Here is a 220,000-nt window from a genome sequence, read left to right as displayed (position 1 = left end):
ACGTCAAGGACTCACGTCCAAACATGTGTACAATCTTATATTACAGTTTTAACTCTGATGTAGATTTGACTCAATTTAATTTCTCAGTAAAATAACTTTTCATTTAGTTTACTTCAGAAACAAAAGTAAAAATATAAAAATGTTGTTTAAATACAAACAGTTAATTTCCCGACAGCAGATCGAAAGCATGACACACGTTTACTGTAACTTAAAATACAGGATAAATAGAGTCACGTCCACTATTAACTAAATACAGAACAAAGTGTGTAAGAATGAAGCACTAGTGTTTCTTACCCGAGAGCTCTAATGCAGTGTGACCAGTTACATCCTGACATCTCTCTCTCTCTCACACACACACACACACACACACGCACGCACGCACACACACACACACGCATACACTCACACACACAGGCTCTCTCTCTCTCTCTTCCTCTCTCTCTCTCACACACACAACGAACACACACAACAAACACACACACACACACACACACACACACACACACACACACACACACACACATACCCGTTTGTCGGGCTAGAGGGACAATTTGTGATATTTTTCAGAAATCAGACTGGGCATAGGGTTGTGGGGACACTGGGTTCCAGTGGTGCTAGAGCTACAAAAAAACATATCAAAAATCATGAAAAAAATCAGAGAACCTATACACAACTTAAAATTAAAAGATATTCTTTGCACAACCGAGATATAAAAAAAGGCTTTTTTTCAGACTTTCTGGTGGTTTGTAAAGACTTTTCTGTAACACGGCCTATAAGGACAGTGTGGTGTACAAGGTCAGTGATGTCACTATACACACACACAAAGTATAACCTGCTTTAAAAGGACATAAGTTCTATAAGGCCAGTTCACCATAAACACACACACGCTTGCATCCACTAGGACGAACTCAACCCCAACAGCACATGTATTATGGAGTTCTGTTTTACTTACCAAGTCCTGACTGTAGAAGAGGAGGAGCTGGAGGAGGGGACATGAGTTCTGGAGAAAAATACAGTAGCAGCTGATAATACTGAGGAACTCATCATCAACGGCGCTGCTGTGGAGAGAGTGAGCAGCTTCCGCTTCCTGGGTGTCCAAATAGCAGAGGATCTCACATGGTCAGTTCATACTGACAAAACAGTGAAGAAGGCGCAGCAGCGACTCTTCTTTCTCAGGAGACTAAAAAGATTTGGCATGAGCCCCCGCATACTTAGGTCCTTCTACCGCTGTGCCATCGAGAGCATCCTCGCTGGATCCATCACGACCTGGTACGGCAACAGCACCGCCTACAACCGCAAAGCTCTGCAGAGAGTGGTGCGGTGTTCCGAAAGGATAATTGGAGGTGAGCTTCCCTCCCTCCAGGACATCTACAGGAAGCGGTGCTGAGGAAAGCGAGGAGGATCATCAAAGACTCCAGTCACCCCAGTAACCACCTATTTAAACTGCTCCCGTCAGGCAGGAGGTATGGAAGCATCCGGTCCCGAACCAGCAGGCTGAGGGACAGCTTCTATCATCAGGCCATCAGACTACTGAACACTGACCAATAGGTCTCCACTTGTCACTTCCACAATGTCACTAAGCCACTAAGCCACTTTATGCACTCCACACTGCACATAATTGCCTTTTTGCACAACTTTCATTGCGGACATTCCTTATACATTATACACAAGTAAACACTCCCACAATCGTGTGTGTATGTGTTTATACATGTATGCATATGTGTGTTTGTGTATATGTAGATATATGTATATATATATATATGTATGTGTATATATACATAGACGTGTATATGTGTGTATATTCTGTATGTGTATATGTGTATACTTATGCTTACTTTTTCTTTTTTTTTTATTATAAATTATATATATATATATATATATATATATATATATATATTTTTTTTTTTTTTTAATAACACTTGCACAATATTTTACTTCTCTATTATCCATGTATATTTATTCTTATAATTGTACACCACTATTGCTTGTGTAGCTTGCACGTAAGAATTTCACTCACATGTATGGTACCAGTGTACCAGATACGTGATGTGACAATAAAAGCGACTTGACTTGACTTGACTTGAGGAGCTAAATACGAGTACGCTGTGATAGATGTGGTATTCCTGTAGGTAGCCGTGATCAGCTAACAGTCAGCTGACTAACATTACCTGCCAGATCTGATGCTATACGCTTGATCGATGCTCTTTTTTTGTTTTGTGGAGATTGCGAATAGGATCTAGTATATTTAGCTCATTAGTTGATTTCATTATGTTTGACTACTACACTTAACTCATCTGCATTTAAGCTAGACATGTTGAAAATAATTCAGGTGTCATTATTAACACACAACACAACATTTGTTGGATCACTGAAATATATTTGATTCACCTCGAGAATTAATTCCTTATAGGACAGCATTGTAAACATTAATAAAAGAGAAATAAACATGGATCCTAAGGCTAACCACATAGCAAAACAAACAACAACAAAACACTGCCTGTGAACAAGATAAATGAAGTTATCTATAATATTTCTGAACACATGACAGGAACCTTTAAAACATGCCTAGAAAGGTAAAGGCTCAGGCTGTCCAAAATGTGTTTAGTATTTAGTATTTAAATGCTTTTTAAAGGCCAAGCCTCTGTTGCGTACAGAAACTCAAATGTTTTGAATGGATCTCGTCTCTAAGACAGGTTGTTCCTTTTCTTGGCACTTCAGACACTGCTCATTGGTGACAGTGACACAGGTTTCAATAAAAGACCTCATGTGTTTCATCACAGCTCCTATCTCCTCCTCAGACCATGGTCTCTTCACACACCGCCTTGATGAAACACGGGAACCTGAACAAAAAATAAAAAGACAAAAAGTGTGTGATAATTGAATTTAGATCTTCTAACAATCAAGTTTGATTATTTTTATTACATGACATTTTATTACATTGCTTGTTAAAAACAAAATTCATCCAGCTTCTTTATTCGCTTTGTATCATTAATGTGTTGACTTCACATTAGCAAGTGTAAAATTTTAATAATACCTTGAGTAACTGAGTTGAGGTGAACCAGAAGTTGCACAGGCAGCGTTCCTCTGGTCATCTAAAAGAATATTGCACAGTGTAAATGTATGGGCTTAAAGAGCCTGTGTGCCTACCAATCAAACACCATAGGCATAGAGGGGATTCATGTAAAACTGCAGACAGCCAAGTCTATTATAACTATATTTATGGCAAAATTGTTCAACCGGATAAAATCAGAAGTGCGTGAATATTTGCAACAATACCTTGCGTGATACTTTTACTAGGTAATGATGTAGATTTTACACAGGCCAAGTCTTCACTGGGGTTTTACAATCATGCAAACTAATGAACTCATCAAAATACTATCCACAAAGCATATGAATCACAATTAGGGATGGGACGATTACTGGTTTCATGATAAACCAGTGTAAAATGTACTGAAGGTTAGTAATATGCTTTCAAATTTAATTATCATTAAAACAGTGTTTGATTATCACAATTTTGAAAATTTACAGTAAATCCTATCCAGCTAGCATCAGTCTGATGCAAACGCAGCACGCAACATGTTTATTTTAATTTTTTTTTTGAATGATAAGAAATGGCAGAAGGCAGTGACGGTGCAGGGAGATTTCAGTCTTCTAAAATGACCAGATCTAAGGTGTGATATTTTAGCTCTTACAAAAGTCCTGAGGGAAACTTAAGAGTATGATCACCCTGTCTGCAGAACATAGTAGACAGGGTGGTCGCTACTATAAAGGCAGACACTTCAAATTTGCAAACGCAAGGCAAGTGGACTTTGACCTCAATACTAAAACGACTTTGGGTTTCAGGTCATGGGCTTGGTCACCAAGCTCTGCAATGGAGTGTTGGCCAGAAGGGAAGCTTCCACCACTGAGCTGTGTCTAAAGAAGTTGAACAGATACAGTAAACATCTTGCAGCTGTGGTGGCCATGTCCTCTATTCAGCATAGATGGTCTTTTCTAACCACAGTGTCCCCCCAACATGTGTGTTTTTCTGAGTGTGCCACACACTGGGACTTCAACAGTGGAAGACTCAGGGTTTGAGCCTGGATGTCATTACATGTCCAGAGGAGCGGGTCCTTGCATAATTGAGTTTGTCTGTGTCACACACACACGGACAGATCAATTTTTACTTTTTCTCCCTTTACTTTATACAAAATTACTTTCTTTTCTTACAGTTGTTTTTACATTTCTTGCTTTACTTGAAGAGTCCAGGGTTAATAAACCCTTCCCTTGCTGTTAGGGGTGGCAGTGCTGTGGGTAGGAAGAAGGAGAATAATCCGTACAGCACTGACCAAAGTTGTAGGCTAAAGCTAACTGAACCGGGCAGAGAAATGACACTGAAGTGAAGTTACCCTCCCCTATCAGATTGCAGATGAGAGCTTGGAGATCACCTATATCTATTGTAAAGCTGTACTAAGACAGTTTAAAGCTACATGTTCTAACTTTTTCAGAACTATGTAGGATGACAAGAAAAAAAAAGTACCAACACAAATAATTTCTACTATGCTAACTACTTGGTAAATAATGACCAGAAAACATTTCATTACAATAATAAAAAAGTAAACAGTAAAAGACTGTATAGATAGATATGGATTATTGTCCAAGTAAAGGAGCTTATATCATAAACCACTGCAAATTATTAGGTTTCTAATGACACTTCAGTGTCATTTCTCTGTGCCGTTCAGTTAGCTTTAGCCTGGAACGTAATAAGAAATAAAATCTTAAACAACAAATTTGTCTTTTTTCCTTTTTTATTTACACACATACACCGGAAGCTCTAGGCTTCAGGGGTCCGTTCTTTGTACGTCGCTTGACACATCTAAATAAACTGACACATCTAAGATGAGATCATCGTGATAATTACGATCTGGCTAAGTCGGTTCAACAAATGCTAGAAGCGCATCGAAGAACGAAACAATCCAAGATCAGGACAAATCCACAACAATCAAATCCGGCTAACTGGGTTAGCGACGTACGAAAAACGGAACCCTGGGTTGGGCCAAGGCCAAAACAATAAACAAAAACCCTGCCCTATCTCCTCCCACAAACTAACTAAACTACAAAGGAAAATTGCAAACCAAAAACACAGGGCTAAACTAACTCCTTAACTAACACAAAACAGGAGAAAACGTGATTTAAACAAAAATGGCACCCAACCCTACTGCTTCCATAAACAACGTATATACAAACCAAAATGAGCTATCTACAATATTTACAAATACTAACAGAAACAAAAAGGGAAACAAAACTCACACCACACAAGCGATCAGTAACACTGGCGCGACCCAACAGTTCTAGTTTTATACACACACACAAGCCAACACTTCGCACATGAAAACAACACAACCGCGCGCGCGCCTTTCCGGTTCTTGTCCTCCCCCTAAAGGCGACGCGCAGATCCAAGGACGCCCAATCCTGGCGAACGTTACAGCATGTTCAATCAGGGCCACCTGCGAGAGAGGGAAAGGTAGAGAGAGAGAGCGCGTGCAGAGAGAGGGAGAGGTAGAGAGAGAAGAGGGTAGATAACAGTCACACAATGTATAATGTGAATGTATATTTACTGTAGAGTGCAAGCAGAGACTAACTATGACATCATAACTAAAAGGGAGGAGCCAGAGGGAAACACAGACATGAGGGGGGATGAGAGTGGGGAAGACAGCCAGGGGCGTCGCACCCGTGGGGAATGTGTGTGTTTTAACACCCAGACTTTTTCCCGGTGAGAGGGTTCAACACCCAGACTTTTTCTACAGTTTTCCCACAGTTTTGAACAAACACCTTGGCATTCGCTCCTCCGTTTCTCTGTCCGCTCTGTGTCTCCGCTCACTTCAGCTCTCCTCTCCCCTCCCTCTAAACATGACACTGGCTGATGATTGGCTGTTCTGCCTTAAGTCCCGCCTCTCTTGGTGTGTTAGATCTATCGGTCAGCTCGTGCAGAGGAGGCGGGGACTTATGATTGTTATGATTATTTACATCTCCGTTTTCCAGCTACTTTGAATGTTTATGCTTTTGAGGTTTTTAAATAAGCTTGATATATGTTTGGGAAGATGTTCTGTTTATGTTTTGTTGACACGTCGAATGTTTTCTGTATTATATTTTGTTTTTTAGACTAATGGTAATTGCTAATTGGGATAGTGTTCAGTAGCTAACTGAGCTAAATTCGGTTATGTGTGTGGCATCAATGCATAAATTAACTGTGATGAAGAAGGCGGGAAATTGATGAGGAGGGACAAATTGACAATGTAAAGTAATGTATTTATGGGTTTATTGCCAGTGCAATTGATTTTGATATTTTGAGCATTGTTTGTTCATTAGCTGACCTGCCTGTTGTGTTTGATTGGATCTGTTGAGGAGAAAAAAGTGAAAAATAATGTATTTTAAAGTAAAGTAAAAATAAAGTTTGCATACCTGTTGACTATGGAAGAATATTATTTTAATGTTTAAAAACAGTAAATTATTAAATTATTTATACTATTATTTATACTATTATTTATATTATTATACTTTTGTTTATATTATTATTATTTAGAAAAAGCTTTTTGTGAGGATTTTTTTTTTGTTTTATATCTTCATTACTTATTGCTTATCAGCAAGTAAGCAAAATGTATCAGTCCCAGTCCTGTCAGACCCATGCCACTATCAAGCTTACCACTGTCCTTTTGTCACGCAGTATCATTAAGATTGACACCTTTTTCAGAGAAATCCTGTAAGTGAAGTTGAGAGATGAAAGTTGAATAATGTTGACATTAAACAACAGTAGCCTATTGCCATTAGATGCTGTTTGCATTTATTTCATTGTATTACTTTTCAATATTCACTGACCCAAACTCGCCTCAACAGTGTCGCTGTGTGCCATGTACATAAAGACAAGCTGGACAGGGGAAACAGAAAAAAGGTTGCTGAGAAGTTTGTCTCTTGTAAGGAGAGCAGAAAGAGCACTTCTGGTTCTTTTAAATGAGAGATATAGTTGGTCATATATTATTTGGTCAGTTGTTGTTGTTGGTTGCATTTATATATGTACATAGTTGTTTATATTTTTGTTCTGAATATACAGTATGTTGTTTGTATGAAATGTTGTCTGTATATTTGGAGTAACAAAATAATTTCTCCCTGACATTATTAAAGCATTTCTGATTCTAAATCTTCTAAGTCTAGCAAGTGTGTTCTGAGGTTGTTTTAGTATCACTCTAGTATCACTATCACTCATTTACATTGAAAGTTTTTTATATCTTGTATGTTAATACCTTTTGTACCCTTCGTCATTGTATTCATCATTTTTATTGTTAACAAACAAACCACATTCATCCCCCACACTTTTGAAAAGCTTGCTACGCCCCTGAAGACAGCATCCAAACATACCAGTTCACCATAATACTCTACGTCCATGAGTCCCCCAGATCTGCTCCTTTACCTAAGGCTAATCTATTTATAAAAATGCTTGGCTAAATAAATAGGTTTTTAGCCTGGACTTAAACACTAAGACTGTGTCTGAGTCCCGAACACTATTTGGAAGACTATTCCATAACTTTGGGGCTTTGTAAGAAAAAGCTCCGCCCCCAGCTGTATTTTTCATAATACGCGGTACTGACAAGCAGCCTGCATCCTTTGATCGAAGTAGGCGTGGCGGATCGTAAGACACTAGCAGTTAGCTCAGATACTGCGGCGCGAGACCATTTAATGCTTTATACGTTAATAGCTGTATTTTAAAATCTATGTGAAATTTCACAGGGAGCCAATGAAGTGAAAATAAGATAATCACCTTCCCGAGTGGGATGGACACCATCTCGCCCTAACAGACCAGCTTTCTCCTCAAAGCTCTTCCAATTGTCTATGAAGCCCACATTATTTTTGGAGCACCAACTGGACATCCAGCAGTTCAGCGACCGTAACCTGCTGTAAGCTATGTCGCCACATCTCATTGGGATGGGACCAGAGCATATTACGTACTTAATTAAAGTTAGGAACCATGGAAGATTTAACTACTTTATTTAAAAGGAGACCTTTGAATCATTCTATAGATATATTTCTCATGTCTGTGTGTGTCATATTCTGCAGAGTTTCAGTTAATTTTAGTGACTTGTGTATGATTTAAAAATTATGGAGCATTTTAAGTTATTTTTATGGTTACCAGAAAAAAATGCAAGTGGACACGCAGTCGACCCCTAAGGGTTTAAGTTAGGAGAAAGACCTCCTGTGGTGTTCTGTGTTGCGTCTCGGTGGTCTCAGTCTATGACTGAATGTGCTCGTGTAAGACACCAGTGGCATGAAGTGCTGAGTCTCATGAGAAAATACAGAGGGCTCTAAGCTTTCTTATACAGCGCATTAGTGTTTCTAGACCAGTCTAGCTTATTGCCTATGCATACACCTAGATACCTATATTTAGATACTTTAGCTTTCTAGACCAGTCTAGCTTATTGCCTATGCATACACCTAGATACCTATATTTAGATACTTTAGATCAATGTTCCCTCTAATTTTTCATGTGTCTGAGCAAACACACAAACTCCCTGAGCGGAGCCCTTGGACCACTGTGAGCAACAACAGTTGTGTGAAACATGGTTACATTGTTTATTAAAAGAATAAAATTTCAGCATTTACATGATCATTACATTAAAAATGACAAAAATCCTGTTCATGACCTGTGTAGTATGTTAATGCGATTGGAAGAATAAATATTTCATTTTAAATATGGCAAAACATGAACTGCCAACCAAATCAAGCCAACTATAAACTCCAATTTTTAAAACACTGAATATTTTTATTATAAAGCTCTGACTTCCAGTGTGTGAAGCTCCTGCTGTGCACTGGGTGAGAGGGTTATACTGTGGTCTGGGAGAGAGTCCTGTAACTATTTTGCCTGCAAAATACACTATGTAATGGCACAATTATTTGCATTTCTACTACTCATAAACTAGTAACAGTATTAAATGATCAGTATCCATAAATAAAAATTGTAAATAAATGACACTAGATGAGTACAAATCTGATTCAGCACTTAAATTTCACCTTCATTTTTTTGTCCGTCCTTCTCACGTCTCCAATGGTTGTACACGTTGTCCAGGTTGATGGCCTCATCTGCTTGCACTTTTGACTTTATGAGCATCAGCTGGTCCAAATGGTCCACCGTAAGATGATTTCTGGATGCTGTTTTGATATGATTCATCAAACTAAATCCTTTTTCACAATCTGCACTGGATGCGTAAAATGTAGCACAAATATCCACAAGCTGTGAGATGTGTTTTAGCTCCTCACATTTTAATGCCGCTGCCACTATATCTAAGAATGTGCTGATTGATCCCTGTTTAAGTTTTTTACCTCATTATGTACTTGAATCCAGCATATTTACTGTTAATGACCTTCACAGAATGTGGGTGGTGGAAAATGTGCTGCTCCACACTCAAAAGTGTTGTCCGAACTCAATGGCTTAATGTCAAATGCAGACCACTCCTTTAATTCATTTTAGCATTTAAGTGATCACAGAGCTTACGAATAAAACAAGTAATCTCACCGGTATTTTTGCTATTGACCGATGAGACACGGTCTCTATGATACGGTCACTCGAGTAAACATTCTTTTTCTCTGTCAGGTATTGGGAACGCAACTTCTTTCACAATCAGGTGGCGTCGTTGAAAAGAAAGACACGTGTGTGAAAGCTCGCCAAAAACAGTGTCTCTCAATCTCCGATAGCAGTGTGAGTAAACTTGAACTTTGAATCGGTCAGCTTTTTGTAACATCAATTTGCCACTAGATCTCTGTTATCACTGAATTCTCTCTTGCAGTATTCTTCCAGCACAGCGTATTTCCTCAGAACAGCATTCACAGCTTGGTACCGCGTCAGCCACCGCACTTCGTTCAGAGACCTGAATGACAGTGTATCCTCATCAAGAATCTTTGCTAGGTCTTCCTCACATCACACATCATCAATGCCCAAGTCCTCTCTACGGGCCACAGAGTGTTGTTCTGTTAGGTGTGTTATTTGCCGCTTTAAATTCAAATTCCCGGGTACAGCACAGGACCCATCTTTGTGATGGCAGCCTGTGAAAGAAACAGTGGCACGCTCTTTCCCTCCGTAGTGCTAGGGTCTTTCCCTTGGGCAAGGGAGATTAACCCTTAAGCCCCCCTTACAAGGGTAACATTTAAACTCTTCTACTATTCTATCCTTACATGCTTGGTAGAACCTTCATCACTCCGTAGGGACCCAGAGAATAATTGATCCCCACTATCCCAATTCTATTATAAGGGACAACTTGTTTGCCGTGAGTTGCGACCCGTGTCGTTGGAGGAAGAGATCCTGGTTTCTGAGAAGTGTGGTTTGCTGCGGCTTCCATTATTTTAACACAACACTCAACACGGCTCCTACTTCATCTAGACGGGAGGTTGGAATGGCTCGATCCATTTAATCGGCTGGTCAAAGCATACTCCTAGAATATTCTGAAATAAATGAACATCAGTAACTTTCAGACTCATTGGAGACTTTGGCTAATGGTCAATAAAGTTATGTGAGCAACTTGTTTAGTATATATATATATATGTATATATATATATATATATATATATATATATATATATATATATATATATACTTACCAATTTGTCAGCCTGAACTTTTTTAGATTTATCATGGAAAGTACATCAAGATCTATGCGAAAGTGATCATTTCCCAATTATAGTTACTATCAACGGGAGAGAAGAAGTAAAAGTAAAAAGATGGCAAATAAAAAAGTCAAACTGGTAACATTTTTAATCTCTCTGCTATGAACAATTTGCTGAACTCTCAGATCCTAGCCCAGACACTATGCAGAAATTTACAGAAACTCTCATAGCTGTAGCGAAAACTACAGTCCCAAGAACATCTCTAAATAAAACATCTAAACGAATCCCATGGTTTAATGAGAGATGTAAGAAGGCTATAAAAGAAAGGAAAAAAGCTGAAAGACTTTTCTTCAGGTACCCAACAACAACAAATCTTATCAAACTTAAAATGAAGAGAGCACAAGCAAGAAGAACCATAAATGAAGTCAAAAAGGAAAGCTGGAGAAGATTTGTTTCCAACATGTCAACAAATACTCCATCAAGTAAAATATGGAAACTGATACAAAAAATGAAAGGATAAAACAATGGTCCACAAATACAACACATCAAACAGAATGATTCAATCTTGACATCAAAAGAAGAAATTGCAAACATATTAGCAAAAACCTTCGAAAAAAAACTCATCAATTGAAAACTGCATTCCTGCTTTTAGAGCCCTCCATGATAAACAAAAGAAACAAATTAACTTTAACTCTAGTAATATAGAGCCCTACAACCAACTTTTTTCAATGGATGAACTACAACGAGCCATCCAAAAATCCCACGATACAGCCATTGGACCAGATAATATCCACTATCAATTTTTAAAGAATTTACCCCAACTCTTTCTTAAAAACTTCTCAACATTTTTAACTCTATCTGGATATCAGGAAATATTCCATCCGCTTGGCATGAAGCAGAAATTATTCCTATCCCAAAGCCAGGGAAAGACCATAAAGATCCTTTTAACTATTGCTCTAACCAGTTGTTTATGCAAAACAATGGAACGGATGGTGAATGAACGCCTGGTCTGGGTACTGGAATCCGAACATCACATAAATACTGCCCAATGTGGATTCAGGAAGGGACAAAGCGCTATAGACCACCTGGTGTGTCTTGAAAGCTATATTCGTGATGCCCTTATTAAAAAAGAACATGCTGTGGCAGTATTTTTAGATTTAGAGAAGGCCTACGACGCAACATGGAAACAAGGAATTTTAAACGATTTGTATCAAATGAATTTTAGAGGACGTTTACCTATTTTTTTTAAGTTTCTTATCTGATTTTCTGTTTTTAGAGTCAAAGTAGCAAACACATTATCAAAACTGCACAAAAAAGAACTTTGAGTACCTCAAGGAAGCATTTTATCAGTAACACTTTTTAATATTAAGATTAATAGTATTGTTAAAAACTTTGGTTCTGACGTACTTTGTAGTCTATATGTAGATGATATCTGCATTTGCTAAAGAAGTAAGAACATGATAACTATTGAGTGGAAAAGCCAACAGAAGATAAATAAAATACAAACTTGGTCAATGCAGAATGGCTTCAAGTTCTCACAAACAAAAACCGTCTGCATGCATTTTTGCCAGCTTCGATCACTACAAAACATACCAGAGTTGTTATGGATGGAACCCCCATTAAAGTCGTTAAAGTCGTTAATTTCTTGGCATCACCCTTGAAAGCAAACTATTTTTTATTCCACACATTAAACTTCTTAAAAAGAAGTGTTTCAAAGCCATGAATATTTTAAAGATTTTATCCAAAACCAAATGGGGAGCAGACAGTTCATCCTTAATAAATATATATAGAACTCTAATTCGATCAAAACTGGATTATGGAAGTATAATTTATGGTTCAGCCAGGAAATCATATATACGCCTTCTGGACACTGTACTTCACCAAGGCATACGACTGGCATTAGGAGCCTACCGAACATCACCAATCCAAAGTCTGTATGTCGAAGCTATGGAACCCTCCTTGGAAAACAGACAATTAAAATTGGCACTACAATATACAATCAAGCTGAGAACAAATAAGGAAAATCCAGCATATCCAGCAGTCTTTACAAATCAACATTCAATAATCTATCAAAAGAACCCAAACTATATCCGCCCACTTGGTTTACGTATTAAAACACATTTAGAGGACCTGAAAGTTGACTTGACCATCCTAGAACAGACACATTTTCCCAGAGTTACCCCATGGAACCTTAAAAAGCCTAACATCTACCTGGATCTAGGAAAAAAACAGAAGTCTAAAACTCATCCGAACGAATATCATCAACAATTTCTGGACATAAGAGGAAAATTACCACAGCATACCCCAGTATACACTGATGGATCGAAATCAGGAAATAAAGTGGCAGCAGCCTTTGCAACAAATCTACTACAGCAGGGTGTACGCATCCCCGATCAAAGTTCAGTTTTTACTGCAGAAGCAAATGCTCTGCTTATGGCTTTGAAATCCATTGAAACCACATCACAAAAGGATTACCTAATAATAACAGACTCAAAATCATGTCTCCAAGCATTAGAAAAAATAAAAACAGACCATCCAACAATAGTCGAAATACTAACAAAGGTGTTATTCTTAGAATCCAATAATTTTAACATAGTTTTCTGTTGGATACCCGGACACTCCGGAGTCCCTGGTAATGAGAAGGCGGACAGAGCTGCCAAGGAAGCATTGTCTAAAAGACCAGTCAAATGTTTTATTCCCTTCTCAGATTTGAAGCCAGTTTTAAATGAATACATCAACAATAAATGGCAATCAGAATGGGACCAATGCCCAAATAACAAACTATATCAAATTAACTCTGACGTCGGATCCAGACACATTTTCTCTTTTAAAAATCGCTGGGATTAAGTGACCTATACAAGATGCAGGATAGTCTGTCAAGAGAAAATCCGCCACAATGTTCATCATGCAGAACCCATTTGTCCATCAAACATATTTTATTCGAGTGCAACTCTTTTAATTCAAATTCAAATTCAAATTTTATTTGTCACATACACAGTCATACACAGTACGAAATGTAGTGAAATGCTTACTCCTTTAAGGAACTTGTTTTATTCTGTTGATACTTTTAAAAAGGTTTTTGAACAAGTAAATCCAAATATAGTTTTAAAATTCATAGAAAAAATAAATCTTAAACATCTTATCTAGTTTTTTAAATAACAAAAATGCTTCTCGCCATGAATATAGCTATAGAAGCTGGCATAGAAAGAAAGAAAGAAAAAGAAAGAAAGAAAAAAAGAAATTCAAATTCAAATTTCATTTGTCACATACACAGTCATACACAGTACGATATGCAGTGAAATGCTTAGATGACCGCCAGTGACCTTAAAATAAAAGACAATTATTAGGAACTACATATGAAAAAGAAAATAGAAGTAAATTTAACTAAAAAAGAATGAAATATTTGTACAATACTAAATATACAATATAGGAAAAATATAAGAAAAATAAAAGAAACCTAGCTGTACAATAGAGAAAATATAGAATTATGGACTTTTTGTATGAATTGAATTTGTATATACTGTAAATAGAAGTTGTATATAAATAGAAATGTCCAGGGGGTGTGCAAATATGCCTGAAAGAATTTAAAGTGACTTTGTGCATCAGGGATGTCCATGAATGTGATGGTGTGCAGTGACCACTAGTGTCAAAGAATGTCCACAATGTCCAGAGTGAGTGCAAGAAAAGAAACATATGTGTGGATGTGCTGTGTGGTGAACTGATTAAGAGACCGTATCGCCGTGATCTTCCTGGCCTTTGTCCAGCACTGCTTGCTGTAAATCGAGTGAAGGTCAGGGAGCTCGGTGCGAATGATGCGCTCTGCTGATCGCACACCCTCTGTAGAGCTCGTCTGTCCTGGTGCTGTTCCTGAACGAGGTCAGGATGCTCTCTATAGTGCAGGAGTAGAAGTTCCTGAGCACCTTGTAGGGCAGTCTGAAGTCTCTCAAGCACCTGAGGTGGTAGAGACGCTGCCGGTCCTTTTTCACCACAGGCATTTTTAACAAAGCTGCAACTCTGTTGTGCTTTCCTAGCATTACTGAGGCACCATCGGAGGTCAGCATCACCATTCTCTGCATGTCCAGTTTATGCTTGGTGTAAAACTGAGTTATTGCCTGCCCAATATCCTGAGCAGTGCATGCTGTCAGCTGGATGATGTCGCCAAACATCGTTTTATGGGTGACGTTATTTTCCTCCGTGTATTTAACATACAGTACAGGACTTGCATTTTGTGCATTATGTCTGTGCGATCAGGGTGTGCCAAGGTGCATTTTCAACTTTACACATCATCTCATTCTGCACTATTTGATTAATTAAATTCACAAAATCAAAGGCACAATTTTTGCTTCTCCAGCTTCCTGGTATACTCACTTACTTTGCCATGCAATCGTGAATTTGTTAAACTGACAGCATAGAAGCGTTTATAGCTGAAAAATCTCTCCCAGTTTCACAGATTTTTCTTCTGTTTGCACATGCTCTGACAGCCATTTCATCTTAAAAGAACTGCATTTCTTTTGTACTTTGGCTTGGTGAGGGGATGTGGCACTGCCTGTTCGGTTTGCCATTATTATGGGTCATAATAAGGGTCAACATACATAGCACCTAGCATCGTCCACACTGCTTTGCTACCTAAAACACCGGTGGTGGCACATAAGGATGCTGTAATACCCTGTCAACGTTGATTAGCCACGTAAATACGTATGTGAATTACATCATTGGCTGGAGCAGCCAGTCACCGGTCACTCACGACCTCACATTGCAAAACAGCACAGAATGAATTGTTATGTGTCTATTTTATTTTCAATTCAGGTTGGATTTTTTTGTGCGTGGAGACCATGTCAGCAGTGAACAATTGCGCACAAGTGTAACTTAGAGGGAACAGTGCTTTAGATTTAGATGGGAAATTTAACTTATAGCCACTTTGCTCCTGTTATTTTGGAAGGTCTTTAGATTATCAGTTAGTTATCAACCTCTTTTTGAAAGGAATTAGGAAGTTGAAGAAATGCTAATGAGCAGGAATCCTTATCTCAACAGCTGCAAGTGAGTAATCACAATCTGTTTTTCTGAAAAGTGAGTTATCTATATTTAAGTCAAATAACATGAATCACTAAAGAATATAAATATGTAATGTATACATTTTTTGAGGTTAAATAAGTGTTGGGGAGAAAACTCTTACATCCACTAACTGCACATGTAGATGATTTAAAGAGCTGGTATAGAGCAATAGACTGAATTTTTCCAGGTAAACATAATTATGAACAGATTTAAAAAATAATAATTTTTGACCAGATTATAACAGTATTGTCAAGTGCATTTGCAAAATCCATTAAATCCATCTACATTTTCTTTCTCTCCCTCTCTCTCTCTTCCCTACACTTAATATACATTCACATTATACATTATGTGACTACAACCATACCTAACTGTTATCTCTCCTCTTCTGCTTTCCCCTCTCCTGTTCTCTCTCCCGCTCTTTCTCTTCCCTCTCTCTCCCTCTCTCTCCCTCTCTCTCTCTGTCAAGCTACACATGTCGTTCCTGAGCTGCCAGTGATCCAGACTCCCTCTGCCCTCCGGACCTGTCTGACCCATCCTGGTGCCCCGCTTCTGGCTGAAGATCTCGTCACATGGATGCCCCGTGTGTCTCTCTGGGATGCGTCTGGTGTCTGGGAATGATTCTCTCTACCTAGAAAATGGTTCTGGCCTCGACTGGTGTTGACAGCTGTTTCTCTGAGGACTTGACTTGGCTGCAGTTGCTCGATAGTTCAGGACTGGAATTCCTTTGAGGCTACCTAAGTCTTCAATAACTAACTGAACCACAACTAACTGAACTCCATATTAACATCAATCAACATTAGCTATTATAGCTGAACTGCCTCCCACCCTACACACTGTATAAATGCAGATCATTTACTGCTTTCTGTTATCACCCAGATGAGGATGGGTTCCCTGTTGAGTCTGGTTCCTCTCAAGGTTTCTTCCTATTACCATCTCAGGGAGTTTTTCCTTGCCACTGTTCACATTCCATATAAACTTTATTAATTCTTTTGATTGTGTAAAGCTGCTTTAAGATAATGACAATTGTTAAAAGCGCTATAAAATAATATTGAATTGAAAAACATTTAAATTTTTCAATCATTTCTCATGTGATTTATTAAATGAATAGAGAAAATGTATTACATCAAGTTACTGAAAATGTCAAACATTCTTAAAATCGACTCTATATTGTGCATTAAATTAGGCCTAAAATGATGGAGGCAAAATCTTTTGCCTCAAAGCTTCTTTTAATTAATTTTAAAAGCTTGCGTCACATTTTGGCACAATATTTTTTTTCCATGACATGAGGGCGCTTCCAGGTGTAAGCCGCCAGTAAACACTGATGAAGAAGAAGCGCTTACAGTACGTCACACAAAAAGCGGAAGGAGGTGCAAAGAGTTAGCTGTGTATTGATTTGAGAGAGCGTTGTGTTGCGGCTGAAAAATGGAAGAAAAAGATAAAATTATCAGCGAGTCAAGAGAAGAAGAAACCAGTGAGAGAAAACGACAGAAATTGTCAGTAAAGGCTTATGTTATGCCTGAGCTGTAGATTTAGAAACTTTTTGTTCTGAAAGTTAAGTTGCACAACTTAATGTTTTTGTTTAACTATTTATTTTAATGTGTGCCTTAGTTTTTTGATACTTTAAAGTTATTTGAAATACCTTTTTTTTTTTTAGGTTTTGCATCTGAGAAAAGGCTTTAAAGTAAGAATGTATGGCTCTGTAATGCACTTAATCCATCTCAGTCAACTTTAATACCCCAATCTCACCTACGCAGTTCGACTCATGATGAAATGCGGTGTTTGGCCCGCTGATGTACAGTGAAGTTCTGCAAGGTACGCAAGCTATCAGGAGGACCGCCAAAAAAATTTAAACGTAATCACAACTTGCGGTGAGTCATCATAAACCGTACATACGGCCACCGCGCGAAACCGCTTAGGTGAGACAAGGGTATAAAATGCACTTAATTTTTCTCAGTCAACTTTAAGCTATTCCTTGTATTGTGAATATTGACAATGTTTATTTTTGATAAAATGATGTATGCATTAATTTTTTATTAAATTAAACATTGCTGTTTAATTAAGCAAAAGTACATTTTATTCGAATACTCGATTAGATTTTTGGTAGAATACTCGATTACTAAAATATTCGATAACTACAGCCCTACATTAAATAGAAACGTGACTTAACTGAATGACTGTTCTTAACCACAAGACCATATACAGTGCCTTGCAAAAATATTCATAACCCTGGAACTTTTCCACAAATGTAAATGTATTTCTTTTTTTTTTTTTAAGTATTATCTTTCTCTGCTCCTAAGTACTGAAATGAACTTTTTAGATGCGTGAACAGTGGAAATAAGGCGTGGGGGAGACGCTGGGGGTGTTTAATTGGTTTAATGCCTTTGTTCACAAGAAACTTGAGTACAAGCCTCAGTTTGATTTAACAACCCTTTATATATTATTTTCTCATTCTAGAGTATCTGAACATGATATGTTTGAAATAGTAAAATATTGAAAAGTTAGCTACAGAATGTATTATACTGTAAATGAAATAATAAATAATATTTGCTGCTCAGTTTGTTTACATTATATTTTGTCAGAAAAAAAATCACAGTTATTGCATTAATGTATAAAGTATACTCCACAATGTAAAGCAGTGGTTCTCAAACATTTTCTGTCATTCCCCACTTAAGGTGGTGGGCGAATTTTCAAGCCCCCTTGTCAACAAAATGATAATGAAAACGGCCAAGTGTACTATTTATTGAAAAATAAATTTCTAAACCAATAAGATCAAATAACACCAAGTTCAAAACAGATAAAATACACTTGCAGATGGTATAACAGGCTTACTTCGTCACTTATCTAGAGCTTTCTTTCACAGAAGTCGAGTGGCTTGTCTCTGAGTGTGTTGTCTCTAAGTGTCTTCCTAATTTGTTGGGTCTCATGCTGTCTGCTGCCAGCGGTTTAAGATACAAAACACACATGTGTCTCTCCTCTGCCCCCACCATCCCCACCATAAATCCAAACGCAACATACAGTAGACTTCATCATGTTTCCCTTTCGGATTTTTGGTTGATTAGGCTGATGATGCTGAATCACCTGCTTTTTTGTGGTCCATGTAACAAATGTATCCATTGACGTTATTATGCTCACTACATACAGTACGCTACTGACCTGGTGTTACGCTCTAAAATGCCCCCCCTGCCACGGATTGCCCCCCCCCCCCCACACACACACACACATAAACTTTTTCAAATAATATATTAGAACATTAATTCATAGGTTTATGGTTTACAAATTACAAATTATAACAAACGAATTAAATTATAAAATAAGCAATATAAAAAATGTTGTATAGGGGAAAATATATAAATATTATATTTTTTTCATATGCAACATGAATATCTTTATATTGCTTATATTATAATAAAAATCGTTTCCTGTAATTTTTCACCACAAACAATATTTATTTAGTGTAATTTGTGATAAATAATTTGTTATTTGTACATTGACAAACCCCTGCAAAATAAATGTGCCATAAAATAATCATTATATGAGAATTTGTATTAATCGTCTCGACGGCTGTCACGTGCCTAGGGTTAATTATAATAGAAATAATATATTCGATAATAATAAACATTTGAATGCATGTCCTAATATAATATTTGATAGAGATTATGTAGGGGGGCAATCCGTGGCAATCCGTATACATGTTTAAAAGCATAAACACCATTATTCTCTACGGCGCAACGAATGATTTAGGGATCATTGCAAAAAGCCGCACACCAACAAAAAGCGTAGAACGATATTGATCTTCCCTTCTGTTCAGCGCCTGAAGGATCAAAAAGCAACTTTGTTACCACACTGGAAACTAGAAACGCCAGACTAGTACTGCCTGATAAAATATACATTTTTAACAAAAATACAGAAACATTAGCATACACATTGGAATAAATGAAATTACATACATAATACCAAATGTTTCCTTATATATTGTTCCTCTGCAATTAACATGCCGACGTTAAACCGTTATTGTTGCACTACGTTATGGTTTCACTTTTTCTCTGATGTTATTTTAATTTACTTGTATTAATGATCCATTTCTTTGCGTGTGATTGTTTAGTTTCGAGTGTCCGATCTTTATTGTCAATAAAGAAAAGCATGAATTATAATAGGTACTGTCCTATTATTTTCCACTAATTCCCTCCCGTTCATTGCGCCCCACCTGTCATGCCTGTATTCCCCACTAGTGGGGCGCCACACACTTTGAGAACCATGGATGTAAAGCTACAGGTTTAGTGTATACTGTACAAGCCTGTACCCTTACACAGATTTGAGGAAGATTTAATTCTATTCATTATTTTCAGCAATGCTTTACATGCACTTGAACTGTTTTGTTGAAGTATAAGCAAACTGGAAATAAAGACTCAACTATAAAAAACATTAAACATTAAACAACTTTATTTACAAATTCATAAAACACATGTATAAATGTGGTAAAGTATAAATATGTATAAGTTTGTAGGTTGTGCAAGAAGGCAGAAGATCAAGGGTCCGTCCTCTTAATCTACAATCTACAACATGAGGATTTAAATAAAGACATGATGTTAATATGAGTGTCTGGTAAAAAGACTTCATGATGTTACTATACAGTTTAACACGCGCGCATGCATTTTATTGAATGCAAGGTTTATGTAATGTTGTGTACAATTATTGGCTTTTGCCATTAAGTACTGCACACTGTTAATGCACACATCATGTCCATGAAGGGACAGACGTGTGTGTCCCTGTCCTCTGATTAAGATGTGCTCAGTGGTGTTCCTGAAAATAAAGGTGAATCCTGATGTTATCACTCACCTTCTGCTCAGGATGTAAAGCTGGTGTAGAAATCAGCTGATACACAGGCAGTTGATGATTTACATACAGTTCACTGTGAGAAGGAAAACGCACAAGCACACGTTATAAGGAGTATAAACACATATTTAATGACTTCATAATAGAACCCGAATAAAACCCCCTTTTCTTGACTGTTACATACATTGTGTAAGCACATGGCTAACTACTTAGAAGATCTCTGATAATGCCACTACATATTATATGGCACTACAATAGCACTGATGAGCTTCAATAAGTTACGTACAACAATATATTAATCATCTGTAACATCATTCATAACAGGAGCAGCTAAGAATTAGCTCAATGCTAATTGGTACTAGGCAACAGTCAATAGTCTGCTTTTAGTCTGCTCTTAGCTCTTTCAGTAAGCTAGCGGTTAGCATAGTGATATGAGCATCTTATGAATCCATATTTGGACAAAAATTTCACAGCATTAATTAGTGAAAATGATAACGTTATCACGCTATAATTCACTGTATATTCCACCATGATAAGTCCTGAAGCTGCACATGGTTCTGTGTTCACTGTGTCCTCGCCAGCCTCGAAATCCCATAGTGCCTTGCGTATTAGCTTTAGCATTTAGCTTGCAACTTAAACGAAAAAGAGTTCTCACATGGGAAAAAGTAAAAAAAAAAAAAAAACATACATGATTATTTTTTTTGAGTGTAGAGTAGTTTGTACCAGAATGTTCACATCTCCAGTTTAAGTTTAAAATGGTAATCACACCCTCTCACACCCCTCACACCCTCTCACACCCCTTACACCCTCTCACACCCCTCACACCCTCTCACACATGCCTCCACACACACACTTCCTCTCACATGTCAGTGGGGTGTTAAACGGTATTAAAACAGGAAGTTGTTATAGTTTGTGTTTACTAAAATCCAGAAACAATATGTAATAAACTATGATGAATAAAGTGATGAACAAGTGCACCTTCAAAGGTAATGTGTTAAATTATAACGTCTCGACTTCTCGTCTCAAATTAGTTTCCAGATTGTTGTGTGTCTGTTTAGGATTTAAAGGACGGAGGGTGAGTGAGGAGAATAGAGAGATCACAACTCACTCCCGCAACAGATTTCCTGTAAATAACAGGAATATTATCAGTTATATGTAATAAACAGTACAAACAAACAATCAAACAAACAGGCCATCGCTCCTTTACTAAAATATCGGCTTTATTATTTAGCTGCAGAAGAAATGAAACATTTTCTTTCCATCAATGTTGCACAGCATTACATGTAACTATACAAATGATGACCTAAAATATTTTAAAACTAAAACTATTCCTTTATATATGATTATTTTACTCCATGACAAAAAAGTCAAACTTTTCAGTCTTTGTTCTTCGTTTCTCTTCTCTCTGAAACACAAAAGCACACATCCATCAGCACTTTATGAAGGTTCTTTATTGAAATCTGGAGTAATAAATGAGGTAAAGAGAATAAAGTTAATAATGAGTGTTAATGAGTGATGTGACGTCACCTCTGTTAGTCTGCAGAGTTTCATATTCAGAGTTCTGTACAGCAGAGAGCTGGAGAGAAGCGTACGTGTCTCCTCCCTCTAGAACCTTCACATAATAATATTAATAATAATAATAATTATTATTATTATTATTATTATTATTATTATTATAATACTACTACTACTAATAATAATAATAATAATAATGTGTTCACTTACTTTTATTCTCCTGGACAATCTAAGAACAAATTTCAGAAAGAAAAAAAAAAAGAAAGAAATTTCATTTCTGAACATTTTATTTTATTTTTGCTGAAACAGTACTCAGTACTTTGTTAAAACATCACTACTGACTTACTGCTTTAATCTGTAGATGAGAAATCCGATAACACTAAGAGACAGAAGGAGAACCACAGAGAGAACCAGGTAAAGTACTGCAGTGTGTATGTCTTGGTGATAAAACATAATTAACATAAAAATTAATCACACTGAAACTGAACATGTTTTATTAATCCACTGCACTGTCTACCTGTAATGATGGGATTAAACTGTAGTGATGTGTCTATAACTGACTGATGGAGGACAGCAGGTCAGTGTTTTGGTCTTGATGATCTGGACAAAGTGAGACACCCGTGACATGCTGTGTGTAACAGCGCCTGCTATACAGCTAGGACCAGTGCTGGGTGTAGCACGTTACAAAGTAAAGCGTTAGAGTACTTGAATTACTTTTTTGATGTAACGAGTAATGTAATGGCGTTGGTCCGCCATTTAAGTACTCAGTTATTTAGTTTTTTTTTTTTTCAAAAATGTAATCCGTTATTCAGACAATTCATGTAATCCGTAAAACAGACAGCAGTCATAACTTGCCCACCACTGTTATTCCTGCTGTTACTCGCCTATGAAGTTTGACTATGCGGTTGAGTAGTAGAAACCTAATCACTGTGTAGGTGAGATAGGGGTATTAGTAGGTGAGATAGGGGTATTAGTAGTTAACAGATTATGGGCCTAACTTGAGTGATGATGGTAGAATAATTATAAAGGTCTTGACTAAAACAACATGCATGAGGAATCAATTCAAATCAATTCAATTTTATTTATGTGGCGCTTTTAACAATGTTCATTGTCTCAAAGCAGCTTCACAAAAATGAAAGAAATTTTTGGAAGTGTGTATGTGTAAGAAAAATGTGTCTAGATAATAATTAGATGAATGAATAAATAATAAATTGAATGTCTCTGATGAGCAAGCCAAGGATGACGACAGTGGCAAGGAAAAACTCCCTGGGATAGGAATAGGAACAAACCTTGAGAGGAGTCACAAAGGAGTTGCAATGGAAAAGTACTCGTACTAGTTACTTTTATCAGAAAGTAACGCTGTAATGTAACTGATTACTTTTTAAAGTCAGTCATTTTGTAATGTAATTAGTTACTTTAAAAAGTAACATCACCCAACACTGGCTAGGACAAGCTGCTTGTAAGCATAACCACCAAGAGCTCGGGTTCTACACAGCACATTGCTCTCCATCTAGTGATTTACTGCATTGTGAAGCCGAGCTGTAAATCAGGGGATTAGAATCTCTCCATCCACTACTGATAGCATTGATTTATGGACAACACGCCTGGAAATGTGGCATCATAACATAAGATATGAGATAAGATATACCTTTATTCCCACAGTGGGGACATTTCTAATATCACTGCATGATAGCTATAAGTGACTGATCCTCCAACCAGCTGTGGGGAACGTCCAGGAACATTTTGGCTTAGGGACACCAAGGGTAACCTTGCTAGTGATTTTAAAGGGTAATAGAGGACTGCCCACTCCAACCTGTCATAAGAACTATTGAAAATCACAAACTCTTCTTATGACTGTTGAGTTATGAGGACAAACAGCACATGACCCAGAGATACGGTTTAATTTGTTATACTGTACTGTCTGTCTGGAGTGCTTCCTCTGGGTTCTTTGATTTCTCCACAGACAATAACGATAAGTGAACTGTCTACACACAAATAGCTCTATGTCTGTGTGCAAATATACATCTGCAAATATAAACCTCAGTATAAATTCTGGATCCAGTGTTACTATAACCAGGCTCAAGAACTTAATGAAGACTGCAGATTAAAACTGTTTCACAACAATTTAACAATAACAATAACAAACAACAACAATTGCAAACAATAACAGCACTGTAAGGCTGTGAGGTAAATAACCATCTACTGCTAAGCTCTAGAGTGACCCCTCGGCAGAGGCAACCAGGGTTTCACCTGATTAAAGTTAACAGAAAGTTAAGTCTTTGTTCTGAATCCAATAATAACTTAATTACAATCCAGAAATGTTTTGAAGAAAACTTTATTTCTGACCTCCAGCAGAGCACGGCACTGGGGTGATAAAGGAGAAGACTTGTGAGGTGACACCCAGATTGTTGGTGCTAACACACTGCAGAGTGGGTGTGTCGTTAACTGATGGACGGATGGACATGAAGCTTCTTAACGTTGTGTTGCTCGCCTCCTCCAGGGTGGATATGATGTCGGATTTAGAGACAATTTGACCCGAGAGAAGCCACACCAGTTTAGGAGACGGATTTCCATGAACCTCACAGGAGCAGTTGAAGAAATCCATAGAGCTGTTACAGCTGGAGGAGGGAGAGACCTGAGGAGCATCTGAGAGACAGAGAGAACCAGGAACCAGAAAACTTTAACAGATGAAATTCACAGTTCTTGCCCTGTGCATGTGTATTTGAACTAAATAATGTTAGAGAAAAGTGGATGTTTCCAAAATGCTTCTGTCTTTATGCAACACTGTTAATATGCTGCAGGTAGAAGGTTTTCGATCTTGTGTTTATTTACTCAGTAGGGTTTTTGTAACAGACAACACAATGATGCAGTAATACTGTGTTTAAGGTGAGCTTTACTCTTTATGGTGGACTATACTTGGTCTATTAACAGAGGATCTCACCAGTGCCACTTTAAAAGGGGAGTCCAGAAATAAATATACAACAAGAAAGTACAGAGCTTAGGTAAAGAGAAACCATTACAAACATACAGTAGATCAAAGCAAAATTGGTGTTTAAAATTGCATTCGTTCTTTTAAATAAATAAATATAATAAAAAAGAAAATCAGATGGGAGGTTCTTCCAGAGTTAATAGGAAAAGCTGCTACACTTTTGTCTCTGCAGGAAAACCCCAGACACTCTTTATAATGTTTTTACAATAAACATTGTCTTTGTTCATCAGTTAATATGTTTAAGTTTATCCTTTTCCTGAACAAAATACAATAATGTAGCCTTTTTTAATCCAAAGTGAAGTTTTGGGTCTGTAATAACGCAGCAGGCTGAAAGTAGGCATGTAAAGCAGAATTCATATAAAAACATGTAATGACTAATACATTCATCTCTCACCAGAATTACTGCTGCCTGCCCCAGTGTTGATAATTATCCTAAAACAGCTCATCACCAAATGTCTTTTATTCCTTTTATACCACAGCCGTATCCCATTCATTACAGTTAGTAAAGGAGAAAGGACTTTAGTCCTTCCCTCACCAGCCTCATTTTTTTCTTTTTTAAAGTTACAGTAATAAAACACCAACAAAAATCACAGCTTGTCATGTTACAGAGAAAATATCAACACTAAAGATGGGAAAAATAGATTCAGTTATGAATCACATTTCTTTTGTGTGATGATTCCATTTATAATAGAGATGAACCGGTCGATCGGTCAGTGACCAGAATTGTTTGGTTTTCAGTTTGATTCGCCTGAGCGGTGATCAGCCAATCAGCTTTAGATATAAACGATTTTGTGTTAAGATTCTGTTCTGATTATGGTGTTACATTATTAAAAATAATGTGTTAAAAGCCTCCAATCTGCCTTTTTCTCCAAACTCTATGAATGAGTCTTAAACCCATTTATCACACACGTAGACAGTCTCAAAACAGTGCTAATTAGTTGAAAGTCTAACATGCTTGTAGCCACTCAACCTGTGCACTCACTGTCATGTGGAGTTTAGGGACTTTGGAGGTGTTTAAGGTGGTAGAACATCACCATTATTGTATAATCCTACAGGTGCCGCACTCGCGAAGGGTGTTTTGAAATAGTGATTATGTCAAATAAATAATTATTAATAACATTTAATTTAATTTAATATTAATTAATTTAATTTAATTATGTCATGGTCCTGTCATAACCACACCGCGGTAAAAAAGGCCCAGCAGTGTTTCTATCACCTCAGACGCTTGGGAGTCTTCGGACTGCCCTCTAAGGAGCTTAGGAACCTTTACTCCTGCACCATGAAGCATCACAAACATCTCAACCTGGTTCAGGATCAGCTGAGTGCATCATCTGCACCGAGCTTCCTGACCTGCACTTAGTCGATAGTAAGCGGTGCTGGACCAAGGCCAGGAAGATGGTGAAGGAGGTCAGGAAAGCGATTCCGCTCCCTGAAGTCCAACACAGTGAGACTGAGGAGGAGCTTCTTCCTGCAGGCTATACGGCCTCTCAATCACAACTAGGACTAAACACTCTGATCTGCATTCTCACACAATAACAATCTCATCACTCATCACATTGCATATTAATGCACATTTGCACACCATGGAACTTTGAACTTTGCACACTACAGTATTCTGCTCATGACTGAACATGTTTTTCAATGTCCAATTTCATTTTCAATTCCATTCTATTTATTAAATTTATTATAAAAAATTTACAGCTAAACATTTTTGTATATTTTTATATATATATTTATATATTTGTGTATTTTTTTGCTGATACTGAAGTGTTTCTAGGACCATCTGAAGGAGGAAAAACAGGATTTAGGAGACTCCATGAATCATTAAAGTGTATTGAATGTGAACTGATTAATCAGCACTTACACAGAACATGGAGTGTAAGAGAGTTCTGTACTGATATAGTTTTGTTCTGGAGCCAGTAGGTGGCAGTGCAGGTGAAATCCTGTCCATGATGCAGGTGAGTAGCATTGAAGTTCAGGTGAGATGAGCTGAAGATGGTGTTGTGGTTCTTTTCCTGTCTTCTCTCCTCAGGCAGGAAGTTCCATGTAAAAGTGGGAGGGTTTAAGGAACATGGAGGAGATGGAGCAGAGCAGATGATCCTGACTGAAGTTCCCTTCACCACCTCATTTTGGTCCTCCACCTCCTCCTGATCCTCCTTACACAGTCTTATTGAGTCTGAGATAAACACACAGTATCACATTAAAGATGAGTTTTAAATGTGTTCCAGTGCATCATTAGTGTAATTACTAATTACACTAATGATGCACTGGAACACACAGTGTACACACACACACACACACACACACACACACACACACACACTGCTGCAACTCTCACCTCGCACTCTTACAGATACTGATGAAGATTTATAAGTGTGTTTCAGGATTCCTGAACGTATTCTAAAGTAATAAACTCCTCTGTCACTCTCACTGATGTTGTAGAAGATGGTGGTGCAGTTCTTCATGCGGAGGTCTCCTATAATTTCACCTTTAATCTTGTTCTGTTCAGTTTTTTTAGAGTGAAAGACTCTGTTATTGTCACCATGAGTGCCATCTTTAAACCAGATTCCTGTAGGATCTCCCTGGAGCTGTTCATCATATTCTTTATTAATCTGAAAGCTGCAGGGTATGAGAACACAGAGTCCTCTCAGAGCTTCTACACTCTCTGGTAGACTGATGGAGAATTCTCTACACAAAACAGCTGCAAACACACACACACACACACACACACACACACACACACACACACACACACACACACACACACACACACAGGGTTAAAACCACTAACAAGGTACACTGTAATATTACTTCCTACAGTAAAACACACACTTATTCTCACAGTGAAACACAAATTCAACACAACACACACCTACACTACAGTAACACAACACACACCTACACTACAGTAACACAACACACACCTACACTACAGTAACACAACACACATTAGAAGAATCTGTGTTACACTAGAGAATCACACACTAATAAACAAATCATTTAGTTCCTGTCATATTCACATTAACAATTCTACACAAACCTTGAACCAGAGAAAATACAATAAGGAGTTTCTCCACAGATTTCATGTCTCTGGTCACCTGGAGAAGAGAAGATTAATGAGAAACCATTTCAGTGAGACAGTAAAGTACAGATCATACAAACAATACACAACAATCAGTACAAATGTTCCAACACACTGAGGCTTGATTTGTGTAGAATATCATTTATTAATGTTGATTAAACAGGAGATTTAAAATCCACTCAAACTAAAACTCACAATAAAATCTGTTCAAAGCACGAGTTTGATATATTATATTATATTTTTAATTCAAATTCAACCAATATATTATTAATACTAACTCTATATTACACTGCCACAAAAACTCAACTATAAACTCAACTGATTATCAGCTGGACAAAAACTGTGTAAGGTGGAGTTTTAGCGCTTTACTAAATTCAAGGGGAAAAAATCACACTGATATCACTGCTGTGTGGGACAATTTTCATGCACACACACACACACACACACACACCAGTTTACCGATACACTCTCACTTAACCAAGCATGCACACAGACACACACACACTAGCTTGCAGACAAGAGGCGGGTGAGGCGGCTGCTGTGTAGAACGACTTTATTATTTTTTTTGTGAAAGTCATCCTACACAAGTACAAAGTAAAAGATGCTTCACCCACACACAGCGTTATAGTACACACACACACACACACACACACACACACAGTGTTATAGTACACACACACACACACACACACACACACACACACACACACACACACAGTGTTATAGTACACACACACACACACACACACACACACACAGTGTTATATTACACACACACACACACACACACACACACAGTGTTATAGTACACACACACACACACACACACACACACACACACAGTGTTATAGTACACACACACACACACACACACAGTGTTATAGTACACACACACACACACACACAGTGTTATAGTACACACACACACACACACACACACACAGTGTTATAGTACACACACACACACACACACACAGTGTTATAGTACACACACACACACACACACACACAGTGTTATAGTACACACACACACACACACACACACACACAGTGTTATAGTACACACACACACACACACACACACAGTGTTATAGTACACACACACACACACACACAGTGTTATAGTACACACACACACACACACACACACAGTGTTATAGTACACACACACACACACACACACACACAGTGTTATAGTACACACACACACACACACACAGTGTTATAGTACACACACACACACACACAGCGTTATAGTACACACACACACACACACACAGTGTTATAGTACACACACACACACACACAGTGTTATAGTACACACACACACACACACACACACACACACACACACAGTGTTATAGTACACACACACACACACACACAGTGTTATAGTACACACACACACACACACAGTGTTATAGTACACACACACACACACAGTGTTATAGTACACACACACACACACACACACAGTGTTATAGTACACACACACACACACAGTGTTATAGTACACACACACACACACACACAGTGTTATAGTACACACACACACACACACACACACAGTGTTATAGTACACACACACACACACACACACACAGTGTTATAGTACACACACACACACACACACACACACAGTGTTATAGTACACACACACACACACAGTGTTATATTACACACACACACAGTTTTATAGTACACACACACACACACACAGTGTTATAGTACACACACACACACACACACACACACACACACACACACAGTGTTATAGTACACACACACACACACACACAGTGTTATAGTACACACACACACACACACACACACACACAGTGTTATAGTACACACACACACACACACACAGTGTTATAGTACACACACACACACACACACACAGTGTTATAGTACACACACACACACACACACACACACACACAGTGTTATAGTACACACACACACACACACACACAGTGTTATAGTACACACACACACACACACACACACACACACACAGTGTTATAGTACACACACACACACACACAGTGTTATAGTACACACACACACACACACACAGTGTTATAGTACACACACACACACACACACACACAGTGTTATAGTACACACACACACACACAGTGTTATAGTACACACACACACACACACACACACAGTGTTATAGTACACACACACACACACAGTGTTATAGTACACACACACACACACACACACACACACACAGTGTTATAGTACACACACACACACACACAGTGTTATAGTACACACACACACACACAGTGTTATAGTACACACACACACACACACACAGTGTTATAGTACACACACACACAGTGTTATAGTACACACACACACACACACACAGTGTTATAGTACACACACACACACACACACAGTGTTATAGTACACACACACACACACACACACACACACAGTGTTATAGTACACACACACACACACAGTGTTATAGTACACACACACACACACACAGTGTTATAGTACACACACACACACACAGTGTTATAGTACACACACACACACACACAGTGTTATAGTACACACACACACACACACACAGTGTTATAGTACACACACACACACACACACACACAGTGTTATAGTACACACACACACACACACACACACAGTGTTATAGTACACACACACACACGGATGTATACGAGTGACACACGTGCACTGAGACTGAGGATGGAGAGGATTACCCAGAATTCAGCAACACGAGAGAGTAGAACCATTGGCTCAGTTGTGATCACGTGATGTTTCTTTAGACTTTGTTACATTTTATTTTAAATTAGATGTTTAAAGAAAGTTTGTCATTAAAAAGCGATTAATTTAATTACTGCATGTTCTGAAATTCTCTTGTTTGTTTCCTGTGTTAGAGTTTTTTAACCCGTTAGATTTTCACATCTAAAACAGGATCAGTGGGGCATCAAACCTTCACATATAGATCAGTCTGTAGGAGGAGGTGTTAAACCACACGTGAGTTATGTTTCTGCTTATAGACATTTATAAACCATGAATTCGTTACAAACACAAAGATTATATAGTGTAAATAAATGAGTAGAGTTTAATTTCTCCTGCTTTTACATTTGTACACTTTAGCTGCCCTGAATTTCCCAGACAGAAATGACCCACACACGTACGCTTCTGTATCTCAAGTAACGTCAAGGACTCACGTCCAAACATGTGTACAATCTTATATTACAGTTTTAACACTAATGTAGATTTGACTCAATTTAATTTCTCAGTAAAATAACTTTTCATTTAGTTTAGTTCAGAAACAAAAGTAAAAATATAAAAATGTTGTTTAAATACAAACAGTTAATTTCCCGACAGCAGATCGAAAGCATGACACACGTTTACTGTAACTTAAAATACAGGATAAATAGAGTCACGTCCACTATTAACTAAATACAGAACAAAGTGTGTAAGAATGAAGCGCTAGTGTTTCTTACCCGAGAGCTCTAATGCAGTGTGACCAGTTACATCCTGACATCTCTCTCTCTCTCACACACACACACACGCACACACGCACACACACAAACACACACACCCACACACACACACACACAGGCTCTCTCTTTCTCTCTCTCTCTCTCTCTCACACACACAACGAACACACACAACAAACACACACACACACACACACATACAGGCTCTCTCTCTCTTCCTCTCTCTCTCTCACACACACAACAAACACACACACACACACACACACACACACACCTACACACACAACAAACACACACACACACACACACACACATACCCGTTCGTCGGGCTAGAGGGACAATTTTTTGATATTTTTCAGAAATCAGACTGGGCATAGGGTTGTGGGGACACTGGGTTCCAGTGGTGCTAGAGCTACAAAAAACATATCAAAAATCATGAAAAAAATCAGAGAACCTATACACAACTTAAAATTAAAAGATTTTCTTTGCACAACCGAGATATAAAAAAAGGCTTTTTTTCAGACTTTCTGGTGGTTTGTAAAGACTTTTCTGTAACACGGCCTATAAGGACAGTGTGGTGTACAAGGTCAGTGATGTCACCATACACACACACAAAGTATTACCTGCTTTGAAAGGACATAAGTTCTATAAGGCCAGTTCACCATAAACACACACACGCTTGCATCCACTAGGACGAACTCAACCCCAACAGCACATGTATTATGGAGTTCTGTTTTACTTACCAAGTCCTGACTGTAGAAGAGGAGGAGCTGGAGGAGGGGACATGAGCGCAGGAGAACGATAGCAGCTGATAATACTGAGGAGCTAAATACGAGTACGCTGTGATAGATGTGCTATTCCTGTAGGTAGCCGCGATCAGCTAACAGTCAGCTGACTAACATTACCTGCCAGATCTGATGCTATACGCTTGATTGTTGCTCTTGTGTTGTTTTGTGGAGATTGTGAATAGGATTTAGTATATTTAGCTCATTAGTTGATTTCATTATGTTTGACTACTACACTTAACTCATCTGCATTTAAGCTAGAAATGTTGAAAATAATCCAGGTGTCATTATTAACACACAACACAACATTTGTTGGATCACTGAAATATATTTGATTCACCTCGAGAATCAATTCTTTAAAAGGACAGCATTGTAAACATTAATAAAAGAGAAATAAAAGTGGATCCTGGCCCAGGTTAACCACATAGCAAAACAAACAACAACAAAACACTGCCTGTGAGCAAGATAAATGAAGTTATCTATAATATTTCTGAACACATGACAGGAACCTTTAAAACATGCCTAGGAAGGTAAAGGCTCAGGCTGTCCAAAATGTGTTTAGTATTTAAATGCTTTTTAAAGGCCAAGCCTCTGTTGCGTACAGAAACTCAAATGTTTTGAATGGATCTCGTCTCTAAGACAGGTTGTTCCTTTTCTTGGCACTTCAGACACTGCTCATTGGTGACTGTGACACAGGTTTCAATAAAAGACCTCATGTGTTTCATCACAGCTCGTATCTCCTCCCCAGACCATGGTCTCTTTACACACCGCCTTGATGAAACACGGGAACCTGAACAAAAAAAATTAAAGGCAAAAAGTGTGTGATAATTGACTTTAGATCTTTTAAAAATCAAGTTTGATTATTTTTATAACCATGACATTTTATTACACTGCTTGTTAAAAACAAAATTCATCCAGCTTCTTTATTTGCTTTATATTATTAATGTGTTGACTGCACATTAGCAAGTCTGCCTAGTGATGGACATGGCACTGCATTTTAATAACACCTTGAGTAACCAAGTCAGGGAGATGAGTTGAACCAGAAGTTGCACAGGCAGCGTTCCTCTGGTCATCTAAAAGAATATTGCACAGTGTAAATGTATGGGCTTAAAGAGCCTGTGTGCCTACCGATCAAACACCATGGGCATGGAGGGGATTCATGTAAAATTGCAGACAGACAGTTCCATTATTACTATACTAACTATACTCATGGCAAAGTTGTTGAAGCGGATGAAGTCAAAAGTGCGTGAATATTTGCAAAAATACCTTGAGTGATAATTTTACTAGGTAATGATGTAGATTTTACACAGGCCAAGTCTTCACTGGGGTTTTACAATCATGCAAACTAATGAACTCAACAAAATACTATCCACAAAGCATATGAATCACAATTAGGGATGGAACGATTACTGGTTTCATGATAAACCAGTGTAAAATGTACTGGAGGTTAGTAATATGCTTTCAAATTTAATTATCATTAAAACAGTGTTTGATTATCACAATTTTGAAAATTTACAGTAAATCCTATCCAGCTAGCATCAGTCTGATGCAAACGCAGCACGCAACATGTTTATTTTAATTTTTTTTTGAATGAGAAGAGATGGCAGAAGGCAGTGACGGTGCAGGGAGATTTCAGTCTTCTAAAATGACCAGATCTAAGGTGTGATATTTTAGCTTTTACAAAAGTCCCGAGGGAAACTTAAGAGTATGATCACCCTGTCTGCAGAACATAGTAGACAGGGTGGGCGCTACTATAAAGGCAGACACTTCAAATTTGCAAACGCAAGGCAAGTGGACTTTGACCTCAATACTAAAACGACTTTGGGTTTCAGGTCATGGGCTTGGTCACCAAGCTCTGCAATGGAGTGTTGGCCAGAAGGGAAGCTTCCACCACTGAGCTGTGTCTAAACAAGTTGAACAGATACAGTAAACATCTTGCAGCTGTGGTGGCCATGTCCTCTATTCAGCATAGATGGTCTTTTCTAACCACAGTGTCCCCCCAACACGTGTGTGTTTCTGTGTGTTCCACACACTGGGACTTCAACAGTGGAAGACTCAGGGTTTGAGCCTGGATGTCATTACATGTCCAGAGGAGCGGGTCCTTGCATACCTTGAGTTTGTCTGTGTCACACACACACGGACAGATCAATTTTTACTTTTTCTCCTTTTACTTTATACAAAATTACTTTCTTTTCTTACAGTTGTTTTTACATTTCTTGCTTTACTTGGAGAGTCCAGGGTTAATAAACCCTTCCCTTGCTGTTAGGGGTGGCAGTGCTGTGATAAACCACTGGAAGAAGGAGAATAATCCGTACAGCACTGACCAAAGTTGTAGGCTAAAGCTAACTGAACGGGCAGAGAAACGACACTGAAGTGAAGTTTCCTTCCCCCATCAGATTGCAGATAAGAACTTGGAGATCACCTATATCTATTGTAAAGCTGTACTAAGACAGTTTAAAGCTACATGTTCTAACTTTTTCAGAACTATGTAGGATGACAAGAAAAAAAAAGTACCAACACAAATAATTTCTACTATGCTAACTACTTGGTAAATAATGACCAGAAAACATTTCATTACAATAATAAAAAAGTAAACAGTAAGAGACTGTATAGATATGCTATTGCTATACACAGGGCTAAACTAACTCCCTAACTAACACAAAACAGGAGAAAATGGGATTTAAACAAAAATGGCACCCAACCCTACTGCTTCCATAAACAACGTATATACAAACCAAAATGAGCTATCTACAATATTTACAAATACTAAGAGAAACAAAAAGGGAAACAAAACTCACACCACACAAGCGATCAGTAACACTGGCCTGACCCAACAGTTCTAGTTTTATACACACACACAAGCCAACACTTCGCACATGAAAACAACACAACCGCGCGCGCGCCTTTCCGGTTCTCGTCCTCCCCCTAAAGGCGACGCGCAGATCCAAGGACGCCCAATCCTGGCGAATGTTACAGCACGTTCAATCAGGGCCACCTGCGAGAGAGGGAAAGGTAGAGAGAGAGAGAGCGCGTGCACGCCGCCACAAGCAACCACACCTCCACACACCTACATGCCATACACACATGACATCGTAACAATTATCCAGAGACAGGAGGAAGAGAAAGAGAGAGAGGTAGAGAGAGAAGAGGGTAGATAACAGTTAGGTCTGGTCACAGTCACACAATGTATAATGTGAATGTATATTTACTGTAGAGTGCAAGCAGAGACTAACTATGACATCATAACTAAAAGGGAGGAGCCAGAGGGAAACACAGACATGAGGGGGGATGAGAGTGGGGAAGACAGCCAGGGGCGTCGCACCCGTGGGGAATGTGTGTGTTTTAACACCCAGACTTTTTCCCGGTAAGAGGGTTCAACACCCAGACTTTTTCTACAGTTTTCCCGCAGTTTTAAACAAACACCTCGGCCTTCGCTTCTCCGTTTCTCTGTCCGCTCTGTGTCTACGCTCACTTCAGCTCTTCTCTTCCCTCCCTCTCAAACATGACACCGGCTGATGATTGGCTGTTCTGCCTTAAGTCCCGCCTCTCTTGGTGTGTTAGATTTATCGGTCAGCTCGTGCAGAGGAGGCGGGAACTTATGGTTGTTATGATTATTTACAACTCCGTTTTCCAGCTACTTTGAATGTTTATGCTCTTGAGGTTTTTAAATAAGCTTGATATATGTTTGGGAAGATGTTCTGTTTATGTTTTGTTGACACGTCGAATGTTTTCTGTATTATATTTAGTTTTTTAGACTAATGGTAATTGCTAATTGGGATAGTGTTCAGTAGCTAAATTCGGTTATGTGTGTGGCATCAATGCATAAAGTAACTGTGATGAAGAAGGCGGGAAATTGATGAGGAGGGACAAATTGACAATGTTAAGCAATGTATTTATGGGTTTATTGCCAGTGCAATTGATTTTGATATTTTGAGCATTGTTTGTTCATTAGCTGACCGGCCTGTTGTGTTTGATTGGATCTGTTGAGGAGAAAAAAGTGAGAAATAATGTATTTTAAAGTAAAGTAAAAATAAAGTTTGCATACCTGTTGACTATGGAAGAATATTATTTTAATGTTTAAAAACAGTAAATTATTAAATTATTTATACTATTATTTATACTATTATTTATATTATTATACTTTTGTTTATATTATTATTATTTAGAAAAAGCTATTTGTGAAAATATCTTCATTACTTATTGCTTATCAGCAAGTAAGCAAAATGTATCAGTCCCAGTCCTGTCAGACCCATATCACCATCAAGCTTCCCACTGTCCTTTTGTCACACAGTATCATTAAGATTGACACCTTTTTCAAGCGAAATCCTGTAAGTGAAGTTAAGAGATGAAAGTTGAAAAATGTTGACATTAAACAACAGTAGCCTATTACTGTACCATTAGATGCTGTTTGCATTTATTTCATTGTCTTACTTTTCAATATTCACTGACCCAAACTCGCCTCAGCAGTGTTGCTGTGTGCCATGTACATAAAGACAAGCTGGACAGGGGAAAGAGAAAAAAGGTTGCTGAGCAGTTTGTCTCTTGTAAGGAGAGCAGAAAGAGCACTTCTGGTTCTTTTAAATGAGAGATACAGTTGGTCATATATTATTTGGTCAGTTGTTGTTGTTGGTTGCATTTATATATGTACATAGTTGTTTATATTTTTGTTCTGAATATACAGTATGTTGTTTGTATGAAATGTTGTCTGTATATTTGGAGTAACAAAATAATTTCTCCCTGAGATTATTCAAGCATTTCTGATTCTAAATCTTTAGCAAGTCTAGCAAGTGTGTTCTGAGTGTGTTTTAGTATCACTCTAGTATCACTATCACTCATTTAAATTGAAAGTTTTTTATATCTTGTATGTTAATACCTTTTGTACCCTTCTGTCATTTTATTTATCCTTTTTATTGTTAACAAACAAACCACATTCATCCCCCACACTTTTGAAAAGCTTGCTACGCCCCTGAAGACAGCATCTAAACATACCAGTTCACCATAATACTCTACGTCCATGAGTCCCCCAGATCTGCTCCTTTACCTAAGGCAAATCTATTTATAGAAATGCTTGGCTAAATAAATAGGTTTTTAGCCTGGACTTAAACACTGAGACTGTGTCTGAGTCCCGAACACTATTTGGAAGACTATTCCATAACTTTGTGGCTTTGTAAGAAAAAGCTCTGCCCCCAGCTGTAGTTTTAATAATACGCGGTACTGACAAGCAGCCTGCATCCTTTGATCGAAGTAGGCGTGGCGGATCGTAAGACACTAGCAGTTCACTCAGATACTGCGGCGCGAGACCATTTAATGCTTTATACGTTAATAGCTGTATTTTAAAATCTATGTGAAATTTCACAGGGAGCCAATGAAGTAAAAATAAGATAATCACCTTCCCGAGTGGGATGGACACCATCTCGCCCTAACAGACCAGCTTTCTCCTCAAAGCTCTTCCAATTGTCTATGAAGCCCACATTATTTTTGGAGCACCAACTGGACATCCAGCAGTTTTAAGTTATTTTTATGGTTACCAGAAAAAAATGCAAGTGGACACGCAGTCGACCCCTAAGGGTTTAAGTTAGGAGAAAGACCTCCTGTGGTGTTCTGTGTTGCGTCTCGGTGGTCTCAGTCTATGACTGAATGTGCTCGTGTAAGACACCAGTGGCATGAAGGGCTGAGACTCATGAGAAAATACAGAGGGCTCTAAGCTTTCTTATACAGCGCATTAGTGTTTCTAGACCAGTCTAGCTTATTGCCTATGCATACACCTAGATACCTATATTTAGATACTTTAGATCAATGTTCCCTCTAATTTTTCATGTGTCTGAGCAAACACACAAACTCCCTGAGCGGAGCCCTTGGACCACTGTGAGCAACAACAGTTGTATGCAACGTGGTTACATTGTTTATTAAAAGAATGAAATTTCAGCATTTACATGATCATTACAATAAAAATGACAAAAATCCTGTTCATGACCTGTGTAGTATGTTAATGCGATTGGAAGAATAAATATTTCATTTTAAATATGGCAAAACATGAACTGCCAACCAAATCAAGCCAACTATAAACTACAATTTTTAAAACACTGAATATTTTTATTATAAAGCTCTGACTTTCAGTGTGTGAAGCTCCGGCTGTGCACTGGGTGAGAGGGTTATACTGTGGTCTGGGAGAGAGTCCTGTAACTATTTTGCCTGCAAAATACACTATGTAATGGCACAATTATTTGCATTTCTACTACTCATAAACTAGTAACAGTATTAAATGATCAGTATCCATAAATAAAAATTGTAAATAAATGACACTAGATGAGTACAAATCTGATTCAGCACTTAAATTTCACCTTAATTTTTTTGTCCGTCCTTCTCACGTCTCCAATGGTTGTACACGTTGTCCAGGTTGATGGCCTCATCTGCTTGCACCTTTGACTTTATGAGCATCAGCTGGTCCAAATGGTCCACCGTAAGATGATTTCTGGATGCTGTTTTGATATGATTCATCAAACTAAATCCTTTTTCACAATCTGCACTGGATGCGTAAAATGTAGCACAAATATCCACAAGCTGTGAGATGTGTTTTAGCTCCTCAGATTTTAATGCTGCTGCCACTATATCTAAGAATGTGCTGATTGACCCCTGTTTAAGTTTTTACCTCATTATGTACTTGAATCCAGCATATTCACTGTTAATGACCTTCACAGAATGTGGGTGGTGGAAAATGTGCTGCTCCACACTCAAAAGTGTTGTCCGAACTCAATGGCTTAATGTCAAATGCAGACCACTCCTTTAATTCATCCTCTGGAAAATGAGCATTTAAGTGATCACAGAGCTTACGAATAAAACAAGTAATCTCACCGGTATTTTTGCTATTGACCGATGAGACACGGTCTCTTTGTCATGGTCACTCCAGTTAACATCCTTTTTCTCTGTCAGGTATTGGGAACGCAACTTCCTTCACAATCAGGTGGTGTCGTTGAAAAGAAAGACACGGGTGTGAAAGCTCGCCAAAAACAGTGTCTCTCAATCTCCGATAGCAGTGTGAGTAAACTTGAACTTTGAATCGGTCAGCTTTTTGTAACATCAATTTGCCACTGGATCTCTGTTATCACTGGATTCTCTCTTGCAGTATTCTTCCAGCATAGCGTATTTCCTCAGAACAGCATTCACAGCTTGGTACCGCGTCAGCCACCGCACTTCGTTCAGAGACCTGAATGACAGTGTATCCTCATCAAGAATCTTTGCTAGGTCTTCCTCTCATCACACATCATCAATGCCCAAGTCCTCTCTATGGGCCACAGAGTGTTGTTCTGTTAGGTGTGTTATTTGCCGCTTTAAATTCAAATTCCCGGGTACAGCACAGGACCCATCTTTGTGATGGCAGCCTGTGAAAGAAACAGTGGCACGCTCCTTTCCTCTGTAGTGCTAGGGTCTTTCCCTTGGGCAAGGGAGATTAACCCTTAAGCCCCCCTTACAAGGGTCACATTTAAACTCTTCTACTATTTTATCCTTACATGCTTGGTAGAACTTTCATCACTCCATAGGGACCCAGAGAATGATCGATCCCCACTATCCCAATTCTATTATAAGGGACAACTTGTTTGCCGTGAGTTGCGACCCGTGTCGTTGGAGGAAGAGATCCTGGTTTCTGAGAAGTGTGGTTTGCTGCGGCTTCCATTATTTTAACACGACACTTCGGCTCCTACTTCATCTAGACGGGAGGTTGGAATGGCTCGATCCAATCAATCGGCTGGTCAAAGCATACTCCTAGAATATTCTGAAATAAATGAACATCAGTAACTTTCAGACTCATTGGAGACTTTGGCTAATGGTCAATAAAGTTATGTGAGCAACTTGTTTAGTATATATATATATATATATATATATATATATATATATATATATATACTTACCAATTTGTCAGCCTAAACTTTTTTAGAATTATCATGGAAAGTACATCAAGATCTATGGAAAAGTGATCATTTCCCAATTATAGTTACTATCAAAGGGAGAGAAGAAGAAGTAAAAGTACAAAGATGGCAAATGAAAAAGTCAAACTGGTAACATTTTTAATCTCTCTGCTATGAAAAATTTGCTGAACTCTCAGATCCTAGCCCAGACGCTATGCAGAAATTTACAGAAACTCTCATAGCTGTAGCGAAAACTACAGTCCCAAGAACATCTCTAAATACAACATCTAAACGAATCCCATGGTTTAATGAGAGATGTAAGAAGGCTATAAAAGAAAGGAAAAAAGCTGAAAGACTTTTCTTCAGGTACCCAACAACAACAAATCTTATCAAACTTAAAATGAAGAGAGCACAAGCAAGAAGAACCATAAATAAGGTCAAAAAGGAAAGCTGGAGAAGATTTGTTTCCAACATGTCAACAAATACTCCATCGAGTAAAATATGGAAACTGATACAAAAAATGAAAGGATAAAACAATGGTCCACAAATATAACACATCAAACAGAATGATTCAATTTTGACATCAAAAGAAGAAATTGCAAACATATTAGCAAAAACCTTCGAAAAAAAACTCATCAATTGAAAACTGCATTCCTGCTTTTAGAGCCCTCCATGATAAACAAAAGAAACAAATTAACTTTAACTCTAGTAATATAGAGCCCTACAACCAACTTTTTTCAATGGATGAACTACAACGAGCCATCCAAAAATCCCACGATACAGCCATTGGACCAGATAATATCCACTATCAATTTTTAAAGAATTTACCCCAACTCTTTCTTAAAAAACTTCTCAACATTTTTAACTCTATCTGGATATCAGGAAATATTCCATCCGCTTGGCATGAAGCAGAAATTATTCCTATCCCAAAGCCAGGGAAAGACCATAAAGATCCTTTTAACTATTGCTCTAACCAGTTGTTTATGCAAAACAATGGAATGGATGGTGAATGAACGCCTGGTCTGGGTACTGGAATCCGAACATCACATAAATACTGCCCAATGTGGATTCAGGAAAGGACAAAGCGCTATAGACCACCTGGTGTGTCTTGAAAGCTATATTCGTGATGCCCTTATTAAAAAAGAACATGCTGTGGCAGTATTTTTTGATTTAGAGAAGGCCTACGACGCAACATGGAAACAAGGAATTTTAAACGATTTGTATCAAATGAATTTTAGAGGACGTTTACCTATTTTTTAAAAGTTTTTCTTATCTGATTTTCTGTTTTTAGAGTCAAAGTAGCAAACACATTATCAAAACTGCACAAAAAAGAACTTTGAGTACCTCAAGGAAGCATTTTATCAGTAACACTTTTTAATATTAAGATTAATAGTATTGTTAAAAACTTTGGTTCTGACGTACTTTGTAGTCTATATGTAGATGATATCTGCATTTGCTACAGAAGTAAGAACATGATAACTATTGAGTGGAAAAGCCAACAGAAGATAAATAAAATACAAACTTGGTCAATGCAGAATGGCTTCAAGTTCTCACAAACAAAAACCGTCTGCATGCATTTTTGCCAGCTTCGATCACTACAAAACAAACCAGAGTTGTTATGGATGGAACCCCCATTAAAGTCGTTAAAGTCGTTAATTTCTTGGCATCACCCTTGACAGCAAACTATTTTTTATTCCACACATTAAACTTTTTAAAAAGAAGTGTTTCAAAGCCATGAATATTTTAAAGATTTTATCCAAAACCAAATGGGGAGCAGACAGTTCATCCTTAATAAATATATATAGAACTCTAATTCGATCAAAACTGGATTATGGAAGTATAATTTATGGTTCAGCCAGGAAATCATATATACGCCTTCTGGACACTGTACTTCACCAAGGCATACGACTGGCATTAGGAGCCTACCGAACATCACCAATCCAAAGTCTGTATGTCGAAGCTATGGAACCCTCCTTGGAAAACAGACGATTAAAATTGGCACTACAATATACAATTAAACTGAGAACAAATAAGGAAAATCCAGCATATCCAGCAGTCTTCACAAATCAACATTCAATAATCTATCAAAAGAACCCAAACTATATCCGCCCACTTGGTTTACGTATTAAAACACATTTAGAGGACCTGAAAGTTGACTTGACCATCCTAGAACAGACACATTTTTGCAGAGTTACCCCATGGAACCTTAAAAAGCCTAACATCTACCTGGATCTAGGAAAAAAACAGAAGTCTAAAACCCATCCGAATGAATATCATCAACAATTTCTGGACATAAGAGGAAAATTAACACAGCATACCCAAGGACTTGCATTTTGTGTATTGTTATGTCTGTGCGATCAGGGTGTGCCAAGGTGCATTTTCATTCTGCACTATTTGATTAATTAAATTCACAAACTCAAAGGCACAATTTTTGCTTCTTCTGAGGCTACCTAAGTCTTCAATAACTAACTGAACCACAACTAACTGAACTCCATATTAACATCAATTAACATCAGCTATTATAGCTAAACTGCCTGCCAACTAACACACTGTATAAATGCAGATCATTTACTGCTTTCTGTTTCACCCAAATGAAGATGGGTTCCCTGTTGAGTCTGGTTCCTCTCAAGGTTTCTTCCTACTACCATCTCAGGGAGTTTTTTCTTGCCACTGTCGCCCTCGGCTTGCTCACCAGGGACAAACTGACCATTTTGATTTACACACATTCACATTCCATATAAACTTTATTAATTCTTTTGATTGTGTAAAGCTGCTTTAAGATAATGACAATTGTTAAAAGCGCTATAAAATAATATTGAATTGAAAAACATTTAAATTTTTCCATATTTTTCTCATGTGATTTATTAAATGAATAGAGAAAATGTATTACATCAAGTAACTGAAAATGTCAAACATTCTTAAAATCGACTCTATATTGTGCATTAAATTAGGCCTGAAATGATGGAGGCAAAATATTTTGCCTCAAAGCTTCTTTTAATTAATTTTAAAAGCTTGCGTCACATTTTGGCACAATTATTTTTTTCCATGACATGAGGGCGCTTCCAGGTGTAAGCCGCCAGTAAACACCGATGAAGAAGAAGCGCTTACGTCACCCAAAAAGCCGAAGGAGGTGCAAACAGTTAGCTGTGTATTGATTTGAGAGAGCGTTGTGTTGCGGCTGAAAAATGGAAGAAAAAGATAAAATTATCAGCAAGTCAAGAGAAGAAGAAACCAGTGAGAGAAAACGACAGAAATTGTCAGTAAAGGCTTATGTTATGCCTGAGCTGTAGATTTAGAAACTTTTTGTTCTGAAAGTTAAGTTGCACAACTTAATGTTTTTGTTTAATTATTTATTTTAATGTGTGCCTTAGTTTTTTTGATACTTTAAAGTCATTTGAAATACCTTTTTTTTTTAGGTTTTGCATCTGAGAAAAGGCTTTAAAATAAGAATGTATGGCTCTGTAATGCACTTAATCTATCTCAGTCAACTTTAATACCCCAATCTAATCCTACACAGTTCGACTCATGATGAAATGCGGTGTTTGGCCAAAAAAATTTAAACGTAATCACAGCACCAAAACTCGCGGTGAATCATCATAAACCGTACATACGGCCACCGCGCGAAACCGCGTAGGTGAGACAAGGGTATAAAATGCACTTAATTTATCTCAGTCAACTTTAAGCTATTCCTTGTATTGTGAATAATGACAATGTTTATTTTTGATAAAATGATGTATGCATTAATTTTTTATTAAATTAAACATTGCTGTTTAATTAAGCAAAAGTACATTTTATTCGATTACTCGATTAATCGATTAGATTTTTGGTAGAATACTCGATTACTAAAATATTCGATAACTAAAGCCCTACATTAAATAGAAACGTGACTTAACTGAATGACTGTTCTTAACCACAAAAATTAAAAAATTTTCATAACCCTGGAACTTTTCCACAAATGTAAATGTATTTCTTTTTTTTTTAAAGTATTATCTTTCTCTGCTCCTAAGTACTGAAATGAACTTTTTAGATGCGTGAACAGTGGAAATAAGGGGTGGGGGAGACGCTGGGGGTGTTTAATTGGTTTAATGCCTTTGTTCACAAGAAACTTGAGTACAAGCCTCAGTTTGATTTAACAACCCTTTATATATTATTTTCTCATTCTAGAGTATCTGAACATGATATGTTTGAAATATTAAAATATTGAAAAGTTAGCTAAAGAATGTATTATACTGTAAATGAAATAATAAATAATATTTGCTGCTCAGTTTGTTTACATTATATTTTGTCAGAAAAAAAATCACAGTTATTGCATTAATGTATAAAGTATACTCCACAATGTAAAGCAGTGGTTCTCAAACATTTTCTGTCATTCCCCACTTAAGGGGATGGGCGAATTTTCAAGCCCCACTTGTCAACAAAATGATAATGAAAACGGCCAAGTGTACTATTTATTGAAAAATAAATTTCTAAACCAATAAGATCAAATAACACCAAGTTCAAAACAGATAAAATACGCTTGCAGATGGTATAACAGGCTTACTTCGTCACTTATCTAGAGCTTTCTTTCAAAGAAGTCGACTGGCTTGTCTCTAAGTGTGTTGTCTCTAAGTGTCTTCCTAATTTGTTGGGTCTCAAGCTGTCTGCTGCCAGCGGTTTAAGACACAAAACACACACGTGTCTCTTCTCTTCCCCACCATCCCCACCATGAATCCAAGCGCAACATACAGTAGGCTTCATCATGTTTTCCTTTCGGCTGGTTGATTAGGCTGATAGTGCTGAATCACCTGCTTTTTTGTGGTCCATGTAAAAAATGTATCCATTGACGTTATTATGCTCACGACATACAGTACGCTACTGACCAGGTGGCGTTATGCTCCAAAATGCTCCCCCTGCCACGGATTGCCCCCCCCACCCCCCCACATAAACTTTTTCAGATAATATATTAGAACATTAATTCATAGGTTTATGGTTTACAAATTACAAATTATAACAAACAAATTAAATTATAAAGTAAGCAATATAAAAAAATGTTGTATAGGGGAAAAATATATAAATTATATATTTTTCATATACAACATGTATATTTTTATATTGCTTATTTTATAATAAAAATCGTTTCCTGTAATTTTTCACCACAAACAATATTTATTTAGTGTAATTTGTGATAAATAATTTGTTATTTGTACATTGACAAACCCCTGCAAAATAAATGTGCCATAAAATAATCATTATATGAGAATTTTTATTAATCGTCTCGAGGGCTGTCACGTGCCTTGGGTTAATTATAATAGTAATAATATATTTAATAATAATAAACATTTGAATGTATGTCCTAATATAATATTTGATAGAGATTATGTAGGGGGGCAATCCGTGGCAGGGGGGCATTTTAGTGCATAACACCTGTTTGTGTCCGCGGTAAAGTTAGTTTTATATTCACATCTCCGAATTCAATAGCTGCGTAAATAAACCCGCGAATAAGATACCCAGATATATTTCCTCTCTACATTGTCTTTAAGCTCCATCCGCCTTAAATTATACATGTTTAAAAGCATAAACACCATTATTCTCTACGGCGCAACGAATGATTTAGGGATCATCGCAAAATGCCGCACAGCAACAAAAAGCGTAGAACGATATTGATCTTCCCTTCTGTTCAGCGCCTGAAGGGTCAAAAAGCAACTTTGTTGCCGCACTGGAAACTAGAAATGCCAGACTAGTACTGCCTGATAAAATATTAATGTTTAACAAAAATACTTATTATTGTTGCACTACGTTATGGTTTCACTTTTTCTCTGATGTTATTTTAATTTACTTGTATTAATGATCCATTTCTTTGCGCGTCATTGTTTAGTTTCGAGTGTCCGATGTTTATTGTCAATAAAGAAAAGCATGAATTATAATAGGTACTGTCCTATTATTTTCCACTAATTCCCTCCCGTTCATTGCGCCCCACCTGTCATGCCTGTATTTCCCACTAGTGGGGCGCCACACACTTGGAGAACCACGGATGTAAAGGTACAGGTTTAGTGTATACTGTACAAGCCTGTACCCTTACACAGATTTGAGGAAGATTTAATTCTATTCATTATTTTCAGCAATGCTTTACATGCACTTGAACTGTTTTGTTGAAGTATAAGCAAACTGGAAATAAAGACTCAACTATAAAAAACATTAAACATTAAACAACTTTATTTACAAATTCATAAAACACATGTATAAATGTGGTAAAGTATAAATATGTATAAGTTTGTAGGTTGTGCAAGAAGGCAGAAGATCAAGGGTCCGTCCTCTTAATCTACAATCTACAACATGAGGATATAAATAAAGACATGATGTTAATATGAGTGCCTGGTAAAAAGACTTCATGATGTTACTATACAGTTTAACATGCGCACATGCATTTTATTGAATGCAAGCTTTAAGTAATGTTGTGTACAATTATTGGCTTTTACCATTAAGTACTGCACACTGTTAATGCACACATCATGTCCATGAAGAGACAGACGTGTGTGTCCCTGTCCTCTGATTAAGATGTGCTCAGTGGTGTTCCTGAAAATAAAGGTGAATCCTGAAGTTATCACTCACCTTCTGCTCAGGATGTAAAGCTGGTGTAGAAATCAGCTGATACACAGGCAGTTGATGATTTACATACAGTTCACTGTGAGAAGGAAAACGCACAAGCACACATGTTATAAGGAGTATAAACGCACATTTAATGACTTCATAATAGAACCCGAATAAAAACCCCTTTTCTTGACTGTTACATACATTGTGTAAGCCTCGAAATCCCATAGTGCCTTGCGTATTAGCTTTAGCATTTAGCTTGCAACTTAAACGAGAAAGAGTTCTCACATGGGAAAAAGTAAAAAAAAAAAAAAACATACATGATTATTTTTTTTGAGTGTAGAGTAGTTTGTACCAGAATGTTCACATCTCCAGTTTAAGTTTAAAATGGTAATTACACCCTCTCACACCCCTTACACCCTCTCACACCCCTCACACACCCCTTACACCCTCTCACACCCTCTCACATGCCACCACACACACACTTCCTCTCACATGTCAGTGGGGTGTTAAACAGTATTAAAACAGGAAGTTGTTTTAGTTTGTGTTAACTAAAATAACGACTGAGCTGTTTCCCCTGTGCCACCTGAAGATAAAGCATCAGACCTCCTCAGCACATCACCCTGAGTCTCTAAGGACTTTTAAATGCTTTCGCCGATCTTTAAATATTTCATTGTATATGTTTTGTCTCGAGTCTGAAAAAGAGTGAAATCTTTGCTTTTCAAGAAGTTAAGAAGTTTTGTCAAACAGTTTGTATTTGCACATTTGGTCCATGGTCCCTTAAAATACTAAAAGCCCAGGTGTTGCATGACAAGTGCACCTTCAAAGGTAATGTGTTAAATTATGACGTCTCGACTTCTCGTCTCAAATTAGTTTCCAGATTGTTGTGTGTCTGTTTAGGATTTGAAGGACGGAGGGTGAGTGAGGAGAATAGAGAGATCACAACTCACTCCCGCAACAGATTTCCTGTAAATAACAGTAATATTATCAGTTATATGTAATAAACAGTACAAACAACCAATCAAACAAACAGGCCATCGCTCCTTTACTAAAATATCGGCTTTATTATTTAGCTGCAGAAGAACTGAAACATTTTTTTTTCCATCAATGTTGCACAGCATTACATGTAACTATACAAATGATGACCTAAAATATTTTAAAACTAAAACTATTCCTTTATATATATATATATATATATATATATATATATATATATATATATATATATATACAGTGGTGTGAAAAACTATTTGCCCCCTTCCTGATTTCTTATTCGTTTGCATGTTTGTCACACGTAAATGTTTCTGCTCATCAAAAACCGTTAACTATTAGTCAAAGATAACAAAATTGAACACAAAATGCAGTTTTTAATTGAAGGTTTACGTTATTAAGGGGGGAAAAAAACTCCAAATCTACATGGCCCTGTGTAAAAAAGTGATTGCCCCCCTTGTTAAAAAATAACATAACTGTGGTTTATCACACCTGAGTTCAATTTCTGTAGTCACCCCCAGGCCTGATTACTGCCACACCTGTTTCAATCAAGAAATCACTTAAATAGGAGCTACCTGACACAGAGAAGTAGACCAAAAGCACCTTAAAATCTAGACATCATGCCAAGATCCAAAGAAATTCAGGAACAAATGAGAACAAAAGTAATTGAGATCTATCAGTCTGGTAAAGGTTATAAAGCCATTTCTAAAGCTTTGGGACTCCAGCGAACCACAGTGAGAGCCATTATCCACAAATGACAAAAACATGGAACAGTGGTGAACCTTCCCAGGAGTGGCCGTCGACCAAAATTACCCCAAGAGCGCAGAGACAACTCATCCGAGAGGCCACAAAAGACCCCAGGACAACATCTAAAGAACTGCAGGCCTCACTTGCCTCAATTAAGGTCAGTGTTCACGACTCCACCATAAGAAAGAGACTGGGCAAAAACGGCCTGCATGGCAGATTTCCAAGGCGCAAACCATTTAAGCAAAAAGAACATAAAGGCTCGTCTCAATTTTGCTAAAAAACATCTTAATGATTGCCAAGACTTTTGGAAAAATACCTTGTGGACCGACGAGACAAAAGTTGAACTTTTTGGAAGGTGCGTGTCCCGTTACATCTGGCGTAAAAGTAACACAGCATTTCAGAAAAAGAACGTCATACCAACAGTAAAATATGGTGGTGGTAGTGTGATGGTCTGGGGTTGTTTTGCTGCTTCAGGACCTGGAAGGCTTGCTGTGATAGATGGAACCATGAATTCTACTGTCTACCAAAAAATCCTGAAGGAGAATGTCCGGCCATCTGTTCGTCAACTCAAGCTGAAGCGATCTTGGGTGCTGCAGCAGGACAATGACCCAAAACACACCAGCAAATTCACCTCTGAATGGCTGAAGAAAAACAAAATGAAGACTTTGGAGTGGCCTAGTCAAAGTCCTGACCTGAATCCTATTGAGATGTTGTGGCATGACCTTAAAAAGGCGGTTCATGCTAGAAAACCCTCAAATAAAGCGGAATTACAACAATTCTGAAAAGATGAGTGGGCCAAAATTCCTCCAGAGCGCTGTAAAAGACTCGTTGCAAGTTATCGCAAACGCTTGATTGCAGTTATTGCTGCTAAGGGTGGCCCAACCAGTTATTAGGTTCAGGGGGCAATTACTTTTTCACACAGGGCCATGTAGGTTTGGATTTTTTTTCTCCCTAAATAATAAAAGCCATCATTTAAAAACTGCATTTTGTGTTTACTTGTGTTATCTTTGACTAATAGTTAAATGTGTTTGATGATCAGAAACATTTTGTGTGACAAACATGCAAAAGAATAAGAAATCAGGAAGGGGGCAAATAGTTTTTCACACCACTGTATATATATTATTATTTTACTCCATGACAAAAAAGTCAAACTTTTCAGTCTTTGTTCTTTGTTTCTCTTCCCTCTGAAACACAAAAGCACACATCCATCAGCACTTTATGAAGGTTCTTTATTGAAATCTGGAGTAATAAATAAGGTGAAGTGAATAAAGTTATTAATGAGTGTTAATGAGTGATGGGACGTCACCTCTGTTAGTCTGCAGAGTTTCATATTCAGAGTTCTGTACAGCAGAGAGCTGGAGAGAAGCGTACGTGTCTCCTCCCTCTAGAACCTTCACATAATAATATTAATATTAATAATAATAATAATAATAATAATAATAATAATAATGTGTTCACTTACTTTTATTCTCCTGGACAATCTAAGGACAAATTTCATAAAAAAAATTAAAAAAACATTTTATTTCTGAACATTTAATTTTATTTTTGCTGAAACAGTACTTAGTACTTTGTTAAAACATCACTACTGACTTACTGCTTTAATTTGTAGATGAGAAATCCAATAACACCAAGAGACAGAAGGAGAACCACAGAGAGAACCAGGTAAAGTACTGCAGTGTGTCTGTCTTGGTGATAAAACATAATTAACATAAAAATTAATCACACTGAAACTGAACATGTTTTATTAATCCACTGCACTGTCTACCTGTAATGATGGGATTAAACTGTAGTGATGTGTCTATAACTGACTGATGGAGGACAGCAGGTCAGTGTTTTGGTCTTGATGATCTGGACAAAGTGAGACACCAATGAGATGCTGTGTGTGACAGCGCCTGCTATACAGCTAGGACCAGTGCTGGGTGTAGCACGTTACAAAGTAAAGCGTTAGAGTACTTGAACTACTTTTTTGATGTAACGAGTAATGTAATGGCGTTGGTCCGCCATTTAAGTACTCAGTTATTTAGTTTTTTTTTCCAAAAATGTAATCTGTTATTCAGACAATTCATGTAATCCGTAAAACAGACAGCAGTCATAACTTGCCCACCACTGTTATTCCTGCTGTTACTCGCCTATGAAGTTTGACTATGCGGTTGAGTAGTAGAAACCTAATCACTGTGTAGGTGAGATAGGGGTATTAGTAGTTAACAGATTATGGGCCTGACTTGGCTGAGTGATGATGGTAGAATAATTATAAAGGTCTTGACTAAAACAACATGCATGAGGAATCAATTCAAATCAATTCAATTTTATTTATGTGGCGCTTTTAACAATGTTCATTGTCTCAAAGCAGCTTCACAAAAATGAAAGAAATTTTAAATGAGAAAATTTTTGGACGTGTGTACGTGTAAGAAAAATGTGTCTAGATAATAATTAGATGAATGAATAAATAATAAATTGAATGTCTCTGATGAGCAAGCCAAGGATGACGACAGTGGCAAGGAAAAACTCCCTGGGATAGTAATAGGAAGAAACCTTGAAAGGAATCACAAAGGAGTTTTCATTTCCTGCAATGGAAAAGTACTCGTACTAGTTACTTTTATCAGAAAGTAACGCTGTAATGTAACTGATTACTTTTTAAAGACAGTCATTTTGTAATGTAATTAGTTACTTTAAAAAGTAACATCACCCAACACTGGCTAGGACAAGCTGCTTGTAAGCATGACACCATGAGCTCGGGTTCTACACAGCACATTGCTCTCCATCTAGTGATTTACTGCATTGTGAAGCCGAGCTGTAAATCAGGGGATTGAAATCTCTCCATCCACTACTGATAGCATTGATTTATGGACAACACGCCTGGAAATGTGGCATCATAACATAAGATATGAGATAAGATATACCTTTATTCCCACAGTGGGGACATTTCTAATATCACTGCATGATAGCTATAAGTGACTGATCCTCCAACCAGCTGTGGGGAACTTCCAGGAACATTGGAGGGACACCAAGGGTAACCTTGCTAGTGATTTTAAAGGGTAATAGAGGACTGCCCACTCCAACCTGTCATGAGAACTATTGAAAATCACAAACTCTTCTTATGACTGTTGAGTTATGAGGACAAACAGCACATGACCCAGAGATACGGTTTAATTTGTTATACTGTACTGTCTGTCTGGAGTGCTTCCTCTGGGTTCTTTGATTTCTCCACAGACAATATCGATAAGTGAACTGTCTACACACAAATAGCTCTATGTCTATGTGTGCAAATATACATCTGCAAATATAAACCTCAGTATAAATTCTGGATCCAGTGTTACTATAACCAGGATAAAGAGCTTAATGAAGACTGCAGATTAAAACTGTTTCACAACAATTTAACAATAACAATAACAAACAACAACAATTGCAAACAATAACAGCACTGTAAGGCTGTGAGGTAAATAACCATCTACTGCTAAGCTCTAGAGTGACCCCTCGGCAGAGGCAACCAGGGTTTCACCTGATTAAAGTTAACAGAAAGTTAAGTCTTGGTTCTGAATCCAATAATAACTTAATTACAATCCAGGAATGTTTTGAAGAAAACTTTATTTCTGACCTCCAGCAGAGCAGGGCACTGTGGTGATAAAGGAGAAGACTTGTGAGGTGACACCCAGATTGTTGGTGCTAACACACTGCAGAGTGGGTGTGTCGTTAGCTGATGGACGGATGGACATGAAGCTTCTTAAAGTTGTGTTGCTCGTCAACATCTCACTGGTGGATATAACATCCGATTTAGAGACAATTTGACCCGAGAGAAGCCACACCAGTTTAGGAGACGGATTTCCATGAACCTCACAGGAGCAGTTGAAGAAATCCATAGAGCTGTTACAGCTGGAGGAGGGAGAGACCTGAGGAGCATCTGAGAAACAGAGAGAACCAGGAACCAGAAAACTTTAACAGATGAAATTCACAGTTCTTGCCCTGTGCATGTGTATTTGAACTAAATAATGTCAGAATAAAGTTGATGTTTTCAAAATGCTTCTGTCTTTATGCAACACTGTTAATATGCTGCAGGTAGAAGGTTTTAGATCTTGTGTTTATTTACTCAGTAGGATTTTTGTAAGAGACAACACAATGATGCAGTAATACTGTGTTTAAGGTGAGCTTTACTCTTTATGGTGGACTATACTTGGTCTATTAACAGACGATCTCACCAGTGCCACTTTAAAAGGGGAGTCCAGAAATAAGTATAGAACAAGAAAGTACAGAGCTGAGGTAAAGAGAAACCATTACAAACATACAGTAGATCAAATCAAAATTGGTGTTTAAAATTGCATTCGTTCTTTTAAATAAATAAATATAATAAAAAAGAAAATCAGATGGGAGGTTTTTCCAGAGTTAATAGGAAAAGCTGCTACACTTTTGTCTCTGCAGGAAAACCCCAGACACTCTTTATAATGTTTTTACTATAAACATTGTCTTTGTTCATCAGTTAATATGTTTAAGTTTATCCTTTTCCTGAAAGTTTGTACAAATACTGTAAATATCGCCTGGCTCATTATTTAACAAAATACAATAATGTAGCCTTTTTTAATCCAAAGTGAAGTTTTGGGTCTGTAATAACGCAGCAGGCTGAAAGTAGGCATGTAAAGCAGAATTCATATAAAAACATGTAATGACTAATACATTCATCTCTCACCAGAATTACTGCTGCCTGCCCCAGTGTTGATAATTATCCTAAAACAGCTCATCACCAAATGTCTTTTATTCCTCTTATACCACAGCCGTATCCCATTCATTACAGTTAGTAAAATAGAAAGGATTTTAGTCCTTCCCTCACCAGCCTCATTTTTTTCTTTTTTAAAGTTACAGTAATAAAACACCAACAAAAATCACAGCTTGTCATGTTACAGAGAAAATATCAACACTAAAGATGGGAAAATAGATTCAGTTATGAATCACAATTCTTTTGTGTGATGATTCCATTTATAATAGAGATGAACCGGTCGATCGGTCAGTGACCAGAATTGTTTGGTTTTCAGTTTGATTCGCCTGAGCGGTGATCAGCCAATCAGCCTCAGATATAAACGATTTTGTATTATGATTCTGTCCTGATTATGGTGTTACATCATTAAAAATAACGTGTTAAAAGCCTCCAATCTGCATTTTTCTCCAAACTCTATGAATTAGTCTTAAACCCATTTATCACACACGTAGACAGTCTCAAAACAGTGCTAATTAGTTGAAAGTCTAACATGCTTGCAGCCACTCAACCTGTGCACTCACTGTCATGTGGAGTTTAGGGACTTTGGAGGTGTTTGAGGTGGTAGAACATCACCATTATTGTATAATCCTACAGGTGCCGCACTCGCGAAGGGTGTTTTGAAATAGTGATTATGTCAAATAAATAATTATTAATAAAATTTTATTTAATTTAATATTAATTAATTTAATTTAATTATGTCATGGTCCTGTCATAACCACACCGCGGTAAAAAAGGCCCAGCAGTGTTTCTATCACCTCAGACGCTTGGGAGTCTTCGGACTGCCCTCTAAGGAGCTTAGGAACTTTTACTCCTGCACCATAGAGAGCATCACAAACATCTCAACCTGGTTCAGGATCAGCTGAGTGCATCATCCGCACCGAGCTTCCTGACCTGCACTTAGTCGATAGTAAGCGGTGCTGGACCAAGGCCAGGAAGATGGTGAAGGAGGTCAGGAAAGCGATTCCGCTCCCTGAAGTCCAACACAGTGAGACTGAGGAGGAGCTTCTTCCTGCAGGCTATACGGCCTCTCAATCACAACTAGGACTAAACACTCTGATCTGCATTCTCACACAATAACAATCTCATCACTCATCACATTGCATATTAATGCACATTTTGCACACCATGGAACTTTGAACTTTGCACACTATTCTGCTCATGACTGAACATGTTTTTCAATGTCCAATTTCATTTTCAATTCCATTTTTATTTATTGAATTTATTATAAAAAATGTACAGTTAAACATTTTTTTATATTTTTATATATATATTTATATATTTGTGTATTTTTTTCTCTTTTTTCTCTTTTTAGGTCATCAGCGGTCGTAAATTCATTTCACTGCATATCATACTGGATAAGTGTGTATGTGACAAATTTAATTTAAATTAAAAAAAAATATTTAATTAAATTTTAAGTTAATTCAATTTTATTTATTCATTAAACTCTTTAAAGGTTTAAAATTGTAACAAAATTGTAAGAGTAGAATATCGGTCTATATAAGTAGAGCGCTTAGAGAATGTGAATAGGGGCATTGGTGGCTCAGTAATAGGTTTCTCCCGGGAAATGCTCACACCTAGAATGGGAGTGTTGTGACAGGGGCATCAGGTGATTAAAGTTCTAAAATGGTCTCTTAATTTTAAGTCCATGAATACTCACACTGCACATCCAGGTAGACAGATGAGTTGTGATCTCCGTGCTGGTTTTGAGCTCTACAGTAGTATAAACCACTGTGTGTAGAATCAGTGGTGTTGATGGTGAGATGGTTTCCGGTTCCTATCTGCTCTGCGTTCTCTCTGTACCAGGTGTAGTTCAGCACTGCTGGGTTTGCATCACTGCTGCAATTTAGAGACACTGAACTGCCCAAAACCACTGAAGCAGATGGAGATGCTGATACTGATGTGTTTCTAGGACCATCTGAAGGAGGAAGAACAGGATTTAGGAGACTCCATGAATCATTAAAAATGAAGTGAATGTGAACTGATTAATCGGCACTTACACAGAACATGGAGTGTAAAAGAGCAATTTTACAAGTGCAATTTGTTTTAAAGTGCAACTATTGTATTGTTTTTCTTTTTCCTTTCTATTTATACACTGTTGCTGTAACAAAGAAATTTCCCCACTGTGGGATTAATAAAGTTATATCTTATCTTATCTTATCTTATCTTATCTTATCTTATGTGACATTGCATTAGGAATATTCCAGCACTATACTCACACTGTACATCCAGGTATCTAGATGAGTTGTGATCTCCATGCTGGTTTTGAGCTCTACAGTAGTATAAACCACTGTGTGTAGAATCAGTGGTGTTGATGGTGAGATGGTCTCCGGTTCCTATCTGCTCTCCGTTCTCTCTGTACCAGGTGTAGTTCAGCACTGCTGGGTTTGCATCACTGCTGCAACTCAGAGACACTGAACTGCCCAAAACCATTGTAGCAGATGGAGAGGCTGATACTGATGTGTTTCTAGGACCATCTGAAGGAGGGAGAAGAGGGTTTAGGAGACTCCATGAATCATTAAAAGTGTAATGAATGTGAACTGATTAATCAGCACTTACACAGAACATGGAGTGTAAGAGAGTTCTGTACTGATATGTTCTTGTTCTGGAGCCAGTAGGTGGCAGTGCAGATGAAATCTTGTCCATGATGCAGGTGAGTAGCGTTGAAGTTCAGCTGAGAGGAGCTGAAGCTGGTGTTGTGGTTCTGCTCCTGTCTTCTCTCCTCAGGCAGGAAGTTCCATGTAAAAGTGGGATTCTTTATGGAACATAAAGCTGGAGCAGAGCAGATGATCCTCACTGAAGTTCCCTCCACCACCTCATTCAGGTCCTCCACCTCCTCCTGATCCTCCTTATACAGCCTTATTGAGGGGCTGATTGGAGAGTCTGAGATAAACACACAGTATCACATTAGAGATGAGTTTTAAATGTGTTCCAGTGCATCATAAGTGTAATTACAGTTACACTGTATACACACACACACACACACACACACACACACACACACACACACACACACACACACACACACACACACACACACACACAGGGTAAATACCACTAACAAGGTACACTGTAATATTACTTCCTACAGTAAAACACACACTTATTCTCACAGTGAAACACAAATTCAACACAACACACAACTACACTACAGTAACACAACACACACCTACACTACAGTAACACAACACACACCTACACTACAGTAACACAACACACAACTACACTACAGTAACACAACACACACCTACACTACAGTAACACAAACACACACCTACACTACAGTAACACAACACACACCTACACTACAGTAACACAACACACAACTACACTACAGTAACACAACACACACCTACACTACAGTAACACAACACACAACTACACTACAGTAACACAAACACACACCTACACTACAGTAACACAACACACACCTACACTACAGTAACACAAACACACACCTACACTACAGTAACACAAACACACACCTACACTACAGTAACACAACACACACCTACACTACAGTAACACAACACACACCTACACTACAGTAACACAAACACACACCTACACTACAGTAACACAACACACAACTACACTACAGTAACACAACACACACCTACACTACAGTAACACAACACACAACTACACTACAGTAACACAACACACAACTACACTACAGTAACACAAACACACATAAGAAGAATCTGTGTTACACTAGAGAATCACACACTAATGAACCAATCATTTAGTTCCTGTCATATTCACATTAACAATTCTACACAAACCTTGAACCAGAGAAAACACAATAAGGAGTTTCTCCACAGATTTCATGTCTCTGGTCACCTGGAGAAGAGAAGATTAATGAGAAACCATTTCAGTGAGACAGTAAAGTACAGATCATACAAACAATACACAACAATCAGTACAAATGTTCCAACACACTGAGGCTTGATTTGTGTAGAATATCATTTATTAATGTTGATTAAACAGGAGATTTAAAATTAACTCAAACTAAAACTCACAATAAAATCTGTTCAAAGCACGAGTTTGATATATTATATTATATTTTTAATTCAAATTCAACCAATATATTATTAATACTAACTCTATATTTACACTGCCACAAAAACTCAACTATAAACTCAACTGATTATCAGCTGTGACAAAACTGTGTAAGGTGGAGTTTTAGTGTTTTACTAAATTCAAGGGGAAAAAAATCACACTGATATCTATTATATATAATATTTGTCCTTTTTTACATTTACAAATGTTGATTATACCAGTTAAACTGTCCAACACGGTACAAACATTAATATACAAAATACACTGGAACCTTGGATTATGAGCATCATTTCCCCCATAAGAAATAATGGAAACTCAGACGATTCGTTTCACAACCCAAAATTATTCACATAAAAATAACTGATAGAAAATATAAAGTAAAATAAAATAAATTAACCTGCACTTTTGAAAAGTATCGTGGCTGGTGTGAGATGAGAGATGAGAGGAGGAAGGGGGGGATGGGACTTCTGTGTAGGACTAGTTTCACACGCACGCGCACACACACACACACAGACACACACACACACACACACACACAATAGCGTCTATGGGAGTGTCACGTGACAAAAAAACGAACCAAAGACTTAAAAGTAACTACTCAATTTTGTTTCCTGTACATGACATACGGAGGTTTTGCGATGCTTTGCACATGCGCGCCCAGTAGAAAATGAACAAATCACTCTCTGAGATACTTCTAAGTCACATTAAATGCAGCACGAGAAACAGAAGAATCATTGGCTTAGTTATGATCACGTGACACTTGGCGTCAAAACAAGAAGCGCATACATGCTGTATGATACTCGGTGATGTTTGGTACTCGTAAATCAAGACTCGCTCGATTATCAAGTCAATCCGAGGTTCCACTGTAACTGATTCATTACAATAGATTTCTTTTTTAGACTTTGTTACATTTTATTTTACATTAGATGTTTGAAGAAAGTTTAACTGTAGAGCAAATAGCCAACAATTAAATTACTGCATGTTCTATAATTTTCTTGTTTGTTTCCTCTGTTAGATTTCTTTAAACTATTAGATTTTTACATCTAAAACAGGATCCGTCTCTAAGGGTTAACCCCTAGATGGCGCCAAATACCCAAAGACTCTGTTTTTCTTTTTGTGTTTTCGTTAAAGTAGGGAACTACATGTCCCAGGATGCACCTCGGTCAGGTGATGGGACCTCTCAGCTGAACCGAGGTGACATCATTAGTTTGATTTAGTATAAATAGCTGGTTTATGGTGAGGTTCTTGTCTAGCATTTGTTTTGGTCATTGGTATAGTTATGGTTTTTGTGATGGTTGTTCTTTTGAAGAAATGTTATATTAAAACGATTCTTTAGTGCTCAAATAAAAGAGCTTTTCGTTTTGGTTTTACTTTAACATATCATTAAAGAAGACTATTTTTGAAGCCCTCGTCTCAGCCTCTGCATCTATGCCACACACACACCAACACAAGACCCGCATACGTGACACCGTCAGGCTGCAAACCTTCACATATAGATCAGTCTGTAGGAGGAGGTGTTAAACCACACATAAGTTATGTTTCTGCTTATAGACATTTATAAACCATGAATTCATTACAAACACAAAGATTATATTGTGTTAAAAAATTTGTAGACTTTAATTTTTCCTGCTTTTACATTTGTACACTTTAGCTGCCCTGAATTTCACAGACAGAAATGAGTTTTAACACTAATGTAGATTTGACTTAATTTAATTTCTCATTAAAATATATTTTAATTTAGTTCAAAAACAAACGTAAAAATATAAAAATGTTGTTTAAATACAAAAAGTTAATTTACACACTTTACTCCAGACAGATCTAAAGCATGATACACATTTACTGTGACTATTTGTGTGTGTGTGACACAATGTCATTAATAAATTACAAGATAAATAGAGTCAAGTCCACTAATAACTAAATACTGAACAAAGTGTGTAAGAATAAAACACTAGTGTTTCTTACCCGAGAGTTCTTAAAATGCAGTGTGACAAGTTACATCCTGACATCTCTTACACACACACACACACACACACACACACACAGACTCTCTCTTTCTCTCTCTCTCTTTCTCTTACACATACACTGTAAAAAAAAAAATAAATAAATAAAAATTGCTAGTACAGTAGTGTAGATTTTACAGTAGGGAACTGTATATTTATTTTACTTTACTGTATACAGTTTTTATGGTAAATTACTGTAATATTTTACTTACAGTACAATATCATATATTTAAACTACTGTAAATTACTGTAAAATGTCTACATATAGTTCGTTACTGTATTAATGTAATTGACTAATATTTTTTTAAAAGCACAATATAGTGTATGGACAATGTGAATCACTGTAATGCTACAGCACATCTGTCCTTTTTTATTATAAAATTTTATTCTTATTAGTGAGCAAACATGTGGGTTGACTGCAACAGACTTCTTAAGGACAAGCTTTCCGTTCTTCTTGCTCTTTGTTTTTCCTTTGCTTGCTTTTGAACCTCTCACTGGATTGATCTTGAATAAATTTCTGGGAAAAAATTGTGTCAATGAGATCAATGTCTAATAATTTGAAAGACTCCATGTGTGTGTGTATATATACACTACCGTTTAAAAGTTTGGGGTCACTTTTTTTGTTTAATGATTTATTTTCTACATTCTACAACAATACTGGGGATTTCAAAACGATAAAATAACACAAATGGAATTAGGTAATTACGTAACAACAACAAAAACAACAGTTAGTTGTTATTTTAAGACACAGAGGTCAGACTTTCTGTAATAATTCTTGCAAGAACAGTATTGTCAAGTGCATTTGCAAAATCCGTCAAGCACCATAATGAAACTGGACTTTCTGGCAAGCAACAGGTCCTCTCAATATCAGTGGTAGTCATTGTCTCCTGTAAAAATAAACAGGTGGACAAAAATATGTCAGACCAAAAAAAATATTATGTCTTCAAGTCCAAAACAGGACAATAAACTAATTACAATGTAATATTCCACTAAAGAAAATATATAACATTACAATTAAAACATTTACTTCTGTCTTGAATATTAGATCCTGTTTTTCTTCTTTAAAATGTTCCATTAGCAGTTGAATAGCAGTTGCTGTCATGCATTTAAATTTTTTTAACATCATCATTAGCTGTGATCCTAAAGTAGTCAATTAAGAGTTTCCCTCATTCTTTAATGGCTTGTTCCATTGTTTTATTAAAAACCCCTGAAGCTCAAAATGTACACATAAAGACTTCTGCACAAACAGCAGTGGCCACTGTTTTTTGATTTCTCTTATTGTCAGACCTGGTTCAGCATTGATGTTCTTCTTTGTAAGTAGTAGGTACTCTTTAAGAAACTTTCAATTTCAGCTCGATCAGCAGCATTTGGGCCATACTGTAAGTGAAGTTTAACCATATGGGCCCTTTTTCTTCCATCCCTGGTTCTGTTTTCTCTTCTGAAATTTCTGGCTGCCACTGTAGACATCCGTAACTGTCCATTGGTCCTCTCTTGGGTGTGACAGATTCATTACTGCACTTAGGAGCTCTGTACTTTGCAAGTGTGTTGCCCCTGTTCAGATGTTCTATACGAACTTTGAGTTGTGTTAGTAGTGATTCATAACAACTTCCCAACAGTGTCTTACTATCGTCTAAGTAATCTGAAAAACTTTTTGGGTACTGTTGAATAAGACGGGAAGCAACTGTCTTGCACTGCACTCTTGTTGGGTTTGCCTCTAACTTCCGTAGTTCATCCACTATAATCTGGACCATCTGTCATCGGTCAGGAAACTCAGGACGTCTTTCATTCGAAATAGCCACAAAAAAGAAGACATTTTCTCCCATGGAACAATAAATTTTTCAGGCCAAGCTGTGCATGAGGATGAGTATGAGGCTGAAGAACTTGAGGGACTGCTGTTTACCAGTGTAGTGTTAAGTGGAGTTGAACTCATGATGGCTGGGTATGCAGGGGTTCCACAATGTAGGTCTAAACATAGAAAGAAAAACAAAAATACAGCCTTATACTTTAGTACACAAGCAGCAAAATAGGTACAATGTCACCTAGTCATCTATGTATGCAGGGCTAATAAGTTAATCAATGATGCTATAATTCATTGTAAAGTGGTTTAAAAAGTATCGCTTTACCTTGATTCCACCCCATGAGCAGCTTACGGCACTGTATTGGCCGTAAAATCTCCAAGAGGTCTTCTTCACTCACAAAAGCCAAATCCTCTATGCTCTCCAGTCCCTGGCCCATCAACTTCTCAACAATTTTTTGGATACTTTCTCCTGGCAGATTTGGAAGGACCGAGAGGATAGCATTCATGCATTCATGACCTCCAGACTGGACTATTGTAATGCATTACTAGGTGGTTGTCCTGCATCCTCAATAAACAAGCTACAGTTAGTCCAAAATGCAGCCGTCAGGGTTCTCACTAGATCCAGAAAATATGATCATATAACACCTATATTATCATCCCTGCACTGGCTACCTGTTCAATTTAGAATTAATTACAAAATAGTATTACTTACATACAAGGCTTTAAATGGTTTAGCTCCCACATACCTAACCAGTCTTCTGATACGCTATAATCCACCACGTCCCTTAAGATCACAAAACTCCGGACTTCTGGTAATTCCCAGAATTTTAAAATCTACAAAGGGGGGCAGGGCATTTACATATTTGGCTCCAAAGCTTTGGAATAGCCTTCCAGACACTGTTCGGGGAGCAGACACGGTTTCCCAATTCAAAAGTAGACTCAAGACGCATCTCTTTAATCTGGCATTCGCGTAACTCATCCCATAACTTCATACTCCAGTACACCTATCCTGAATGGCAACTACGCTAATTCTCTCCATCTTTTCTGTATTTTTCTACCCATCCTGAGGCATCTGGAGATTGTGCCAGCTTTAGTAGACAAAGGCCAACCCTGTGAGGTTTCTAAGGCATCTTGAGAAGGACCTGCTCCAGCTTCTGCTTTATGATGGCTGGAGCTACCATCCTGCTCCTGTGCTTCCAGTGATCCAGACCCCATCTGCCCTCTGCACCTACTGTTGAACTGAATCTACACAACTTCTGTTATATTGAACTTTCACCTGCACAACACACATGATGTTATTTCTATCTGTTATCACCCAGATGAGGATGGGTTCCCTGTTGAGTCTGGTTCCTCTCAAGGTTTCTTCCTATTGCCATCTCAGGGAGTTTTTCCTTGCCACTGTCGCCGTCACCCTTGGCTTGCTCATCAGAGACATTTTATTCATCATTCATTCATTTAATTATTATCTAGACACATTTTTCTCACACATACACACTTCCAAATATTTTCTTTTCTTTTCTTTTCTAGAAAAAAAAAATCTTTAATTGTTTTTTTTTGTGAAGCTGCTTTGAGACAATGACCATTGTTAAAAGCGCTATATAAATAAAATTGAATTGAATTGAATTGAATTGAATCCTCAATCATACTAGTCAACTCTGCCATTTCTATTGAGAGAGATAAGAGTGATGCAGCACAATTACAGGCAAGCCACACATGGTGTACACAGACAATGGGTAGTAATCCCACAGACTGTGTTGATTTACACAAGCATACACCCTCTGCTGAGTGATAAGATAAACACCTTGATCAATGAGACATTCTGTGTTATGCAGATCCACGACAAAGTAAATATTAGAACTGTTGTGAATTAATATCAGCTCTATCTTACCAATTACAAGACCATCTTCAGTTTGATGAAGAGGAACACACATGTTCCTCTTGTAAAGTGTCACTTTCACTCTCACTTCATGTGTTGCTCTTGTGTTATATGGCTGAAACCGATCACTGATGCACTGCCTGATTTTGTCACTGTAATCATTCTGATAAAAGTCAGTAACTCTTTCTGCAACAACTTCAGGTGGAAAGAAATGGCCTGCGCTTAAGTAAGCTTGAAGGTACTGATGTCTCTCAGCAAATGTAGCACACAAATTCTTAAAATCGTGCAGTTTTCTAGCACTCTATTTAAAGTAGGTATGTTTACTCTCAAACCTTAGTGTCCAAATGTGAATGAGAGGTTCAAAGCAAACTATAAGCTCTGGATAATGGCACAGGTAGTGGTGTTTAGGCTTCAATGGATGGATTTGAAAAACCTTTGAACAGGAATCTAAGTATTTACTGATGAGAACCAACAAATACGCAATCTGCCCAGATGAGATGGCAGGTGCACAGATTATTTCTACAATTTGTTTGAGCTGAAGGACCATTTGCCATACTATGTTATCTGATGGACTGTCAATCTTGTCACCAAAAAGCAGTGGAAGAAATCTAAGTAAACACCAGTTTTAAACTGCATGTCCACTGAGTTTCTCAGACCCTGGTTGCACCTCATTTGGTTTATCACTGGCATCGTTGCCAATATATTTAAAAACTAGTAATGCGGCGATTTAACTTCTGGTATAAGAAATTCTTCTCTGAAACTAATCTGCTGATGTATAGGGACAGATCAGAAGACACAATCCCCTCAAACAGATCATGCCCTAAGCAAGCTCTCTAACTCTCAACAATCGCTACAGCCGTTGATTTTAATCAATAAATCAACGGGAGTAATCCCAAAAACAACGCGAGACAAAAACAAATTCACACGCATAAAGTTTCTTTTTCCAAAATATACCCCAAATATATGCCAATTTACTCCGTAAATGAACTATTGGTTCAAAAACTTTTCTGACCAAGGAAGGAAGTACAATAGCAAAAATAATGCTTAACTTACCTTCATGGAGAGAAAAGGTTAGACGAGCCCCCAGATTGTAAAGTTTTTTTAAAGTTACGTAGTAGAAGAGGCGAGTTGCTCGGTCTGTCCGCTGTGCTTCGGTAAGCTTCTCTGGCGCCAGGAGAGACTCAGTCAAACACACACACACACGTTGTCTGTCAGAAAGGTCTCTGTTTATTAACAGCAAAAGATGGGGTTTATATATGTTTGACCAAACACCTGTACCATAGACATATGTTACTACAAAGAACATGAACCACTGTAAATGTCCTGGTGAGATCCTGAAGAATCAAAGGAGAAGAAGATAGAGAGGTGTCCGTCCAGAGACAGATCACAAGATGTTGGCTCGAGTTAGGGGGAGAGGGGGAAGGAGACAGAGGGGGAGAGAGACATATAGAGAGAATAGGTGAGAGTGGGAGCGTTCACACCTTAAAGAACAGATGCAAGAGGAGACAGGAAGATAGCAGCAGGAAAGATTTAACATGTTAATATCAGATCTATGAGGAAGAGAGCAAGAGAGTAGAAATAACTCCTTTATATATAAAATAATTCTAACAAGCCCTCTTGTGGCTCAGATCCTATTTGACTGATCATTATCAGTTTGTAGATTTAAATAGTGACGGTTCTGCATGTTCTCAAGTAGAGTTTGGTGTTCCACAGGGCTCAGTTTTTGGCCCACTGCTTTTTTCCCTTTATATGCTTCCTCTGGGCAACATAATTCGTGAACATGGTATTAGTTTTCATTGTTATGCTGATGACACACAATTATACAGCTCAAAACCAGATGAGAAAAAAACAGTTTTCTAAAGTTAAGCAATGTGTGCAGGACATAGGAAATTGGATCTTAATTACCTTCCCCACTAGAACCATAAGATATGAGCACATCACCCTGTCTTATCCACACTGCGTTGGCTACCTGTAAAATTTCGCATTGATTTTAAATACTACGATTGACGTATAAAGCATTAAATGGTCTCGCGCCGCAGTATCTGAGTGAACTGCTAATGGCTTACGATCCGCCATGCCTACTTCGATCAAAGGATGCAGGCTGCTTGTCAGTACCACGTATTATGAAAACCACAGCTGGGGGCAGAGACTAACTATAACAGCATAACTAAAAGGGAGAGACAGAAGGAAACACAGACATAAGGGCTCCCTGAGATGTTAAGCAACCAATCACAAATATACATTATGTGACTGTGACCATACCTAACTGTTACCTCTCCTCTTCTGCTCTCCCCTAGGAGTCTGGGGACAGAGTCACTCTACCATGAAGATGGTTCTGGCCTCAACTGATGTTGACAGCTGTTTCTCTGAGGACTTGACTTGGCTGCAGTTGCTCAATAGTTCTGGACTGGGATGTCCTACGAGGCTACCTGAGCCTCCAATAACTACCTGGACTCCATATTAACATTTACATTTATATTTACATTTAGGCATTTGGCAGACGACTTACAAAAATGCTTTAAAGATTACATTACTGGATACATACCTATACTGGGTTAACTAGGTTAATAACTAAGTGCCATTAGTCCAAATACTGGAGAAACAGATATGTCTTGAGTCGTTGTTTAAAGATAGTCAAAGTCTCTGCTGTATGGACATCTAGAGGAAGTTCGTTCTACCACCTAGGTGCCAGAACAGAAGATAGTCTGGATGAATGCCGCCCTCGATCGCTGAGAGATGGTGGGATAAGGCGAGCAGTGCTGGAGGATCGGAGGGAACGTGGTACAGTGCGTGGTGTGATTAGAGCAGAGCGGTAAGTGGGTGCTGGGCCATTTTTAGCTTTGTAGGCAAGCATCAGCGTTTTGAATTTGATGCGGGCAGCTACAAGAAGCCAGTGCAGGGAGCGGAGGAGTGGGGTGGTGTGGGAGAACTTGGGAAGGTTAAAAAAACCTGCTGCATTCTGGATCAGTTGCAGAGGAAGAATCGTGGACAGAGGCAGGCCTGCCAGGAGTGAGTTGCAATAGTCCAGTCTTGAAATAACAAGGGACTGAACAAGCACATGAGTAGCACCTGAGTAACATCAAGTAACATCAACTGTTATACTGAACTGGCTGCCACCTAACACACAGTATGAATGCAGATCAATTCCTGCTCTCTGTTATCACCCAGATGAGGATGGGTTCCCTGTTGAGTCTGGTTCCTCTCAAGGTTTCTTTCTATTACCATCTCAGTTTTTCCTTGCCACTGTCGCCCTCGACTTGTTCACCAGGGACTATTTGCGACAATGACAATTGTTAAAAGCGCTATACAAATAAAATTGAATTAAATATATATGTGTGTTGTGCGTGCATGCGTCTGTCTAGTGTTAACATTTGTGATGTGTGTGTATGTGCGTGTGTGTGAGGGAGATGTGTGTGTGAGAGAGACGTGTGTGAAGGAGACGTTTGGGTGAGAGAAACGTGTGTGTGAGTGTTTACATTTATGATTGTTACCATTTGTGTACGTGTGTAGAATAGGCCACAGATGCTGGAAAAACGGCATCACACTATGATGTCACTGAATATAATGTCACATAAAATATTGCCACACAGAAAGTTATTAACCACTTTCAGCATGAGTTTAAGGCATTATCATGGCTGACCTGTCAAAAAACATCCTCGATGTCTTCAAATCACATTGGGCCAGTTTGGTGGCGAGTGTATAAATGCCCTAGGAGGAGTATATCAAAATCCATTAAGTGTGTTTTTGCAAACAACCCAAAATAACTAACTTCCTGTTGAGTTGAGCCCCGAACGTTGTTTAGCTCAATAAGCTCTAAATGTCTACAGAGTTTTGCATGCGGTAGTGCAAGTGTGTATGAGCTATGCAGCAAAATCTTGTGTGGGGCCCCTGGGGGCCCCCAGGCCACGCAACTGTGCGTGCCAATTGTCATGGGTTTTTGAGTATGTTAAGACCCCAAAAAGCCCAAAAGGGTGGAAAAAAAATATATAATATATATAATAAATAATCTTTAGAAGAACAAGAGGGCCCTCACACATTTATGACATCACTATTAAAACAGCACAAAATTTAAACAACACTATTAAAACAGCTTCTTGGCATCATCGTGCTGATGTAATAGTTTTTGGGCCCTTATTATTGTTTTAGTTTGTTATTTTAATGTTCTCTCTTTTATTATTTAAGTTTCAGGTGTGAATATTTCCTTTATGCTGATTGGTGCTGTTGTCTGAGCTTTCGTAATGTTGTTGATGCTTTGAAGAGGTAAACATAAAGAGGTCTGACCACTGTCGCCGTCACCCTTGGCTTGCTCATCAGAGAAATTTCATTCATTCATCTCGTTATTATCTAGACACATTTTTCTCACACATACACAATTTATTTACTAATTATACACAATTAATTACTATTAATATATTTTTTTTTTATTTTTTTTTTATTTATTTATTTTTTTTATTTCTTTCATCTTTGTGAAGCTGCTTTGAGACAATGACCATTGTTAAAAGCGCTATATAAATAAAATTGAATTGAATTGAATATAACTTATATCCTTGGCCCTGCATATTTAATTTTAAAGTAGAGTATTATATTTTCAGGCAGCATGGTGGTGTAGGTTTTAGCACTGTGGCCTCGCACCTCCCAGGTTAAGGGTTTAATTCCTACTTCAGGTCTGTATGTGTGTAGTTTGCATGTTTTTCCTCTCACAGTAGAAAGATATGCAGTGTTTTCCATTCATACCTTGAGTCTCTTTGGATATATTCCAGGCTTCCTACAACCCAGTACAGAAGAAACATTATAGGGAAAGAGTGATAAAATCTTATTTCCTTTTATTGTTTTACAGGAAGAAGACAGAGAGTCTGTGTATGTGAACGGAACAGGTTTATTAGGGTCACTTCAATACTCCACTGCAGTGGTTAATCATGAAACAGGGAATGACATCAGAGGGGTGTCTTCTGACAATGCCTTATATAACATGGTCCACCACGGCTCTGAATAACAGACCAAGGGAGGAACTGGAAGAGCAGCACTCCAGGTTGTCTAGGAAGAATTCCTGATTAATATGGAGAGCGTAATGATGCAAAACTAAAGCAGAGGAGGAGGTACTGTATGGAAATTTCACACGTCAGCCGGAAATAAAGCAACCTCAGTTTAGATAAAGATGATGTGGGTGATTAAGTTAGATAGAATAAAAAATTACCAAAGGTTAAAGAGGTCCTATTATGCTTTTTTAATTATGATCTTTCATGCAGTGTGTCACGTAGCTGTATGTGAACATAAACTATCTGCACTATCTGTGACCCTGACAGTGCACGATAAATGGAGTTTTTGTCTATTAAAAAAAAGAATCGGCTCACATTCGCCTAAACGAGTCGTTAGCAAATCTATTTTTACTCTGTTACGGATCCACATCACTCCGTAATATATTTGCATAATGTCCGCCCACGTTCTACGTCACGAACAACTTGCATCTTACAATTAACGCTACCACACTCTTGTTAATGTGACCGAGCATTCATGCCAGGTTCGCTTAAACACTTTAAATGTAATATATAAAAACAAAAAAAACGTGAGCAAACGAAATCCGTTTTAACTGTTTATTCTCCACCATTCACCAAAACTGAACTTAAAACTCGCGGAGTGGCAAGGCGCATGCGCACTTCGCGTGTGCGGATAAATTTTTTTCCCTCGGGGCATGCCGAAGCATGTGCCGTGCCACTTCGCAAATTTTTTTTATATATATAATTGTTTTGGGAATTTTTTCCCGATTTTCTCCCTAATTTAGTCGTGGCCAAGCTACTACTACCATTCAGCCGACTATCATGTGTTTCCTCCGAACCGCGTGACGCCAGCCGACTGCATCTTTTTTTCGAACTGCTTGCTCACGCACCGTTAGCCCTCCAGCTGTGAGAGGTTACAGCATCACCCGGGGATCAAACCAGCGATCCCCGGATGATAAGGCAAGCACACACAGATGTTCCACTTCGCAAGTTTTAAATGCCCTTCCCCTGACCTGCCTTCAAAGTAACAGCCGGGAAAGAGCGTGGAGGAGTAGTAGTAATGGTGGAACAGCGCTGCAGTTATTTGTTTGGACGAGAGAAGGAGAGATTGTTGTGGATCATTTTCTTTCGAAGATTTTTTTAACCAGATTATCTTTGACTGGACATATTGTATGGATTTCTCACCCTCCGTCATCGGCCTCTTGGACTTCCTTAACCCCGGTGAGACCGAACCATACTCGCTATACTTGGATAACACACATACAATAAACACGGACTTCGGACATTTTCCTTATTCAGCACTCATTCGCATACATACCGTTTATTATATATAGTTTGTAAATATTGGTTATATCTTTGTTTGGTTGTTGTGCACCTTTTTCATTTACTTTATTTAGTTTTGTATAATACATGTTTGCTTTATCTACTGTACTTGTTTGTGTTTGTCCTTTTTGCTTTTTTTTTGGTATGTACACATATACAATAAACACGGACTTCGGACATTTTCCACTCACTCGCGTTCATGCACACATACTGTTTATTATATGTAGTTTGTAAATATTGTTTATATCTTTTTTTGGTTGTTGCGCACCTTTTTCATTTACTTTATTTAGTTTTGTATAATACATGTTTGCTTTATCTACTTTGTGTTATTTCTTTTTGCTTACTGGCCTTTTAACGCAACACAGACACAAAGATAAAAGACCTCTTAAGTTTTGTAGCCACAGTTAATTTAAAATTAGCTGGTCGTTACACGGTAAAACCGACGCCATCTTTTCTATGTATTGACGCGTCTCCAGAGCCGTTGTTCAGTTATGGTCATGGGCGTTTGGTTTTCTGACACACGCTGTAGCAGTAGACCAATCATAAATCACCGTGCCATCTGACCAATCACAGCAGTGAGGGCTCACGGAAAGGCGGGGTTTAGACAGACTGAATCTTCAAACTGCTTCACACGAGTCGTTTACGAATCATTTAGAAATGGAGTAAAATTAAATCTATTTTTGGTGAAAACTAAAGTGTTTTTTGACCTTGCATACATGTAAACCTGTTTTAAGAGACTCATTAAGCAATATTAGCAACCTTAAAATGGCATAATTGGACCTCTTTAAAGACAAACTTCAGAGCAGCTCAAACAGTTAGATGGAGTTGAAAGCATTTACACACAAGTTAAACCTCAAACATGAACATAAATAAATATATAGAAAGGTTCAGTGTTTAAAACCACTTTTTTATGTTAAGTAAGAGTCAAAGTGTTAATTTTTATTAGTTTATATATATATATATATATATATATATATGTGCTGCATGATTAATGATATCGCAATCACAGTCGCGATGTCAGCCTATGCGATTACATTACAGCAAATGTTGCGATTATATTAAATAAACAAATGCGTTCGCGGACGTAACAAGACATTCATTCTAAGAGTGCATGGCCATTTCTTATCTCAAAAATAAAAAGTGTGGAGACGGAAGAAAATGGATACAGAAGAGAACGACGCTGAATTTGTGCTCAGAAAAAATGCAACCTCTGTTATTTGGCGATATTTTGGTTTCAGGATATCGGACACTAAGCAGAAAGAGCTACTGCGCAAAATTGGCAAAACTAAAGTCGCTACATCAGGTGGCAACACGACAAATTTATATCAGCACCTGAAGCAACACAGAAAAGTATGATAAATGCATGGCGGTAAAAGCCAAGAGTAGTAAAGAGACCGAACAAAACAAAGCAGAACCCAGTGTGAGCAGAACAAAAACACATTATTACAGATGTGTTTGTAAGTCTCAGTAAGTGACGTAGCGACGTTCAACTTGAAATAACTGCAGTGAAATTCTTTTTAACTCCTACGGACCTTTGGTCAAGCAGGACGACTGAGACATATATTAGCCTAACCGCGCACAATGAGTTTGAACTGAAAAGCCGTTGCCTGCAAACATCGTATCGAGATCAATTCCTGCTCTCTGTTTCACCCAAATGAGGATGGGTTCCCTGTTAAGTCTGGTTCCTCTCAAGGTTTCTTCCTATTGCCATTTTAGAGTTTTTCCTTGCCACCAACACCCTCGGCTTGCTAATCAGGGACAATCTTACTATTTTCTCATTAACACATTTTTTCTCACTCACACACCTCCATAAATTTTCTTTTCATTTTGTGAAGCTGCTTTGAGACAATGACCATTGTTAAAAGCATTATACAAATAAAAATGAATTAATAATTATATTGGCAATAAAAACTTTTTTAAAAATTGTGGAAATTGTGGATAAAGGATGTGTTTAAGTTTATATATAGTGATGATGTGCCCACATACAGCATTTTGGTTCTAGTGAGGACTCTCGCTGCTGCATTCTAAACGAACTGAAGCTTGTTTACACACCTAGTTCAACATTCAGACAATGGTTGTTGTTGTTAGTCTTTCAGCTGCTGCGATCGCTAAATAACCTTCCTGACACACCCCTCCCATCCTTCCCAATAGTACAACTTAAACATGATGAAAGCGTCAGAGTCTGTGTTTAATTCCTGCCTCCGATCAGTGTGCATGGGGCTTGCATGTTCTCCCTGTGCTTGGTGGGTTTCCTCTGGGTACTCCGGTTTCCTCCAAAAGACATGCAGATTAGGCTAATTGGCGTTTCCAAATTGCCTGTAGTGAGAGTGTGTGTGTGTGTGTGTGTGTGTGTGTGTGTGTGTGTGCCACACCTCGTGGCCTATGTCTGCTTGGATAGACTCCGCTCCAGCGACCCTAAATACAGGATAAAGCAGTATAGATGATGAGTAAGTAAATAAGCATAAATAATATGATTATAATTTATATAAGTGACAAGATGCTCCGACCTCTTTTTCTTTCTTTATTTATTTTTTTAATTTTGTTTTCAATAACTTAAACCTGGCAAATTTCTCACCATTAAGTACATTAGGTACGATAGAGATACTCTTATTTCTATTGATATACAATGTACCCACAATTCAAGCTGGCCGTGTGAGATCCTAAGTCTAAACAAACCACGCGACGCGAAGCGGCGGCCCCGAGGGAAACGAGCCGGCGTCACACCACACACCTCTGCCAAGCATCCTGCTCGCCAACGTCCAGTCACTGGAGAACAAGCTTAATGACCTCAGGGCCAGGATAAAGTTCCAGAGGGACATTCGGGACTGTAATCTCCTCTGCTTCACCGAGACATGGCTGAACCCAGCGGTGCCGGACCACGCCATCCAGCCGGCCGAGTTCTTCTCGGTTCACCACATGGACAGGACACGGGACTCGGGAAAGTCAAGGGGAGGCGGCGTGTTTAATGGTGAACAGCAGCTGGTGCAACAGCGCAAGCTTTGTTTCTCTAACATGCTCCTGCACACCCAACCTGGAAATACTGTCCATCATGTGTCGTCCTTTTTACCTTCCTCGGGAGTTTACATCGGTCATAATCAGCGCTGTTTATATTCCACCACAAGCGGACACGGACACTGCCTTATGCGAGCTGCAAAATCTGCCAAATCAAGACACTAAATGACACAAAATGTCACACAACCTGATAAAGATATTAAGTGTCACACTGCTCAACTGAAAGTATGATTTATATGATTTATAAGTCCAGAGCACTGTGACAATCTTCTAGTAAAAAGAATTACTCAAAAAGAAAATGAAAAATGTTAAAGGGAAAATTGGTTGCTTGCTGTATGTAAGGGCTACAGGAAGAGAGCTGGGAAAGTTTTTTTTTTTTTTTCTCACCGATTACATCAGTCTTCTCTTGTGGTGGATGTCCAACAAGTTTGTCCAAAGTCTGCAACTCCTGAAGCTGATTAGTATCTAATGAAACAAAGAAAATGTATTAAAACATTTGAGATTTACCTAAACACCATTCAGCTACTCCATTCACAACTGTCTGGAGGTTGAGAGGTGGGCTTGAGCTCATGGGCTGGTGCTTACCTGACTGATGATGTGGTGCTGATGGAGACTGAAAAATGTATATAATTACCAAGATAACCTTAACACAAACAAACATATTGGTCATTATTTATAGAATATAATTTAACTGATGTCTCTAAAGTTACATGTTCTGGTAACCATGGTTAAACACTGAACACTCCATAATAAAACTACTTTTCCAAAAACTGATCATGCAGTAACATTAACTTACTATTAAAAAAAAAAAAAAGATCAAAAGTAAATTAATATGTCAAACCACACTGGTCACCTTAGAACCAGCCTAATAATAATACTGTAACCAGTTGTTACAGTGTGATTTTTACCATTACAAAACAAACAAACAACAAAAAATAACTTTCAACCTCATTAATGTTAGTTACCTAGACATGCTAATCCACATGCTAAACCACAGGTAGTATTTGAATTTATCCGTATGTGAAGAGGAAGATAAAGTATATAAAAAAGTACTAAACACTCTTTAGTGTAGATGGCACTGTTTGTCAGAGAACCCTAGTGCTTAAACCCCAAAGCATTTAAAGCACATATAGAGTGACATTTTTTAGCACAACCTAGGCAATATAATGAACTTGGATTTATTCCACTTCACCTAACTATAAACAAATAACTGAGCAAAAATTTTTTAAAGGATCATGTAGGCAAGAAATAAAACAGATTGATAAGATCACGTGTGACCATGTAATTTTTTTTTTTTTTTTTAGTAATGATGAGATTAATTCAACCGTTATATCAGAAAACACAAATGCACAGTTGCAAGTACTGTATACTTTACACTGCTTTGGGGGAAAAAATACGTGAGTCGCACACAAGACAAATATGAAGTCTCTCTGAGATTTAGAGGTAATGAGCTATATTTGAGACACCTCTGAGATGAGGCAAAAAAAAAGGCCTAAATTTCTTTCAAGTCTTAAAGACGGTTTATTTCTGTCTAGGAGACAAAGAAGAGATAAACATGAAATCTTATCTTAGAGTTTCCTTAATCAGAGCACACAGACAAGGTAAAAGTGTGTATAATTCTTAAACATGCATAAAGTCTCAATAAAACAATTATAAGTATAAATATAATATTTTTTCTCTGCATTGCAATATATATATAAATATATGGATTTACAAGTCCACGTGACTGCAGTGATAATTGCACATAAAAAACAAGAAGTTTAACATATCAAGACATGGGGTTTAAAACTGTTTACATTTTCATTGGAATCAATAAAGTATCTCTCTCTCTCTCTCTCTATATATATATATATATATATATATATATATATATATATATATATACACTCAGCAAAAAAAGAAACGTCCTCTGACTTTCAACTGTTTTTACTTTCAGTAAACTTAATGTGTAAATATTTGTATGAACACTAAAAGAGTCAACACCATAAGACATAAACTAAAAATGTTTCCCAATGTGTCCCTGAATGAAGGGAGGCTCAAAATCAAAAGTACCAGTCAGTATCTGGTGGCCACCAGCTGCTTGAAGTACTGCAGTGCATCTCCTCCTCATGGACTGCCTATTGCGGACAGTCTGAGCACTGATGGAGGGATTGTGTGTTCCTGGTGTGACTCGGGCAGTTGTTGTGGCCATCCTGTACCTGTCACGCAGGTGTGATATTCGGATGTACCGATCCTGTGCGGGTGTCGTTACACGTGGTCTTCCACCGCGAGGATGATCGGCCGTCCTTCCCGTCTCCCCGTAGCGCCGTCTTAGGCGTCTCACGGTGCGGACATGGCGATTTATTGTCCTAGCCACATCAGCAGTCCTCATGCCTCCCTGCAGCATGCCTAATGCACGTTCACACAGATGAGCAGGGACCCTGGGCATCTTTCTTTGGGTGTTTTTCACAGTCGGTAGACAAGTCTCTTTAGTGTCCTGCGTTTTTAGAACTGTGACCTTAAATGCCTACTTTCTGTAAGCTGTTAAGGTCTTAACGACCATTCCACAGGTGCATGATAATTAATTGATTATGGTTAATTGAACATGCATGGAAAACATTGTTTAAACCCTTTACAATGAAGATCTGTTAAGTTATTTGGATTTTTACTATTGTTTAATATTATTGTTGAAATACACAGTCCTGAAAAAGGGACGTTTCTTTTTTTGCTGAGTATATAAACAGAAGGCTTGTTTATTTTATAAGTTTTCAGGACATTTTTCATGAATTAAGGAACGTATTTATCTACACTGCAGTTTTATTTTATGTTTATATTGTGGCTTGGGCGGGGCGGCGGCTGACAACCAGCATGCCTTGCGGGGATGTCTGTGTGTTCACCATGTTGGGGAAAGGTGTTTGGGTTAGTGGCTTCGGCCCTGTTTGTGTGTGGTGTGTGTGTGATGTGTTGAATGTGCTCTGGTTCAAGCTTAGGTTGAATTGGAGGTAAAGGTTTCGTGTGAATGTGCTGCTTATGCTTTTGTGTGACTGTGTGTACAAAATAAAGTACTCCCAGCCATTGCATTGGGCAGCAAGTAAGCTCACTCATCTCTCCAACATCCTTCTCGGTGGTAAAATGCTACAATATTTAAAGGGGTCATATGGTCCTACATGCACTTTATCAAGCTGTTTGGACTAAAATGTGTTAGGAGAGTGTGTACACAACCACTCTACGATGATAAAGAGCCGCCCAGTGATTTTCTTTTCATTCATCAAAATAACATGCCCCTTCTGAAATCAAATGCCTGTCGATGTGATGCCACACCGACAGAGGCCGCTCCTACTATAGTTGATTGACACTGGTGTTTTAGCAAAGACCCGCCCCGAGTGCGAAGAAGCTGTCAGCCATTGTTTTTCGCCGCTGGAGCAAAATGCCGCCTAAGCGAGTGTTGTGTACAGTTGTTGGGTGTAATAACGAACACAGCGGTCGTCATTCACTACCGACATCTGAGCCGCTGAGGACGCAGTGGCTGAATTTAGTCCCCGCCGATCTATCTAAATGCGTTCATGTTTGCGCCAATCATTTTTACCGGACTGCTTTATAAACGCGGGTCAATATAAAGCAGGTTTTACTAGGAAGCTGCTCCTAAAAAATGGATCTGTACTAACGCTTCGTGTTCCTGCTTCATCTTCACAAGGCTCGTTGAGTGTGATTTATTTTTCTATGAATCTTTGCAAATCGCCTTTTCTATTTTCTAATAATCACGATGAATGCGGAGTGTAAGTTAACTTACACTCTAATAGAACATGGTTATGTCGTCTTCTCTGTGTACATCCGTCTCTATATAATCCCTAATCGCCCGTTTATAATAAACAATGCATTAAGGTGATTGTCTAGTTGCAAACTGTGTACGTAGACGGAAAACTATATTATGCTTACCTTTGTAACGCTAGATGGTTTCTAATGGTGTCTGTCGAAGATTAAGAAGTCATGTAAACACATCAGTAAACACATCGCGTCCGTATCTCTCTCTGTAAGCTTCTCCGCTTTTTTGTTGTTGCTCGCGGCAGCGTAACAGCCCGTTAATTCATGCCCATGCAGTGATAAGAAAGACAAACGAGTCGATGCATGTCCATTTTTTTTATTTCTGCGTTGTCAGGTGATATTACAAACTTCCAGGTAGGTTCCGTACTTAAATCAAACCAAAAACTACTTAAGAAAACAGGTTCAGTCTCTATATTCCATCTTATCTCACATTTTCGCGTTTTCGCACTTTGGACTGCATTACCCACAAAGCATGCCTGCACTGGACTGAACTCCCATGGCTATACCCCACGTGTGTTGTGAAGACACGCCCCATAGCACTGGGGGGTGGGCTCAGCAGAGATCATAAGCATTTACAGGAGCATGTACGGAAATAGGTTGCTGAGAACAGAGTTTTTTTACACAACCATTGAGAATTTTTAATTAAAGTATATAACTTTAATTCATTAGGACCCTAATTCGTTAGGACCCTAAAGAATCATATTAACATTTAATAAAAAATGGGATTGGATGACCCCTTTAAGGCATGCATTCTAACGGATGTGGATGTGGTGAAGTTTTGTGTAAGGAGACGTGTCTGTGTATCATTAGAGAAAGGAGTCTCCAGTGTCAGGTGCTCTGTAAGAGTCAGAGGTGAAGCTGTAACTTCTCCCACATATTTAGGACAGAGGAGTTTATGCTTCTTTGCAGTTTCTTAATTTCAAACATGACAAGCCGTGTTTATCTTATTAACTTTTATTAGGACAGAGAATAAAGAGAGACTGCTGAGAGAATAATGGTTATAACTGCTATAACATAAGAGACAGGAACTCATTCATCTTATTGATGTTCTGCATGACTAAGTGTAGCTGTAAATGTGCAATAAATAAAATGTTATATGGCAAGTTAATTTAAAAACAATAAATTAATCACCATCCAGGACATGAGAGTAACTTATAGTAAACCATTACTAGATGACATGAATTATCACCACAGGAGCCTTTAAAGAAACCTCAAAAGTTGTTTTATCACCACAGGAAACAGAGTAACATCAGACATCTAGCGCGCAAGATGCTGAGGATCCTCAGGAACACTGATGTCGGATATTCCTCCGGTGGAGAAAAAAAAAAAACAAGGTTTTTCCAGAGGGTTCCCATCATGATAACTGATGTCAGTAATGCTACAGGTGAGAGTGATGAAGTCATGCCAATATGGTGGTGGACAGAGCTCCTCAGGACGCTGAAGATCCAGGAGTCAAATACACCACCAGATCAGCATTTTGAAAACAATTGTTTAGCAAATGAATGATTATTAAAGGTTGAGCTATTTATTGATGTTCTAATTTACACTTCATTTACACACACAAACGCATCACAGGAAGAAAAGCTAGAAGTGAGAAATGTGTTTAATCCTTAAATTACTCAAATCTTGTGCCAGTGGATTTGTTGGATCTGTTGCATATCTCAGCTTCTTTTATTTTTCTAACAGAGGCACCACCTCATCCAGTTTAGTTCCTCAGAGTTTCAGAACCCTGCTCCTATTCAGCACCTTGTGTAGTTCAGTTGTGTCACTGCCCTCTAGTGGAGAGACAGCCAATTACACTTACAAATGTATGAACAAAATGCATTGTACGTTATGGTTTAATGACATGAAAACCTGCATTGATACTAGGCCACGCCCACGAATGTGTCATAGTGTCACAAGGTAATTATGGAACTATAATTTAACATTAAATGGAGACATGCTGTAAAAAAATATTTTAATGATACAAACAGTACAAACGATCATCCAAGCATTAAAGGCAAACAGAAACACAGAGCCTCAGGATAAATAAAACAGCGCCTTTTGTGGATTTAGAACAAATTCTCCAGGACCTCAGGTGATACTGCAGGGTTCAGCTGTCAGAAGATAAGAGATCTCAGCAGTAAGAGATACCTCACTTTCTCTAAACATAGGAGCTAAAGCAATATGCTTACTAATGTCAAAGCCAGATGAACTTACAGCTGAAGAGCCGCTAGGTGCGGGTGGAGGGTCACTGGCCTGTACAGGGGTTGTAGGTGCAGGATGCAGAACAGGGGATGATGCACGAACAGGAGACAGAGGGCCACGAACAAGAGATTCTGAAGATGGCTTACTCCTTAATAAGTCCAATATAAACAAGCAAAACACCATAACAAGTCAAGCAGTTGTCTCTCGAGCAGCAGGCAGGATGGCGTTTAAATAGTGCTGCACAAAGTGCTAGTCCAATGGCAACACAGGAGGCGGGAGTACGGCACACAGGTTTAGGAAGTTCTTGTCCAATAGAGATACAGGAGGTGGGAGTACGGCACACAGGTTCAGGAAGTGCTTGTCCAATGGAGGTACAGGAGGCTTGAGTAAGGCACACACCACTGACTGATCCTCCAATCAGCACCCGTCTCCATGGTAGAGGCCAATTAAACCTGCTTTACAAACAGAGAGAGGGAAACACACCCAAGAGAGCAGGCAACACAGAAACACGTATTTCTCTGTAGCTCACACATCTTTTACACTTGTCCCCCACAAAAGGACAAAATTGCAGTACAGGCAGTGCGCAATGTTGGACATAGAATTGTTGCAGCTTCGTTTTGACAGACAGAGACAAATAACGGGATTTCCATTTAAATAAACAGCTTATTTTTCATTACATCATGGATTTTTTAAAAGTAACATTTTTTTTTAAGGATTGTGTTGCTACAATGTTTTGTTAAGAATTAAACTCCTAAAAAACAGTTTGGTTATCATTAAAGATTAATGCGTTTTTGTTAGGGAGCTGGATAAGGGCTTCTATCTGTACACTTCACAACTTAAACACACTAACCCACAGTTGCACTAATTATTCTAAATAATCAATGAGATCAATTAGGGAAGTGCGTAAGAGAATGAGACAAAACCCTTAAAATTCTGTAGTGTGAAGTTCATCTTTATGATGAACTCCCGAGATGAGAGAGGGGTGTGGCAGTGCTCAGACTCTCTCTGCATTAGTTTAGGGAAAGGTTCTGTGTTAAACAGACTCTGAAGGGCGTGTTCCACCCTGTGCAGGAATAAAGCCCTGAGGGTTCTGGTTCAGTCTCTTACACACTTCTTTCATTAATATTATTAATTATTCAGAATAATTAGTGTAGTACTGCAGTGTATAACGACAGATCAATACTGACCCGAGACCTCATTCATCACATTATTCTTATACAGGCTGAAGAGTGTTTACAGGGAGAAGCTGGTATTTGTATACATCCTGAAATGTAATGAAAATCTAATAAAATTATTTATATCCTACACCGTGACTCTGACAGTGTGTACATTTCAGTTGAATAACTGATAGAAACCTCCATTCATGGTAGACAATGCTTACTGTACAGGTCTATATGGAAGTGTATTTATACCTCAGAAACGTCTGTCTGAGGAAGGACGAGAGTGAAGTGGGAACTTACACTCCTGTTACACTGTGTACATTGACATTATAAGACATTATAATAACTATTTATTAATAACTCTAACACCAGAGTTTGCAGCGCTCCTTATTCCTGAGTCTGAACATGGCTGAGAGTTACACTGATCTCCAGTGTATGAGGAGACACCTTCACCTGCTGAGACTTACAAACCCATCATGGACAGGAAGAGTGAGTGTGTGTGTGTGTGTGTATATGGGGCACGGTGTCCAATGACGCGCACAGACACAGACACAAAAAGCAGGCTGATACAGAGAGACAAAATTAATATTTAACCTCTCTACTGAGACTTGCTTTTGCTTTATACGCAGTGTACACACACATACAGACATAACAGATGTTTTTTACGCACACACGTGGTCACAGTGCTATAGTAAACAGTATATGCAAACAGTATACGGATGTTGATTATACCAGTAAGAGATGATCACTAAGACCCAGCGGAGGAGACGATTACCCACAGCGCAAGAGAGAGAAAAACCGCATGCGTGATACATGATACTCGGTACTCGTAAACCGAGACTTGTTCGTTCTTTAAGTTGAAATTTATTAAAAATCTTTGCTCGTCTTGTGAAAAACTCTCAAACTGTGTGCAATCCAAGGTTTCACTGTAATTTGTGCTTGACAATTCATTAAAAAAAAAAGTCTAATTAAAAATTTGCCTAGACAATAATGTTTATGAGAATATTTGTTTATTGTTGTGTTTGTATATGTTTAGGAATTAGAGTGTTTATAATTGTAATCTGTAAGTAAGGTTTAGTTTGTGTGTTTACCATAATTTGTTAATTTGTCCATACTTTTTATATAGGAATATTGTTTTGTTATTGTTTAAGTTGAAAATTCCAAATTTTAATTGTATTGTTTATTAGTACTTTTATAATTTAAATTAGTAAATCAGTTTAATCTCCGTGTGTGTGAACAAAGTCGAGCTAATTTTTAAATTCAAATTCAAAAATCTAATTATCTTTTTTAACATTTGTGTGCTAGGATTTCCTCTGCTCCAGCCTGAGTGATTAATAAACACCTCGTAAGGAGTTCCTGTAACTCTCGTGTAGTTCGAACTGGATGTTCTTTACATACAGTAAGGTCCTGAGGGAACACACACACACACACACAGGGTTGGTTCATAGTGTGTGTGCATCTTTTTGTTTTGTTTTTTATCAAGAATAGATCACATGACCTCAGTCATGTCAGTAAATTTCTCAGTAGAGTTTAACATGCAGTCTACTGGTGTGTGTGTCCGTCCTCTTCACGCTTCTTCCCGAAATAACGAGCGACATTACCGAACACGATGGGCTTCACAATGGTCACGCCCTGAAAACAAACAGTGTTAATCTAACACACGTCTCTACAGGAGCAGATAATCCTCCATCTATACAAGTAAAGAAAGGTTTAATTCTAAACAGAATAGACTAAATCTCCTGCAGTCCTTAGATCTCTGTCTGAAGTTTAATCTGCACCATCAGTGAATCTAAATGTGGAGTAAAAGTGATGTTATGAACAGTTATGTGTGGGATTTAATAATCTACTGTAAAATAATCTACTAATGCGCTACTGTCTCAATGTAAACAAACACCTGCACCAATAGATATTAATTAGAAAAGATAAAGTGAATATTTTGACTGGGATTAGTTCATATTTTCACTTTGGCTGAAATAACAGCGCTGAAGTGGTATAAGTGAATTTTAACACGCTGGAGTGGTTTTAAGACAAAACTTCATCTTTATCCTTTGATCTACTTTTTCCATTTCTCATCTGTGATTCACTCTCCGATTACCGAACAGGGAGTGTATTTGTCTGAGCACCAAAGAAGGACAACTTAGTGTAAACAAGGCGTAAGATACTCAACCTTACAGAATGGGATTTCTTTGTATTAATAAGTTAGACAGAGAGTTCTGCTGTACAGAGAGACACACAGACATGTACGTGGGCTTCAACCTCAAATAATAATCATCATCATAATAATATCACTGATTACATTAAAGATCAGCAGATTATTATTAGATTTAACATTTTAAATATTTATACAAACTCTTTACCAATCAATGACACAAGCCACATATTTAATAAAACAATCCAATATCGCGTTATTAATTTATTTAGTTTATATAATAAAATAAAAAGTCAATGTTACTTTTATGCTTAAACACAAGGTTTACCATATATCATTTATATTTGGGTGTAAAGTTTATTTATTACTTTCTAACGCTTTGATTTCCTCAAACTTTATGGTACATTGTGTGTTTAATCTGAAATAAAATGAACTAAGCAAAAGCAAGTCGTTTTTATCAACAGTAATAAAAAACGCCTTTTATTAACACTGTTATGGACCCGCATGAGCTCTCTGGGATACCGTAGCTCTGTTTCCATGGCAACTCTGCTTCCATTCTTTCACTACTGTCGTAAAATGACAACGCTAATGCGAAAAACAAACACATCCCGTTTAAACTATACAATCACAATTTATAAAACACACACATGTATATATAAACACTACACAGATTAAACACACAAGACAAACCGCTAAACTTTATAAACAGCTGAAGCTACCGCTAGCATTGTGCTCCCTATGCTAAGCTAACTGTTTATCGTCAGACCTTGACGCGGCCTCCAGAATCCGGACCGAATTCAGCCATCCTCTTAAACATAGTACAGCCAGAGGGAGAGTTAAATCCGGGGCTGTTTATAACGGAGTGACTCTGAGCTGTGGAACTGAGTAAAGTCGGAAACTGCCATGAAGCAGACGTGCGAGACTGAACACGCATGCGCGCGGGTCTTCATAATAAAAGTCCTGTCGGTGTTTCTGAGAACTGAAGCGAAATATTACCACAATATCACCACAACATACAATAAAATATTATATTCTACTGAGTATTATTAATATTATTATTATCAAAGTAACATTATATTCTTCGCCTCAACATGGGTGGAAAAAGAATAAAAATGGTTGAAAAAAAATCACCTAGAAATTGCTTGGAACAAAAAAACGCCATTTTTTGTGGAATCTCGTGAACATTTCGATAGATATCACAAACATATCTTATTTGTGTCGCCATCATGAATTAACAATACTAAAAAAAACAAAAAAAAAAGGGGAAAATTTAAGACTGGAATTATTCAGTCATATGGAAATTTATAACTGGCTCGTACTTTCACTTTACAAAAGGCAGCAATTTTATCAAAAGGCTGATAAACGCGTGTTGTACAGTATATACAACGCAACAGCGCACTCAGTTACTGTAATCCCTCTTCTCACCTTTGATGTAGGTGTAAAGTTATCAAACCAGTTTCGCGGATGGGGAAATTGGCAGAATTGAGGCGTTTAAAACGATTTAACAAGACCGAGCAGACGTCTCTGCCTAAAATGTATTTCGCCAGCTAAAGAATAAATAGAAATAAAATATTTAATGGTACCAATCAACTCAGACTGCATAATTAATTTGTGTGTAATTCACAAATTTACTGAATATATTATGTTTTTGTGTGTATACAGTATGTGTTTGTATGTGAATATATTATATAAGTATGTGTTTGTGCACGCGTCTCATATGTAACATTCATATAAAATGCAATTCATGCCGTGTATGTTGTTAAAGTATTTGTGGATATGTATGTAACGCCGCGGCTCGCGCGAGTGGCAGAGCCGCGCATTAACTGTTCAGAACAGTCCGGGTCGTGATAGCGCGACACTCCGTGTGATCATTCGGTCGCACCAGTAAAAGGTGTCAGGGCCAAAGACAAAGCGCACTGGAGAAGACACAGGCAAAGCCCAAGCCTCTGTCTGTCTAAGACACCTGCGAGAAAGTGAGGGAGAGACACGCATCAGTTTAGCGCGTGCTTTCGGGTTAAAGCGCACAAAGCACAAACTCTCTCTCTCTTTCTACTATAAATCCTCAGTAAGGGCATAAGCCCCGAGAGCATCTTTAGTTTTTTCGTTTTTTGTTTTTGTTTCCAAAATCCTGTCCGTTCTCGCGTAGACGGCGGAGCTCTGTTTATTTTGTGTTTTCAGTTTTCTTTTGGTTTAGTTTTAAGTTTATTAATTAATAATCCCACGCTATCTTCAAACGGAAATGTCTTCCGGTGTCTGTCATAAGCTCTCACAGCAACTCCTATTTCATTGACCCCGTCTGAAGCCCTGCGTCAGGGCTATTATAATCAGTAAAACATCTCTTGAGGTGAATCTCCACACTGCACCCCCTAACAATATAATTAGTAAAAAAAAAAAATTAAATTAAGGATGTCTTGAAACATAATGCAGTAACTCTTTATTCATTTGAAGACAGTAAAGGTGTTAATGTTTCATACATTCCTTTATTCATCCTTTTTGTTTGTGTTTAGGTTTCACTGTTTTCCATACAACGTTTGGACAACACTGTTCCGGAAGCGATATTAAATGAGGAGAATAGACAATTTTGTTTCAATACAGTTTTATTAAATATAGAATATTTCTATGTTTTGCTGGCGAAATACATTTTAGGCAGAGACGTCTGCTCGGTCTTGTTAAATCGTTTTAAATCCCCCATTTCTGCGAATTCCCCCATCAGCAAAACCGGTTTGATAACTTCACACCTACAGTATCATGAATGAAAGGTGATTAGAGGGATTACAGTCTGGGGTTCTGGGTGTCACCTCGGAGCGTGCCGTCGCGTTGTATTCAGAGAATAGATTTAAACAGAATAATTTTTGCTTCAGCATTGGAAACAATACTGTATTAAGGCTAACTTTATTAAAGATTATTCACTTTTGTATTTATTGTATTCGTCTTTTTGCACACACACGCGGGCATCTTTAAAATTGAACAGAAAATAATAGTGGGCTGGTAGGAACGTTATTTTTCATATAACGTAAACGGCTAAATGAAGTTAAATATACACAATAAATTAATAATTTAGATGGCTAGCTGATAGAGAAGGAACAGCCAATCAGAAGTAGCATGTGAATGTCTGGGATTGCCTGGTTTTGTGGCAGTTTTGTAATACTGGACAATGTTGAGTGAGCGTACAGGCAGAGTCGAGTGGCACAGAATTAAGAAGTCGCACGTGCGCGGAGAACATGTTGAGCGAGCAGGAAAGACTCTGCACGTGCAGAATCGAGCGGTTGAGTACGCAGTGGGGACACTGCACGCGCATAGAGTGCTTTGTCTGGTCTCAAAATGTCAAACCATGCGCTCAGAATTGTGGTAGGAATATAACGCCATAGTTTTAATTAATGGCCAGGTGTATTACGAAGTTGTTCTCTGCGCGGTGTATCTGCACAGAGAGTTTGTGTGTGCCCACACGCACGTCTCATACTGTACTGTGGGTGTGTATGCATGGAGAGTTTGTGTCTGTGTTTGTGACGTTATCTTCTCCTTCAAACATGCTTCCTACCAAACAACCAACCCTGGCCTCCAAACTCAGAAGTTACGTGTCATAGCCGATAACTGCTCCGTTTATCTGCTGGTTACCGCGGGGCGTCGACTGTTGATCAGTGTAAAGTAGCCTGTACAAGCCAAGCTCTTCCCCAAAAATAGTGTAAATGTCTGCAACAAACACTAACCATTAAAATGTTAAGAATTTAATTAAGAACAAATATATAAAATAGATTTTCTTTATACATAATATTTTCATTATATATAAACTCATGCTAGGGTCCTTTTACTACACTGAAGTACCATTTAAAGCTATTTATTTATTTCTCTTTTATTTGCTTACTAACTTACTTACTACCTAGATAACGCTTTAGTAAAGAGCTCTAAAACAACGTCAATATAAATGACAATGGAATATTTACAGAACATGCGAGTTGATGCACATGCACCAATCACTAACCATTAAAATGTTGGATTTGAATTAAAATGGCACTTATATATATTCGTGTTTAATTAAATTCTTAAATCATCGTTTTCACCCATGGGTTTACTGCATAAACACAGTTTTTTGCATTGAGTTTAATCATGCAGCACTTTTAGTATTCATAGCAAAAGCAACCCAACAGTAAATCTGCGCGTTTATCAGCCTTTTGATCAAAAAGCTGCACGCGCAACTCACTTTCAAAAGGCAGTGTTTATTGTTTAGTGTAAATTTAAATTACATAAACAAAATAAAACAATATTGTTTTAGCCTTTTTGCACACGCGCGGGTGCGTTACAATAATAATGAGAATAATAACAATAATAATAAATCCGGAGCACTACTATACTAGTACCACTACTACTACTATTACTACTACTAATAATAATAATACTAAATGGAGAAAGTGCAGTTAACGAAGTATCATCATAGAAGGAGAGTAGAAAATGAAGAATAAATACATACCAGTATTTACAGTTCGAGCTCGACATGTTTATGGGCTCCGTCGCTTGCTGTCGATGGGCGCCTAAGAGAGAGAACACATTTTTGGCTTCAGTAGACACACAACACTTCTTTTTTTGCTGATAGGGAGTATAGTTATATAGCGCCACTCAGCCTTAAAAGCCAGCAAACGCACAAACCCAAATGCTGTCGCCATGTGCCGCAACAGTAAAAGTAACATACCGCTTGTCCACCTACTGTAACTGACTGCTCAAACCTGGCCACCATACAGACTCTTTAGCTCGCTCTCTGCACTTTGTCATTCCTTGATGTCCCTCATGAAGTGAATTTAGGACTGTGTTGCTCATAGCTGTGGGAATAACAAGTCTGGAGCCTCTGAGTAGCAGTCCGTCTTGCACAGTGAGTACTGCCCTTTTCTGGCCAGTATGCTTTCACTGGCCCTGAGCGCTGGCTGTGATCTGGCCACCCTTGCTTACAGAATGTCATGACTTCTGCACAAACACTGTCCTCCTCGAGCTGTTCTTTGAGTTTCGAGAGGGCCTCTAGGGCCTCCTTCTCCACTTGCGCATATTTCTGCTCAGCCTCTGTCATAGAGCGTCATGCATATGCTACCGGTCTCGACTGTTCTTCCTCTTTCTGAAAAAGGACTGCACCCAATCCATAGGATGATGCATCTGCTGAAAATTTTAGCTCTTTGTTTGGGTCATAGAGGGTCAACACAGGAGGTGAAGTGAGGTCTGTTTTTAGCTGATCGAGCGCTTTTTGTTGTGCATTACCTCAAATCTAGTGGTTTTTCCTTGAGAGAAGATTCCGCAGTGACTTATCCTTCTCTGCTAAGTCTGGGATAAATTCCCCCAGCTGGTTAACAATCCCAAGGAAGCTGTGAACCGCGTCTGTGTTCGATGGTGCTTTCATCTCTCAAACAGCCTCAGTCTTGCCTGGGTCTGGTTTCACTGCATCCGCAGATATAATATGTCCAAGAAACTTGAATTCCCTGCATTTACATATTCTGCATATTCAAAGTGACTCCTGCTGCCTGGAGCTTGTTCAGCACAGTGTGTCGCTCGTCATGCTGTTGTCAGTCTTTTCCCCAAACCAGAATAACATCCATGTGACATGCTACTCCCTAAAGTCCTTCCAGGATCATAGACATACGTCCCTGAAAATGTTCAGGGGCTGACTCTATGCCGAAGGGCAATCTGTGAAAGAAATAGCATCCAAAAGGGGTTATAAAAGTTGTATATTTCACTGACTCCGGAGACAGGGAAATCTGCCAGAACCCTCTGTTTCCATCTAGTTTGCTGAAAACCTGGGCACCCATAAAAGAATCAAGAGTCTGTTCGACTGATGGGAGGATGTATTTTTCTCTGCATACTGCTTCGTTGAGGTGTGTAAGGCCTCTCACTTTGTGACTTCTGATGGTCTTTCTCCAGTTTTTTATTGATAAGGTTTCTTCTACAAGGGCTCTTATTACATCTCCTGCATGTAACCCATCTCTTTCAATTTCTGTCTCTAGCTCTGATGTTTTTAACCAGTTTGAGCCCATCTCTCTATCCTTTCTGTTAGAGATTATTAATATTATGAAGCCTGCAGGATCTTTTGCTGATCCCATTCCTCCACATCTTTTTAAAGAGTTGGCTCCCATTCTAGGTCCTATAGTCTTAAATATTATAAATAGCAGCTTGGGATCTGGGGAGATACCCATACATTTTAAACATGCAGTTATGCAGCCTTTGTTAAAAAAAAAAACTAATCTTTATCCGTCTGTGATGTCTAATTACAGACCAATCTCTAAGCTACCATTTCTGTCTAAGATTCTGGAGAAGGTAGTTTATACAGAACTAATAAGTTATCCTGGTGAGCATGGAATGCTTGAGGTCTTTCAGTCTGGTTTCAAGGCTCTTCACAGTACTGAAACAGCTCTGTTAAGAGTCTTAAACGACATTTATCGTGTTACCTATTCTGGTAACTCTGTGATTCTTCTGCCGCTTGATTTAACAGCTGCCTTTGATACAGTAAACCATGACATTCTTCTGTCATGCTTAGAACACTGGGTGGGAATTAGGGGGACAGCTCTAGACTGGTTTAGGTCCTATCTTATTGATAGAACTTTTTCTGTTAGCCTTGGAGATCTTGAGTCATCATCAGCTCCTCTCACATATGGGATCCCACAGGGGTCTATCCTTCGACCCCTTCTTTTCTCGTTGTATTTGTTGCTGCTTGGCTATATCCTGAGAAATCATGGCATCTCCTTTCACTGCTATGCAGATGACGGTCAAATTTATCTCCCGTTAAAACAGAAGGAAGGCGACTCTGTCAAGGCGCGGTTAGCATGTCTAGATGATATAAAGGCATGGTTAGCCCCAATTTTTTCATTTTATTTTAATGATAAAAAGATGGAGGTTTTGGTATTTGGTCCTGGTGCCAGGGGTAAAGTTCCACCTCTGGATTTAGGAGATTTTGAGCAGTATGTTAAACCTACAGCGTCGAATTTAGGGTTTATTTTTTATCATGGCCTTAAATTTGATAAACAGATTAGTGCTGTGGTTCAGTCCAGTTTCTTTCAGTTAAGGCATTTGGCAAAACTTAAACCTGTTTTGTCTTTTAGGCTGTTCGAAATAGCCATCTTTGCCTTCATCACCACTAGCATTGATTACTGTAATGCTCTGTATTATGGGGTTTCTCAGACAGCATTACATCAGCTGCAGCCGATGTGATGCTGTCTGAGAAACCGCATTACATTGGCTACAGCTGATCCAAAACTCTGCTACACACTATTAACGTCTACGCATAAAAGAGAACATATCTCTCCAGTTCTGGCTTCTCTTCATTGGCTCCCCGTACAGTACCGAATTAATTTTAAAATTCTCTTGGTCACGTTTAAATGTTTACATAGCCTTGCCCCTCTCTACCTCTCAGATCTGCTCCAGCCTTGTGCCCCACCTCGGTCTCTCAGATCATTAGATAAACGTTTGCTGATGGTACCCAAGACCAAATGCAAGCTCAGGGGTAATTGGGTGTTCTCTGTGGCGGCCCCCAAATTATGGAATGACTTACCATTGACCATTAGTGAGGCCACATCATTGAGGGTGTTTAAGTCCAATCTTAAAACTCACATGTTTTCTCTGGCATTTAAAACAACATGAGATGTTGATTTTACATATTGTTTTGCTTAGATATGCATGTGATGTGATTTTTATCATGTTCCTCTTTTTTATTATTTTATAAATGTTTTATTTTTATTTTTATCTTGTTTTTCTTTTTTCTTTTATTCCATTAAGATTACGATGTTATTTTATTATTTATGTGAGGCACTTTGGGGCATTCTTGTTTTTAAAGTGCTATACAAATAAAGATGAGTTGAGTTGATTTAAGAAATCTGCATACCAGGGATCCGCCACTGCACTAACTGAGCCTAAGAACAAGGACGTGTCACAATCGGGGTTGTTTGTTATGTACAGTCCTTGCTGATTTGCACATTTTGCTGTAATGTCCTATTTTCCTGCATGTGTGGCATGTCACCTTCTTAGCTGGACACTGTGCTATGTTGTGGCTTGGAGATTTCCCACATCTGTAGCGTGTCTGTCGATCCAGTGATGTTTTACTCTTGGCTGTATGCTTCGTATGACGTGATGTCTTGTATGTGCCATTCTTTTGCACTTTGTTCCTTATTGTCACTGCATCAATGTCTTTTTTTTTATTCTCTTCTGAGATCAGTCTTCTGTCTTTTTATACTTTTGACTGTCTCGCTATGTTGACTGCTTTTTGGAGAGTTAAGTCTTTATCCAGCTGCATTCTTTCAGACAGACTCGTGTCTCTTAGTCCTACAACTAGACGATCTCTAATTAACATATCGTGGAGTGTACCATACGTGCAGTTTTCAGCCAGAGCATACAGGGCAGTAATAAATGAGTCTACAGTTTCATTTGCTTGTTGTACTCTTTGGTTAAACCTTGCCCACTTGTCTATAATGTTCTTCCGTGGCACAAAGTATAACTCAAAAGAGTCCTTTATCGTTTTATACTGTTGTCTTTCAGAGCTTGACTTTGCAGCATATCGTCTGCTTCATCTCCCATGCAGTAAATCCAGTAAAACTGATTGTGAAGTTTCCCTGAACCTGAAGGTGTTTAACGAATTGTTACAAATGGGATTTGGCCAGGTTTATTGCTTGAGTTGAAAACCTCTTCTTATGGATTTGAGATGGTGAGCCACCCAAAACTTGAATTCTGATCTCTGGACCTCGAAGAATACGTCTTTTCTGTGACATGTGGAGGATTCGTTCTTGCCGTCCCATCAACCTTCTTCTGCTGGACATACTCTTTTGCGGTACATTTGTTTGAACTGGTAGGATTTACCTGAATTTGCACCCACCACTGGACATCCCAAAGGACATTTTGTTTTCAAAAGACAAATAAGAAAAAAAAGCCCTAACAAGGGTATTTTTGATTGAACATTATTGAGTGTGAGTCAAATGTAAAATTTGGTTTTCTTTTGAACATTAGTTGTGATAAGAGGTTTTGGTTCACTCGAACTGTTGCATTTTATAGATACATGCAGTTGTGCTTTGTTAATAGGAATTTCTTTGTTTTGTTTACAAGGGTGTAAGAAATTATAAAAAAAAAAAGCAAAATAGGATAAGAATCCTAAAATACATAAAAAAAATAGTGAAGTGTGATACCTGTCAAAACATAGCAGATCAAATCGAAGGGTTTTTTTTTCTAAAATTACTACGATCTAAGGAAACCGACATGAATTAAGACTAAAGCTTTATTTAAGGGAGGAAAAGGAAAACAAATCGTATTACAAGAAACAAGAAAGACAACACAAATAATTCACTGGTTGTGTATAAATTTTATTGTTTTTTTGGTTTTATTTTGGTCAATGCTGTTTATGTGACTGTTAAATTACAATACATACATTTTCAATTATCCTTGTTACATGAGTGTGATTTTTATTTACTACCATCTTTACAGTAATTCTGTTCTCCACTTACCTAGAAACTGGTCTATTGCTCTAACTTATAGTTGGGGCACTTGTTACACATTCTTGTGGCTTTGTGAAGTCAAACGGTTCGGGAGGCTGAATAGTGAATGTGGCGTTCGGTGGTGCATAAGCCGTTGGCTGGCAAGGCTGTGTGACTGGCATGCTAGCGCCGTCCTCGTCCATCTCTTTTTTTTTTCACTTTCATGGTACAGCTTTGTTATTTTAACTGCCGCCGCATTTCTGACACCATGTCATGTTATGCGTACCGAACTGCTTTAATTTTTTACCCACCACACACAATAATCGGAACCGGAAGAACATTAACGTTTCCCCCTCCAGCAACATTTCACAATAGTAGTCTCTGCATCACCTTAAACACCACCACACATGATACCTTTAGAAATGTTCACAAGTTTGCGATATCAAGATGTTTTTTGGCAAATGTAAGACAAGCCTTTTGTTCTTTTTGGATACCATTTTTGCCCCCAGTATCTTTCTTATTGTTGAACCATGAACACAGACCTTAACTGAGGCGAGTGGGGTCTGCAGGTTTCAAACTCAAATTTTATCTTTTACATACACTGTCATACGCAGTACAATATGCACTGAAATGCTTAAATGACCACTCGTGAGCTTAAAATCTAAATCATGGATAGAAATAAATTTTAAAAAATTAGGGAATAGAATAAACAATAAAATATAAAAACCTTCTTTCTAGAATAAAGAAAAACTACAGAGAAAAGAACAAAATATGGCATATAAAAATATATTTTTTAAAAACCTAGCTTAACAAAATATAAACAATAATGGCTGTACAAATATTTTTAAATGTGCAAGAGTGTGCAAAATGAAATAAATATAAATGTCCAGAAAGTATGCAAACATTAAATGACCAGAAGTATGCAAAATCAGGTGTGCAAAATGAAATGAAGTATAAATGTCTAGAAATGTCCAGGATGAGTGCAAATGTGCATGAATGTACAAATGTATAGTGTCCATAAATGGACTATAATTGTCGGGTGTAAGAAATGTCCATAAAGTGCAGTGTGCAAAAGGATGTTTATAGTCCTGTGTGGTGTTTTGGTTGAGAGACCGTATCACCCCTAAGCTCCTCCTCAGTCTCTCTGTGTTGGCCTTCAGGGAGCAAATCACTTTCCTGACCGCAACAGAGAAAACAGTCCATTATTGAGATGAGTAAGGTCCTTTACGATCTTCCTGGCCTTGGTCTAGGACCTCTTGAGTGCATTGAGTGCAATGTCAGGGAGCTCGGTGCAGATGATGCGCTCAGCTGATCTCACCACCCTCTGTAGAGCTTGTCTGTCCTGCATGGTGCTGTTCCCGAACCAGATTGTGATGTTTCCCGTCAGAATGCTCTCTATGGTACAGGAGAAAAAGTTCCTAAGCACCCTGGAGGGCAGTCTGAAGTCTTTCAAGAGTCTGAGGTGGTAGAGACCCTGCCAGGCCTTTTTCACCACGGTGTTAATGTGACACGACTATGATAGGTCCTGCGTGATGTGGACACCGAGGTATCTGAAGCTGTTCACTCTTTCCACTGGGCTCTCGTTGATGATGGGGGTCTGGTAGATCCTCTCCTGCTTTGTACTGAAGTCCACTATCAACTACTTTGTCTTGCCGATGTTTAGAAGGAGATCCTTTGGTGGTTCTTTGGCACCAGTTCTCCATTTTTCCAATCCAATCCAATTTATCACTACTGAGGTCAGGGCTGCAGGGCGATTATTGTTAAGGGGAAGCTGGATTGGGTTTCCTTGGGACAGGAACGATGATGGACTCTTTAAAGCATGTGGGGATTAACGACTGGGACAAGGAAAGGTTAAGTATCCTTGTGAACACAGGTGCTAGCTGGTTTGTGCAGGCTCTGATTACTTGACCTAAAATGCCGTCTGGTCCTGCTGCTTTCCTAGTGTTCACTCTCCTGAAGGCTCTCCCCACGTCATCTAGGAGATGATGAATGCGTTTCCAGTGCTGGCATTATCTTCCTGACTGCAGCCGTTATCCCCATTAGCATGGTTAGCTTGCTATTTGCATTTCTGGCTGCAACCTCTAAGTGAACGTAGAAGGTGTTCAGCTTGTCTACCCACTCCTCCCACTGTCTCCCTCAGCTAAACTCCTCCCACTGTTCAGAACATTCTGTAGAGCTTCAGAAACCTGTACAGTGCATGATGTCTTCCACACGCATAGGAAACTTATTGTGGTGTGGCCTGATATGCAGATTTCCCAAACAGTTTCCCCTGTGAATAGTCTGTGGGCATTTCCTGTCTCAGGGGGCCTTGTATGTAGATTTCCAAGACAGATTCCCCGGTGAATGGTGAGTGGGCGTGTCCTATCCAATTGGAGCATGGCCTGTTTTTCCTTGTGAATAGCGTGTGGGCGTGTTCTGTCTTAGGTCATTATTAAATAACAGAGGTGGGTAGTAACTAGGGTTTTTGTTAATTTGCTCCAATCATCACTTCAGTTAATTTGCTCCCATCATCTCTTACACATGATGATGCCACAGATGGCTGCCTTGGTGTGAAGCTCTCTAGTCTTTCTCCTTTTGTTAGTTCTGTTTTTTGGTTTTCAAATGTAATCAGTTATACCAGGGATGAAATGCAGAACACAGCACACAATTTTCAGTCAGTTCAGTTTTAGATTATTTAGACGTTCCGCTGAGCATTGTAACTGGTGGAGCAGCGGCACTGTTCTTTAAGAAGTGCAGACGACGGAAGAGAGCCGTGACGCTTGTCAAGCTCAGTGCAGCTTTAGAACTGTGCTGCCGAGTAAACATCTGGCGAATCTCTGCACTCTACCCAACAAAATGGATGCTCTCCAGGAAAAAATAAGGACTTTTTAAACTCTGCCACTTTGTGTTTTATGGAAACCTGGCTAAATGAAGCCACATTCCGGACAACGCGCTACATCTGCCAGGCTTCCAGCTGTTCAGAGCAGATCGCGACAGAATCAACGGGGAAATCGCGAGGCGGCGGGACATGCTTTTACATCAATGAACATTGGTGTGATGAAGAACCAGTTTACAGATTAAAAAGATGTGGTGTCCCGATCTAGAGGCATACTTTATTAACTGCAAGCCTTTCTATTTGCTGTGGGAGTTTACCTGCACATTCTGGTGAGTGTGTTGTTACATTCATTTCTCCACCAGCGTGTGTGAGCGCAGCATTGCAACAGCTGGGTGATAAGATCACCTTTATCCCATTATACCATTATCACCTCTGGCAACCACCCTCTCTCCCCCTCCTGCACTCCAAGTCTCTGAAATGGATGTTCGTAAGATCTTACAGAAACAAAAGAGAAGGAAAGCACTAGGCTCCTTCTTTACACAGATCTTCAACAGATCACTGGAACTATGTAAAGTCCCTTCTTGCTTTAAATGTTCCACAATCATCCCCATTCCAACACAAATAGAATCACAGGACGTAATGACTACAGACCAGTAGCCCCAACATCTGTGGTCATGAAGTCATTTGAAAGACTGGTGTTGGCTTACCTGAAGAACATCACTGGACCCTTACTGGACCCCCTACAGTTTGCTTATCGAGCAAACAGGTCTGTGGATGATGCAGTCAACATGGGACTGCACTTCATCCTCTAACATTAAATGAACCAGGGGCTTATGCAAGGGTCTTGTTTATAGATTTTACATTAGCTTTTAATACAATGAACCCAACACTGCTTCAGAAAAACTAACCCAGCTCTCTTTTCCTAATTCTATGTGTCATTGGATCACCAGCTTTCTGACAGACAGGCGGCAGCCAGTGATACTGGGGGAATTCATTTTTAACGGCCACACCACCAACACTGGAGGCCCCCCAGGGATGCGTTCTCTCCCCCACTGCTCTTTTCCCTCTACACAAACGACTGCACCTCTACAGACCCCACTGTCAAGCTCCTGAAATTTGCAGAGGACACTACAATCATCTGCCTCATCCAGGACAGTGACGAATCTGCATATAGAAGTAAGGTTGAGCAGCTGGCTGTCTGGTGTAGTCACTACAACCTGGAGCTGAATACGCTCAAAATAGGGGAGATGATCGTAAACTCCACGAAAAAAAAACACTGCACTTCCCCCACTTATCATTATGAACAGCATTGTGACAGCACTGGAGTCATTCCGGTTCCTGGGCAGGACCATCTCTCAGAACCTGAAGTGGGACATTCACTCCGGTGTTAAAAAAGACCCATCAGAGATTGTATTTCCTTCGCCAGCTGAAGAAGTTCAACTTGTTAATAAAAGTTGAATAAAGTCTGGTTTGGCTTAACTACAAAATCAGACATCAAAAGACTACAAAGGACAGTTTGGAATGCTGAAAGGATTATCGGTACTTTCTTGCCCATGCTGCAAGAACTGTATATATCCAGAGTAAATAGAAGGGCCTAGAATATTATTTTGGACCCCTCACATTCAAGTCACCTTTTCTTTGAACCTTTGCCATCTGGTTGATGCTACAGAGCACTGAACACAAGGACAGTTAGACACAAGAACAGTTTTCCCCCAGGTAATTTACCCCATGAACATTCTTCACTATGCAATAAATATATGTTCAATATTATGTGCAATACTACTGTGTAATATACTGTGCAAGACCACAGATATTTATTTAACTTATTTGATAGAATTCCACACCCTACCCTACACATTTACATTTACATTTAGGCATTTGGCAGACACTCATCCGGAGCGACTTTTCATCACTGGATAGATACACTTAACTTGAAGAGGTTGAAAAAGTCATGTGCTGCTATGTTCTGGATAAGCTGCAGAGGATGGTGGACAGAGACAGACCTGCCAGGAGTGAGTTGCTGTAAGATCTGGGAGGAAACCTGAGTGTCTGAGGGAGTAAAGAGAATAAGTTGGGTGTCATCTGCATATCAATTATATGAAAATTTGTGCAGGTTTATGACCTTACCAAGAGACCGGATATAGAGGGAGAACAGAAGAGGACTAAGTACTGAGCCCTGAGGGACACCAATAGAGAGTCTGCATGGGGCAGATGTGGATTCCCCCCATGTCACCTCATACAACTTTTTTCTAGGTAGGAAGCAAACCATTGCTACGTTGTTCCACAAATTTGAAGGCTTGTAAAAATAGATAATAGAATCTTGTGTTTTACCATGTCTAATGCAGCCCACAGGCCCAGGAGGATGAGGACAGATGATAGTTCAGTTGATCTAGCAGCATGGAGCTTTTCAGTGACTGACAGAAGGGCAGGAAATAAAAGAAAGAAACGATACCAGGTGATAGTCACCAACTTCTGCTGAATCCAGGCAGGGTTTCCTAAGGATGGGAATAACCCTTCATAAAAGCAGCAGGAACATGACCAGACAATATTAAATTGTTGATGATGGTTCTGGTGAAAAGCAGGTCTTGAGAGATGTCCTGGAGCATTGTGGAAGGGATTGAGTCTAATGAACAGGTGGTGGGATTGGATGGCAAGAATCTCATCAGATGACAGGTTGGAGAATTCTGCTAAGGGAGGGGATTGAAGGTACTGAAGTTCCGGTGTGGAAGTTGGGTTGGGGTCAAAGTACTGGCGGATTGCTTCAATTTTCCCATCGTAGAATATGGCAAAATCATCAGCAGTCAGAGAAGATGGGGTAGGAGGAGCAGGTGGGTTAAGTAGTGAGGAGAAGATATTGTGGAGTTTGCCAGGATCATGATAATCTTCTCTCTGCAGTTCTTAATTCTCTTCTGTTGTTGCGCAATACTTCGGATTGCCAGGGAGCAGGACAACCTACGACCTTTGTAGTTAATTTTTTTTTTATGTTGTTTTGTTTTGTCATCTCTGGAAGCTCTTTCACTAAAACAAATTTCTTGTACGTGCAAACGTACTTGGCAATAAAACTTTTTTAGATTCTGATTCGGATTCATTTTACCAACGCATTTCAGAAAGATTTTTGTGGAGACTGAGACCGCTGAAAGCACACCCTGTTTATTTCCTTTATTTTACAATAGCAGAATGTTTTGTTCATATTGTGAGTGTACATATATAAGTAGACCCTTTACGAATTCAGATGATTTACTACACTTGTATATGTTTAAAAGTGATGGAACGTTTAAGTTCTTTTCATGGTCACCAGGAAAAAAATGCAAGTGGACCCACAGTCGACCCCTAAGGGTTTAAGTTCGGAGACCTCCTGTGGTGTTCTGTGGTGCGGCTCACTCTATGGCTGAATGTGCTCCTGTATGAAACCAGTGTGGCATGCAGCAGATGGGACATATTGTTTAGAATCCTGAGAAGGTTTTTCAGCATCCTCCTCTCAGACACATTTACATTTACATTTACATATAGACACCTCCACCATGACTCCAGCTCCAGTACAGTGACAAAGCCAACTTCTAATAAGCCTGTTAAGTCTGTTGGCATCAGCTGTCTTTACTCTGCTACCCCAACACCCTACAATATTTCTTTTATATTTTAAGTTTTTTTATATGTTGTTCTATTTATTTCTTATTAACTGTTTTTTTTTTAAGGTCACTGGTGGTCATTTAAGCATTTCACTGCATATCGTACTGTGTATGTGACAAATAAAATTCGAATTTGAATTTATGTAGAAGATTGCTAACACAGATTGCTAGCACTGCTAACACAGAGCACCTGTGTTTTTAGACCAATCTAGCTTATTTCTATGTGTACACCTAAGTACTTCTATTTAAGCTTTAGATACTTTAGATGGATTACTAACACTGAGTTACATGGGAAACCACTTCGCTGCTGTTATCTTGAAAGGATTTTAGATTATCACTTAGTCGTCAACCTCTTCAAAAGGAATTAGGAAGTGACCTCATCATAGTAATGCTCATGAGCTACAGTAGGGATCATCTCAACAGCTGCAAGTAAGTAATCACAATATGGGAGTTATACAGTATACATTTAAGTTAAATAACAAGCATCACTGAAAAAAAAAATATGTATTGTACACATTTTTTGGGTGAAATAAGTGTTGGGGAGGAAAATACATCTCAATATCAACTGTTCAAAATAGATTATTGTGTATTTTGGACGTCTTCAGCATTCAGGCAAAATAACACTTAGAAAAAAATTCCAGAAAGTTTGTGACTACTGAATCAAGTCCCTCAGAGTCATTTCTCTTTTTAGGTTAAAAGTAAAGAGCTCTTTATCAACAACAACTATAATCATTATATTAATTTTGAAGTGCTTTACATAAATAGCAATTAGTATAAGCACAAAGTATAAAAACAATACAGAAAATGTAAGAATAGAAAAAAATAAACAAAACAAGACATAAAACTAAGAATAAACTATACAAATGTTGTGTACTAACTTTTGACAAGACTTATAAAAACACACAAAAAACACATCAAATGCTTTTATTCTGTTAAGATTAAAATAAAACACAGTACCAATAACAAAAACTTGCATTTATATAACTTTATATAATACTATTTATATAATAAACAATTTTGTACATTGTTAAGAGAGTATTTTATCATGTGTGATTTATTGTTTCCATAAGCTGAATTTTTTTAACTGTAAGGCAGAAAACTGTGAAAACTGTGATAATTTGTTTTATTAATAGTTGAAAATATTAACTGTAACTACAAATGGATAGAAAGCATAATGACTAAATGTAGGTAAAGGATAGTTTCTATTAAATTGCTATGGTATAGGAAATATAAAGTGCTTTCTAAGCCTGTTATAGAAAAAGGAAGGTGGGAGTAATCTTATGGCATCTCGTTGGTGATTATTTTACTGTTCCAGCAAAAGAAATTCGGTTTATATTCCTGAAAGAGTACACCTGTTGTTCTTTTCTACTCTCTCTGAAAAACAAAATCACACATCCATTTATAAACTTATGCTTAAAAATCCAAAGTAATAAATGAGGTTTATTGAATACATTTAAAAAAATGCAATTAATAATTAATAATATAATAATTAATGTAAAATAACCTGACCTGCGTTAGTCGGTAGAGCCTCGTATTCAGAGCTGTATGAAGGTGAACTGAAAGCTGAGAGCTCAAGACATGCAGAAGTATCTACACCCTGTAGATGCTACACATAAACATTACCAAGACTGCCTTTATCAACATCACCACCACCACCAATAATAATAATAATAATAATAATAATAATAATAATAAAAATAATAATAAATAATAATAAAAATTTGGACTTACATTTATTTTCCTGGACAATCTATTAAAGAAATAATAGGTTGCTGATTTATTCCTTTAAACATTTATTTTATTAAGCCACATCAACTGTTTTTGTAAGTAGTTTCTGATTTAGTGTATGTTGTACAAATATTACTAATTCTGTGACTTACTGATATAATTTGAAGATGAGAAATCCAATTACACTAACACACAGAAGGAGAACCACAGAGAGTGACAGTGACAAGTAAGGTACTGGTGCAGAGTGCTTGTGTTCTGGAAAAGAACACAAAAGTCAGTTTAAACGATAAAAAACAGAAATGTTTTATTAAATCACCATAGCTGCCTACCTGTAAATATTACATTAAACAGATGTGTGTCAACACCCAGGTTGTTGGAGCTGACGCACTGCAGAGTAGGCGTATCTATAAATGATTGATGGATGGTAATAAAGCTTCTTAAACCCATGGAATAAAGAGACTCTTCTTGAATGGGCGTAGCCTCTGATGGGGAGGCGGGTTGCCCGGAGAGACGCCACTCCAGTTGAGGAGATGGATTACCACGAACCTCACAGAAACACACAATAACATCCTGAGTGAAGTTACAGCTGGAGGAGGGAGAGACCTGAGGGGCATCTGAGAGAGAGAGAGAATCGTGACATGTTACACACACATTATTCCAGGTCAGTCTCTTGCAAAATAGAGAGATACAACAACTTTTGCTTAGCAGATTACACCAGCATCTAAAATTAATTTTACTTGTGCTTATACTTAAAGGGCTGGTGTGACTGCAGGCTTTTAATCCAACCAAGGAGGAGTTTTACTTGATAATTTATTGGAACTCTGGATAAATTAATTAACCAGTTGGAAAAAGATGTAAGCTTGCTGCCGCATCAGTGTTTTGTGTATAAGAACGAAGAACCCTTTATTTGTGATTTGATGCCAACACTAAGCACAGACAAAACAATAAAATTCATGATGTATTTAAATAAATGTTTGCAGATTCAAAATTAGTGCACATGCTTCTTTGTGGAAGGGATAGGCTGCACTTACATTACCCTCCAAAACATTGAACTGGCACAGGCTGTTGTGTTGTTTTTGCTAAACACTGAAGACATTGCAGTTTGATGTGAAAAGATTTTCAGATTTTATTTCCTGATGTTTATGTCTAGTTAAGCAACAAATTTTTTGTAAGTAAATTAAGCCTAGGGTTATTATGAGAGATAGTAATTGATTGCATGTTAGCAGTATTATTTTAGAGGCCCCATACTGCAAGACACCACAGCACACCCCTAGAGGCCTTACGGAGTCATACCCCAGAGGCCAGAACTTCCTTGGCAGCACAAGGGGGGGGGAAGGTGCGGGTTATCTACACAATACACAATTACACAAAATACAATGTTTTAAGCTGTTGTCTTGATGCATAATAAATTTGCTCTTATTGCTCCCTGCTACAATTATACGTTAAACAATTAGTAAACTGGCTTGCTCATCTGGAACAAACTGATAATTATAATTTATATATGTTTACTCAAATTTTTTACATATTTCCAAATTCTTTTGGTTTTGTAAAGCATCATTGTTAAAAGTAATATATAAACAAAATAGAATTGAATTTAGTAAGCACATTCCAGAAGTAGCTGTGCAAGCCATGACAACACCTTGTCTACATCGACAACATCTCAGTCTATGGCTCATGTCTATATTTCCTTTTGATTTCCACTCTGGCCTTTTGTTTCTTATTTTAAATGAGTGATTTTTATCATTAACTACTGTTGTTTTCCCTGGCTAATCTGTTTTATGTCTGGTTGTTAATACCTTCATTGTTCCTTTCTTGGCAGCACAGTGGCATAGAAGTTAGCACTGTTGCTTTGCACCTTGAGTCCTGCCTTGGGTCTGTGTGTGGAGATTGCATGTTCTCACTTTGCTTAGTGGGTTTCTTCGGGAAACTTAAAAAAGATTTCTCCCACAGTCCAAAGTTATGCAGAATAGGCTAACTGGTATTTCTAAATTCCCTGCAGTGTGTGAGTGTGTGTGCTTGTGTGCCCTGCAATGGATTGGTATCTTGTTCAGGGTGTACCCTGCATTGTGCCCCAAGTCCTTTGGGATAGGCTCCAGGCTTTAAGTGACCATACAGGATATGCACTATAGAGAATGAGTGAGTTAGTGTTTCTTTATTTTTCAGGTCATTCCGTATTGTTGCATTTGCTATTCCCATTGCTTCTGAAGATGGCTGCGATAGATTTTTCTTCTTGTTATCTGATTTAAAATTGCTTGTTTTTTTCCCCATATTCCCTCTGGTCACCATGTATACAGGCTTTACAGGCAAAACTTAGACCTCAAGAGTAGACATTCAAATATATTCATTATTTAAACAATAAATATAAAGAAGTACTATAGGGGAACAATGAACACATATTCTCCAATATTATCCAGGCATATTTTCCAGTCATTTTTTTTTCATCACATAAAAATTGGGTGGGTTTAAAGAAAAGGTCCCTTGTTCTACCTATTTTTACATATCTCGAGCAACATCAGTTGGAAAGTCAGCACCTGGTATTGTAAAAGCCAATAGAGCCATGGTTCTCAAAGTGTGTGGCGTGCCCCACTATTGGTGAATACAGACATGACAGGTGGGGCGCAATGAACGGGAGGGAATTAGTGGAAAATAATAGGAAAGTACCTATTCTAATTCATTCTTTTCTTTTTTGACAATAAAGATCAGACACTCGAAACTAAACAATCACACGCAAAGAAATGGATCATTAATACAAGTAAATTAAAAAAACATCAGAGAAAAAGTGGAACCATAGTGCAACAATAACGGTTTAATGTCAGCATGTTAATTGCAGAGGAACAATATATAAGGAAACATTCGGTATTATATATGTCATTTCATTTATTCCAATGTGTATGCTGATGTTTCTGTATTTTTGTTAAAAATTTATATTTTATCAGGCAGTACTAGTCTGGCATTTCTAGTTTCCAGTGTGACTACAAAGTTGCTTTTTGATCCTTCAGGCGCTGAACAGAAGGGACGATCAATATCGTTCTACGCTTTTTGTTGGTGTGCGGCATTTTGTGATGATCCCTAAATCATTCGTTGTGCCATAGAGAATAATGGTGTTTATGCTTTTCACCATGTATAATTTAAGGTGGATGTAGCTTAAAGACAATGTAGAGAGGAAATATACTGTATGTGAGTATCTTATTTGCGGGTTTATTTACGCAGCTATTGAATTTGGAGATGCGAACATTAAACTAACTTTATCGCCGTGGTGTTATGGTGTTATGGGTAACAGGTGTTATGCGCTAAAATGCCCCCCTGCCACGGATTGCCCCCCCTACATAATCTCTATCAAATATAATATTAGAACATACTTCTTCTTTGTCTTTCGGCTGTTTCCTTTCAGGGGTCGCCACAGCGAATCATCTGCCTCCATCTAACCCTATCCTCTGCATCCTCTTCTCTCACACCAGAACTACCTTCATGTCCTCTCTCACTGCATCCATAAATCTCCTCTTTGGTCTTCCTCTAGACCTCCTGCCTGGCAGTTCCAACCTCAGCATCCTTCTACCGATATATTCACAATCTCTCCTCTGAACATGCCCAAACCACCTCAATCTGGCCTCTCTGACTTTATCTCCAAAGCATCTAACGTGGGTTGTCCCTCTGATAAACTCATTCTTAATTCTATCCATCCTTGTCACTCCCAAAGAGAACCTCAACATCTTCAGCTCTGCTACCTCCAACTCTGCCTCCTGTCTTTTCTTCAGCGCCACTGTCTCTAAGCCGTAGAGCATCGCTGGTCTCACCACTGTCCTGTACACCTTTCCTTTCATTCTCGCTGATACTCTTTTATCGCACAACACACCTGACACTTTTCTCCACCCATTCCAACCTCCCTGTACCCGCCTCTTCACCTCCTTTCCACACTCTCCGTTGCTCTGGACCGTTGACCCCAAGTACTTAAAATCCTGCACCTTCTTTACCTCTGCTCCCTGTAGCCTCACCGATCCTCCTGGGTCCCTCTCATTTACACACATGTATTCCGTCTTGCTGCGGCTAACCTTCATTCCTCTGCTTTCCAGAGCATACCTCCACCTCTCCAAATTTTCCTCCACCTGTTCCCTGCTCTCGCTACAGAGCACAATGTCATCTGCAAACATCATAGTCCATGGGGACTCCTGTCTTACCTCATCTGTCATCCTGTCCATCACCAGAGCAAACAAAAAGGGGCTTAGAGCCGATCCTTGATGCAGACCCACCTCCACCTTAAACTCTTCTGTCACACCTACAGCACATCTTACCACTGTCTTACAGCTCTCATACATGTCCTGCACCACTCCAACATACTTCTCTGCCACTCCAGACTTCCTCATACAATACCACAGCTCCTCTCTTGGCACCCTGTCATACGCTTTCTCTAAATCTAAAAAGACACAATGCAACTCCCTGTTACCTTCTCTGTACTTCTCCGCCAGCATCCTCAAAGCAAATACTGCATCTGATGTACTCTTTCTAGGCATAAAACCATATTGCTGCTCACAAATGCTCACCTCTGCCCTTAACATAGCTTCCACTACTCTTTCCCACAGCTTCATTGTCTGGCTCATTAGCTTTATACCTCTATAATTGCCACAGCTTTGGACATCTCCCTTGTTCTTAAAAATTGGCACCAATACACTTCTCCTCCATTCCTCTGGAATCCTCTCACTCTCCAAGATCTTGTTAAACAAACTTCTCAAAAACTCTACTGCCACCTCTCCTAAGCACTTCCATACCTCCACAGGTATGTCATCAGGACCAACAGCCTTCCCACTCTTCATCCTCTTCAACGCCCTTCTCACCTCACTTCTACCAATATTTGCTACTTCCTGTTCGACAACAGTCACCTCTTCTACTCTTTGTTCTCTTTCGTTTCCTCATTCATCAACTCCTTAAAGTACTCCTTCCATCTTCCCATCACCCTCCTGGCATCTGTCAGTACATTTCCATCTCTATCTTTAATCACTCTAACCTGCTGCACATCCTTCCCATCTCTATCTCTCTGCCTTGCCAACCTGTACAGATCCCCCTCTCCCTCCTTACTGTCTAGCCTAGCATACAAGTCCTCATATGCTCTTTGTTTGGCCTTTGCCACCTCTACCTTCACCTTACTCTGCATCTCCCTGTACTCCTGTCTACTCTCTTCAGTCCTCTCAGTGTCCCACTTCTTCTTAGCTAGCCTCTTTCCCTGTATACACTCCTGGAGTTCCTCATTCCACCACCAAGTCTCCTTGTCCACTTTCCCCTTACCTGATGATACACCAAGTACCCTCCTACCTGTCTCCCTGATCACATTGGCTGTAGTTGTCCAGTCAACTGAAAGCACCTCCTGACCACCCATAGCCTGTCTCAACTCCTCCCTAAAGACTTCACAACATTCTTCCTTTCTCAGCTTCCACCACTTTGTCCTCTGCTCTGCCTTTGTCCTCTTCGCCTTCCTCACCACCAGGGTTATTTTACACACGACCATTCTGTGTTGTCTGGCTACACTCTCCCCTACCAACACTTTGCAGTCACTGATCTCTTTCAGGTTACAACGTCGACACAAGATGTAGTCGACCTGAGTGCTTCTGCCTCCACTCTTATATGTCACCCTATGTTCCTGCCTCTTTTGGAAGAAAGTATTTACCACTGCCATTTCCATCCTCTTTGCAAAGTCCACCACCATCTGTCCTTCTACATTTCTGTCCTGAAGACCAAACCTGCCCATCACATTTTCATCACCTCTGTTCCCTTCCCCAACATGTCCATTGAAGTCTGCACCAATCACCACTCTTTCACCTCTGGGGATGCTCTGCATTACTTCATCTAACTCACTCCAGAATTTCTCCTTCTCTTTTAACTCACATCCTACCTGTGGGGCATAACCACTAACACCATTGAACATTATCCCTTCAATTTCCAGCTTCAGACTCATCACCCTATCTGATACTCTCTTCACCTCTAGAACATTCCTTACAAACTCCTCTTTTAGGATAACTCCTACTCCATTTCTTTTCCTATCCACACCATGGTAAAACAATTTGAACCCTGATCCTAAGCTTCTAGCCTTGCTACCTTTCCACCTGGTCTCCTGTACACACAGTATATCCACCTTTCTTCTCTGCATCATATCAACTAACTCTCTTCCCTTCCCTGTCATGGTCCCAACATTCAAAGTCCCTACTATCACTCCTAAACTCTTGCCTTTCCTCTTCTCTCTCTGCTTATGAACACGCCTTCCTCCTCTCCTTCTTCGACCAACAGTAGCCCAATTTCCACCAGCCCCCTGTAGGTCAACAGCACCAGTGGCGGTCGTTGTTAACCCAGGCCACGACCGATCCGGTATGGGAATTATATTCTTGATTCGCATCATTGATTTGGCAAATGTTTTACGTCGGATGCCCTTTCTGACACAACCCTCTGCATTTATCCAGACTTGGGACTGGCACAAGAAGACACTGGATTGCGCCCCCCCGTGGTTGCATTATAATATTAGAACATACATTCATAGGTTTATTATTATCAAATATATTATTACTATTATAATTAACCCTAGGCACGTGACAGCCGTCGAGACGATTAATACAAATTCTCATATAATGTTTATTTTATGGCACATTTATTTTGCAGGGGTTTGTCATTAATACAAAACTAACACTTTTATTCATAAATTACTAAATTTATGAATAAATTACTCTAAATAAATATTGTTCATAATGCAAAAAAGATGAAACTATTTTGATTATAAAATAAGTAATATAAAAATATACATGTTGTATATGAAAAAATATATAAAATTTTTTTTCCCCTATACAACCTTTTTTTATATATATTGTTCTTTTTTATAATCAAATTCGTTTGGTGTAATTTATAATGTGTAACCCATAACCCTATGACTTTATGTTCTGATATATTATTTAAAAGAGATTATGTAGGGGGACAATTCGTGGCAGGGGGGGCATTTTAGAGCATAACACCGGGTCAGTAGAGTACTGTATGTAGTAAGCATAATAACGTCGATGGATACATTTGTTACATGGACCTGCAGCTTGCAGAAGATCTACATTACAGCGTGCACCTGTGATGGGCGTGTGCCTAATATGTTATCGCTCCTTGCTTCCTCCGTAAGCGGCACCCCTTCTGCAGGTGCGCAAGGTGGGCGGGGCCGCCAAATCGGGCCGGCTGGTGACACTTAATATTAACGGTCAGAAGCAAAGCAAAGAGTTGTGTGGTGGAGCTATTAAAGAGAGTGGCACGCGAGCTGGGCAATGTTACGCCCCACAGACTTCAAAAAGGAAACCGGAATGCCGCCCTTTGATCTCTGTGAGTGGACAGCATTGCTCGAGCTCCCATGGCACCTTCACTTCCTTGCAGAGCCCGTTAAATCCCCCTGCTAAAAAGGAAAAATCTGCAGAGAGGATTGCGTTAAGGCCCCAAATCTCTACCAGGAAAGCCGCCCAGCCAACGAACATCCAGGTGAGTCTCCTACCTTTGGCCGCACCCAGAGAGAGCTGGGAGGGGCCGGTCTGTTTCTAGTAAGAATGTGCAAGTATCAAGAAAGTATCAGTTCTTAAGTCTGAAAACTGCAAGACAAGACTCTCATAAGAGAGTTTTAAAAATATCTTATGTTTACACCTTATAAGTACTTACACTGCACATCCAGGTAGACAGATGAGTTGTGATCTCCATGCTGGTTTTGAGCTCTACAGTAGTATAAACCACTGTGTGTAGAATCAGTGGTGTTAATGGTAAGATGGTTTTCAGTTCCTATCTGCTCTCCCTTCTCTCTGTACCAGGTGTAGTTCAGCACTGCTGGGTTTGCATCACTGCTGCAACGCAGAGACACTGAACTGCCCAAAACCACTGAAGCAGATGGAGACACTGATAGTGACATCTTTCTTGGAGCATCTAAACAACCAAGTACATGGGAAAACTAATGAAATTGTTAGCCTCAAGTACTCTTCCCATGACATTTAAGACCTTTTACTGACTCTATAAGGAAAATTAGCTGAATTTCTGTGACAAAATAAACAATACTTGTTAAAGACTTGTTGATTTTCTTTAAATATCTTTAAATATTTTATATATATATATATATATATATATATATATATATATATATATATTTTTTTTTTTTTTTTTTTTTTTTACATTTTTCTAGGACTATCTAAGGGAAAAAGACCAGGGTTTAGTATAAATGATGACAAATACCACTAAAAGCTGTTGGGTGATTCTAGTTTAGTGAACCATTGCTCACTGTTACTTGATCAATCTCCATGTTTGAAATAAATTGTGTAATTTTGGGGTATTTTGGGGTATAAAAATTTGTCTGTTTGCATGTTTGTTTGTTTGTTTTTTTGCCTTTGATCAACCTTAAATGGTGGGGACTTCAGAAAAATGACAGTGTCCTAAACAAGTTTTTGGTATTTCAGGTAATTTTTGTAAGTTATGTTACAATAGTTGTCTAATATCTAATAATTTGCCATTGTGACCAATCAACGTCAGTGCATTATCAAAAGATTGAAGCTAAGGATTGTAATATGGTTCGCAGAAGTCCGCAAACACAAATGACAACACATAGTCCAGCCAGCATCAGTGTGCATCTTCAGTAAATATATTCAGCGTGCGGTCAAGTAACTGTGGAGGTCACCAAGCTCAGTCCACAAGGTGATGATATAAGCTACTGAACATTCTGTAACGCTCTCAGCGAGCCGCGCTGATCAAAGACCGCTTCCGTCTGTTGACATTTCCTTTCTCACGCTGTCATGCTCTTCACCACGCTGGCTTGTTTTCCCACGCTGTCATCTCTCCTCACACGCCCCCGGACCGCCCCGCTGGCACACTGGTTTCTCATCTGGCTCTGATTTCTGGATTTTTTTATTTATCTCTGCACTTGGATTTAACGGCTGTAAACTTTCGCTTGCATTTCTCGACTACGGCTCTGGTTCGTGTTTGTTTTGGCTCATTGCCCTTGCTGATGGATTACACGGCTTTAAACTTCCGCTCTTGTCCCTCGACTACGACCCTGCTTTGCCCCTGTTTTGACTCGACGCCCCCGCTGACGGATGGCACAGCTTTGAACTCCTCTTTTCGTCCTTCCACTACGGCACTGCTTCTCATCTCTTCTCATCGCACAGCTCGCCCAACGCCTCACATAACCAACTGATTCTCTGCACCTGGATCCATCTCTCCGCCTGCTCGTTTCGTCTCTCCTAACAGAATAATCCAGCCAAGTTATGGATCCAGCAAAGTACGACAGGATGAGAGTGGCCCTGGAGAACCAGGTCGCTCTTTTCGGGAAGCAGCAGCAAGAGCTCCTCACCACCAGGCAAACTCTCACCAAGGCTCTCATCGACTCCGGTTCTGACCGTAACCTGATCAGCACCGCTACAGAGGTCCCCTGCACTCCTGTTGAACCCCCGCTCTCGGTTCAGGCCCTAGATGGCAGTCCCCTACCCGGCATCACACGAGAATAATCCAGCCAAGTTATGGATCCAGCAAAGTACGACAGGATGAGAGTTGCCCTGGAAAAACCAGGGCCCTCTTCTCGGGAAGCAGCAGCAAGAGCTACTCACCACCAGGCAAACTCTCGCCAGCGTCATCACAGAGATGCAACAACTCCGGTTATACTCAGCACGGTTCACAAGCCCTGAAACCCCGCGCGAAACCAGGCTTGCCAGCCCCACCCACCTATGGAGGGAAGCCAGGTACATGCAGATCTTTTCTCGCCCAGTGCTCACTGATTTTTGAGCTACAGACCTCCCGAGGACCACCCTCCGCTCGGAGACCCTCTCCTCCCGCATCATACAACGCACCCTCCCACTTATCCTAAGGACCTCAGGGAATCATTCTAAGGAGATGTGCTTGCTGGTCATCGATAAATCCCATGCTGCTGTAGTTCTTGGTCTTCCCTGGCCAGCCCTTCATTGCCCACAGATTGACTGGACTAAGCAGACCATCACGGGCTGGGGCCCCTCATGTTCTAGGTCTTGTCGTCTCTCAGCTCTCCCTTTTACTTCAGCTAAGTCTGAGGATCCCCCGGACAACTCTAATGTTCCCGCCGAATACCACGATCTCAAGTTAGTCTTCAACAAGGCTATGGCGACCTCACTTCCTCTTCACCGACCCTATGACTGTCCTATTGACCTCTTTCCAGGCACCTTCCCTCCAAAGGGTCGTCTTTACTCCATGATCAAGGAGCCATGAACAAATACATCACGGGGGCTCTCGCCGCTGGCATCATCCGCCCGTCCTCCTCACCCGCAGGAGCAGGGTTCTTCTTCATCGAAAAGAAAGATGGGCCCCTTCGTCTATGCATAGATTACTTGGGGCTCATCCGAATTAGGGAGGGTGACGAGTGGAAGACTGCCTTCAATAGCCCGACCGGGCATTATAAATATTTGGTAGTGCCTTTTGAACTCACCAATGCGAATAGTATTCGTCATTCGTATTTAGATGACATCTTGATCTTTTCTCACGACCTGGAAGAGCACCTGTGCCACGTTCGCCAGGTATTACAGAGACTTCTAGAAAACACATTGTACGTCAAGGCAGGGAAGTGTGAGTTTCACACGATGACTACCACCTTTCTAGGGTTTGTCATCTCCCCTTCGCAGCTGGAGATAGAACCGGCCAAGGTTCAGGCAGTCTCCAACTGGCCAACCCCTGCCTCGCGACGAGATCTCCAACGACACTATCCTGCCCTCATATTGTCTGGTAGCTGCCGTGGAACTGGACATTAAGGCAAAAGTTAAGCAGGCATTGACTCAGGAGCCGGGCCCAAGCAATGTCTCTCCAGATCATCTCATTCCCCTCTGTCTACGCTCACAGGTCCTGGAATGGGGTCATGGATCCAAGCTGTCCTGTCACCCAGGCTCTGCCCGGACACTCTTTATCCTTCAACAGCGCTTCTGGTGGCCCACGATGGGGAGGGACGTTTCCAGCTTGGTGGCAGCCTGCGACATCTGCACCCGCTGCAAACCCAACAACCGCCCACCGGCTGGCCTACTCAGACCCTTACCCATACCTCACTGCCCCTGGTCGCACATCGCGCTGGATTTCGTAACGGGCCTACCCTCATCCTATGGGAACACCTGTATCATGACCATCGTTGACCGTTTCTCCAAGTCCGTCCACCTGGTTCCACTCCCCAAGATTCCCTTCGCCAAGGAAACTGCTGAGCAGTTAATCTTTCATGTTTTTTGTCTCCATGGTCTCCACACTGACATAGTATCAGATCATGGCCCTCAGTTCACCTCACGCTTCTGGAAAGCTTTTTGTAAACTCATCGGGGCCATCCCTAGCCTGTCCTTTGGCTTTCACCCCCAGTCCAACAGTCAAACGGACGAAAGAACCAAGCTATGGAAATCGCCCTCCGGTGTATGACCACCCAGGATGTTACTACCTGGAGCAAGTTCCTCCCATGGATCGAGTACGCTCACAACTCTCTGTCGTCTGCCACCACAGGCCTCTCTCCATTAGAGTGCTGTTTGGGCTACTAACCACCGCTGTTTCCCACTCAAGAGGAGGAAGTAGAGGTTCCCTCGGCGCAACATTTTGTCCGCGGCTGCAAACAGACATGGTTACATGCCAGACGATTCCTACTGCAAGCATTCAGGTCGTACAAGAGACAGGCTGACCGCCATCGCTCCAAGACCCCCAGGTATCACGTGGGAGACAGAGTCATGCTTGCCACCAGGGACCTCCCCCTAAAGACATTTTCACGCAAGCTCTCTCCACGTTTCATCGGTCCATTTACAATAACCAACTTAATCAATCCATGCGCCAACCGATGTTTACTTCCTTCATCCATGCGACGCATTCATCCCACCTTCCATGTGTCCCAGCTACGACGCATCGTAAACTGTCCTCTACAACACTTCTTCTCATCTCTTCTCGTCACACAGCTCGCCCAACGCCTTACATAACCACCTGCTTCTCTGCACGTGGATCCATCTCTTTGCCTGCTCGTTACATCTCTCCTGACACATTCAACAAACATTTATGTTTGTAAAAAAAGCATGTGCTGCTGGTGGCTTATTATTATGAGACACATAACTGGCACTGTGTAGCTTGAAATGTCTGCATTTCAGGTTCACCACTAATAATTGTTTTCCTATTATCTTTGCAATGCTTTTAAGCCATAAGTTCTACAGCATTGTCATCAAGTCTGCAGATCATTGCTAAAAGAAAATAGTCGAGTTTTTAAATATTTTGTTATTATAAGTACGTGTTGAAATGACCTCTTGAACTTGGGTTTAGGAAAACTCAATTATTTACATTCAGTTTTTAGATTTATGGCATGTAGCAGATGCCATTATGCAGAGCTTACATTTGATCTCTTACTGCTCACCACTTAAAAATGTTTAAATGGTGTAAGTACTCACATTGAACATCCAGGTAAACAGATGAGTTGTGATCTCCGTGCTGGTTTTGAGCTCTACAGTAGTATAAACCACTTTGTGTAGAATCAATGATGTTGATGGTGAGATGGTCTCCGGTTCCTATCTGCTCTCCGTTCTCTCTGTACCAGGTGTAGTTCAGCACTGCTGGGTTAGCATCACTGCTGCAACTCAGAGACACTGAACTGCCCAAAACCACTAAAGCTGATGGAGACACTGATACTGACATCTTTCTTGGAGCATCTAAACAACCAAGTACATAGGAAAACTGATGAAACTGTTAGCCTCAAGTACTCTCCCTATGACATTTAAGACCTTTTACTTATTAAGACTTATTGAAGTCATATTGATTTTCTTTAAATATTTAGTGCACAGTAGAAAAAACTGCTGCTTTCTTATTACACTGTATATCTTAAAAGTTTATAGCTTTGGCGATAAACTCAATCCAATGTATTTACTTATCTTATGTAAAACCCACAGCATCTTTTTAAAGATCCCTGGGGAGACTGGTCTTCTAGTGGGACAGATAGGGCAGGACCCAGACTTTTGTGAAGGCTTCAAATTGCAGCTCACCTTAGCCAAACTTTCCACCCTGACACAAATAGACCTGGCTTTCTCACCATTCTGCATTAACATTCTTACTAGACTGGACTTTAACAAGCATGTTTTCGCTTTGTTGGTTTTGTATTAGGACTGGTCTTTGATATTCTGTTTGTACGTCGCCTGACCTTTTGCCTGATTTCGATCTAGTTCTTGCTCTCTGTTTTGTATTGTTTGCCTTGGACTTTGCTCAGTAAATGTCTTAATTGCATCAGACTCGCTTTATGACAGGAAACAAAGAACCAGAGACAGAGCAGAGACTATATTAAACATGTTAGACACGTAATGAGATATAAAATATATAAGAAACATAGTGAGCATGGTGGTTCTAGCTAATCAGCATATCTCCACTGTCCTCAGATTCAGCACACATAAAGCACTGCACAGTTTCTAACAGAAACTAGCTTTTGGGTTGGGCATTTTAGCTTTAGGGGACTAATACATGTAAGACCCCATCAGTTATTTTTCTAAAAGTTTCCTTATATTATACTATATAGTGACTACCTGTGTCTGTCCTGCCTGGTTAGACCTTCTCTACCCACAGTGGTGGCAAGAAATGAGTACAAATTCTTCATTACTATACTTGTGTTTTTGTAATTATTATTATTATTATTATTATTATTATTATTATTATTATTATTATTATTATTATTATTATTTCATGTATCTGCACCTTACATGAGTATTTCCATACTTGATACCTTTTACTTCTACACAGAAATATATTAATTTTCTAATTTAAACATAAGCATTTAAACTATCACTGACATGATAGTGTAACCTAAGCTCCACCAAATGTGAAAAGGACAAGGGCAAAGTAATTCTACCAATACTAATTCATAGAAATTAATGGCAAATCACTATGAAAGTGCAAATTGGTTAGGATGACAAAGTGATCAACAGTTACCTGCCCAAGAGATTGTTAGGATAAGACTAGAAGTGATCTAGCTAAATATCTTCCATACTGAGCAAAAGAGTTGTGAACTCCTACACAGTTGTTTGTGTTTCATGCCAATAACTTGCCAATTGTGTTTAAAATCCTTAAAAATATTGTTTATTAGTAACTCAGTTGTTTAGATATCCAAAGTTTTTTTGCTGTTGTTTTTTGTGAAATAATTGTACTTACAGTACAGTACATTCCAGAGCATTTACATAGTAGTTTAACTTGATAAGATGAGTCTCAAGTACATTTTAGGCAAGTACTTGTACTTGTACTTGAGTATTTAGTATTTAATTAGTTTTTACTCCTGCCACCGCTGTCTACCAGCATGCCAGAACCCTACCTGTTTGCTTAGTGATTAAACAGAACCACAGATGACATCACCTCCCACATTCTACTCACAACCTTATCTCACCTCAAAATGGGAAGGGGAAGTTAAGTGATACTGCTTTTCACTAATTATAGTTTAGCTATTAATAACATAGACATGGTCATGGTAAACTTGGTGAATAAAAATGACAAGATGGTGGATGTTGAGATGGGTACCACTTGTTCCAAGTCAACTTCCTTTATGGGAACATCTTAAGGAAAAACAAACTGGTTGTGAATTTTAATAACTTAACAACAAAAAACGAACAGAACCACAAGCAAGCAGGCTAGCAAAGAGAGAGTGGGAAGCTTCATCTCACTCTATGACATTTGGCAGACATCTTTATCCAGAGCGAGTTACAATTTTTCTCACCTATCCAACTGAGCAATTAAGGGTAAGAGCCTTGTTTATGAGCCTGGAAGTGCTAACCCCTGAGCTACCACTGGCCACCATTCCAGCACTGTACGGACACTGCACATCCAGGTAGACAGATGAGTTGTGATCTCCATGCTGGTTTTGTGCTCTACAGTAGTATAAACCACTGTGTGTAGAATCAGTGGTGTTGATGGTAAGATGGTCTCTAGTTCCTATCTGCTCTCCATTCTCTCTGAGATGAAATGTGCTTCATCTCACATCAGCAGGCCCTGTTATGAATTTGATTGAGAATACTGAATGTCAGACAGCTGCTGGACCATCTATGACAGCTGAGAAAGTTTGTCAGTACAGCTCTTCTCATCTATGGGGAAGTCCTTCTACCACTGCAGACAGCAGCATCATTGAGAATGGCTCTACCTGAGTAACTGCAGGGTTCCTGCAAAAAGGTCAGCATTGTCCAGTCTCCAGAATACTTACACTGGTGTGTACACAGAGCAAGAAAGATCTCATAGGATCCCACTAATCCCAAAGACGAGTGGACTGAAAATGGCCATTTGATCACAGCTTTAAATAAACCTAGTAAAGGACTGCACCAGCTTTATCTCCCCCGCCAAGAGCCAGCCATAGGAAAAGGCCGCTGCATACAAGGTTAAGGCCCACTTCCCCGGCCAGGCTTGCTGCTTAACAGTGTTCATTAATACTAATAACTTCTTTCCTCCTTCCCTCCTTAAAACACTTTTCTTTTCCAATTTTTCTTATTAAAACTACTCTTTTCCCGCAAGACCTCACCGTGTCTGTGGTGCGCCCAGTGTGAAAAATTTTACAATTGAGTATGATCAATTTATTATTTTTGTTATCCATAGTCTCCAAAGGTGCTGCATTTTAGTTTACTGCACTTTTGTATTTGTTACAAATGCATGTGACAAATAAATCTTTAAGTCTTGAGTCATGAAATAGCATGAGAAGGACAAAAAAAATGCTTTCAATTGTCTAAGGTTAAGGAGTTTAAAAGGGTCTTGTGTCTAATCTTTCTAAGTACTCACACTGAACATCCAGGGAGACAGAAGAGTTGTAATCTCCGTGCTGGTTTTGAGCTCTACAGTAGTATAAACCACTGTGTGTAGAATCAGTGGTGTTGATGGTGAGATGGTTTCCGGTTCCTATCTGCTCTCCGTTCTCTCTGTACCAGGTGTAGTTCAGCACTGCTGGGTTTGCATCACTGCTGCAACTCAGAGACACTGACCTGCCCAAAACCACTGAAGTAGATGGAGATGCTGATAACAACATGTCTCCAGGCCCATCTGAAGGTGAACGAACAGCAGGATATATAGTGAAATAGATGTGTGATGGTAAAGCAATTTCAATATACATAGATGCTTAGGTCCTTTTTTAACCTAATTCCAAAACGTCTTTGAAGAATTCAATAAATTTGAAATTATTGTTCAGAATGATGCCACAACCATATACTATTTTTGGCTTAGTGGCAAATCAGGTTATGCTGTACTGTACATGTCTAATATTTAGGCATCTGTTTTGACAATTTAATGGCACTGCAATAATAAAACAATGTAGCTAGTGTTTATTTTGCTAGCCTTTTGAAAATGGTTCATATAATTAGCAATTTAAACACTAAAGAAGGCCTTAAGTTCTTCAGTATTGTTATTAAGACTACAGGACATGTTGAAAACAAACCACTTGAGTTCCTTAGAAATTTTGAACCCTGAGGCCATGTTGAAATAAGCCGTCTGACATGATACTAGGAAATGTTTCTTTGTTTATGTTTAGATTTATGCCACTTGGCAGACATCTTTATCCAGAGCGAGTTACAATTTTTCTCACTTACCCAACTGAGCAATTAAGGGTAAGACTCTTGGTCAAGAGCCTGGAAGTGCTAACCATTGAGCTACCACTGTCCACAATTCCAATACCACCACCACTCCGGCACTGTACTCACACTGCACATCCAGGTAGACAGATGAGTTGTGATCTCCATGCTGGTTTTGAGCTCTACAGTAGTATAAACCACTGTGTGTAAAATCAGTGATGTTGATGGTAAGATGGTCTCCGGTTCCTATCTGCTCTCCGTTCTCTCTGTACCAGGTGTAGCTCAGAACCTCTGGGTTTGCATCACTGCTGCAACTCAGAGACACTGAACTGCCCGTAACCACTGAAGAACATGGAGATGCTGACACTGACATTCCTGTAGGACCATCTAAAAAAACAAGAACAGGGTTTAGAGTAAGTCATTACATTGCTAGCCACAAGAATTTTCCATGTATAGGACAGCTGAGTCAGGGGCCAGTGTTTCTTTGAAGGCTTCCCTCAAGTGAGGATCTCGACCATGATAGAGCTATACCTGACTGGAAGTGGCCCCCATCTACTTCCTTTACCCAGCATGATAGACCCTCTCCTGTTCGCTTAGTGATTAAAAGGATACACAGATGACATCATCAATCATGCCCAACACACCACCCTATGTTATTTAAACATATGAAGGGGGAACAATGTGATACTACATTTAACTGATTGCAGTTCAACTTTTAATACCATAGGTACTGTATAGACATTGGTACCCAAGAATAATGAAATGGCCTGTATGGAGAGGTTGTGCCACTGGTGTTGGGGCAACCACTTGTCCTTAAGCATTAAGACAATAAACCTGGTTGTGGATTTTAGAAGTAAACAACAGGTAACATATGACATACAGAGTGCTTACAGGCAATGAAACTTACAAATATGCTCCATACTGTATGTGTATTTCTTATAATATCTTGTTTTGTTTTGCACTCCATATCCCTTTATACAAACTTTTTTTATTGGCTGTAAACTCCAGAGGTCTATTTATTGTTTTTGCTATGCACTGTCTTTGAAGTCGTCACATGTGACAAATATTTTTTTTTATTATTTAGTTATAAGTATATAACTGCAACACAGGAACAGGAAAAAAAATTCTTGCATGTTAACCTTGTAAGTACTCACATTGAACATCCAGGTAGACAGATGAGTTGTGATCTCCATGCTGGTTTTGAGCTCTACAGTAGTATAAACCACTTTGTGTAGAATCAGTGGTGTTGATGGTGAGATGGTCTCCAGTTCCTATCTGCTCTCCGTTCTCTCTGTACCAGGTGTAGTTCAGCACTGCTGGGTTTGCATCACTGCTGCAACTCAGAGACACTGAACTGCCCAAAACCACTGAAGCAGATGGAGATGCTGATACTGATGTGTTTCTAGGACCATCTGAAGGAGGAAGAACAGGATGCTATGTAACAGAAATTTGAGGGTAAAACAATTTCAACAATTTCAAAATTAGACCTTTTTTAACCTATTCACAAAATATTTCTTAATTTCTTTTTTCAGAATTAGTTCAATATTTGTGTTAATTAAACACAAAATTAAATTAGTTAAATAATGATTTCTTAGCAGTTTTTACAACTACAGCAGCACCCCAAAATTTTATTTTGTGGCATTAATTATGTTATATAATGAGTGTTTATTATTTAAGCTTTTGCTGTTATGACCAAACAGTTGCATTGCCTTTACAAAAGAATGTAGCTATTGTGTGGTTTGCTAGTGTATTAGCAATATTTCACATAAGTTCAAGCCCAAAATAATGCCTAGGTTCAACAACACTACAGCTAAGACTATGAAAAAATGGCAAGCAAAATAGCTGACTTTCTTTTTAGGGCTAAGCCCATTTTAATACTTAATTAAAATAATGTCACATACCAAGGCCCCAGCACTATACTCACACTGCACATCCAGGTAGACAGATGAGTTCTGATTTCCATGCTGGTTTTGAGCTCTACAGTAGTATAAACCACTGTGTGAATCAGTGGTGTTGATGGTGAGATGGTCTCCGGTTCCTATCTGCTCTCCGTTCTCTCTGTACCAGGTGTAGTTCAGCACTGCTGGGTTTGCATCACTGCTGCAACTTAGAGACACTGAACTGCCCAAAACCACTGAAGCAGATGGAGATGCTGAAACTGATGTGCTTTTAGGACCATCTGATGAAGGTAGAAGAGGATTTAGGAGACTACACAAATCATTAAAAGTGTCGTGAATGTGAACTGATTAATCAGCACTTACACAGAACATGGAGTGTAAGAGTGCTCTGTACTGATACGTTCTTGTTTTGGAGCCAATAAGTGGCAGTGCAGGTGAAATCCAGTCCATGATGCAGGTGAGTCGTATTGAAGTTCAGCTGAGAGGAGCTGAAGCTGGTGTTATGGTTCTGCTTCTGTCTTCTCTCCTCAGGCAGGAGGTTCCATGTAAAAGTGGGAGGCTTTAAGAGACATGAAGGAGATGGAGCAGAACAGATGATTCTCACTAAAGTTCCTTCCACCACCTCATTTTGGTCCTCCACCTCCCCCTGATCCTCCTTATACAGTCTTATTGAGGGGCTGATTGGAGAATCTGAGATAAACATACAGTACCACATTAGATATTAGTTTTAAATGTGTTCCAGTGCATCATCAGTGTAATTACGGTTACACTGTACACACACACTGCCGCAGGTCTTACCTCGCACATTAACAAATACTGATGCAGAAGGATAACTGTGTTTCAGGCTTCCTGAAGTTTCTATTCTAAAGTAATAAACTCCACTGTCACTGTATCTGATGTCGTAAAAGATGGTGGTGCAGTTCTTCATACGGATATCTCCAATAATGTCCCCTTCGATCTTGCTTTCTTTAATTTCTTTAGAGGTAAAGACTCTGTTATTGTTAATGTTAGTGCCGTCTTTTAACCAGATCACTGTAGGATCTCTCTGGAGGTCTGCATCAAATTGTTCATGAATCTCAAAACTGCAGGGTATAAGAACACAGAGTCCTCTCAGAGCTTCTACACTCTCTGGTAGACTGATGGAGAATTCTCTACACAAAACAGCTACAAATACACACACACACACACACACACACACCTTCATTACCGGAGGAAAAACAAAAATACAAAATACTTATAAATGTAACACAAGCAACAGAAATACTGTATTTTACAGCCATGTTCAGTTATGCTACAGAATTACACTCTAATAAAGATATCACTCACAAACCTTTAAATAGAGAATAAACAAGGATGAGTTGCTCTGCTGGTTTCATTTTTCTGTTCATGAAAGATCACCTGAAAAAAAAACTGATGCAAAGGGGAAATGCTCTCAGTTAGGCAGTAACATGCAAACTATGCAAACAATAGAAAACTAATAGAAATTAGTACAAATGTTCCAACATACTGCACCTTAATGCATTCATGGACCATTTTGCTGAATGGGTCCTTATTCTGTCCTCTCGAAAGAAGTATAAATATACAGGAAATTAATCATAAATTACAATAGTTTTAAAGCAAAGTCTCCTGCATATTGATCTAGGACAGTGGCGGCTCAAACAGTAAGCCTCTGGGTTAATAATTGCAGGGTTCAGGCCGTTCAAGCCCCTGCACTGCCACGCTGCTGCTGTTGGAACCTTGAGACAGTCCCTTTACCCTATTTCCCTAACATAGGAATGCTTAATCATGGCCAAAATATGCAAAGAAAAGAATTTCTTTGTACTGTAAAGGATATATGAGGATATATGCAAATTTAAAATATACAGTTGCAAGAAAAGTCATGTGAACCAAGTCGAATTTCATGGTTTTCTGCATTAATTATTCATAAAATGTGATCTGATCTATGTCAAGAGTATTGACAAATATAATGTGTCTAAAATATAGATCCTAGATACTTAGATCCTATACCGACACATTTTTTTAAGTAGATAGTACCAGCAATAACAGAACCCTTGTTAAAAATAATTAACTTTTCACTCAGCAGTGGGTATGTTCCCAAGTCCCTTAAATTAGCAGTTATTTAACCACTATTTAAGAAACCTGACCTTGACTCTTGTCAGCTGTCCAATTACAGGCCGATATCAAACCTCCCCTTCATCTCTAAGATGGAAAAGATAGTAGCGCAGCTATGTTCTTATCTACATAAGCAAACTATATCAGTCAGGATTTAGGCCTCATCACAGCACAGAGACAGCACTCGTTAAAGTAGTAAATGACCTTTTATTGGCCTCTGATCAGGGTTGCGTCACTAGACTTGTGTTACTCAACCTCAGTGCAGCTTTTGACTCCATTGATCATAGTATTCTCCTTCACAGATGAGAAAATGTAGAAGGAATTAAGGGAACGGCCCTCTCCTGGCTCAGATCCTATTTGACCGATCGTTATCAGTTTGATTTAAATGGTGACCATTCTGCATGTTCTCAAGTGGAGTTCAGTGTTTCACAGAATTCAGTTTTAGGCCCACTGCTTTTTTCTCTTTATATACTCTGGGCAACATAATTCGTAAGCATGGTATTAGTTTTTATTGTTATGTTGATGACACATAGTTATACGTCTCAGCAAAACCAGACGAGAAAAAAACTGCTTACTAAAGTTGAGCAATGTGTGCAGGACATATTCAATTCAATTCAATTCAATTTTATGTGTATAGCGCTTTTAACATTTGTCATTGTCGCAAATCAGCTTTACACAATCAAAAGAATTATTGTTTGTATGGAATGTGAATGTGTTTAAATCAAAATGGTCAGATAGTCCCTGGTGAGCAAGCCGAGGGCGACAGTGGCAAGGGAAAACTACCTTAGATGGCAATAGAAAGAAACCTTGAGAGGAACCGGACTCAACAGGGAACCCATTCTCATTTGGGTGAAACAGAGAGCAGAAATTGTCCTGCATTCATACTTTGTGTTAGGTGGCAGCCATTTCAGCTATAACAGTTGATTTTAATTGATGTTAAGATAGAGTCAAGGTAGTTATTGAGGCTCAGGTAGACTTCCAACTGTGACTGCAACTGCAGCCACGTCAAGTCCTCAGAAAAAGAGCTGTCAACAGTCAAGGCCAGAACCGTCTTCATGGTAGAGTGAAACCATCCCCAGACACTGGACGCATCCCAAAGAGACACACAGGGCATCCATGTGATGAGATCTCCAACCAGAAGCTGGGCATCAGGATGGGTCAGACAGGTCCAGAGGGCAGGTGGAGTCTGGATCAATGGCCACTCAGGAACAACATGTGTAGCTCGACAGTGAAAGGGAAAGAGAGAGAGGATGAGAGAGAAAAGAAGAGATGAGAGCAGAAGAGGAGAGATAACAGTTAGGTATATTCACAGTCACATAATGAATAATGTGAATGTATATTTAGTGTAGAGGGCAAGGACTAACTATAACAGCATAACTAAAAGGGAGAGCCAGAAGGAAACACAGACATGAGCTCTCCCTAAGATAAAAAGCAAACAATCACCTCACCGTTTAAGTGATCAATGAGATTGGGGAAGACAGCATCTAAACACACCAGTTAATACCACCTAATACTCTATGTCCATGAGTCAATCGGTGGCCGCGTTACAGGACGCACTCGATGGCACAGACTGGGACATGTTCTGAAATAGCTCCGATGACATCCGCATGTTTACAGAAGCAGTTGTGGCATTCATCGGGAAACTAGCAGATGATACCATACAAAAAAATGACTATTAGAATGTTTCCCAACCAGAAGCCGTGGGTGGATAAAAACCATCCCCAACGCTCTGAGTTCTTGTACCGCTGCGTCGGGGGACATGGACCCGTACAAGGCTGCATCGTACAAAATCCGGAAGGCGGTGAAAGAGGCAAAGCAGCACTACGGACGGAAACTAGAGTCACAGCTTCAACAGAGTGAGACTAGGAGTCTGTAGCAAGGAATGAAAACAATAACGAACTATAAAGCATCAACATCCAGGATATGACAAACGCGGACGTGACTCTGGCAGACGAGCTGAACACCTTCTATGCTCGATTTGAGGCTGCAGCTAAAGACGCTAGCGGTGCTAATGCTAGCGGCGGTAACGGCTGCAGACAGGAAGACACTGCCAGCACCGGAAACACGTTCATCATCTCCGAGCATGATGTGAGGAGAGCCTTTAGGCGAGTAAACAGGACCAGACGGCATCTCAGGTCAAATCCTCAGAGCCTGCGCAGACCAGCTAGCACTTGTGTTCACAGAGATATTCAACCTCTCTTTGGCTACGTTTACACTGTCAGGTAAATGTGACCCAATTCAGATTTTTTGCTCATATGTGACGCATATTGGATATGTTCTATGTCCGTGTAAACAGGGAAAAAACGCATGCATTATCCGATATTTTGAGATCGGTTTCAGGCCTCCTTTATATGTGGAAATAAATCAGATAAAAGTCAGATATGTGATAATGTGATTGTCGTGTAAACAGACAGATCGGATTTCCTGAGGCATTGTGTTCTGTACATCATAAAAACTGCGACTTCTTCGTGGTTTAATGACGTAATGTTATTCTCCGGTGGAAGCGCGTGTGGAATTATAACATCGCAGGTGACATGAAAAAGGAAATGAGTCATAGTTGAAAGAACAAGTAAACAGACGGTAAAAAAAATCAGATATAGGCAACAAATCAGAATTGGGCATCGAGACCAGCAGTGTAAACGTAGCCTTTATCTCAGGCGGTGATCCCCACATGATTTAAAGAGTCCATCATTTTTTCAGTTCCGAAGAAACCTCATCCTGGCACATGCAAGATGGCGGCGCGGCGGTAGCACGCAGCGGCGGCTTCGAAGACAAAATGGTGCTATATTGTTTACGTTTTGTGTGTAGCGCGTTTATGTATGGATATCGTCGCGACTGGTGTCCGTACATACAACCACCCCTTGTACACTTTTGACACTTTTGTACCTAAATAACCCAGTTAACGAAAAGCTACGCAACCTCAGCTTGCTGTGTGAACCAATTTCTGTTATGCTAATTCCAGCATACAGACCACTCGTACAGACCATTCTGAAGCAGGTGAAAACCTGGCCATTTCTGTTATGCTAATTCCAGCATACAGACCACTCGTACAGACCATTCTGAAGCAGGTGAAAACCTGGCCATCTCTGCTCTTCAGGACTGTTTCGAGAACACTAACTGGAACATGTTTAGGTAGGCTGCAACTTACGGCGACTTTACTGTGCGTGCACTTCTGAGGACCCGAGACTCTGCCTTCAAAACGGGAGATAAGGTGGCCCTTAGAAGAGCAAGGGCCAAACTTTCTCGGACCATCAGAGAGGCTAAGCGCGCACACGCCCAGAGAATCCACAACCACTTCATGAAAAGCAGCGACACACGGCGCATGTGGCAGGGCTTACAAGCGATCACTCACTACAGGACGACATCACCTGCCTGTGACGGTGATGGCTCCCTCCTAGATGCACTGAACAACTTCTACGCTCGGTTCGACAGGCCGAACGACGTGACGGCAAGGAAAACCACCCCTCCTCCGAATGACCAGGTGCTGTAGCTTCCTGTTTTCGTATCGTTGCCGCGAAAGTTTGCGTTTGTGTTAGCGTTTAAATTACATACTTTTTTTCATTTATACAATAATAATATTAATAGCAACTAGTTTTTACATCTCACACTATTTGGCTTCGCCTTTTTCTGCGCTTTTTGGAGAACGCGCGAGTTTCTTTGTCTAAAAACAACAAACGGAATTCAGCTCCAAACAACTACAACTCCGACTCAGGTACGTTATCATGTCCAATATTCAGCTTGTTCAGTGTGTAGAGTGCAGGATGTTTAGACATTCTTCCTCCGTCGTTAATGGTAATTTTATTTGTGATAGGTGTGTGTTAGTGAGCACTCTGACGGAGAAGATATCAGCGTTAGAGGAGCGCATCCAGACTTTAGAGAGGGTTAGAGAGCGCGAGAGCAGTGTTATTCCTGTAGCGGACAGTCTGGGTGCCACAGGCGGAGATAACCAGCCCCCGACTCCGGCATTAGAGCCCTCACAGCGGGGCGAGTGGGTGACGACTCGGCGGCATACTCGTTCAGCCAAAGCTAACGCTAAGGCTAGCCCACCGGAGCACACCTCTTCTGCGCTTCACGTGTCCAACAGGTTTGCTCTCCTCAGTGATGCACCCGCTGAGAAACCTGAAAGAGCTCTGGTTATAGGAGACTCTATACTGAGACACGTGAAATTAGCTAGGCCTTTAGGGGCGCCAGCGGCAGTGGTTAGGTGTATCCCGGGAGCCAGAGCACCGGACATAGCAGGTAATCTTAGGGCTCTAGGACAGCACAGGTTCTCAAAGATAGTAGTACATGCTGGAGCTAACGATATACGCCTTCGTCAGTCAGAGGTTAGTAAGAATAACTTTATAGAGGTGTTTAAATTAGCGAAGGCGATGTCCGATGGAGTAGTATGCTCTGGTCCCATCCCAATGAGACGTGGTGACATAACTTACAGCAGGTTATGGTCGCTGAACCGCTGGATGTCCAGGTGGTGCTCCGAAAACAACGTGGGCTTTATTGATAATTGGAAGACCTTTGAGGGCAAAGCTGGCCTGTTAGGGCGGGACGGTGTCCATCCCACTCGGGAAGGTGCTGCTCTCATTTCTTGTAGTATAGCTAATAGTCTTAGAAAAGGCCTAGTTAATCGGTGACAATCCAGAGCCCAGGCCAGGGAGCAGACAGACAGGCTAACCCAACCGTCTGCTAGCTGCATAGAGTCGTCACTCAGGGTTCACTCTATTGAGACTGTGTCTGTTTCCCGAGCTAAAATCAAATTTAGAAAGACTCAGAAAGTCTGTTTTAGTAATTTAATTAACATAAAGACCACAAACTTGGATCAGACTGAATGCGCAGCCGGCACCTCTGATCTGAAGCTAGGACTGTTAAATATTAGATCTCTCGCATCTAAAGCAGTTATAGTTAATGAAATTATCACAGATCAGGAGTTTGATATACTCTGTTTAACAGAAACCTGAATTAAACAGGACGAGTATGTAGCTCTAAATGAAGCTAGTCCTCCTGGACACAGCTACATACACCAGCCTCGGTTAACTGGTAGAGGAGGAGGCGTCGCAGTTATTCACAATGATAATTTGACTATTGTACAAAAACACGGACACAAATTTAATTCATTTGAAATTCTTTATAGTAACATAAGTGTATTTAACTATATTAAGTCAGCTCAGTCGATCCCGCTAATTGTCATTTACAGACCTCCAGGGCCGTACTCGGAATTTCTTAGTGAATTTGCAGATTTCCTTTCAAATCTAGTCGTTTCTGTAGACAAAGTGTTAATTGCTGGAGATTTTAATATTCATTTTGAAAACCCAGAAGACCCTCTAAGAACTGCATTTATGTCTATACTGGACTCGGTAGGAGTAAATCAGTGTGTAGTAGGACCCACTCATAAAGCAGGTCACACTTTAGATTTAATAATATTATTTGGATTAAGTATAAGAAATGTATTCACAATACCACTATCTGAAGTTATCTCAGATCACTATCTTGTCTCAATTCAAGTGTGTCACAGTAATAATGTACGCACAGCGCCGCGCTACCGTATGAACCGTACATTCACATCAACTACCAAACAGAGTTTTATCAGTAATCTCCCAGAGTTCCCAACTTCGATTAGATCACCGTCTGACCCCACAGAACTCGATCAGGCGACTGAATATTTAGAGTCGACATTTCGCTATACCTTAGATAATGTAGCTCCAGTCAAAAGAAAAATTATTAGAGATAAAAAACTTGCTCCCTGGTATAATGATCACACGCGCATAAAACAGACCGCTCGGAAATTAGAACGTAAATGGCGTCAAACTAAATTACTAGTATTTCAAATAGCATGGAAGGAGAGCATCCTGAACTATAGAAAAGCTCTTAGTGTAGCTAGATCAACATATCTCTCCACTCTTATAGAAAATAACAAAAATAATCCTAGATTCTTATTTAATGCTGTAGCCAAATTAACCAGAAATAAGACCACTGCAGAAATCTCCACAACAACATCATGCAATAGTGAGGACTTCATGAACTTTTTTAATAATAAAATTGTAAATATTAGGCATAAAATTGAGGTTTTGAAACCGAACAATGTAATTGATGCAGATGTTAATCTAGCCATGTCAGATCAGAACCTAGAATACTTTACTCCCCTTGAAGAGAATGAACTAATTTCACTCATCTCTTCTTCAAATTCATCAACCTGTATATTAGATCCTGTACCGACACATTTTCTTAAACAGATAGTACCAGCAATAATAGAACCCCTGTTGAGAATAATTAATTCTTCACTCAACATTGGATATGTTCCAAAATCTTTTAAATTAGCAGTTATCAAACCAATAATTAAGAAACCTGACCTCGACCCCTGTCAGCTGTCCAGTTACAGACCAATATCAAACCTCCCCTTTATCTCTAAGATTCTGGAAAAGATAGTAGCGGAGCAGCTATGCTCATATCTACATAGAAATGGCATACATGAACTGTATCAGTCAGGATTTAGGCCTCATCACAGCACGGAGACAACGCTCGTTAAAGTAGTAAATGACATTCTATTGGCCTCTGATCAGGGTTGTGTAACTATGCTTGTATTACTTGACCTCAGTGCAGCTTTTGACACTGTTGATCACGCTATTCTTCTTCACAGATTAGAAAATGTAGTGGGAATTAAGGGTACAGCCCTCTCCTGGCTCAGATCCTATCTGACCCATCGTTATCAGTATGTAGACTTAAATGGTGATTATTCTGCATGTTCTCTAGTGGAGTTTGGCATTCCGCAGGGTTCAGTTTTAGGTCCACTGCTTTTTTCCCTTTACATGCTTCCTCTGGGCAACATAATCCGTAAGCATGGTATTAGTTTTCGTTGTTATGCTGACGATACACAGTTATATGTCTCACCAAAACCTGATGAGAAAAAACAGCTTACTAAAATTGAGCATTGTGTGCAGGACATAAGAAATTGGATGCTAATTAACTTCCTTCTGCTAAATCCGGATAAGACAGAAGTTCTAGTCATAGGACCGCATACAGCTAGGAGTAAAATTTTAGATCACACCGTAACTTTAGATGGCCTTTCTGTTCCATCAAATGCAACAGTGAAAGACCTTGGTGTGATTATTGATTCCAGCCTTTCATTTGAAGCACATGTAGATAATATTACCAGGATAGCATTCTTTCACCTCAGAAATATTGCCAGAATAAGAAATTTATTGTCGCTAAACGACGCAGAAAAACTAGTTCATGCTTTTATCACCTCTAGGTTGGACTATTGTAATGCCTTACTGTCTGGTTGTTCAGCTAGATGCATAAATAAGCTTCAGCTAGTCCAGAATGCAGCAGCGAGAGTCCTCACCAGAACCAGAAGATATAAGCACATCACCCCTATCTTATCTTCACTCCATTGGCTCCCTGTGAAATTTCGCATTGATTTTAAAATACTACTCTTGACATATAAAGCATTAAATGGTCTCGCGCCGCAGTACCTGAGCGAACTGCTAGTGTATTACGATCCGCCACGCCTACTTCGATCAAAGGATGCAGGCTGCTTGTCAGTACCGCGTATTATGAAAAATACAGCCGGGGGCAGAGCTTTTTCTTACAAAGCCCCAAAGTTATGGAATAGTCTTCCAAATGTTCGGGACTCAGACACAGTCTCAGTGTTTAAGTCCAGGCTAAAAACCTATTTATTTAGCCAAGCATTTTTATAAATAGATTTGCCATAGGTAAAGGAGCAGATCTGGGGGACTCATGGACGTAGAGTATTATGGTGAACTGGTATGTTTGGATGCTGTCTTCCTCACTCTCATTGATCACTCAGGTTTGCTGACGGTGAGGTGATTGTTTGCTTTACATGTCAGGAAGCCCTCATGTTTGTGTTTCCTTCTGGCTCTCCCTTTTAGTTATGCTGTCATAGTTAGTTCTGCCGGAGTCTCTGCTTGCACTCTACAGTTAATATACATTCACATTATACATTGTGTGACTGTGACCATACCTAACTGCCATCTCTCCTCTTTTTCTCTTTCCCCCCCTCTTTCTTTTTCCTCTCTCCTCCTGTCCCCCCCTTTCACTCTTTCTCTCTCTCTCTGTCGAGCTACACATGTCGTTCCTGAGCTGCCAGTGATCCAGACTCCCTTTGCCCTCCGGACCTGTCTGACCCATCCTGGTGCCCCGCTTCTGGCTGAAGATCTCGTCACATGGATGCCCCGTGTGTCTCTCTGGGATGCGTCTGGTGTCTGGGAATGATTCTCTCTACCTAGAAAATGGTTCTGGCCTTGACTGGTGTTGGCAACTGTTTCTCTGGGGACTTGACAGTTCGATAGTTCATGACTGGAACTTCTTACAAGTCTACCTGGGTCTTCAATAACTACCTGGACTCCATATTAACATCAATTAACATCAGCTATTATAGCTGAACTGCCTCCCACCCTACACACTGTATAAATGCAGATCATTTACTGCTTTCTGTTTCACCCAAATGAGGATGGGTTCCCTGTTGAGTCTGGTTCCTCTCAAGGTTTCTTCCTATTACCATCTCAGGGAGTTTTTCCTTGCCACTGTCGCCCTCGGCTTGCTCACCAGGGACAAACTGACCATTTTGATTCATACAAATTCACATTTCATACAAACTTAAATAATTATTTTGACTATGTAAAGCTGCTTTGCGGCAATGAAAATTGCTAAAAGCGCTATACAAATAAAATTGAATTGAATTGAATTGTATCTCACTACAGCTGATGTGAGGAAAACTCTACACAGAGTCAACCCACGTAAAGCTGCTGGACCAGACAACATCCCAGGCAGAGTGCTCAGAGAATGTGCGAAACCGCTGGCAGATGTTCTTACCGACATCTTCAACATCTCTCTGAGCAGCGCCGTTGTTCCCACGTGCTTCAAGGGCAGCACCATCATACCCATGCCCAAGAAGTCTTCCGTGTCCTGTCTTAATGACTACCGTCCCGATGCACTTACACCCAACATCATGAAGTGCTTCGAGCGGCTCGTCGTGAGACACATCAAGACCTTGCTGCCTCCCTCACTGGACCCACTGCAATTTGCGTACCGTCCTAACCGCTCAACAGATGACGCCATCTCCACTACACTCCATCTTGCCCTCACACACTTGGACAAGAAGGACACATATCTTCGAATGCTGTACATAGATTTTAGCACAGCATCCAATACTATCATCCCCCAACAACTGATCGGGAAGCTGATCCTATTGGGCCTAAACACCTCCCTCTGCAACTGAATCCTGGACCGGAAGGCCTCAGTCAATACAGATCAGGAACTGCACCTCCAGCACCACCACACTGAGCACTGAGGCCCCACAAGGCTGTGTGCTCAGTCCCCTGCTGTTCACACTGCTGACTTACGACTGTGTAGCAACACAAACAGTTCGAATCACATCATTAAGTTAGCTGATGACACAACATGGTGGGTCTCATTAGCAAGAACGACGAGTCAGCATACAGAGAGAAAGTGCAGAGGCTAACGGACTGGTGTAAAGACAACAACCTGTCTCGAAATGTTGAAAAGACAAAGGAGATCGTTGTTGACTTTAGGAGAACACGAGGCGACCATTCTCCGCTGAGCATCATCGGCTCCTCTGTTGAGATCGTCGAAAGCACCAAATTTTCTGGGTGTCCACCTAGAGAAGGACCTCAGCTGGTCCCTCAACACCAGCTCCCTACACAAGAAAGCCCAACAGCGTCTCTTCTTTCTGAGAAGACTGAAGAAGGCCCAGCTTCCACCACCGATCCTGACCATCTTCTATAGAGGAAATATCGAGAGCATCCTGAGTGGCTGCATCATTGTCTGGTTTGGGAATTGTGGCAACTCGGATTGCAAGACCCTACAGCGGATTGTGAGAACAGCAGAGAAGATCATTGTGGTCTCTCTCCCCTCTATTGAAGACATCTACACCACACGCTGCATCCGCAAAGCCACCAGCATTGTGGCTGATTGGACACACCCCTCTCACACACTTCTCACTCCTGCCATCTGGAAAAAGGTACCGAAGCATTCGGGCACACACATCCAGACTGTGCAACAGCTTTTTTTCACAAGCCATCCATCATCTCAATAAAAAGGGACTGGACTGATAAACACACACACACACACACACACACACACTCACACATGCACGCACACAAACATTATCACTCAGCTTAACTCAACTACCTCAAAACATTAAGACTGGACTGACTAATCAACACAAGTGCAAACACACTGACCTACACCACCAAACTATCGTATACACCAACCTGTAAATGCTCTTTTGCACAATATTCATTACTGGACTGCTTTTTGCACTAACTTCTTAATTCTTGCTGCTACGTTAAGTTAAGGAATGTTTACTGTTTCCCCACTACCTCAACTCATTACCTCAACACTTTATTATTATGTTATGTTCTCGCACTGTCACTTTGTTGCTTTTGTTTGCACATTTGCACGTGCACTTTATGTTGTCAGTTGTCTGTTGTCAAGGTAAATCTGTCTTGTCTCCGCTAGGCCTCTTAGTTAGCTAGTTTATTTTTTCTGTTAATTTATGTTGTAAATTTATGTTGCATGTAGCACCTTGGTCCTGGAGGAACGTTGTTTCATTTTACTGTGTACTAACTATATATGATCGAAGTGACAATAAAGCCTACTTGAACTTGAACTTGAACTTAACCCTAGGAGCACCGCGCCAGCATCACCTACTTTTAACGCGGTTCACCGGTCATTTTACTGCCTATTGTTTTCAATGGGAAGCTGTCGCTGACACACAATAATCGCTAGATGGCGCTTTCACCCAAAGCAAATAGTTTAGCTCCAAGATAAACTTGCACTTGGGCAATTCGCCATTCATTCCCGCGTTGATAATCAGCAGTATTTTATCATATATTTTTTCATATATTCAACTGAGAAAACCTACTACAAAGTCTCTTAGGGGAGTCACTAAGTCTCTACTCAATTTCATAACGTTTGGAGAAAATTAATTACTTTGTTCATTCTATTTGAAGCTTCTGAACTATCGGATGTTTTTTTTTTGTGTGACAGTGATTTAGATAGAGCAGATCTATGCTAAAACAATGTAATGACCCCTTCTGAGGATATAAAGCTTTATTATTAGGTGTGAATAAGTCAGATCTATCACATCAGATAATAACTATGTTATGTCATAACCAAAGCAAACACCACGATTATGCCTCATTACGTTTGGTGTTGCTAGGCAACGGACCACGCGCCTATTCGGGAATGTGGAAGTGATGTGTGGCCTTTCATAAAGAACTAAACCAAACCCCCGGGGAACTCTCCCTTCCATGAGCCCCGCCTCCCTGCTTTGCCTACCTATGACGGGAATTCAGCCACATGTCGCTCTTTTCTCTCCCAATGCTCTCTCGTGCTGAAACTGCAGGCCACGTCATTTCCCACAGAGCGCTCTAAGGTCGTCTACATCATCACCCTCCTCTCTGGAAAGGCGAGAGAGTGGGGAACGGCACTGTGGAATGCTGCTTTACTTACAACATCTACTAAGGAAATAAGGAGGGTTTTTGATCGTTCCTTCACAGGACATCAGGCAGTGAACCAAATACTTCAGTTACGCCAGGGAACACATTCTGTCTCTGACTATGCCATTGATTTCCGGACTTTGGCTCCCTCTTGTGACTGGGACGAGAAAGCTCTTTTCGACTGTTTCCTCCGTGGGCTTTCAGACTCAGTTAAAGACGAGCTCACGGCTCGTGAACTCCCCTCGGACCTGCAGGGACTTATTGAGCAACACGTATTGACGCCCGCAAGCGCATTTGACGATCTGAACGGTAGCCTTGTCTCACACCATGCACCTCTGCACCAGCCTTAGTCACTCCCGAGGCACCCCCTGAACCCATGCAGATAGGCCGCACACGCATCTCCCCCAAGGAATGCCAGCGCGGCCGAGACAACAGCGCTTGCTTCTATTGCGGCCAGACCGGTCACGTCGTGTGTTCCTGCCCACTAAAAGGGCAGGCCCCCCCGTCGCTCTGGGGATGCAGGGGGGCCCCGCATCTGTTTCTTCCCCGGACTAACGATCATGTTTCTCCGTGACTCTGACCCATGACGACCAATCCTACGTCACTCACGTGTTAGTGGACTCCGGGGCCGATCAGAATTTAATCTACTCTTACACTGCCTCCAAATTCAATATTCCTTTCACGCCCTTGCATTAGTCCTTCACAGTTTAGGCTCTTGATGGCAGCAAATTAAACCCGATTACCCACCGTACTGCCCCCATCTCCCTACAGTTTTCAGGAAACCACACAGAGACTATTTCCCTCCTAATTGTTTATAATGCCCATGCACCCATTGTTCTAGGCCTTTCTTGGTTAAGGCTGCATAACCCACACATTGACTGGGTCAAAAGAAGGGTCCTGGATTGGGGTCCCACCTGCCTCTCTTCATGTCTACGCTTCGCCCCTATGGGCCAAACCTTGTCCATGCCATGAGAGGTGATCCCCGACCTAACCAAGGTTCCCACAGAGTATCATGACTCAAGTCAGGTGTTCTGTAAGTCACGGGCCGTCTCCTTACCTCCACATCGCCCTTATGACTGTGCGATTGACCTTCTTCCCGGCACCTCTCCACCCAAGGGGCGACTTTATTCCCTCTCTTGCCCTGAGACAGAGGCCATGGAACAGTACATAAAGGAATCCGCCCATTCTCTTCGCCAGCAGGGGCAGGGTTCTTCTTTGTAGAAAAGAAGGACAAATCCGTCAGACCCTGTATTGATTACAGAGGGCTAAATGAAATCACGGCCAAGAACTGCTACCCCCTTCCTCTGATGTCATCAGCCTTTGAACTTCTCCAGGACGCCCGTGTCTTCACCAAACTGGATCTAAGAAACGTCTACCACCTTGTCAGGATACGGGAGGGTGATGAGTGGAAAACCACCTTATACACACCCACCGGCCATTGTGAGTATCTAGTGGTTCCTTTCGGCTTAACCAATGCGCCGGCAGTGTATCAGGCTCTCATAAACGATGTCCTCAGGGATTTTCTCAATGTCATTGTCTTTGCTTACCTGGATGACATCTTGATTTTCTCACGCTCAGTCAAGGAACACAAATCCCACGTTCGCTACTTGAGAATAAACTTTACATTAAGGCGAAGAAATGCAAATTTCATTGCTCGTCCAAATCCTTTTTGGGATATTGCATCTCCCCTGAGGGCATCCAGATGGACCCCACCAAGGTAAAGGCGGTCACTGACTGGCCAGTACCATTATCAAGACGCAAACTCCACCGCTTCTTAGGGTTCGCCAACTTTTATCGCTGCCTTATCCGGAGCTACAGCATGGTCGCGGCCCCACTTACGACCCTCACGTCTTCTAAGATCTCATTCCAATGGAACCCCCAGGCAGACATAGCATTCAAGGATCTTAAACATCGCTTCACCACTGCTCCCATCCTCATCTTTCCCGACCCCTCCCTCCAGTTTGTCGTGAAAGTAGACACGTCCGAAACTGGGGTGGGGGCCATCCTGTCTCAGAGGTCCACAGAAGACAATAAACTTCACCCATGCTCCAAACTCACACCCCCTGAACGCAACTACAATATTGGGGACCGTAAACTATTGGCGGTCATATTTGCCCTAGAAGAATGGAGGCACTGGCAGGAAGGGGCCGACCACCCCTTCCTTGTGTGGACTGACCATAAGAATCTGGAATATCTAAGAACAGCAAAAAGACTTAACTCACGCCAGGCATGGTGGTTGTTATTCTTCTCTCGTTTCCGGTTCACGCTGTCGTATTGCCCTGGTTCCAAGAACGCTAAACCTGACGCCCTTTTTCGGGAAATTCACCACCTCTCAGGAAGCATCCACGACGGAGACTATCCTTCCTCCCCAATGTCTCGTGGCAATAACCCGGCTTACTGTGGAGCAGCTTGTCCAGCAGACCCTTGAACGGGAACCAGGCCCAAGCATCGGCCCACCTAACAAGCTCTTTGTCCCAGTCTCTGTACGACCACAGGTGTTAGACTGGGCTCACAGTTCCAGACTGGCATGCTACCCTGGGGCAGCACGCACTCTCTTTCTCCTTCAACAGCGCTTCTGGTGGTCCACGATGAAGGAGGATGTCAAGAACTTTGTGGCGTCCCGTGACACCTGTGTCAGGAACAAGGTTACCAACCGCCCTCCTGAGGGTTTCCTTAGACCGCTTCCTATTCCCCACTCCCCTTGGTCCCACATCTCCGTCGACTTCGTCACCGGCCTACCACCATCTCAAAACAATACCTGTATCCTAACCATTGTGGATCGCTTCTCTAAGTCTGCACATTTCATACCACTACCAAAACTCCTGTCTGCGAAGGAAACAGCCAAACTACTAATCAACCACGTCTTCCGACTTCACGGACTCCCGTGTGACATCGTCTCAGCTTGACCCCCCGTCCCGTTTGACCTCACCTTCCGCTCTCAACACACCTGTGCGTTATCACCAATCATCCTCCTTACCTATTTAAACCACGCTCTGCTACTGTCACGTTGCCAGATTATTGTGTGCCTTTCGTAGCCCAATTTTCCAGCGTTAATTCCATGTCTCGACTACCTGTTACCGACCACGCTTTGTTTTTTCTCGACCACGCCATTGTCTCACGTTTGGATTCCACGCTCACGGAGTTTTGTTATCGACCTTTGGACTTGCCTCAACGACTACGAATTCGGATCACGGACTTTCTCTCATCTTTCTGGCTCTGAACCTCGCTCGTCTTCGACCACGAATAAGCTTCGAAAAACCAGCCACCAAACTGTGCGGCTTCTCCATTCTTTTGCCGGCTCTCCAACACTGCGCAAGTCACGCTGCACACAAAGCTTCCTCGTCGGCCCTTTGCACTCCCGCATTTCCGCTCAGGACACACAAGGCGCTCTCGCCGACTCGCGGCACTTCTTCCTCCCAGGCCCACGTTGCACACAAAGCTCTCACGCGCTCTTTCACATTCCAGCGAGACTCTCTGCTTATGCCACAGCTTGGAGCTTATCCTGCACCTACTCTTTAATCCACTCAGCCGGCTCAGTCTGCTACACAAGCACTATCACGAAAATATCCTTTGTCATTTAGAATCACCAGTCTAACTCTGGCTTGGATCACGCCCTCTAGCACCCCCTGACAATATATACTGTGTATATATATATATATATATATATATATATATATATATATATTCATGTACAGTGTGTTTTATATATTTATATATATATATATATAAACTGCATATATGGAAAGAAACCTGAGATAGTTACATATACGCACTGAATGACGCATAGATAGTATGCACATATCCCTTGCGCCTTCTGCTGAAAGAAATGAGAATCGCAGGTTGGAAAAGGGATGAAACGGCATGACAGGCGCGCAGCTGTCAGCAATTTCACGTAAATAAGAGCAAAATGGCTTTATACTGGCTTTTACTGGTGCAATTTTGAAAATTTACATTTACATTTACATTTAGGCATTTGGCAGACGCTCTTATCCAGAGCGACTTACAAAAAGTGCTTTAATGTTTACAACATTGGATACATACTTACACTGGGTTAACTAGGTTAATAACTAGGTACCATTAGTCCAACACATCTGAGTTTTTTTTTTTTTTTTTCGGGGGGTTAGTCCAAGTACTGGAGAAACAGATGCGTCTTGAGTCGTCGTTTAAAGATAGTCAAAGTCTCTGATGTACGGACATCTAGAGGAAGTTCATTCCACCACCTTGGTGCCAGAACAGAAAAGAGCCTGGATGAATGCCGCCCTCGATCCCTGAGAGATGGTGGGATGAGGCGAGCAGTGCTGGAGGATCGGAGGGAACGTGGTGCAGTGCGTGGTGTAAGGAGATTAAAATGTAAGCATGCAGGGTGATTAAGCTCACAGATCTAGGAAAAGTCATGAAAGGAGGGTCCTGGAATTTGATCGAGTGGTAAGTATTTTATATTTTTCCCCATGGTGTTCAAATGACCGTGGCTTGGCGCTTCTAGTGTTAATGATTAGTAGTGAGAAGTGCTTTAAACAGCTGGTCAGAGACTTCATCATTTCCTCACTACCAGACACACTGCTCCACAAATGATGCCATTTTTCATCTCCTTCATACATCTCTCATTCACCTGGACACTCGGGAGGGGAATTATATTAAAATGCTCTTTATTGACTACAGCTCAGCATTTAATACCATCATTCCCTCCACACTCACCACCAAGCTGGAGCACCTGGAACTCAGCTCATCTCTGTGTCAGTGGATCTCCAACTTCCTAACTAGCAGACCACAGGCAGTAAGGATGGGCAGACATGTCTCAGTCTCTCTCACTCTCAGCCCCCCAGGATTGTGTTCTGAGCCCCCTGCTGTACTCATTGTACACCTATGACTGCGTAGTCACTACGAACTTTACCACCATCATTATGTTTGCTGACGGCACTGTCGTTGTGGGCTGTTTTTATTAAAAAAGAAATGATAAGTGTTTTAAACAATTTTGACCTGATTCAGCATGTGCAGGGGCCCACACATAATCGTGGACACATTCTAGATTTAATCATCAGTAAGGGTCTAAACATCTCATCCATTATTATAAAGGACGTAGCACTATCTGATCACTTCTGTATTTTCTTTGATATATTAATCTCTGTTACCACCGAATCTAGATCTGTCTCTGTCAGAAAGAGATGCATTAATGAGAACACAAGTGCACTATTTATGAAGGCTATATCTTTAACACCAAGCATTTATGCAGACTCTGTTGATCTTCTCCTTGATTTCCTTAACTTAAAAGTTAAGAATGTTATTAATGATATTGCTCCGGAAAAGTTCCGAAAGCCGGGCAGACAGAAATCACCATGGAGAAAATCAACAGCAGTTCAGAGAATGAAAAGACAATGTTGAAAAGCTGAGTGGATGTGGTGGAAAACGAAAATTCACTATAGCATCTATAAAGACAGGCTTCGTGCTTTCAATGTGGAACCAGCCACAGCTAGACAGACTTTCTTCTCAAACATTATAAACAGCAACATAAACAACACAAGCACTCTTTTTGCTACTGTTGAGAGACTGACAAACCCACCAAGTCAAATCCCCATTGAAATGCTCTCCGACAGCAAATGCAATGAGTTTTCTCCTATTTCTCTGAGAAAATCAGTAATATTAAAAGGGCTATTAACACATCAAGTTGTGCAAATAAACACAACCTCAAAAAAAGCAGTCTTTCAAGCAATTAATAGCAAGATCTTGAAACAGTACAGCACCTCAAATCATCAACCTGTGACCTCGACACACTTCCCACATCTTTTCTCAAAAACGTGTTAAACTGTTTGGAAACAGATCTATTGGAAGTGGTAAACACCTCACTTCTTTCTGGGACTTTCCCAAACTCTCTGAAAACTGCAATTGTTAAGCCACTTCTGAAAAAGAATAATCTTGATAATTCCATATTAAATAATTTAATTAAATTTTCATTGTATGGCGCTTTTAACAATTGACATTGTCGCAAATCAGCTTTACACAATCAAATTATTTAAGTTTGTGTAAAATGTGAATGTGTATGAATCAAAATTATAAGATTGTCCCTGATGAGCAAACCGAGAACGACGGCGATAGTGGCAAGGAAAAACTCCCTGAGATGGTAATAGGAAGAAACCTTAAGAGGAACCAGACTCAACAGGGAACCCATCCTCATCTGGGTGAAAACGGGTAGCAGGGATTGATCTGCGTAATACTATGTGAGACTGGAAGTTCAGTATAACAGGAGATGTGTTAAATTAAATGGAGTCCAGTTTGTTCCTGGAGGCTCAGGTAGACTGTAGGAAACTTCAGTCCTAAACTATCGAACTCCTCAGAGAACAGCTGTCTGCATCAGTCGAGGACAGGAATAGTGGAATAGAATTCCTTTGTGGAATAGTGGAACCATCCCCAGTCACCACACGCATCCCCTACTATCAACAAGTTTTTTGTTGTTGTTTTTTTTTTCAGTTTTTTGTCCATTAATTTACAGTTTTATTTACAGTTTGTCATTTGGTTTCAGCTGTTGTCCATTTTTTCTTTTTTCTGAGTGATGGTTTGTTACCTGTTGTGTTAGTTTTTTTTCAGTTTTTTTAACGTCTTTACTACCCGTTTCCTCTCTGTTTTGGACAGCTGTAGGAATAGGTTCACCTGCTCCCCTATGTCTACAGGTGTGTGTGCAGTGCTGCACCCGGCCTCCTCACTCTCCTGTACCGCGGTGCTGTGAGTCTGACTGCCGGACGTCTCCTCCCGTTTTCTCCTCGGTTTTGTTGTGTAGTGGTGTGCTGGTCTGCGGCTGCTGTGTTTCGGTGCTGACGTTAGGGGCGTGGTCTTTTTCAGCAGGTTTTGCGCTCGCGCTGTGTACTGTGGTACCGGTGTTGAGTTCAGTGCAGAGCGCAGGGTGTGTCTCAGTGCTACCGGTGTGTTCAGGACTGACCTTTTGGAGTTCAGGTGTGTCGGCGAGGCTCACCGCAGGCACGGACTCCTCGGTGCTCCCCCGCCGGCTGTCCTCACGCTGCTGCCGCTGTTTCCCGGCCGTGTCGCCCCACGAGCTCCCCGGCTGCACGGCTTCGTGCAGGCAGCTCAGCCTTTTGTGACTGACGTCCCCGCACTCGAAACACCTCAGCCGCTCCGTCGTGGCGAAGACAGTGTAACTGTTGTTACCGTCTTCAACTTTAAAATTAATATTCAGCGAAACCTCCTGGTCGTTTAAAACCATTAGGACTTGCCTACGGAAAGACAGGACGTGCTTCCCACTCGAGCTTTTACACCCGAGCGGAATGGGTTTCATGGGGCTGGTGAACTTCCCAAAGCTTGGGAAGCTTGTTGCCGTGGTCATAAGTGTTTTTTTGGTCAGGAAGACCACCACTGCTTTATTTATCCAGGAGGCAGAGTAGATGTTCTGGCACCCGATCTTCTCCCCCATCGCTAGCAGAACTTTCTCCAGCAGTACACTGTCTTTCACAACACACTTGACGCCATTCTGTAGAGACAAAGTCTCCCCACCGGCCTCAGAGGCCATGGTGCCTCACTCACTCTCTCTCACTATAATCTTTTAACTTTTTTTTGTTTTTTAACTAATGACATAAACCAAAAATAAATAAATAAATAAACTCGGCAGTAGGTCTCAAAAACTTGGCAAGACGCCAGGCAGCCTTCTGCACGCTCACTCACACCCAGCGCATGCGCAGAGAGAGAGAGAGAGAGAGAGGAGAGAGCAGAAAAGGAGAGAACAAAAGAGATAGAGAGATGGCAGTTAGGTATGGTCACAGTCGAACAATGTATAAGGTATATATTATATATAAATAACTACAGACCAATATCAAATCTTCCTTTTATAGGCAAGATAATTGAAAAGGTTGTTTTTCATCAGGTGAACAACCACTTAAACTCAAATGGATGCCTAGACAGTTTTCAATCTGGTTTCTGAGCGCATCATAGTACAGAGACAGCACTCATAAAGATAATATATGATATTCGCTTAAATTCTGACTCTGGCAAAATATCAGTGTTGGTACTGCTAGATCTTAACGCTGCATTTGACACTGTCGATCATAACATACTAATAGAAAGACTGGAAAACTGGGTCAGGCTTTCTGGGATGGTACTCAAATGGTTCAGGTCATACTTAGAAGGGAGAGGTTAATATGTGAGTATAGGAGAGCACAAGTCTAAGTGGATGTCCATGACATGTGGAGTCCCACATGTTAGTTACTAGCCATGACTAGTAACTAAATCAGTATACTATCATCTTAAAAACATTGCAAGAATTAGATGTTTTGTTTCCATTTAAGGTTCAGAAAAACTTGTCCATGCCTTTATCACCAGCAGCGTGGATTATTGTAATGGTCTCCTCACCGGCCTTCCCAAGAAGACCATTAGACAGCTGCAGCTCATCCAGAACACTGCTGCCAGGATTCTGACTAGAACCAACCAAAATATCTGATCACATCACACCAGTCCTCAGGTCCTTACACTGGCTTCCTGTAACATTTAAGATAGATTTTAAAGTACTTTTACTCGTTTATAAATCTCTTAATAGCCTAGGACCTAAATACATTACAGATATGCTCACTGAATATAAACCTAATAGACCGCTCAGATCGTTAGGATCGAGTCAGTTAGAAATACCAAGGGTTCACACAAAACAAGGGGAGACCGCTTTTAGCCATCATGCTGCCCGCAGGTGGAACCAGCTTCCAGAAGAGATTAGATGTGCTAAAACATTTGTCACATTTAAATCTAGACCTAAAACTCATCTGTTTAGCGGTGCATTTATTGAATGAGCACTGTGCTACGTCCGAACTGACTGCATTATTTTATGTTTACCTAATATTTTAAACTGTTTTAATTTTAATTTGTTTTAATTAGTTTTCTATTAAAATTATATTCTACTCAATTAAATTTTTATTAAAAGTTTTGCAAACTGTTTTTATTTTCATTTTCGAGTTTTATTGCTATTATTTTCTATTTTTTTATGATTATTTTCTTTTCCTTTATGTAAAGCACTTTGAAATACTATTGTGTATAAAATGTGTTATACAAATAAACTTGCCTTGCCTTGCCTTCATTTTTACTTCACAGCAGTGATTGCAGTAGCGTGCGCTCATGCGAGAGTTATTAGCAATGTTTCCAATGAAACAGTCTTTCCGTTAATGTGTGTGTGTGTGTGTGTGTGTGTGTGTGTGTGTGTGTGTGTGTAAACTCAAATAAGAGAAGAGGAGGGGTTATAGTGTAAGATGAGAAGAAGGAGGGGGCAGGGTTTGATTCCTCCTCTTCTCTTACATTAGCATCACACAAACACAGCGCCTGCACACATAAACATAAACTCTTATCTGTCTGGATTTATTTTTCCTTTTTTTAAAATGCAGGGGTAATGTTTCGTAATACGAACCTGCTTCTGGAAGGAATTATGCTCATAATCCAAGGGTCCACTGTATTATAAAAAACTACAGCTGGGGGCGGAGCTTTTTCTTACAAAATCCCAAAGTTATAGAATAGTCTTCCAATTAATGTTCGGGACTCAGACACAGTCTCAGTGTTCAAGTCCAGGCTAAAAACCTATTTATTTATTTACTTATTTATTTATTTAATCAAGCATTTTTATAAATAGATTAGCCTTAGGTAAAGGAGCAGATCTGGGGGACTCATGGACGTAGAGTATTATGGTGAACTGGTATGTTTGGATGCTGTCTTCCTCACTCTCATTGATCACTCAGGTTTGCTGACGGTGAGGTGATTGTTTGCTTTACATCTCAGTTCCCCCTCTGTCTGTCTTTCCCCCTATGTCTGTGTTTCCTTCTGGCTCCTCCCCTTTTAGTTATGCCGTCATAGTTAGTCCTGCCGAAGTCTCTGCTTGCACTCTACAGTAAATATACATTCACATTATACATTGTGTGACTGTGATACCTAACTGCCATCTCTCCATCTCTTTGTTCTCTCCTTTTCTGCTCTCTCTCTCTCTCCCTCTAAGATGTGATGACTCATCCTGGTTTCCTGCTTCTGATTACAGATTTTATTGCATGGATGCCCTTTGTGGTCTGCCTGGGATGCGTGTGGAGACTGGGCAGAGGTGGAAAGTAATGAATTACATTTACTCTCGTTACTGTAATTGAGTAGGTTTTTTGTGTATTTCTACTTTTTAAAGTAGTTTTTAAAATCTGTAATTTTACTTTTACTTAAGTACGTTTTGTTTGAAGTATTGTAATTCGCTACATTTTAAATCATATTCCCTACTGAGTAAAACAAATTAATGAAAATGATAAAATAATAAAAATATTATGCTTTGTATAAATGCGTCGTTGCGCTCGCGTGTGTGTATCATGTCCTGGTCGCGCCGCTCCAGACTCCACTCCAGGTGTTCTGACTGTCCCCACATCGGCATCTACCTGACCTTCCACACGGAAGAAAAAAAAAAAAAGTAACTCGGTAACTTTTATTCTGAGTAAATTTTTAATAAGCTATTTTTTACTTTTACTTGAGTAGATTTTTATAATAGTAACTTTACTTGTACTTCAGTAAAATTTCACTGAAGTAACAGTACTTGTACTTGAGCACAAAATTTTATTACTCTTTCCACCTCTGTAACTGAGGATGGTTCCACTTTTCCACAAAGATGGTCCTGTCTTCGGCTGATGCAGACAACTGTTCTCTGACTTGTGACTTCAGTCACTTAATAGTTCAGGACTAGAGTTTCCTACAGCCTACCTGATTCTTCAGTAATGAACTGGACTCCATATGAAGTTAAACACATCTCCTGTTATACTGAACTTCCAGCCTCCTAACACACAGTATGAGTGCAGATCAATCCCTGCTATCTGTTATCACCCAGATGAGGATGGGTTCCCTGTTGAGTCTGGTTCCTCTCAAGGTTTCTTCCTATTACAATCCCAGGGATTTTTTTCCTTGCCTCTGTCGCCATTGTCCTCATCGTCCTTCATACAAACCTAAATAATTATTTTGATTGTGCAAAGCTGCTTTTAATGACAATTGTTAAAAGCGCTATACAAATAAAATAAAATTGAATTGATTTGAAATAAAATATCCGACAATATAAAACAAATAATATCTAAACTTTCATGTTGTTCTTGAACACACTCATTCAACATTTAAAATGATAGTGAAAAAAGTTAGCGAATCCTCGAATTAATACCTGTTGTTATTGTTCTGTTGCATCACCCAACTTCTATGAGTTTCAGCTGACGCACAGACACATTATCATGAAGAGTTTTTTCATACGCTTGGAAATTCATCTTCCCCTCCTTGACAGCAGACCCAAATCATGATTTTACCTCAACACATTTCCCATAGGTCAGAAGTCTACATACACTTAGTATTGGATAATATTGCCTATATATTGTTTAACGTGGGTCAAATGTTTTAGTTTACATGAGATGATGTTCTTAGAGACAGTAATGTCATCAGTGTACTTGTTGATGTAGCTGGTCACTGATGACATGTTCTCCTCCAAATTACCTGAACTCACTACATTTACAGTGCTCAAAAATGCCCATTTCTCTCTCTCTCTCTCTCTCTCTCTCTCTCTCACTCTCTCACACACACACACACAAATCATTAATTTACTATTATGACATTTAAAAATCAATTTTTAACCGTTTTGCACCCTAGCATGTAGGAAAGGCCACAAAGTTTAAAGAAAAAACTAAAAATCTTCATTAAATTGAAAATGAAACCAAATTGGGTAAATCACTCATCTTTTATAATAATTAAAGCTGGTCATTTTGAAAACCCCTGTATTAAAATGAATCCTTTGTTTTCATAATGTCTCCACTGAGAGGATTTGTGTGTGTATCATACCTTCAGTTCTCTTGTTTTTGAAATATGTCAAAAGCTGTGCTTGAACTGTTCTCTTGGCTGTTGCGAAAATGCCAACAGCACAAAAAAATTATGCAAACTTGCGTGAGCTCATGTGTAGCGCTTTACAATATTGAATTCTGATTGGCTAATCTCTGTTATTTATAGTTCGTAGATGATCATACATAGAGAGTTTAATATTTAATTTTATGACAAATATTACATAATACACAGAATTTTTATTTGGAAGGGGATGGTAAGGGGGATGGTGGTTTTACAGAGGGGATCTTTTTTGTCTTTTTTTTTTCAACAGGAAGGGATGCCACATATTTTAATAGCATCTGTTGGGAAGATTCTTTTTTTCTCTTTTTAACTTTGGTTGGTTGATTTAACTGTAGCAAAGATTTCATTTCTAAACACAGCACACAAACCATCATACCATCACTGTATCATCAAGATTACTGAGAAAATTCATGAACACAAGAAGACAATTTTTATTTAATTTGGTAAATATTAAGCACTTGCCTAACAACTGCTTGAAATACCAGAGTTGAGGAATACCACAGCAAGTGCCTAACAATACTCTACCAACCACCCGGGACTGCAGCAACCACCAGGCAACATCCTGTTAACCATGTGATATGACAGTAACTGCCTTCCAACATCCTATAAACCACCTAGGATACCATAGCAACACCATATCAAAACCATGACAATCTCAAACATTAAACGCCATAGCTACATATACAAGTCCTTAACATTTAAAATTATTACTCATTACTAGCTCTAGTCAAGCCAACGCAATGTTGTTCAATTAAATATTTTTTTTTGCCAGTAACTAGTTACTAATTACCAGTTATTATCAGCCATAATAATTCAGTATTGTGTGCAACACAGTAATATCTGGCCTATTATATCAAGGATATCAAGTATGTATGTAATTCAATTCAATTCAATTCAATTCAATTCAATTTTATTTATATAGCGCTTTTAACAATGGTCATTGTCCGAAAGCAGCTTCACAAAAAGATTTTTTTTTTTTTTTTTTTAGAAAAATCAAATGACATGCTAAAAATGTGGTGGAAAAAATATGATGTGTTGGCTCTAAAATTTTATATTTCATATTGTTTTCTTTTAACAAAAACAAAAAACAGATTCAGTTAAATGATGTAAATATTTTGTAAACTATTATAATACTACACAGTATAAGTATTATAAATACAATAAGCACTGTATGATATAAGTATTTGTTAATTTCACATCAAAAACACAAACAAATATACAAAATTTTAGTTCAACATAAATATAAGTGTCCCACTTTGCCAATATTCATCCTAAAGAAATGCAATTTTACCTGAGAGTTACATCAGGAACACTGATGAGCTTGTGTAATATCTCCAACTACTGCTACATGTTCGAAAACAAAAGAGTGGAGTGCAGGAAAGGTTATGTGACAGGAAAGAAGAAAGGAGACGCCCGTTTGTGAGAGTGATTTAGGAGAGTGGTGAGGTTTGTGCTTCCAGTATGAGTGACAGCTCAGATGGATTTGGATGGAAATCAGAAATGAAGGAAGTGAAGAAAGTGACACACATGACTATAAAAATGAGGGAAGTAGGAAAAGAAAGTTTCAGCAGAATAACAAAAAAACTGAAACACTAAAACTTAAAATAATATTTTTAAAAAATTGAGGAAGAAGTAAAGGAAATACTTATGAATGCAGCGGAGCTGTTTAAGGAGATAGATAGATAGATAGATAGATAGATAGATAGATAGATAGATAGATAGATAGATAGATAGATAGATAGATAGATAGATATGCCTTTTCTGCTGAGTTTATTGAGGTGCTTAACATCTTCTCCATGATGCTCTCCTAGAAAAAAGCACTGGCCACAATCAGCTAATAGAACAGCCCTACTTGTCTGCTGTACAATTAAGAGACCAGGGTGATTTGCGTTTGTCACAGCCGATAATGTCAAAAATAATAAATATAACTTTGCTCTTACATACCACAGATAATGCATAGATTTATGCATTTTCCCATCACACAGCATGAAATCAATAACATTATTACCTTATTTCACTTATGCCCACTACTTTTAAGTTTTACTAGTTTAACTATTCTAAATTGGAGAAACTCCTACCCCTTTATTTAAAACAAGGATGGGACACACTAATATATCATAACAAAATGTTAAAAGTAAAAAAAAAAAAAAACAGAAGTTTATATGTCCACAGAAAAGATTTTATTGGTACAAATTCAAACTGGTCTAAAATTTCCCAATTGAATAACAGCAAACACAATCCAACAGACTGTGCAGGGCCAGCAACAGGTTGATGCACAAATAAATTAAAGACAACCAACAGCTCAGAACTTTCACGTGACAGGCACACTGTAATCCTTTGTGGGGAAATTACAGACCATGTGCTTTTATAGTTAAGAAACAGGACATGGCTCTGACAAATGTCACAGGCATCTTTGTGGAGAACGTGAGAATGACACCCCCTGGCAGTATGGCAGGGTATTGTCTGGGCTACGTCCACAACAAATGTAAACTCTATTCACATGAAAACAATAATTAGACCAGCAAATGAATGTGTATTCATACAGCTTGTGTAGCCTGTCACACTACGTTCTCCTATAGCCTCCTTTCTGAAACATATAAGAAATTATAATATTAATGTTTTCTCAAGATCCAGAGAGGTTAATTAAACAATGATGAATGATGTTAATAATCTAAAATCACCTCTGTGAGTCTGCACAATCTCATAAGTGTTTGGAGCAGTGAGCTGGAGAGATGCATAAATATTCCCACTCTTTAGAACCTTTAAATAGCGAACAGTAAAATGTGATCGTCATCATCCCCACCATCACCATCATGGAGCACATTAACATAAATTCCATTGCCATAATTCATGCATACTTTATCCTGTAGGATTGCACTTCTGTTTTAGACTCACCTTTATTTTTCCAAATGATCTGTAAAAGACATTAAATAAAAGAGATATTAAATAATCTGTAATTAGACAAATATTAAATCTTTGTTTGTGACTAAATATAGCTTATTATTTTTAGATCCGGTTTTAGTAGTAGAAATATTACAAAAAATTATCACATGTAACTTACTCCTTTAATTTGTAGATGAGAAAACTAATACTGCCAACACAGAGAAGAAGAAGCACAGAAAGACATAGAACCAGATAGGGTACTAGAGTATGTCTGCATTCTGGAAGGAAATAATTACATTTTTAATAGATTTTAAGGATTTATATATTTAGAAAGAAGTAATTGTGGCAACATTTGTAGTTGTAGTTGCTTACCTGATTTGCTGAGATTAAACAGGTGGGCATCAATGCCCAGATTATTGACACCAATACATTGCAAAGTTGGTGTACCTAAAAATGACAGATGTATGGTAATGAAGCTTTTTAAAACTGTGTCACCCACAGACTCCTCTTGGATGGACGTGCTGTCCGACGGCAGAACAGTTTGACCAGAGAGATGCCACACTAATTTAGGAGATGGATTTCCATGAACCTCACAGGAACACATAATCAAATCCTGAGCATTGTTGCAGCTGGAGAAGGGAGAGATTTGAGGAGCATCTGAAAGAGAGAGAGAGAGAGAGAGAGACTTTTTTTTTTTACTTTTACGATCCTTTATTTTACAAATTTTGTTGTATAAAAATAGAATAAGGATAGATTGATTAAAAATTAGTAAATAAATAAATAAATAAGACATTTTTTAGACATTGTACTTATTCTTTTAAACATAAATAGTTATTGTGGTTTTTTTGTTGTTGTTGTTGTTGTTGGTTTTTGCTAAGTTTGGTGTAAAGATTAGTTCATCATCTTCTACGGAGCACAGGGTCTCTCCACAACACCATATTGTTTTAAACATGTCTATGTTCTTCATGTTCTTGTAGAAATTAAAATCAATTAAAATTCTTGATTTAATAAGTCTGGAGAAGATCTTTTGGGGGTCACAGTCTGTACTTTATGCCAGCTTATTTTTTTTCTGCTTATACATTTTGCCATTTTGGCTTGACCAATGGTTAAATTAATAAGCTGGCATTTGAAACGGACATATTTAAAACCAAGAATAAAAAACTGGTGATTAAAATCTACATGCAGTGGTAAAGAAATGCATTTTAAAAGGTTAAACAAGGGCAACAATCTGGAACAATGTATAAAAGCATGGAAAACAGTATCTGTCTGTGAACAAAAGGGGCATTCTTGTGTTATTTCTGGATTTAAAATAGAGATAAAAGAGTTCACAGAGACAATTCCATGTAAAATCCTCCATTGGAGGTCAGCAGACGTTTTGGTTAATGGTGGTTTATACAGTGCTCTCCACTCTGGTTTAATATCATTATTAAAACCCAGTTCAGTGTGCCATGGGGTGTCCAACCTCCTATTCATTTTTTTCTTGTTTAAGACCTTCACGCAAGCTTTGTACAGAACCTTACCAGACACTGTCGCAAAGTTCATCTTGTCCTCACCCTTGTGCTCCAGGAGGGGGCCGCCGTATCCCTCTAGGTCTGGAGTTATGGTCAGCTGTGGAAAGGGTTCCTCTTCTGTAGAGCTGGTCTCGTTTCTTGTATATTCCATCAGCTGAACTCGTTCCTCCGACGTTAGGGTGGTTCTCCATCGATGCAGGAGTTGGTTGGCGACCCGTTGAGACTGGAGTCCCATGTGTGCTGCCAAGTCTTCTGCTCGAGACAGGTCTGTTCCAGTGATGTTTACCAGCTGCCAGAGTGTCACGATCCCACGAGACCAGGGTCTTGGATAGTGCTGGGGTGGTTTCGCTAGAGATGTCTAGATGTCCTCCACAGACTAGGGGCTCCTCCAGCAGCCAGTGTAAGGTTCTGTTTCCTTTGACTTGTTTTTTAAAAAAGTTCCAAATTTTAAAAAGTCTTTAATAAAAAACTGGTAATCCAGTCGTGTCCAGTGCTGTGGGGTCCATTAAAAACAAAGATCTGTCCAGTCCAAATCCTCCCACTGTGCGTAGGAGTGTGAAGGCTGCTGCTCTCCATCCTTCGTCACTGGCTCCAGTGAGGAGTCTCTGGATGAACTGCAGACGGAAGGCTGCAGTTCTGCTGGCTAGCTGCACCAGGCCCTGTCCTCCTTCCTCTTTAGGCAGGTGAAGCAGGCTTTGTGGAATCCAGTGCAGTTTGTCCCAGAAGAAGTCTACTAGTAGGGCCTGTATGCTTGCTAGCAGGTTTGGTGGTGGGTCCATACATGCCAGTCTATGCCACAGGAACGATGCTGCTAGGTTGTTGATGACCAGCACTCGTCCTCTGTAAGACATTTTTGGGACCAACCACTTCCATCTGCTCAGTCTGCCTTTTATGCCTTCAACAATACCCTCCCAGTTTTTGTTTAAAAACTCAGCACTACCCAGGTAGACACCCAAGTACTTAAAACCGCTCTTTTTCCATGTTAAACCCCCTGGTAGTGTGGGCTGCTCGCCTCCCCATTCTCCTACTAAAATGGCTTCACTTTTGTTCCAGTTGATTTTAGCCGATGATAAAATCTTAAAGTCTTCTAAAACGTCAGTTAAAAAAGTCACATCTGTCTGTGTGTTCACCATTACAGCTAGATCGTCGGCATAAGCTGAAAGACAGGTTAAAATATTAAAATGAGGTATATTAAAACCAGAAAGCTGATCTCTCAGTTTGCATAAAAGAGGTTCGATTGCCAAGGAATATAGCATGCCTGATAGAGAGCAGCCCTGTCTAATACCTCTGTGTACTTTAAAAGGAACACATAAACCACCATTGACCTTCAGTACACTCTCAATGTCACTTACAATGTTTTGATCATGGCTGTGAAACCTGGGTTGAATCCAAAGCTTTCCAGCACCTTCCACAAATATTCGTGTCAAAAGCCTTTTCCTGGTCCAGCAAAATGAGACCAGTCTTTAAATCCAAAAGTCTAGAGACATCCAAAATATCGCGAATTAAATGTATGTTATCAAAGATAGACCTACCAGGCACGCAGTACGTCTGGTCGTGATGAATGATCTGCTCCAGTACCTTTGTCAGTCTTGAGGCTAATGCTTTTGAGAGTAATTTGTAGTCAGTGCACAGCAGTGATACCGGGCGCCAGTTTTCCAGGTGCGTCAGGTCCCCCTTTTTTGGCAGTAAGGTCAGGACAGCCCTCCTGCAGCTCACCGGTAGCTTTCCTCCTTTCACGCTGTCCTGCAACACCTCTACTACATCCTGTCCTATTACTGACCAAAAAGTTTTGTAGAACTCTACAGGGAGACCGTCTATACCTGGCGCCCGCCCGTTCTTCAGACCTTGGAGAGCCTCCTGAATCTCTGCCAGTGTCAGTTCTGTTGCCATGTCTGTAGCCGTTTGTTCTGACAATTTTGGCAGATTTTTTTAAAAAGGTCTCCTCCATTGCATGTGCTTCCGACCACTCACTACTATACAGCTTTGAGTAGAAGCTGTTTGTCTGCTTGCGAATTTCAGTGGGCTCTGATACGAGATCCCCTGATTCTGATCGCACAGCATGTATGATTCTTTTCTGTCCATTTTTTTGTTCCAGACCAAAAAAGAACTTGGAAGGAGCATCCATTTCCGTAGCATGTTTAAAACGTGAGCGGACCAGCGCCCCCTGTGCTGCAGTGCCCAGCAGGGCATTCATTATGTTTTTTTTTTTTTGAGGGATTCAATATTTTCTTTGATCTTCTGTGGTCTCCAAACCCTGGAGTTCCACTATTTCGGTCTCTAGAGCTCTCATTGATCTAACAATGTCTTTTGTGACATTGAGAGTGTACTGTTGACAGAAAACTTTTGTTTGTGCTTTAGCTAAGTCCCACCATTGCTGTAGAGAGCTAAAATCAGCTTTTTGTGATTTAAGACTGGTCCATAAATGAGTAAAAGACTCAATAAAATTGGCATCTTCTAAAAGTACAGTGTTAAAATGCCAGTAGGCACTCTTAGGTTTTAGGTTTTTCCTACTGACTGTGCACTGCACCATGCTATGGTCGGAGATGCCCACTGGGGTAATAAAACTTTTCGTAAAATAAGACAGTTGATGTTTAAAACAATAAAATTGATCGAGTCTAGCCAGAGAGAGTGTGTTATCTACGGAAGGGGCCCAGGTGTACTGTCTTTGTTTTGTGTTTAAGTTTCTCCATATATCACTTAAGTCCTGGGCCTCCATCATCTCACACATGCGTTTACGGGAGGCCATGTGAGGTTATTTGTGGTTTCTGTCCAGATTGTCGGTTGTGCAGTTAAAATCCCCACCCAGAATTAAAATATTAGCAGAGTTACAGTCATTAATGACGTTGTTTAGTTTGTCTAAAAACATCATCCTCTCTACTGCCTTGGTGGAAGTGTACACACAAATAAAAACAAAGACTTCATTCTCATAAAAAGTTCTCACTTTTAAAAGCCTCCCATTTAAAAGTTCTTCTACTGTATAAGAGTTCGGTATAAAATTGCGAGGAAAGAGCAGTGCAACTTCAGCACTCAGTGGTATATTGTGGCTCAGAATTGCGAGCCCGTCCCACTCTTTTGACCAGTCTGCAGAGTTTTTGAAGTCGCTGTGTGTCTCCGGCAGTAGAGCCACATCGATGTGTTTCTGTTTTAATAGTTCTTAAAGTTTAGCTCTTTTTTTATATGTTCTTGCCCCATTAATATTTAAGCTCGCAATGTTTATTCCATTTATTAAAAGGTGTATAGATAAAAAAAAACAGTCTTATATATAAGAAAGAAGACATACCAGTGTCCAGCAGAGAGGTAAAATCATTCTAAGAAGTCCTCCTCAGCGAGTTCTTTGTTTATTTTAGTGATCCATTTCTTTATTCTAAATATTTCCCGGTCAATAAAGGCTTTGTGTTTTTTGTAATATTTGACGTCGTGGATGAACTGTCTCTTGTTTGGGAAGTGATCTTCCAGTTTGATTTTTGAGCCTCCTTTTGTCTTTTCTAAGAAGCTGTGTATGGACTCCTCGCTATAAATCAATGGCATTCTTTCTTCCTCAGGGGTGAGTATCAGCACAGAGTCCGATATGTAACCGTCACTGTCTGATTCTGTTCCTGTGTTTTTTGGGAAGTTTTTTTCCTCCTCCTTTGCGGTCTTTTTTCCTTTTGGGTGTCTTGAAGAGGGGCTCCTTTTCCATCTCTATGTCCGCCTCGTCCCCCTGTGACAGTGCAGTGGCTGCTGCTTCCAGTTGGATTGGATCCAAGATGGCAGCGCGGCAGTAGCACGCAGCGGCCGCTCCGGAGCCAAAATGGTGCTACGTTGTTTACATTTTGTGTGTAGCGCGTTTATTTTTCTATGTGTATGGATATCTTCGCAACTGGTGTCCGTACATACAACAGCCAGACACTTTTCAACCTAAATAACCCGGTAAATGATATCGATGATGAGCTGCGGGAAAAGCTACGCGACCTCGGCTTGCTGCGTGAACCAGGCCTCGAAGCCTCGGCGTTGCCTGATGCCGGAGGCCGGAGGAAGGGTCATCGGAAGCGGTGCGCGAGGAAGCGGAAGCGCGGCGAGCGGGCGGGAGTCTGTGCTAGGCTAAAAACAAACCCTAGCCGGCCGGCTCTACCGTCCATCATCTTATCTAACGTCTGCTCCCTGGACAATAAACTGGACTACATCCGACTTCAGCAGGCTACACAGCGTGAGGTTAGAGACTGCTGTGTCTTTGTTTTCACGGAGACATGGCTCAGCGACAGAGTACCGGACGCCGCTATTCAGCTAGACGGGCTAGCCTCGTTTCGCGCCGACAGAAATGCAGCTCTGTGCGGTAAGACTCGCGCTGGCGGCTTATGTGTTTACATCAACACGAAATGGTGCAAGAACTCTGTGCTAGTTTCTAGTTATTGCTCATTGCTAGTGGAGTTTGTGATTGTTAGATGCAGACCTTTTTATTTACCACGAGAATTCACCACTGTTTTCATTATCGGAGTGTACATTCCACCTAGCGCTAATGCTAAGGAAGCGCTATGGGAACTGTATACAAAGATCAGTAAACTGCAAAATACACACCCGGATGGACTGTTTATTGTTGCTGGAGATTTCAACTATGCAAATCTCAAGTCAGTGCTTCCTAAATTCCATCAGTATGTGGACTTTGCAACGAGAGGGAAAAACACGCTGGATCTTGTTTACACAAACATCCCCGGCGCATATCGGGCAGAGCCCCGCCCCCACCTCGGCTACTCAGACCACATCTCTGTTATGCTAATTCCAGCATACAGACCACTCGTCAGGTGCTCAAAACCGGTTCTGAAGCAGGTGAAAACCTGGCCAGCAGGAGCCATCTCTGCTCTTCAGGACTGTTTCGAGAGCACTGACTGGAACATGTTTAGGGAGGCTGCAACTTACGGCGACTTCACTGACTTGGAGGAGTACACGTCATCAGTGACCAGCTACATCAACAAGTGCACCGATGATGTCACTGTCTCCAAGAGCATCATCTCACGACCCAACCAGAAACCGTGGATTACTGCGGAAGTGCGTGCACTTCTGAGGACCAGAGACTCTGCCTTCAAAGCAGGAGACAAGGTGGCCCTCAGAACAGCAAGGGCCAAACTTTCTCGGGCCATCAGAGAGGCAAAGCGCGCACACGCCCAGAGAATCCACAATCACTTCAGGGACAGCGGCGACACACGGCGCATGTGGCAGGGTTTACAAGCCATCACTCACTACAGGATGACATCAACTGCCTGTGACAGTGACGGCTCCCTTCCAGATGCGCTGAATAACTTCTACACTCGGTTTGACAGGCAGAACGACGTGGCGGCGAGAAAGACCACCCCTTCTCCGAACGACCAGGTGCTGTGTCTCACTACAGCTGAGGTGAGGAAAACTCTACGCAGAGTCAACCCACGTAAAGCTGCTGGACCAGACAACATCCCAGGCAGAGTGCTCAGAAAATGTGCTGAACAGCTGGCAGATGTTCTCACCGACATCTTTAACATCTCTCTGAGCAGCGCCGTCGTTCCCACGTGCTTCAAGGCCACCACCATCGTCCCCGTGCCCAAGAAGTCTACTGTGTCCTGTCTCAATGACTACCGTCCCGTTGCACTCACACCCACCATCATGAAGTGCTTTGAGCGGCTCGTCATGAGACACATCAAGACCCTGCTGCCCTCCTCACTGGACCCACTGCAGTTTGCGTATCGTCCTAACCGCTCAACAGACGACGCCATCTCCACTACACTACATCTTGCCCTCACACACTTGGACAAGAAGGACACATATGTTCAAATGCTTAACATAGATTTCAGCTCAGCATTCAACACTATCATCCCCCAACAACTGATTGGGAAGCTGAACCTGTTGGGCCTGAACACCTCCCTCTGCAACTGGATCCTGGACTTTCTGACCGGTAGGCCTCAGTCAGTACGGATCGGAAACTGCACCTCCAGCACCACCACACTGAGCACTGGGGCCCCACAAGGCTGCGTGCTCAGTCCCCTGCTGTTCACACTGCTGACTCACGACTGTGTAGCAACACACAGTTCGAACCACATCATTAAGTTCGCTGATGACACGACCGTGGTGGGTCTCATTAGCAAGAACGACGAGTCAGCAGACAGCGAGGAAGTGCAGAGGCTAACGGACTGGTGTAAAGACAACAACCTGTCTCTAAATGTTGACAAGACAAAGGAGATGGTTGTTGACTTTAGGAGGACACGAGGCGACCATTCTCCGCTGAGCATCAACGGCTCCTCTGTGGGAATCGTCGAAAGCATCAAATTCCTGGGTGTCCACCTAGAGAAGGACCTCAGCTGGTCCCTCAACACCAGCTCCCTACACAAGAAAGCCCAACAGCGTCTCTTCTTTCTGAGAAGACTGAGAAAGGCCTAGCTTCCACCACCGATCCTGACCACCTTCTATAGAGGAACTATCGAGAGCATTCTGAGCGGCTGCATCACTGTCTGGTTTGGAAATTGTGCCATATCAGACCGCAAAACCCTACAGCGGATAGTGAGGACAGCGGAGAAGATCATCGGGGTCTCTCTCCCCTCTATTGAAGACATCTACACCACACGCTGCATCCGCAAAGCCACCAGCATTGTGGCTGATCGGACACACCCCTCTCACACACACTTTACACTCCTGCCATCTGGAAAAAGGTACCAAAGCATTCGGGCACACACATCCAGACTGTGCAACAGCTTTTTTCCACAAGCCATCCGTCTCCTCAACAAAAAGGGACTGGACTGATAAACACACACACACACACACACACACACACACAGACACACTAACACAAACATTATCACACAGCTTAACTCAACTACCTTAAAATATTGGGACTGGACTGACTAATCAACACAAGTGCAGACACACTGACCTACACCACCAAATTATCGTACACACCAACCTGTAAATGCTTCACTGTTTATCTTTTGCACAATGATCATTACTGGACTAATTTTTGCACTAATTCCTCAATTCTTGCTGCTGTTTTTAAAGAATGTTTACGTTTACCCACTACCTCAACACCATATTTTATGTTCTGTTATGTCGTGGTTGCGCACTGTCACTTTGTTGTTGCTCTTGTTTGCACATTTGCACGTGCACTTTATGTTGTCTATAAAAATAGTTATACTTAGCTAGTTAGTTTTTGTTAATTTATGTTGTAATTTATGTTAGGTCTCTCTGTCCTGTCTCTGCTAGCCAGTTAACTAGGCCTCTTGGTTAGCTAGTTTAGTGTCTCTGTTAATTTATGTTGTAAATTTATGTTGCATGTAGCACCTTGGTCCTGGAGGAACGTTGTTTCGTTTCACTGTGTACTAACTGTATATGGTTGTAATGACAATAAAGCCTACTTGAACTTGAACTCGGCTCTTCGCCCTTGTACCCATCACCGAGAGGACGGGTGACTCCAGCGCTGCACCCGAGCCCTCTGTGACCTTATCAGTCGTGCTCGGCCTCGCTGGTGCCGGTTGGGTCACGTTGGGTTCCCCTTGGTCCAGTTTAGTCGAGCATGTTGCTTTTGGTGTCAATGTTGTTTCAGCTGACTCTTGGATTGCAGGCTGGGCTTGGGATTCGTTCACTTTGGGCATTGGTCGTGGGGGGAAAAGGCCACGGCCGGCAGGGTGGAGTCTTGACCCGGTCGCACAGGAGCATCAGGATCACTCTGTCTTTCAGGACAGGCACGGACAAGATGTCCCATTGCACCACATTTAAAACATTTTATATCGGTCTCTGAGGAGGCGAATATGTTATAATCAAAGTTTTACAGCCAAGGGGGATTTTCTTTATAGGGGAGACCAGGCGTCCGTATCTGGACAGTTCTGCTGCTATCACACTGTCAGATATAAAAGGGGGAACATTAGACAGGACTACTTTCTTAGCTGGGGAGCTCAGGGGAAAGATCAGTATGTGCTCATGTCCCACCACATCACCAACCGCTAACACACACTCGTCCAATTAGCGGTAAGCATTTCATTCACAATCTATACCTACCTTTTCCGGTTTGTATCGGACTGGCCGAGAAGTGCAATACAAATTAACAAAACGGAAAACAAATTAACAAAAACAAAACCAAATTAACAAATCCGAAAACAAAATAACAAAACCAAAAACAAAACAACAAAACTCCCCCCCCCCCCCCCCCCCTCCAAAAAAATGTATATATATATATTTTGTTATTTGGTTTTAAATTTTTTTTTACCGTTTTGTTAATTTGTATTGCACTTCTCGGCCAGTCAGATATTAGTTATTTTGTTTTCCATTTTGTTAATTTGGTTTTGAATTTGTTATTTTGTTTTCAGTTTTGTTAATTTGTTTTGCACTTCAGGGCCACCGTAGATTTGAGATTTTAACACAATTAATTAATGGAAACAGTGTTACATATTTACATATTTTTGCTTGTGTGAGGTGTTATTTGCATACATATGTACATACATATACACATATAAATATGCTATGTACACACATATACATACACACATACAGTCAGGCAAAAAAGTATTTAGTCAGCCAGCAATTGTGTTAGTTCTTCAACTTAAAAAGATGAGAGAGGCCTGTAATTTTCATCATAGGTATACCTCAACTATGAAAGACAAAATAAGAAAGAAAAAAAATCCAGGAAATTACACTGTACAATTTTTAAAGAATTTATTTGCAAATTATGGTGTAAAATTAGCATTTGAACCTACAAACAAGCAAGAGTTCTGTCTCTCACAGACTTCTTCTTTAAGAGGCTCCTCTGTGCTCTACTAGTTACCCCACTGTATATACATATTTTATATATATATATTTATATATTTATATATACAGTCATATATATATATATATATATATATATTTACAGTCTTGTTCAGAGATAGTTTTTTTTAGCTTCTGCCCATTTTTACTTCTTGAGTGTCAGTGGGTTTTTGTTTTTTTTCTTTCTCACTGCTTTTACCTTTTGCATTAACGTTTTTATTAAATTATCTCCTTTTTACGTTAGGTATCTGTAGTTGGTTTAGTTGTTCTGGAAAGTTGTTTGCTTGTTCCTGCATGTCTTTGGTTGTGTTTATGGTTGTGTCTATGTGTTCTTTGCTGCACCCTGCTCCTTCAGTCTCCTGTGTTGCACCACTGCGGGTTTGGCATTTTCTGATGGGTTCTGTGACAGACGTGTCCTCTTTTTTCCTCCTGGTATTGGCTGTAGTGCTCTTTTAGGGGGGCGGTGGTGGTGTGCTGGTCTGTGGTTGCTGTACTTCTTCAGAGCAGACGTTAGGGGTGTGCTCACTGTCAGCCCAGACTACTGTACTGACTTCGTGATCTACACTCGCTTGGTTTATATCAGTGATTGTGTTCATATCAGCGCAGAGTGTGATGTGTCTCCCTGTGGTGTCAGTGTGTTCAGGACTGACCTTTATGGGCCGTGACTCAGGTGTGTGGCTAGTCTACAGTTGATGAGGCCCATAGCAGACGCGGGCACCTCGGTGTCCTTCGGCTAGTTGTCCCCGCGCTGCTGCCGCTGTTTCCTGGCCAAGTCCCTGCACAGCTTCGTGTGGACAGCTCAGTCGCTCCATGCTCCAACAGTATAATAGTTTTTGATGGAAAATATCAGCAATCGGTTAGACTTTTGCTCCCACCTCAACCCCTACAGCAAAACTCCTCCCCTAGCAAAATACTCCAGCCTAACAATCGAAAAGATTCAGCATATCATCACCTTCTCCAATCCCAGCCACCATCCACAATACTCTAGGCCATCTCACAAGATCTCCTCCCATTCATCACAACCATTAACAACATCAATTATCTTAACCAATCCAGAATAAAAATGGCACATTCCACTGAGACTGCGCCTCTGTCTGTCACTGAGACCCTCCATGCTGCTCGATCAGCTAAATTGTCGTCGTTCATTCTCTTCAACCTCTCAGCAACATTTGAAGGAAGAAGTAAACGGGAAACCATACTTATGATAGTCATTGAGGGAAGGAGGATGCGGTTTCTTTGGGACAGGAACAATAATGGACTCCTTAAAGCATGTGGGGATCAACAACTGAGGTAAAGAGAAGTTGAATATCTCTGGAAACACAGCTGCTAACTGGTTTGCGCAGGCTCTGAGGACTGAACCTCTAATGCTGTCTCCGGTGTTTCTGGTGATGGCAGTGTTGTCCTGTAGGCAGCCATTGGAGCTGCTTAACATCGTTAGCATCTTTAGTTGCAGCCTGGAAGTAAGCATAGGTGTTCAGCTCGTCTGCCAAAGTCACGTCCGTGTTCGTCATACCGGTGGTACTTTGTAGTCCGTTATTGTCCTTAGTCCCTGCCACAGGCTCCTAGAGTCATTCTGTTGGAGCTGTGCATTTAGTTTTCTCCCGTAGTGTTGCTTTGCCTCTTTCACTGCCTTCCGGACGATGTGTGACGCAGCCTTGTACGGGTCTATGTACCCCGATGCAAGTCCTGCATTATAAGGAGCAGTGTGAGATCTCAGAGCTTCGCAGATGGTTTTATCCACCCACGGTTTCTAATTGGGAAATGTTCTGGTGCTCGCCCACTAGTCCCATGAGGCTTAGTACTTGGACCTCTTATTTTCTCCCTCTATACCCAGGCTTTTGGTGGGGTCATATCCTTACACGGTTTTTCAAACCATACTCCTTTCTTTCCTCAGACACTCAGATTTCCACCTGGATCTTAGAATGTCTGTCAAACATCTCATCCTGAATAGCAGGTTTATCAACTAAAACCAAACTGCTGTTTATTCTAGGTGATTTATTCCCTGTCAGGATCTTATGATCTCCCTGGACAACAATTGGATAACTCCTTTAGTCACTGACCGCAAACTTGGGGTAACTCTGGACAATCAACTGTCATTTTCCCACACATTGCTACCTTACTTGCTGTTGTCGATTTTTTCTTTACAAGAGCAAAATAAGCAATCCATTTTTCTTCACACAAGATACTCAGCTGCTTATTCAGTCCTTTGTTATTTTAGGACTACTGCAACTTACACCTGGTTGGTCAGCCTTAGTGCACTACTGGTCCCCTGCAGTTGATCCAAAAAGCAGCTGCATGGCTTGTTTTGAACCTTTCTAAATTCTCCCACATCACCCCAGGAAATGAGGAAGACACACATTGTTGACTGTTTTCTGTTCTGGCACTTGGGTGGTGAAATAAACTTCCTCTAAATGTCAGTACAGTTGAGTCACTGGCAATCTTTAATGATAATTATCTTTAATGCAATCTTTTGCTAATTATCTGTTTCATTCCCCCAAGCCGCCCCACCACCCCTGACTCCATGCCAACTCTAATGCCACACAACTGAACTCACACTGAACATCCAGGTAGACAGATGCCTTCTGTTCTCCTTGCTGGTTTTGAGCTTTACAGTAGTATAAACCACTGTGTGTAGAAACAGTCTCGTTGATGGTAAGATGGGTTCCGCTTCCTATGTGCTCTCCATTCTCTCTGTACCAGGTGTAGCTCTGCACTGCTGGGTTTGCATCACTGCTGCAACTCAGAGACACTGAACTGCCCAAATCCACTGAAGCAGATGGAGATGCTATTACTGACATGTTTCTTGGACCATCTAAAGAAGGAAGTATATATAAGTAAATATCTTTGTATAATTAAAGTGTACGGAATGTGGGCTGGTTGAGAAGCACTTACACAAAACATGTAGCATAAAAAAGCTCTGTACTGATTTGGTGTTGTTCTGGAGCCAGTAGGTGACATTGCAGGTGAAATCAAGTCCATGATGCAGGTGAGTAGCATTGAAGTTCAGCTGAGAGGAGCTAAATCTGGTATTGTGATTTTGTTCATGTGTTCCATCCTCTGGCAGGAAGTTCCATGTAAAAGTGGGGGGGTTGAAGGGACATGGAGATCGAGCAAGGCAAATGAGCCTCACTGAAGTTCCCTCCACCACCTCATTTTGGTCCTCCACCTCCCCCTGATCCTCCTTATACAGTCTTATTGAGGGTATGATTGGAGAGCCTGAGATAAATACACAGTATTACAGAGATAAGTTTTAAATATGTTCTAGTGCATCATTATTGTAATTACATACATACTGTACTATGCTGTGTTGCAGCGCTCACCTCTGACATTTAAATAAAAAGAAGAAGGATAAATATATTTCAGATTTCCAGACACTATCCTAAAATAATATTCTCCACTGTCGCTTTCATTGACGTTGTAGAAGATGGTGGTGCAGTTCTTCCTCCTGAGGTCTCCTATGATTTTGCCATCAATCTGGTTGCCTTCAGAAGTTTTTGAGGAAAAAACTTTGTGTTTTGCCCAATTGTCACCTTTATACCAGACTCCTACAGGATTTATATATAGTTGTGCTTCATATTGTTCATTAAAATCAAAACTGCAGGGTATGAAAACACAGAGTCCTCTCACAGCTTCTATACTTTCTGGTAGATTGATCAAGAATTCTCTACACAAAACAGCTGCAAGCAAACACCATAACAAAAATATTATTGTCACACATAAATTTTTTTTTACTAAATGCATAACATTTAATAATAATTAATTTGCAAACCTTGAAACAAGCAAGAGGTGAAAACAAATTGCTCTCCAGCTTTCATACTTTCAGTCAGAAACAGCACCTAAAATAAAAAAGTAATACATACTCATTCACACACAAACATACTGGAATAAAACAATACAGCTCTCAATGGTTATTAAAAGCTTATTAAGTAAGTTCCTAATATGTACGGGAAGCTTTTTTTTATGACAACTGACATCTGCTTGACTGTACCTATCATTTTTTATGTTCTTTCATTAGTTAGAGCTTTATCCCGGGCATGGTCATGGTAAATGCAGAATCTTTTACAGAAACACTGGTGGGATGCAAGTCCATTGGAAGGCAAAACACTCATTGATGTTTAGATTACACACGCTTGTTGCAAGGACAGCACTGGAGTTTGATATGGTAACTGAGCTAAACTAGAACACAGAACTTGTTCTTGTGTCAGCTCAACCTCTCCAAATCCATGTGGTGGCATCAGCACTACAGTAGTTGCCATGTTGCCAAGATGGCGTCTTGCCATCACGACTGCTCCGACCTATTTTACTTTGTTTTCTTTTTTTAAGTTATCTTTCAGTAACTTTACACTGGCAAACTCATCACCATTGAGTACATTAGGTATGATAGAGACACTCTTGTTTCTATTGGTATACAATGTACTCACAATTCGATGTATTTAACTCTGGATCTGAGCTGACAGAGTGAGATCCTGAGGGAGAACAAAGGACGCGAAGCGGCAGCCCTGAGGAAAATGAGCCGGTGTCAGAAACAGGCTGAGAGCCCGTGCACACCGCACACCTCTGCCTAGCATCCTGTTCGCCAAAGTCCAGTCACTGGGGAACAAGCTTGATGACCTTACGGCCAGGGTAAAGTTCCAGAGAGACATTCGGGACTGCAATCTCCTCTGCTTCACTGAGACATGGCTGAACCCAGTGGTGCCGGACCACGCCATCCAGCCGGCTGAGTTCTTCTCGGTTCACCGCATGGACAGGACGCGGGACTCGGAAAGTCAAGGGGAGGCGGTGTGTGCTTAATGGTGAACAGCAGCTGGTGCAACAGCGCAAGCGACTATCAAAACGTTTCCCAACCAGAAGCCAAAGGTGGATAAAATCATCAGCGACGCTCTAAGATCTCACACCGCTGCCTACAACGTGGGACTTGCATCAGGGGACATGGACCTGTAGCTGCGTCATATAACGTCTGGAAGGCGGTAAAAGAGGCGAAGCAGCACTACAGGAGGAAACTGAAGTGACTCTAGGAGCCTGTGGCAGGGATTAAGAACAACAACGGACTAAAAAGCACCAACAACCGGTATGACGAACGCGGACGTGACTCTGGCAGACGACCTAAACACATTCTATGCTCACTAGGAAGACACTGCCAGCACTGGAAGCGCATTCATCATTTCCGAGCATGACGTGAGGAAAGTGAACACCAGGAAAGCAGCAGGACCAGACGGCATCTCAGGTCGAGTCCTCAAAGCCTGTGCAGACCTCCTAGCACCTGTGTTTACAGAGATATTCAACCTTCTTTTATCTCAGTCGGTAATCCCCACGTGCTTTAAGGAGTCCATCATTGTTCCTGTTCCGAAGAAACCCCATCCTGCTTCTCTTAATGACTATTGCCCTGTAGCCCTCACCTCAGTAGTGATGAAGTGCTTTGAGCGCCTGGTCAGAGACTTCATCATCTCTTCACTACCGGACACACTGAACTTACTACAGGTCGCTTACCGTCCAAATCGTTCAACTGACGATGCCATCTCTCACCTCCTCCACACGTCACTCACTCACCTGGACACTAGGAGGGGGAATTATGTTAAAATGCTCTTTATCGACTATAGTTCAGCATTCAATACCATAATTCCCTCCACACTCACCACCAAGCTGGAGCACCTGGGACTCAACTCATCTTTGTGCCAGTGGATCTCTAATTTTCTAACTGACAGACCACAGGCAGTAAGTATGGGTGAGCATGTCTCAGCCTCCCTCACTCTCAGCACTGAACCCCGCAGGGTTGCGTTCAGAGCCCCCTGCTGTACTCTTTGTACATGTATGACTGTGTGGCCACTACCAGCTCCACCACCATCATTAAGTTTGCTGATGACACCATCGTGGTGGGCCTGATCTTTGACAACAACGAATCGGCCTACCTGGAGAAGATTGGGAATCTGGAGAACTGGTGCCAGAGGAACAACCTCCTTCTAAACGTCAATAAGACAAAGGAGTTAATAGTGGACTTTAGCACTAAGCAGGAGAGGAACTACCAGACCCCCGCCATCAACGAGAGCCCAGTGAAGAGAGTGGAGAGCTTCAAACACCTCACAGTTCACATTACACAGGACCTGTCATGTTCCTGTCACATGAAAAAGGTGGCGTCTCTACCAGACGCTTGAGAGACATTAGACTGCCCTCCAAGGTGCTCAGGAACTTTTACACCTGCACCATAGAGAGGATCCTGATGGAAAACATCTCAACCTGGTTCGGGAACAGCACCATGCAGGACAGATGAGCTCTACAGAGGGTGGTGCGATCAGCCGAGTGCATCATCTGCACTGAGCTCCCTGACCTGCACTCGATCTACAGCAGGTGGTGCTGGACCAAGGCCAGAAAGATCGTGAAGGACTTATCCACCCCAGCAATATTATCTCTGTTGAGGTCAGGAAAGCTGACTGGGGAGGACTGACAGTAAAAGACTGAGGAGGAGCTTCTTTCCGCAGGCAATACAGTCTCTTAGTCAATGCACCACACAGTACTGATCCATTTTGCATATACACACATATTGTTTTTGCACTCACTGTGGACATTCTGGACATTCATTTAAACTAGTGGCCACTGCACAACTACACATTCGTGGACATTAGTTAAATTACCCTATCACAAGTCACTTTAAATATGTCACTTTCAAGCATATTTGCACACCCCCTGGACGTTCTGTTACCCAGATGCACAAGGCACTTTAAATATGTGAAATTTCCATTTATATTCAATTTATATTCAACTTCATTCCCACACAAAAAGTCTATAAATTCTATAGCTCTATATTGTACAGCTGTTTCTTATTTTTCTATATTTCTTCAGATATTTTTCTTATATTGTATATTTCTTATATTTTATTCTTTCTTAGTTAAATTTACTTTCTATTTTCTTTTTCATAATTATTTTCTATTCATAGTCTTTTATTTTAAGGTCACGGGCAGTTGTCTTAGCATTTCCCTGCATATCTGTGTATGACTGTGTATGTGACAAATAAAGTTTGAATTTAATTTGAATTTAAAGTGAGGCTGGGAGGTGATGGGAAGTGGCAACGCAAACATGATGTCTTCGAACCCGAATAGCAGAACAAACATAATGTCCTCAAATCCAGGCAGTGGGATAAGCATGATGTCTTCTGCACTAGACAATGCTGCAGAGATAAGTGGAGATGATGCAGTGTTTGGCTGAAACAAGGCTAGGCATGTCTCAAGCAGTGCAGGGTTGAAAGAGGATGTTTCAATGCCTACCTGGAAGTGCTTCTTCTTGGCGGTGTGCAAGCGAAGGGGCTCTTACACAAATCAGAGTTTTGGGGGAGAGGAATACGACATAAATAGCATGCATATGTCATCCTACTCACCAGCATATGCCACTGGGCACCATTTATAGGAAGAGAGCGACAAGTGGATTGTTGAGGATTCGCTGTCACTGATGCTTATGAATTCTGCTGCACCCTTTTTGGAGCCCTGTAACGGGTTCGACCCATGTTGCACAGGCGGCAACATAAAGCACAGACCCGAGGCAAGGTCTTACGGGAAAAAGGGGCAATTTATTTAGGAGAAATGGGGGAAGGAAAGTGTTAAAGGAGGGAGGATGGAAAGAAAGGGAAGAAAAGCTATGTGCCCGCATGCCAGCATGGCACTGCCCCCAGACCTGCACGTGCACCAACTTTCCTTCCTTTTCTTTCCATCCTCTCTTCTTTAACTCTTTCCTTCTCCATTTCGCTTAATGGTGCCACTCATGCAACATATTTACACTGGTGGAGAATGTGGGCACGGGGGCACCTGGTACAAACCCTGGGTTGAGTCCCGAACAAGGCTGGGGTCTTACTCAGCAGTGCCAGAGGCAGGGACAATGTCAATGTCCTGTGATGGGCGTGTGCCCAAATCTTCTATCACACCTTGCTCACCCTCATAGGCTCTCTAGATAGATGGCACACCCTTCTGCAGGTATGCAAAGGGACGGAGCCACATATTCGGGCCGGCTGGCGATAATTAACGTTAATAGTATCTCGGGCTTGCTCCGCATTATAAAGGCAGGGCGTAGAGTTTAGTCCGAGATCCTATTAACGTTAATTATCACCAGGCGGCTCGAATAGGCGTCTTTGTCTTTGTCTATTAGGAGACCTAACAGAGCTAGGAAGCGTGACAGGGCCAACAATGTTAACATCAGAAAATGTAACTCAAACTTAATTCAATTGCACATCTCTATTGACCTCCCTCTTGAGCAAAGCCAGCTGTGTGGTAAGCAAAGATCCTTCATTCAGGAGTTCTTGCATCCATTCCACCTCATGCTAAGCTGAAAGAGCAACATGGCATATGTCTATTCGAATATCAAGCTCCATAACTTGCTGCTAAATGGCGTAGAGTCATTGCTGTTGTTCCTTGTTGATTGCTTAGTATTTATGAGGTACAGAGTTTCTCTTAACCCTGGACACAGCCATGCACTGAACCCTCAGTGCTTCTCTTGTGGTCAATATGGGGAGGGGTCTCCATCTGGATCACCATGAGGGATCTCACAGCTTTTTCTTCCACATTACTGGCTTGCTGCCAGATCATGAAGGAGCTACCCACAAAGTCTGCTCATCTCATATGTTCACTGCCTTTACCCTTCCCTTTGAGGGTCTCAGAGATTCTGTTCTTTTACCCCACATGCTTCTCATTGCCAGTCAACTCAGTCATAGACACACACACCCCCACCCCATCCCCCAAATTTTTTTTTAGGACCATTAGGGGTGGCCGATTCACTACATTGGAGTTGGAGCTCTTAAATTCTGTCATGTATCATGGTTCGCAGGCACAACATATGTGTAGGTGACTATTTTTAACAATATAAATCAGAAACATAAACTTGAACAGAGGTAACAATACGTTTTTTTTACCATCAGTAAACCCTACTGATACTTAAACAGGAGTAACGCAAACAGGGATAAACAAAATATAATGGATGCAAGACAAGAACTAAACATGGGAGCTTAAATAATAATACTAATCAGAGACACTAAAATAGGACACATTTAAAGAGCTTTTTATCATAAATATATATCAATGTTATAGACTTTGAGTTAAATTTTAATTATATTATATTAAAAATATTTACTTTTTACAGCAATTCTATAATTACAAACAATAACAACAACAACAACAACAACAATAATAAAGACAAACTTTATGTCACATATTCATTTACATTCAGGAGAATACTTCTTACTTACTCACATGTGGTGGACTCAACACAATCCTTTTGTGCTATACTGAGACACTGTACATATGCAATGTAGTATTATATGTAGTGTAACAATCGTTGAAATTTAACTCATGTTATCGTTTCACGCTCTCCTTGCCTCGTCTCCCTGATTAATCACAGCAGTGTAGAGTGTGTCTCTGTGCTTTGTTGTGTGACACCATTCTGTGAATGAATACAGCTTTGTTAGTGTTGCTTATGCATTTGCAAGCTCTTTGTTGCTACATCTTTGCTTTTCCCCACAATTCATAGTTTTTTTAGTTACGCAGCTTTTTTAATGACAGTGTATTATATACTTTAATGTTCATAATGCAGTAGAAAGTGCTTTTGATCAATAGTGCCTGTAAGATTAAAACAGGTTCCCGGAGATACTTACAACCGTTGGCAAAGTTTATGGAATCACCACATCCAGAGGATGTTGCCCCAGATTTATTATTTTTACTAATACATAAGTGTAATGGGTTCAAGAATAGAAGGGTGGGAAGCAGAATGAGCGTCTCAAATTGACTTTTGTTTGTCAGATTCTTGACATTTTATTTCACCTGTTTAGCTCAACAGAATGACAGTGAAAGAGAGGGGGAGAGACAGAGAGATACAGAATGATGGTGAGAAAAAGAGCGAGGGAGTGTCTAGTTGCAATTAGCATAAAGGGAATTTTCCCACCTATGATAAAAATGATGGTAAACTTTAATGACAAATTATAGGGTCTACATTTAACTGCTATACAGATTGTCCCCAACTGTTCTGTAAAGCTGTCCTGATGCTAAATATTTCTAAATTGCTCAACAACATCCTAAAATCCTCACCAAAACACAGTTCACAGTTCAATACAGTACAGTGGAAAACAGTACTTGAATTTCCCATATGATTTAATGGCTCAGAGACAACGCTGTTACATTTCACTTTTGAGATTAAATACTCTTTATGTATCGTTGTAGGTTTTGGCCACATGGAGGCAGTGTGGGTAAAGTGAACAGAGACTTAGTCAAGTGGATTGGTATGCTTTACATTTTACATTGTTAAAGGCGTATAAGACTAGCGTTGTCGGACTTAAGAACAAATCCGACTTATGAAATAGTTTTCTAAATTGGATTCATCTCCACTGGTAAGGTAGGTTTTTAACTTTTGTACTGTTTTTAAAACACAATTGGTTCATAGTGTATACTGTACCTAGTTTTTGCTGTTTGGTAGTGTTGACTGCAGTGTGATTGAAGTAGGTCTAAAGCAGTTTGTTCTCAGGTAATTAATCAAGAGTGGTTTCAGGCTTCCTTAAGGTGTGAATTGTGGGCAGGGCTTAGCTACATATATGGAAGATGTCTGTAGCGGTTAATAAGCATATCCTGCAACAAAGGCAGTGCACAGAGAATTGACTCAAACTCTTGTTTACCAAGAAATTACAAGTTTTATAGACAGTTACCTTAGTCTAGCATGTGTCTTCAACGTATCTCTGTTAGTTCTCACAGACCAAGATGCTTTTACTCACACAGCAGAGGCAGATCTTCCAGAAACCTCATCTACCCTCCAGTACTGTCTCATTGCCCTGCACTGGTGGTAGGTGGGCTCTGGAACTGCCAATCTGCTGTAAAGAAAGCAGATTTTATCTCTGCCCTAGCTACCCATTACTCTTTTGACTTTCTAGCACTAACTGAGACCTGGATATCTCCTCAGAACTCAGCTACACTGGCTCCCCTATCCTCTGCCTATGTATTTTCTCACACTCCATGAGAAACTGGCAGAGGTGGTGGTACGGGTCTCCTGTTGTCCAAGAGATGGTCCTTCTCGCCTATCACCCTGTCTCATCTCAGTTTTTCATCATTTGAATTTCATGCAGTTAAGGTAACCTCTCCAATTAACCTCCACATCTTAGTTATTTACCGTCCTCCTGTCTCTCTCGGAAACTTTCTAGATGAAATGGACATGCTACTTAGTCTTTTTTCTTCTGCTAACACTCCTCTCACTGTTCTAGGAGATTTCAACCTTCCATCTGATAAACTCCAATCCTCTTTCCTTCTCCCTCTCCTTAACTCCTTCTCTTTAACTCTAAACAGCTGCCCTCCTACACACAAGGCAGGGAATTCTCTCGACCTTGTTTTTTGCCGCCCTTCCCCAGTCACAGATATCACTACTATTCCTCTTCATAAATCTGATCATTACCTGGTATCCTTCACCATAACCCTTCCTATTCTATGTAAACCTAACCACCAAAATGTCTTTTTTACCCGCAGAAACCTTCACTCTCTCTCCCCTTCCTCTGTGTCTTCATGCACCCTATCATTCCTCCCAGACCCAGACTCCTTTTCCTCTCTACCACTAGAGACTGCGACTGAAACTTTCCTCTCCTCTCTCTCCTCATCCATAGATCTCCTTTGCCCGCTGTCATCTGAACCAAAGAAGACGTCTTGTCCTGTTCCTTGGCTATCTAATGTACTGCGCAACAACAGGAGAGAATTAAGAACTGGGGAGAGAAGATGGAAGAAAATCGCAACTTAATGCAGATCTCATCTCTTACCAGACTCTTCTCTCCAAATTCTCATGTGACGTAACTTCTGCCAAAACTACTTTCTTCAGACAAAAGTTAGAAGCCTCTGCACATGATCCTGGCAAACTCCACAACATCTTCTCCTCACTACTCAACCCACCGACTCCTCCTGCCCCTTCCTCTCTGACTGCTGACGATTTTGCCACATTCTATGATGGGACGATTGCAGCAATCCACCAGTCCTTCGCTCTCAACCAAACTCCTACGGCAGAACCTCAGGACCTTTCCTTCCTTCCCTTAGCAGAATTCTCCAACCTGTCATCTGATGAGATTCAACAGATCATCTCGTCATCTAACCTCACCACCTGTTCATTAGACCCAATCCCTTCCACAATGCTCCAGGCCATCTCACGAGACCTCCTTCCCTTCACCACAGCCATCATTAACCATTCCATATCATTTGGTCATGTTCCTGCTGCTTTTAAGAAGGCAAGGGTTATTCCCTTCCTCAAGAAACCCTGCCTGGACCCATCAGAAGTTAACAACTATCGCCCGGTATCACTGCTCCCTTTTATTTCCAAAATTCTTGAAAGAGCTGTTTATAACCAAATGTCTCTAAATCTTTCACAGAACAACCTTAATGATCCCAACCAATCTGGATTCAAAGTGGCACATTCCACAGAGACTGCCCTTCTGTCAGTCACTGAGAAGCTCCATGCTGCTAAATCTGCTAAACTGTCATCTGTCCTCATCCTCCTGGACCTGTCAGCTGTATTTGACACGGGGAACCACAAGATTCTACTATCTATTCTTACAAGCCTTGGAATTTGTGGAACAGCATGACAATGGTTTGCTTCTTACCTAGAGGATAGGTCATATGAGGTAACATGGAGGGGATCTACATTTGCCCCACGTAGACTCTCTACTGGTGTCCCGTAGGGCTCAGTACTTTGTCCTCTTCTGTTCTCCCTTTATACCCAGTCTCTTGGTAAGGTCATATCATCGCATGGATTTTCATACTATTGTTATGCAGATGACACCCAACTTGTTCTCTCCTTTCCTCCCTCTGACACTCGGGTTTCCACCCGGATCTCAGCATGTCTGGTAGACATCTCATTCTGGATGGCTGCTCATCAGCTGAAGTTAAATTTCAGTAAAACTGAACTGTTGTTTATCCCTTGTGACTCATCCCCAGGTCAAGCCCTTGTGATATCCCTGGACAACAACCAAATCACTCCTTCAGCCACTGCCCGCAATCTTGGGGTAACCGTGGACAATCATCTGTCATTTTCTCCATACATCGCTAACCTTACTAGCTCTTGTCGATTTCTTCTTTACAATATCAGAAGAATTCGCCCATTTCTTTCTTCACAGGCTACTCAGGTGCTTGTTCAGTCCCCTGTTATTTCAAGACTGGACAACTGCAACTTTAATCCAAGCTCTTTTCTGTTCTGGCACCTAGGTGGTGGAATGAACTTCCTCTAGATGTCCGTACAGCAGAGACTTTGACTATCTTTAAACGACGACTCAAGACGCATCTGCTTCTCCAGTACTTGGACTAAAAATCCCCCCCCATAAAAAAAAAATAAAAAAAACCTCTTCCCAGTTGTGTTGGACTAATGGCACTTAGTTATTAACCTAGTTAACCCAGTGTAAGTATTCAATTCAATTCAATTCAATTTTATTTGTAAAGCGCTTTTAACGATTTACATCATCACAAAGCAGCTTTACACAATCAAAAGAACTAAGTTTGTATGAAATGTGAATGTGTATGAATCAAAATGATATGATTGTCCCTGATTGTCCCTGATGAGCAAGCCTAGGATGACGGCGACAGTGGCAAGGAAAAACTCCCTGAGATGGTAATAGGAAGAAACCTTGAGAGGAACCAGACTCAGCAGGGATTGATGTGCATAATAATATGCGAGACTGGAAGTTCAATATAAGAGAAGATGTGTAAGATTAAAGTCCAGTTTGTTCCTGGAGGCTCAGGTAGACTGTGAAAAATTTCAGTCCTGAACTATTGAGCGACTGAAGTCACAGGTCCTCAGAGAACAGCTGTCTGCATTAGTCGAGGACAGGACCACCTTCATGGAAAAGTGGAACCAACCCCAGTCACCACACGCATTCCAGGCAGACCACACGGGGGCATCCATGTGATGAGATCTCCAACCAGAAGCAGGACTCCAGGATGAGTTAGAGAGGTCCAGCGGGCAGAGGGGGTCTGGATCACTGGCAGCTCAGGAGCGACATCTATAGCTCGACAGAGAGATAGGTAGAGGAAAAAGGAGAAAGGGAGAGAGAGAGAGAGGAGAGAGCAGAAAAGGAGAGAGCAAAGAGATGGAGAAATAACAGTTAGGTATGGTCACAGTCGAACAATGTAAAAAGTGAATGTATATTTAGTGCAGAGTGCAAGCAGAGACTCCGGCAGGACTAACTATGACAGCATGAGGGCTTCCAGAGATGTAAGGCAACCAATCACCTCACCGTCAACAAACCTGAGTGATCAATGAGAGTGGGGAAGACAGCATCCAAACATACCAGTTCACCTAATACTCTACGTCCATAACCCCCAGATCTGCTCCTTTACCTAAGGCTAATCTATTTATAAAAATGCTTGGCTAAATAAATAGGTTTTTAGCCTGGACTTAAACACTGAGACTGTGTCTGAGTCCCGAACACTATTTGGAAGACTATTCCATAACTTTGGGGCTTTGTAAGAAAAAGCTCTGCCCCCTGCTGTAGTTTTAATAATACGCGATACTGACAAGCAGCCTGCATCCTTTGATCGAAGTAGGCGTGGCGGATTGTAAGACACTAGCAGTTCACTCAGATACTGCGGCGCGAGACCATTTAATGCTTTATACGTCAAGAGTAGTATTTTAAAATCGATGCGAAATTTCACAGGAAGCCAATGCAATGTAGATAAGATATGGGTGATGTGCTCATATCTTCTGGTTCGAGTGAGGACTCTCGCTGCTGCATTCTGGACTAATTGAAGCTTGTTTAAGCACCTAGTTGAACAACCAGACAGTAAGGCGTTACAATAATCCAACCTAGACGTGATAAAAGCATGAACTAGTTTTTCTGCATCGTTTAGTGACAATATATTTCTTATCTTGGCAATATTTCTGAGGTGAAAGAATGCTATCCTGGTAATATTATCTACATGTGCTTCAAATGAAAGGCTTGAATCTATAATCACACCGAGGTCTTTTACTGTTGCACTTGATGGAACAGAAAGGCCATTTAAAATCACAGTGTGATCAAAAAGCTTACTTCTAGCTGCTTGTGGTCCTATGACTAGAACTTCTGTCTTATCAGGATTAAGCAGAAGGAAATTAATTAACATCCAATCTCTTATGTCCCGCACACATTGCTAAACTTTAGTAAGCTGGTTTTTCTCATCTGGTTTTGCTGAAACGTATACTTGTGTGTCATCAGCATAACAATGAAAACTAATACCATGTTTACGAATTATGTTGCCTAGAGGAAGCATGTAAAGGGAAAAAAGCAGTGGGCCTAAAACAGAACCCTGTGGAACACCAAACGCAATTGAGAACATCAGGAATGGTCACCATCTAAATCTACAAACTGATAACGATCAGTCAAATAGGATCTGAGCCATAAGAGGGCCGTTCCCTTAATTCCTACTACATTTCCTATCTGTGAAGGAGAATATTATGATCAATAGTGTCAAAAGCTGCACTGAGGTCGAGTAACACAAGTATAGTGACACAACCCTGATCAGAGGCCACTAGGAGGTCATTTACTACTTTAACGAGTGCTGTCTCTGTGCTGTGATGAGGCCTAAATCCTGATTGATACAATTCATGTATGCTATTCCTATGTAGATATGAACATAGCTGTTGTGATACTACCTTTTCCAGAATTTTAGAGATAAACGGGAGGTTTGATATCGGCCTGTAATTGGAAAGCTGACAGGGGTCAAGGTCAGGTTTTTTGATTAGTGGTTTAATAACTGCTAATTTAAGGGATTTAGGAACATACCCACTGCTGAGTGAACAGTTAATTACTTTTAACAGGGGTTCTGTTATTGCTGGAACTATCTGCTTGAGAAAATGTGTCGGTATAGGATCTAATTCACAGGTTGTCAATTTTGAAGAGGAGATGAGTGAAATTAGTTCTCTTGCTTCAAGGGGAGTAAAGTATTCTAGGTTCTGATGTGATGTGATTAATTTATCATCTGTATCACTCAAATTGTCTTGTTTTAAAGCCTGAATTTTTTGCCTGATATTTATGATTTTGTTATTGAAAAAGTTCATGAAATCCTCACTACTGTATGTTGTTGTTGTGGAGATTTCTGCAGTGGTATCCAATGATGTAAACTTTAAAGCACTTTTTGTAAGTCTCTCTGGATAAGAGCGTCTGCAAAATGCCTAAATGTAAATAAATGGAATTAATTCTTGGAATAAGCCGGATGATATGATTCAATTTAATTCAATTAAATAAAATTCAATTTTATTTTTATGGCGCTGAAATAAAAGAGTTTTAGAAAAGAAGGAAGTGTGTATGTGTGAGAAAAATGTGTCTAGATAATAATGAGATGAATCAATGATGAATGAAATGTCTCTGATGAGCAAGCCAAGGGTGACGGCGACAGTGGCAAGGAAAAACTCTCTGAGATGTCAATAGGAAGAAACCTTGAGAGGACCCAGACTCAATCAGGGAACCCATCCTCATTTGGGTGATAACAGATAGAAATAACATCATGTGTGTTGTGCAGGTGAAAGTTAAATATAACAGAAGTTATTTAACTTAACATGAAGTCCAGTTCAGCATAAGGACGAGTCAGTAGGTGCAGAGGGCAGATGGGATCTGGATCACTGGGAGCACAGGAGCAGCATGTGTAGCTCCAACCATCATAAATCTGAATGCAGCTGGAGCTGGTCCTTCTTTGGATGCCTCAGGAACCTTGCAGACTTGGCCTTTGGCTACTGAAGCTGGTACAATCTCCAGATGCCTCGGGATGGGTAGAAAAGTACAGAACAGATGGAGAGAATTAGCATAGTTGCCATTCAGGATAGATGAAGTTATGGGATGAGTTACGCGTATGCCAGATTAAAGAGATGCGTCTTGAGTCTACTTTTGAATTGGGAAACTGTGTCTAAGCCCCGAACACTGTCTGGAAGGCTATTTCAAACCTTTGGAGCTAAATATGAAAAAGCCCTACCCCCTTTTTGTAGATTAAAAAATTCTGGGAACTACCAGAAGTCCGGAATTTTGTGATCTTAAGGAGCGTGGTGGATTGTAGCGTATTAGCATATATCGATATATCGTAGCATATATCGATTCGGTGCATGCTCCCCGCCACTATTTTAAACTCCTAAAATCTTACCTACTATATTTAAAACATCTTTGTAATTTTACTTTTCTTAAAGGTGTCTGCATCTGTGAAAAAAAAAAAAAAAACTTACCTGAGACCAAGAGAGAGCGCTCGGCTGCTGATCTGGCATTTTGGCGCCAGTGGGTTAAAACAGTGGCGGGGAGCATGTGCCGAATCGATTCCTCTTCCCTCAGATAGTAATGCCTGTGCATGTGGCCTTGATGACGTATTTTTGACAGTGGTTCAACACACAGCATTCATGGACGTAATTTCGCAATTCGTCCGTGAAACAAAGGAGTTGTAAAAACAGGTTTTGTGTCTGTAAACGGTCAGAGTTGTATATTGCAGAGTTGTGTTGTAACAAACACACAAAATCTCGTATCTGTAAGCGCTTGTGGCCGTAGATTTTAAAATCCAACTCAGACAAAAGACAGAATTACACACAAATCTTTTTTTTATGCACAAATATTTTTGACAGTGATCTTATTCCATACCCCGTGAGGGAAATTATTGTGTTACACCAGCAGCAGGTTACACAAACCACAAAGGAAACAATGTTTATTAGTTCTTAGAATTAGTCCGACAAACTGAGTCACAGGTATGGTGTTTAACAGTCCTGGCCTGTACATGCGGTCGCCTAGGGCCCCGCCTTACAACAAGAGCTTAGGCACATATTAAAAGTGTTTCCTTCTAACCACAATAGAATGTTAATACATAAACATGTCATTGTACTCGCCGCACATGGGCCCATTAAACATGATACAATTCACAACAATGGTGAGTAAAAATAATTACCCACCATATAAAATAAAAATGATAGCTCTGTATCATTCTGAATCTGAAAAAAATAAATGCAAAACAACAATATAAATAAAATTATAAAATATTAGAAATATACACAGAAGCCCCACATACTAATTTGCATAACACTGTCTGTGATATACTGGGAGAACTGGACTGCCATAATGATCATAGTATTTGTGCACATAGATTCTATGATATCTTCCATTCACTCACTCACTTGCTCATCTTTTATACCGCTTTGTCGTGTATTCATTTACATACATTTTGGCATTTGGCAGAGATTTTGGATGTGTATTGTTGTGTATTCAGGGTCGCAGGGACCTGGAGCCTATTCCAGGAGGCTTAGGGCATGAGGCAAGGGGCGAGGAGCTTCTTCCCGCAGGTGAAGCATATCGTATTGTGTATGACTGTGTATGTGACAAATAAAATTTGAATTTGAAATTTATACGACTGCTGATGACCTCAAAATTTCAAAAAGAAAATTTCAGTGTGAAATAAGAGAATTTACAAATTAAAAATATAAGAGCATTACAATACTGTGCAATACCTTACCTGCAAACTCGTTTAAATCTGATTAAATGTTTTTACACCATGTATTGTATGTTGAATATTTTATATTTAATGCACATTTATACACTTAAATATTGTCATTTTATGTGCTTTCGCCTAACTCATGAAATTGCTATGACAGTTATTTACCAGTGAGCCCAGTTTTCAAGATTTTGCCTAGGGTCTGACAACCCCACAGGCCGGCACTGGTGTTTTAGTTCCCCATTATACTCTTGAGAGACTGCACCTTTAAATCACGAGGGGAATCCTGGTGATGCAGCAGGGTCAGCTGATCTCATTTTAAAGGAAGCCCAGGAGAGGATAATGCTACATGGTTTACTGTGCGTCTGTCCAGACGCCATTTTGTCACACTGTTGTATTGGACTGTGAACTCTGTCTCATTGAGGATTTTCCAAAATTAGGATAAGTCACTATCAGCTTTACAGGACGAACATCTTCTATCATCGTGCCCCCGCACATGATTTATTAAACCCGATGAGGCCAACTCATTTCTCCCACACCCTCACACCCTCCCAGACCTTTTATACATTCACCTACACACTGAAAATATTGCACATAATTGTAATTATTGGTATCTGGTGCACTACAGTGTCTATGTTTTTGTACAATACATGTGAGCTATTCATTTGATGGCATTTATAAATGTTCGCAGAACAGTGGCCTGTTCGTATCTGTATATTTTTATCTATAGTAGAACATATGATATGCCCAAACTTAATTTTCTGCTTCTGATGAAGCCTTTGACCCTGCACATGCGCGGTAATATGAGTGAATCTGTCCTATTGTTGAGCATATATTGTCAAGTAGGTTAGCATTCAAACAAAGTAAAAACATCAGTATGACTTAAACTTATATATATTTAGAAGTGATTTACACACTAAGAACTTGCCTTTATGTTTGCTTCACTGCCAAATTAGTAATGTATTGATCTATTTTAATATCAGTTTGTTTATTGGGGGGAGTGGTGGCTTACATGGCTAAGGCACTAGATTGTTGATTTGTGTACACTCACCTAAAGGATTATTATGAACACCTGTTAATTTTTTCATTAATGCAATTATCTAATTAACTAACCACATGGCAGTTGCTTCAATGCATTTAGGGGTGTGGTCCTGGTCAAGACAATCTCCTGAACTCTTCAATATGAATGTCAGAATGGGAAAGAAAGGTGATTTAAGCAATTTTGAGCGTGGCCTGGTTGTTGGTGCCAGACGGGCCAGTCTGAGTATTTCACAATCTGCTCAGTTACTGGGATTTTCACGCACAACCATTTCTAGGGTTTACAAAGAATGGTGTGAAAAGGGAAAAAAAATCCAGTATACGGCAGTCCTGTGGGCGAAAATGCCTTGTTGATGCTAGAGGTCAGAGGAGAATGGGCCGACTGATTCAAGCTGATAGAAGAGCAACTTTGAATGAAATAACCACTTGTTACAACCGAGGTATGCAGCAAAGCATTTGTGAAGCCACAACACGCACAACCTTGAGGCGGATGGGCTACAACAGCAGAAGAACCCACCGGGTACCACTCATCTCCACTACAAATAGGAAAAAGAGGCTACAATTTGCACGAGCCCACCAAAATTGGATAATTGAAGACTGGAAAAATGTTGCCTGGTCTGATGAGTCTCAATTTTTGTTGAGACATTTAAATGGTAGAGTCAGAATTTGGCATAAACACAATGAGAACATGGATCCATCATGCCTTGTTACCACTGTGCAGGCTGCTGGTGGTGGTGTAATGGTGTGGGGAATTTTTTCTTGGCACAATTTTTGCCCCTTAGTGCCAATTGGGCAACGTTTAAATGCCACAGGCTACCTGAGCATTGTTTCTGACCATGTCCCTCCCCTTATGACCACCATGTACCCATCCTCTGATGGCTACTTCCAGCAGGATAATGCACCATGTCACAAAGCTCGAATCATTTCAAATTGGTTTTTTGAACATGACAATGAGTTCACTGTACTAAAATGGCCCCCACAGTCACCAGATCTCAACCCAATAGAGCATCTTTGGGATGTGGTGGAACGGGAGCTTCGTGCCCTGGATGTGCATCCCACAAATCTCCATCAACTGCAAGATGCTATCCTATCAATATGGGCCAACATTTCTAAAGAATGCTTTCAGCACCTTGTTGAATCAATGCCACGTAGAATTAAGGCAGTTCTGAAGACGAAAGGGGGTCAAACACCGTATTAGTAGTGTGTTCCTAATAATCCTTTAGGTGAGTGTATTTGAGGTTTCGAGGTTTGAACCCAGCTTTTGGTGGGTTGCCACAACCCATACTACCCAGCCACTGCCTGCAGTGCCAGTCTCAAGTCTAAAAATGGAAGAGTTGAATCAGGAAGGGCATCTGGTGCTAAACATGTGCCAAGTTGTGTGTGGATTGGATGATCAGATGTGGTGAAATAAAGTTTTAATATAAGTTTGTTTATTACAAATAGAAAACAAACAAACAAAAAACACCCAAATCATATTTTTAGCAAAGAACAATGTAAACAGACAGGTTATCTGAAGAAAATGTGTGTGGTGCTTGCTGTGGCAAAACTGGGCCTTTTATAATGAACGTTTACAGGATCAGTTGCTAAAGTGCTCTAAAGTGATTGCTACGGTATGGCTTGACAGCATTAAATGATCCTGATAGACGAATTAATTGCCTGAGTAAAATGAGCCCACTCCCATGTCTCTATGACAAAAACAATAGTTTTAAAGTTCCTATGGAAGTTACCATAAGTGAAGGCAATTGTGAGCACTTCCTGATTTAAATTGGGAGTACCTTCACCATTACAGTATATGTCAATGAGGCAAATTTGGTTCAGAGTCCAGTTCCTTTCAAGGTTTCTTTCTATTACCATCTCAGGGAGTTTTTCCTTGCCACTATCGCCCTTGGCTTGCTCATCAGGGACAATCTGACCATTCTGATTCATACACATACACTTTCCATACAAACTTAAATAATTCTTTTGATTGTGTAAAGTTGTTTTGTGACAATGACAATTATTAAGTGTGCCGACGCACACTTATTACTCTTTTCCCCAAGAAATCATTGCTAAAACTTTGCCGTGTTTCTCGTGAATGGTGTGCTATGACTTTTGGTGGGGGCTGTCGGGTGGTGCTCACAAAATCCCCCCAAAAACGCCCCTAAAAAGTCCCACAGACTTAACAGCTGGCCTCTGCTGTGACTGTGATGCATCGGAAGGCTTGACCACGCACTGGATGGTGTCTACGCACTTTAGCAGTGACTCGACCGTCGCAGAGGCACACTTAAAATTCCTTCAGAAATTTTTGCTCTCTAGTTAAAACTACTATACAAATGAAATAGAATAGAATTTAATTTTGGGGGGTATCCTCTGACACAGCTTGTAAGCCTCTTCAAATGTGGAGAATTTGAGATTTACATTTACATTTAGGCATTTGGCAGACGCTCTTATCCAGAGCGACTTACAAAAAGTGCTTTAATGCTTAAATCATTGGATACATACTTACAATGGGTTAACTAGGTTAATAAATTTAGTCCAAGACAACTGGGAAGAGGTTTTTTTTTATGGTTAGTCCAAGTACTGGAGAAACAGATGCGTCTTGAGTCGTCGTTTAAAGATAGTCAAAGTCTCTGATGTACGGACATCTAGAGGAAGTTCATTCCACCACCTAGGTGCCAGAACAGAAAAGAGCCTGGATGAATGCCGCCCTCGATCCCTGAGAGATGGTGGGATGAGGCGAGCAGTGCTGGAGGATCGGAGGGAACGTGGTGCAGTGCGTGGTGTGATTAGAGCAGAGAGGTAGTGCGCGCTGGCCCATTTTTAGCTTTGTAGCCAAGCATCAGTGTTTTGATTTGATGCGGGCAGCTACAGGAAGCCAGTGCAGGGAGCGGAGGAGTGGGGTGGTGTGGGAGAACTTGGCAAGGTTAAAAACGAGACGTGCTGCTGCATTCTGGATCAGTTGCAGAGGACGAACCGTGGACAGAGGGAGGCCTGCCAGGAGATTTCTGAATTTGAGATTCTTGCTCTGCACTAGAATCAGTCAAATGTTAAGCCTATGAGATTTTTGATCCCCTTGATCTGCCTCTTAGAAAAGTCATAGCACCCCATTCCCGGAATAAACCGCACAATTTGACACCTCTTTGATGGGTCTACAACAAACGTTGCAGTACTAAAATTACGGCCAAAGTTTGTACAGAAGAAGAGAAAAAAAAAAAAAAAAAAAAATAATAATAATAATAATAATAATCCTACAAGATAATACAAGTGATGCTTAGTAGTGATGGTCGTTCATGAACAATTCGTTCTTTTTAATCGATTCTTTGACGTGAATCAGATGAACGAGTATCTCGGAGAGTGATTCGTTCGTTTTCTACTGGGCGCGCATGCGCAAATCACCGCCAAACCTCCGTAGGCTATGTACAGGAAACAGAATTGAACGGTTCTTAACGAAACTTCGAGTCCCGAGTCGTTCGTTCCTTTGTCACGTGACTCCCATAGACGTTATGCGGTGCAATAGATTCAAAAGAACAAACGACTCACACTAGAAGATATGATGCTGAGTTACTCACTCTGTTCATATGTCCCTAGCTGCACTGTAATATTTTCATAACTGGAACTATAACCAAATTTGTGTATGTTTTAATTTGTGTATGTTATTTCTGATCAAAAGAACGAAACAAACTAAACAAACTAAATGACTCGTTTAATGAACGAGATTCAAAGAACCGAGTCACTAAAATGATTCAAACTTCCCATCACTAATGATTTGCTTCGCAAAGCACCGCTAACTATATGGACGGTCACGTGGGGAGGTCGAAAGCTCCGACGTCACCGTTTAGGCGGGTTGTTCCTTCTTCCGCAGGCTCGCGCGCCGATTTCGTCATTTCCGCCCGCTGAGGGAGGAGGACAGAGGAGCGGAAAATGGCGGACGGTGTTGATCACATCGACATTTACGCGGATGTAGAAGAGGAGTTCAATCAGGTACGGCCTCAACAGACACAATAACACGGTTGTTCAGTCTGAATCGCGTTAATATTGTCGTTGCTTGCTTTTTGCTTCTTTTTACGCTAACGTATTTATTATGGATGCAGGCTGCAGCGCGTGCACGGAGCGTTAGCGTCGCTAGCTAACCGCGAGTGCGCACAATGAAATGGCTTGGAGTCGGGGGCGGGGTCTCAAATCGCGCGCACGTTTACTAGGTAGTGAGAGTGATGAACGCGTTCTGTGCATTGTGTAGTGCACTTTTAGACTGCGGAGCGGCGGATTGGGACTCGGCCTCGTCCCGCGTCGTGTTCTGGTTAATCGTGTTATATTAAACGCTGCGTTATTAATGTTGTTGTTTATTACTCGTCTTTTATTTATTTAAAAGAATATAAGATTAACCTCTTACTTTTAAAACGTTTACCAGCATGTGGAGTCTGTTTGTGTTTATATTTGAGTGTGTGTGAGTGAACGGCCATTGTTTATAGTGTGTTAGCAGAGCTGTGCTAATGAGCGTTAGCCTCACACTCCTGCACACTGTGGTGAGGGTGGGGGGGTGAAGGAGTGTGGGGGTGAAGCTTTAGCACTTATACACTGTTTATACAATTTAGTGTTGAGAAGAAAAATCTATTGTTGGCTCAAATCAGCTGATTTAGTTTGTTTCTGTGATGTTTTGTTCATGTTGTGCTGCAGAAATCTCGAGGCCCATCAAACTCAGGAGACAAACATCACTCTATATTCATGTACAACCTAATGTTTGAGGAAGAAAAAAACACTCTCACATCCATTTATAATCTCCAATATGATATAGCACGATACCTTGATAATGATTCAATTAAAATGCAATTCTATAAGTATCACTTGGTTATTATAATTTTAAAACTTGAAAAAAACGTTAATGAGCAATTAAATGTATCCTGGTTCTTATAACATTAGTTTTCTCACTTAAAAACCCAGCGCAGCATTTAAACGCCGCAAACTAACTTAAAATACAAGAGTTAAACGATGTTACTGACTGTATCTTTGTCAACCGCCATAATAGCATGTATTATTTTTAATAATTCAAACATTTCAAAATATTGCAGTTACCACACAAGATAAAAATGTGTAAAAGATTATAAATGAACTAAAATGTTTTGAAGTCTCAAAACTAGACACATAAAGACCACGTACCAGCACATTGATTTATCATTTTGATTTGGCTTATGGCGCAGGTTAAACTTCAGTACTGTGGTACCTCTGGTGTTCTAATACTGACTCTATACCCCTGTAGTCTGATCCAATAGAAGAGCTCCTGTAAATCAGATCGAGGGAAAGATTGATGCTGGTTGTGATAGAAACAAGTCAGAAAACATTGTGTTAGTGTTATGGTGACATAGGGGGGACCTACTCTACTAATGTTTACTCTGGTCACATGACCTACCTCATTAAAGCTACAGTGAGGGTGGTTATGATTTATATCACATGATAAAAAAAAACATTTTCACGGTTTTCTGGTGTGAGTGATTTAATTTAGTATTTCATCTGTCTATAAGGTGGTCACATGACCTGCGTTTTGTGTGTTCACAGGAAACAGATTATCCTGTACATGAGCAGATCGACCTGTACGATGATGTCATCTCTCCCTCGGCCAATAACGGAGATGCGCCCGAGGACCGAGATTACCTGGACAACCTGCCCACGCCTGGCGGCACCGAGGGCAATAAAGGAGCTCCGCCCAACGTTGTGTACACGTACACAGGCAAACGCATCGCACTGTACATCGGCAACCTTACCTGGGTGTGTACACACTTTCACACACCTCAGTTAGGAACACGCATATGCATCAGTGTGCAGTGAAACAATAGAAAATACAACATATTTAAACTCTCGATCATGTTAGACGTTATAGATGATGTGTGTAAGTGTGAACCTCTGCGTGTTCTCCACAGTGGACCACAGATGAGGATCTGACGGAAGCCATTCGCTCCATCGGCATCACTGACGTCCTGGAGATCAAGTTCTTTGAGAACCGAGCTAACGGACAGTCCAAAGGGTGAGGCCACACACAGTCTGTGTCTGTACACACTGTCGGTTACCACATTTATAACGGAGACGCACCCCCTGATCAGTCAGTGTACTAGAGTTGGTTGGTAGTGGACACTGAACCGACCCGATTCTGAAGCCCGCGTTACTGTGTCGTGTTGCAGGTTTGCGCTGGTGTGTGTGGGATCAGAAGCCTCCTCCAGGAAGTTACTGGATTTGCTGTCGAAGCGAGAGCTGCACGGCCAGAACCCGATCGTCACACCCTGCAACAAACAGTCGCTCAGTCAGTTCGAGCTACAGTCACGTAAGAGTGAGTTTTCTTCACCCTCTCCTGTCTCGTCAAGCACTATTAATTATTCTCTTCGATAAAACCCAGCAGTAATCACTCTAAATAATAAAATACAAATTCTCTGGTGATTGATGCACGTGTCTGGTGTTTCTGGTCATCGTGTCAGGGTGGTAATGTAATCATAGCTGATGGTTTTTTAGGCACCCAGTCAGGGCAGATGTCAGGGGAAGGGAAGGCTGGACCTCCAGGTGTGGGTCCCCGTGGTGGTTTTCCCCTAGGTAGGGGTCGAGGGCGCTTTCCGGGTCCTGCAGGGCCAGGAGACCGCTTTCCTGGACCTGTTGGGCCTGGAGCACCCGCTCCACACTTCCCTGGTACGACACTTTACCGTAACTTTAGTGTTTTTATTATTTATTTTTTTCCCCCCCCCGTTTGATCAGTTTTCTCTCTATGTTCTAACACTCAATGTTTTAATATTGTACTCTCTCATCATCTTCAGGTGGTATGCAGGGTCCTCCTCGTCCCCCTCCAGGCCCCCCTGGTCCTCCAGGTCCTCCTGGCCCACCGCCTCCTGGACAAGGTTTAGTCCCACCCCTTTCAGGGCCCCCTAATAGAGGGGACCGCCCACCTCCTCCTGTCCTCTTTCCTGGTCAGTTTGGCCAACCTCCCCTTGGCCCGCTACCCCCTGGCCCGCCTCCTCCAGGTTATGGTCCGCCTCCTGGTCCACCCCCACCTCAGCAAGGTCCACCCCCTCCCGGCCCCTTTCCACCTCGTCCCCCTGGTCCTATTGTACCTCCCCTGGCTTTGGCTCCACCCCCTCACATGCGCGGTCCCCCTCCTGGAGGCCCACCACCCGCCCCCCACGTTAACCCCGCATTCTTCCCGCCACCCGGAAGCAACAACATGACGGCGCCAGACAGAGCCCCACCCCCTAACGACCCTTATGGACGGCCTCCACCCTACGACCGGGATTACGGCCCGGGCAGGTAACAGACTTTACCAGAGTGCTCTTCTCTAACGTTTATAGCACCGGGTGGTGTATCTGTGTGTTTATGTTTTTTGGTTTTGTGCGTTGTCAGGGAGATGGACGCAGCTCGGGCTCCTCTGAGTGAGGCTGAGTTCGAGGAGATAATGAACAGAAACAGAGCTATCTCCAGCAGCGCCATATCCAGGGCCGTGTCGGACGCAAGCGCAGGTAAAGACGGGGAGGTGATTGGACATCTGGGTAATGGTACCGTCCATGATCTGATTGGACTGATTGATGGAAACCGTGTTTGTGTTTCAGGAGATTACGGCAGTGCTATCGAGACACTGGTGACTGCGATCTCTCTAATCAAGCAGTCGAAGGTTTCAGCTGACGATCGCTGTAAGGTGTTGATCAGCTCTCTGCAGGACTGCCTGCACGGCATTGAGTCCAAATCCTACGGCTCCGCCTCCAGGTACACCGCTCGCCCGCGCTCGCATCCCGCCACCACACGCTCGTCCCACCCTCTCACTGACCCTTCTGTCTCTCTCAGCAGACGAGAGCGATCGCGGGATCGGGACCACAGCCGCTCCCGCGAGAAGAGTCGACGCCACAAATCGCGCAGCCGCGACCGCCACGAAGATTATTACAGAGAGCGGAGCCGCGAGAGGGACCGCCACCGCGAGAGGGACCGCGACAGAGAGAGAGACCGTGACAGAGAGAGGGAGTACCGCCATCGTTAGGGCGCTGAGAGGTGTGTGTGTTTAATTATTAATGTGTGTGTGTATATCAGTTATGTGTTTTTCTTTTTTCTTTTCTTAACCAAACGTTTTAAACTAGATCTACTACACTACTGCAGAACGAACCAGGTAGGTAACAGTACGGTAAGCGCATACAAACACACACACACACTTATTTTATTTTAAACATACTGAAACATTTCTTTTAATTTTTTACTGATCATCCATGCTAATATTTGATTGGTTCTTGATTTAAAATTTTGTACTGATGTCATCATAAAGGATATTTATGTCTGTGTAGAAAAAAAACTCTAGGTCTTGTGTGTTAGAACTTCTTATAGCTGTGTTATGTTAAAAGACAAGTTTACTAAAGTGTTTACTGTAATTAAATTATGATAAAATATATACACACTTTAAAATGGCATTAATTTTTTAAATGTTGGCTTTTATATAATCTATAAATTGGCTGTATTTTGCCTAGTGGAGAAACCAACTCGATTCTCAAGTATATTAAGAGTACAAACAATAAGTAGGGACATGTTGAATTTTGGTGATTCTGGTGCCCAGACTTAGGCTACGTTTACACTGCAAGTCTCGATGCCTAATTCTGATTCGTTGCTTACACGTTCTTTCAACTATGACTCATATCCGATACACGTGTATACACTTGCCATGCCATCTGAAACATTGCGCATACTTAAAGGGAGGTTCTTTCGCTACACACTAGATAGACGAAGGTGAAGTATGCTTGACGCTCTGCGATATATGCAAAGTTCGCGAAACGTCACCATGGTTTTATAAACGGAAGAGGAGAAAAAATAATTGCAGCCTGCGCATATGCTTCATTTACCAAATACTGATTTCTTAATTTTATTTAGCCCTAATAAGCATTAAAAAAAGGGGGGGGGTGCTTTTCCTTTGCCATATCACCTTCGATGTTATAATTCCACGCGTCCATTACGTCATTAAACCGTAAAGAAGCCGCAGTTTTAATTACGTACAGAACACAATGCCTCAGGAAATCCGATCTGTCCGTTTACACGACAATCACATTAGCACATATCTGATTTATATCTGATTTATTTTCACATATAAAGGAGGCCTGAAACCGATCCCGAAATATCGGAATGCATGCGTTTTTTTTCCTGTTTACACGGACATAGAACATATCCGATATGTGTCACATATGAGCAAAAAATCGGAATTGGGTCACATTTAACTAACAGTGTACACGTAGCCATAATTACAACAGTGTGTGTGTAAAGACTGCTTTAAAAGACAGTGTTTAATTCATTATTAACTGGTTTTGTGGTTGAAGATCTTTGTGGAAAAATACCTATCCATTGTTGGTGTAACTTATGAGGATCAGAAATAATTTTGAAAGTTATTACAGAAATGCAGTTTTGCAGTTTACTTTTAAGCTGTAAGTAAATCCTGAGTCTTATCAAAAAGTTTGAAATAAAATTGAGACATTTTGAACACTGACTTAAAAATTTTTTAATTCATAAATAGTAAACTTTCTACAGAAAGAACACTGTCTTACAGTTGAGCTTATAGTTTTTGCACAAGTACCAACATAGGCTTTAGTATATTTTCAACAAAAAAAAGATTGATTTAGAATTTGATAGAAATTGTAGTGTTTTTAATAAATGAGGGAGTATTGAGGTTCTTGCTTTGGTTTTACCTTTCGAAACTCAGTATATCATCAGTTTAAGCCCTAAACATGCTTGAAAAGCCCTCTGTGGAGCTTTGTCTTATGTCCTCTAGGTCCACTTTATGGTGAGGTGTTCGGTGAACTTTCGATGATTTTGTATTAAGTTAATCTGAACCTTTTATGAACATTAAATATAATGTAAAAAGTGATCTCAGTCAGTGTAGACAGACACTTTTACAGCACACCAATTAATTTAAGTGTTTAGTGCTGCTGCAACGGCTCTGAAACTAGCAAAAATTGTGAACCGGGGGAAACTGCTCTTTAGTAATAAACCTTTAGGAAACTGAGATGTATTGCTCTGAAATGTTTTTTTTTTTTTTTTTTTTTTTTTTTGTGGCTATAATTTGTGGGGGGAATAACGGAGGTTTACTTATTAAAGTATTCATTAAACTTTTGGGAGATGTTTTTATGTAGACTATTTGATGTGTAATTTGGTCTACCGTCTCTTCATTGGGATGCGAAAACATTGTGCACTCAAATTTCTGGTACTTAACAACTTGATATTGAAATAAATTGGCTTTAATTCTTTATAAAAACCTGCATGTAATGATCAGTGTTTTTTTGTATTCAATAAGATAAAGTTACTTAAAAGTGCCAAAACTTGAACTATGTACAGAATTTTAATATTACAGTAGTCCGTCATGGTTAAAGTTACTGTTTGTATGGAGAAGTTATACATGTTTAATGTCGAATTTACTCTGCTGTCAGATCTTTTAAATGTATTAAAGCTGTGCCTGGTGTAATGAAAATCACAATTTAAATTGATTAATTTGTAAATCAGATTGGCCTTATTCTGTCAAAACTGTTTGCAAATTTTTCTGTCTTGTTAATTTTTTAGCAGAGAGTTTTGTTTAAAAGTTACTTTAACCAAATTTCCCAAAGGTGGAGTATGATACTTATGATGTCATGGCAGCTAGAAAAATGTTCAGTTTTTAGTATAAAATGCCAAAATATTACATGGAAGTTACTGAGGCACTGTTTGGAATTTAATCCCTATTACACCATATTGTTAGTAGATTAGTGTTTTGGCTGTTTTGAAGAACTGTGTGGTCTTTAAATTGTTCAGAAAACTAGAAAATCCTGTCATTGGTTCAGTGTTTTGGCTATTTGAGAATGTTTTTGGCCCTCAACATTCAACAGTGTAATATTTTTGAATTTCTTTTTTTTCTTTTCTTTTTATGACCCTTGTTTACATTAGAAAGTGACAGTATTCATGTTATGTATTTATTTTTGTTTGTTTCACAAGTAGCAAATTCAAGGTTCAAAGAGCTTTATTAATCTCAGTCGGAAAATGCTTTACATTAAATTTTAATGTGATTAATTTTAGAAATTCAGTAAAAATTTCCAACTTGGTTGAATTTATTTACCTATTGTGATGTTTGCTAGTCTCCTGCATTGTATATGTAGTCCAGAGGCTGAGAACTGAGGGACTGTAGAGACCCCAAACAATACATTTTGTTTTACTGAACCGTACATGCCAGATTTGCAGAGTGGACTAGGAGTCACTTGTTAGTTGGTCACTTGCTAAAGTGAACATAAGTTTATGGGAGATTCGAGCTAACTTGCCATTTTAAGTATGATGTGGGATTCTAGTGAATCAAAGTGATAGTCTTGTGTATTTGGAAGATGTAATCTGGGTTTTCCCTGTGTGTTGTTCAGCTTAACAGGTGATAAATTTTGAAATGGGCTGTAATGTGTAGGTCAATACACTTTTTATCAACTTCATGTTGAATTGAAGATGTCCACAGACCGTCTATTAAGACTCGATTTGCTTCTCATTTAAATAAAGGGAGTTGTCACGGTCACTACATTTACATTGTTGGCCATTTTCAGGTACTGTGTTTATAAATTATAAATGTTATAGAAGTTTATATGTATGTACTGTTAATGACACAAGAAACTTAGTTTAATTCTAAAGGGAGTTTTAGCTACCTGGTCTAATAACAGTTCACTCAGATTTGACTTGAGTAGAATTATTTAATAGAGTAATCTTTACATGTTATTTTGCGTACACTTTCATTCAACATAAATGCCGCTTGGCTGTTGGTACATTTATGTAGAATTAAGTTTATCTGATTTAGTGTAAAGTAGGTACGAGGGAGGACCTTGGCATTGTGCCTTACTTTTGCTTCTGATCTGATCGCATTGTTACTGGAAGGTGAAAACTTGTTTGTAATTCATAGCTTGATGAATATACTGGTCAAAAGTTTCCTCAAATTATTATTTTTGTGATGTTAACCGTGGTACTTCAAGGAAAATTACTTTTATGAACAGTTATCTTTATCAGAGAGATGTTCGGTTGAAGGGAAAAGGGGCAGATTTATCAAGTAAAGTTTTAGCCAAATAGTATGTTACACTGATTTACTTGATGTATTAAAGTGTTGTAAGGTGAAATGTTCATAATAACTAAATTTAATGTGTAAGGGTCTATTTTATGATAAAAAGCTTAAATAACCTTGGATTTGGGTTTGATTTTACTGATTAAAATTAAATTAATAAAATTTTAAAGGGAAGGGGGGGAACTTCATCAGAACTAAAGGTCTGTTGTTTTGTAGAACATGGTAAACCTGCCCCATCAGGTGAGCGTAGTCCAAGTCAGTTCCTTCATAAACATGCCAGCTGTTACTTTATTTCTGCATTGTACACTGTCCAGCAAAAAAAAAAAAAAGTCACCTTCAGGAAAATTTAATTATTGGTTGGATGGTTGTTATATTGGTTGTAAATGGATCACTTCTAGATTTTAAAGATACATGGTTAAAAAAGCAGACAGTAAAAATTCTGAGCTGAACTATATTGCCAAAAGTATTGGGACTGGTTTTCCCCAAAGAGTTGAAGTTGTTATGCCTCAAAGTAGACAGGGCCGAAATTCAAATTTTGTCACATACACAGTCATGTGTTAAAAAAAAAATTGGAACACCCTTCCCAAAAATGTGTTGCTAATGGCACTTATAGTTAGTAACCCAGTGTGAGGATCTGTCTAATGACAGAAACATCAAAGCACTTTTTATAAGTTGTTGTAGATAAGAGCCGAAATGGAAACGGGTCATGTGGTCTAAGTCCAGATTGAGCCTGTCCAAGACTGATGGTAAATCTTCTTACCCTGACACGCCCAATCATGCATAGTGCCTACTGTACAAGCCTTAGGTCAGGTCTAGGCTGAGAAATGTTATGTGGCAATAAAATGAAGTCCACTGACAACCTGGATGTACTGAAACACCAGAGTATCACATCTTTTATACACAGATCTTTTATCTGAGTTGTGAAAGTGTAGTTCTGGGAGAATGAGGAGTCACACATGAATTTACCACCACACTCTGCACCGTAATCAAAGCTAAAGTTAGCCAAGGAAATCTTGGTGTGTGAGACGTTTTCTGTTTTTATTTATTTATTTATTTATTTTTTTTGGGCTGGGCAGTGTACTTGACCAAAAGAGTAATAGATATGGAGTAATGTCAGTTATCACATCAGTCACCAGGTGCCATCAGTACAGTAATAACAAATATGCCTACATTTAACACAAAATATTCTTCATATATGTGTCATAATTTAAAATGTCATTACATGTTTGTCAGTGCACAGGAACACCGGTAATGTTTCATTTATTGATTCTATTGATATCTATTGATTCTGAGCAAATGTTGATCATTCTAAGCTGGCGTTATTCATGAATGCAGAACCAAAAATTTAATTTTGCACATATTTTCAAGTGAATGTTTATGAATTTTCTAAAATTTTGTACATTTTATAATTGTAAAAGTTGCAGTTAAATTACTTTTTTATATTTTGCTTAGTAATAAAATGATTAGGAAATGCATTTCTAAGCTTGAGCTTAATAGTTCATTTTAAAGTAATTCAACTGGAACTAAATGATTTGAGTAAAATTCCAAATATTTGGCTTTGAATAGTATGGATGATAACACATTGATAAAAGTAACTTTTCTTATGAATTGCTTTGCTTTAGAAGTTGCTAGTAGGTTTGTGCCTTTTTGTGTACACTCAACAAAGCATGTGCCGATAAACAGATATAAAGTGTGCAGCTCATTATTTGGTATTCATATTGTTTTTGTAGAAATTGTATTACGCTAAATTAAGCCAAATGAACATTTTGTTTGTATGCACGTCTAGTATCGGCCCATGCCTTGAGTTTTGTGTTCTTTCTGGTTCTGGTCTTGTGTTTTGCAACACATGTAGGTTTAGTTGTATTTAGTTGTAATTAAGTTTAACAATGAAAAAAAATTAATGTTTTATGCTTTATAGAAATCCTATTTTATGTAGGTTTTAATTGTGGAAGGAGCTGACCTATCATTACATTAGGTCTTTTAGGGTATATTTATATGTAGCATTTCTCTTCCTGTTACAGGGCTGGACAAATTCAGAATGAACACACAAGTACACCTTCCCCTGTTAGAATTTCAGGTTTTTAAATGACAAAATTGTCATAATTTATCTGATGTAAAAATGATCAAGATCCATCAAATTGAAACTAAAAATCGTATCTAGAGCTGTCTTCCATTCATTCCAAATGTTATGGATGTGATTTAGATCCAGGCTTTAATTGGACATTCCCAGGATACTGATATCTACTGAAGCCTTTCTTTTGTTGTTCTTTTGTTGATTTATGCTTTTGGCCATATCCAAGCCAACACAGAAACAGATTAAGAACTGGATTTTTTTTACATTCTCAGCTGAAGAGTAGCAGAGCCATAGGTTGACACTGCCACCACCATGCTGCACAGTGTATAAAATGGTGTTTGGATAAGCCATCCCATTCCTTCAATGCAAGAAGGAACTGATGAGTACTTGCTGATGTTACAGCATTATATACATTTTAGTCAGTTTTCTCTAGCTTTTAATGATTAACTTTGGTACATTAAGTGTCCATAAGAAACTTCCCAGAAAGTTATTTTCTCTTCCCACTTGTGATTCGACCTCTTAATTGGGAGATTTTATAAACGCTTTGTATATCTTGGTTTCATCATTAAGGTGTTTCACCTGCCATGTGGAAGGCCCGGGTTTGATTCCCAGCCAGGGCCCAAACCCCAGCCACTGGATGCAGTGCTGGTCCCAAGCCCGGATAAAATGGGAGGGTTGCGTCAGGGAGGGGAACCAGCATAAAACCTGTGCCAAGTTGTAGTGCGGACTGGATATTCCGCTGTGGCGACCCCTTGCCGGGAGCGGCCGATAGACAAACAACATATCTTGGTGTCATCTAAGTGCTTAAGCTATGCTCAATGTTGAGAAATACAAAAATGCTTCATTGATGACAGGTGTGGAATAGTACAGCTTAAAGGTAAACACCTAATCTACTTAAATTGAATATGAATTTTCTTGGTTTAAATTTTCTACATCAGAAACTCTTGATATTTTAACAGGGTCTTTATTGTATACAGACTATTTCCTCAGGAGTATTATTATATGAATTATAGTTACTTACATTTGTATTCAATATTGATTGGGCCACGAATCTGCAAATATTATTAAACTTTAAATTTAAACCTTGATGTTTATTTGTCCAGCCCTGGTTTTGTCTTATTCTGCTGACCAAACCTGACCATCTCAGTTATTTTATAACAGTCATGCTCACCTGTTGCACATTGTCAGTGTTACACGTTATTTATAAAGATTACAATTAGGACACTGCCATTATTCAAAAGCTATAAAAATAGTTTTACATCAGGGTAACTGCACTCATTCATTGAAATGCTTTAGTTGTGCCATTTTTTTTAGTGTTATGAATGTCATTCAATTGGCATGAAGAAGTAAGTGAACCATTTGCAATTTCATGGTTTTCTGTATGAATTAGCCGAAAATCTTTTTTTTTTTTTTGTTAACAGTCGCACAAACAAAAACGATATTTCTGCTGTCAGCAAATTCCAACTGAAAGCAGGTGTTAGAAACCCTGGGGTCCAATGAATGAAATGAGAAAGGTGTGGTTAAGAGCTAGCTCAGAAATAGTGTCAATGTGCTATTCACATTGAGCTGAAGGATTTGAGGATGGCTCTTAAAAATCATCTGAGATTTGCCAAAGACCACCTTCATACTCCACAACACTACTGAGGGGAAATAGGCTGGTGGACAGAAGAAACGGAGATGGAATTGTTTGGAAAGACCACAGAGCACTACGGATTGTCTTCCAATAAATCACCATCACAGCATATCATAAGTATGTTGGACAGATGTGATTTCAGGCTGGATCGCTGCCTCTGTACCTGGACAGTTTGCTGTTAGGGAGTAGAAAATATATTCCCAAGTTCATCGTTTTATCCCACAGGATTATGTCAGGGTGGATGTCTGTAAACTAAAGCGCAGAAGAAGCTGGGAAAATGGAAACAGGAAAATGACCCTCAACAGCAAAGTATAACTACTAGATATTAGCTTCAGATACTTAAAAATCAAACCCAGAATACTGTGAAAAGACCCCAAGAGCTGTTAACACCAGACATGATAAGAACACAGCTGAGCAGAGGCATTTCTTGAGGGGAAGAGGGTTTGGGGAGATTGCAAATGGTTTATTTACTTTTCTTACCACTGTGGTTGAAAGAATGGAGGTGTGATGAATGTTAAAGATTGGGTAAATTGATTTCCTCCTAAAACAACTCAACTGTAATAATTAAAAAAGTTTTATTGGAATAAGTATTTGATGGTTAAGCATGAATTGTAATTGGGTTTAGTTGATCTGTGTAATTGGGTAATATAAACAGCTATTACACATTGTGCTTGACTTGCTGACAGTAACTTTTTCCAAATTTTACTGAATGAAATGTTACAGAAATTTAAACTTTCGTGAATGTGTTTAGTAATAGGGCCACTTCTAATAAAAGTTTGCTTATTAGTTATGGTGTAATTGATATGACAAATTTGGACAATCTTCAGATTTTAAAGTCTTTCTGTAAAGTATTTTTGTAGTAATGCATATTTAATCTGAAGGTAAAAGTTGTCTAAAGTGTTTAAATTCGAACATGTAGATAAATTTGTAAATGATGGTTTCTGAACTGGAGCTCGCATGGCTGTGTGTGAGGTATAATGTGTCTTTGTATGGGTTTAAACCCCCAAACCAAACTGCCACCTTCGTTTCTGACACATTTCAGCTGAACGGAAGAAAACGAGGAGGAGAAGGAGGAGGACACGACCCGAGCACTTCACACTCGTCCATCAGCGCTCTTCCCTCCATCACCAAGACGACAGGATTCTTCCGAACTAAGCTCCAGTACCGATCTCTTTAAAGAGCATATATATAAATACTTACTCACTCTTAATTCCCAGCAGCTTATTTTTTTATTTTGTACATTTTATTTGATCTGCATAATTGAAAGAAGAAAAGTAAGTCCAGCTTTTTGGCGTTTAAAGTAACTGTTGCCTGCTCGGTCCTCCACCAAAAACACAAGATTTTCGACGCCTGTGATGTGTAAACTGTTAGACGTTGTTTTTATAGGGAACTTTTGTTTTCATCGCCCTTTTCCCCTAATTTTCCCCGTGTTGTTTGTCTGCATCTTTGTCTGTGAATATCTTTACCTCGATTTATTAAATAGACTGTGTTGTAATAAAGTGTTTCTGGGGTTGCCACTTGTTTATACTCTGTATTTCTTGATGCATTTTTCATGTTGTACATGTTTACTCATTGCACTAAAATGCAAACCATAAATAAGGTGATCTTTTTAAGCATGTGCTGATGTATCCTAGTTATTTTGGATAATTAGGATTTAAACTAAGTGATCAAATTAAGTGCTAGAATTTATTTTTATTTTTTTTGTCTTAATAATTTGGGGAAGTGGTCTATAAAATGTTCTCAAACTGCACCATGTGACTGGGGTGATCTTCAGTGTATTTAGATTCTAAGTTTTAATATTTATGTAATGGATCATCAGCACATTACTGAATTTGACCTAAAATATTTGAGGTTTTAAGACTTCTTACCTCAATACATACGTGAAGTGTCCGTTTTTTGTAAAATTGTATATTTTTGTATTTTTCCATGTGGCTAAATTTTTATTATGGCCTGTTTAAGATCAAGTAGCTAGTTTCACAATGTTAAATGTAATTTTTTATGGCAAATTTTTATTTAAACAACACTGAATCAAGGATTTAAAAAAAAAATTTGTTAGTGTGTGGCTCAGTTACAGCAGCAACTACATATTCGTCTAAAATATTTAGCTATTGTAGCTGCATGGTGAGGTATATGAATAATGCTTTACATTTCTTACTGTTAATTCTGCTGAAAAATTCTCTAGATTTGACATTTTAGATGTGAATTTTGTAGAGGTTGTTCTTTGTAATAAGAGTTTATGCTGAAAGTTTTAATAGGTTGAATTTTTTTTTTTAACCAACATTTGCACTGTGTTAAAACTAGCTAGAAAAAAAGTGAAATGATGGATGTGCATTTCAATGAAAATCCAATTTGTATGAATTTAGTGTTACTCAGGTTTTTGATTTGGTAAACCTTTGACTGTGATTGTTTATAGATTTTTACTAAAAGCATCAGATATTTTTAGTAAGGCACTTGCCTTAGAAAATGGCAAAAAAAACAGCTTGTTATAGTCAAATTGTTAAAGTTTAACATGGTATATCCAATCAGGTATAAAATAAATGTGTATATGGATGGAAGCAAAGTTAATGTAACTGGGGACAATTTGTCCTAATTTAAAGCTTTAGATGTGCACTTTATAGGAGTTTGTTCATCAAATGACCATTTTTTTTTTAAAATTGTTCTTAGGGTGTAGTGCATTGATGCATCCTGATTGTGTTCTTCTCTGGTACAGGTTTATATAATGGGACTAATGGGATTTGTAAAAAAAAAAAAAAAAAACTTGGCTCATTTAGCCCAAGCTTAGAAATAACCAGCTGTGGATGGAATTTTCTTTCTTGTTTTTAATAGAAATAGTCTACATTTGGTGTACAAATGTTTTACACTTGTTATATTAAAGCATAGAAACAAGGTAAAAGTTGCAGAAGTATCTTAAGTGGAAACATTATTCTCCCCAAATTAATTTTTTTTTCATTTAAATGTTTATTTTGGTTTTAAATTGTTAGCATATAGCATATTGTAGTAGATAAAACATTTTATAGCACTATGGGTAAAATGTCTGGAAAACTGTTTTAATTGTTAATTGGAAGTTTCTCCTTAAGTCTTGCAGTATATCACGGTTATTTGGAGACGGATGAAGGACAAAACCAATGAACCACACTTAAAATTTGTGGCAGCAAAGATTTACATATTTATTAGATTATTTTATTATTAGATTACTTTTTTTGTATTCATGTTTAATGAATTAGAAGTTAAAGCTTCTGAATATATATTTATCTTCATGTGAAAAAAAGCGTTTCCTGGGGATTCAGGTAAGTGGATGTAACCATTTGTCCGGACATTTTCTTTTGTTAAGGCTAAAAATTCTCTCTCGAATGTAGCTTTGTGAAAGGTAAGTTGTCCGTTTTTTTTTAATAGTTTGTCTTAATCCATGTTGGATGAGAATTTTAAATTCATATTAAAGCTATACCAATAAAGCCCTTGAACAAGGACTGTTTGTTGTTAATACTCATCTAAATACAGATTGCTTCTTTAAATGCACAAAGTTGTTAAACTAAAAGGAAACACATGCCTGCATGATTTATGTTTCTGCCTAACAGGAAATGTAGAAGCTACACCACAAGTAATGTAATTCTATTCACTTAGAAGCCACTTAAGTTTAACGAGTCATGTTGCTTCTAATGAATTTTTAATGTTTAATAGATTTTAATATTACTGCAGTTACTTTTAGTATGTATGAAATATTGATAAAGGGCATCATTGTTAACTTTCAGGTTATAAATTAAGAAGTTGGAGTTGTGTAGCATGCCTTGGTAAATTAATTTTGTGTTATTGTCTGTGCATACCCGTTTGTGGTTTTAGAGACCACAATGTTGGGGAAATTTACACATCTTGGAACCTGTATGTAGTAGAACAAGGACATGTGTTTTTGGCCGACTGAGGGCAGTATTGTTAACTTTATTGCTATGACTCTGCTATAGTGATTTTAGGACAGTTTGCACTGGTCGCAATGTTTTTAATAAAAAACATTCTTTGGCAGCTGATAACAGTTGTAACTGGGATTATTTTGAGGTGGAACAAAAGCTATAAATTACATTTTACAAATTAAATATTTGTAATAAAACTTTTAACAATGCATTTACCCCACCAGGATACTAATGAGTCTATAACAGTACTAATCATGTACATTAAAAACACAAATTATTGCTTCTTAAATCCTATAACAAAAACATTTTTGAGGGCCCAAAAAAGCCAAGTTGCTCTCCAGCTTGAAAATTAATTTAGCGTTTTTAATGATTAAATAATTTTGCACATTACCTGTGATGTACCTTGAACTCCCTAGTTAGATCAAACTTCCTTACTTTAGCCGGGTTGGTAATCTCTTGTTAATTCCAAATATGCATAAAGACTAGAATTTTGTACTGATTAGTGCTGCACTGTCTATTACCGTGCACATTGTTTTTTTGTTTTTTTTTTCCTTGTTTTGTATAATTATTTCCCCTCTCCCTTCAGCGTAATGGTACCATCTTGCAGTGTTTGCACACACTTTGGTCCTGGGTTATTATATTTTTTAGTTCTGTGGTTCTGTCGTCCTTTCTTGATTTTGAGTAGCAATATGGTCACGGTTTTCTTTTACTATGTACTATTTCTAGCATGTATTTGTAAAATTAACAATAAAAGCCACTTTACTTGATGTAAGTCCTTTTGTATTGCAGCCAGTCACCACTGGCATTGTTAGTAAAAACCCTGCTAGTCATGGATGGGTTCTGTTTTAAAGCTATAAAACCACACTTTAAGGACATGGGTGGATCAACAGTCTATATTAGAAGGCACACTGTAATAATTCCTGACGTCTGTTCCCTGGCTGATCAGCAATATAATGTGGTTCACCAGGAACGGGCAACAAAAATTGAAGCTGGTCTAAGAAAGAACCAGTGGCCTAAACAAAGTTACCACAGTGGCATTTGCACAAATGTTAAGATGTCATGATCTTGCCTTGAATGGCATAACCCAAAGTGTTTCTAAAAATTTATCCAGGAAACAAATGACTGAAGAGTGAGCAAATTCAGTATTATTAGAAGTATAAGCCAAACAAAAATATAAAGTGGACTAAAGAAGTTGCCATTCTGACAAGTTTTTAATAATCAGCATGTAGTGTTTGACTCCTCTTATGGACTTTTCCGGGATTACAAATAAAGGAGGTGGTTGCAGAACATTAAAAAAAAATATATGAAGAATGGTCCAAAGACATCTCTAATAATTAAATAAATACATAAAAAACCCTATAGCTGAAGAGGTATGAAGAAGGCAAATGAGTTAAACAGATGTCATCACAACACACCTATCGCTTACTCTGGTGTATTTATGCTTATAAAATGAACTAGCTGCTATGTTGCACCATGTGTAAAAGGTCATGACTTTTTTTTTTTGTTGTTGTGGTTTGTTTCTTCTGTTCCTGCAAATGGGAAGGGAAAAACCCCTACTACTGCACAACTACCAACCAACCCGAACGTCCAGTAAAGCAATTTAACGGTTGCACATTAAATGCCATTGTCCATTTCTTCTGTGCAATTGACAACTGTGCAGTGCATGTGCTTTAATCTCCATATTATATTTGTTTAAAACTCTAGAAAAGTATGTTATGCCATTTAAACAACAACAATATAATGATAGTCCTGACATTAAATGGAGTCTTTTTTTTGTTCGTTTTACCTTGCACAATTATTCAGATTACACCACCATCCTGTAATATAACTTGGAATTGTGTACCAATGTCCTTTGTGAGAAATACGGGGGGAAAAATCCGCTGCGTTTCATTCACGATGCTCATGGTGCCTAATTCATTACTGAAAACACAGTTGATCATGAAAATTAGCCACCTGTTCCTTTTGGAAGGAAGATTACACAGAATAAGCACAGAAGATATTTTATTTGTTTTGTTAAAAGCTGTGGCTTGAGGTGAATCATCCACAAAAATACTGGTCCACACTCATCCCTGCTTTCAAGCACTCCAAATTTAAGAATCTGATGGATCTCTTTTGTAGCACATTACATATTGCACTAGCCCCAACTGCTGAGTCTTTAAGAACTGCGGTATGGAAACTTTATCATGCTGAAGCATACATTATTTAGTAAGCGTCTCAGAGTGGAAATCACTCGCAAGTGGCCAAAAATTCTTAAAGTGACGCGATTTTGTTCCTACTTTAAAAATAAGAAATAACTCCCAATTCCACCAAAATGTAGGAAAGCTCCGGATGTGTCCTGACTAGGAGTAGCAAGGAAATGCTGTTCAAGCAGAGATGCACAGAGAAGAGATATTTTAGGATCATTGACCGACATGGAGTTCATAAAAGATACGTTTGGACAAAAATGGAAAACATGAGGTATGTGACTGGTTCGATTAACAAACATTCTGTATGCGGCTTTCGCATGTGACTTCTACTGTACATTTTTTTTGTAACAATAATAAATCATATAGTAAATCAAACTTTGCTCTTACAGCACCACAGATCATACATTTCCCATCATGCAGCATAAAATCAAAGAAAAACAAGCTGCGTTCATGGAGTCATGGGCATCAAAACATCAATACATCAAAACATTGAGACTGGACTGACTAATCAACACAAGCGCAGACACACTGACCTACACCACCAAACTATTGTACACACAAATCTGTAAATGCTTCACTGTTTATCTCTTTTGCACAATATTCATTACTTTGCACTAATTCCTCAATTCTTGCTGCTATGTTTACTACCTCAACACCATATTTTATGTTCTGATATGTCGTTGTCGCACTGTCCCTTTGTTGTTGCTCGTTTGCACATTTGCACGTGCACTTTATGTTGTCTGTTGTCTGTAAAACCTGTAGATAGTCTTCCTTAGTTAGTTTTAGTTAGTTTTTGTTAATTATAATAATAATTTTGTTAATTTATGTTGTAATTTATGTTAGGTCTCTCTGTCTTGTCTCTGCTAGCCAGCTAACTAGACCACTTAGTTAGCTAGTTTAGCTTCTCTGTTAATTTATGTTGTAAGTTTATGTTGCATGTAGCACCTTGGTCCTGGAGGAACGTTGTTTCGTTTCACTGTGTACTAACTGTATATGGTTGAAGTGACAATAAAGCCAACTTGAACTTGATCATCCATGGCGTGCACATTAAAATAATCATAAATACATTTATATATACTTTAAATTAAATTAAAGTATTAAATTATTTGAGTATACACAACTGTTTATTTGTGTTATAAGGAGCACTTCTTCACTTAATTAACGATGTGTCCACTCCTCAGGGGTACATGCAGCAAATTGATAGGTGGCACTGATGCTTTTACAAATCACCTCCACTCACTTTTTACCTTTAGAGGTTAGAGTAGGACAGGATTTTACTTTATTTGTTTACAGTTTACTCCCTCTTCCTTAAGCCAAAACCTCTCATCTCTCCAGTTTCTGTTTTTTTTTTTTCTTCTAATTTTGATCAGATTATGATGCTTCTACACAGCTCTATCATAGGGACTTTAAACAGTTGATTGGAGTAGTCTGATTAGGATGACGAACAACAGAGCTGTCCTTAATGCTGTTTAAAACATCCACAGGAAACAGAATCATAAGTTTGTCTTCAACAAATAATAAAGGGCCGTTTACTGTCCTTATGCTGCCTTGGAGTTAATGTCTTCCAGAATGTTATTATTATTATTATAAAATGAAGTAAAACACCTTGGAGCTTGCTGTTATAGGACGTCCCACAAACACTGTTTATTTGTAATTATATTTGACTTTGTAGAATGTAAGACATTTGCTCACTAGTGTCTGATTATTCCTTTTTTGTAAAATTAAGGACAAATGCAGCTTACATAGAAAAACAAAACAAAATGTAAACCCATTTGTCCTGAAAATGTCAAAATAATTTTGCAGCTCTACTCTGACTGCTACAAAGCATCAATACTGAAGACTCCTTTCATATGTTTCATGCCTCATTAAAGAAAACATTAAAGAAAACATGACCATATAAAGGATTATTTTTTAAATCTGAATGTGAGGCAGCATTTGTACAAGTCCCTGTGTATGAGCTGTTACCTTAGAAATGACAAAGTAAAAGAATGAGAACTTGTAGCATACAGCTACACTGCAGTCGGACCTGCTGTTGTAGAAAATAAATCAACACATTATGACCAAAGAAACATTTCAGAACATTCCAGGATGAATGTGGTATAAAATACACATTACACTCTCATTTATGTTACCCATAGCTGCAAGAGGACAATTAAATGTCCAAAAAAAATCTCATTTATACTTATTCAAGCTTGAACAGTCATGCCCCGATTTTTTTGTTTCCAGACTTACCAAAAAATGTACCTACTGTATATAAAAAGTGAAATATGTTATTTGAAAATCAATAACTTCCTACAGTGCAAGACAAACAAAGTACATGAGAGGGGTTTGCTTTATCACGTGTGTAGCTGAGTGACATTACATGTTTGGAGGTTTTTAGACCAATAAGAGATACGCAGTTCGATAAACTGAGATGTTGTCACTCTGTTACTCGGTCTTTTATCTGGGAGAGCGTGCTTGCCTTATTAATAAATAAAGCAAGCATACTCTCCCAGATAACAGACCGTTAATAGGTGATGGCAAACTTTTTGCATCAGTCATTTGTTTAGTCAACCTGGTGTTAACATAGACACATTAGGACAGATCATTTAAAGGACAATTTACATAAAAACCAGCGCATCAGATACACTAATGTTGGCTGCACTGGTGGAAAGTAAGTCTCCTGGAATAACTGACTCTGTACTGGATAAACGGTATAAAGAATGAATGAATGAAGATTGTCCTTCCAAACTGCCAGGTTAAAAAAAAATTGTTGAGACAAATACCAAAGGTCTTGATCTGGTTTTAAACTTTATGATTTTAGTGCACTGTTACGATGATTACTTGTCACACGATACAACATCTGGTGGCAATAAAGCATTTGGGGGAATTTTATAACATGCTGTGTGAACCTACAGCTCAAAAACATACCAATGCTCTGCTCATCTCGCCAAGCAGATGATCCTGACGCTTAAACAGGTTCTCATAAATTGTTAAAAAAAAAAAGAGAAAGATCATAAATAGAAAAATACACAAATTGTATAATAAAGACTGAATTATTTTTCTCTGTTTCTTTTAAACACTTCTGTTTTTGTTGACAATGTTAAATATTCTGCCTGTCTCTGAGTTACAGAGAAACATGGGTTAACACAGGCAGAGCCTAAATGGGAGTATGAAGCTTATTTTGCCAGTATAGTAAATTGTACTACAGAGTCTGAGATTTCAGAGGTATAACTTCAATGCAAAGCTGCACTCCTTTTGTATGGGTGTGTTTGGGTGTGGATTGTTTTAGAATGGTTGGTATTTGAAAGTAAAAAGACATAACCACCCAGCCTCTGCTCAGCTGTACTCAGGGCGTCATGCTTAGTCAGGTTTGCGTAATTTTTTTCTAAGTATACTTGAGGCAAAATACCCGCAGGTTTTCCGGTTGTTGTTCAGTTCCTCTCTGTTTTGTGTCCTGAGGCTGAGTAGCTTATTTTCTTGAGATTCATTTTGCCTGTTTATTGGTTAAACTAAACCACATAGCCACAATTTCATATTTATCTTTAACAGAAGCTTCAACAAACATGGCTGTTTTAGGTAAATTTATATATCTTACTTATTAAAAATATAATAAACCTAAAACGTTACATAGGTGAAGGAATGTATCTCAAACCACACGCCCTTCACTCTATAGAGTTCCCTAAATACCATCGACCCACATGTGCCCTCTTCGGTGCTGTATTGCATTGTGAGTAATTCTGTCTTGGCACATACACACAAAGAAAAGCGGTGCATTGTGTCGAATAAGAGTGGTAGTTAGCACCCATAAACATACGTTTTGTCCTTCAGTGCTAGAGCACCGTATCTCCAGTCACCTCGGTCAGGTTGACTGTTGACTGTTGTTTGGCGATACTGTGAGCAGAAAAGTGTAATGCATTGAGTCTTAATCTCAATGATAAGGTCATTATTCACGCTATTGCTACAGTAATGTCTGTGTTTGGATTAAATGTTTAAGGTCGTGCTGTTCTGAGCGTCAAACCTTTTGATAAGTTTCACCGCTATGTTTCGTAAGTGTGTGTTTTGGTTAAAAAGTAGTGGAATGATGAAATGTTTCCAGCATAAAACTTTGCATTCTTGGCTATATTAATTTAATGGAGAGAGTGAATTAGTTATTTATTTTATAAAATTAGTTTTCATGAACACTTTTTCCTGCACTAGTATCATGCTAGTTGTTTTGCCATGCGATGCTTTAAAACTGAAATTTGGGCTTAATCTGGCTTCCCTACAGTTAAAGTTGTTGATGGATAGTTAGATTATTTATTCTCATTGCACATATGAGTATAACAAAATTAAGTTTCACTCCTTATGATGAATAAAAATAAAATAAAAAAGTATAAAGATAAATATAATGGAGGATAAGTAGTAAAATGTAATCAGATAGTACTGTTCAACTGAGATATTAAAGCAGCTGAGATATTGCACTTAACAAATACTGAACAGGTAAACAGTGTGATCCGGCATTTTATACACTAGATATTACTGTGCGTGCATGTTGTGTGTGTGGTGAAAAGGGTTCCTAACATCCAGTGACACTGTTTGTTAGTGTTCAGCTAGCAAGTCTACTAAAGTGCTTCTTTCATTATGTATTAGCAACCATGTACTCATGGCTTATGCTGAACTAATCCTTGTCTTGTCTAATTATCTGAGTTAAAAGCAAAAATGCCTGACTTGCATTTGAACACACAAATGCTGTGGGTGTGTCTCAAACCACACACAAGTCAAGAAGTTCGAAAAAATGATTTTCCCTTCACCTCACTTAAACACACACAGCCCACGTTTATGGTTATATGTCTGGAATGTGTCTGTGTGAATGTAGTTACGGTCATGCGGTTGTCCGCTGGTGCTCTTCCTTATTCACTTCCTCATTTTGCCAGGGTTCAGGTCTGTATTTATGTGTGTAAAAAGAGTTTGTGGTGAAAGCTCAAGGTGGTAAAAGAAGTGATAAAGAAGTGTTTTAATTAGAGCATGATTCTGGATGCGATGTGATTCTTAGCTTAATTTCAATCAGTACATTTAGCCTAACTGAAGAAAATTATTAAAACACAACTATTAAAATTAACAATATTGTGTGGGTTTCTGTGTAGTAATAACATTTTACTTAATTTTAATTTGATAAATAACTGTAAGTTAAAATGTAATACATCTCAATTTTTGAGTAATAATTTTCTGCTTCCACCAGTAGAATTGAACAGTTGTTGTATATAATTGTACTAACAATTTTAACTTGCTACATTTTAGTTTGAGATTAATTACACCCTTACTTACACATTTATTTACTAATTGTTAAACTGTCAGCCAATGCGTAATTATTTTCAAATTATCACTTTATTATTATACATAATTACCTAGCACAATCACAATGAATTATAGATTTTTTACATTTACATTATTTAAATGTGTTTTATATGGAGAAGTAAGTTAATATAAATTTAAGAAAGATGCATGGTGTAGTTTCCTCTGTCTCAATCAAAGAGATAAAATGTTGTTGTATAATGACAGTGGCTTTGGTAATAAATGTGAAGGTTCACACTTCTAGAGGAGTTATCGAGGGTTTTATGTGAAAGTCCATCAACCATTATATGACTCTCTGTCAATGTGATAGAGGAGGCGCACTGCAGTGGGATTTCCCACAGGATGGGCAGTGGATGGGCCCTCACTAGGACTGTATACTTAATGACAGATAGTTGATGGTGGTGGTGGTGAATGGATGGGCCCTCAACATCTTCTTCAACTGTCCGTAATTAAATATATATAGTGCTAATCTGAGAGTAGTATGGATTCCCTTACCTCTTAGCTCATAGCTCTACTAAAGAAACAAAAGCACCCTTGGTTAAAATTTAAGCAAAAATATTAAAAAGCATTAATTAATTTTTTTTAATGTATTGATGAATAAATCAGATTCTCAACTCTCTGTATGAATTATCTTGTATTTATCATAATTCTACTTGATAATTTAAGTTGCATAAGCTACCATGTTTTCTATGATGACCTCCCGCCAAGCCACTTTCACCCGTTTGGGCTGTTTAAGGAGTTTCTTGGTGGGTAAAGCAGACATGAAGCAGGCTGTCTGATCATGGGTCTGGGGTACTGAGAAAACTTTCTACCTAGATGGTATAAAGGCACTAGTGAAACCCTTGGATTTGGTTAGATTGGGATTTGACTCTGGGCTTAGACTGAGCGACTTATGTTTGTCTAATTATACATCTGTGCAGTTGAGGTTTAAGGGCCTTGCTCAAGGGCCCAATGGAAAACCTGGTAATGGTTGCATTTGAATTTGTGACCTTTTTGTCAGGAGTCCAATGCCACTAAGATATTGCTGTCATCAGGTGTATTTTATATATTTCTCTGTTTCTGTAAATTCCCTCTCTTTTTGCCTGCTTGGACTGATGTATCCCCCAAAGTGCTATCAAACCTTTCACTTTGTCCTCTGTTTTTCTCCATATCGATACTGCGGTTAAATCAGACACTCTTCCCTAAAACACACTTAATTTAGCCACATGGAAAAATTTGAGAGAGCATACCTCCTTAGACCCTTCATGACCACTTAAAGCACAGCAACTTATTATAATAATGTATTTTCCATTTTTTTTTTAGACTACATGAAAACAATCTGATTCCAATCTGCATATGGCCAGATTTAGACTAGCAGTCCAACAAGGTCTTAGTTTTCCTACGCTTTAGAGAAATAAGGTTTAATGTCCCTTTGTATTTGAATTTTCCGGGCTTGGTCTATTGATGGACACCATCAGGCAGGCAGGTAGGTGCTCACCTTTCAGCATTCTGACATAACTGTTTGGGTATTGATTTGCCATCTAACTTTGCTAGCTATCCTGGATGTTTCTCCTCATCTGATGGTGGATTTCACCCTTGTTTCTTGAAATATTTAAGAATGCTCATGACCTGAAATTTAACAGAACAAACATTAAACTTCAGACAATGGCATTACTTCAAAACCACTCATGATAACATTTATTTAATCTTTATAGATAACAGACATTCTATTTGGCCTGCCTAGGGTGTTTGGGTGGCCAGTGTAGTGGGCATTCCTTCAAATGTAATAGTAGACAGTGTCATCATCAAAAAAAAAAATTGTCATACTGTGAGCGTGTCACAAACGCTCCTCAACAAATGTAACAGTAGTAAAAATAGGCCACTAGGCCGAGCTCAGGGCTACTAAAACCTTGGATCAGACTGCAGAGCGTCTACAATGTAAGGGCTGCTGAAACATTGGAGCAGTGTGAGGAGTGGCAACAAGTTGACCACACACTTCATTTGCAGGTAATAGTAGCATGCAAGTGTCAGAAGCTGTAAGGGGGTAAACCCATGGGTAACCTCTAGTTGTCAATAAAAACATAAATTATTTTATCTATGTATATTGATAACGATAAAAGTGTTTTTTGACAAGTGGATCAGGAATCTTTTATCTTATTATGAGGTGTATAAATTTTCTTTTGGTTTATATTTTTGAAAATAGAACCAGGTGATTATATTGAAACATCATCATATCAATGTGTCTGTAATGTTTAGGGACTAATAAGGTAATCTGTCTATCTATCAGTCTATCTATCTACACTATATGGACAAACATACAATTAGGCATTTGGCAAACGCTCTTATCCAGAGCGACTTACAAAAGGTGCTTTAAAGTTTACTTCACTGGATACATACTTACACTGGGTTAACTAGGTTAATAACTAAGTGCCATTAGTCTTTGGCCAAACTTGCAATGACACTGTATCTAAATACATGGAGTTGGCCCCCCTTTAGTACCCACCTTTTCCACTATTCTTGGAAGGCCATCCACAAAATTTTGACGAGAAGGCCTGGCTCACAATTTCTGTTCCAGTTCATCCTAAAGGTTCTTGTTGGGGTTGCGGTCAGGGCCCTTGGTCCAGTTATAATTTGACCAACAAATATTTAGCCAAATTACGAGTCTGGAAAAAAAATCTGTATGTCGAGGTACCGCTGTACTCTATCCATCAGTCTATCTTTCTATCTACTTAGGGACAGGGTCAAAAAAGACTCTGTAAGAACCTAAAAAACCTTTAGAGTTCATCCTAAAGGTTCTTGATGGGGTTGTGGTCAGGGCCCTTGGTCCAGTTATAATTTGGCCAAGAAATATTTGGCCAAATGACGTGAATGTAAAATAGTATGTTCATGAGCTTTTTTTCTTGTTTGGATAACCCATGGTATAGTTTCGCATGCTGCTGCTAGAGGGTCAAATGTTTGCTCATCTTGTAAAATACTTGCAGACCAAGTTACTCACAATCCAGGGTTCCACTGTATTTGCAATAAGAAATTTTGCCTTAAGAGCTCTCATCCGTAATGGATTAAATCTGTATGCCGAGGTACTGCTGTACTCTATCCGTCAGTCCATCTGTCTATCTACTTAGGGACAGAGTCAAAAAAGACTGAAACACATGAAAAAATGGTTATTCTTATTAATCATATTCTTTTTCTTATTATTATCATCATCATTATCTGCGTATGATGATGTTTCCAAGCACTCCATGTAGCCCATAAACCCTCATTTAAACCATGTAATAATGCGTTGATGCTAATCCACTCGCACTCACAGGATTTTTCCCGCCTGTTTTCTGAGGGGATGATGCGCGCGCTCCCTTCCTCATATTTTTAGGCGCGTGACGCCGAGCGTGCGCGCGCACCAAGCACGCGCAGAGAGAGAGAGAGAGACTGTGAGAGTCGGTTTAACTCCGGAACAGACGCAGGGACTGAACACACACACACATACACACACACTCAGTCACTCTCTCTCTCTCTCACACACACACACACACACAGCGCAAATATATCGACCCTGGACTAATTCATGCTGAAGGTAATGACAGAAATACATCATTATTTATCAGTGTGTGTTTTAAAGCTGTGGGGATGTTCAGTGAGTGAGTTAGTGAGTGTGTGTGTGTGTGTGTGTGAGACATTCTGAGGTAAAATAATCTCCAGACGCGCTGCTGAAGCATCATCATCATCCTCATCATCATCCTGTCAGTGTCTGAGGTAAACCCGCGATTTAACACAGAGAGACACACAGGAGAATCAGTGTGTGTGTGTGTGTGTGTGTGTGTTTAACACTGAGGAGGATGTGAAATCCTGACACACTCCGAGCCCTAGCCGCTTAGCTAACGCGGCTAGCTAACTGTCTGCGCCGGAAAACATCTCCGGTCTGTATGAGGCACTGAGAGGGGATTAGGGTTTAGGGATTAGGGTTTAGGGATTAGTGTTTAAGGGTTTAATTCAGTCAGGGAACAGGAATAAACGGGGGAACAGTCCGCGTGTGAGGCACAAGCCGTGACAGAGACGTTAGCCGGATCAGCTCGCGCGACCTGGAATCCTCGTGCGCGGTTTAAACGCAGGGCGTAGCGCTCATCTTACACACACACACACACACACACACACACACTCTGTGGGTGTAGTGCGGAAGTGAGAGTGTGAGCCTCGGAGCGGTGATGTGACGCTGTTACAGAGATTAATACACACCTAGTGCAGCAGCAGTGTGGAGTGGTGTAGTGTTCTCATCACACACACACACACACACACACACACACACGTGTCTCAGTACAGCAGGGTATCACTCAGGTAAGGATGTAAGAGGTTTTAGATCTGAAGGAGTCTTGATGATGATGATGATGATGATGATGATGAAGGTGTTTGAGAGCTCCTGACTCTGGTCTGTTCTGGTCAGAGTGTGAACACAATCGTTCAGGAACCGTTCCTGTGTCTGCTGAAAGAGATGGTCTCAGGAACGGTACGGCGAACTGTAACCAGACTAGAGTACCATAACAGATAAAACACACGTTAGAGATCCGCGAGAAATAGGTTTAGTTAGGAATCACGTTTTTTTCTTTTCTTTTTTGTTGTTGTACTGATTCACACCAAGAAAATATTTTTTTTTTTTTTTTTTAAAGACTATTAGATTTATATTAGAGATGAAGCGGTTGATTTTCAGTTTGATTGGCTGTGACTGATGATCAGTCTCAAACACACTGTGACGAGCTTAAAGCATGGTAGCAGATAAACTAGTTATTTAGTAGGATACTAGTGTCACCACCTCTGCTAGTCTTACTGACTACGGGAATCACTTCACTGAGTTAGGGAGGAAAATCACAACTCAGCTTTATTATACATGTGATACCGGTTCCAAGTTAACACAGGTTGGTCTGAATTAGTAAACTAACTGTTCATACATGAACAGGACAAATAAAAGTCTTGGTACCGTGCACAGCTCGTCACAAAGAAATCCGGGGTTTCGCAAAATCCCGCTGATGCAAAATGTCTGTGATTTCGCTTTTTTCGTTTCTTCCTCTCTCCTGCAGAATACTTCCGCCTCAACCAAAGGTGGCTGCGATAGGGATAAGCCCCCTTGTGGTGATGTTGGATAATGCTTTGCAGACTCATATCTTCCAGCCCTTACAACACTCATTACACACACTTAGACCAGTGTCACAACACCGCCAGTGCTAATTAGTTAAAAACTGCATGCGTTATAAACCAGATAGACCCGCGTGCTCACTGTCAAGTTAAGGGGTTAGAGGCGGTAAAATGTGGCTGCGCTCTAAACTATTCCCACACTGAAACCTTGTGTGGTAGGAGTAAATTATTTTTAATTTAGTAATTATTATGACGTAACAGAGATACGCGCTGCTCAGTAACATTGTAGCAATTTAAATGCTACACTTAAATGCCAAAGGGAACGGGCTACATTTGATTACTCGTTAAACTTTTTTAAAGGTTTAAAATTGTAACAAAATTAGATGAAATTCTATATGTAGAATTGTTAAACGTATAGAACTGCAATAGAACCAGCATCGTGTTATCGTGATATTGTATCATGAGGTGACTGATGATTCCCATCACTATAGACTATTAGCGTCTGTGCCTCCGTTAGCCGTATTAGCAATAAACATCACTACACGGAGTTGGGGAAAGAAAGTCACAATGCGGTTTTATTGTAGCCAATAGAGGTGGATCCAAATAAGTTAACATCTTGTTATACACAGAGTTAGTAAAAGATTTTTTTGGTTCTATACACAAACTCGTCGCAGAAGTCTGCTGATGCAATACCAGTGACGATCCTAATCTGTCTCATCTCCCACAGTACTTGGAATGTGTCTATAAGAGGAGACGCCACCTTGTGGTTGTGTCCGGTAGTGGTTTAAAGTGTTACAGTACTCATTCATGAATCGAATCGAATATTAAAGCCAATCGTACCTGAGTACGGAAGTACAACGCTGTTTAGACAAGACGTCATCAGTGCTGTGTGAAATCCGTGTGTGTGCGCGTAGCATGCTCCAGTCTCACCGTACCCGACACAGTATGAAGTCGTAAGGGGCAAGTGTTCCTGCGCACGGTACGAATCACTGGTTCCTAATGCGAAAACACCCTCACACCATAACCTCCATCCCTACAGGACTCCAGGACGACCACACAGATACGATACTACGGGGTAGGAAAAATTCTGAGACGTCCTCAGTGTTTTAACAGTATTATTGTTTATTAACGTTTATTTATCCATTATTTAGCCGTATAGTCAGGTTCACATGACTTCACATGCAGGAGGTGTGGCGCAGATCTCAAAGTCAATCTGATTTTCTGTGTCAAAAGAAATATAACATTACATGTAATCTTGACACAGATCTCAAATCCTTTCATCCCATCTTTAAAAACAAAAGTTTACGGTTATTGTCTGTCTGTCTGTCTGTCTGTTAGTTTTTAAAGATGATTTAGTTTCAGTTTTCTTATTGTTTGTGTTTCATTCATGTATTGGTCTGTCTTCTGACCATGTTTTTGTTGGTCCATTCTCTCTACTCTTTAGCTCCCTGTCTTTTCTTTCTGTCCATCCTTCCTCCTTTGCACGGCCAGGTCTCTCTCTCTTTCTCTCTCTCTCTCTCTCTCTCTCTCTCTCTCTCTCTCTCTATTTCCTCCTTCCTTTAAATGCTTATATTTAAATATTTAACGTGCAAGTGCGCTGTGTTCTCTTTACTCAGGTGTTGTCAGTCAGTGAGAGAGAGTGTGTGTGTGTGTGTGTGTGTGTGTGTGTGTGTGTGTGTGTCAGGCACGCAGACAGACAGGAGCAGGTGGACCAGAGTTCAGCTTACAGTACTGTCTCTAATGTAAGCAGAATGAGGACAGTGTGAGGGACTGACCTCCATGATGTAGCTTCCTGTCCTGCACTGTATGCCAAAGGAGAACTCCAGGCCGGGGGCGGAGACCAATCACAACACGATTTAAATTTAAAATAAAGTGTTTTAAGTAATTCATAAAAAGCATGGTCTTTAGATGTCGTTAGACTTTTCCAGAAGATGTTCGGTCCACCTCCTCAGTGCTAGAACAGGGAATAATCTCAACGCAGGTCTTCTCTCTTCTCTGAGAGATAGTGGGAGAAGTCGAGCAGTAATGAAGTGGACTGGAACGTGGTGCAGTGCGGTGTGGGGTGTGATAAGTGCTCTGGTGTAAGTGGGTTCTGGTCCATTTGTGGCTTTGTAGGACGGCATCAATGTTTTAAATCTGATGCGGGCAGCTACAGGAAGCCAGTGGAGGGAGGGTAATGACGAAGAGTCAGGGGAGGGATTAGGAAGATCAAAAAAAAGTTATGAAGACCCATTTTGGATCAGTGGAACAGTTGCAGAGGTTTAATGGAGCTAAGAGGCAGACTGGTCAGGACAAAGGTGGAGCACCTGAGTGGAGAGAAAATGCTTTAGATGTTGAAGAGCGTCAGGTTAGGAATGTGAACGGACAAGAAGGTTAAAGGTTACCCCAAGGTTGCATGCAGTAACCAAAGGTGGTATTATAGACGTGTCCAGGGAGATCATGAGACCTGACGGCGTGAGAAATCACCTGAAATAAACAGCTTAGTTTTGTTGCGATTCATTTTTGTCCATTGTCATTTTGTTTTCACCAAGAGGTCAGCTTTAGAGAGAGAACAGTAGCGGACCAAGTACTGGGCTGTGTGGGACACCAGTGTAAAGTCTGTATGGGGCAGATGTGGATTCCCTCGACATTACCTCATATGATCTTATAAAGTCATCCATCACTATGCTGTATGACAGACTTAAAGCCTGGATAAAATAGTCCTATGGATGACGCTGTCAAACACTGAGGTGAGGATGAGGATGGACGGAAGTAGGTCTTCATGATCTGGATGAGAGTCAGACTGAAGGTTGTTCATTGAGAGAGAGATTTTATGCTCAATGTTTCTTTGGGGTTTTTAGATATCAAAAAACAAAACCAGGGCGAGAGCCCAGCTGCTTGTTGCTGATGTCAGAGCAGGTTCAGAGCGGGTTTCTTTAGCATGGGAACAACCCTGGCTCTTGTAAATGCAGTTACATGATGTGACTGATGTGATGGGAGCAGTGATCACACTTTGGGACAGGGCTCAGTTGTTCAGAGATGATTAGAAGGTGAAAACCCAACCCAGGTGAGCTGCTGAGGGCCTCACACAGGGACAGGCCCTAGAGGTCATGTGACATACTAATACACAATCTGTGCCTCTTGCAGCAAGAGCTAATGATAAAAAGTGCCATTATTATAAATAACCACTGAAACATTATTTTGTGGTGAAGTAACTGTTTAAGTTTGGACCTTCCTCTTTATCTCTTGCTGTAAGCGTGCGATCTCTTTCTCTCTCCAAGTGCCCTACGTCTGATTTGTTACCGCAAGCGTTACTTCAGCGCACTGCGTCCCCTCGGGGGCCAATACAAAAACGCGTCCAAGATCGGACACTATATATATCCTCGACTAATTAGGCTGAATCACACTTTATTCCCACTGCGCCCTCGTTCTTGTGCTACTGCCCTAAAAATAACACCTACCGTATACGCTAACGGGGCTTGGAGCTCGGAGACGGAGTGTGGAAGGAGTGTGGAGCGTTTCTTACACGTGCTGATAAACGCTCGCTCAGAGACTTCCAAAGCCCGGTTAGACGTGTGTGCTCTGGGCTCTCACATCATCCCCTGCATCAGTTGTACCTTGATTTGAACGGGCTGAGGTGGTGAAGCCGTTAAACGTGGTATAAATCTAAGCAGTTGAGAGTTGAGTGATGACGGAACAGCTGTAAGCGCCCCCTTATTACTGTAGGGCTCAGGGAACTGACACTCGATCCTAAACCTCAGCTTGGAACACAGCCGGTCAGACCGAGTGTTAAACAGCAGTGAAGTGGTTTGCGAATCGATGGTAAGTCAATCTGACAGTGTTGGGATGATCGAGCTAGTGTAACACACACACACACTCACACACACAGCGGTAGTGGGAAGTGTGTGAATGAAACCACATCCTGTTTCTTTAAGGCGTGGTTGCCGGGTAAACAGAGCAACCACACACACACACACAGCTTGTTTGCATGTTCTTATCAGAATGACATTTATTCAGCAGTGAGGTTGTTATAATTTTATCACTTACTGTTTGTCACTCCGATTCTTGCACGAGTAAAAACTTCCTAAAATTAATTTAAGCAGAACATCAAAGTACTTTCATAACATCCTCATTTTATAAACCTCATTTGTTTTAAGTTTATTTTTTGGGAGTCTGGAATGTTCCTGGAGTTTTGATATTAATTTCTGCAACTGAAGACAACAAGTACATATATTTTTAAAAAATTGTTAGTTTATACATGATAGTTAAAGAAGAGTATTAAGAAGTATAAGTTTAAGCTCCCCGTTGTGTTAACAGATAAATACCGATGAGGGTTGTTTGTTTTCAGGGGGTGTGGTCAAGGCCTAAATTGACTTAAATAACTTTCTGTACGCATGACCTCCCAGAAGAAAAGGATTGGCTGAGGATTTAAAACTCACAATGCCCTGAAGATAAAGACGAACCCTCACCAACCGTTAACTCAACAAGTTTGGTCTGTTTGGTTAAAATCAGACCGTTTGTTAAGATCGGATTTATCTGTGACTTCCTCTCAGCAGCATGGACGTAAGAAATGTGGTGTTTGAATATTGGGTTTCATACGCTTGTGTATAACGAGATTCGCTAATGTGATTATCAGTTTGTTTAGCTGTTACATGATTATATTGATTAAATTGTGATTTTTATAACTGAAAACATGAGCGTGGTGTTTCAGCTCTCTGTGGAGACGAGAATCACCACGGAGCGCTCAGGACCGTGTTCTCATCATGATTCAGACTGAGATTATAAATGTAAAGTTTAAATTCAAAGTATCACGTACACTAACCCTAGAAAATAAGTAAAAAATTAAAAATATAAAATAAAACAATGCGATGAATATCATGAATATCAATCTACACTTATTTACAAGTACAATAAAAAAATACTGTAAAATTTATAAAATAGTGATACGGAATCTTATACATGTTCTAAATTTAATATTAATACAAATATTATAATCTATTGTATAATATGATAATATAATGTATTGTAATTACATACACACAAAAAATTTGGTTACAGTTCTTATTTCGCTGTGAATAGTTTACAGTGCGCCACCTGTAGAATTATAGAGGAACAGCAATGTACTTTTACTTCAAATTCAAACATATATAGCACAGGTAGTCCCTGACTTATGAACAAGTTCTGTTACTGGAACACGCTTGTAAGTCAGACGAAGTGAGTCTTATACGCCTTAGACACGAATAGATAGTATACATATGTACGATACATTAACTGCGATATGTAAAAATAGATTTATTTACATTTTTCCCCCTCCATCTGTAGCTTTGAGAGCTTTTACCATTTATGGAGTCTTGTGGGCGTGGCTAAATGTAGACATCAGCTATGTTAATTTACAGCTAAACAAATCTGTGTAATAGTTTGATTTATTATACGATCCTCTCCACTAGAGCCATTTTTTAATACATTTGTTTACAAGGACACATGAACCTGTGTGTGTGTAAGAGAGAGAGAAAACAGGCTTCCCTGAATGACACGCGCTGTAACAGGAGACACGTCTTTAACCTGATCTTCACATTGAATGTAAACCGTATTAGCAGACAGCAGCAGGGGGACGTGTTTATTAATGACCATCAGGAGTTAAACTGGACGGGAGCGGTGCGGAGGACGCAGGGACGAGGGGATGTCCTACACACTGCACTGATGTCTGATAAGAAGAGTCAGACACTGTGTGTGTGTGTGTATGTGTGTGTGTGAGACAGGCTGTAATCATTCCTCAGACTCCGCCCCATCACTACGTCGTACACACACACACACACGACAATTAATTATTGATCTACTCCACATCTCATATGGACTTGTGGACTCGGAGCTGTTCACCCATTAGGTACAGTCTCTCCCTCTTCCACACACTGGTTCCTCCTCCGTCCCCTAACCACATTTCCAGTCTGCGCCTGTCTCTCCACTGACCCCGTCTCCATCACCACATATCCACTCTCTCTCCCACAATGCTTTGTGCATTGAATTTATTCTCTGTGGCCAGATTTATTTTAATTTTTTGCAGTTGTATCGATGTCTATTCTCAGGGGAACACATTTGTCCCCCTGGTGTCACACTCAGCTGTTTGTCCTCCTTACTTCTCCACAGTGAAAGGGGCGTTACTTCACCAGTGCCAAAACTGACCAGTTAAAACCAGCAGTGCCTTCAGCGAGAAAACACACCTGTTGGTGTTATTTCATAATTTCTTAACACGTGACTGGATCCCTCTCTAACCCCTGATCAAGTGCACTACTCAGTGTGTGGATCATGGGATTGTACACCCCCCCACCCTCTCTATTTAACACTGTTTAGGATACGACTGCAGAACAGTGCGTTAATTATAACACTCAACGCGTCGGTACTGGTTAACGTGACCCTCACATCATCTAGAGGATCGTCTCAATTACAACAGAAGCACTGAATTAGCTAATGCTAACGATAGTGAACGCCACCAAATCCAGGCGGAGTCTCACATCTAAGGGTAAACACAAGGAAATTGAAAAATCAGACTCGCGTGCAGTTAATAACCGTTTATTACTTTATCCAATTTCACATACTTGTTTCTCTTTTGAAAATAATCAGCGTCTCAGAATCTATCCGTCGCTAAGTTACTCTTTTATCTGCGTGGCCCAGCATCAGGTGATCCATTACATCATCTGGTAATCTCTATGATCTATTTATTCATATATTTATAGATTTACTTTGGTTTTGAAATGCACCCCAAATGTAAATATTAAATAAAATCCACAGTAGTGTGATGTTAGTTAAAGCTGCTTCAGCCATCCGCGGGTGTTGATGTCATGGTAGCCTGAAAAAAGTCTATAGTGAGTGTGTGTGTGTGTGTGTGTGTGTCTTAAACCTGACTCGAATGATTTTCTTACAAAAGCATTATTATTGTTCCGACGTTTTGCATTTTCCTCATTTACATTCACGCCGTGCGGACGCCCTTATACAGAACGACTCACATCTGACCTTGTTACACGTCAGAGACACTGAGGTGTCTCACCAAGGATACAGCAGTGGTGGGGTTTGAACCTGAGACCTTCTGATCAGTATTCCAAGGCCTTAATCTTTTTACAGATTGAGAAATGTACAGCTGAAGAGGTTCAGCGATCTGAGAGTAAAATGAGTTTGTGTTTCTTTTTGTCGACACAGAGTCTGAATATGAGCTGATAAGTGTCAGAATCAACTTGTCACACAAAATAAAAGTGTTGACGGAATGTTGCAGCGCAGGTCTCTCTATCTCTCTCTGTCTCTTGTCCCAGTCAACATCTGTGTGATTTAGTCTTTGATTCAGAGTATGAAATTTAATTACTCTTTGGTCGGTTGATAAATCCTTCCTTTCTGCAGGAGTATGGTCGCTTCTTCTTCTTGAGTGTGTGTGTGGTTGGTGCAGTACGTCCACCTGCTGGACTGAAGTGCGGAGGAGACAATTGGAGGGAAATAGCAAGTTTATACAAAGTGATAGACCGTCGCACCATCGGGGTCAATCAGATCTTTCCAGGCGTCCGGCTACAGCGTCACTCGGGAATCGAACTCACGACTTCAAATCAAGGTCTCAAAGGGCGAGTGCTTTACCACTGCATCACTCAGGGGCATTTTCCAATACCTCAAGACCTGTCAGGATTAAAGCTGCTTCAAACAAACCAGACCATCAACTTCAGTGTTGTTGAATCACATTGAATTAAAACTCAGAAAAAGAAATTGACAAAAAGTCTTCCCATGATGCACAGCTCAACCCTGGAATGGATTTTCCTGTAACTCAGGTCTGTGGTTCACACACCGGTCCGTCAACTCAAGACAAGAGATGACATTACAATGGTTACTGTACAGAGAGACATCACACTCCTGAACACACTAACACATTTAAACACCACCACGTCGTAATCAACCCTGTCCACCTGATGGAAACCTGTGTGTACCGGTTTGGTGGTTATTTTAAATGGAGTGTGTAAGTGGACATCAGGATCTTTGCTGTTTAAAAACGCTGAATGTTGTAGGTGTCTTTGGAGTGTCACTGTACAGGAATGTGTGACCTGAGAGGAATCCGTGTGTGTGTGTGTGTGTGTTTTCTGAAACAGGCTAATCCCCTCTCTCGCTCTTGTCACTCCTGTTCCTTTGGTCTCTGGTGTGTTTGGAGTTTGACTTTCCAGTATTTGAGAGACAGTCTGTTTTTAACACAGGCACAAATGTGTGTTTAAGTGTTTTTGATCAATAAGAAACTGGTTCTGTCACAGTTACACCAGTCAAAAGTATGGACACGGGTTTGGATTCATTTTCTACATTCTAGAACAGGGGTTTCCAAATCCAGTCCTGGAGGGCCAGTGACCAGCACAGTTTGTAATTCACCAACACCTATACACCCACTGAACCTAGTAATTAACACTATATTAAAACTATAAATTAACGCATTTGGCAACATTAACAGTCAGTTGTTATTATAAAACGTGAGGGTCAGCTCTTCTGGAACAGTTCTTATAAGAACAGTATTCTGTCGAGTGTGTTTGTAAAACCCATCAAGCTCCATGATGAAACTGTCTCTCATGAAGACCTTCACAGGAAGACCAAAACTGAGCTCTGCTGCAGAGAAGAAGTTCACTTCGAGTCACCAGCCTCAGAAATCACCAATTAACAACCAGCACCTCAGATTAGAGCCGTTATGAAGGTTTACAGAGCAGAAGTAGCAGATATACTTCTCAATATTAACTGTTTAAACGAGGTTAGTGTGTATTTTGGATAAACACTTTCAGTGTTGTTTTAAAAATAAACATTAGTAGCGACCTATGGTTAAATGGACGGGGGTGTACAAACATTTGACTGGTGGTGTGGATGTAGTGTGCAGTGAAATATTTTTGCTCACATGTCCAAGTCAGAGTTCAGGATCAGCACACAGGGTTGAGGAAGTGCTGGGACGTAAACTCACTACCTTGTGAATCTTTACACAATCACATGTCACATGGGACGGACCAAAGCAGGGGTCGTGACCCGATGTAGCCGCGTTAACACGACCGTTCAGTTCAACTAGTTCAGGTTTAATCCACACTCTGATGCTTCTTTAAACCAGTAAATCACAACAAACTAAAACCAGGTTACAACCAGCTGTTTGTCATTGATGCTTGGTGATGGTTGCTACGGCGATTAGAATGACCCGGCAGTGTGTGAGAGTGATATCTGCTACTGTGTCGAGGCTCATTGTCTAGTTTTTAACCAAAGAAGGACAAAGATCGGGCTTGCCTCGTCTTGTCTCCAGTAAGGATCGTATTACAGTACTGGTCTCCCTCTCTCTCTCTCTCACACTCTCTCTCTCACTCTCTCTCTCTCTGTGTGGAACAAGCTCGTCCTGCTACTCTTCCACTCTCCCTGGAGTAAATAATCACACACATTCCTGATCGCTTGTGTCGACGCTCCCTGTTCCACCACCTGGTTTTAATATCAATCACAGAAATATTCGGGACAGTCTGTAAATCAGTTGCAGCGGTTTGTTTACGTCAGGCCTTTTAAATAAGTCGTTCTTCACGTCTGGAGACTCAGGGCCTGTCCACACGGAGACGCGTTTTGCTGTATACGTATAAATCTTTTATCGTATTGGCATTTCTTCCACACGGATCCGGCGTTTTAGGAGACTGAAACCGCTATTTTTTTAAACCGGGTCCCAAAGTGGATAAATCTGAAAACAACACCCTTGCAGTTTCGTGTGTACGGCCGATCCGTATATTTTGTGAAACGATGATGTCATCACATCACACGTAACAGCAACAACAATAATGGTGGACTACAATGATTGTGTTCGTGTTGCTACAAAGCCTACTAGCTTTATTACAGCAAAATCTATTGCTTCTATGCAACTGTTATGAGCAACAAGCGATAATGGACAACACCATCTTGGTTCGTATACAGCGCGAAGGTTATGCGCATGCTCAAAGTCTTCTTCTCCGTGTATAGTGTATCTCTATGGCAGAATTACAGCGCCCCATACTGGTCTAGCATATATACTACACTGTTTTCAGTGGTTTCGTGTGTACGCAGATATTTCTTAAGATGACGCCGTGTTTGCGAAAAAAAATCATCGGATAGGGAACGCTCCGGCTTCGTGTGGACTAACCCTCAGTTCAGCTCAGATTGTAACACGTGATGGAATTCTCACCCTCTGATTACAAAGAACAACAAACACGGAAACGCCGCGTCAGCTCGTTTGATGCTTTGATGGTTGTAACCGGTACCACCTCGTCATCTGCAGGTTGTTCTGTCAGTGTTTCAGTGAGGAACTTAACAATTTATCACCGTTTTATTAAATAAAGTTACAAGAAAAAGTATGTGAACCTTTTGGGATTATGTGGAGTTTTGCATGAATTGGTCATAAATGAGTTCTGAACTTCATCTATATCACAACAATAGAGAAACACAGTCTACTTAAAATAATACTACAGAAACATGATATTTTTTCATGTCCAATATTTTTTTGTCCAAAAAAAAATAAATACTGCAGCACGTTTGTAGTTTGCAAAAGAGCACCTGGATGTTCCACAGCACTCCTGGCAAAATTTTCTGTGGACCGATGAAACCAAAATTGAGTTGTTTGGGAAAAAACACACAACACTATTTGTGGAGAAAAAAAAAACATCAAAACCTCATCCCCACTGTAAAACATGGTGGAGGGAGCATCATGGTTTGGGGCTTTGCTGCCTCAGGGCCTGGACGGATTATTGTCATTGATGGAAAAATGAATTCCAGACTTTATCAAGACATTTTGCAGGAAAACGTAAGACCATCTGTCCCCCAACTGAAGCTCCGCAGAGAAAGGGTGATGCAACAGGACAATCACCCAAAGCATACAAGTAATTCAACAAAAGAATGGCTTCAACAGAACAAAATACGCCTTCTGGAGTGGCCCAGTCAGAGTCCTGACCTCAACCCGATTGAAATGCTGTTCACACCAGAAATCCCAAGAATATTGCTACACTGAAACAGTTTTGTGAAGAGGAGTGGTCTAAAATGAATCCAGATTGTTGTGCAGGTCTGATCTGCAACTACAGAAAACGTTTGGTTGAGGTTATTGCTGCCAAAGGAGGGTCAACCAGTTATTAAGTCCAAAGGTTTACATACTTTTTCCACCCTGCACTGTGAATGTTTACATGTTATGTTTAATAAAAACATAAAAACATAATGTTTGTGTAGTATTATTTTAAGTAGACAGTTTTTCTATTGTTGTGACTTAGATGAAGATCAGAGCACATGTTATGACCAATTCATGCAAAACTCCACATAATCCCAAAGGGTTCACATACTTTTTCTTGCAACTGTATTAAATTGGGATAAAAAATAATCTTGTTAAGTTGTTAACAGACAGAATGTCTCCTGTCCGGCCCCCCCGGTCTGTCGTACGTTTTCCAGGAGTTGTTTACCTCTGCTGAACGTCGCCCGCGTGTGTTTTTCTGTGAAAACGTTAAACCATCGAGCAGGGTGTTTTTCTGGTGGAGCGCGTTTTTAGCGTTGGTAATAAACACACTGATTTAGTTCATGGAAATTTTTAAGCAGCTTCTCCCGAAGACGAAAAGACCACATGACGATTCTGTGTGAGATTTAATACATAAGTAAATAAATAAAAAACAAATGTGGAAAAAAAATTATTAGTTTCGTTAAAGCAATATTTCCCCACAACCGACTCTACACTGCCGCTGTAGACACACTTCTTAAACTCACGTTATAATATGAACTGATTTTGGAGTCGCTGTGATGCTACATGGAACAGAACATAAACGAATCAGCGTACAGAACCGGGACGATGTGTCCTCCATCTCTGCGGAAATTTTTTTTTATTCTGTTTTTGCACAATTTTGAAGCCAAAGACACTTTTCTGTACGATTAAGTTCTCACTAGAGATCTGAATCACATTGGAGATATCCTGAGCTGATACACACCTGTGGTGGTGTTAATACACACCGTGTGAGGTTAGACAGACTGACCACATGACCGCAGTGTGACTGTAATAAACGTCCACGTCACTAACAGATTCAGACCTTCTGT

The 220,000-nt window shown here is 39.8% G+C and overlaps 5 protein-coding genes and 2 long non-coding RNA genes across 21 annotated transcripts in view; 2 read left to right on the top strand and 5 right to left on the bottom strand.

The window, feature by feature from the left end:
• The window catches only part of LOC128534660 (myelin-associated glycoprotein-like), a 61,122-nt gene extending 60,795 nt beyond the window's left edge, over positions 1–327 (bottom strand). The window contains exon 1 of the mRNA XM_053509109.1: positions 295–327. The gene's annotated coding sequence lies outside the window, so the exon portion shown is untranslated. The remainder of the gene's footprint in view (positions 1–294) is intronic.
• Positions 328–27,359: 27,032 nt separating this feature from the next.
• LOC128533949 (uncharacterized) lies at positions 27,360–31,699 on the bottom strand. The gene is made up of 3 exons (XR_008361427.1): positions 31,595–31,699; positions 28,056–28,113; positions 27,360–27,716 (listed from the first exon to the last, which is right to left on the bottom strand). It is a non-coding gene; the product is annotated as an uncharacterized LOC128533949 (long non-coding RNA).
• A 14,749-nt stretch (positions 31,700–46,448) lies between these two features.
• Positions 46,449–122,440, bottom strand: LOC128533919 (sialoadhesin-like). 9 transcript variants are annotated; one of them, XR_008361423.1, is made up of 20 exons: positions 119,212–122,429; positions 119,030–119,108; positions 118,498–118,863; positions 118,063–118,389; positions 117,726–117,980; positions 116,956–117,213; positions 115,931–116,188; positions 115,020–115,277; positions 111,677–111,934; positions 106,941–107,198; positions 55,545–55,802; positions 54,986–55,243; positions 52,180–52,482; positions 50,179–50,269; positions 50,047–50,065; positions 49,891–49,975; positions 49,716–49,768; positions 47,668–47,813; positions 46,869–46,941; positions 46,449–46,578 (listed from the first exon to the last, which is right to left on the bottom strand). XR_008361423.1 is itself a non-coding variant. In XM_053508151.1 (17 exons), the coding sequence occupies exons 2-17, from the start codon at positions 119,085–119,087 to the stop codon at positions 49,740–49,742; spliced, it is 3,339 nt and encodes a 1,112-aa protein (XP_053364126.1). In that variant the 5' UTR covers positions 119,088–119,108; positions 119,212–122,429; the 3' UTR covers positions 49,696–49,739. The 9 variants fall into 9 exon arrangements, 6 of the variants coding, with proteins under 6 accessions (XP_053364126.1, XP_053364125.1, XP_053364130.1 ...); XR_008361424.1 differs by having other exon boundaries at positions 49,737–49,768; XM_053508151.1 differs by lacking the exons at positions 46,449–46,578; positions 46,869–46,941; positions 47,668–47,813 and having other exon boundaries at positions 49,696–49,768.
• Positions 78,210–82,591, bottom strand: LOC128533950 (uncharacterized). The gene is made up of 3 exons (XR_008361428.1): positions 82,454–82,591; positions 78,391–81,170; positions 78,210–78,287 (listed from the first exon to the last, which is right to left on the bottom strand). It is a non-coding gene; the product is annotated as an uncharacterized LOC128533950 (long non-coding RNA).
• Positions 122,441–145,340: 22,900 nt separating the features above from the next.
• Positions 145,341–165,624, bottom strand: LOC128533941 (myelin-associated glycoprotein-like). Of its 3 annotated transcripts, none has more exons than XM_053508184.1 (10): positions 165,501–165,624; positions 160,050–160,116; positions 159,601–159,957; positions 159,173–159,496; positions 158,835–159,092; positions 146,409–146,693; positions 146,215–146,314; positions 146,049–146,067; positions 145,835–145,913; positions 145,341–145,740 (listed from the first exon to the last, which is right to left on the bottom strand). In XM_053508184.1, exons 2-10 carry the CDS (start codon positions 160,093–160,095, stop codon positions 145,727–145,729), a joined length of 1,482 nt encoding a protein of 493 aa, XP_053364159.1. In that variant the 5' UTR covers positions 160,096–160,116; positions 165,501–165,624; the 3' UTR covers positions 145,341–145,726. The 3 variants fall into 3 exon arrangements, with proteins under 3 accessions (XP_053364159.1, XP_053364158.1, XP_053364160.1); XM_053508183.1 differs by having other exon boundaries at positions 165,505–165,624; XM_053508185.1 differs by lacking the exon at positions 158,835–159,092 and having other exon boundaries at positions 165,505–165,624.
• A 13,968-nt stretch (positions 165,625–179,592) lies between these two features.
• On the top strand, positions 179,593–192,980 carry cpsf6 (cleavage and polyadenylation specific factor 6). Of its 5 annotated transcripts, none has more exons than XM_053508174.1 (10): positions 179,593–179,688; positions 181,258–181,467; positions 181,620–181,723; positions 181,878–182,023; positions 182,203–182,373; positions 182,499–182,985; positions 183,079–183,194; positions 183,285–183,438; positions 183,520–183,717; positions 192,506–192,980. In XM_053508174.1, exons 1-9 carry the CDS (start codon positions 179,629–179,631, stop codon positions 183,704–183,706), a joined length of 1,635 nt encoding a protein of 544 aa, XP_053364149.1. In that variant the 5' UTR covers positions 179,593–179,628; the 3' UTR covers positions 183,707–183,717; positions 192,506–192,980. The 5 variants fall into 5 exon arrangements, with proteins under 5 accessions (XP_053364149.1, XP_053364148.1, XP_053364147.1 ...); XM_053508173.1 differs by having other exon boundaries at positions 183,517–183,717; XM_053508172.1 differs by having other exon boundaries at positions 181,878–182,017; positions 183,285–183,717.
• Positions 192,981–206,308: 13,328 nt separating this feature from the next.
• The window catches only part of si:dkey-97m3.1 (fatty acyl-CoA reductase 1), a 27,857-nt gene continuing 14,165 nt past the window's right edge, over positions 206,309–220,000 (top strand). The window contains exon 1 of the mRNA XM_053508176.1: positions 206,309–206,411. The gene's annotated coding sequence lies outside the window, so the exon portion shown is untranslated. The remainder of the gene's footprint in view (positions 206,412–220,000) is intronic.

The sequence above is a fragment of the Clarias gariepinus genome, chromosome 12 (genome assembly GCF_024256425.1).
Source record: "Clarias gariepinus isolate MV-2021 ecotype Netherlands chromosome 12, CGAR_prim_01v2, whole genome shotgun sequence".
Classification (NCBI taxonomy): Eukaryota; Metazoa; Chordata; class Actinopteri; order Siluriformes; family Clariidae; genus Clarias; species Clarias gariepinus.
This window is presented reverse-complemented; position numbering and strand designations above follow the sequence as displayed.

Excerpts from the sequence above, each read along its gene's own strand:
- LOC128533919 (XM_053508150.1), bottom strand. The coding sequence starts at position 119,087 with ATGAACAGAAAAATGAAACCAGCAGAGCAACTCATCCTTGTTTATTCT. Across the intron at positions 55,244-55,544 it reads TAGATACCTGGATGTACAGT|ATGGTCCTAGAAACACATCA; the intron begins GTGAGTATAGTG and ends TTCCTCCTTCAG. Across the intron at positions 52,483-54,985 it reads TGTCTACCTGGATGTGCAGT|ATGCTCCTCAGGTCTCTCCC; the intron begins GTGAGTATTCAT and ends TCTGTTTCTCAG.
- LOC128533941 (XM_053508184.1), bottom strand. The coding sequence starts at position 160,095 with ATGAAAGCTGGAGAGCAATTTGTTTTCACCTCTTGCTTGTTTCAAG. Across the intron at positions 159,958-160,049 it reads CACCTCTTGCTTGTTTCAAG|CTGTTTTGTGTAGAGAATTC; the intron begins GTTTGCAAATTA and ends GTTTGCTTGCAG. Across the intron at positions 146,315-146,408 it reads GTTTAATCTCAGCAAATCAG|AATGCAGACATACTCTAGTA; the intron begins GTAAGCAACTAC and ends ATTTCCTTCCAG.
- cpsf6 (XM_053508171.1), top strand. The coding sequence starts at position 179,629 with ATGGCGGACGGTGTTGATCACATCGACATTTACGCGGATGTAGAAGAG. Across the intron at positions 181,468-181,619 it reads ACATCGGCAACCTTACCTGG|TGGACCACAGATGAGGATCT; the intron begins GTGTGTACACAC and ends TGTTCTCCACAG. Across the intron at positions 181,724-181,877 it reads GCTAACGGACAGTCCAAAGG|GTTTGCGCTGGTGTGTGTGG; the intron begins GTGAGGCCACAC and ends GTCGTGTTGCAG.